Source organism: Myiozetetes cayanensis, unplaced genomic scaffold, assembly GCF_022539395.1.
Source record: "Myiozetetes cayanensis isolate MyiCay16 unplaced genomic scaffold, myiCay2020 scf20-37, whole genome shotgun sequence".
Taxonomy (NCBI): Eukaryota; Metazoa; Chordata; class Aves; order Passeriformes; family Tyrannidae; genus Myiozetetes; species Myiozetetes cayanensis.
In genome coordinates this window covers 4,239,799-4,526,549 of record NW_026087412.1, presented here as the reverse complement: position 1 = coordinate 4,526,549, position 286,751 = coordinate 4,239,799, and the positions used below count along the sequence as shown (strand labels likewise).

The following is a 286,751-nucleotide window of genomic DNA, read 5'->3' as shown; positions in this document are numbered from 1 at the left end:
TGAATGTCACACTTGTTCCCAAATACCAGCAGGGAACAATGTGGGGGCAATGCATGGAAAAGCCTCCTCTGTCCCTCCCAGTCTGAAAGTAAATATCAAATGCCAGTGCTGAAGGGGAGGGAGGGGAATGGTGAGAGAGGAGACAAAAAGGAAAAAGCCTGGGGTTGAGAAATGTCTCGGTGAAACTGGGTCATGGCTATAGGATGACAGGCAGAGAAGGGTCCCTGTTCTCAGGGAGGGTGAGCAGACCCCTCTGCCCAGCAGCTTCTCACTGCTGGTGGCCTTGCAAGCAGGCAGGGCTGGAGGGTGCCAAGGAGAAGGGCAAACATGCAGTCATCTCTGCCTGACTCTCCAGCTACCCGGTCTGGTGTTTCACATGGAGTGAAGTGCTTGGATATTACCCATAAAATCCTTTCTGGGCTCTGAGAAGGGCAGCCGTGATGAGATCCAGCAGAGACTGGAGGGCAGTGGGTGGTGGTGGGGTTGGCTTCACTCTGACACACTCAGACCCTCCTCCTGCCATGGATTGCCCAGACATGAGCTGGAAACAGTCTGGTTTTCCATCCTTATCTTCTCTCCCTGCTGCTGGTGAAGTCAAGTCCTCTTCAACCCACTCTTTCCTGTAGGCCACACATGGAGTCTTCCTCTCTCAGCCAGTCCCTTTGTCCCTTGCAGTGGATGTGTGTCCAGCTGAATGTGCTGCTGGGCCACTGGGCTGGTCACTGGTTCTCCTGTGTCCTGTCCCAGAAGGGGAGATGGTCCTCCCAGCATTCCCAAGGTCCCTGGAGCTTGAGCAGCGCAGGCAGGAGCCAGGCTTTATCAAAGACTTTCTGGAAATGCAAATAAACACTGTCACAGATGCAGTCACTATTAGCTGTGCATCCTCTTCAAGGCAGCCACAGAACATCCCCATTCTCTTCCTTGCCTGAGGGTGGAAGGGAAAATCAGCTAAAAATGCATGTTTATGTCAGCATGGCTATCCTTGACCCTGGCAGCCCAGGGACATTGGCCCCAGCAGAAGGTCCAGCCAGGGATGTAGGCAGGAAAAGGAGTTTTTCTATGAATTCAAGCTCTGACCCAAAGTCACTGATGTTAGAGGTGGTTTTTGTCAGGCTTTGGTGCAATCTTTAACAACTCACTGGGAACATGGGAGAAGGCAGAGCAGCAGGAGCAGAGGGCAGATGAGCTAGAGAAACAAATCTGTCCAAGCCCAAGGGACTGTAAGGCTTCAAGATCCCTTCTTCTAAAGGTGACTGAAAAGAACAGTCATATTTCAAAGAACTTGGAGAAGTTACTCAGTACTTTGTAGGATCCTAATGGGAGATCCTTTGTGAGATCCTGGGAGCAGAGCTGGAAGCATGCTGTGCTGTCTCCTTGGAGCAGGGTGGATTGGTGGGATGGATCATAATGGGAAGTCCTCTGGTTTGAGCAGTGACCCACTGAACAAACCATAGCAGAGACAACTGCTGAAACTGCATTTTGGAGGCACACAGAGGTTCATGCTTGGAAGAGCTGATGGGAGACTTCCTGCAAGGAGAAGACAACCCAAGGAACAGCCCCATCTATTGCCAGACGGCCACACAGGGAGCGTGACCTCGTCTCACAAGATAGCAAGATTTATTCTGCTCCTTTTGATAGGGCATTGATATGGCTTCCGTGCTTGTAAGGGCACTGGGGGTTCAAGGGGCTGAGGGGACATCACGGAGTAATGAAAGTCAAAATTGCCTTGGCTTCAACCAGAGATTTATGGATGCTGTTTGTCTTAGAGCAAGATTGTTACGAACGCCCAACCGCTTGTGAGCGGACCAGAAGGGCAGAATCCATCAAAACCGCCAAGCTGAGCTGAACTCAAAACAAGCCTCGAGACCCCTGGCATATCAGGAACCCAAACAAACCGTGCTGCCAGTGCTTGTGGGGCCGTGGGTCAGCTGGCTGTGCTCCCAGCAGTGTGCCTCGCAGTCCGGAGGGGATGAGCTCACCACGCAGCGAGCCTGGAGACCAAACCCCAGTGGGAGGGTGGTCTGTCTGTCTGTCTCACACTCGCTCTGACAGCAAGACAGGGCCAGTTATGCGCTCATTCAAGAAAAATGGCTGGTTTGAGCGGATGCAGCCACTCGTTCCTCACGCTCTTTGGGTGATGGCCTCAGCGAGGGCGACTCAGCGGGGCTTTGCTGATGGAGCTGCATCGACCTGAAAGTGCTCCCTTGGAAATAAAGCTCAGCTGCAGGTGCTGTGAAGTGGGATTTGCAGTTAAGGAGGCTTTGATGGACTGAACTCACCACCACTGGGCAATTTTAACCCAATATCAGGCTGGTAATCCCTTGCCACCTGTGCTTCTAAGGCAGGAGGATCAGCAGGGACATAAGTGCTCAGTGCTTCTGGGAAGCCCTCCTGCACTATTTTTGCAGCTCTGACCTCATGGCTCCTATCAGCCTGCCCTTTTCCAGCTTCCTCTCCCTGATATCTGGCTTTTGCTCCATATTTCCTCGTGCATTGAGCAATCACCTTAAGCCTCTCTCCACATTTCTAGGATTCTTGTTTATCTCTCTGCACGGTGCAGGGCTCTGACAGGGCCCTGCCTTCCTGTCCTGCCTGCCCAGTTCCTCTGTTTACCCATAACTCAAATTGTATTTGTTTGATTTTTTTTTAAATGTAGAACAACAACTCAGTACTAGGAAAGATGCTTTCTTGTCTCCTTTCTCCTCATTCCTCCACGGTCCCAGCCATCTTCTCCAGGTCTCACCACCTGCAGAGATCTTTTTTTCTCTCCTCTCCATAGGCAGTGTATAAAATTTCTGCTGCAAACAGAAATTCCCAGCTTAGGGGAGCCTGGAGTCTCCCAAAGTCTCTAACTTGTCCCATATTGGCCACTATTGTTTGCAGGGAAGTAAAAACTTTGATCCCAATGGGACACAGAGGGGAAATGAAAATCTTTTTGCCACCCCCACCTCCCTGCGCTCCCCCACTGACCCCTCTCCCCTCTGTGATCCCACACTCTTCCCTCACAAAGCAAATTCTTCCTGGATTATATTTTAATATCTGCAAAGCCTCAAGTTTGAAAGAAAAACAAACGTGAAACCAGCTCATGTGAAAACCAGAGCAATGGCCTCTGTCGCTCCTGAGAGCCGGTACAGGAGCCCCATGAGCAGGTCAGGGTGGGCAGAGCTGACACAGGCACTCTGTTAGACCAGGCACTCAGACTTCAGCAGCTTAAACCAAAAAGAGGTGGGACTGTCGTGCAGTGCAAAGGGAGAGCACAACAGCAACCATCTCGGGAGCTTCGTCTGTCTTTCCCCACACACTTCCAATTCATAGCCCTGGAGTAAATGCTCCTGGTAAAAGGAATGAGGTGGCATTGCAGGGCCTCAAGGCTGAGGACAGAGCACCTGCAGGACCACAGTCCTGCCTCCTGAAGAAAACCCCTCTGCAGCAGCATCCCACCATGCAGAGGCTGGGATCGAGCTGGAAACAGAGTCTTGCTGTTCCCTGGGCTCCTCTCTTTTGCATTTGACCCAGTTTGGGGAAATGACAGCTCCTGCTGAGGGAAGCTCCAGCCCTCGCTGGCCACCGTTCAGTGTGTGGGCTCCAGCAGCCCCTGCAAAGCCCTGGTGTGTTTTTCTGTTCTGCAGAGGGACGGGGTTATTACGAAAGGGAAGCAAGGTGAGAGATAACGATAGAATATGGTTTCCTCTTCCCTCTCAGCTGCCAGTTTGACTGCAGCCCAGGTCGGTGGTGGAGGATGCCGTACTGCTGGGTGCCTGTCCAGCGGTGTGTGCTGGCTCCCAGCCCACTTCCTATGGGGCAGGTGGCTGCATCCCCTCCATGGGCTTGGCACGCTCCCTGCACCCTGTTCCAGATGAGCAGCCAGCAACCAGCTTGTTCCAGAATAAAAGTCATGTCATCCTGATGGTAAAAAACAGGGTGACTATTCAATTATGTCCTTTCTCCACCTGAGTGGGCAACCCACGTGCAGGATGCGTTTCCTAGATGGAGATTGCAGTTAATTTTCTAACTGGGCAACACTTGAAATAAACCCCAAAGAAATTTTCTTGACCACATCCTTAGATGGGGTCCTTCAAGCTCAGGGAATGGGGGACAAAGGGGACCCTGAGGGGACAAAGGACAGTGGCTGTTCTGCAGCAACAAGAGGAACAGTCGGTCTGTCGAGGACGTCGAGTCCCTTCCAAGAGTACAAAATGCATCGCCTCCACCCTTCCTGATGTAAACCTTAATGAGCCATGGGGAACAGGAATAAGGAGTTTCCTCATTTTTGCTCCCAGATTTTGATGATGATCACTGACCTAAGCTTTCTCCCAGTGGTATGCAGAGGTACTGCACAGTTCTCCAACACATCTTGGTTTCCTGGCCTACAGAACACTTGTTTGCGTCTTGGCTCGTCTTGTTCCAGCAGGATAACAGGCAACACAGGCTGTCCATGAGTCCCAGGGCACCTGACAGACTGGGACAGCTGCTCCCCAGAGCACCCAGTGCAGGGATAAAATGGATTGTTTTCTCCCCTTCCAGATAGGAGAATTAAATTTCAATATTTTTGCTCTCTTTTGTGTAAATAACACCAGCTCTGAAGAAAGGCTTTTGGCCTCTTTAAGTGCTGTGAGCATCATTCCACATCTCTTGGCTGCAGACTTCCCTGCTGGGCTCTGTGTGTGGGAAGGCACAGGGAGTGGGGCAGGGACATTGGCTTGCAGTACACGTGGTCAGCAGGTCCTAATGTTGCCTGGGCTTCCCAGGCACCCTGCTCATACACACATGACAGCAGCTTCCAAGGAACTCACTGAGTGACCACCACTGGGTATCCTGGTGTGATGTTCCAGCACATGGATGGAGCTGGAAACATGCATGGGTGGGGTGGTGTGTGGTGGGAGGTTAGTCCCAGACTAAATATCATCTGAGGGTTTGTCTGTGACTGACTGATCTGAGGAGAATTGTTCTCAACTCTCGTATTGCCACATGGATTTGTTCTGGCTTGTCTGTGTTTTAGGGTTTTAAGTGTTCTCTTCCCAAAGGGATCATCTGTTCTTGGTTAGCTACCATGAGGCCACCCCTTGGCACTGGTGGATTTCAATGGCTAGAAGGACTTGTCATAAAAGACTCTTAGCTCCCCAAAGGCTTTTAAAAACCACAATTTTAATGAAGTTTAAGAATTGGATCTGAATGCTTCTAAACAACATGATCCTGGAGCAGCTGGGCTGAAACCTATTCATGTTGGAAAACCGTTGCTGCATGTGCCAATATTGCAAGAGCAAATATTGACTTACAAGTATTGCATTTGCATCTATGAAGAATTCTTTCTCTCTTGTTTTAGTACCAGTCCTTTTCACCTGCAGCCTTTCTTCTGAATAAATTGCTGTTGTAAATTCCAGTGTTTGTTCACATCCTTATCCTCAGGGTATGGGTGTGCTCCTGTGGCTTTCATGGAAACACAAAGAGATCATCTTTTTTATACTGGGACAGGGAATTGCAGGTTTTCTGGAGAATTTTTGAAGTTTGGGTTTCCTGTTTTTAGGGGTTTACTTATCTGCTCATGGTTGAGATCTGTGTGGGTAATTCCTCCTTTATCTGCAGCTGGGCAAAATGATTCCTATTCTCAAGAGAACTGAAAGCTGAGACTCCAGTTTTGGGAAGGGGAGTCCAAGCACACGCCTCACCTATGGGGTAGCTGGAAGAAAACGCCTCCAGCCACAGATGTCTCAGCTCCCCTGCCCACACAGGAGTGACAGCCCAGCAGCAGAGCTCCTGGGGCTGATCTGCAGCCAGTGGAGGCTGGAGCCAGGTTCACTTGGAGATTTGCGCTTTGAACTGTGTGACAATCTTTTCACACTGATCCGAAATGATTGTGCTGAGTGCCCAGACCCACCAGGGTACAGCTTATAATACTGCTTATAAGGCCAAGAGCTGTTCTGACATGGAGGCCACTGAGCAATTAAACTTGCCAAGTGCAAATTGCATTGCAGTGACCCTCAGAGCACCTGTTGGGGGACGAGGGGTGGTACAGGCTTGTGAGCGAGGGAGACTGGTGACATCGTGTTGGTTGCTGTCGCCAGAGGAAGATGTGTAGATGGGCAGTGGAGGAATCCCCAGCTGTATGCATGCCTCCAGGACTTACAGATCAGCTCCATCAGGCCCAGCCTAGAAGATGCTGTACTTCAGAGCCAGGTCATACATACTGAGTGGCTTTCCCTGCCTAGGGAGCTGCGTGGCATGGATGAAGGCTTCCCAGAGAACGCTGTAGAGCAAGCAGAGCTCTGTAAGGCAGGTGGGCAGAAAGGGAAGGAGTTGTTGCTATTGAACCCTGTGCACCCACCCCATTTACAGCATGGGGGTTGACATCACCTGCAGCGCAGTGATGGGGTGAGAGGCAGCAGAGATGCTGTGCCGGTCCTTGGGGGAGAAGACAGTGGCACCCCTTAGCAAACCCTTCTCCACCAGAGGGGAGGTGCTGGGGCCCTGCAGTGTTTCTGGGTCGCTGCAGTCTCAGAGGAGCTATTCAAGGGGAAAAACACATGCACATTCCTGAGCACAATGGAGCCCAGCGCCAGACGATGCTGTGGTCCAGGCGCATCCTCGGAGGACGAAGCTTTACAGGAATACCTGAAAGAGGAAGACTATAGTTAAACTTCCAGTTCCCCCAGAAGGTGAAAGACAATAAGCAGCCATCAAAAGGCATTTCCTGCCCATCTATTGTTTCCCTCTCTGAGTCCTGATCATGCTTTGCACATGGTCTGCAAATGGACAGATTTTCTAATTATAGCACCAGGTGAAGAGCTGTGCACATATGTTGTGTCCATGAGCCTTGGGGCGGTCACTGAGCAGCTGGATGAAGGTGTTTCTTACAAATATTTGTTCCTGGCAGCATTTCTCCACCTCACAGCTGGTCTCACCAGCTTCAAGAGCCGTCCCAGTCTCCTGCTCCTATCCCGGGTGCCTGCACAGCTTCAATCCTGCTGGAGGCTGGTGTGGAGCAGGGACTGTTCCCTCACCCACCAGAGCACACATAAGCACATCTCCTCTCCAGGTTAGGGCACCCGACCTGTCCTCCCTCTCTGCCTGTCTTTCTTTATCTCATCCCATTTCCTGGCCCCAGCTTTTCTGTCCTAATTAAATGGTAAAAACACGTGGGATCCAGGCCAGGCACGAATGGTTTCGGCAAAGCAATTAGCCCTACGTGAGCGCGGAACAATTAGCGCTGCTCTCTGGAATTCGGCCATTGTGCGGCTCATTGTATATTTTTGCCTTAAAAGGGGGCCAGTGTGTTGGGAGGAGAGCAAAGGGCCCCCGTTCGCAGAGCCGGGCTGACATTTGCACTATGTTAGTCATGCTACATGTCAACATTTTTGTGAGCTTTCCAAAAACAGAAATTCTAATGGGATGTTTTAATCCCATCTTCACCCCCGCACGTCCCCCCGCCTTTCCCCCTTTCAGCTCCCACCTCCCTCCTCCTCCTCCCCGCCTCGCACAGCGCTAATACCATCCTCTCTCAGCTTCGGCTCCCGGAAACCAGGCAAAGCCAGAGCAGTGAAATTCCTATTTAAACTAGCATCACATGAAAAATGAACTGTTGCTTCTAATCCCTTTTGCAGGGATGTTGGGGGGGCGGGGGATGAGAGGGGAAACAATTTCCCAGGGGTGCAGTGGAGAAGGGGTTTTTGGGAGACACCAAGGCAGGTTGGGGGAAGCTGTGTGTGAATAATGACTCACTCTTCTACCTTTGAAAAACCACTCAGCAGCTTAATCAGGATGCTCCAGGGTCAAGGAAGAATCCAAGAAGTTGTGGGGGCCCAGAGGGAAGTCAGATTTCCTGGGGGCAACCAACTTTTTGAAACAGCCTCGGCAAGAGCATTACAGGGCCAGGTGACACACGTGTTTGATCTGGGTCAGATGCAGAGAGTGCCAACTGCAGGACCTGTCACTGCTCCAGGGCCAGATGCAGGCACTGAGATGCTCAGGTCTGCACAGGGAGTTAAAATGCATTCCTGATCCTCTCCCCATCTCTCTCTCCCCAGGAGGTTTGGGAGACCTGGATTTGTGAGTAGCTGTGGGCAATAGAAGAGTGGCCAGTGTCCCATCATGGAGTGGGGACTGACCACTGCATCAGACACAGACATTAAAGAAGGAGAATTAGGAAAATATTAAGGAAGATGAATAATTAGGGAATTAATCAAAAAGGCTGGAAGGGAGCCCCAGGGGCAAGAAGCCACCTTGGGCTTGTCTCAGTCCTCTGATGCAGCACTCCTGCTTTCTGCCGTCCTTGGTTCTTCCCTTCTCTCCCTTTGCACAGCACCCACAGCAGCTGCCAAACACAGCGCAGGGTTTGGCTGGGATGGGCTCTGGGAGCAGCCTGTCTTTGGTTGCTGTTCCTTGTACTCCAGTTCTGCTGTTGCTGGAGACTGGACACTGGGTTCACTGGGCCTTTGTCCAGTTCAGTCCAACCCAGTACGAGATTTGATTCCTGCCTCCTCCTTGGGGTAATCGTTAAATGCTTCCCCTGACATCAGCTTCTGGCTCCTCTTCAGGCAGGCAGTGGGGAGAGGGACAGCTCACAACGGGAACACAAGGAAATTTGGGGCCAGAAAGAATGAGAGGCCAAAAACTAAAAGCCAGGAGCTGCAAGCTCTGCTGACCACACCTCTGGAAGGAGCTTGGGACAGACTGGCCATCATCTGCAGCAAACTGTGACCTCAGCTTGCTGTGCTCTGGCCCTGCCTGTACAGACGGACACATACAGACCACGTACAGACTCCATGCACAGCCCAACAGGCAGCAGCCCAGGGGACAGGGACCATGGAATCTCTGCCAATGTCACCTCTTGGGAAATTGAGGTGAAATGAACAGTCAGTAGAAGCCACACTCATCTCTGTCAGTCCAACTGAGCTCTGCTGAAGCTCTGGCTCTGCAATCGCTCATGCAGTGCAGGGTTACCAGACATTTAAACTCTGCTTAATTAATTGTCGTCTTTTACCACCCTAAGCCCACCCTGTCAGTTAGTCTAAGCAGTGTCAGTTAGTCTAAGAGCAAGTCTCCAGCCCAGGACAGCTCCAAAGCTCCTTGGTTTTCTCTCAGGGTCAACACCAAATGAGAGACCTGCAGCCAGAGACAGCCACATCCAGTCCAGTATCCCAGGCAGCAGTGTCACACCCTCCATGCCCCAGCAGGTGTACCCACGAAGAGGAGGTCCTCCTGCCCACCAGCCCAGGGATTTTGGGGTGGGAAAGCCAGGTCTGTGAGGACAGTCTTCATCTGCCCCATGAGTTGCTGTTGGGAGCAGAGAGATGCACAGGCTGTGGGAAAGTGAGGTTATATCCAGCTGGTTCAGGTTCAGTTTCCCTCATGTTTTTACCTTCATTCCTTGGATATAACATTGAAATTTCATGCCCCAAAGGAAGGAGTGGAAAGCTCCCCTTGCACACCTTACACTGCCGAAACTCCCCTGAGATCCACCTCGACCGTGAAGCACTGAGAGAGGCATTAAATCAGCGGCAGACGCCCCACCAGTCTCCCCTCTTCCCACATCTACCTCCCCTCCCCTGGACTGAATAGGGAGCATGAGAAACCAGGCTGGGCAGGGACGGCCCCGTGCCCCTCGCTTTCTTTCAGGATCAGAGCATCGACAGGGCTGCCTGTGTTCCCCCAGCTCCTCTCCCCCCTCAGCACTGGGGGCTGTAATCTGGGGGCAGTGGGCTTGGAGATGGAGAAAAATGCAGGAGCAGGGAGGGGGAGACAGGGACCATCCCCACCCGCCACCACCACCACCGCCAAAGCCCCAAATTCTTAGACCTGGAGGAGTCACCACCAAATTCCATTCAACTGACAGAAAAGAAATCAAATCCTTTTAAAGAGAGCCCACTTTCCCCGCAAGAATGCTCCCTCGGCCTTTTGTTGCAGGGCTTTGCTTGCTCCCAGCAGCTCGGAGGAAGCTGCTCCAATACATTAACCAGTTTAACTTGCTCGTGACCCCCTCTGCCCAGCGCACAATGAAACGCTTCGCCCGCTTTTTTCCCTGGCTCCTTTTCAGGAGCTAAATCCCCCGCTGTTCCCTGCTCGCTGCCTCTCTCGCTCAACCTTTCTCAGGCCTCTGCTTCAGCCCCGGGAAAATAATGACGCTTTGCATTTGTATAGCCCCCCGGCCCCGTGGGATCTCACAGTGCCCTGTACGGATCGAATCGTGTCCCCCCGCCCCGCTGAGGGGACCCGCAGTCCCCCGAGGTGGAGGGAAAAAGCAATGTAGGGTCTGAGGCCACGGAGGGTGAATGGGGCTTGCAGCAGGGCCTGGCACAGAGCGGTGCCAGCGCTGGAGAATGTTGGGGGATGATGGGGATGGAGACAGTGCAGCGTCATGAGACAGTTCAGTGCATCATGAGCACTCATTACAGGAGATCTGGGTGCTGGGCAGATAGATGCTGACAGCCACCACAAAGGTACTGCCAGACCCTCTGCTACACAGGCAGGAAGGTTTTATGTTCTGAAGGTGGTTCAGAAAAAAAAAAGAACCTTGGTAGATGAGAAAACTGAGTGCTTGCCCTGGCCCTGAATAGTGGAGCCCATCAGACAATGGGAAGTTAACCAAACCCGGGCCGGGAGCGCAGAGTTCTGCCGCGGGGCCCTGCCGTTTTCCTACCAGTAATTGATGCAAAGTCTCTTTTGTGCTCTTAGAAAATCCCAGAGAGAAAAAGCGGGGGCTGGTGTGTGTGTGGGTGTGTGTGTGTTTAGAAGCAGACCACGGGCAGGATCCAGCTCCTGGGCTGCCCTCCTCGACATCTCCCTCACAAACCTCAGCTGAGGCTTGGAGCAGCGGCCACCCGGCCTCATGTCGGGGCTGAACCCCGTTAAATACCCCCGACAATGCGACAGCGGCGAAATCGGCGCCTGACAGAGCTTTTAACCCCTGTCCGACAGAGCGCGTAAATCGTTCCGGGCAGACAATGCAGCTTTGCAGCTCGGGCACGGCATTTCTCTCGGATGACCTGAACACTTTATTACTGGGGATTTATTAACCATTTTTAGCGGCCCTGAGAACCTGGGAGCCTCTTAGGGACCACCTATCGAGTGCTGGGGTCAGGCTGCGAGCAGGGGCGATGCGGAGAGTTTAAACCAATTTAAACCGACCTAATACTGTGGTATGGCTGAAAGGCAGATGCTCCACGTGCAGCCCCAGTCCCGGGCTGGTGCAGGGCTAAATCCATCCATCTCCAGTGCAAAACTGGCTGGAGCCACCCCTGTTGGGGTTAGGCTTTTTGTACCCAAGAGTGTTTGAATGCCAACAAACCGGGCACCAGATGTTTCTGAGACTATCCTCTCCTGCTCTCTGCCCACCAGGTACCACCGTGTGCCCACTGAGAGGTAAGCAGTGCCCACTCACCACATCACCCTTTCCCCAAGGGGACAGTGCCTCACTGGGGACATCCACCAGGCAGGTGAGGACCGAGCCAGGAGGCCAGGCCCCTGAAGAGGAAGCCTGTGGGGATGCGCCAGTGGGCGGACAATCCCAGAGGAGTCTTGTGGCAGGACAATGCCACCAAAAGAACAGCTTCCCCTCACCTCCATCGCTCACTGGCCCTACACAGCCAGGCTGAGCTGAGAGGCAGACCCGGCAAGGGGGTTATAGGCAGTGCTGGGAGGCCAGGAGAGCCCTTGTGCTGGCGGCAGCGCAGCAGCTCCTCAAACCCCTCTGCATCGCTCGGGGCTGCCGGCACACAGAGCCCGTATTGTCCCTTGCCCCGCGGCGCCGGCCGGGACCCCAACATCTGGCCACAGCGCGTGTCCCCAGCCAGTGCCGGGGCTGCGGGAGCGGGAGAGCAGCTGGTCAGGGGAAAAGTGCCTTTCCTCCCCTTTTGGCTCCTGGAGAAAGGGAGCCTTTCTTCATTCAGGGGTTTGCCGTTCGGGCTTTTCAGCTGCCTCTCGAGCAGCGGTTGCTGTGCCATCGGGTTGGAGACAAAGGGTGCCCCCCCAAAAAAAAGCAAATTGAGGCTGGAAGGCTGGGCTCCACAGCAATAGCGGGAAGTGGGGAGTGTGGGATTCGGTTCCTGTGTTTGTACGGTCTAACTGCCTTTTCTTTTTTTTTTAATTTTATTATGAGAGGCTTCTTTGGCAGCTCAGGTCTCTCTCCAGACATGGGCAATGCCCTGTGAAACCAAACCCCACAGCCTCCCTGAGCATTTCTAGCCTGGCATCATGGTTCAAGGGCTGTCCAGGAGAATGCACAGCCTAAAATCAAGAGAAGGCAAATGCTGGGGCTTGCCTGAGGAAGCAGTTTCCCTGCTTCGTCCTGCCTGGTATTATGGTATTGTTTATCCAGTGCCAGAGATGAATGGAGCACGTGACATCAGGAAAAATGCAAGTTGGACAAGGTCCCTGCCCAAAAATGCAGCAGCCCCTGATTATGGCATTACATTGCAGCCCAGGCCCAAACCCAAATCCGCCTCCCTGTAGCAGCACACTCCCTGGGAAAGAAAACCCCAAAAGCTCACTGCTTGCAGAGACAGAGGGTATGGGGTGAAAGGGGCCTTGAGATTCAATGTCAGTAAAATACAAGGTTGATAGCACATCCAGGACCAGATTTCAACCCAGTTTTCTCCTTCAGTCACCATTTCTCCCACTGCCGGGCTGGAAAAATCCTGTTTCATTTAACAAGCCATCATGATCACTTGGGAGGGGGAAGGGGGGGATAACTGCTTGTCATCTACATAGTGTTTCTTTTCAGATATCCCAGCACGCTGGGGCCATTTATCAGCTCCAAAGCACGGTGCTGTTCCTGGGATGAGGTTAGTCAGGTCTGGGAGCATCTCCAGGTCTCCCTGGGCAGCGATAGCAACAGCCCCTCCCAGCTCCCCATTCCCAGATTTACCCACCAGATTGGAGCTCGGTGGAAGTGAGAGGAGTGCTGTGGTTTTCTGTGGGTTTGGTGTGGGGTTTTTTCAATTATGCTTGGCCTCGGAAGAGACTGGTGGGAAACTGCCCGGACTTTGGTCAGTCTGGTCATCTCTCTGGAAACCTCCTGGGCAGGGCTGCGAGAAAATCTCGGTGCAGGGCTTCGGGAAAACAGCTCGGGACGGGCGGGATGGGGAACGCGCCCGTTGCTGCCGATGGAGCGGTGAGCGATGCTCCCGGCGTGCTTGGGGCTGCAGGGGACCAGAGTGTCCCCAGCCCCGAGCATCAGGGGGAAGGGAGGAGGAGAAGGAGGCGCCGGCATCCTGCCCGCGCCCAGCCGTGCGGTCCCGGCCGCGGGCACGGAGATGCGCAGGGCCGGGGCCGGGGCCGGCGGGACGCGTGTAGGGTCCGGCGCGGAGGCCGTGGGGGTCGGAGAGGCGCGGGCGGTCCGCGGGCAGGGCCGGGCGGTGCTCACGCCCCGCGTGGGGCGGCCCCGGGTCCGTCCCTCCCCGGGCGGGGCGGGGGCGCTTTAAAGGCGGTGGCGCGGCGGGGGCCGGCGGTGGCGGCGGCGGCGGCGAGGAGGAGCGGAGGGGCGAGGAGAGGAGGAGCGGAGAGAAGGATGCTGAAGAGCTGCGGGAGAAAGCTGCTCCTGTCCCTCGTGGGCTCCATGTTCACCTGCCTCCTGGTGCTCATGGTGGAGCCGCCGGGGAGGCCGGGGCTGACCCGGGGGGAGGCCGGCGGGGCGCAGCGGGCGCTGCAGAGCCTGGGGGCGGCGGCGGCCGTGGCCCCCCCGGCGGCTCAGGGGCCCCCCGGGCTCCGCAGCTTCGCCGATTACTTCGGGCGGCTGAGCCGAGCGCGCCGGGAGCTGCCGGCGGCCCCACCGAGCCCCCCGAGGCCGCCGGCCGAGGACATCTCCCCCCGCGATGTCTTCATCGCTGTCAAGACCACCAAGAAGTTTCACAAGGCGCGGCTGGAGCTGCTGCTCGACACCTGGATCTCCCGCAACCGCGACATGGTAAGGGATGAGGAGAGGGATGGAGATGGAGACCGGGACGGTCCCCACCGCTGGCCGGGATGGAGTGGCTCGGGCTGGTCTGTAGCCCACGCGTGTCTGCCGCGGACTACGGGTTGCTGTAACATATCAAATGCCACCTCCCCTTCACATTTCCCCTGTATCGCAGACCCAGGCGGTACTTCAAGGCTGGCTGTTCTGTTCTGGAGTCTGCTGTGTTTTTGGGAGGGTGAAATGCAGCACTGCAGGGTGAGTTTGGAACAGGGGAGTGATGGAGAGAGCCCGACTTGGGCTCCTCACACTCAGCAGCTCCCCAAAAATCTGCTCTGAGGTCCTTGTCGCTGAGCACTTCCCATTGCAGAGCCAGCCTGAGTTATTTCCCACTGGTGAAAATGATGCACAGTGTAGGGGTGCAGCCCAGCCCGTGGGTGCCACAGTCAGGGTCGAGTCCTTGCGATGAGGTTTGGCAGAGCCCTTCAAAGTGCCTGTAGTTGGGCTGCCCAAAGGACACCCAGTTTCGCAGCCCAGGGCTGGGAGAGTGCTGAGATGTGCTGAGGCTGTCGGTCCCCTTGCAAGGAACTGGGCAGGACTGGAGTGGCTGGAGACTCTTGTGGGTCTGTGCTGGCTCATCCACACCGGGGCAGTTCTAGCTAGTCTGGTTCCTGACCTTACTGATGTACTGCCCAGAGCCCTGGCAGTCCCTTATTCTGTCCTTCAAGTACTGAAGCAAAATTGAAAAGGAAAACAAAAAAAGCTGTTTCCTTAGGAAATGTGCCTTGCCATCTGCTCTTAAGACACTTTTTTGACCCTTAGACAGCTTCCCAAGAAAGTTATGTTCTGGTCCTAACCTTTCCATCCTACTGTCTTCACGTGTTTCCTCCTGGCCTGGAATTGAGTTTCTTGCTTGCAAACTGTTTTCCTTGGAAATCTGGAGTGGCTTGAGGGGGGGAGGTGATGGGGGAAGAATCAACCTTCCTCACCCAAGTCTGCTGGACTCTGTGGGATCTTGGCTCCAGCAGCTTACCCCAAGAGTTATCCTTCCTTTTTTTTTTCTTCTTGTGGATCTTGTTCCTTTTTTTTGTTTGTTTGTTTTTTTTCCCTTTTTTTTTTTCCTCAGGTTTTCTGGGCTTGGCAGTGGATCTGCCATCTCTCTTTGGTCCAGTTATTTAATGGAAACCTCTTTTATGCTCTGCTGTCACTGTGAGGGGGTAGTGAGTTTTGGTGGGGTGAAACGCTCTTTGAGCACCTACAGATGATCCTGGGAATGGCTGCTCTTTTTTTTTTTTTCCTCTCCTCCCTCTTGTGAGCTACGGCTTTCTTCTAGGGTTTTTTTTGTGCTTCGTTTGTCCGTTTGGATTCCCAGAGCCCCAAGGCTCGGCTCTCACGCTGTCCCCCTGGGCAAGCTAACAAAGCCCCTTTTCTCCTGGCGCAGAGAAAAGGCTTCGCAGCCTCTTGTGTGGCACTTTCCATGGGAACGAGGGAGCCGGAGCCGGCCGTGTCCAGGTCAGGTTGCCTAGAGATGAGGGCCATGAAGCCAGGGGGGCCGCAGCCCTGCGAGGTGCCCGCCTGACAAGCCAAGCCGCTGAGTGACGGCTCTTGTACAGCACTTGAGGACAAGGAGCTGCCGAGAGAGCTGGAGGCGGCGCAAACTCCTGTGGAGCAAGGCGAGGGCTGGGGGGGAGACACGTGCAGGCAGAGGGGATGAACCCGCCGGCTTCGCTCTTCCCACTAGTGACCCAGCTGCTGGCTCTGGGAAGCTGCGGCACCCTGGGCATCAAGTTGGGTGGTTTTTTGCCTGCAGAATGCAGGATTGGCTCCATGGGGCTCCTCTCCCTTGCTTCTCTGCATCTCTTCCTTACCTGGCCCCCCTGGTTTCTGTCCCAGGAGGGTTGTTTGGTGACAGCGGGGCACTGTCGCTGCTCAAACGTCTCTCTTGGTCTGAGTCAGGCCTGTTTCTGCTCATCCTGCCCCTGTCTCGCTCTGGTTTCACTAACGGCTCAGGCACTGCCTCGCCAACACGGGGAAGTTTCTGCCCAAGGGTTGAGAATCCCCCGTGTCTGATGCTGTGGATCTTCTTCCCCTGAATCCTCCTCTCACATCAAACCCCAGCCTCCCTCTGGCTGTTCATTAGCCAGGCAGGAGGGATGCAGTCACTGGTAAGAAGGGGTTAAATCTAACAGGTAGCTCCTGGTTGGACCCTGGCAGATAGAGGGAACAGCTATTGTGTCCTTCCTTGGCTGCTCTTTGTTCTGCCCACAATAGTCCCTGTTTCCTGCCCTCTGTCCCCTCCAAGACACTGGAAAGGGCACCCCCTTCTCCTTCCTGCCTCTCTGCACAGGGAAGGCAGATCCCTATTCCCTTCTAAATCTGCTCCATGGGTTGCACAATAGAGGCTGGACAAGCTGCTTTTTGGAGGAGGGTTGTGGGTTTTCCCCTCCTTGCTTTGGGGAGAATTCCCAGCTGTCTCAGTATCCTTAGGATGCCCGAGTGGAGGCTGGAGAAACTTCGCACTTGAAATAAAAGAGAAGGGGGGAGGAAAATGACCATTAAGCAGAAACCCTGGACAGGAGCAAGTCCAAACCCCCTGCTTTCCTGCTGAGTCGGCTGATTGCAGTGGCAGAGTTGCATAAGATGCATCTCCTCTCCCTGGGGTACCCCGAAGGTGGCTGGGTGTCCCCTGCCCCTGGGGCACCTCAAAGGCAGCCGTGCAACCCCCGGAAGGTGCCCAGGTCTCCCCTGTCCCTGGGGGACCCCGGAGGCAGCCGGGCAGCTCAGCACACGCCGTGGAACCCACGAGGGCTCCAACCTGGGCCGCCGTCCCGCCAGCGTGGGATCCGCTGGCTGCCTCCCGCTCCTCGGCATGGTAATTGCAGGCTTTGAAAAATTCCTGCTCTCGGGGCAAAGGGAATGGGTTTGCCTTCCAGAGAGCACTCTCCTCTGATGGCGGCTCCCAAATTTCTCTAGCACCTTGGCCAGGGTCCCCACCCTCCGGGTGGCCGTGGAGTGTGCATGTCCCACTTAGACTCCCCCCAGGGTGGCTGAGACCAGGGGGCTGCTCATCCCAAACCAGCTCCACAGTGCAGCTGGCTCATCCCAGCCCTGGGCTGTGTGCCAGGGCCTGCTGAGCACTGTTGAACTCAGCTCATGTGTGAGGGTCCCTCCCTGCTGTCCCCCCGGGGCAGCCTGTGTGGCTTTTAGGGGTGTGGGCCCCCTTAATTGCCTGTCCCAAACGATGCCGCTGTCCTTGTCCATAAAAGCCCTGGAGCCGGTGAGTGGCGCGTGGAGCACCAGGCGGGAGGGTGGGGGACCCTCGCCACACAATGAGCTCATTGTTTTTGAGGAGGTTATTAAAAAATTATAGCATTTAGAATTACAGTGGAGGATTCTTCCTCTTGCCGAAAAGGAGCTGGGGGAGGAAGGGCCTGCGGCCTTGCAAGCCCCTTCCCCGCCTCTGCAGGTCCCAGCCCTGGGATCCTGTGCCAGCACAGACTACCTCTCCAGTCCTGGGGGAAGGCACTGCCACAGAGTGGGGATGGGAGTGGAGATGCTGCCATCGTGGGGACACTGCCATTGCACTGCTGCCAACCCGCTGAAGAGGGGTGGGGATTTTCCCTCCTAACCCCCACACGCTGGAGGGAAAAAGGAAAACATTTGCTGTGGGGAACACAAAGCTGGGCAGGGACCTGCTCTGGCAGCATCCTCACCTCCTCCAGAGCCCCTTCCTCAGCTGGAGGCTGAACTCTACTCCCAGCTCTTCTTCGCTGCCCCCTTTCCCCTGCACCCAAGTGGGGTGGCTGTGAAAGGGGGTGCAGCCCCCTCTGCGTGCTGGGTAGGTGTGTCCTGGAGCGCTCCATCCTTTCCCAGCAAGGGGAAGTGAAATGTGGCACAGGGTCAGGATTTGTGCACTGTGGGGTCATGAGGCGCCTGCCTGGCTGAGGGTTCCCCTTTTCGGCAGTGTGGTGGTGTGGTGGCAGCAGGCACAGGGTGTGCTGATTGTGTCACCCCGTCACCCCGGGAAGTCGCCGAACCACTTGGCCAGGCAGCTCAGAAAGGGGCAGGGTGGCCTCAGGGTGGCCCTGGCTGGTGGGACACCTTGTGCAGCACCCAGCCATGAGCAACCCACGAGCTCAGCTCCGGCGGTGGAGGGGAAATGAGTCACCCTGAAAGGAGAAATGAAGGGGAGGGCAAAAAAAAAAAAAAAAAAAAAAGAAGAAGAAAGGAGCCCTCCCCAAGGGTGAGGAGGAGGCTGCTGGTGGCTGCCTGGCTCCTGGTAGACTGCTGGGGGGGGGCTGACCCCGTTCTGGCCATGGGGACCCCGGGTGCCGCTCAGTCCCGTCTGCAGGGGCCGTACATTGTGCAGGGCTGTGTGGAGTGGTGGCAGCTATTGTTCGGGAGGGATTTGGCATCCTGTGTTTCTTGAAGCTGCAGTTCTGAGAACAATGAGGTTTCCTGCAGGGGCTGAGGGGGGTGCAGCGGGCCCTTCCTCTCCTGCACCCCGCAGGAAAAGTTACTGCGGGGGGCGTTCCAAGAGATCCTGGCACCCCTCAGTGCCGCAAGTGGGACAGGGGCCAAGTGGGAGAGAGGTGGGTGTAAGGGCTTGGGGTACTTTTGCCAGGGAGGGGAGTGGGGGCTGGCCCTGCTGATGTTGGGTCTGGAGATAGTTGGTTGGTAGGTGACAGCTCAAGGATGGTGGCTGCAGTGTCCCGTTGACTTGCACCACTGTAAACTGGATGCTGCCATCATGTCCAGCATCCTGCACTGGAGAAGCCAAAGGTGGATTCATGGGTTTTGAGTTTTTTTGTTCTCTTCCTCTCCTGGCCTGTCCCTCCCCAGGCTTGGCTGTCACCTGTGCTCCTTGCCCCTGCAGCCCCGGGCAAGGGGCCATGCAGAAAGGGTGCAGCTCCCCTCCAAGAAGTGCAGAAAAATTAATTAAAGAAATAAAGCCTTTAATTTTTTAAGTTTTAATTGAATGTTATGGTGGGGCTGGGAGGGTTGTGGGAAACCTGTGAGGCCCCAGTAGGTGCCCACATGGGTGACTCCAGCTGTGTGCCCCTGTCCTGGCTCCCAAGGTGCCACCTGGTCCACCCACACCAGGAATATTCCAGGGATGTACGCGGGGAAGAGGCCGGGGGGAGATGCCTCGGTAGGATGAAGCCTTTTGGTGCAGGCGAGTAATAAACAATTGTCCCTGTGGTCTATTTATAGCAGTTGAGCCGGAGGATTAGTTGTGGGGTTATTTTTGGAGCAGCTGAAGGCAGTTGCTGGACGGCGTTTCTGAACTAATCAAGCAAACATTTTCTGTCTCGCCAGTGCGGAGGCTCCGTGTCCCCTGTCCCCCTCTGGCGAGGCGGAAACCTGGGATGGGGCGCCAGGGCACGTGTGATGAGCTTGTCTTGGGCATCCTTGGACGGCCTCCTGCTGCCCTGGTTCAGCTCATACCTGGTTCAGCTACCTGAACCACACCCCAAGCACCTGAGGGACATGGGGACCAGCGGCAAGGTGCTGGCTGTACCCTGCATTGGTTGGGGGTGACATCCCCCTCCTCTACACACAGCACTGACCCTGTCCCCCCCAAAGCAGGGATGTGTCCATGGAACCACAACAACCACAGGCATCCTTGGCCCTGCAGCTGATGGGCTGAGGTCCCCGTCCCCCAGCTGCCCCCTCCTCCTCAACAATTCCCCCTCCCCTTTGCTCGGGGCCTTCCTGACCTCTGTCCCTCCCCAAAAGCCAGGCTGCACGGCAGGCTCTGCATTTGTGAGAACTTGCCTTCCCACCTCCTCCATCCTTTTTTTTTTTCTTTTTCTTTTTTCTTTTCTCCTTTTCAAGCCCCAAAGGTCACTTGTAGCCCCGTCCCCTCCCATTGAGCCTTCTTGCAGATCTGGGCTCTCCCCACCAGGTCGGCTGGGGACCTGAGCAAACAGGGCCGGGTTAACCAGCGCAGCTGTATGCAAATGACCGCTGCCCGCTTAACTCTCCTCCGCTGAGTAAAGTCAACCCCACCATTGTACCCACCTCCTCCAACAAGCCACAAAACCCCAGCGCGTTCCCGGGGCCGGCTGTGGGGTGGCACCCAATTTCCAGCTCACTTGTAATTCATCATCCCCAGCGCCCGGGCTCCATCGTCCCCCCTCTGCCGCCTCCTGCCTCCCCCGCCCCAAGCCCTTTTGTCTTTCTTCCTTTGCCCTTTTGTGCACGTCTGGTTTTTAATAGCGCTTGGCAGCTGGTTGTGGTTTCTCTCCTCCAGCTTTGTTTGCTGCCCACTGATTGATGGCGATGCCTTTCCCACCCCCTGCTCTCTCTTCTTGCTTCTCGCCCTTCTCCAAATCCCAGGCCAGCAGCAGCCCCCCCAGTCCTCCTTCCCGGGCAGCATATGCCAGGAATTAGCTGTGTAAATAGAGGAGTGCAGCCTGGCGGGTAGCTCAGGGGCCCGGGGAGGCCGTGCTGGGGTGGGCAGTGAGGGACTGTCCACTCCTTGGGGCTGGTGAGAGGCACCTGCAGGCACCATCTCAGCCACCCGGGGCGGGGGGGGGACACGAGGAGCAGAGAGGAGTCCTGGGGGTATTGTGCAAGTGGCCAGGGACAGCCATGTGCTGTTGACACAGGTGGGGATGCAGTTGGCAGCCGGCGCCACAGGCAAACACACCTGCCTGGGCGGCTGCTTTGGCATCCCCGGCCACAGGCGCTGGCCAAAGTCTGAAATCTCTGCTCGGATGGAGCCGCGCTCTGCACCTGCTGCCCTGCACACACCCCCCTCGCGCTGGGGACAGCCCCTGGCACCCAAAACCTCCCTGCCAGCTGCTGCCCCGTGGAAGAGGCGAGAGGATGGGGATGCTCGGCGTGGGGGCTGGGGTTTGCATCCCTGGGGAGCTTGGCACGCTTCTTGGTCTAAAGCTGAGTGTGTTATGGGGATGCTCCACTCCCAGGTGCCGCTTTGGCGAGGGGGAGGAAGTCACCACCAGCATCCTGGAGGGACTGATCCCAGGTGCTGTCCAGGGGCACTGTGTTGCATCCAAAGCCACATGGTCTCAGCCCCTCGGTCCTCAGAGGTGCCTTGTCTTCTCTTTCAGACCTTCATCTTCACAGACGGGGAGGATGAGGAGCTGAAGAAGCAAGCACGTGAGTCTGTGGTGCTTGTCCCTTTGTGTGTGTGACATGGCCAGGTCCCCTGAAGAGCCCCCACTTGTGGAACATGGTGGGAACTCTGGAAAAGCCCTCACCACAGGGATCTGGCCTGTGGAGGAGGCAGTTCTTTTCACTGATTATGCTTAAAGCACCCTCTGCCAAGGAGCCCCACCTTGGGGCAGGTTTCTTTCCCAGTCAGCCCAGCCTGTCTCCTGAATGATGCTGCTGGGGAGCACACTAACAGGATGGGGTGCCTTTGCACCTCATCCCACCCTGGGATGAGCTGGGATTGATGGGCAATGCAGACAGGGTTTCATGGGAGCATTTCCTTGGCAGCCATTCTTCAGGCTGGAGTCAGCGTGGTCTATTCTCCCCATGCAAATTACTCCTTTTCAGGCTGGGAAGTGATTGCCTTTGAGCCAGGCAAGCAAAATAGGGCAGGATTTTTGCTATCATGTCCTGGAAAAGCTGTCTCACAGACACCCCCTCCCCCCCAGGGTGGTTGGTGCATGCCTCTGGGATGGGCAGGGTGATGCAGGATGGCATCACACCTAGAACATGGGATAGGTCTGAACCACGGTGCATCAGTTACATCTGCTGCATCTGCATCCCTTGATCATCCCTTCCCTTATCTCATGTGGACAAAAAGGACGTTCCCTAAAAATTCATCAATTGCCCAAACCAGTGTGGCATGGAGGTCTTTCAGCATCAGGATCATCCATGAGTTCCCATCCCCCTGGCACACCTGGGGCATGTGTGGTGAAGTGTCACCATCTGAGCACGGGGTGGGGGGTATGGGATGCGCCGATGCCGGGCTTTGACCCCCGTCTCTTCACGCAGGAAACGTCATCAACACCAACTGCTCGGCTGCCCACAGCCGCCAGGCCCTGTCCTGCAAGATGGCCGTGGAGTACGACAAGTTCATCGAGTCAGGCAGGAAGTAAGTGGTGCCTGGGGCTGCCCTGGGGGACGGCGGGGCTGAGGGGAAGGGATGGTGCAAGCAGAGACCGTTCGTATTTTTGGGACCTTATTTCGGTGTGGGGCCTGGGGAGCTGCCCCGGACCGATGTGACACCGCTGTCACCGCAGGTGGTTCTGCCATGTGGACGATGACAACTACGTGAATGTGCGGATGCTGGTCAAGCTGCTCTCCAGCTACCCCCACACACAGGACATCTACATCGGGAAGCCCAGCCTGGACCGGCCCATCCAGGCTACGGAGAGGATCAGTGAGAACAAGATGGTGAGAGCGGGGAGAGAATGTGGATCTGGCTTAATTTGGGCTGGGTGGACAAGGAGGCCTCACTGCTGTTGTCTCCCATCTCTTGCAGCACCCTGTGCATTTCTGGTTTGCCACAGGCGGAGCGGGGTTCTGTATCAGCCGGGGGCTGGCGCTGAAGATGAGCCCTTGGGCCAGGTAAGAGCTTTGGTGTTGCCCCCCATGGGGACTCACCATGGGCCCAAGCAGGGCACAGAGAAGTGACATCTTTTGGGATGGACGTTGAACCGTGTTCCATCACCTCATTCTTTACCTTGCTGAGGTTGTCTGCAGGGGGCTTGGAAACAAGCTGGGAAGGGCTTCAGTTCCCCCAAATTGACTTTTAATCAGAACTGGGCACCCAGTGGCCAAGCCCAGACCCCGCAAGGTGCCCATATCCCCTGGGATTTGCTCCTCTGCAGCCCCTCTCTGTCTCCCCGCAGCGGGGGTCACTTCATGAGCACCGCGGAGAAGATCCGCCTGCCCGACGACTGCACCATCGGCTACATCATCGAGTCCGTGCTGGGCGTGAAGCTCATCCGAAGCAACCTTTTCCACTCGCACCTGGAGAACCTCCACCAGGTGCCCAAGTCGGAGATCCACAAACAGGTACCCCGAGTTGTCACCTAAAGATTGGGCATCACGGCTAAGATATTGATTGACATGCGACCAAAACGTCAGCAGAGGGGAAAAGCCCCATCGGCCCATCCCTGTGGGGTGATGCAGAGTGTGACTGGAGGCTTTGGGAAACGGGGTGAATCTTGCAGCCCCTCCATGCTCCTGCTTGATCCTTATGGCCGTGTCGGCCACTTGACCCCCCTGTGCTTGCCCCCCAGGTGACACTAAGCTACGGCATGTTCGAAAACAAGCGCAACTCCATCCACATGAAGGGAGCCTTCTCTGTCGAGGAGGACCCATCCAGGTGAGAAGGCAGGACCCCGTTTCCCCCCAAGGCTGGGGTGCTGCGGGGCTGCCACCGTCCCGTGCTCAGCATTGCTCCTCTCCTCTGCAGGTTTCGCTCCGTGCACTGCCTGCTGTACCCCGACACGCCGTGGTGCCCCACCAACATGGTTTACTAGGAGGCGCGTGTCCCCTCCAACCTCGTCCCGAATTTCCCCGGTATCCGACGGGCGTGCGGGACCTGCGTGCGGGTGTGTCGGTCTGGCCTCGCCGCGAGGCAGACGGACGGACGGACGGACGGACGTCGTTGCTGTGGTATTGCACAGTGTGTGTGTACTGAAGGCTGCTGTGCGGCCCCTTGTCCCCTGCCCTGCCTGCCCGGCTGCCCGTGCCCGCTGCCTGATCCGGCCGGGATGGTGGACAGGGACGGGTCCTGAGCACTTAAACTGTTGGGCGCCCGCGGCTGGCGGGCCCCACGCCATGCGTGGGGAGTGACCACAGCGCGGGGCCTTGCCCACCCCGGGCTTGCTTCTCCTTGATTTTTTTTTTTTTTTTCCTTTCAAATGTCAAGTTTTTTTTGGTGTGTTCCTCCCCTCTTTTCGTCTACCCTCCACCCCGCTCCCATAACCCCTCACCCACCCCATTGCTCTCTCCCAATCCCAAAATCTCAGCAGCGAAGCTCTGGCTCCCATTTCGGATGAGGGATCCCTGTGAGTTTTGCTCCCTGGCTCGGCAGGTGGGCAGAGGCGGGCAGGGGAAGGCTCTGGCCATGGCAGTGGCTGCTCCAGGGTGCTGCAAAGCTGCTGGGTGCTCGAGGGCTGCACTGGAGGGAGACGGGGTGGGTGCGTTGGCATCAGCTCCGTTTCCTGGAGCTCCCCCTGTGTGGCTGAAACTGTTGCCGGCAGCACCGATCTGTGCACTATTTATAGACTCGTGTAGACTTTCTATAAATACAGGGGTGTGAGGAGGGCTTTTCCGGAGCTGCCAGAGTGGTGTGGGCATCGTGTTTGTGCAGGGTCTCCCTCCAGTGCCGCCTCCCTGCCTGCTCACAGGCAGCTCTGCACCTCTGCAAAGGAGCCCCTCGAAGTCCAGCCAGGGGCTGTGTGGGTGTCCCCTGCCCCACTGTGGGGCCAGAGCATCCTCCAGCCCTGACCTGGCTGTGGGTGTTGCTGGGATTGGCCGGAGCACCCAGGAGGCATCCAGCCAGCCAAGCTCCTGCCATGGGCAGGCAGTGTTTCCCAGCCTGGCTGTTATGTTCTCCCTGATGGAAAGGGATTTATGAAGGGAGGGAGGGGGACTCCACATCTTCCGAGAGCTGCCTTGCCTGCCACCACCAGCCCTCTGCCCCTGAGCTGAGCCAGAGCTGAACGTTTCCAACCTGAAGCTGAGTGAAAATAGCCCATAATGGGTGTGTTGTAAATATGTTATTGTGCCAGTATTTTTTTTACTGTGCCTTTTTTTTAAGAAAAAAAGAAAAAAAAAAACAAACCACATTGAGAAATATGTAGATTTTAAAATGCTTTTTATACATTTTCTGTGGATCGGAAAAAGAAAAATCCCCAACCTTTGATAATCTGTTTAAGAAAGAAAGAAAGAAAAATTTGCGATGTCTTGTAACTATCACTTACCTTAATTTATATGTTCCAGTATCTGGAATGTCACTCTGTGCTTTTTTTTGTAACTAGGATGTGTTTAAAGCAATAGCTGTGGGAAGGGGAACCAGCATGGACAGTGTGTTCTCAGGGACCTGAACCCGATTGCTGCCACGGGGTTCCCGTGGGAGCGGTCACCAATAAAGCGGCTTTTTTGCTGACCACAGTCACCTGGTCCCGGGCTCCGGCGTCTCTTTATGGATGAGCTGCTCCGAACACCCCTTGATCCCCCGCGGATGTTGTCACCTCTGCCCGAGCTCTCAGGGAGGCACCGAGGAGGGGTTGCCTCCTATCAGCCCTCTTTTCCCACGGGTACAGGGATCTGCTGGCCATTTGCATCCCAGGGTGTGAGGGTCCTCTCCTCCTTCCCCTTCCCAAAAGGCTTGGATAGGGCTTGTCACCTCAGGGCTGGTTTTTCCCAGGCTCAGGGGTGGGAGCGGAGGCGGCGGGGATGAGGTGAGAGCCGGTTGTTAGCAGGGTGTTGTTAACAGCCGGCGGGCAGGCGTGTGCGTGGGAAGGTTGGGGTCTGCAGGGGGGCAAAGAGCCCCTTCTCTCCCAGCCCCTTCCTTCCCAGCCCTCCCTTCATCCTCTTCACCACAGTTTCAGCCGACATCGAGTATCCACCTGCCAGTAACAAGCCCCAGCTTTCCTGGGCTGTAGCAATACCATAAGATCTTCCCCCCACCCCAAACCAGTCCTGTTTGTGCCACTGGTACCAGCTCCCACCTGTGCCATCCTCTCCTCCACACCTGCCTACATCCCCAGCACCTTTTTTTTTCCCTTTTCAAGGCAGACTTACTTACTTCACAGTTTCACTTGAACCTCTGGGTTATCAGGGGTTGGCGCTGCTAAAAATAAGGCCTGGCAGGAAGTCGGTGTGTGCTGAAGCAGCCACCCCTCCTCCCAACACCCTCTCACCCTTCAGACAGCCACAAAAATAAAAAGTCCCCCAAAACTCTACAGTCCTTGGGCTGCCGTGGGCAAGGTGGGGCTGTGGCTGCTGCCCCAGAGAACCAAGCATTGCCCTGGCCTGGCCACCCCAAAAAGCTCCCCCAAGAAAGGGAGGGGTGGAGAGCAGTGCTGCCTTCCCCCAGCTGACTGGGGCCAGGGATGGTGTGGTGGGTGCAGGTTTTGGTGCCCCTCAGCCCTGCCCTGGTGCGGGGTCAGTGAAGGGACGTGTGTCAGGAGCAGGAAGCTGTGACACTGTGGCACCGTCCCCTCGCCCGCGTGTTTTCCTATTGCTCATGGGCTGCGGTTTCAGCAGTGACGGCTCTTCCTGGCAGCCCCATCACCCTTTCTGAGCCTGACCCTCCCTTGACCCCCTGGGGTGGGATAGGGGATTTGCACCCAGGACAGGGCATCACCCATCTCGCCCCACGCAGGGCTGGGTGCAGGGGATTTACTGCAAAACAGCCCAAATCTTGTATTTAGTGCCCACCAAGGCGCCAGGGAGCCAGGGGATGTGGCATGGGGCTGGGATGGTGCTGCAAGGAACAGGAGCCCCTGACAGGAGGAAAGGCTGGGAAGCTGCTGGGCATGGTGCAACACCTGCAGGGGGCTTAAAAAGCAAAACAAATTGAGATAAAATATTTTAAAAATTAAATTAAAATAAAATGATACAATACAATACAATACAATACAATAAAAATACCCCATTGAGCCTTCAGGAGCAGGGGCAGGCAGCTCACCAGCCCTCCAGTTTGTCTCCCACCAGGCTCCCAGCCTCTCCCTCCTCCCTTCCCTGCTCGTGGGCCGAAAAGTAAATAAATACACGCAATAATAAACAAAAGGAAAACAAAAGCAAAGCCTGCTGCTCTCGCATACTTGGCAGCTCCACAGGCCAGCCTGCTTTCATCTGCACCCCGGCGCTGTTGTGGGACGTCCTGTTTACTCTCCCCCGCTCGCAGCAGCTGATAAGGCGGCTGTACCTTTTGGAGAGTCTGGTGTGTGTGGTGGTGGGGTGGGGACAAGCCCAGCTTGCTGGGGACACTGCTGCTATGTAGGGACCACTGCTGTTGACACCACCGTGCCCAAGGGATGCTCCAGCACGGTGCCTGGCCAAAGGCTTTCCCCATCCCTGGGTGGTTGCAACATCGAGGGCAGAGAGTAACACACTGGTTTAGTCCTTTCTGTTGCTTCCCATCTCCTCTTTTTTTTTTTTTTTTTGGTTTAATTTGCATTTGGGTCACTTGCAGTCCTGGACTTCATGTGAATCACTGCGTTCCCAGCCCGGCTGTGGGGACTCTCAGTGGGGAGTGTGTGCGGCGGCGGAACCAACACCCACCCTGGCACTGACGGCGGCGAGAAAGGCTTGAGACTTGGGGCGGGAGGGCAGTGTTGGGAGACAACAAAACTTGTGTGAATCAGCTCCAAGAGCCACTTCCAGCTGCTTTGGCCCAGCAAACTGGAATATTTGTGGGAAACGAACATGAAAGCATCCGAATGGCGGGGCCTGAGCAGTGCGTGCAGTGCTCCAGCTTTGGGAGTTGCCTGTCCCAGTGCAGGATGGGAGAGTGCTGGGACCCCGTGGGCTGATGATCTACATCCCACCACCTCTGTGCAGCTGGAGGTGACTAAATCCACCACCAGCATTGTCTATCTTGGAGTGAGGGGCTGCAAAGCCCTGTGGCAGAGAGTGATGGATGCAGGATGGCCAAGATGCACTGTTGGGGTGTGCAGGGCAGCCCCTCAGAAGCAGCTCCCAGCCATCACCCATACCCCCTTTATTTTTTTTGACTTTCTACTATTTCCCACCCCTGCATAACACGCAGGTGGTTAAAATAAATACCCCCCCAAGCCCCACAAAGTTTATTTTTTCTCTTCCTGACTTTTAAGACCAGCCTTGAATCTGTCAAAATGAATTCCCCCAGCCTTGGAGCTCCCTCAGCTGCCCAATGGGGCCATCTCCGCTCCTGTAGCCATTTGGCAAGCAAAGAGTGGAGGAGGAGATAATGGGACCATCTTAAAAACAGCTGGAAACGCTTCCCACGGCTCTGCCAGATGAGATCCGTGAAGCTGTGGCTTCACCGCACAGCCCCTCTCCCAACCCCTCCTTCCTCCTCCTCAGAGGGTGTGTCCCCCCTCCATTCCCCCTCAAACCAGGGTGGTTTCATCAGGGAAACAGTGTCAGGTTTGTGCCTCTCCCTGCTGAGGACAGGGACCTGAAAGAACCAGTGACATCACACAGCAAAGCAGTGTCACTGGATGATGCCCCAGCCACGTCCACATCATCCTGGTGAGCCCTCCCCCCTTATTTAGGGGGACACAGGATGGGCTGTTGAGCTTGACAGCCCTAGGGAGCAGGGGGCCATGCTCGCTCCCTGTTGAGCAACCCATCCCCAGGCCCCAGAGCTGACGTGTTTGGAACAGATCGTGAGTGGCCGGGTGATTTATGGGGTGCAAGCGCCAGGTTCCGTGATGTTTGGCTGGTGGGAAGAGGAAGCGGGCGGGAGAAGCACTAGCATCTGCAACACCTCGCAGTGAGAAGGGAACTGTGCTTCCTCCCACTTCCCTCCAAGGACTGGGAGGGATTCAAAAAATCCCTGAGCTGGGATTTTTGCTGAGGTCATGGTGAGAAAACACGGCCTGCTCTAAGCAAAGCCTTCCTTGCCGGCAGAGCCGAGGCAAAGGGCCCTGCGGTCCCGCTGGCAGCAACGGAGACATCAGGTGCAGGAGGAAAAGTCCTTCTGGCCCTGTCACCATCCATCCCCTCTCCACCACGCACAAGGGCACTGATGTGTGACCAGCTGCTTCATCACTGTGGCCACAGCCAGGCCACCCTCCGGCCCTGCCTGGTCACCCCAGCGGGTGAGGGCAAACGAGCCGGGATGTCCCGGGGTGCTGGGACCCACCAAACTGGTCCAGGCTGGGCTGCAGACACGGGGTGAGGAGGAGCATCCCTGTGGCTGCCTCCGCTACAAACCCTCCCGACTTCCAAGCGCAGGGCTCCAGCATCCCCACGTGGTCAGACCGATCGGAGTCTCCTCGTTCAGGGTTTCCTTTCCAGGGCTGGCGGACACTCAGCTCTGTCCTGGCCTCCCTCGCAGTGCAGGGAGACGTTGCCACCTCCTGAAAGCACTGCAGAGAAGGTTGGGGAGATGGGGTGTTTACTCAGGGCCAAGGGTGCTTCAGAAGGGGTTAGAGAAGATGAGCTGCAATTTCAGCTGCCTGTTGCCTTCCTGGACACATGGGGAGTGCAAGTCCCTGTTGGAGCATCCTGAAGGAGAACCATGAATCCAGCTCTCAGGTGGAAGGAGTTGGGCAGATGCCACCTGCACAGCACCGTGCTTGGCAGAAAGCATTACTTGTAACTTGGGCCATTTGCCACCCCAGGATGTGACAGGAGATGGGGGCACACAGTCAGTAACTGTGTCCCAGCAGCCACCAGCTCTGCCCGATGGTTTTCCAGCCGCCAATCCACCAACAGCTCCCAGAGGCAGCGCTCCTGTTAGCACAGCTCAGCACACCGCAGAGCAAACACGCTTGAAAGCATCTCCCCGGGGCATCCCTCCCTGCCTTATCTCGGAGGACAGAGATCTGAGGGACCACTACTGAGGGTTGATCTGAAGGCAAGGTTTATTCAAACACATTCTTCACCCTTCCCTCTGTTTTATCCTGTTTTCTCTGAAGGGCTCAGGAGAGAGCCCTGCCCTGCTCCCGCTGGGACAGGGAGTGGTGCAGAGGGTGAGCAGCTTGGCTGGAAAGCACCGGGAGAGGTCACTGGGCAGGGGGCCTTTGCAGGTTCCCATCCCTGGTGGAGCCCATAAACCTGGTAAAATATTTACACGATGACTCTGACAGAGGCTTTATTTTCCTTCCCACCATCAGACTCCCTTGACTGCTCCAAACCCTTTTAGAGTTTTAGAGAGTAGGTTTAATCATCTCAGATCAGGGATGAAGACGGAAAACACGGGTTTCTCCTTTAGATGGGGCTAAAAAAAAAGGGGGGAGACAAATCTGTCAATTATTTATTGGTGAAGGGAGGAAAACTGGTGTCTGTTGAGATTCACAGGCATGAGGGGGAAAGTCACAACAAGGAGTCCTCTGTAGTTCTGCACTGGACTGACAGACAGGACTCAAGAGCACAGGTGTGGGTTTCAGCCACACTCACAGTATTAAGAAAATATATGGCATTTACAAAGACAGAGTTAAACTATTGCTTATCCCCACAGCTAGGAAGGGATGGGCTTAGGTTAGGGCAAGAACAGCACAGGATGGAGGCAGGAGCCCAATCCCTCCATTTGACTGGCAGGATCAGGCAGAAAACAGATCAAGAAAATTACAGGAAGGTGAAGGTTTCAGTTTACTATTTGACAGCGATGCAGCAGCAGGCCTGTGATCAGAGAACAGTACAAAGGAAGAGCTAAAAAGAAACCCACGATAGCCTGGGGGCAGCACTGAGAAAGATGAGCCCACGCTGAGCTGCACCAGCTCCCCCAGCTCCCCTGGATGCTACCAAAGGCTTGTACCTCCATTTCATCACCTCCTGAAGAGGGACACCTTTGCTGTAGCTGAGCTGGGGGTGCACCCTCCCACACCATTTTTCCACACTTCTTGTACTTCTGCTGGTGAAAATAAACCACTCCCTTTTCTTGCTGCTCCAGTGTGGGATCACCAAGGCAGCAAAGGAGGTTCAAACACCCTGTGCACAGGGAGAACATCTCCCCAGGCTGATGTGCACATCCCCCAGCTGCTCCAGCACTTGCTGCTGCATTTCCTGCAGCCCTGGAGGTCCCCAGTACCAGCCTGGCTCCACGCCCCCCTCCAGGAGTAAATACAAATTGATAACTAGGAACAGTGGTTTTAAATCGTTTATTTTTAAAACATGAAACCCAAGCTGAATAGAAACCACAGAAATTACATTTAGGTTTTTTTGTTTAGTATTTGCAAACCAAAAAGTTACAGTAAAAAATAGCTACGTTACAATCAATAGAACTACAGAATTAAAAGTAAAGATACAAAAATGGGCTCAATCCTCTTTAATCCTCACAATTTAAAAACATTTTGGGTAAGTGCAGGAACACTTGAAAGAAACTAGCAGGTCCAAAGTTTTAAAAAAAAAAATTATATATATTTATATATTATATATGTATATAAAGTGGTATGATATACAACCATTATGGTTAAGAAGAGAAAAAAAAAAAAGAAAGAAAAAAAAAACCAGAGAAGTTACAAAAAGGCCAGGTACATGTTCACCATTAGGTTTCTGTGCACAGTGTCCAAGAAAATAAACTTCCCTCTGAATGATGTGAATAAAGGTCATGGAGCCTCCCGTTACCAAGGGACCTGAGGCACACGACGTGACGGCTGGGCAGCTGGACCCAAAGCAGAGCACAACGAAAGGAATGAAGCTTTCCTGGGAATTCAGCAGCCTCCTGGGCAGAGGCCACTGGAGCAGTCTTGGGGTGAGATTAGAGGAGGAACGGGAAGGAAGGAGTTGGGAATTGCATAGTGAGGAGCAATGTGGTATCAAATATGCAGAGCACCTAAGAGCTTCATGCTACAGTTATCCTCGTTAGGAAAGGAGTATTTTGAACTTTCTGGTTGTATGTCAATTTATGTTCCACTTTGTTCATGCAGCCACAGGGGCTGGGTGAGCACCCGGGAGCTCCAGGCCACCACTAACCCATCCCTTCTCTCCCAGCTGGGCAACACGCTCACCATCACGGCTTGGCAGGAGATCCCACACCCCCCTGAAAGCACAAATCACTTGTCAGCCATCTAGGAACTGCTACCAAAGCATCCCACGCTTCTGTTCGTCCTCCTGGAATGACTAGGGAAGCCACCCTTAGCATGCACACAAATAATTTCTGGAAAACGGGAGTAGGCTGATGAAAGGAGGTACAGATTGAGTCTTGTCAGGCCTCTTTCTCAAGGCATTAGCTCTACTCCTTGGTATCTCCCTGGAGGGCTTTTCCCCTCCCACCCAGAGATGTTCACTGTTACACCAACAGACTTGTTGAGCTGGGGAAGACCCTGGCTTCTCCTCGGTCCCCAGGTAGGAAGTACTTCAAAGACAGCTCCTCTTCTGAGCTAAAGGAAAACCCATCCGCCTCATCTCCTCCTGAATCAGGTGGGGTGGTGAGCATCAACAAGCCAAGACACCTCTCTCTTCTTCAAAGGGTTCAGCATGGCATTTCAGCTGCTGCTGGAAGGAAGAGAAGGTGGCACCAGAAGCAAAGCCTGGGTTTATTCACGCAGGTACCTGGACCTTGCTCTGACGGGCACCCACCCACTCCTGCCTGCTGCCACCCTGCAGCACCAAAAGCTCTCCAGAGCTCCCTGAGGAAGGGTTCAACTCTCAGAAAGGCCAAACTTTTCACGTAGTTTCAGGGAACTGCTATGGAAATCCTAAGTTAGGATCACTTGAAACCCCACGCACTGTGTCCCCCTCAAAGCACTCAAATGAACATCCCTTGCATCTTGGCTGAGATGACTGTACACGGAAAATCAACACCTATCAAATGGAGAAAATTAAAAGGACAGGAGGGGAAGGGAGCACTCCATCCTTCACATTTGGATACACGGATGCACGCTAAAAATCTTAGCTTGAACCCTTTTATCAGCACACAAAATGAACTCAATTTAATAATACATACAGGATACAAACACTACAGTTATAATTCCCAAGACAGCACAAGAAATTCACAGCCAAGTCTTGATTTGATTTCCTTTACAATTACAATGCAGTCTTGAACACTGGACACAAGAGTCCAACATGCTATTTACATTTCACATTGTGGAGATGTTTGTGTGCTTGGAAGAGTTCTCAGTTCCAAAAGAAAGTGTCATTCACACATGATGATGCAGTGGAAATAAACCAAGCCAACCAGACAAGCCAATGACCACATTTGTGCTTCTGAAAAAGTAACATGAAGTGTCTTCACCGATGCAGTCACCCTCCACCTTCCGTTCTGCAGTCAGAGAGGTGTCCAGAGGCCAATCTCAGCTCCCCTGACTTCTGGACCCTTTTGCTCGCAACCAGTCCCATGAGAAATGTCCAGTAAGGTCAGCTGGGACACACCAAGTGATATGGCCTTGGCATTTTGTCACATTAACAACAGAGAGACACGATGGAAAGAGAGAGAAGTCTCCACAGCTTTACCTCCTGCAGCTTGAAGAGTCTGGACTCCCTCAACCATGAATGCCATCCAGAACAGATGAGTCTTCGCCAGATAGCACCTGCTGTTCACCCGAGAGGGAGGCACAGAGTCTGGGAGATCTTGGCTTTTCAAAGTCCACTCCTCAGACAGAATGTGACCATATGGATGAGACTGATTATGTCGCAGCCATAAGAATAGGCAAAGGCCATCTGTTCTTCAGCAGATCCGTTCAGACCAGCCTGCAGAAATGCCACGCTGTTGCTCAAGGTTCCAGTAAAATGAAAAAAGGGGAAAAAAAAAAAAAAAAAAGAAAAAGTAGTAGTAATAACAATAATAATAAACCAAAAGAAACGCATTTGTCTGTGTTTCCTATCCAGCGCTCTGCACAGCATGCAGCGGGGCAGCAGAGTTCCAGGATGCTTTACAAAAGTGCAATATCCATGTCAAGTAAAGGAAGTGCTGGCTGGACACAGGTACACAGCTCACACCGCAGTCCCATCGTGCTGGCCTCCAGAGAGAAAACCTCATCTCCGCAACGTTCTTTCCAGTTACATGTTGAAGTCACAGAGCACATGTCTCCACAGCTGTGCCTTGCTGCAAGCCCCAAACACTGTCAGAAGTTGTTCTGGGTGTTGTGCCAAACCTTGGAAGGAAGCAGGTCAAGGTGGCTGCTCTGTTCTGCGATCCAAAAGGCATTGGCTCGCTCCCCGTTATCGCCTGGCACAGCCAGTGCCACTGTGACAAGTCAGACCCAACCCCAAGTGCAGCCACACACATGTTCAGGGTGCATTCTGTACACAGAGAAGTCAGTATACAGAAGCACTTGTTTTCACAGGGTTCCCCACACCCTCCAGCCTTCAAAACACTTGCCCTCAAATGAGTAGGACCAGGCCACAGATTGCGAGGCAGCTCCCCTAAAACTGACAGTGTGAGCAGCGATCGGAGCACATCCTTGCAAGGAGGATGATGGCAGAACAACTCACTTTTAATAAGGATTATATGGCTCTTACTTCTTTTTTTCAAAGTGAGGGAAAGGTTGGGTTCCCTTCAGATAGCAGTTGGGTGGTTGGGGCTGCAAGCTCACCAAACCACACACGCACACCCGGGTCTCCTGGTAGGCTCTAAGACAGGGTGGAAAACCTGGTGCTCATGAGCCACAGTGCCCCTCCATACCACCTGTGACTACACATTTCCCTGCCCTTGTTATTTGATAAAACAGAGGTATGTTTCAGTGTGAAGCCCATCCAGTGTGTCTGAAAGGGCATACTCGGTCCTGAGCAAGAAAATCCTGCTTCCAGAGATTTATGGTGAAGTGTGAAGTTTTCTCCAAAAACCTTCTCTTCCTGTCTGCATGGTGGTGCCTCCTCCCTGTCTCCCTCACTCCTTTGCATGGTAACAGCTGGCCTACAGCTTTTGCAGTTAATTAGTGGTTTCTATCTTAAGAAGAGTCTCAGAGCTTGCTCTGCCACAGAGCTGGTACCATTTCACAGCAGATACCATCAGCCTAGTTAGCTGCCTGCTAGGAGCAATTCCTACCTCACTGCAAGAAGGCAACTGACTTGAGTAAAGGCAGATTGGTAGATTCTGTGCCCCAAACAGCAAACATGGGGTAAACAGACAGCCAGTCTGAACATCACTGAGGTGAAAACTAACTGCCTCTGCCAATGGCTCAACTCCAGTTTGAGAGATGTTTCCCATTTTATTTTCTCTGCCAGTTATTTAATATAATGCCCAGCAGCTACGCTAAGATGCCCCTACTAAGAGGTAAAAAGACAAAAAAGAACATCATAGTTACCCTACTGAAAGGGCAGTACTCGACAGTACCTCCCAAGAGGCAGTCTCCTCTTCCAGCAGGAAGCTGTCAGTGCCCTTTGGAGCACTGCTCTTCAGTGGGAAGTACAGCACCAATGAAGGATGTTGCCCTCTGCAGGCACCCAGCTGCCCCTTTGCAAGCCTTGTTCTGCCTCGTGTCTAGAAAATGCCTTACATGTGCATTAGTATGGTCAGATAGTGGTTAGCAATGTGCCTTGAAAAACTAAACAAAATAAACCAGAATAAAATATAAACCTGTTCTGACAGTCACAATGTTCTCCAGACGTCAACTGGGTTTCTGATCTAAAACACAGAAGATACACCGATGATCTTGTGAGTTTGTTAGGACTGAGGCTCCAAAAACCTCCTTCAATGCCAGTTCAGCAACCCTGTGCTGTAAATTATGATTTATAAAAAAGGAAAAGTCCAGCAGAGTTCACAGGTCACTCCTGCGGGGAAAGCTTCCATTTGCTATGAATCCGTTGGTGCTTCCAGTTCCTCTTGCTTTTCCAAGCTGACTGTCCTGTAAGATTTACCATCAGAGAGTCGAAACTCTTTAGTGCAGAAATGTCCCCCATAAAGTCTTATGAGTCTCTGCCTGGAAAAATTTGGCACCGAGTGGCTGGCTCCTGTTTGATCTGCGTGTCAGCCTCGTAAAGGCAGCACCCAGAATGCCATCTGCAAGTACCTGAGCTTCCCTGATGGAGCAGAGAGGTCAGGTTCAGAGCAATGGACAGGGTAGCTGACTGGTGCTGGGCCCCCTGCTCCTCCTCAAGAATTCACATGATAGATATAGTGGCAAAGACAAAGGCATTTTCTTAATGGACTTAAAAAAAGAAGAGTTAACCAGGGTAGTGAAATGGTTTGCTCTGGAAGAGCAAATTCCAGTGGATATGCAGTGACACCATGAGGCAGGAGTTTCCCTCCTCCCTCCCACAGGGCAGTGGACCAGGACTCCCACTGAGATGCTGTGGGATGCTGGGTCCCACTGACTCAGCATTCCCTTGTTGTACACTGGTCCCAGGCACCGAGCCTCTGCTTCTTCAGGGTTTGACAGACTGCTGATCCCACTGCAGAAGTGAAGGAGATCTACCACCATCTTTCACCAAGTCCCTCTGGGAACAGAAGGGGGGGAAAAAGGGGGCAGAAGGTATTCACCAACTTTTTCTGACAGGCTGCTCTAGTCAGCTGGCCCACGGGCTGGTGGACCCAGTTTCCTGCCCAGGTGCTCTCAGTTGCTTGCCTGCACATATTTCCTCTTTCACATCAGGTACAACAAGGTGAAGGTTTAATTTCAAAAGGAGCTTCCAACTCCAGTGGGCAGGTACCAGGTTGGAGGGGTGGTCTGGACTGGAGAAACAGAAGGAGCTGCACTGGATTTTGGGCAGAACAGCAGGATTGTTCTACGAGGACAGCACAGGGGCACAGCAGTTGGCACATTGTTTAGTCTGACTGCACGTGTGGGTTTTGTTCTGTTTTGTTTTTTTGCTTTTTCATTTTAATGCACACTGCCAGCATCTGGACGAGGTTGGTTGGTGGCGAGGTATTTGGCTCTCATGCTGGAGGTGTACTGGAGGAAGACAAGACAGAAAAAACAAAATAAACAGACAGAAAGGTAAGTCAGAATGAATAATGTAAAGACAGAACCACAGTTTTCTATCACCTCACAGTATAAAATGGTCGTTAATCACAGCAAGCATACCAAGGAGCTGCTGGCTCAGTCTTACAAGGAAAGTTTCACAAGTCACTGTATAGTCCCCTCTGAGTAACAACCTGCCAGTCTGCTGTGAGGATGGTGCTGGCCAGGTCAGTACAGGTGGGCTAATGATTTATCCAAGCTCTCTACAGAAAAGGAAATCCAATAGTCACTAAGTCAAAATATGACATAGGTCACTTGGGAGAAGAGAGGGAAATGGGAATGATGCAGATGTAAAAACCCACCTCACACCTTCATCCTCTCTTAGTCTTGTTACTGCTTTCAACCGTGCCAGAAAAGGAGGTTGAAAAGAAAATGGGTGCTCACTGCATATTCACACTGCACTTTCTGGCAGTGAGGGCATCAGAAGACTGCTCGTGCCACAGATGGGCAGCTTGAAAGGAAAACGTGGAAGAACAAATCTCTACATTTCTGGCCAAGAAAGAACAGACCCTGCCCGTCTGGAAACAGGCTGCCATCAAACAGGATGATATTAGCTAAGTTATCCGATGGGTAACAGCCCACTGTGGCTTGGGATCCAACCTGTGCACTGTGCAGCAGCAGACAAGACTCCAGCATGGGGGTGAGAAGAGCAGGTCAGAAAGATGAGAGGCTGTTTCGATTTGGGGGGGTGGTGTTCTTATTTTTTTTTTATTTTAAGCAAGGTAATCTAAAACAGCTCCCAGAAGCTACTGAGGTAACATATGTCATTCAGCTTTGAATAATGAGCTGAAAAGAATGTAAATAATATCCAGCAGTAGGAACAAAAGACTTTGCCTCTTTATGCCAATGTGTTCAGTGTCTTCATCGTGACCACATTACTGCTTCTGGGGTTGTGCTACCATGATATGAACAACCAAGCAATGAGGACAGACATTTCATTCCTCTTTTTATACCTGCTGGAGCTTGAATAATTCTATAATATCCACAGCTTACTTCCCAAGAGTGCTCTTCAGCATACTGACTTTTTATCACCTTTTAAACTGAACCACATAAAATAGCCAGTTAAGCTGGCAAAGAGACAACTGAAAGGCAGTTCCACACCAGGAGGTATGATTTATCTTGCCCACTGGGAAAGAACATTATGAGGCATCTTTAGGCTCTCAAAAGCTCAGCTGTCCATAGGGGTTTTCAGAGAATTAACAGTATTTTATCGGTTTTCCTTCAAAGACTGACCCGGGCTGAACCTCTGCACAATAGAAGAGAGAAACTGCTCCTTTGGCAGAGCTGATCCCATCGGCATAAGATGAAGACACCTGTGGCTTATTTGCACACTCAGCTTTTAGTGTCTTCCATAATTAGAAAACTTTCTGCAGAACATGGATCTTAATATAAAACTCTGGCCCAGAAACAGCATCTATATTTAGAAGACAAAGGGTACGTCTGTTCTTTCTGAGATGTATTTTTTGTCAGTGAGAGGGCAAAAGATAGAAAATAGCAAGCTGAGCCACTTTAAGGACTATATTCTATACAGTTTCTTAAATGTGATCACTGTTTTAGAAATAAAGTTTAGGGCATTATTAAAACATATGAGACTAACCCAACAGGCTCAGATAGGCTTAGAAGCCAAAGAACTTTGTCACAGAGCAAGTAGGACACATTTTAGGTAATGAAATGCTGAAATTATCAGCCAAACATCATGTTAAGAGGAAAGTCTTAGAAGGGAAAATGTGTTTGATTGCTCGTTTTCCATTTGCATTCTGTATGGTGATATGTGATAGGAGATGAGTATGAACACAGAACTTTTCCAGGTGCTAGGGTTTTGTAAGAAGTGTTTAGAAAAAAAAAAAATCTCTGATTATGGAAGGTTATTGTGCATCTGTCTGGACAAGTCATATAGGTTCAGCACACAACATGCAACATCAGCTTCCTTTAGAGCATTAAAATGAAGAAGGGCCACTTGATTAATTGCACTTCAAGGACGTACAAAGTACACCTATCACCGAGGGAGAAGTCGAAAAGAATTCCCTCCTTCCTCCAAGAAAAGATCCCACAGTTGTTAAAAGTGTCACTAAAACAAAGTAATTAGGAACATGAGATCTGGACAGTCAAGCATTTTACATTTAAACCTACCTGCAAATCCACCAGAAGGAATAAATCAAGCCTGAGTAGTCAGAGTTAGGGCTGATGTTCTCTCCTTAACTCAGGATTTTTGCACCTTTGTACCTTTTCCCATTACAGTTTAAACCAGTTACTCTTTCTGTTAAGTGTATTTTTAAAGACCACGATAAATATGATTGAAACCTGGAAGTAGAGAGTCAACACTTCACTGTGCACCTCCCAACCAGCACAGCTCTATCAGCGTGCACTGGATCTTCAGTCACAGCATTTGCCTCCATCTGCTTTGCTCCACATGCTATTGACAGTAGTCCTTCCTCCAAGTCCTTCAGGAAAAATGCTCTGGAACACACAGATCCCAACATCTGGACAGGCCAGCAGATGAAGACGTATCAGCAGACACTTGCCAATCTTTGGATATGTAACCAAACTATATTACCCATAGTTAAAATTATTCTGTCTTCAGTTCCTTTTTAAAAAACAAAAAAATCACTAAGCCTTTAGCTCCTTTAAAAAGTAATTCTGAAGACAAAAGGCCTGAGCACAATTCAGACTGAGGAGGTCTTGGACTCCACTCTGAGGTACACAGCTATAAGGTACACAGTTGCATTTAGTTTCCTTTAAAGAGGAGCTTTCATAGAAGGTTAAAGAACATTTACAATGCAGTCATTCTTCCAACACTCACTGGAAGTACCCATGTGCCTATACACCCTCATTCACCCTTTCAGAAACAGCACAGAGGACAAGTTGCAACCCATACCTTCCCCTCACTGCCAGATTCCCTAAAAAGTACCTGAAAGACTCCTTGTTACCATTTCTGGTGGTCGCTTGTGCTATTCAACACAGCACACCTCTCAGTCACTTACCAGCCAGCTAGGACAAACACAGCTGATTGCACACAAGCTTATTTCTGTATTTCTCCAAAGAAAATTAAAGTCTCTCCTTCACATTCAGCCTTGTTGAGGGTATAAACTTTCATGGGTGTGGTTTGCCAGCACATACTATTTGGGTGCTTAACACATATAGCCTGGGTACAAAGGAATCATTGGTGGCAAAAAAAAAATAGTTTAAGGGAATAATCAGTTCATTTTAGAGGCCATAAATTCCACTGACTCCTGTGAACTGTGAACTCCATAAGTACTTCACAGCTAACTAAGCTATGCTGAAAGATCACTTACCATATGAAACCATGACTCTGAGTACAAACTATTTACTATTTGTGGTTAAAAACCCACGTGTATCTCTCTTGAGCTACCCTGGCTTTGATTTCCTGCCAGAGCTATTCAGGTAATCCAATAAAGACCAAAGCTTCTGGATTCAAGTTCTGAAAGGTTGATCTCAAATAGCTAGAGCACAGTAAACACACAGGGGTTGGTCTTATTATGCATGGGAGGTACAAGATGCAGGGAAACAGCTAATTCCAGCCAGTGGGTTCTGAATTCAAAGGGACTTAGGTTTTTCAAGTCAAAAGAACAGAGCTTCTGTTTGTTTTGTTTGTTTTTAAAGCCTTGGAAAGAATGCAATGGCTTTTGCATAGCCCTGCAGACAGCCACATTAAGCTCGGGTGGGAGCATAGATAAACAGAAGACAGTGCAGACTAGGATCAGGTCATGTTTCAGCCCAGAGATTTCAAGTCCAGAATGAAGGCACTAGAATTTCCCCACCTCCCCCCCGCAAAGCAGAATTTTATTTCATGGAACAGATCCAGTTACCATCACTACAATACCACCTGCAGGAACCAAAAAGCAGAAAACCCACCACAAGCTGAGGCCCAAGAGCAGTCTTAGCAAGACTTAAGAGTGAAGAAAGCTGTGACCCTCCCAGGGGTGGCAGCACCATGCTTCCAGACAAGGTGGTTTGCGTTCATGCAGAGGACATCAAGACACCCGATCCGGAGAGCCCCTTCCCAGCAGGTCACAAGGCAGGCAGGCAGACAGCAAGAGCCAGCAAGGATGCAGACCAAGCACCAACATGACAGAAAGGAATCCAGTGCAAGGCTGACAAAAGTCCCGACAAGAACAGCAGAGAAGAAGGAACAGCAGCTTTATGCACATGTATTTCTGGGAAAAGAATGCAAGATAGTCACTGACTGATGAGCCACTCTCTCTGTTCCAGCTGGAACCAACACCTTCCCGTTACTGCATGGCTGGAGCTCCCCTGAAGGAGCACGGTCCTTCACACCAGGTGAGTTGTCTGGTAGCCCTAATTATACCCTATATATAACCAAGCTAAAACCCCACAAAATGCAGACCACCTACTCTTTTCTGTAGGCATGTGGCTTTGCCATAGACCCCTGTGAGGGAAGAAACACCAGCTATCTTGGAGAAAATCAGCAACTACAGCCCATGAGGAATTCAGACAGTGAAATGGTTCTAGGAGGGCCCTGCTCACAGAGCTTGTAGGGCATGGATGGGATGATTTGGACACACACAGAACAAACAGAACAGCAAAAGGTTTTGAAACAGAATGAAACAGATCTTAGTGATTATGTCTGGTCCTTTAGGGAAGTTGTTTTTTTTTTATTTTTAAAACTTGCTGCATTCTGACTTTCAGTGCAAGGATAAAAGGAGAAGCTGCGCACAGATCTGACAGGCAATGAAGTAACTCTTCAGGACAGGCCACCAATACCAGCCAGGATCTTTCAATTAATTAAAAATCCTATGAATGAGCTAAAAGCTTGTGGCGGGTCAGTATCGGTGGTTTTGGGCACATGCTGTTACGGCCAGTCAAGACAAACAGAACAGCAGGAGGGCTCAAGGGAAGCCAAAAGCTGAATTAAGACAACCAGTCCCGACTGAAAAGCTGCTAGATTGGTTCTCTTTACTTCTAGAAAATGGCTTCTTGTGATGGGAGAACTTCTATACTGCATTTGAAGGGCAAGGTTGTTTCTGCATTTGAGCAGCACTCAGTTCAAGCTGTTCTCAAGTGTGGACTCTGAGTTGAAGCTGCTGTGAGGTGGCTTTTCCAAGGCGCCTGTAACCTTCATAACGTGCCCCAGAAGCCTCTAGAAGGTTGATATTGCTCCTTGAGTCTGCACCAGAGCCAAAATGGATTTTAATTTTAACCCTTGGCAGGAGGGAATGGGGTGGGAGGTGCAGAGGGAAGGAATGTGAAGAAATAAAAGGCACTGGCCTGGGATAAACAGTGCAGGGATGAAGGGAGTGGTTGGGAGTGGAGAAGGGGTTGAGCAAGAAGGACCTTTTTTTTCCAGTACCTGTTCCATTTGCGGGCGCTGTTACCAGTATGTCCGTGCACTGTCCGAGGGCTTAAGCTGCCAGCTCATATGGCTGCTACTGTCCATGGCAGCCAAATACAACTGTGATGACGCAAGAAAGAGAGAGAAAAAGAGAGTGCAGCCTCAACGTGCATGAAAAACACAGTGCAAGCAAGTGAAACGCTGTGGTGTGTGTGTCAGCGACAAGGTGGGCTCTACAACCCTAAGGGAATATCCCTGTGGCAAGAAGGAGAAAACAGAAGGAATGAGAGAAGGAAAAAACACAAACAAACAAACAAAAAGCCAGGAAAAGTAACGGACAAACAATGCAGCAGGATCATCACATCTCAGTTTTCACCATCTGTTCACAGAAAGCTAAATGGAATAGGTCAGCTCTGTCCATCCACTGGACATAACCTACTTGGATGGTTATCCCCTCTCCTCCCTCCCAAAAAGAGGCAGGGACATGTGCACTGGTATTCCCTTTTCAACTCTCTCCTCCCACAGACAATTTGCTATGAAAAGTTACAATTTCTTCTGTCTCAGTACAGTCTCAGCCACCTGCTATGGAGAGCTGTGAATACAAAAATCCCAGAAAAGCTTTTCCCCGTTGCCTGCCAATATGAGAGTAGACAGCATTTTTCTTCTCTCCGCTGTCTGTCTACTACAACCCTCCAGAAAACACACTTATCTTATAGTCTGCTCCCTGTCTTGTCTAGGGAGAAGCCCCTTTGTCTGTAGGTGCAGTGCTGCACTCTCCTTCTCCCCAGCTCCTGTGCTACCCTATAGCCCACATTGTTGGCTGCCAAGTCAAGTTACTCTGAAAAATCATATCTTTATCTCCTCTCAGAAACCAGCCCAAGGCACCAGGACTCAGATCCCCCCTCAGGGTATTAACACAAACAGCTACTGAAGAACCAGGGAACGTCTTGCCTCACTACAGCCCCTGTGGAAAGGAGTGTGCTTTCTCTGAAGCAGAAGAGCTGCAGGGCAAGGGGAAGCAGGATATTGAAGGAACACAAGCCTTGGCAGTACCAGGGGGGCAGTGCCCTTGTGCCACAGGGAACACCAGCGGTACAGCACGTGCCACACTGCACTGGTGCAGCACATCAGCTCTTCTCCCGAGGACCATCTCGTTGCTGAGAGCGGATAATGCCACCAGAGCTCGCGGTCGGAGTGCCAGGGGTCAGGAAACCTCTTTGTGAAGGGTGAAAGAGGTTTGGCCAAGGACAGAGACAAGGATCAACTCTCCGCATTGCCACTTTCTCTACAGCAAGATGAACTGGTCCTCTTGAAGTGAAACCATGAATGTGATGTCCTCTTTCCACCACAGTTCCTACTCCTCCAGCCTCCTCTTCCTCCCCTTCCCACGAATTTGAGCCATGCACCACAGAGGGTATTTTTTTTACCTATACCTGAAGACTGGTTGATCATTAGACATGCTACTACTCATCCTCTGTAATCACACCACCAAGTTTGTGAGCGCTGCTATAGCATATTCTCAAAATTCTCCTGTAAGTAAGGCTTACAGGATCCAGCAAAGGACAAGATTCATCTAGTTCTTACACAGACCTGAAGGCAAGTCCATGTTTTATCCAGCATACAGAAATGGCTATCAGGCCACTCCAAATACCAAAACCTTCCATGAAAGTTTCCTTTTTTTTTTTCCTCCATAGGAAATTAAATACAAAAATAGATTCTAAAGAAAGTAAAACAGTTGTGAAAGAAGGATTTAAAAAAAAAAAATCTCAACCAAAAAAAAAAAAAAAAAGAAAAGAATACAGGTTTCATCCTACCATCTCTTTAGGGCAGATTAAGGAGAGAGGTTCAGCAATAACTCTGAATTTACAGTTTTAACAAGTTTCTTTTTAAACTTGAGGAACCAATGCCACAGATAGCAAGTACACTGCATGCAAGTGAACCATCCTGCTGAAGTCACCCATCAAGATACTCATGCACTTCAGTGGTGGCAGGACTGGGCCCATAGGATTACCAATGCTAATCGATTGGGTTTTATTCTTTTTACGTGCAATGGCCAAAGAAGCATAGCAGGGTTTCATCCTCCATGGCAGGTGAGACATGGCTTGTCTAGTCAAGTTGCTGCCATTTATGGGCCAGATCCTGTGTTTGGCTGCACAATCAGCTCCCCTGGGAGTACACAGGAGTGGCAAACGTGTGTTCCCCAAAGTTGCTGAAGCAGAGAGGAGCAGTAAAGAGAGACTTACTGAGGGAGGTGGGGACTCCCGGCCAATGAGCGGGGTATTCTCGCAACGGGGGTTCTGGAAATTTGCATTCTGGCTCCTAGGAAAGGAAGACACACATGGTAACAGGGGGCATGAGCCATGCTTCTCCGGGGAAGGTCTCCCATGGTGACACGGGACAGAGCATCCGCACCCCCAGAACTACCATATCAGGTCAGTCTCCCTCAAAGCTTTTCCTGCAGGCCAGGTGGGTCCCCCTTTTTCAGACAACGGCACAAAACTATAATTTTCCTCAGAAAGAGCACTATTTTTACCTTCTTACTCAGAAGGGCCCACACTGAATCATGTCAAGTGATTTAAAAATAGGTCTGTGTGAAAATCTGCCTCCCTGCAGCATCAGACCTGCCAAGCTGCAGAAATGGAGATAAAATGAGGACAAAGTCTCAGGAGATGAACAAAACAATGTGGCAGCCCCAAAAAAGATGGGCCCTGATGGTAGTCCAAGTGTGATCAGGGTTAGGCAGTTCTGGAGAAACGTCTGAAGATCCCACCTGGACTAGGTAGCTCCAAACCACAACAGCTGTCAGAGCTGATGGCAAATACTGGAGGAAGACATAGCCCACAGGTTTTGTCTTGGCTCTCAATCTCTCGGGAGGCTTAAAATCTTCTGGCAAGACTACTCTGTCTGAAGAATTAAGTCTTCTGGTGATCAGATTCATTGTGTAATAAGGAGCTCAGACAACACTTTCCTACTTCTTTTCTCTTGACAGATTTCTAAATCCTGGAGGACAAAGCTGTTCACATTTTGGAGCATGCTGTCTGATAAAACTCTTTCTACTACAGCACTGTCAAGCCATTCCCTTCTCCCAGTAGATGCCAATCATCCAGAAAACATGCCATTTTGCCATTTGACACTTTGGACAAAATCCTTCATCGCTTTCTACTGCTTGTTCAGAAGTTCCAACCTCGCAGCACTTGTGACAACAGAAATCAGAACGAAGTAATCTGGACAAGCTTGTTTTGGGGATACTCACATGTACTCCGTGACGGGAGCATTGCTGACTGTGTGTGCTGCTGCTGGAATGCTGGTCTCACTGCCATAACTACTCCCACAGCTATAGAGGCTGGGCATGTGCACTCTGTACAGATTATCGTGTGTCTGTCTACTCCCTTGAGCAGCTGATTCTTCTTCCCCATCATCATCTGAGCCTCTGCAAGAAGGAGAAGAAGTTCCTCCTAGAACCCTACAATTACCCCCACATGTGGGGTTTGCAGGAAACCATGGTAATCCTGGGAACCTCCCAACCATCTTCCAACACCTCCACATTCACACCCGTTTGGGATGCCTCAGGGTGGCAGTGTCAAACACAGCCTACACCACAGTGACTCAGACCTCCCACAGATCCCATCTGGACTTGTACACTGCGTGATCCCCTACAGCCTCCCTGTGGTCTTCTGTCAGGGCTTGGCAGAGAGCACAGTTCTGCAACTGCCCAGGCACACAAACAAGGGATGGACACACATCCCAAAACGTACAGCACTAAAAAAACCTCAACAAAGAACAAAAAAAGAGGTGGTGGGGATGTAGTGCCACGCACCCCAGAGAAAGCACCCTTCAAAACTGCAGTCTCTGTCCTTCCATTTCTTGTAGACATGTCCAAAGAGCTTTTAAGGATAAGTCTCTGTAGACTTCCCTGAATTCCCATTCTGGTTAAAAAGGGTCTGCTTCAGCTTCTAGCACAGAAGTCTTTATAGAACTAAGTTGTGAAATTTGTGTCTAAAGCCTTTATCCTCTCAAAAATGCCAGGATTTTAAATCAACTTCAATACAGAGCAGAACTGTTGGCCAGTTGGTTCCTTCCCCCTCTCCCATAGTATTCTCTTGCCTCTCCTATATAATACTCAGTGCTATTTTATCTCCCTAATTATGGGGCAAAGCACCAAGGTTTGAAATATATTCTATCCATGCTTGTCAAGCTAGTAAAAGGTTCTACAGCATGGGCATCGCTAGAACATCCCACACATCACCTGCAGCTTCTGTACCACATGGTGGCACTGAAGATCAGGGAACTGCAGCCTGTACAGTCTCTTAGAGGCAATAAAGCATGACATTCTCCACCTCCCAGAGGAAGGCAGAGGGAGAAATGGTGCTCCAGGGAATGCAAGAGGGAACCCTTCAATTCACAGCAGCAGCCTGAGCCTGCTGGGGTTGGCAGGGCGGGCAGCAGCCCACAGGGAAGGCATCACGAGAGATGCCACGGGGTAAACCTTTCTCCTTCAAACAGGCAGACTGCCATGCTCTTCTTGGTAAGGTCTCTGCAGCAGCTGCATGTGGAAGAGGTGAGGAAACCAGCCATTTTCTCAAGTGCTACTCTGACGCACTTCCAAGGCCACCTCTCTGTGGGCACTGCAGGCTTGGCTGGCTCTGACTTCCTGCTATTGTCCAGGGCTTTCCATTTTACTTTGAACCTTGAGCCTGGGCTTAGACCACAAAAATCACATTTCAGGACCACAGAAGAGAATTTGCTGCTGTCTGCTGCTTTTCTGCAAGAACAGAGAACTCAGTGCTCTTTTAACAGCTGCACATGGGGCAGCAGCCAGTCAGTGAAGTGAAGGTTTGCTAAAGACTTACAGATTAGCCTGGTTACCATCATTAATACTAATTCCAATCTGCAAGTGTCTCACCTGCCCATACCATTGCCAACAACAATTGGTTTCCATTATCTATGCAAAGTCACCCCAGATTGAGCACAGCTAAAAAGGCAAGTGTAAACTGCTTCTTATTCCATTTCTCCTCCCCATACTAGAACAAATGCCTCAAAGCAATGCAAGAGAATAGGAGCTTTACAGAGATGGCAATAGCTCAAGCATTACCTCTGTATTACAGCTATAATCATTCATCTCTGACTTTACTCATAGTCCTACAGTGGACTGAATACTCTGCACACAGAATATTCCAGTGCAATAAGGTTCAGATGTTAGTATTAACCACAGCCAGAGCAAAAGGCAACAATTTTTTTTTTGCTGTTAGACCTGTGCTTATAAATCCTCATCCCTCACACTCCTGGGATCATATGGGAATGAGCTCCATATGCTCATGGGCACAAATCCAACAGCCAGTCTTCACTGGGAAAGAGCTTTACAATTCCACAGGATCTAAACCCTCTCTATACCTCTTATTCTGCCAAGTGTGTGGGACGCTGCAGACAATGGAACTGAACATGAGGGCTGTGACAAAGGAGAAGAGAACCAGGTAGATGAGGCCTTCCACTCCATCATAGCAGAAGCCCGTCAAAGCCTGGACATAATCCTGCAGAGAGAAAGGAGCAGAGTTTCCTGATCACTACAGAGTTAACATTGAGTTCTAACTCAAAAGCCCTTCTCCATCTGAAACATCCTCTGAAACAACTTACAGAGATTGCAGTCCCTTTTCCATAGCATATTTCTATTTTAATTTCAGGGACCTTAAGTGTTTTTCATAACTGATCTAAGCTTTATTTCCCCTCACAAAACCCAGCTTGGATTTAGACATGGAAATATTTTCAACCCCACACAATAAGACTTTCAGAGAGGGGAAAAAAAGCCAAGGCAAACTTATCCACCCAGCTGAAGATACCATATTTTTTCATGAAGCCTTTCAGCTCCCTCACTATGTCCCATGCCCAAGAACACAAGCATGTATATCTGCCTTCAGAGACACAGCTGCAACAACAGCTAGGCCATGCTACACTGCAGCTCCAAGGCACTGCACTCCATGGGAAAGGCAACCAGTTATGTGCTATAGACAAAAAAAAAAAAACCAAACCAAAGCTGAAGGCCCCTAAAACCTTATGGCTCCAATTTGTAGATGTATAAAGGCCTATTATCTACTTTCCTATATTGATCTTTAAGCAGAAAGCTAACTTGATCCAAATTCCCATTCCCCTTTCTGCTGGAATCAATCAGTAAAAAGCTGTTGTAAACTGTTCTGGCACACTAGAGATTTGAAACTCCAAAATAATCAGGAGGTTATAGGCTATACACCCCCTTTGTTCTTTCTCAGCTCAAGCCCAGTTACTGAGCACTCACCAAATGCAGACTCCGACAGTCCACTAGAGCTGTCAGCTGCTGCAAGTTGATCTCTGTTGAATTCAAAACCTCCTGGATCCGAGTAAGATACTCCTGTAAGGAACAAGCTATTGATTACTGCAAAGGAATGGCTTAGCAGGAGCTGGTCTTGGGTTCTGTACAAGGTTGAGGGAAGCCAGGAAGAGCAGGGAGAGCAAACCTGAGGAGAGTTACCTTGGAGTTGGGGTACTCTCTGGTCGCTGACCTCAGGAGTTCCATAACATCATCCTGCATTTCTACCAGAGCCTTGTGACTTCCTGACAGCTTCTGCTCAACACAAAACATGCAATGTTTCAGCAGTTCAGGCCACATGCACCAAAAGGTCCCCTAGAAAAAGACTGAAATCCTATTTCCCAAATATTGAAGCATGAATGGTACAAGTTAAAGTTGTCTCAGCTGACAGGGTGCAGCTGCGATAGGGTTAAGCTTGAGTTTTACCAAACTGGAACTTTCCAAAAGGAAAGAAAAAAACTCCAAAAAACAAACAAAGAACAAAACACATACACAAACTGTACACACAGCTGGGGCTGGCTCTAGGACAGAGGGGAAGGAGAAAGAGAAGACATAAAGCACTCGAGTTCTCACCACAGAATACAGCTGGATTTTTTTTACTAAATCAGATGGATGAGAAAGATTTAATGTTAACATCAGAGGTTGTTTGTATTAGGGCTGCAGCCTTCACATCCCATTAAAGCATCCACGAGAATTTCACATGCAATAGCATGTCAGAGAGTACATGGAGCAACCAAGGAGTGCAACAGATAGCAACAGTGCATCACACCACAGCCTGGAGTGTTCTTTCCCCACCCTTTAAAATAGAGGAAGGCAAAAAAATCCTAAATATAAATGGTGAAGTAGCTGGGGCCTGCCAAATGGTGGGTGGTGTGGGCTCATCTGGCCTGTGATACATAACGACCAAGTCTGGGATGGGCCCAGGTGCTGTTTGTCAGCCCCCACACAAAAGAATAATGACTCACATTTATACTTCAGGAAGAATCCCTTGGATGTTGAAAGGTTTGTAAGAGGCATATGTGAAAATCACTCCTTCACCCACAGAAGCGGCTGCATTTTGGGAGTGGAGTGTTGCCACTGTTCAACCCAAAAGAACTTTCAAGAAGAGATTCAAAGCAGGAAGCAGCAGTTTCCCACCCTGGCATTAATTGTGGGTGCTCTGTCTCCACATTGCTGCTCTTAGACAAGCACCCTGTAAACAGAGGTACCACAACAAAAGCCATAGTCCTCACCACATCACACACAGGCCCTTCTGAGGGGGCATCCTGGACCTGAAGATGTGCAGGTAGTGATGAAGTTGGAAAAATCTCCTCCCTAAATCACAGTGCCACCTCCTGCACAGCTGGGAAGGAGCTACCAAAGCCTTACCAACAGCTGGAGTGCTCCCTAAAACCAACACTCTGCAACTTGCTGCATGCTGGCATAAAAGCACTTCACCTACACCCTGCAGGATGACAAGAGCCAGGGGTGAAGGGGGTTAGGGTGCTTACACTCACCTGCTGGAAAGGGTTGGGGTATCCAGCACTACAGGTCATGTAATAGCGCAGAATATCTATCAAGACACAAGAGAAGAAAGTCAGGCAAGATACATCACTCCAGCTTTGCAGTATTTTGCAACTGCCACGAGGAGGGTGTTCAGTTCTGAAAGCAATGCACAAAATGAAAATGCAATATAAATGGAATCAGTTCCCTCTCTCCATGTAGGACTACAGTGCGTAAATAGCACTAGAGAAAGGGATGTAAACTGCCTTTGGGGACAAAAGAAAGATTTGTTTCCTTTTCTTTTATTTTAAGCCAGTGAAAGGCAATGGGGCTGCTCCACTTAAAAAGTTAAATAAAACATAAAAAATTTTATTCAGAAGTCAGCACTATCCACTGCATAAACTTAAGACAAGACATCAGTCTAGGATAAATCTAACTACAGTACAGTGGAGACATACTCATATATTTCCAGATAGAACTGATACTGTGCTCTGCCAGCAGCATCATTTATTTCCAGGCTTGAAGACAGTGTTGTGTTCCTCTTCATTCAGATGTGTGTGAAACCAGCCCGGTGCCCTCATGAGCCCTCTATAAAACTACATCAACTGCCAGCACACACAAATTACAAATATCAGGCTTTCCCCTGCCACTCTCAATAATATCAAGGGAGGGAGCTCTGAAAGACTTGATCATCCAAATACCTTTAGATTATTTCTCAAACATTTACAGTTCCTCTTCAGATGAATATGGGTGTGCCAGCTCAGCAAAATCAAGGGTGATGCTGGCTCAGTAAAGACTACAAAAGCCCCAAAACACACATACCCTCTGCATTCCCCCTCCACCATCATCTTTTCCTCCATTCTTTTTAATCTTCTGTCTGTGACTTCCAGTAACACATATTCCAGGCTGCAAAGCTATTCTGATGAGTCCCAGCCCAGAAACCAGCAAAAGGCACAGCCAGAAGTGAGGGGAGCCATGAAGGAAGCAGACCTGACCGTATCCTGACTCTGCTGTGCTTCCCATAAATATTGAATGCACCTTTCGGCAAACCAACACGCTGGAGACCCAGTGGTACAACACAGACTGTCAGCTCCTGCACGCTGCCAATGCAACCTGACAGCTGTTATTTATAATTCATTAGCCTACTTTGGGGCAGCCTCTGCCAGCTGCTCCATCTCCCTCCCACCGACTCCTTCTCCGGGATGACTTACACTGACCCAGCCGAGCCTCTAAACAGCAATTAGCAAATTCTGGGCAGATAGGAGGGCAGCAAGAGCTGCTCTGTGCCTCACTTTGGGCTGACCGCAGAAGAGACTGTCTGCCACTACTGAGCCACGGAAAGGGCTGCTCCTCCCCAGCTCATAAATCACATTCAGTGGCTATGGGAAAATGGATTAAAGCACACCTGCACTTAGAGAACAGCACAGCAACAGCAACCCACAGCATCACACATGGTGACCCACAGGAGCCGTGATCTCGTCACCAATTTATTTTAAACCAACAAAACACTAATAGTATCTCTTGGGCTCCCACAGTGGTATCAAGTTTACGTCACCTTTGTAAGTGCAGTAAGTTGCATGACATACTGCTAATGCAGAGCCCTAGGAATGTTTCTTGAGGGCCTTCTGGATCATCCCTGGTGGGCAGATTAGAGATGAGAGTTCCTGATATCATAGTTTGCAGCTTGTAAGCCCAGGATAAAGATTGCTGGTTACAAGTGAAGCAAAAGGCAGCACAGTGAAATAAGTGCTTGCCTTGCTTCACCCTGGAAGGCAGGATCAACAAGGATTCACTGCGGTAGCACTGGCTTTGCTGCTGACAAGTGTGACATTCCATACATAAAACATGCTTCCCAAGATGACAGTGCCATCAGGAGCAGCTTTCCTCTGCACTGAGCCCAGTGTGCTACGAGCTGTGGTGCTTTAAAGCTCAGGCTACAATAGGCAGGGAAGCTGCCCTGAAGTGCTCTTGTGCTGCAAAGCCTGGAAATTAAGGACAGTGTCCCCTCCCTTCATAACACCAGGCAATGAGCAGGAGGCACTTTCACCTATTTTAAGCCTGGTGGAGGCTACCCTGTACATCACCAAATCTCACATTTCTGACCTGAAAATGGCTACACTAACCCATCACTTGCACTATGCTAAAACAGCTCCAAGCAATTTCTCTCTATAATTATCTTCCTGATGCATTTTCCTCTCAAGGAAAATTCCTAAAGGTTGATTTGATTTTTGAAGCTGGCCTTTAGGCGATCTAGTTTATAGCAGAAGGGTTAGGCAGGGTCACATCTGCAGCTGCCCATGCCTGCTGTTGCCAGCAACAATCCTCCTGACCCACCCTGGTACAAAGGCAATGCGGGAGCAGAAGGCAAGGAAGGGAACTACCTAAAATGCTTTATTTTTGCAAAGTCTGTTTTTCCTAGAAAGGAAAGTAGAGCTGCTACTAAAGACAGCTTCAGCTGCTAGAACTACTTTCTGCTTCTGCAACCATGGAGACTTACTACACTCACTTCAAAGCCCAGCCAAAATGCAAAAATGGCATTAAGCACCCGCCAAAAGGCAGCGAGAGGGTCTGTAGAGAGCAATCAGGAAAAAAATGCTAGTTCAAAAAAAAAAAAAATCCCCACACCTAGAACAGCTTTTCCCAGCCCTTCTTCATCTCTACTTGAGCATTCTCGAGGCAGTTTGCATTTTACATACACACCCAGAGGAGGCTGTCCCTGTGGGTTCAATCAGAGAAAGTTGAAGAATATCACCTGTGATGTCAAAGGAAGGCGACTCTTTTGGCTGGAGTTTCTTGCCCAGGTAATGTGCTTTGTATTCCTAGGAGTTCTGTATTCCTAAGGCACCAGCCTGACAGCAAAAGGAGGTATCTGCATAACGTTTACATTTCCCTCATATATCCTATTCTTGTATTGGTGAAAGCAAAGACCTTGTAGCCACCCCACTTGTCCTCCACTCAGAGCCTTCTGCTAATCAGGAGTCCAACAAACCACACAAGGAAATAGCTTCCCAATGCCAACATCAGCTCAGCAGGATTCCCCAGAGTGCTTCTTTGGGCAAACTCTTTTCTGCAGCGTTCTCTGAGCTCAGATAAGTGTGCAGACACCACATGCCCCACATGAGGTTTTGTCCTGGTCTTACTTCCAGAGAGGAAACTGAGGTGGTGATGGTGGTGTCAGTCCTCAGGTTCATTCAGGTCTGGGCTTCTAAGATGAGAGTGAATCAGTGAAAGGGCCAGTTAGGAGGCTGGGCATGACCAGAACACTCCCTGCTTATATCTGAGCAGTTCAGCCTCAGCATCCGACCTGGCCAGCTTGGCTGGACCAGAGGTAAAAGGCTCCTTTTTCCACCCCCTGAGGTTTACAGTTCCCTCACATGAAGTTGAGTGGCTGTTCACCACGCAGATTTCTGGGAGGAGAATCTGGAGAAAGCTCTTCCTGTTGTTTAGACAGATTGTGCCTTTTTATTTAATTTTACACAATAAGTCATCTGATAATAGCATAATATCAGTGAAAAAGAATGGGACTAGAAGATGGCCTCCTGCTTTGAAAATAAACATCTTGGCTGCACCAAGTCTTTTTACAAGCAGCAGGAGCCGATTATACAGCCACTGTTCAACTCCATTGGCTTTATCTCAGTTAATGAATACAGGGTGAGTTAGGCACATACATCAGCCTCTTCTGCAGAATTATTTAAGTATTTCCTTCTCCAGGAAACCTGCATTAAGGTTCTTTGCCTCCTTCTTCTCCCCCTCCCCATCATTGTTTTAATGCTGCACATTTTATCTGCAAAACGAGAACATCTCCTCTCTGGCTAAGAACATGACAATAATAATGCACTTAATCAGATTATTCTCAGCTCCATTAATTCCATTTAGATTTGAAAACAGCAATTAATGCATAAACAAGAATATTAACATACTAGTTGCCCAGTATTCAACGCAGTTATTTCTCTGTGAAAGCTACAACCACCAACAACAAAAAAACCCACTGCAAATATTGATGACTCAGTCCCAGTCTGAATACCAGAGCATAGGGAATCTTACAATATATTGTATTTAATAACAACAACAATTAAAGCAGTGACTAAAGACAAAATATTGACCCAGCACTACCAAGCTTCTTAGGATTACTTGTTAGTTCTTATATCCTTAAAATCAAATGGCAGCACCTAGCCCAGTATGAGAGATCCCAGCACTGGCCAAAAGCAGATACCTCTTTGGCAAGACTCTCAGTCCAACTTCAGTTGAAGTGATTCCTACATATATGTTAACTCCCCATGGATTCTTCTTCCATGATCTACCAGAGCCCCTCCACCCACTCACACTCCCTTTTCTTAGTCACTTCTTTTGTGAACTGAAAAATTCACAGTTGGGTACCCTGTGGTGAAACTTGCTGGAACAATCAAAGTGTTTCTGCCTCACGTGTTTATACAGGTGTTACTGTTGGAGAACATCATCCAAAAAGCAGAGACAGCAAACCAGAGAGTAAAAAGAGCCCATGCACTGGAACCAGGAGCCTTCAAACAGGGCATCTTCCTCTGAGAGGACAGCATCAATGCTGGCTCCCAGCTGCCTGCCCTGTCTCCTCAAGCTCATCACTCTGGTTGTGTATGTGGCTCAACTGATCCTCAAACCAGCTGCTACAATTTACAGCCAGGCACATTCAGGGGTACCAACACTTATTCCAGACTTTTCAAGATTTTCCTAAGGAGCCATTCTTGGGATTAAAGTGCCACTGAACGGTGCCACACCGCAGTCTTCCTGTCGTGATTCTCCTTCCCCCTCGTGAGGGTCCCAACAGTGGAGACCAAAAGCTATTTCTGCAGCTTCCTGATCATAAACTATGACACAGCAGTGAAAGCCCACATGGGAAAGGCAGAGGATTCGATCATCGCCCAACCAGCTGCCTGGTGTGATGGCAGGCTGAGGAGTTCGACTGATATCCTTCTGGCAAAAGGGAAGAACACTCACGAACACTCAACGGCTGCCTAACAGCAGGGAGCTGACACACCAGCCACCCACAGAGGGGCCACCCTTCCAGCTCCAGCCTGTGGCAACACCTGCTCTTCCTCCTCTTCCCCGTTTCGCTCAGCCCCATTCCCTGTTATTTATGGAGCCCTAACAACTGTTCTAGCTGGCGGTGCTGCCAGAGCAGAGCCTGATTTCCCCCGGGGGAGCTGCCTGTCCGTGCCGGGGAAGCGGGAGGAGGGAATGTCGGTCCCGTTTGGCCTCCAAATGAACGGCCCTCATTAACGAAAACTGCGGGAGCCAAGCAGACAAGGACAACTGAAATGGAGAAGGAGCACAAAGGGGCCTTTCTTCAGTTTCCCAGGGTCAACCTGATTGCTACCAAACACGCTCCAGAGCTGATTTGGGTTACCAAATTATCACAGCCCACAGTTGGCACCAAGCATCAGATATTTCCCCTTGGCCTCACTGACCCATTTGCCCCCTTGAAAAAACAGGAAACCAGCTTGGCACCTGAAGCCACATCTTTGTCACCTTCACAGCCAAGACAGGATTTTCATCTTGTGCAGTGTTAAACACTCATTCCCTTCCCTCACTACATCTCTTTGTTATGAAGAGAGCTGCCTGGCTCTATCATGTCCTTCCCAGGAAATCAATAAATAAGGCATGCCAAAAATAAGATGTAGGGTGGCAATATCAAGCTGTACATACCCTTTTATTCTACATTCAGCCTCCAGACACAAATGCTTCTTATTGTTTCCAATCCCTGCATCCACAGCCATAGTTACATGCTTAATTTTCTACCAGATGCACAGAGAGAGACAGCATTTGGCTAAATACCCAGCCACACACTTGACCTTCTGCACACACACAGCAAAGATTCTCTGATTCCACTAAATAAGAACCAGGAAAAATGCAAGTGGCTCCTTTTGCAAATCAGTGTCATTGCTTATTTGTGTTTTATCATACACAGAACTAGATAAAGGAACCATCAGGGGAGAGAAGGTAGGGGAAAAAGTAAACTTTCTTAACTAAGTGAGTCCTAAAAATACTTTTCCTTTTAGTATGCCAGTATCTCTGCTGGCAGGCACCAAGCCACCTTTTTTTGTTAAGCAATGGTTCTGAGTGCCACTTTTGCCCCCCCTGAGGTTCAAATTAGAGGCACCCCTAATCTCACCAGCCACTTCAGTCTAAATTAGGAACAACAAACCCCAAATCCATCAGTGCTTCAGCTGCATGCCACTGTGTTGCAGTAATATTATTTTAAGTGGAACAGGATAAGCAAAGTGGTCAAAATACTGCATTTATAATGGAAAGGGAAATTCATACTTCTTTGTGGCAGTTTCCATTAATTTACTCTTCCAATTAGCTTTAGAGAAGCTACTATTTGTAGCCACCATTAAGATAAAAGCTTACGTGTATTTGTTGATAACAGATATAAAAATAAGAATTCCAGATTCAAGAATATAGAACCTAAGAGCAAGTTTTTAAAATGACAACTCAAACTGCACACTGCTCTTGCCACAGTTCTGTCACTTAGAAAGGAGAACAAGAGTCAAGAGTGCTACATTTAATGCAAAATAATGCAGGGACTTCAGTTATTCCATCTTATCAGTTATTTTCACCTAAGGATCAAGGCAGAAGAAAGGTTCTGAAGGTTTTTCTGAGGCATACATCGACACTTCTGACCAGGGTATAAATACCTCTTTGAAAAAAACACACTATTTCCAGAGCTCCACACATATTGTTTTCCCACTGCATGTCAGCTCCTCTGTTTCAAACACAGCCTCAAATTCTCAGCCACTGCCACGCTCCTGTGTGACAGCTGGGGCTGCAGAACCCTGTGCCAAGGCCAGTCCCAGCACTTACCAGGACTGAGCACTGCATTCTCTTCAACCACTTTGGAGATATAAGCATCAGGGTTGATACAGAAGTCACTGGAGCCCTGGATACGTGGAAGACAAAAGGGAGAAGGAATATCAAAGCACAGTAGTATCAAAGAGCAGTTGAGCCAGGTTAGCATCAGAGAACCTTCTGTTCCGGGGGTGTTTCAGATGCTGAGGTCTCTCATCGCCACCCCCACCAGCACTGCTTTACACAACCACAGCAGTGCTGGAGTACGAGGAGCTACCACGCCACACCCAGGAGCAGCTCTGTGCTTTTCCTGGATGGAAATTGCCAGGACAGTTACTCAGAACAGGATATGCTAAAAAACAGGCACAGCACAACATTAATCTCGTGTCTGCTAAACCTGCAGCAAAGAGCGGATGGGACTTGGATGAGAGCCACTTACCACAGCGACAGCCAGCTCCAGGCCCAGGGATCCCCAGCTGACAATCAGGGCAAACACCCCAAGCAAGCACACCCTGTGGGAGACAGACAGATGGCAGATGTAGCAGCCCTGATTTCAAGCAGTTCCTTTCACAAGATGTATTATTTGGAGTCCAAAATAGTTACCAAACCCATGAAATTATCAACCACTAACTGTATCTTCAGATAAACATTCCTGTTTTAAATGTCATGGACAGCAGCAACCAGAGAAGTTCATGTCCAGCTGTTGGTTCCCAGGTTGCCTGCCCTGGGGCTGCAGGGGAAAGAGGAAGAGTGTGGAAGCAAAGTATTATCCTGATTCTAGCAGGGAAACCAAAGGCACAAAGACACTGGGGTGGTTGTAGGGGAGGCAGATTGGGAGGTGGATGACCCATCACTTTCACTGTTCTCTTTCTGGACTTTATTTTCCAGGTCCAAAGATAATCAAAGAGAGATATTCTATATAAAGAAAACCTCACTAACCCACGATGACCCACATTTGGACAAATCTCTCCTGTGTCTACAATAAATGAGGTTTTTTTGGTGTAAGCACTGCATGGCTACAGACAGTGGGAGGAAACACTCAGCCCCTGTTAGGACACCTGACTTTGGTTCCAAGCTGCTGCACCTGAACAGCACCTAAGCAACCCACACAGCTCCAGGAGAGACAGTCACCTGCAGGCAAACAGTTCACAGCAGCAGTTTAGGTCCCTGCCACTGCCACGTGTGTCCATCTCCGGACAGATTTAGAGTTTTGTTCTGACAGCTGGACCTCATTACCGACAGAAATAGTGGGAAGTGTCTGCTGTCAAGCAGACACGAGGCAGAGGGATGACAGAGCAGTGGTCGTGGTGACATTCAGCAGGCACACACTGGTGGAAAAGGCTTTTGCACTTCCCCAACCAGCACATTAGCTCTTCACCCTGGCTGTCAGTATGAGTGGTAGAGATATTCAGGCAATAGTGCTCCTCAACTCCCTCAGGTACAGGGATGCAGACTAATAAGCAGTTTCATTTTATGTATCTCTGTCTTCAAAGTAAAGGGACACTGACTTGCTCTCTTAGGGATGCTTTTTTCCCTCAGGCTTTGAAACATAAGCAGATTCCTTCCCACTCACACCCTAAACAATACAAAAAGCTGTTCATAACCAAGATATTCTTTATTCAAACCTAGTGCAAGCATCTCTGTGAGGAAGGGACATACCCTTTTTCTGCTACATTTGTCTCACTGAACACTAGAACTTTAAAGAATAAATTTATGGGCCTCCATTAAAAAAAAAAATCTATCCCTCAGTTTACCAACTTATTTTAATTCCAAGTAATCCTTATTCTGTGAATGGATCTGTGGCTTATCTTGCAGAACTAAGGGAGCTTCACCAGCCTGACATCTGCGCTGCACTCTGAAATAAGACACTAAAGACTTTATTATGCCTTTTCCAAATGGACACAGAAATTATCAGCCATGGATCAGCAAGGTTCTGAGGTTTTATGACATAAGGACAACACAGCTTGGTGCCTCCAGCTGAGCATGTTAATCAATAAGACACATTTGTTGTTTTACTTTAAATGAAGATGACTGGGTCAGTAACTGATTGCTTGGCTAAAAGATCTAAAACTGGCATTTCACCATCTTGCCTGGCTGTGATACACTTGCTTCTTTATGCCATGTGCTCCCTTTGGGGAATGCCTTAATATGAACTTCTGGCTAAAAGGGAATGAGATTCTAATTTAAACCCTGGGTTTGCCATCTGTGTGTACACTTGGACTTTTGTCTGTATAACCTGCCAGGTATGAAATCATCTGGCAAATAATAAAATTGAATACACATTCCAATTATTAATGGCATCACCACGTACCAGGATAAACTCTTGCCCATGTCAGTTGTCAAACTGTCACTGTGTTTATGGTACCAGTATCTTTGCCAAATATGCCAAGCTACACCAAGCTACGAGATGGGGAGGGGAATAGATTTTTCTTGCAATGGGGCATTTTCAGTGCCTTTTAGAAATAGTCATGCATTAATATCGCAGCACCATGGCAACAAGACTCCTCCTCATAACTGTAAACCATTGCCTGTTCTCAGTTTAACATTTCTCCAGGTGTGACAGCCCGAGGTAAACAAGAGCAGATCGTGACACAGAAGGCATGCTACCAGGTTGTGCAGACACATGCAATGCTCATCATCAATTAACAAACACCTTCCCAACTGGAGAGAATTAAAGGGAGATTTTTAAAGCCTGTAATTTTAAAGGAGGATATTCACATTGCTATCTCCCAGTAAACTGAAGCTACCAAAGCCACCCAGTGAAAAGCAGACTGTGCAGATGAGTTCCTCATCTTTGATGAGAAAGCAATGGACACCAGGACCACTGCCTTTTATAGCTCAAGAACCTTCCTGTGAGCATCTCTTGTATGTGGCCCTAATCCTGCCCACAGAGCTACACTCTACAAAGTCACTCCTCTCTGAGAGGCAAACTTAAAATGTTCAGTTTCAGATGTCCTCGATATCAACTGACAATAGCCAGAGGTTCACACTGGCAGGCACTTGCATTCAGCTGGCTTTCCCTGTGCCCTGTCCCCAGGTCAGGACTTACCCCATAAGAATGGCCCTGGAGTTTCTAATGAGCCCAAAGAGCACCAGCAAACATATCAGGACATGAAACAGGAGCAGGCCCAGGTATCCCAGCCACCTGCAGAAAACAAAAACATGGTCTGCAAAGGAAAACTGGTGTATAAAAAGCACAGATCAAGAAGCTGGTGTGATTTATGAGGAAAACATGGCCCTTGTTTTCTTCAAGTAAAGTGACTAAGCTTCCACTAGTGACTAAGCTTCAGAGACCTCTGGCTATTTGTGGGGTCTGGAGCTGAAGCAGATAGAAGCATTTACACAACACACCCATCATACACAGTAGTTGAGAAATGAGACTGCTGGTCTTGTTCACACAATAGTATGAACTTATATGCAACTGGCCACCATTAAAAGAAGAAAAGGCACTGAAGCTTCTTGAACTTCATAGACATTTGTTAGGAAATGCTTTGGTTATTTATTCCACATGTGTGGATAGAGGTTTTCTGTTGTGGAATACAGCTGATGCAATCTTTTCTTAAATATGTTTAATAAAAAGGAATGTTAGGGTGCGGTGTTAACTTATGGAATGACTGCACTTTTCTACTCTATTTAGTTAATCTGTTCTACAACCATGGTTTTTTTCCCCATGGTTTGTGTGCTAGAACACAAACTACAGATTTTGAACATTGAGAATAAGTTTCTCTTCAGCTGGTTGTAAACACAGTTTAGAAAAAAAAAGTTGTTGTGCATTTTGATTTAAACTGGATTCAGTTTTGCTGTAAAATGAATCACCTGCAGTGATATATAGAGCCTCTGGCTCAGACATCCAGAACGTGCACACAATTTCTGCAGAACAGGCCAAAGCAGACCCTACAACCACTGCACTACAGCATGTTACACACCTGTACCAGTCATAGAGGTCAATCTGAATCGCCAGCTCCTCCAGAGACACCTCTTCATTCTTCCAAAAGGGGATCTCAGTTGTTTGCCTGACCAGATCATCCAAGAGACTTTGCACTTTCTGGACAACATGCAGGTAGTCTGTCTGCTTCGTGAACATCTCCTCTAGCACCAGTAAGTTGGGTTCCACTGTTTGGTTCAGGGCCACTGCAGTATCCAGCACCTGGAGCACAGGAAAGCAAAAGGAGGGAGAAGAAAAGAAAAAAATTGAAGCACAGGAAGTCAAGGAAGTTAAAGGGAAGTCATTCTTGCTAGCAAGTCATGGACAGCTTCCAGATTACCAGTTCTCTGCTTTAAGAGGCTCAGACTGCCTACCCTTCAAAAGCAACTTAAAAGCATCTGTAAGAGAGATTGTTTGCAAGTAGCCCAGTGATGGTGCTTTAGCTGAACCTTTAACACACATCCACATTTTGCAGCCATCAGGGTTGCGGTGCAATACCATGAGATTAGAGGTAGCACAGGAACAACTGAGGGTACTAAAATGATACATTTTACTAAGAGATTTGTCTGCTTTGGCCTGCCTCCTCTTCCTGTTGTGGAAGAGAGCCGATCAGAAGCTGTTTTTAAACCTAGCAAAGAGAAGACTTCATTTAACAAGCTGTGTTTGCTTTGATATTTTTAGAAGAGCTGAAGAAATCACCGCGCCATTAACGGAAATTTTAGCACATGTCTAAGCCCAGATAGGAACGAAAAACAGGAAGAGACACAGGCGCAGCCAGACTGGAGAGGAGAGGTGCTGAGCAAGCCTGCTCATTCCCACCCTGCCCATATCTGCTGCCATCCCTGCCGGTGCTCACCCGGTCCTGGACACCGGCCACGGTGCGGTTCGCATGGCGCAGCGAGTACGTCAGCCGGTGGATGCCGTCACTGGTCTCCCCATTCCCATAGAATCCCACAGCAATCCCGGCACTGAGGAGAGAGAAAGCAAGAAAGGGGAGAGTTAAAGCCAACAGGCAAGTTGTGTAACACGGGGCTGCAGCAACTTCCACAGGAAGGGAAGCCACTGCCTTCCCAAAGGATGCCTGGGGTGATCAAGCTCCTCGGCAACCGCTGGAAAAATACACCTGTAAACATTCACAGCCACCAACTGTCCTCAAAGCAACCCTGTGATGAAGGGCAGAACACAAGATGCATATTTCATTTATGGTAAAATAATGCAAATCTGTCAGAGAACTGCCTGGTTGTCCGTGGCTGGATCTGAACTCCCAAAAATCCAGCCAGCCATGCAGCTCTCCAGTGGCTCCTGCGAGAGCTGCCATTGCTGTATCAGGAGACGTGCTCTCTCTGGACATGAAATGAAGATTGTTTTGTTACATTTGTTTAAAGCAGGACAAAAAGAGCTGGCTGTGACTGCTTGCCCATGTTGGTGGTGGTTCCTTTCGATACATTTTGCATGCCCTTTTCTCTACCCTCTGGAGTATCTATGAACATCATCTTGATTTATCTTCCCATTAGAAACATTTGTGTCACACTGATTTAGAGTACTGGGAAGGGAGGCCTAATAACTTACTGGGACAAAAGGCTTATTTATTTTTAAAGCAAGTGAATTTCAAGCTTGCAGACACAATTCAACTCCAGCTGCTTAGCAAATTACCACCTATCAGCTGATTTGCCATAACTGTCCACACATATCAGTCTGGCCCAATTATGAAGTAAACCATATTAGCTTAAGCCTGACTTAAAGGAGGAAGATCCTGTAAATGAGTTGCAACCAGAGGATTATCTCATGCAAGTCAGCAATACCTCTCCTATTAAGATATCACTGCAGGAACTCACAGTTCCTCTTCCCAAGCCCATATTTCCTAATAATAGAGGAGGAAAGAACTTGTGAAGGGATCACACAACTAAACTCAGGGAAAACAAACATTACCAAGACAGTTTTTCTGTTCTCACATCATTTTTAGCTTGGGAGCATCCATCATCTTTTCTAGGAAGGTTCTCAAGACACCAAGGTTGTGTCTGTGGCAGTGGAAAGCAAAGTGGTGGTGGTGATGGTTTTGTTGTAAATCTGAAGTTATTCTGGATGAAACATTTAGTTCCTTCACAACAACTTTGTGCTTGGGTTATAGCACTGCCCTTACAAAGTGGGTTTGAAGGAGGAATCAAAGAGGAAGGAAACAAGCCAAACAAGAGCTTTCAGAACAAGTAAGTGCCTTTGTTTAACAGGAAGGGTCACCAAAGGACATTAGGCTTTCCCCACCACCATCACCACCCAGCTGGGAAATGAACCCAAGCAGGCAGGCCAGAGTGGGCTTTGTCTACAGAACAGACCCTTGCAAAGACCTGCACTGGCATGTTCATCAATATGCAGTCCAAACAACTCTCTCTCCTCTCCTGCATCCATCCCTCCTTTCCTGGGCTCATCCACTTCGAAAGAGTGAGCAGAACAATACAGTTCACCTGGTCATGTTTGTACTTTCTCCTCACACGTAACAAGAAACAGAAGGAAAGCTCATGAACTGGAAGCAGACCCACTAGGAAAATCTGTGTCAGCCTCATGCTTTTTCCAGCAATTGAATCTCCATAAATTATAGAGAGCTTGGCCCATAAAAGCCTCAGCTGAGGAGTCTTCTAGGGACACGAGGCAGCCTACATTGTATACAGAAAGAGAGGCAGCAGGTATGGAACTCTAAATATTTAGCATTAATTGAAGAAATGAGCCTCTTTCTTCACCAGCACCATTCCTCAAACATTTTCCTAATGCAAATTGTGCCGATAACTAAAGGGAGAAAAGCCCTCTGCATTCCTCCCTGGTTGCAGCTATTATCAGAGCTTGATAACGCATGCCTAGGATGCACGGGGGTGGAGGGGATAAAAAAGACACCACCCTCCTCCCCCTGAACTAGAGAGATTACAGATCCAGAGCTATGCCCAGGATAAAGGCAACTCAGCATCCCATCGCAGCAATTGCAAAGCCACGGCTTGAATTTCCCCTTGTCTTCTCAGAGCAAACAAATTGAGACAGACTCTTTCATCCTCCTGAGCTGCAGAAAACTTTAACAGTTGTTTCCACTACAGACACCAAATAAATTCCAGAACATTCTTGACACTGAATAGGCAGATCTGACCCTTTTAATTAGCGAGCAATTTCTATTCAGCCTGTTACAGCTACCAGAAGCCTATTCTTTCAGCAAAGACTTGGTAAGGGTCCAAAACTTGCTGCTTGGCTCTCAGTAATCCCAGCACAGTAGCACTGTTTTGATGAGAAAGACTCAGAACCAGCACTCTGAAGTAGCAGCAGATAGACTGTCCCTAAAGATGCAGCACAGGGAGGTACGTTATTTAGTCAGGTTACTCAGAGGTACCAGCTATGAAGAGCTGGCAACCCCAGGCAAGGAGGGACTTGGAGGCAGAACCAACCCAGCAGCCTTCCCTAGGCTTCCCATCCATCCATCCATCCCTGCAGCAACCACAGCTCCCACCACCCCAACCCTCCAGGCACAGCCACTACTCCTGAAAGAAAACACTACAGCAACAAGAACTGGAATAAAAGCCATTTAATCCAAGTAATAAATTCCTCCAGACATGCGGCTCACACATTCACTGGAAACTACACATAAAGCATTAATTATTCCATTACTGCCCAGCAAAAGCCAGCCCTGCATTCACACCCTGTGCTAGCAAGGGGCACTTACACAGCCATTCCTCCTCCCAGGAGCAGGCTGTACAGTTTTGTGGCAGATAAGAGTTTTTCTATCACTCTGAAACCATTCCAGAAGCCAGGCCAGGGGCAGCTGCCTGGACTCATGCTGTGACTGAGGAGGGAGCAGAGCTGAAGGGCAGGCAGTGAGGGAACTGCTGCTGCTTAGTTTTCTGTTTGCATTTGGCTTCATCTAAATCCAACAGTTGTTTCAAATCCCTGCCCACACACACTGATATGAGTTGCTATTGTTTAAAGCAGATTTAAGGATTTACACTAGTTTTTAACTACCTTTTATATGATTAAAGGGAAACAGAGGGGCTCCTTCTATATAAGTGCATTCTTGTAAAATAAAAATAGATCAACTCATCCTAACCCAACAGCATAAGTCCTTGAGGTCAGGACAAATCACATGGCTTCTTGCACGAACCCCGGGAGGCACAGTAGCCTAAGACACAGCAGACCCATCTCCCAGTACAGGATGACAAAATCATCACCCAATGGAGAAGCCTGTATTTTTGTCACACAGCCTGGATACAAGCACATCATTCCTGAATGACACAGCTCTTTTCCACCCTAGCACCCTCTGGAAGATACTCCAACACATTTTCAGAGCTCTTATAGGAAAGTCATCTCTATTTCTGCCAATCTTGCTTCTGTCACACCCCCCTCCTTAGTACACACACACCTGTCTCCTCCCAAATCTGTACTATGCCATCCTCAATTCCTCCTTCCAAACTTACCTTTATCAGTCTCCTGTCACTTCCACTACCTTGCTTTCCTCCTCATTCATATTTTTGACTAAAATCTTAAAAATCAATCTGTCAGGGTCTTACAGGCCATCTAAAAAGTTGCTCCTGCTACTCAGTACTGCACTTAAAAAACCACTTGGCTACTCAATAATTTTGGTAAGTTTTAGGAAACCCACTTGTTTAAGAAAACATTGTACTTCTGAACTTAACACTCTCACCACCAGTGCACACCCACAGAAACCCACTAGACAGTGCACTATGAGCTCCTCGAAGAGTTATACAAGTGAGACAGAAGAGCAGCACGCCAGGATTTCTATGTGTTCCTACAGGTACAACAGTGTGATTTAAAGGCCTGCAGGTTGTACACACACTTCAGTATCACTTTTCAGCAAGACTCAGAAATTCAAGTCTGGAGAGCAGCTTTCCCATTGGTTTGCAAGAGCTGCTATGCAAGAATCATGTGGGCTTTGGACACCCCTTGATAAAGAACCAGACAAGGCAAATCAAGTGTCAATCTGAATTTGCTTGCAACATGACCTGCAAAAAAACAAAGAATGTTTTCTGCATTTACACAAGATGTGCACGAACAGCAGCACATTAATCTGATACAGAGAGCACATATGTGCCTTCTGGTGATGAGATCCTCCTGCTGTAATACCCAAAACTCCCCTGGGTACCCAGCCACCAGTCTGAAAAGATGAGCACTAGCCATTCAAATCACATCCTTAGAAATGAATAATCTAACTACACCAAGTCATCTTTAATTACAGGAACTTCTTATGAAGAACCCTTTTTAGACTTCTCGTTCTCAGGAGGAATGTTAATTTGTCTGTCTAATTACCACCTTGCACTTTCGCACCAAGGGAAAGTGCTATTACTGGCACTTGAGAAAGCAAGTTTTCACCATTTATTTGTACCCATTTCTTTCAGGCATCCTCTCCACAAAGCTTTCTTCCCACCCTTGGTGCTGAGCTCCCTCCTGGGACAGATAGGGTCACCTAACTGGTGGATGAGGTGATTTATAAGACAGCTCCCCACATAGAGAAACCAAGCAAAATTGGTAAGGACTAGAAATGAACTAAGTATTCAAGGAATAATGTAGGCTAATAATTCCCACAGCTTTGTGGCTGGAGCAACTGGGAAGACTCATTAGAGACGTTTTGTTGGAGAGCTCCTGTTAACCAGTTATGCCTCCCTGCTGGCTCAGCATTCTCCCTTTTGCACAGTGAGATATTAGGAAACAGTGATCCAGAGCATACAGCAGGATTCACAGTTCAAACAGCCCCCTGGGATTAAGTACAACCTAGATAAGCATGTACAGGCACAGCTGGACTTAACCAGAGTTAACTAGTTCTCAGCTAGGAAGACAATAGTCCACTTCAAAGTACTCAGACAGAGCGGACCAGCTGCTGGTTGGAACCTCTTGTTGTTTCAGCACCCAAGCTACTCCTCTTGCAAACAGTGCTACAAACTGCCTCCCAGGCTGATGTTTGGAACAGCCTTACACCCCACTACAGCAGCTGCTGGTCTGGCACTTCTGGTATGTGTAACACACAGCTAGGACAGAATATATCCAGTGGACCAGTCTAACTGTTGGTATCTAACTGGGACTTCCTGCTAGCACAGATTAGAGCCCCTGCTTGTTGGAATCTGTATCTGCATTCCCAGCCACGCACAGAGTGCCAGGAGGCTCTGGTTCCAGGGCCCTGTGGCATCCAGCTGCTGTAGAGGGCCAGAAAACCAGCCTACTCTGCAGTAGCACTTGGACAGCACCTTCACTCACCATGATGGTACCAGTCTGTTCATTGTTCAAGTGTGCTGACTTCAGGGAGGAAATTAAGAACTTAATTAAAAAAGTCAAGACAAATATTCACCCAATATCACTGTAGATTCTAAGTTCTAAGGATACCTCTGCATTTAATAATACTTTCAGAAACAAATGGTACACCAGTGGTTCAGATTTTGAGGAAGCCTGAGCAGTTTTCCAGCTTGTGGACTTGACAGAGTTCCATCAAGTTTATCAGAATTTATACCCAGGCTGTCTCACAGATGCTCTGGAGAGGTGCAGAACACCTCCTTGTCACCCTTTCTACAATTAAAAACAAACACAACTACCACACTGCAGCAGCTGTCTCGGTCACATCTGCTGCACAACAATAGCTAACAAGGGCCTGTAGCAGCAGCACAACTATAAATAGCATCAGCCAGAGCTTCTGTGAGAAAGGGTTAGGACCACAGCACTCTCAGTGGATTGGAATGGATGCAGCTGAAGCTCTTAAGCTCACTAAAAGGAAGGTGAACGAGGCTAAGATTTCTTCTTTGCAAGTTGTTCTGTGGTTTGCCTTTCCATTCCAGGCACCTACTTGCAACCCGCAGAGCACGGAAGAGCTCCCTGCAAACACAGCAATAGCAGGTGGTACAGAAGGTCTCCTCCTCAGCCCTGAGCCCCTGCTTCTACAAGTAAATCCATCCCCAGCTGCTAAACTCAACACACAATGCCTGCTCTGCAGTGTTTGTTCCAGTACTTCAAGGGTTTGCTATTCTCTTAAGTATGTGCCTCGAAAGAGAAAATACACAAATGCCTCAGCAGCACGGTCTGGCCCTTGAACAGCTGAGCCTGGGCTTCAAACAGATCACACCCCAGATCCACCACCTATCAGCAGGCTCACACAGCAAGTGAACCACAAGGCACCGTCAAATACCAGACTTTTTGTTTTCTCCTCTAACTAAGGGACTGCTCCCAGACCTGCCAGACCCACAGAGGGGCAACCAAGACCACCCAGAGTCTTGGACAAGAGTAGATGTTGCTTGGAATTGGTAAGAAATGCAGTGTTCAGTGTGGGGCACACACATCCAGAGAGCTCCAAGTACTCGTTCTGCCCAAGTCAAAACAAGATCCAAGGCTCCTTCCCGAAGTCTGCAAACATGTCCCTCCCTTCAGATGCCCCATCATTCGTTTTCTAGGAAATTCTCTCTATTAGCTCTTTCTACACACATTCTCCACTAATTACTGAATTTTTCTTTTTCAGAAATCCTTTTTTTCATCTCACCTCCAAAAGCTTCTATTGCTCAGTCATAACAGGAAGCATTTCTGACCTTTCAACCATTACTTGGAGTGCCCTTGGAGATGGCATATTAGTACAGATAACAAAATGCAGCAGTGTCTCACACAGGCTGCAAAACCTGAACATTCCCTCCAGTCAACCACCAAACCTTCCAAACGCAAAAGAATCACCTGTGTCTCTTCCTAATCTACTCTCCCACACAGCCATTCTTTTTGGACATTCTTTTTCTAAGAAATCTGCATTTAGACCTGATAAATACTTCAACCATGTGCCTCCTACTCAAGTGATAAGCTCCCAAGGACGGGGTGTCCTTGATTTCTCACTTGAAAAGTACCAAAGAGCGGGACATCAGCTATTCCTTTTCCCACTGCTCCAACCATTAGGCAGTCCAGCAAGTGGCAGAAAGGAAGAAAACACATTACAGACTTTTAAAACACACACACACACGCATCAAAGGGAAAGAGGGATGGCTGCCAACAGTCACTCACTACAGACAGCAGTTCAGGTGTGGAGGGGCATGCAGAGGATGCACCACCCCACCCAACTCTGGGCGCACGGACGTACCTGCACACGAGGGTTGCGATGATGACGCACCAGGCCGTGCAGCAGCAGTCAGCGTTCAGATGCTCCTCGCTCTTCCGATGGCGGCAGCACAGCCAGAAGGAGTAGAACAGGAGGAAGAGCAGGTCCAGAGCCAGGCAGGAGAGAGCAACACCACCCAACAGCAACAGGGCCTGCGGGAAACAGAGGCGGGAAACGCTCACGTCTGGGCACGGCACAGCCACGGCAGGGGGGGCCAACCAGGACCCCCACGTTTGAGGGCTCTGCAAGGTGTACCTTGAAAACAAGTCATTTTGTGGGGTTGGTGTTATTTTTTTAAAACATAAACAGGATATTTTCAGTCCCACTTTCTCCCCTCTCTGCATCCCATGTTCTGTACCTAAGCTGTAAATCGCTGAGCCATTTTGTCTGTCCCAGCTAAGTTAATCAGTGAGGGTTTCCTCTTTACTCCTGATCACAGGTCAGCAGATTTAGAGAACAAAAATAATAATAATAAAAAAAAAATAGTTCAGCCAGCTGCCTCTCTATCTCTACAGTTTTTTAATCTTCATGAATAAATATGCAGGCTTATTCATTAGAAATCCAAGTGCATGAGTGGGTTTGAAAGGGGGTGGAATTTATTATACATGCATGAGATTGATTTTTAAAAAATTAATCCCCATGCAATGCTTCTGTTCAAGGTAGACCTAGAATAAATGCTAAAGCCTTCCATATACCATCCACATATATAGGTACAACAAACGTGGATGCCACAGGCACACCAGCTTGAAGCTGTCACAAGCTGAATTAGTGTGTTATACCTATTTCTAGTCATGTTCCTTGGGAGGAAAGGGAAGTCGTAAGTGTTTAACTCCATTCCTATTTCTTTTATTTGAAAAATGCTGGCTGAAATCCAAAAATGCAAACCAATTTTGCTAAGTACAATAAAATAATGTAAATCCGTTCTAACACCAAATACAGCCACATTTACTTGATTCATTCAGATGTGAGAAAGGATATCATTTTATCCATAAGCTTTTTTGGATAAACCCTTGGTAGTGGTGACAAAAGCCAACTTACTAGAAATTACTTAAATGTCTGGAAAGGGTCCAAGTCACCTACTGCTGCCCCAAAATTGGGGAGACAGACACAGATCTGTATCAGCAAACCTAGAACAAAGGATTGGGTTCTTAAATCAGTATCTCTTTTCCTCCCCATGCAGAAATTCCTTAAAGAACATTTATATGCTTCCTCCTGATCGAAACAATAACTTCCTCCTGATCAAAGTAATATAACAAAGAATGCTGAGATTAAAGTAAGACTCTCAACAAAACTGGTGACTGTTTCTAACAGGGTCTGGTAGTAACTTGCTCTTTGCAGGCTTTCCTTTCCCCTCTTTCCCCTCCTCTCTGTTCCAGAGGTACTCCCTGCTGAGTTATTATTCTGGCAAACCGTACGAGCCACACAACGTCCTTCCCAGCCAAGCAAACGTCAGCCACACATAACGAGATCCATGCTGGTTAAACCCCAGTGCTGCCCCACTCCACGTGGCCACGTGCTTTTTGCTCTCCCAGCCTCAAGAAACCCACCCAAAGCCCACCAGGCACCTTGGGACAGGGGAGTTTACAGGTGCTGCTTTCCCAAACCGAACGGCAGGAACTCAATCCCGCTGCAGAAAGTGAACTTTGGGATCTTTACCAGAGAGAAGGAAGGGGGTATTGAAGGGAAAAATCCCTATCCCCCTTTCCCATGCTTTCACCAGATGGTGTGAGCGCTGCTTGAGATCCTGAGCAGAAAGGGGCCTCCGAGAGGGGAGCTGCGCTCGGAGCCCCACGTTCTCCCACTTCTGAAGGCTTGCCATGTACGAGCACTCAATACTAATTTAACTAACACATTTGGCATACCAAAGCTCCTCAGGGATATTCCTTATTTTTTAAACATGTCAGGCTGCTGTAAGGCAAAGCGTTCCTGCCCTGCTCGCCTGCACTTCTTTCTTCACACCCTCAACCCTCCTGCACATGCTTAAAAGGCATTACTGTGGAAAGACGAGCTCAGCTGAAAACATCCTCCCAGCAACTCTTTATCAGCAGAAAATTCACACTGCAGCTCCAGATGCAGGGGAACAGCCCCCACTAAGAGGAAATAAAAGGAAATACTAGAAAAAAAGAAAAGAAAAGGAAAAATTAATATTAAAGACTGCCATGCAGCAAGCAACCTGAAGTTCTTGCTTTGAAGGGATGCTTAATATATGCTTTAAATTTGCATCTGGCCAAAAGGACTTGGCTGGCCACTGTACCACAATCTGCATTTCATTTTCCAGAGAATATTTGTTTTCCATTAATGGATATGTGCCATGACAACAAGTGAAATCATCCAGCAGAGCAGTTATTAATCTTTCTGACTGATGACTCAGTTTAGGACCCAGAGACTGGCTGGCAGTGAGAGCCTGGTTGCAACCAAAGATATGCCTCTGCCTGCCTTTCAGGATTAAACGACAGTATTTAAAAAAGGGGGGTTGAGGATGGATAAACCCTCAGACACTCTATCCTGCACCAGTAAATCTGGGACTCGGTTATCCAAGGCCACATTATCCCGAGTAAATGTAAAATTATGCACTGGGCCTTTTGCCACAAAGGAGCATCAATTCGTCTTCGAACATTTGCTGAGCTATCAGAACCTTTATAGCAAATGATGCATGAACTGCCCTTACAGGAAAATGGAGACAACTTGGAGGAGCAACATTTTACCACGGCGCTGACACTAATGGCAGAAGTGGAGACAGAGCAGTCCCTGAAAATGAGTGTAAATCCAAGTGGTATCCGCCAGACTGGCAGGAGACGAAGCTACAGTGTCAGGAAGCACTTTCAAAATAAAAGTTAATACACAGGGAAGTACCCACAGGAGCATTGCTAGCTTGGAAAGGCACCACAAAACCTGAATGCACTCAGTCTTGTGCAGGGATGGTGCTGCAGCGTTAACAGCCTCTCTCAGCTCCAGCATGGTATTTACCCTCTCCATGGGAGTAAGAAGCCAAAAAAAGGGCAGAAAACTTCCAGGTCCTCATGCACAGAAAGGGGCACCATCACAATAAGGAACAAAGGACACGACAAAAACATCCCCCACAAAACTGCCCCGGGGCTGGTTAATTCTTCCATGTGGTGTGGGGATACCCATTGGTGCTGGTATCATTCCTAAGGACATATATGTAGATCAGCCTTCAGTTAATTCAATCCTTCGTCTCCTAGACCATGCCTTGTGTTCCTGGGGCATCAAATAAACCAATTAACAGCCTTGTCTACTGGATGAAAAATCTCCATACAAAACAGCCGCTTTCAGCTTGCAAGTTCCAAGTGATCCACACCATTAGTTACCTGAAATATCTATGGACTGTGGTCCTGGAAGGCTAATTTTAGCTGCTGAGGCTGCACTGAAGGAATGGGCACTTCATCACATCCTACAGTCACAAAGGAAGAGATCTACATAAGAACATGAGAATAAATACAAGATATATTTACTCCCTTAGAAACAGGGGAAGCCTAAATAAAGCCACGATGCACCGTAACGCTGGAGGTAAACACTGGGTTGCATTAATGTTAAATTTCAAGGGCTTCACCACTGCCTTAAGTGCTGTTCATTCATCACACAACTGTACAGGAGACTGTTGGCTTAATGACCCTTCTTCACACCACCATGTCCCCTCTGCCATGAAGGTTACTGGGCACAAGAAGTCCTGGCAGCGGAACAGGTTTAGGAAGCTAATTCTGAATACACAAAGGCTCAGAACACTCCATGTGTTAATCAAGTACAAGTTTTACCAATCTCAGTCTATTCCAATTACCACATTCTTTAGACCTTGACTGTACTAACAGCAGCACGTTGTAGTGAGCAGCTCTTCACATGGAATAGGTGATTGCTATTTTACTATTAACTAAAAAGTCCATCAAAACTCATCAAGAAACCCGAAAGCAAAGATGAAGCCTTCAGGTGGTTCCTGAGAAGGTTTCACTTTTAATCTTCCATTGATGATTTTCAAGGTATTTCATCTTAAAACTTCATAGTTTCGACCAACAGGGCAAAATAGCTACAGCTTTTGAGCACCTCAAGAACGCAGTTGTCTTAATCACTTCCAGACTGAGAAAGGTTTGTAGCTTTACCTTAAAGTTCGCTTTTGCCAAGAGAAAGCTTTCCACTGAATCTGCAACCATAATTTTTTCTGCGTTTCCACACAGCAATTTGAGATTGTGATAATGGAACGGAGAGAAGAGGTTAAAAGAGTGTGGGAAGAGAAAAAAGTTCACCCAGAAGAACGAATGAAGCCACCTGGGCTGCTGCCAAAGGAGCACTCATGTCTATTTATTCCATGAAGGACGGAAGTCATCTTAGCAAGAAAAGAAACTGCTGTGGGATAGTGTCATGCCTACACAACTTCCTACACTGCTATTTTTTTGGGTTTTTTTTCCCCCTGACTTTGGGGTATATCTTTAAAAAGCTTACGTACTCATAGATAATAAGCAGCTGACCTACCAAACTGATTTTAACTGATTTTCTTTTTTTTGGTAACACTGGCAACACAAGGAGCACACTCAGACCTCCTCATCAACTTGTTCTGAACATGCTTGTGTGTTCAGAGACTTGATTTTAATTTCTGAAAAACATCGTACGAGGTGTTTGTTGAGATACTTGAGTGTCTCAGGATGTCACTCATCCCCCAGCCCCCACAGAAGGATGCAGGCTCTGGTAGGGAACACAGCCAACCTTGTATTGGCAAATGTGATGTGGGGGGAGGATGTGGAAACCTCTGCTGATCTCAGCACTAAACCATCCCTATCTCCTCTGCCGGGGGACGAGCCTTCCCAGGCCAATTACTGCACTCAACACAGTGGAGGAGCAAAGCTGGGCAGGAAACGTGCTGTGGAAGAGCCTTTTCCCACGGTATGGGATGTATTCTCCTCCGTGAGGGATCCCTCAGCAGCATGGAAGAGCACCATGGAAACAGAGGACAGGTTCCACTGTGCCATCCCCTCATACAGACATCTCCCAGAGAAAGCACACTGTTAACAGAGTGCAGTAGGGATATATTTAGGGCAAGTCCACACTGGAGCAAGCAATATAGGCCAACACTTTGCCTTTAGCTTTTTTTGGCTGTTGGCTTTCCTTTCCGGAAAGGAGGAAATGCCAAGGATTATGTCATGCTTTTTATTTCTTTTTTTTTTTTTTAAGTCACCTTAAGACAATACAGCAGACACATGAGAATAAAAACAGATCTGCAGTTGAAACCTCTCCTAGCACAACTAGATAGCTCCATTCTGTTTACCAAGTTGGTTAAATGACCAGGCCAGTTTCCTCAACGTTGTGAAGCTCTCTACATAGGCAAGGGCATTACACAGTTCATTGGTATTAGAGCAGTGAACTAAAGCCACTTTAATTAAAAATGAGTGTTCACACAGGGTTTTAATGTAGTTTAACTAGAACAGCCTTAATTCAGTGTAGTTTAATTCACTTTAGTGCATTTAAAGTGGTTCTACTAATCTATTTTGAATTTATTCCTCCAGTTAATTCAGATTAATTTCTCAAGTGTAGGCAACGACTGAGAACAAGGCTAGGTTGATTACAGATTCATCATCATCTCCTCCATACTACCATTCTGACCCCTTATTTCATAATTAAAGGCTCAACACTGCCTTTATAATTGGTCCAATTCACAGAAGCCACCAGGGCAGAGGCCAAAAAGACCCCTGGCTTATCACAGTGACCAACTCAACACAATCATCGCCAGGGTTTTGAGAGCTGTGGTTAAATAATATAGAGCACAGGTACATCTGCACACCTCAACTTCCACAGGTTACACAGGGGTAGGTGCTAGAATTCATCAGGGCAGTTCGTATCACCCACAAAGAGATGGAAAGCACTGAGTAGCAAGGATTTGCTTAACAATTGGGTTGGATATTTTTTTCCTGCCCATGAATGCAGATCTAAGCCATGCTAATCAGCAGTGAACACTGGAGTCCTATTGGGTTGAAGTCAAATAACAATCCATTTATTCCCTTAGCTGTTACCAACTCAGCAATCTCCATCTTACACAGCAAGGAAACATTCCCAGAGGTAAGGGGGTCCTCTAAATTGGATGTTCTTATCCCTAGTTTCTCCATAATGCTGGCTGAAAGCCTCTATGCACTACAGCGATGAAAAGAATGAGACACTCTCACCAAATTCAGTTTCCAGTGACAGGTCCCCACAGACTAAATCTTTATTAAATGAGGCTTAGCTCAGAACTGGCAGCTTGTCAAATGAGCATTCTCACTGAAAAGGCGGATTTCCTTTCTGGGGATTCTGCAAATTCCCTTGCAGGGCTCTAAAAAAAAAACACCACCATGGATGCATCAGTGTTCATGCAGGTCTTTGCCCCAAATTCCAGAGCAGCAAAACGTGTAAGGAATCCTCATGGGGACAGGCCTTCAGCTTCAGAAGATTATTTCTTCCTAGTATTCCCACTTGGACAAAGATAAAACCATTAGTTACCTTTGTTTGAAGACAAGAATCAGATAATTATTTGGAATGCTGAGGTGAAGGGCACCAAAAGGATAGCTGGAGGAATTTGGTGGGTGTCCTGCATCATTCACATCCAGCTCAGCCATGGTAGATCTGCACCATTCCACCAGACATTCCTTTCCCACAACAGATTAGCTCACACATTCCCGCCTGACAGGGCTCCTCTACTCAAGGCCTTTCAGAAGCCACTTGATTTCCTTGGTTAGAAAACTGCATCATCCATTAATGTCTTAAAACACAATCTCCCTGCAAGGTAATTTTCCAGCAAATGGGATAATGGAAAGAACCCCCATGCTATAAAGGAAGTATGAATTTAATGCTCCTACAACTCAGGGATAAGCAAGCACTGCCTGTGTTACCTGGCTCAAGCCCAAGTGCTGTATAAATTCCCATGCCAAGACAATTCCCATCCCCAGCTCTGCAGCAGGAGCTCAGCTCTGCTCATGCCAGCCTGGAACTCCCTGAAGGCAAGACATGGCACTGCCAAGCTGCCTGTGCATGCAGGCAGGGACCTGGGCACACTTGCACAGCCCAGCACGTGAGTGAGGCAGCACTGGTGTGTTTAAAAAAAAAAAAAAAAGAAATGAAAAGGAAAAAAAAAAGAGCAGGAAATGCTTAGGCCTGAAGCCCAGTGACTTAATCCAATTTCCATCCTCTTTCCCTTCCCCCTCCTACAACGTGTGCTCTTGGAGACAATGCACTTCATTTAGAGGGGAAAAAAATACTCTCTCCTGTGTGCCTGTCCTTGCATTCTATCAAGCCAAGTGCTGGGACACTGCATTTTTTTATCTGTCTATTCTGACCACTCATGCTCTGGCATGGATACCAACCTCAAGGAATTTCTTCCAAGACTCCAGCTGTACAGAGTGTGCTTTCCTCCACGTTAGCTGCTCTTTAGCTGATGCTGCTTCTTATTAGGTTTGGGTTTCAAACCCAAATGTTCATCCTGCTCCTGCGAATTTCAAGAGTTCTCCACAAAGGTTGTGAGTCTTTCAGTAGAGGTGATTACATGGATCATCTACAAGTCTCCTGTTTCTCTGTAGGATCTAAACCCCATCCTTTCCAGGAGACATGGCACCAGTTGGGATTAAATGCTGTATTTAGGCTCACTGCAACTTCTTGATCTTCCTAATCATCTCCTCTTAAACCACCCAACCAAATCTGAAGTGATCAGCTACTGCAGAGTTTGCAGACACTGAGCTCAATGCTCAGCTCGGATGTCCTGGCAGGGAGGTCACTGCAAGCTGAACACACAGTGCAGGACCCCCTTAGCTGGCAGCCATCAGTCTTCCACATGCCATTTCTATTTGGAAGAGGGTAAAAAAAGGCACTGGGGAGGGAGAGGAAAGAGCATGGAAATGAGCAGAGCCACCCCTAAGTGGAACAGAAAACAAAAACTTGTCCCAGTTACGGAAACTTTCTCCAAAGGAACATCAACCCATCAACAGGGTTAGCCCATCCCATCATCAGGGATGGCAGTGTTTCCACTGTAGATAACGTGGTTCTGCTCACTGCTGCCGTTATTTTGAACTTGCTGGCCTCTTTCAGGCACCATTTTAATCCCATTTATGTCCTGGAAGTTTTGGCACTGTGCATCTACAGCTGCACACTATAAACTTGAGCTACACATTTGCTGCACTGAACCACAAAAGTTATACAGAATAACAGAGAGAGAATCCAAATTGGAATGGAAACTCTTAACATCAAATTGTTACTAATGTTAGACTTGAAAGGCAACTTAATGTTGCCTTTTTTTTTTAATACATACAACTTGTTCCATATCATTAGCACCATGAACACCATGAAGAGGTCTTTTCCTAAACAGCAGCTATTAGGAAAATGTTTAAGCCACAGTAAGAAGCTCAAGCACACAGTTTGGCATTTGGAGGCACCCAAGTTTAAAAAAACAAAAATTTAATTAGGAGGAAAAGAGATACTTTCTGGCCAAGATAACAAATGCACTGCAAATAGCTTCATAAACTGTTTCTATTAGCACAAAATGGGCAGGAAGGTAAATTGCAATAATTTGGCTTCTGCATTTATATGTGACAGGAATGGGTTGGCCTGGTGTACTCAGGTGCCTTTAACATGGAGATCCACGTCCAGTCTGTGCTCAGTTTTTAACCTGAAATAAATCTTCCGAATCAAGACCGAGAAGTTTGGAACAGCATTAAAGCAACCAAGAGGAAAAAGCAGAGCACTGAGTTTCCACTGATATTTACCCAATCCAGCTTCACTGGCATTTGTCTACACAGGCAAAGCAGGTCAAATGGCTGTTTACACAGCAAAAAACTTAGTGCACTTCAGAATGCACGTTAAGCCTACTACAGTGTGAGAGAAATAGCAGCTGATTACATTAGCAAATTACACCGGTCTGGCTGCCCTGAGCACTGACCTCTGGGAGGGGATAAAGAACAAAATCAAAGGCACACTGCCCTACATCTTCAGAAAGTCACGGCCCACCGTGCTACAGCCAGCAGCCCACATGACATCTTCCTTAAAATAATTCGTGTCTGAAGTCAGCTTTAATGCAGTATGTCGGTCATGTGGAGAGGCCACGGAGAGCTGGAAAGGGGCAATATCCTACAGGGATAGCTTCTGTAGGATGGGGAAGGGAGAACAGAGACCTCTGACCCATCTATTGACTGTGGACCTGCACTGACCTCCTTGCACAAACAATGCAAACGTGCCACTTAACTGTCAGAGACAAACAAGTGCCACACGTCTCACCGTAAATTCACTCCAAACTGCCTCTTGGAAGACTACTAAATTCAGAGCTTTAAAAAAACAAAATAAAGAAAAAAAAACACTATGGAAAAAGGAGGAAATTTGTTCCTTCAACTTAAGCTGTAGCTCTCTCTCACACAAAAGAGGCTCCTTCATGTGCAGGAAAGATTTCCATATTGAGTCGTCTTTGGTTTTATTTTGGGATTTTTGAGCTGCCTTTTTTTCCTTTTCTTTCTTTAAGGAAAAAAAGTTCTCAAAAAAAAAAAACCCTCAGGGACAAAGACAACCAATATTCACTATTGAGAACCTTCAAACCCAGGAAAGAAAATACCATAGAGGGACTAACAGAGAAAGCAGATCAAAAAAAACTATCCAAGCTAGCCAAGACCCACCACAGTCACAGCTGGAGCCCGTGTTTCTGCACCACTGACAAGACTGGGAGCGTCATTAACCACTTCTCCTCAGCCTGCACAAGGGAGGCTACGGAGCTGAGAAAGGCCTCGTGCAGGCTCCTGGCCAAATGTGAGAAGGGATTAGGGCCTCCTCCAGCAGCTCTCCTGAAGGGAAATGCACTCTGAATAGGGATGCTTTCTTTGCAGCTCTGCCCGTCAGCGCTGCGGAGCCGCAGATGGCCCGCTCGGCAACCAGGGTCAAGTCGGAGGCTGCCCCCTCAAGAGCAGCGTTCTGGTGAGTGGTCACTGACGAAAGGGGAACCCAGGCTTTTTAAATTCACTTCCTGAATGCCATTCATGAGTGAACGGGGACACAACAAGCAGAGGATGAACTTATACATTAAAACCCCATGCAGATACAAAGCAAATATGGTGCTCCAACGTGTATTCACAGAGGGCAATCGCTGCAACCACCCTGCCCTGTGACTCCAGGTCTGAGCAGCTCTTCTTGCAGTTTCTCCATTTCCCCATGGAGCTGGGGGGAGAGGGGGATCTGTCTCCTTTCAACTGATCCAAAGCTGTTCAACTCTCTTAGGGTTTGCCTGCAAAGCTGAAAGTTGTCATGGGCCACTGGCCTAAAAAAAAAAAAATTTCAAGTCCTGGGTTTATATCAGCTATTTAAAGACAAACACATCTCACTTCTGGCTTCCTTTACCACCAAGTTTGGGACACAGGGCTATTTTGATGTAATAGATGTTAAAAGGAGATGTTCATCCCCTGTGTCCTAATGGGATTTTTCGATAGCTGCTTTGCTTTCCCAGGACTTACACATCTTACCCACTAGAAATCAATGCACTTTATAGGTAAACTAATACACATTATGCCTTCAGAGATCCTTTTATCCTGCTCATTAGATCAGTCTTGGTAGGATTCCTCGAGTTCCTCCACAGATACTCATTCATTCAGCAATTCTTCTGAACATCTTGAGATTGATTTTTCAGGGAAGTTCCCAGAGTTCTCTTAGGGTTCTGCCTGCACTTATGTCATGGCTATATTTAAAGAAGGAATCCCACTAAAGTGGTTTATAACATGCTCAGGCAGGACAGTGTAGACAGAGCTAAATCCTATTAAGCTACTTAAGTTGCTTTCCCCCTCTGAAGTCATCTGTCAAAGGCTGGTCCCAGACACAGCAGCCAACTATCAAACTAGCTTATCAAGAGTCATGCTTAAAATACCAAACAAGACAAAAAAAAAATGCAATCATCACCACACATGAGGAAAGAAACTGGGGCAGTGTGCTGCTCCAGTAACCTCCTGGGATCCCACGGGGTGGAGAAGGCTGGTGATTAGCTACTCATCACACTTAGATTGTAACCCACTTGCACACATTGGACTTAATAAAGACAAAATAAGAATGACTGTGTCTTTATATGTCAGTCTTGACTATTCTGAAAGGACTATATGGAGAACACATGAATATGAGGTATACTTTTAAAATAGAGATCACACTAACAGGGCAGGAGGGAGTACCTGGAAAACAAAGCACTATTCAGTCTTAACTCAGCCCCCCATAGGGAGAGGGGGAAGCAGCATTCATAGTTATTTCATCTCCTTCCCCATTCTATTCCTGAAAATAGGCACCACAGAATCCTGAAAGTTTAATTCCCACAAGTGCTAAATGTCCACGTTTAAAGCTCCAGCTTTACAGCATTTACTCCACTATGTCAACAAGCTGCTGATGTGAGATTTCAGAGACAAACCTCAGTTCCAAGGATTCCATACAATAACAGAAAACAATAGGCTGGAAGAGACCTCTGGAGGTCACTGTAGTGCAACCTGCTGCTAAAAGTAGGGCTAATTTAATAGATGGGGTTGCTCAGAGCATTGCCCAGGCAAGTTCCAAGTGTCTCTTAGGGCTGGAGTTTCCAAAGCTTCCCTCAGCCCCTGCTCCAGCACTACAAGGAAAAATGCTCCTAAGTGACTGCATCCATGTGCCACTTCCCATTTCAGCTTGTGGTTGTTGTCACTGGTCCCTCTGCTGGGCACCACCGAGAAGAACCTGGAACCATCTTCAGTTATGCAAAGGCTGCCCATGGATCTGTCCTTCCTCCTTCTCCACTTCAGGCTGAAGGATCCCAGGCCTCCCAGCCTCCCTTCACAGGTCAGGCTCTAACCATCTCAGTCACCTTTCCCTGCACCTGAGGAGAACCTCTCCTGTACTGGGGCCCCAAACCATGAGGTATTTATGCTGGCACACCTGACTGGAGGAGAACCCATGCACGTGAAATGGCTGATGACCCCATTCTGGGCTCCTTTCAGCTTGCTTAGAGAGCTAGGCAAAGCACAAACCTTCAGAGCTCAGGTTAGCCTCCAGATGCACGACCTACCCAACCCGATATTCACTATTCACCAAAAGGTGACAGATGTTCCCCCCAACACTGGACAGTCGCTCTGAGGGCATGAGAAAGGCAGCAAGCACCATCAGGTTCTGAGAGAGAGACACAACAGCACAGATGTTATCCCTCAAACCAACACAATGAGACAGCTCAGGCAAGAGGAGAGGAGACCTAGGGATGGGAAAAGGGCAGCAATACAGAAGGTACATGTTTTCTGACTGAAAACAAGGCACCTCAGGAGTTATTCAGCAAGCCCAACTGCATGGATGCTCGTGCTTCCCATTGGCTGCTGCCTTCCAGAGCTGCACAGCAACGAGCCCGGGAGGTGGGAGGCTGCCAGCACGCATGAGAGCTCCCTGCTCAACCCCTCCTCTGCATCCCCACAGCCCAGCCTGGCAAGCACTGCTGCTGCTCCAGCTCATCCTGCCCCAGCTCATCACAGGATCGATCGCCTGTCCCCCAACGGAGGTCAACCAGGGAGAGACAGACAAAGGAGGCAGGACCTCTGTTCAACAAACAACAGGGTCAGTGCTGAGCAGCCACACCAAGTTATCTCAACAAAAACAAGATAGGACAATCCCATGTTTTACCTCCATTCCTGGCTCAGGTTTTTCTTGGCAAGCGAGAAGGCAGAAATGCAGAATTAAGGGTGGGGTGGAGGGGAAGGGGCACAGTGTGCAGCTGTGCTTGTGTCTGACACAGGTCTCCTACCAAAGCTATGAGCATTGTTCTTGTAGGTGTTTCACTCCACTGATTCAGGAAAGTGAGGGAGGAAACAGTCACAGAGAGTTACCCAGTCTCAGCTTCCCTACGAAAGGGCTCCAATCACAGGGTTCTAGACCACAGCAACATTTATAAGAGAAGAGCTTCTCACAGAAGGAAAGCAGGAGAGAGTACAGAAACTGGAACAATGTGGAAAAGCAACTGATCCAGCTGTTGGGTTCACCACCACCACAGCCACAAAGCAGATCACAAAGCATGCTGTTGATGTGGAGTAGGAAGACCAGTTCTAGTGCCTGAGCACAGCAGGAGAGCTTGTTAGAGCTCTCCTCTAGCACAACCACCTAAACCAAATCCCCACTAGATGCAAGTAAAAATTAACCTAAGAGACACACACACAAAAGGATTGGACAAAGAACTCAAATGGAATGAGTTCTTGCAGGCTCTAGGACAAGAAAGGTCTGGAATTCTTTTCATCCAGATCCCAAATCATTATCTCCCAGAAGCACTCAGAGTCAGAGCCAAGCAAAGGATACCAAGAACTCCTCTGCTCTGTTTCCCAGTATTTGCAGAGAAGCTCATCATCTGAGCAGTCACTACTGATCAGGTGCATCTTCTCAGACAGGGAAGTCACACAGTGCTGACTGAGCTCGCCCCACTCAGTGAGAGGGGGAGAAGCATCAGCACCTCTCCCTTTTGCCACCACACAACTGTACTTACAGCAATTGTTTATGCAGCCTAGAACACCTACCTGCTTCCCATTATTTATAAACCAAAAGACAAACTGCTGCAGAAACAGCTGTGTTTTATATGTCGCCGCCTCCCCGAAATTGCTGCCCCTCAGCTGATCAAGTGGCACTGAGGCAGATGAGAAGCACTAGCATGAAGTCAAATAGATAAGCTTGGCTCCTGATGACCAAACTCTGCACTGAAATGGGAGCCCCTGGAGCAATCCACGCTGCCAGCTCTGCTGGGGACAGAACAAAGAACAGATTTAATATCTTAAAGACAAACCCCACAGATTTCCTGCACACAAACACACACACACCCATTTCTGCTGTGGTTGTCTCAAACGGGGAAAAGCTCCAAGAAATACACCACCTTCATACACTTTCTTGTCAGAGAGAAGTAGATCCTGCCAGCCTACTCAGTACAATAACAATTTTAAAGTTTTTAGGGACTAAGTGTACAAATTCATTTGAAAATCTGTCACATCATCTACTGGTCCCTTCAAGTAAAACTAGTTGTAAAGACATTTGATAAGCAGACAATTAAATATTGGATTTCTTTATCACTTGGCAGTAGCCAAAAAGGTTTGTAATCATTTATATGGGTACTGTTCTCAAGCTTATAAATTACTGTTATTTCTGCATCAACTTGATTTTCTTCACCAAGGGGATAAAAAAGAAAGGTAAAAAGCATAGTTCTAATAAGTGAGATGCCCCCAGTTTTAACAAAGCACTACTTTCCCCATTAACAGCTGCTGCTACACATGAAGGTGTCAGAGGCCTTTTTCTTTCTCTTCTCCAGCATCACCACTGAACATTTAGCAACAGAATTAAAACAAGAAAACCAACATGAAGAGTTGTGACAATGCAGCACTGTGATGGGTAGGCTGGCTCTCACTGGGCTCAAGCAATCACTCAACACATCACTGGTATGTTCTCTGAGCTGGGGACAATGCCACACTTAGTAGAACAGAGCCAGGGAAAGAAGGAAACAGTAGGCAGCACATCTGCTTCCAAAACTTGTCATTTACCCCATGCACAGTGGGGCTTTCCTCCATTTTCCCCTCTTTTTACAAACTGCCTGTAAATCCTCAAATGACTCTGACTTTGATATCCACCACACAAATGTGCTAAGTGAGCTATCCAGAGGTCATCATCTAGAGTTTGACCTGCCAGAGCAACGAAGCACAGCACACACAGCTCCACCCTAACAAGCAAGGCTGTTTTTCCTGCTGTGCTTAATGATCAAAGCTCTTCCCTAAAAAACCACGATTCAAAGGGCTAAGCCCATTTTTGGTAACAGCCAAGATGGGAAGAAAACCCTTCTCTTTCAGGACACTTAAGATGGAAGCAAACACCACACAAGCTATGTGCTATCACTGATGCACAGCTGCAAGAATGCCTTATTAAAACCTGTAACTAAATCAAGGAATTCTAATGTTCATAACTGAACTTAAAAGCACTACCCTCTGGGATACTAGAGAATTTTCCCTCAAAGTCTGTGCACCTCATTGACAGTCATGTTGCTTTTCATAATCTTGTTCCCAAATTCAGTCAAGCTCCAGATAAAATCTAATCAAGTTGGACAAGCTGAATTGCAAGGGCTGTCGTTTCAAGTCCTTTAAGGGGAGGTCAGCTCAAAGTAAGCCTCTGATGTCCCAGGACTTGAGCAGGATTATTTCATGTAGCTCATTGCTGTAGGCACCAAAGACCATTTTAGCTCCCCAAACTATTTTTAATACTCACTCTAGTGGAGCATTTGATCTCCAGACAAGCTAGGTTTACTCTTCTGTCCTTATTGCTCAAGTCCATAGTGATTTCTCCAGGCACAAAAATGGCTCTCCTAGGTGTAGGAAAGACCTGCTATTCCCAGAACTTGGTTACAGTAATCGTTCCTCAACTTCAGTTTGTCCCTCTGGAAAACATGGCCATCCCTGAGAACTCTTGCTAGTCTGGAGATACCAACCATCCCAAAGCAAATACAAAAGCACCCATGGATTGCCAGGGCAAAGCATTTTGGAAGACCTCACCGCTTCACATTTAAGACACACTGATCAGTTTGTCGTTCAGAGACACCCTATTCCTTTTCTTCCATCCCCTCAACTGAAGAGACAAAATCTAAGCCATAGTTAAGATCTAGATCCTTTGGTTACTCCCTAGCAAACAGGCATTAGGAAAAATTTACTCCCACAACACTTAAATAAGAGAAGCAGTCCTTTTGTATTTATGCATTTCAGACTAAAACATTCAAAAGTATCAGCATAACTTAGGATCTTCAAAATGAAGCTCTTAACACTTTTGAATACTGACCTGCATGCTGATATTGTGAGAAGAAACTACTCAAGAGATTCTGGGTTCTCAAGTTAACGTATAATTTCACCCCTGAAGCCCAGGAGTAGCAGCATAACATTTAAACACCATACAAGCCCAATGTGACATTGCAAACCAATGTGACTGAGGTTAAAACATGTCCAGCCATGTCCCATGTGTGGCTGTCACCTGCCTGCCATTCTCCTGGTCACCAAGTGTGGAGAAACACTTATTCAGACTAACAAATCTGATGCAGATTCAAGGCAATTCTTTCTATGACACTGGTGTTGAGGTGGGAAAAAAAAAAAAGGTTTGTAACCATATTACTCACAAATTTTATTATAACTAAAATCTTAGGAGGAGAATACCACTTTTTCCCATCATCATACTTCCATGGATAACAGGACAGCAAATGCACCCACTAGCCAAATTCAGAACATTTAAAAAATAATTGTTTCTCAGCTACTGAATACATAAACAGAACTAACAAGTTTCCACTCAGCAAGTCCCCTCCCCACCTTCCTCTTGTTCACCATGTGTAGCTCAGGTCATTTCCGATTTCAATTCCAGCAGGAAGAGCTATTTCAGCCAGAGCCCAGAAATAAGGAGCCCAGAAACCCAGACTCACTGACTGCACTGCATTAAAAAATCCCTTGGAAAAAAGGCTACTGATGAAAGGAAGGGTGCCTTTATCTCCAACACACCAAACATCTGAAAGGATGTTCCCTCCCAGACACTTCAATGTATGAAGTTTGGTGCCCTTCCTCCTTTTTTTTTTTTTTTTTTTTTTTGGTTAAATAAAGGCTCTATAAAACAAAGAAAGTGTTTGTTCATTTAACTGTTTATCCAGACAGCTTCAAAATTAAAATATTCCTGCCCTGTCTCCACTCCAGGTTGGTCCCTGGTGACTATCTCTAAGATTTTACATATCAATATTTCTTTCTAGAAACCAAGCTCTAGGGAAAATGAAGAAGTAAGGAAGCTTGAGCGTATTTATCAGGCTTGACACTTCCTATCAGTATGCAGCACTGGAAAACCATTTCCCTGACAAATGGATGGGCCTCAACTCGTCACACAGCCCCCTATCTTGCTTTCAACCTCATTACTCTTTCAAAGAGGCACAGCTCTGAAAAGGGCTCAAAGTGCAGATAGACTTGCAGGAGGGGAGTTTGCAGGGGAGGTGGGGACTGTGGCTCTGTCACAGACACCAGCTGAGCTCCAGGGTCTAGTGAAGACACTCACACGTGTTGCTGCTTGTCCAACTGTGAAGTGACCTTACCCCACCACCTCAGACACGCTCTGTCACGCAGGATGGTGGTGTCTGGTTTCACAGGTCACATCCAAAGCTTTAATGCACCCTGGTGAGGAGGAGATGCACACACACCGCCCAGTGAGAGCATCAAATCACAGATAACCTACTGCCACAGAAGCGAAAAAATTGATCATCTGCTCGTGTGGCATCAAGGACAGCTCAAGACTGTTAAAGTGATGGAGAGTGTGGTCTTCAGGGCAAAGAGAAACAAAGAAAGAATAAGCTCTGAAAACTGTTGGCTGATGTTAGAACTTTAACAGGAATATGCCCTGCTCAGCTACAATTCTTCAGGTCACAAAGTAACCAGAAATAAAATGCTATTATAGAACCCCTTTCACCAGCAGTACAGTGGGTTGCTCTATTTGCTCTCAGCATTGCTTCCTACTTCAAACCAGAAAGCAGCCATAAAGGGCAGGAAACAGCTCATCTCAAAGACAAACCCAGAAGTGTGTTTTTTCCATGACGGTTTAAAAAGAGCTATGGTTTAGAAAAGCCTATGGGCTCACAGGAAGTCAGCCAGGAACTTTTTATTTAGTTCCTGAATTCTACTTGAATCAACACCCCAAAACATTCCAAAAGGGAGATTCAACACAAAGCCTGACATGTCCCACACTTTTATAGCCAATCTTAGTGCCACAGCACTCTGAAGGCACAGGGAATTTGTTCCTGCTCCAGGTTTATGCCAGACCAGGGTTATAACAATTCACCTGATAAGAATAAACAGTGTTTTATGCCTGGCTCAGATGCTCAGTCTGGTTCATTGGGCAGCTGTTCAAACACCCTGGGCTCAGGTAGTAGGGCAGCTTCTGTGCCTACCAGGGCTGGTTACACTGTAACTGCAACCAGAAGAACCCCTGTGCTGGTGTTGAAACCTGTTCTCAACCAGGTCAGCTCCTTGATTTTGATCACTGAGCAGCCCAAGAATGCAAAGTGTTCCAGCCACCCTCCTGAACCATGACCTCAGGAACCACAAACTTCCACTTCAGGCAGCTGTGATTAAAGGGTTTAAAGCTGCAAACGTCATTAGGGATGAAGAGTCGCATCAGTGTCAGGATTTGCCATGCAGGACCTCAGATTTAGGTCCCATTTACACAAAGTTGAAACCACAGTTTTGCATTATTTCTCCACTGAGGCTTATCACAGACAAACATCCCTGTTCACAGCCCAAATCTAACCTTAAATCATGCCCAGGATGTTAGAACACGCTACTATCCATTTCTTTATCTTGCATGAAATATTGTCCGGCAAGCAATAGACATGTATTTATTCCACCAATCTAAATAAAAAACAACAACAAAAACCACACAGGACTTGAGAACATGCAGTTTAACTGGGTTATTAGAAAAAACAGTGTTTCCAAACAAACACAGCACAAGGGAGGAAACATTTCACAATGCTCCACAGTCAACAGAAGAGTGACCTCTCCTAGCACCAGCCCCAGTCTGTGTGTGCTGGCTTGGACAGTCCCAAATCCTGCTGCAATTAGCAGATGCAGAAGAGGAAGTGGTGACACTTCAGGCAGCCAAAGCTTTCCTATTAAGTCCGGGATTGAAAAATGTGCAAGACAGCAGAATTATAAGTCACTCAATCATAATTCCAGCAGGAAACACTCTGCTCTTATCGGCACTGCTTCAAGCCACCCTTGTTATGCTAATCCAGCAACTTGTGACGCGCCCTTGATAGAGGGGCCACTGTGAGAAAAATACGTCCTTCAACGTTTGTTTTCATAGCAGCTACATCTGGGGAAGAAATTATTGCACAGCTTCTACCTCTCAGCAGATCACTGCTGGGATCAGTTTTAGAGGCAGAAATGCAAAGTCCATACGCTCTGCTGAAGCTTTTGCTGCTTAGGGCCTTACAGACCCACACCTTGTCAATACAAACCACGTGTCACTTGGACACAGCCGCTGAGCATATTCCATTACTTGGGATTGCTGCTCCCGAGCAGAGCCTGGAGTACCAGTGTTAGCACAGCCAACAGCTCCCCTGTCACTGTCACACCTGATAAGCAGAGAGGGAAGCCATCATCCCGATGAGCCCTCACCGGGCAATGCCGTTCTTTGAAGGACCATTCCACGCACGACCCACTCACTGCTGCTGACATGCACTAAACACCAACTTTTGTCTAGGGGAAAAAAAGTGATCCCCACAAGCTAAAAGCGAAGTCTCTGCCTTTTATAAGAGGCACTGACTGCAAATTGACTTCCCTACTTGTGATAAACTTACCCTTCGGGATCTTTCACCTTGTATTTCACTGGGAAATTTAAGCCGTTTGGGACACTTGATAAGAGGGACTTTCCCCACTTCTCCACCCACTAAGACACTGTTCATATCACCACTGCAGTTCTGCATTTTGAAAGCATCACATCCTCCCACCAACAGACAGTAGTCAGCAGTCCTAGGCCTTCGACCTTGAAGCCCCTAAACACACTAAAGCCTTCCTTCAGAGAACACAGCAACACTACTCACTGAGGACAAAATTATAAACAAGTAGAAGGAGGAAGTACATTTTCTTTCACATCCTAAATTGGCTGACAGTTCCCCCCCTCACAGTGCAATCCTGAGCTATGCTTCCCACCAACTCCTTTTTCTTTTGCCTCCAGCTAGGTATGCTGAAATTACTGTATACACAGTATATTTCTGTGTCTTCTCAATGCTATCTTTTAGATTAATAACCAGTGCTTGAGATGAACCCTTTCTATCCATGAAGAATCACAACAAGTCAGAAGCACTACAGCTGAAGAGCTTAACAGGTCAAGCCCAAGGCGTTGCACAGCCACCCGGTGAATCTCAAGGGAAAGGCTTTTTCACTCCAAACAGCTGCTGTGAACACAACCCTGTCACGGCACCGGCACCTGCCACCTGAGCAAGAGCAGCCACCGCAGAAGGATGCAACAAGCTGGTCACACCAGCACCAGCTGAACAGGCTTCACCAGGTCCTCATGGGGCTGTGTGAGGGACTTTAATTTCTAACCACAAACAGGGCTGTTTTTCTTTCTCCAGTACCTTCACAACTACTGGCTGGCGGAAGAATGACAGATGCGTCATCTTTCAGAATGAAAACCCAGGAGCACAGACTCTTCACTCTGCTGTTTTGTTTTTAACCTCACATCTCAGGTTAGAAACACAGCCCCCAGCATTCAAACTGGAAGTACAAGGAGAGATCCAGCAAAGGAAGAAGAAATCCAAAGGACAACATCCAGGTGCCTCCTCCATTTACATCCTCAAGTAGTGCAGCCCCTTGAAGCAATGCAGTCAGGACAGATTCCTGGCCTGAAAACCCTTGGAAAGGACTATTTAATCCAGCCTCCCATACAACATCCAGGCCACAGCCATTGACAGCTGAGCAGTGGGTCATTCCTGCTATCAGCCATCCCTGTGGTTGCTCAGACCTTGGGCTTGGCAAGCCACCCAACACGTGCCTTGTGGTGTATGTTTGCAACATCACCAAGGTTGGCCACTTCCACTAACAACAACAAAAATAGCATTTAGCAGTCCTGCAGGGATTACTTACAGAAACTTAAAAATTAAATTAGGCTATTAAAAACAGCTGTTAGTGCCAGGTCAGCATTCTCAGAGCTTCCAGAATGACAAATGCAGAAATACATGATCTCACCTTTTCTTGCTGTTGTGGTTCCTGAAACACAGTTTCATCAGACCTACGCCAGGAACTGGTGCTTAGTTACTCATTTGTTGTTTGCCAACCACCTCCTGCTTTGTTTGCTTTTATTTCAATGTCTTTCAGTTCACTGCTGCAGCTGGACAGACTTTCAGCCACCTTACCTTGAGCAGTGCACCACATTCCTTGGCTTTATAACAACCTGCAGTGTTAATACCTACAGTTACCTTCATGGCTAACTTTGATTTGAAAACAGCTTTTCTGTAGCACCAGGTACCTGGTTACCTGTGCAGATCAGCAATTTGCCTGTTCGAAACATTACCCCAAAGTGGGATTCATCAGTGTGTAAAGCAGAAGACCCCCGGGCTGTGTATGAACTCTCTCATAAAAGATGCCACAAAAGGGAGCCAGGTGAATAGTTTTGCATTTGAGTAGTTTTATACATATGTCTAGGCCAGGCCACACCTGACATTCAACTTGCACTTGAAATATCTCAAACTTAAGATCCACCCTTCCCTACATGGAATTTTTCTTTCTATTCTTTATAGACAGGATTTGTAAACTTATTTGCAGAGAGCATCCTAATCAGGACAAAGAGAAGCATAAACTACATGCTCCAGTGTAGGACTCAGAGAATCTCCTACTGAAGCTTATTTTCTAATCAGGTGGGGCTGTCAGACTTCATTAACTGCAGGACCACCAGTAAAAACACATCCATTGCAGATTCTCTGAAGTTAAAAAGAAGAGAGTTATGTCCTCCTTAGCAATTCACTACTAGCAATCAGGATCCCTTTCCACAAACTCAGCTCTCTAAAAACACCACCACACCAAGAAAGGTGGCTGAGGCAAAAATACAGAGTTAGATCTGGTCTGACCAAGCACATTAGATTAGTGGTGAACATCATCATGACTCCCAACCTAACACAGAAAGCTGGAACATTGACAAGAGACTTTTCACAACACTTAAGGGCTGGCAGCAGTTGCCCAGAATTCTTCACCCTTTTAGCAGGTGTTAAAGCTCCTGGGAAAGAGCCAAACAGTACATTTGACTTACTGAAGCAATTGAATCATTTGTTACATCACCAAAACACTGCAAAAAGTGGGGGCAATTCACTAGAAAAAGGTTTTGAGCAGCCCCATGATAAGATACCCTGAAGCCACAGAGCACATATCTGCAATAACTCCCGTGTTTTCATGTTGATTTTTATTGAATGAAGGCAAGTGGTGCATAAACTGCAGAACAAAGTAGGGCAGAGCATCTGCTCAAACACCCTTACAAAGCACTCAGTAACTGTTCTCACTTAAATCTGTGCAGCATAAAACCAACCACGATACCAAGTGAAGTAGTTCTCTTTCCTTTATGGGTCTGCAGAAGAACATCACGAGACACCCTTAGTCTTCACTGCAGAAGGAGCTAAAGACAGAAGCTTTTGATTTTGCTGGTTCTTCCCATCCTTAAAAATAAAACAGCCATCTCAAGTTTTGACTAAAAAAGAGAAAGCAAAAGCTTGAGTGTGTATTGAGAAAGCATTTTAATTTAACTCTACAGACAGCACTAGTGGGGGAAGAATGCAGTACTTTGTAGCAGACAAATCCTAGTCTGTCCAGACTGGAGGGTGAGGGTGCTCTTGATAGGTGAGTGGAAAGAAGGAATTCAGGGAGAGAGATGACAAGGATATGTCCCTGGTGCCTTCAGAGTTTTAATCACCTTAGCTGAGACAAGGCAGCCCGCTGCACTTGCACCTTGAGATCAGTTAACAGGCACTCTATAGTGCTTATCTTGCCTTGCTAATGACACAGACTCACCTTCTTAAGGCTTTGTGGTTTTAAAGGACACGCCACACGCATGAATGTGTGCCCTTCCTCCTCCCCTGTCCTCTGGTGACACAGCCCCTGGGTGCCACACAGCAGGTGAAGCAGGATGCTGCCCTCTGCACATACATCACTATTTACCCTGCTTTGCTCCACCATAATGAGGGTATTTACATGAGGGGGCACTTCCTTCCTAAATTCTTTGTGCCCTCCATCCTTACCAGGCACCATAATCCTGTTTATGACATGCTGGTTGCTATGGAAGTGATTATATTGTCACTAGATTATACCCTCATGTGGAAAGCATGTAAGTGAAGGAACATGAGCAGGTTTTTGCATACATTCAAAGGCATGATAGTGCAATCCCACGTGTAATGACTGGGAGCTTTAACAGTAGCTTCCAGACACAGAATATGACCACAAGGAATAGCATGGCATCAAGTTTTCATTTGGTTTTCTCCTAAAAAATGAGATTTTTTTTCCATTTTCCTGTCACCAGCTGCTACTATTTAATTTTAGACAGTGCCCTGCAGCTGAACAGTGCAGTCCCAGCCACTTTCCCAGGACCCTGAAAATACTTCAGCGCTCCAAACACCATCTCTTTAGTCAAAAGATCGGGATGAAAGAAGTGACAAGATCACATAACCAAGCTCCACAACTCTAACTGCCCTTTTGTTGATTACTGTCTTTTATAAGAGCAAGGATTTAGAGAGCAGAAGCAAGAGAGACAGATCGTCTCAGATCTGACACGCTCGGTGAGACGCATGACTAACTCCGCTTGAGCTACAGAGCAGGACGGCAGACGTGCCTGGAATGAGGAACCCCACTTGGAAGCCTATCTGCCAGGGGCACAGGCATGGGGGGGTTATCTGAGTGCTGCCTGGATGGTAAATACATGACAGTGAAGAGTGCAGTGTAAATAGCCTGAAGACCCTGCACCTTGCAAGCAGCTTGGGAACCACACAAGACACTTCCCTACCTACTGAGACCCCACTCAGGAGCACCAGAGGGGCTTTAGATCCTTACAGCCAGGATTGTGCAAGAAGCCAGCACCCCAAATGCAGCACTGATGAAAACATGCAGTGGCCAGCATCATTCCCCCAACTGATGGTACGTGTCCACATGTGTTCTGAACTCCTCCTGGCCTACAGCACAGCCATCCAGGTCAGGCAAGGCAGAAACACTGTGGTGGAACACAAAGAGCCACACAGCCCAAACCACAGGTGTACCAGGAACAAGATGCTTACCCCAATACAGTGAATGTTTTGACTACAAAAAGAACATTCAGCCTGCAATTAACATCCATGTAATGCTTCCTCACTGCAGTGTTAGAACAGCACTGCGGTTCCGCTTCACACCTGTCCTGGTCTAACAGAAAAAAATATCCCTCCTGGAGAATAAAAAGTTGAGGACAACTCTTGTTTCCAGAGGCTCTCAGCCCTGTTTACAGTTAGCCAATGTTCATAGCACATGGGCAAGACTGCACTGACCAAGGTCTGAGTGCAGCTCCACAGAAAACACTCAGGATCCCTGTTTTCCCAGGAGACGTGACCGGTGACTTGTCAGAAGGCAGCAGCACGTCAAAGGCCAGTTGAGCACATCCACAGGGATGAAAGTCTTGTAGGACTAGCTTCAGTATCAAAGAAATTGTCATGTATGTGTTTGTGAGTAGGAAGTAAAGAACTAAATTGCTGGTGAATCCCATCTGAAGGCACAGATGTTAGAAAGGAAGCTCAGCATTCACTACATCAGACAAAGCAGCAAATTTCACTTTGGCAGGGAAGAGAAATACGGACATGCCTGGTTTGAACTTGATGATGTACTTGATGAGCACTCAAAGCCTATCCTTAAGACTGCTTCTTTCTTAGGAACCTTATATTTCATTTATTGCACCAAATAATCGAGACCACTCTTACTGAAGCCAGCACATGTAAACCAAACCTAATAATTAAGTTAGTGATGAAAGTCCTGCCCAGAGGTTATACCTGCAGAACTACATTTCACCACTTGGATATGTCACTGCTGTGGTACAAGAGGTACAACTCGTCCCATGAGCAGATGATTCAGATATATCCACAAAATGAAGTTGGACCTTCAGAGGACATTAAGAGGTGAGTCAATCCCAGGTAGAAGATGCAATAGCTAGTAAATAGCTAGTAAATGTATTTAGGACAGCAATAAGACAAGCACCAGTCTCTCAAAGCAACATTTTCTTGAGAACAAAATTAAGAGCAATGAGATACTATAGCAGCCAACTGAACTTTAATAGCTGCAACAAAATCCACACAAAAAAGGTGCAAAGGGCACTGCAGTGAGACACACGTGACCCAGCAAGCCTCAGTAAGAATTTCAGACTTAAGATATGGGGAGTGCACAGACAAGAAGAATTAACATGCCAAGGGGGGATTAGGGTAACGAGATCCTCATACCTTCTCATCATCCTCTGCTGGGAGAGGAGGCAAGTTCACAGCTTGTCCCTTCCTCCTTCTCCCATAACCTCCACATCACCCAAGGCGAGAGCTAAGCTGCACTAATAAAAACAGCAGAGCCAGCGTTAACTGTCCAACCTTGTTATTTACACCTCAGCAGAACCCTCCCAGCATCTACTATCACTCACACAGCTCCTCCAAGAGCTGCCTGCTAATGCAGAGGCCTTGGAAGCACATCCCAGAGCACCCTTTGTCCACATGGAGAATTCTTTCAACGGCACTTGATGTATTTTTATATTCATCACCTTTAGTTTAACATTTGATATTAAAGCATTGAAAATGCTGAAAAGCTTGTGTTTGAAGAGGTTTTTAATTTGCAACAGGTCAAGCTGAAAAAGCCCCAAAAAAACAACTTCTGCAGTGATCTAGAATGTTAGAGCATTCAACTTTCCTAGGTCATGGTCTCCGAGACCAGCCAAGAACTTCACCAGGACATTTACCCAGTTGTCTTCATGAGAATGAAAGGCTATTTTAGCCTCGGAAATTTGTTGCTCTCACTAACTCGTCTACTCAGGTTGATCCAATATCTGTTGTCTAACCTGTAAGAATTTTGGATATATACATATGTAAGGAAAGGCCAGTGATCCAGCACTTTTGACCTCAGAGGCCAGGGATGAAGCCCTGTCCTGCCCAAGCTCCAGGCACTACTCAGTCTCATAAGCCAACAACTCACACTGTGTGGGGAGGGGACAGGAAGGACAAACAGGAGACAACGGTCACATTTTGAAATACTAAAAGGCACACAAGAAGTGTTGTTCAGTGGTATTAAAATAGCACTCTCATCCAAAGTTATAGCTACAGAAGTGTCAAGCAAATCATTCTGTCCTCACTGGATGTGCTATCTATGCTTTCCACTAAATCCAGACAGAAAAAGACCCAAAACACAGCTGATCCATTTTTTCCTGCCACCTACTCCAACTGAAACAGTTTCCCTCTTTAAGGAACATGAACATTAACACTTGCCATTGCCTATCAGTACCTCTAATCTACTCTTGTGCAATAGCTCCCATTTGCTCGAGTCCAAAGTGTTCATTCTACCCTTACTCAAGTCAAAATCCTAAGGAAAAAAAAGAAGCAAACCTATCTTTTAAATCATATTTGTCTAAGCTCAGTGACAGCCAGATATCTCCATCCCCAGCCTTTTCCTAGGTCTGTGCCTTTCTGGTTTGCTTGCACTTGACAGCCTGTCAGTCCAATGCTAAATGGATATCATGTTGTCAGGGTCTACTACGGCACTCACAGTGATCAGAACTACAAGTAGAGTTGCAATAAAGTAAAAATAAGTCCTCCCCTGAAGTCCTTTCAGCCTTCCCTCTAGTTCTCCTTCTGCAAAAGAAAAAAACTCATGAGTATTTCAAAGATACCAGAAGTAGCACAAAGCTCTCACAGAAGACCCCAGTGATCTGTTGCTGGGGGTCAGCCACAAAAATTAGTTCTGAAAATTACCTTCCCATTTTGGAAACAAGAAGAGATTACCAAATTATAGAAGTTCACTATTAAACTTTTTTCCCCCCTAGACGACTCAAAAAAAAGTACCTGGTACTTTTCATTGTAGAACACTCAGCTACTCTCTAACTTCCCAACAGCAAAATGGGCACTGTCTGCAATGCCTGCAACTGCTCCTCTCACACTTACTCCAAAAGTGTGATTCCCTCAGGTGCTAAAGGTTTAAGACAACATGTTTGAGTAACTTTTTAGATTCCCCTTCCTCTTTTCTCTCCTTGAAAGTTACATTATTACATCTCCCAAGGAAAAAAAAAATACTTATAAGCAGGAGAACTCCACCCTTTCCTCTTAGTTCAACACCAAAAGGCAAGATTCAGCTGAGGTCAGCCATAAGATTCAGCCAGAGGTCAGTAACTACACACTCTCGGCTGCTTCCTTCATTTCTATGCCCTCACATGTTCCTCACCAAAATCCAGACCAAGGAAGAGCTCATCAGATCTGTATTTGCCAAAAACCCATGGATCCTGCAATTGATGCAGCACAGCTTGTTACAGCTGCAAACGTTCCTGGGCTCTGATAATTATAAGCCCATGGCTGGATGTCTAATTAAAGGAGGAATGAATTAATGAGTTTTACCAAAGGCTTTTGAGTCCCCATTATAATTCTCACCCTTAATCGGCAGCAGGACACTCAAAGGACAGCGGGAGCAGGATCAAGAGCAGAGTGTGGCGGGGGGATAAACCACCTCCAGCTGATGCTTCCCCCCATCACGTTCCTCTCCAACATGTCACTGTCATTCAGGCCCCGACAGCCAGATCAAACCCAGCAGGAAAACGCCTGGGCCTTTTGGACAGCTGAATACAAAAATGCTTCCTGAAGCTGCCACAAAGCACACAGCAGCCTTTGAATGCCGAGATGTTGGGCGAGAGGCTCTGCAGAGCGCTGACTCCGCCGCTTCCATTCATCCCGGCCCCAGCCCCCACCCAGCGCCAACAATTACAGTTCAGTCTCAGGCTCCCAAGGAGGCAGAAATTGAAAACACGTTTTCATTGAAGCACAGCTTGAATTTCATGAATTCCATTACTCTCGACTTTCTCAGCATTTCCTGGAGTGAATACTGTAAGACAAGGGACAGAAGGGATGGGAGGGCTGGAGGTAGGGCAGCAATCCTGTGTCACCCCTCTGACCATGCCAGTCCAAAAAACAGACTAGAGGCACTTGCAGTGAGGACACGACTACTCCTAAACAAAAGACAATAAGTATATGCTAAAGGTAAGTTTAGGGAGGAAGTGAAATAACCAACTGCCAGAGGCCTGGGAACAGTAACAACCTCCCTTACGACCAGCACTTAAATAGCAAGGCTGCAGGCACAGCCCAGATGTGAAGCACTACAATTTCAGCACGCAACAGAAAGCATCTCTTTGGCAGACTGAAGAATTCTTAGCTACTACAGCAGGTATCAAAATAGCCAGTTTATCAGCTACAGGAACTTGAGCACACTGATAACCGCAAGCAAGTTCACCCCAGGGAAAAAGCGATGATAATCTGAGAGAACAGGTAGCACCAAGCAATGGGTCATTTTTTCCACATGTACAGTTGTAACACAATCAACTTCGGGATTATTCAGTCTTGCTAATTAACACCCTATGGAGAGCTTTGATACCATTAGCAATACCCTTAATGGTTCCATCACCGACATCCCTTTCCCTCTCTCCCCGACCCCAGCCTGGGCCTTATCTGAAGGAGCATTACATCATCTACTGCACCAAGGCCTCCTTGTAACAGACACTATTATGCAACTGAAGTGCCTCCATTTGGATTTTGGCGTTATTTTGGATTTCGGTGTTGAATAGGCGGCTTGTTTAAATTCTCAGCATGAACAGCAGCATTTTACAGCCTGAAAAGGGTGTCCGTGCACAGGCACCAACACTGGCATAAAAACTCGTCTGAATGTGTTATACATTTGTGAAACATCCATTCCCCACATTCCCCTTTCCCCTTGGCCAGGAATAAGTCCCGCATTGTTAGGACTGATTAGCAATATCTTTCATCCCTAATTTCACACCACAAAGGGCTTTCATGCATATGCACGTGTGGCACCATTCTGAGCCATATCAGCCAGAAAAAGCATTTAGTACTGACAGAGGAAATCAAAATCTGAGGATGCAGCTCCAGTTTAAGTGAGGGTGAAGGGGCCTGTCAGCTCTTTCCCTGGCTGCTCTCAGCGCTGCTCTTACTGTTGACCAAAAAACTCTCATTTGTTAAAATAACGACTCAAAAGAGGTCTGGCACGCATTACATCTGCTGAAGCAAGCAACCTGATAACCATGTGAAAGCACAAACGATTGTAAATGTTGCCCTCAGACCCAAGTGCTCAGAGAAGGGAACGGCACAAGTGTCGTGACCGAGTTACACCAACTGCTGTGTCCATGGATTGCACGCTAACCTACTTTTCTTTTCTTGCAAGAGAATAGCCTTGCAGCCTTAGCACACAAATGACTACTTTGCAAAAAAACGTGCACATTTGCAGCTTACCAAACCCTAAAGCTCACAATTACAAGATTAAACTCAGAAACTCTAAGTGGCTCATTACCCAGAAATCTAAAAAAAAAAAAAATAAAAATAAAAAAAGGTCTGAAATGAAAGCCTTTTGCAACATGAAAATGCTCTGTGGTTTGCTCTTTCCTAGTTTATCTAATATGGAAAAAAAAAAGAAATAGGATCAACATGGTTCTGCCGCACAAGATACCTGCAGACCCTGTCACCATGAAACAGAAGTAATTCCTGGTTTGAGGATAAATGTAACCAATTCCTAGTTTTTCACCACTGAAACACAACCAACAGTCTCGGTCACCCATTGAAGTGGAGGAAAAAGGAGGATTTCCAACAGTGAGGACTTTTTTGTCTTTTTTTTTCAGACTGTCATATGAGTGCATCCCCAGGACTAAAAGTTCTGCATGAACTTGATCCTCCTTGATTTTAGCTCACCTGTCTTGTTAATCATTGTCATCAGCTGAAACAAAGAACTCGAATGGATGACATACCCAGAAAGTACAAACAGCCTTGCAAAGAGAGGAGCAAGGTTACTGGGTTTTGATTTTATTATTATTACAAATAACTCTCCAGGATATATCAATACATCCCTGAGCATTCTGAGTCTTATTCAGGTCTTGGAAGGGAGAATTAAGGTTCAGTACAGAAGATAATACTGATGTATTCCAAAGTTACTCAAGTGTCGTTGGAACCTTAAAGCAAATGAATTCCCAGACATCACGTCCCTTCCCCCAGCTATGGGAATCACATTCAGCTGAAAACAAGCCAACTTCTCCTACCCACTCAAGGGGAATGGGAAGTCTCACCATAACTGGTAAAAAGTTTACTACTGAAAGATACAACTTAAACAAGAAGAGAATTGACAGTCACCGAGAGGTTAATGCAGACGAGATGCTGACTCCCCTCCACTCCAAGAAAATTAGGAGTGAGCACTATCTTACTCATTGCTTGCTTTCAGTTGCCCAAGCGTATTCAGCTGACATCAAAGAACATACAAGACTGACTTCAGGAGAAGCCTTGGCCATCACTGCTTAGCATTCAGCACACCAATCCTTAAAACAGGTACAGGACTGTCCCCTGAGAGGAGTCACAGCAAGGTGACCAGGCGAGCTCTGTCACATCAACACAAACAGCACCAACCATTGACTCTGGACTTCAACCCTTCCATCAGCAAGTGTGCTGGTAGGGGGAAGGGGTATAAAATTGGCCTTGTCCTAGAAGAACAAGGAGGAAAAAAAAAAGAACAAACAGGAAAAAGAGAGAAATTCAAGGGATTGGAAGGCACTTGTCCCTCCAACTGTCTGTTCTGAAGTCACGTATGTCAAGAAATCTGATGTAACTTTCATCTGATTATCAATGGACAGATTTTTGTTTACAGGTTCAAAAATAAATCTAATCCCAAAATAAAAGTAAGATATCAAGAAGACTTGCAGCACAGCTCCTTAATCCACATTCAAAGCTTTGGGATTAAGTCAGAGAAAGCACCTGACTTCCTACCCTTAATCTCCAGAGTCATGCCTAATGGGATATGCTCTTCTGGGTGAGAATTTCTCATCTCACTTTCCCTAATAATGAAAAACAAGGAGCACTAAAAATCCACATCCACATCTGCTTTAAGCAGTGCTTGTTTTATTGGATCAACATTTAAACAAAAGCGCTTTGTTAACCTGAAGAGTGCAGATGTTCCTCTGCTCAAAAAGGCATTAAGGATTGAGGGGAAGAGGAAAAAAAGGAAAAAAGATGGCAAGACTGAACTGATTTTGACTACCCTTTCTCCAGAATGCTAGTGATCAGGTTTTGCAGACCAGGAGACATATGGTGTTACACCCATGTAAAAGACAAATGTTGTGTCAGTGCAGAAGCACCAAGGTGCCAGTGGCTGGCCACCACAACCAGACAAATGTTTTAAATTCTGGTTCTACTCTTCCAGCTAAGAGCAGCATGATACCTTCCATGGTACCTTCAGAGCATGCTGCAGAAAGGTCTCTTAAGACTGGGAAGCTCACCAGGCTGGGCAACAGCATCTTCTCCATGCAGGATTAATACTTTTAGGATGCTGCCCAGATGAAGCAAGCATGGTTTACCCCTTTGCATACTCACTTGCACCTCCTTCCCTCCAACCCCCACAACGCGTTTCACCTTTTTCCAAGACACCTCTCACCCCTCTGTATGTGCTCTGCTCAAACCATACATTTAGAGCAGTTACTTTTTTTTGCCTATAGTAAGGTAATCTACAGTCAGGGTTTCCAGAAACTGTCAGTTCTCAGGAGACCATCTGAAAACGTAGCAGCACAGCATGGGTCAGCAAAACAAAGTAAGGCTGCAGACAGAAAGCTGGCAAAGGTTGATTTTTTTTTTCCCCTGTCTGTACACCATATGCTGCTGCATGACTGGATGTACAGTCAACAGAAAACGTTGTACGTCTACCTTTGGTAAAAACCAGCCATCAGAAGTTGTCTTGATTCTACATTTTTGGTTATTCATCGTGCTGCAGTTCCTTAGGAAAGGCTCTTCCAGATAAAACACAGAACAGAGCAGTCAGACCACAGCACCAATTTGCTGATGGTTTCTCACGCAGCAGAGACTGATGAGTAAAGAGAAGAGGGGATTTACCATCAGTTCTTAGAAAAATAAAAGTCACTTCAAATTCATTAGAAAACATTGGATTCTACTAACAGGGGTCACTTAACCTTTCTGGAAATACGAGCAAAGTAGTGCTACAGCAGGAGAGCTGATCAGACCTTGGAAATGGTCCATCTATTCTTGAAAGAAAGAAACCTTCAGTCCAACCCCTTTAAGAAAGGCACATTACCCTCTGACTTTGAGCCAACTAGACAAAAACACGTCATCCAACTTGACTAATACACATGTTTCCAATTTACCGAAAGACTCTTGGTTTCAAAATTGAAATAAGATGCCAGTACAGTAGAGGAAGTTCTAAAACAATCTCTATAATCCAAGTTCTTTGGCAGTTTAGGCTCCATCATGTTTCTCCAGCCAAGAAATACTTCCAAAGATGACATTAGCTGTTATGTGCAGGGAAACAGCCTCACAGAGCCAGAGAGTACCTGACAGAATTAATTCCTTGCTGAACCTTTGGCTACGGGTTCAAACACACATGCCTTGGCTTAGAGTTGGCCAGCCAGAAGAAGGGAAGCCTCTCTGGGCTTACACAGCACCTTTCCCTGCTGGGTCCCTCCTCAGCACAAGTTTGGTAGGAGAAAAAGAACATTACGGGACAAAAGCACTGACAGATGTATGACAGGGAACTCCTGGGTGACAACACTGAAGAGACCATCTCAAAACCAAGGACTAGAGCATATCCCTGCTCTTGTTGATGCTTCCTTCAGCACGATTCTGCATCTTAATTGGTGTGAATCAATCATCCAGTCATTTTCCAAAGCACACACTGTTGCCATTACACCTACTAACTGTGCATCTGCAGTTCTGACTCTTACTGAGAAAGCACGAAGTGGTGCAAGGAGTGAGTTTCAGAGATGCTGGGGAACTTTGCTGTATCCAAGCCTGATTCACACACAGCCCATGCGTTTACACAGAGTCGTGTCAACACTGCCAGTTTCCAGCAATGAGCACGAAGCTGAAATTCAAGTCAAGGTGCTCCCTGGCTTAGCTCCTACAGCCCCTTTTCTCCTTCACTGTTCACAGTACACTTCTCAGCACACAGAGACTCAAGAGCTAAAGTATTGTGGGCTCCTTTTCTGTCAGTGCCACAGACACCCTGACTCAAGCAGATATCCCATTACCTGTTGTTGTGCTGTATTACCAAAGCTATTCAGCTTTTCTGCTTCTTTCCAGCACGTGACCTTCCACACAACCTCAAGGCTCTTAACCAACTCTACCCTGAGAAAGAAAGTGAATTCAACTAAGTCAGTCACAAATACTTACATTACTAAACAGATTAAAGCAGTGACATCAGCAGTCTCAGGGCCATCTTACTGGGCCAGTCAACTGAATTGGAAGTAAGTGGACAGTAGTGGTAAGATGATCATTTGTTCAGCAGCAAAGGGCAAGGACACCAGAACTGGTATTAGCATGATGCTGTCAGAAGGAACAGGAGTTCTGCTCCATTTTTACATTCCCTTCACTCCAGAATTTGTGACTCACTACACAATGAAAAGGCTTTGCAGAGCACTGCAGTATGACTCAGATGAGAATACAGCCAGAACAAAGCTGTTCATATCAAGATATTTTCAACCCCAATGATTCATGGGAGGATTAGGAAAAGAACTGGTCTGATAAGATCCTCTATAGGGAGGGCTATGGAGCAAGTTCTGCAAGCAGCACAGGAAGGCAGCTCTGATAGGACTCACCAGCGTGCCAAACCCCCTTGGAGAAGAGGGATTACAACCCCAGTTCAATCTACATTGAGGTTCACCTCAATTCCCCCAGAAAAACAAACAAACAAACAAACAACTGGTTGTACTGCTGTCCACAGCTTGTCGTTGGGGGAAGTGGAGCATCTGAAGGACATCAGTGCACACATACATTTTTAAACAATCTAGTCTGGAGGGGAAGGATCTGTTCTGCTCCTCCACACTCGCACACACTGTTCTAGCCTAATGCAACAAGATATGCTGTGGGAGAAGATAAGAGTAAGTAATACCAAGAGAAAGTGTTTCAGAGCCCAACTCAGGTGTACGCAGCCAAAACCTGCAGCTGCACTGATGTCAGCCCTTGGCAGCAACACCACCATAAGTATTTCTCATGCTCTCAGACAAAAGGAGGAAGCCCTGGCAGGTTGGTACACAATGGACACAGCTGCCTTGAGAGAGGCTGGTGCACAGGGGGTGTCTCTCCTGCCCCGACCAAGGGGACTACACGGGACAGAACGGCACAAGTAGCCACCAGATCTGCATCCTGCTAGATATTCCCATCATCCAGGGTCCCAGAAGACGTGACAAAGGGCTGGACTTCAAAGACTGGCAGTGGGTGCTTATCTACCTGTGCTTCAGAGAGGTTTCAGGGGACAACAGCTCATCTGCTGCTTCAGTGGAACAGCGGCTTGTGCATCACACTAATCCTCACCAGGCAGAGGTGGAAAGCCTGTTAAATCAGCAGCCTCCTCACCTGCAGGAGCACGTGGCACTGCAACAAGTGACATGACAACAGGCACTGCATTTCACTTCTGGCTGAAGTGAGATGTTCAGTTGATGCACAAATTCAAAGCCTGTCATCAAAACGTGAGTACAAGGAACAGGTAAATATTTACTTAGAGGTTACAAAAGAAAACAGTTTTATAAGGAAAGCAATACTTTCCCTTGGCCATGGGTTGGGAAACCTTTTCTAGAAAAGCAGTAAAGAATCAGAAAGGATACATTGCTTCCTTCCTCATAACAAATCAGAATGGGAAGGGACACTGAGCCCAGCTGTGTGTCTATTTATGATGGCAGTTTAGTAAAGGTGCTCTTTCCTTACTACAGCTAGGGATACCCTACCCTTAATCATCCCCATAAACTCGCAACTGACCTCTCCTCAACCTCTGGAGAACTCAAATGCAGTGTGCAGTTTAACAGTTCATACTTAAGAATCAGAGTACCAATCACTAATGGAATATAAACAAAAATACACACAATTTGTGCCAATGAGACCTACAAAGTAAAGAAAAATAAGTATAATTTAAGATTAAAAATGGACTTCCTTATTTTGAGGATGTATACAATCCCACCTGCTAAATACAACGAGTTCCTAAAGATAAGGGGAGACAATGCCAGCACAGGCTGCAAACAGAGCAAGAGATGCACATTCATAACAAAGCTTAAGAGGGAAAAAAAGCTAGAACTCAAAACCAAAAGGCCTTCAGAACAATTTAAAGCATGAGAGAGCATTCAGCATTTCAGTTCCCAGCCCAGGATTAAGTTTCCCCGTTTCACTGCATTAGAATTAATCCGTGTGGCTACGAACTCCAGAGTCAACTTGCAGAGCCACAGCAGCTTCGTTATATAACCACGACACCAATAGCAAAGGCTGCATTGCTGGAGCCTGCCTGCTCCCCCTCACCAGCACCAAAACCAGCAAAGCTGCTGCTGCCCAAATCATTTCTCTTGACGGCAGACGCCTCAGTAATCCAGACATTCGAGTTTGGATTTGATGAGACGTTTTCTCGCGGGCTGATGTTAAGACTTAAAAGGCCATCGACTGCTGTGCGAGAAGTCCTTAATATCATCAAGGGAGGGGAGGCAGCTACACAGGAGGAGAACAGCAGAAGGCTTGAAGTGGGAACATGATTACTGTAGAAAAATTATCTGACAAACAAACATAACCCCAGATTGTTGCTAGGAATGCTTTTCAGCAATTTAAGTGAAAATTGGTACATCTGCCATCTATTCAAAGGTCAACTACTGCTTTTTTCAAGATAACACACTCCCAGGAACATCTTTCCATGGACTCTTAACTTCTGATCTCCAGCTTCTCATATACCTTGTTTTAAAGGCAGTTACCCTCTGAGGTCATGGAAATACAGCTCAGCTGCTGTGCAGCATTACATCTGCATGTGGCCATCTTGAACTCTGCTAAGCCAAGGGAACTAAAATTAACAAATTGAAGCCCCAAATACAAAGTTATGTCAGAAGTCCCTTTGATTTACAGGTTTCAAGATGTTTCTTTGTATCCATCCATTGCTCTTTAAATACATCTCTCGCATTTTGCTCTAGCATCAGCCCACAGATTCGTTCATCTGTTTAAAACAAAAAGCCAAAACATACTGATTTCTGAAGTATTTCTAATACCTTCTATTTCCAGGATAAAATGAGGACTGTTTAGATGCCTCAGCCTTCCTGCCTGTGTGCATGACAGCAGGCTGCATATATAGGACACTGCAAGTATGTTCAGAAAAGCAAAATGGTGTTTTCAAAACCAGAGACCGTGGCAAAACGAGGCAGCAGAGCCACTGCAGCTCTGTTCCAAGATGACAGCAGAGATCACAGATGTTGGAGCGCACAGATTCACTCCACAATCATTTTAATTACATGCCTAGCCAACCAAGCACAGGATACGGGCTAAGCAGCATTTAAAAAAAAAAAAAAAAAAAAAAAGCGGCACACAAGTATTGTGTGAGCATCCTCCCGTGCACTTGATGCTAACGCCGCTCTCGTGCATTAAGTCATCTGTTTTCCAGCAGGCAGGCAGTCGGTTTTGGGAAGGCACTGCTGGCCTCTCTGCAGGGCTGGTGGCATCAATGAGGATGGTCAGCGCAGCCTGCACGGGGTTATCGCCGGCGATGGGGGGGTTGTGGTCCAGCCAGGGACACCAGGCCGGGGCGATGCTTTCGCCTGGGCAGCGCTGGGACCCGGCCAGGGCACCCACCAGGGCAGCTCCAGCCCCGCCGCCGGGGCCGCTCCGCGATACGGCTTAGTGAGCGCCGTGGCGTTCGGTCAAAGGTTGGGGCACGATGACCCTGGAGGTCCATTCCGACCTTAACCCTTTTATAATTTCACCTTCTCCCAGGAAGAACTTGGGGCTTCCAGCAGCCTGGTGGGAGGCGGGGGAGCGCAGCTCGGGGCTCCTGCTCACCTCGCCGGCAGCGACAACCAGCGAGACCCCTGCCCGACCCTGGGCTGGGGGATGGAGGGGGCAGCCCCTGCCTGCCAAAACCTCCCGGAACAGGGGGACAAGGCACCCACCCGGGGAGCCCTAGCGGGGGCCGGGCATCCCCCCTTCCTCCTCCTCCTCACTCCCAGGCGGTCCGAGCCCCCTCCCGCGCCCTCTGCCCAGCGCCCACCTGCTGGTACTCGGCGTCGTGCGGTCGGAAGTCGGCGGCGGTGAGCTCCCAGCGCAGGCTGAGGTGCGGCAGGCGGTGCAGGAGGCTCACCCACCAGGGCGGCGAGTAGCTCACGCCCGCCATGGCCCGCGCCGCGCCTCACGCCGACCCGCGGGCCATGGAGCGCCTGCCGCCTCACCGCCGGCCCCGCATGGCCCGACCGCCCCCGCGGCCCCCGCGCTCTCCCGCTCCCTCTTTGTTCGCCCGAGAGGCTCCGCCGCCCGCGCCCGGCGCCGCCCGCCCGCTCCCATTGGCGCCGCCGCCGCCACCGCCCCGCCCCGGCCCGGCCCGGCCCGGCCCCGCAATGGGAGCGCTGCCCCCGCCGCGCACGCTGAGACACCCGCGGATACCCCGCGGATACCCCGATGAATGTCCCGCTGCCGCCACGGGGTTCGTGCGACCCTTCGGGTCGCAGAACCAACCAGGTTGGAAAAGACCTCCGGGATCATCCAACCTGTGAGCCGGCACCGCCTTGTCTGCTAGACCACGGCACCAATGCCACAGCCAGTCTCTTTCTTAAACACCTCTAGAAATAATGATCTCTTCTTAATTACCTCCAGAAATACTCTGTTCAAGTGATTATTTTGTTATTTTTTTCCCCCTCGTGCTGACACAGTGAGAGATGAGTGTCTCCTAAATGTCCATCTGTGCTCCCTCTGCTGCAATGCATGTTGACACGTGTGCACCCAGCCAGGGAGTGCTGGATAAAGCTCTGTCTCCAGGAATTGTGAGTTCAGGAAGAGGAAATCTGCTGCCTCTGGATTTTTGGAAGGGGGGACTTGAGCAATGGTCACAGCACTGAGCCTGACAGAGTTCAAGAGGTGTTTGAAAAATAACAAAATAATAATTTGACCTGAGTTTCAGAATCTCTCAGGGTGTCTCAAAAGATGTGTGGATATGGCACCTGAAGATGTGGTTTCGTGGTGAACATGGTGGTGCTGCTGGGTTGACAGTTGGACTCAGTGATCTTAACTTTTCCAACTTAATGCTTCTATGATCCCATGCCTGGCACTGACTCTGGTTCACCTTCCACCCTTCTCTCTGTGGGCAAAGGTTTGGCCTCACCCAAACCCTGACCCACAGCCAGTGCATTGCTTCATCAACTCCAGCAGACCTGGAGCTGTCAGCTTGTGTTGATGACATCATAAATCAGAGCCTTGCATCAAACACCTGAATGTTTCAGCAATGACAGCACAACACCTGGGAGCTGTGCACAACGTAGGAGCGTGTACTGGGCTCCCCACAGAGCCACTCAGACACCACTTTCCCAGGGATTCTACTCCAACCCAATGGAAAAAGCTTTTCATTTCTTTCTAAACAGAACATAACCAAACTATTTTTAGTCTTAAAGGTAAAAAATATGAGCATATCCTCTCTGGGACTTCTGAGAACCAAGTGAGTACGTAAATACTCTGGATAACACTAGGATAGCATAGTGGAATAGAAAAGATAATGCTAAGCAGCAGCAATCCCAAATTTATTCACTTCATTACAAAGATCGTGCTGGTCCTGTTACAACTGAAATGTATACAAATATTTGCTGGTTTTTTTAAAAGGAATAGATCAAATAATATCATTCTTGTTGTAGGTATGTAGTGTGGTCCAGCATTAACGCAGGAGTTTCTAAACTTGGCCAGTCTATTCAGAGCATCTTGTGGACCTTTGCTCTCTCCATCCCAGTCCTACAGCAGCACATCTCACCCACTGCTGATTGCTCAAAGCACTGTGTTTTAAATATCACTCAACACAATTTGGAGTTGGAAAAGGAAAAAGGACTATCCCGTCCTCTAACAGACATCAGGTAAATGTCTCACAAGTCTTACAGGCTCAAGAAACCCTCACTGTTTAGAACTAGAAACCATTATGGCCCATGAAAACTTTAAAAAAATGGGAGTGCTGTGTATCCAAAAAAAAAAAAAAAAAGGGTAATACCAACTGGTTTTTTTCTCCTAAATGGCAATAGGTCAGTAGATATTATGGAGACACCTCTTTTGCAAGTATGATTTTATTACTTTTCCCAAACACAGCCAGGATTTCATACTTTATGTTGTCCCGATAAATAAGCGCTGATGCGCTTTATAAATAAGGAGAACAGAAATGCTAAAATGGGCTATTTAACACCTTAGGAGACCAAATAAACCTATTTCTGCTGATGCTCTGAAATATAACATCAACTTTAATAGCTTTTGACTGGGACGGGATTTTCATACGAGTATTATCAGCATAGCTAAAAGGAAATCTTATCACTCACAAATAGCATTAAGGCACACGTCAGAGGGTTCACACCACGCAGGGTGTGCGCAAGTACAAGATATACAAGGGTACAAGATACAAGACCTCAACTCCCCCCAGGCTTTCTCCAAGAAAAGGGTTCATTTTCTGCAGGAGGAAAGCTCAACATCAGCCAATTTCGTTTTCTTCCCTGTTTGTTTTGTTTTTTTTCCCCACAGTGCCAGCAAGGATGAAGGAGGAATTATTTTAAAGGCCAGTGATCCAACATATATCACCTCCAGCTCTAAAATCCCAAAGACAAGGAGCGGAGAGACCTCGCTGGGGGCAGGAGATCTCTGCGTAAGCCACTTATGACACAGAGTTTATGCAATTCGGTGCTAAAACGCTCAGGGCTGGAATCTGTCCTGCAGATGTTACTCTGGAATGACACAAAACCCCCACCGGGCTGCGAGTCCCAGTACCTTCGTCAGCAAAGGATGGACACGGAATAGAAGCAGATGCAGCAAACGCTCCACACAGAGATCCTCTTCGATGGAGTTGATGTAAATCAAACCGAACAAAATGGTTTGGAACAACTGAGGGGAAAAGCTAGATGCTGTTACAGGGGGGTGTGACACCAGCATTGTCAGCCCCACTTTGAGACACCATAACGGGGACAGGGGTAAATGGGAAAGGGAGCAGCTCAGCAGTACTGGTGTTCATGCCTCTCCTTCAGCCTTTTGCTGCGGAGACAACTGGATTAAATTATCGTAGAATGAGGATTTGGGATTACGGAGAAACAGAGGCATCAACAGTTTTCATTTCTCCACCACAATTATTTATAATGATATGGGAAAAAGAAGAGTGAAATGGATTCAGCAAACTAGGAATGAAAGACAAACCACAGGATCCAACACCAGCCATATTTTCCATGGCAAGGCACTTCAGCCTGTTGAACCACCTCCAGAAGCAATGTTTGCAATCCTGGGATGTCTAGCATCTCTCATCTGATTCAATTCAGGTGATTCTTAATTATATGACAACAAGAGAGTTATCAAGGCTCTCATGTTTAGATTATAGCAGCCTTTTTCCCTTCCCACACAAATAGGTTCACTCTGTTTTGCCAAAGCAAAATGAACAAAACAAGACACTGCTGTGGCATCCCAGGAACAAAATCTAACATTAAATCACCCTTGGTTCCATGAACAGCATGGAAAGCTGTTCTACAGTCAACCAAAGCAAACTGCAGATGTCAGCTTGTTCACTGGTAATCCTGCTGAAAAGTAACCCAAAGAGCTGCATTAGCATTCACTAACTTGCTCTGACAGTGGCTTTGCTAAAGAATCACTGGACAAAATGGGCAAACGTGAAATACTCCAAATTAAAGAAAATGAAGATAAACCAGACTTCTTAAAAACTCCAAAATAAGGCAGCCAGTGCTGTTCTCCATCCTCGTGGGGCCATCAGGCAGTCTGCAGAAGCACTCCTAGAAATGTAGCATTTTTCACTCTTCACAAGCTTCTCTCTACTGCAGACATCCCTACTGCTGATGTGATGTTGGCAACAAGAGCACTTTTTGAAACAGCAATCCCATATCCCTGGCTTTTGTTATTCACTCTGAAATTAAATAATTCAGCTTTTAATATACTGTGTGGAGTGAGGAGTCTTCCCAACTGTCAGATCCAATATGTGCTACAAAAGGTTTTAGCCAAAATAGATTTTAAAAACCCCAAAAAAGACAAATTTGAACTCTGAGTGCCAGCAGATGGATGAGTTACCCTCTTGAGACAGGGACTAAATTATGGACAGTCAGAGGAGGTCAGTGAGACAATCGTGTCTCTGCACTGTTAGGCAAGACCTCTGACTCTGCCACTCCACAAACTCTGCCCTTACCTCAAGCTGTGCCTCCTTCCCGCTGAGCTGGACTGTGCCTCCATCAAAATTACCCTTCCTCTCCTCCCAGGGCTTCCTCTGTAATTTTCTGCTCAAAGTCAAAGGAAATAACAAAGCCAGGGCTGCTCTCCAGCCTCCCCCAGTTATTGCTGCCCCCTCCACAACAGCTCAGTCCCCAGTCTCCTCTCTTCCCAGCAAAGCCACGTTGCCGGGATCTTCCCAGCTGACTTCTCCTCCCAGCTTGAAGGATTTTCCCCAGGTGGAGGCATCTGCAGGCAGGAACATTTGGGTCTTCGTTACTTCCCTCTGACATCCTCCCGGGGACTTCCAGGTTTACACAAAGAATAGCCACTATCAGGGCCAGCATAAAACACTTTAAGCAAACTCAAAGACGTCACAAGAAAAGGTTAATTCTCTCATTTCCAGTCCTGAGGCAATATTCTCTCTCTCTCTCATGTTCTACCAGCCTTTTTAAACTCTGTGAGTTCCAGGGAAATGGGTGGAAGATGTGGAAATCCTATTGCAAAAGCACCTGCCCGCTCCTTTCCCCAGAGAGCCACACACAGAACATTCTATTATTTAGTTAATTGCAAAGAAACAATTACAAAGGAACTTGGCAAACTCTCTCTAATCACAGCAAGACCTATTTGCAGTCCAGTAAGTTCAGCAAATTAGCAAATAAGTGAATATAAAAAGGAAAGAATCACACAGCTCAAATTGCACTTTGTTCGTTTGTTTTGTCACTCATAGTTTCTGTTTAATTATTTAAGGTATTTCTTCATAACATTCTGGTACATTTTGTATAATAATGAAGGTTTACTAGCATGGAAATGCAATACGTGGCTATTAAATATGTGCCGAGAGAGAGGGAAGAAAACTGCCAATTCTGTGAGTAAATTATAGAGAGCCTGCTCAGGAAAAATTTCCAGGTTAGATAAATAGAAGGTTCTGCCAAAATTTGTGCAAGATCCAAATAAGGATTATTGCTAGATAATGGCAATGCTAAGCAATGTTTGTGCACAACGTTGTACTACAGGCATTCATGCTCAATCCCATTTATTAAGAGCTATTCTAATTTTCCATGCATATACCTAGGGGCCATTCAAACACAGCCTTTTTAAAAGCAGCACTGTAACCAAGTGACAGATTTTACACTATTTCATCCCTGAAGTCACAAACCTTCAAGCTCTGTTACATTAGTGAAGCAGAGCTGATGGGCTGAGGAAGGCAGAGGAGTGAGATCCAGGTGTGAGATTATCTGACTGATAGAGAGGGAAGTAAGACAGCCCTTGACAATGGACATGATGTCCCTCCTGGTTCTTCCCCAGACCATTTTGAGCATCAAGATTTCATGACACATCTGTTCACACTACCAACAAGAGAAGCCCTAAAGGGGCTGATGTGGTACCTGGCACAAAGTGTCTGTGAGGAGAGTTGGCAAAATCCTCCCAAACAGAAGGGGAGCTGTTACAGTCTCAGCAACACCTTGGGAGAGGAAGTTTGTCCATACACAGCTCTAGAGAGGGGAACAACACAAAATGCTGTCCTGGAGACCAGTGGGAATCCACACACTCTCAGATTTGAAAAAGGTGGTTGGGAAATTGGGAAGGACAGACTGTGGGAGGGGCAAAGGGGAGCAACTTAATCAGTGGACTACAACAGTGTAATTAGTCAGAACATAGCAACACTCGCCATTCAAGGCTATTCCTTTGTGCACAGCAAGGACAGAACAAGTGCTAAAAGCCACATACAACCAAGAGCCTTACACACACCTGTAAACAGGGCAAACATTTGGAAGGTGATGTCAGTGCTGCCTCTACCAGCAGAGAAGCACTTCAGCAAATATTAGAAGGAAACATCACAGGAACTGATGCAGCACTTGACCACCAACCACACCTGAAAACCCTCCTAATAACCTGGAGTTTAACATGGACATTTTGCTCTTTGCAATTGTCTCAATGATGCCCATCAAATGAAACCTTTTTTTCCCCCTTAAAAGTTCACATGGGAAAGCAATTCATCAGCTGACAAACCTTCCATAAGCAGATGCTGCAAAGCTTGCCAGAGTCAAGGGCATTCTGACTTCAGATGAAGGCAAATTATGATTTAATACAACTGTGAACATTTAATTGCTTTCAACTGAATTCAAGACTAGTCTGCTCCAAGAAACTGTATCAAAACTTCTCTATTCATGCCTCATGGATTACCTCCAGTGTTTAGCATTTAAAATTTGTCCTAAGAAATCCAGAGAATATGCCAGTAGAGCAGAGAAGGAAGACTCAAATAGTGAAATTAGTTAAGATATTCATCAAACACAGATTATTTCATCTTGTGCTCTTATAGCTGTTTTAGTCCTGCAACAAGGACTCTGCTTGACAGGAAGGTGCAAAGTGAAAGCAGGAACACCCGGCAGAGGCCAGAGGGGCAAAGCAAATACAGCAATGGCAGCACAAACATATCACCTGTTTGTAAACAAACTTTATTTCAAAATTCAACCATCAGGGGTAAACACATTGCAATTGTTTTGGCTTTTCAAGGATCCCAAAATAAGTTACATAAAACACTTGCACAGTTCTAAATATTAAAAAGGTCATAAAAATTAATGGTGGTCTCATATGCCAAGATTATTCCCTTTCCATTTTGACTACATTGACAGTTGCCTGTGCAGGGATTATTTTTATAGCTATGCAAACAACCATAGTTTTCATGTCTTGATGCCTCAGTGGAGACTTACAGGCAAAGGCACTTAAGGGCAAAAAGAGATCAAGAGAGATAACATCCCATTAAAGTCCAATCTTTATACTCACACCCAATCTCTAATGAAACACTGCAAAAAGGTCTAAGTTGGAAACATTATTGCATATCAACAGAATGGAAAGTGTGCTTTTAGGTTACACAGGTTACAGTGGATTTTAATTTTAATTCAAGACCTCGATGCCCCCACAAGGTTTCCAGGGCTTTCTACAGAAAACTTACTTTTCAGAAACAGCATGTTTGTATTGGGTTTATCTTGACAGCCACACTGATTTTCACTGTCCTCAGCTCCCTGTTGAGGAAAAAATGCCATTTATTCAAATAACTTTTTCTTCCATCATTGTTCCACACTTCTTCCCACAGGTGCTGGCATTCAGATAACCACAGAACACAACCTGGTGTCCATCACTGTTCCCTTCAACACGTTCCATTACAGTGAACAACACAACCATGTTAAAGGCTACTGATACTGTGGAGCTTTCTCTTCCTACTGTACCACACCAAACTCTGTGTGCAGTGAGCAAGTTATCCTCCAAACCAAAATATTAGTTTGAAACCCATCTCAAGTAAAGGATCAGATTTTTGATACCCAGGAGACAGCAGACTCAAATTTAGTAAGCTCCAGACGTATTCTCACTCCTTCCAGAAAACGTTTGCTCCTTTTCACCCTGATCCTGTGCCTTTGGGTCATCCCAAGATACAAGCTCCCCTTTATGCCAGAAGTTGTCTGTTGACAGCCCTACTGCTGGTCACAGGCTCAGGTAAAATACAAGTCTTCCTCCTCTGTATCAACTTCCTAATTCTTTCATATTGGTCATTACAGCCCAGTAAAGTAAAAGAATGTCATTTTTATTATATTTGCTGTCTCAGTATTTCCCTATAGGATAACAGCTAGGTAGGTATTTGATATCAGTCTTGGTCCTGACACACTACATACTCTTCCCTTAATGTGTCAGCCCTCAACTCCAGTTACTCTCTCTGGAGAGATCCATGACAGAGTCACAGCTACAGACCTGAAATATTATACACAGGCAACTCAGTACAGCTCTGCCTCCATTTAGCACAGTGACCCTTCTTCTTAACATGACTTCCAGAAACAGAGGGATACAGGTCTCAGCTTCTACCAAGAGGATTCTACTCCTTTTATTTTATATATATTTTTTTATCCTTTCTGCAGCTGACAGTCATGTGACCAAAGCACAGCCAGGAAGAATTTACCCATCGGGAGTGCAAATGACATTCTTTGGGCTGCTTTGGGTATGGAGAGCTCCCAGAACTGCCTTTGGAAACAGCACAGGCAGCATTTCCACCGATGGGATTAAATGAAATCAGCTGCATTGTGCTGCAGCCATCCAGTTTCCTCTTTGGCTGCAAGTACTGGCACAAACTCTGATAAGCCTCAGATAGTGCTTCACTGAAATCACAGAACTGAGACAACTCTGACTTATTGATATTCTGCAAAACAGTGGTGACTGATTTTTAATTTAAAAAAGGTGATAAAAATCTTATATTTAAGAGTGTGCTTTCTGTTTACAGGAGACTTTATTACTCTTTGATGACAAAGAAACCATTAGGGTTTCCAGCAAACCTTCACTGTGTGCATGTAAAATTAAATTCTCTTTTCAATAAATATCACGATTAAAAAAACCCACACACATTTTAATGCTTTGGAAGGGTAGTTGGTGTGACAGTAGGAATTCTGCAGTAAAAAAACCAGTCTGCACAGAAGATCTGGAAAGACCCCTCTGATTATATTCTCCACAGCCTCTTAGGTCTTTGGTCTCTCCATGGACAATGCTCTTGTCAGTGCTATTTCTGGATGGAGCCTTAATTTCTGTTATAATCCAACCTACCACTTCTGTTGCCAAACCAAACTGCCTGGATTAGGTTTTGCTCATTATGCTCATCCTAATCCACAACCCACAGAACAAAGTGGGCAGTGCCCACGCTCTGCAGCACCAGCCTGGCAGCTCCACCTGAGGACAGAAGATGGGTGGACATGTGATCCCTCCCCCAGATTCTGACTGGACTTACCATGCAGGTGGCAAAGGCAGTACTGGGATGAGATGTCAACCACAGCAAAGCAACATCAGACTTAAAACCTTAGTGCTCCTCCCCTCAGTGCATGAGCACTGCAGTCAGGTGAACATTTCAGACAGTCCCATCTCCTATCTCAGATGTTTTCACATCTTAGAGATGACCCTGTACAATGAACTCAGATCTGTGATCTGTAAGCAGAAAGCAGTCACAAGGTTATCCTTCACAGAACACTCCTGCCATTACCCACCTGCCCTGCCAAATCCAAAAATCTGATTATGTGATCAGACATTTCAAATACAAAACATTCTATACACATCATCACAAGCACATGTGGAAAAAGCAATAAATAGGAAAAGCCAGCTGATACAGTAGGCCTAGAATGGCCCTGTGACAGAGGAATGGCTTACAAGGTCTGCACAGACTGTAAATGTTCAGTACAAAAATAAACAAAAAAAGATATAAAATATGACAAGTAAAATTTTTAAATAGGGAGGCCCAGGTAACAAACACCAGCTGTACCCTTCCACAGACACAGGCTGAAAATTGGAGTCACGTCATTAACCACTTTCTGATTACACAAATTATATTTTAGTTGATCTGAAACAAAACTTTGTTTGACATGAAATAGCTTAAGGCTTTATTGCTTTCACTTAAATTTGTCCACTGAATTTATAATCCTCATCGTGAAACAAAACATTAAAGTCTTTTGGTTGAGTTTTTAAATCCAAACTCTCTGTGTACCAGGGTAAGGTTAACAGTCAGTCAGTGGCTTTTAGCCATGAAGTCTGCAGAGATGACACAACAAAGGATGGCTGAAATAATGTCAACTGTCATTAAAAAGAGGCTGCTATTCCTCCTTTTTTCATCTTTGAGATGCCTGATCTCGGTACAAACAGTTCCGTTTGAGAATCAAATAATTCAAGGTCACCAAAACTTAAAAGTGGGTGTAGCTTTTCTTCATCTGCAACAAAGGAGACACAATGACAACATCATCGGAGTCGTCTGAGTGAGCTTCGTCCCCGGGCAGGGTGGGATGCGACGGCCCCTCGGAGGACCTGGCTGAAATGATCCCAGAGGAAACAAGGTCATCAATAAACAACACTGACAAAAACAAGCCCTTGTGCGATATCCTCTGAGCCACTGAGTTTCCAGACCTGCCCACAGGTATGGATAAGCCTGATCTATCTGTTTCTGCACAGAGCTGTTCCTGCTCTCCTTAATGAACCAGCCGTGCATGGCAAGTGTTGGGCTGACAGACTGACCACACCTCATTTGTCTTATTGCCTTTAAATCTCTGCAAGTGGTCACACACCACTGACTGAAGCAATTTGATACCGAAGCCATCGCAGGTCATGAAACCAAATATTTATTACACGCCCAGAAAAGGAAAAATTGACCCAAGCTTAAGCTATGCAGGAAGGTAACAACGAGAATTTGAGTCACACACAGATGGAGCAAAGGGAAATGGATACAAAAAGAGATGGAAGCTCTCAGCCACTGTCTTTCATCCTTATATCCGTAAAATACCAAAAGTATTATTCACCAGCTGCACTACTGTAATGACAATAAAACAGTGACCACACCATGGGGTTTGTTTCTCTTTATTTTTTTTTTTTAATTTTCCTTCTTAGCCATTTTTCTGATGTGTGTTTCTATGTGTCTCATCCATTCCAACGTGTGAAGAAATGTTCAGGGCATGAACAGATAGATTCCTAATGACTCCAGCAAACACTGGAAAACCAGAGGGATAAAATGAACCCATACAAAGTCTCTAACCCCTGAAGAGCAGAACCAGCAGCTTGCCCTCTACAAGACACCTATGAACTAAATGATGACTGCTATTAATACCTTCCAGCACAATATCCTCCCCTCAGCTATTAATACCTCCTAGCACAATATTCTCCCCTCAGCTCCACTTACTTTTCAGTTTCAAATATAAATTATCTGAAAAGGCTCTCCCAGAGAAGAGAACTAATCAAGACAACCCGTGGTAGAAGGGGGAAGAGGCAAGAGGCCATACACTGAGATTTTGACCTGAAATGGGGGGCACACAGAGAATATTACCTGGGGACAACAGACAAGCCGGGGTCTTGTAGTGAAATAAGAGGTTCCTGACACTGGAAAAAAATCTTCTGTTATGAAAGAACAAGCAGCACACACAGAAACTGGAATGTGGAATAAAGAAAGGGGAGCACAACTGGCCCAAAAATAGAGTGACAGACAGAAAGCCTGTGAATAGCAAGGAGGAATGCAGGAAGGCCACTACACTGACCTCAACCTACAGAAGCACAGAAACACGTGACTTTCTATTGACTGAAATTCTTCTCTGCATCAGTCAACAAATAATGTCTGAGCTTTTCAGGAAGCTTTATGAGACAGTAGCTCTGGTGACACAGAGGAGCAAAGGGAACTTCCAGAAGCAGGCACGGTAACTAGAAGAAGCAACTCCAACAATAAACATATTATACATGAAATAGCTTAATATTATCCAAACCACTCTTGATTATATCCTGCTCTTGATGTCTAAGATTCTCGTTCTCATCTTCAATTTAATACACTTCAGAGACAACTTTACCTTTGTGCTTGTGAAGGTTAAGCACTGATTAGAGTTAAGAGTTGTATGTAAATTCATTAGGATTTCAAGAAAGCCTCAAATGAAGTTAACAGTTGTAGCCAGAGTGGCCAGTAATAAGCAGAGAGAAATGCTGCCCTTAATTGAGATTGCTGTGCATGTACAGAACATATTCTTCCTTCCTGACACTCCCCTGACAGAATGAAACAAAACATCACATTTTGCAGACTGAGTAGTTAATATCTGTTCCATTTCATGGGAAACAGCAGACATGGCTTTATAAAATCTTCAAGTACTGTTCACATTCTGAAGACAAGCAAAGCAGCACTGAATGCTACACTAGATTTAATTAATTTTTTTTTTAAGGAAAATACAGAGACATCTAACCTGATGCAAACAATGAATTAAAAGTCTGCAATGCTAGACCAGGACTATATCCAGTCAGTCTAGCAGATATATAAGGTTTTTTAAAACACATTCTTATCTTCCCCACTCCTCTCAAAATAGTGCCAAAAGGGTAGTGAAGTGAAATGACTAATTGCAATATATACACTGACTGGAAGCTTAAGATCATTGTAAGACCTAGAGGTCACAAAATGCAAGTTTGGACTTGGGACAAATGAAGTAAGAGCCTGTTCAGCTGCATGATTAAAAGCTAAAAGAATTTGATTGCTTTAAATCACTCAGCTGCTCAACCATCTCCTTGTCTGAAATAGTTTCCAAGTAGCAGGATGACCATGGAAATCCCAATTCACCATCAAAACCCAGTCAGGAGCTCAGAATGGCAGAGGTGGACTTTTGGTTAACTTTAACTTTAGTTTAAGCTACATAAATTCACATGGCAAACAACCAAACAGATCACCAAGGGGTCACATTCCTTCAGAAAGGGGGAATTTACACCAGAATGCTCTCTTTCCTAATTTGTCTTTTGGGAGAGTTTGGTTAAACACTCCAATGCACCAGGACCGAATAATTCAGAGAGCTTAGTGCCAGACAGTCTTTGGGCAGTTGTGCAGCTGCACAAGCACATATCCAGTATGCCTCTCCACAAGCCACCTGGATACACATTCTATCCTCACCCCAGATTTTGAAAAGTTCTCCCATATTCCTAAAATCAGCAGCAAATTTACCCTGCTTTGCTCCCAGTCTCTCCTTTTTGACAGTCACCACTAAAGGACTGCAGGGAAGAAAGTCTGAAAGTTTATGATTTCCTCTCTATCTCCTTTAATATAAACGATTCCAAAACTTTTTCACTCATCAGTTTGTCATCATAATCTGCAATAAAACTTAACTTTGGAGACTTCATAGCCAGACAGTGACTGTGCTCTCTTGGGATTCACACGACCGCGTTTCCCAGATGAGCTTCGTCTTACACCCTTCTTTGAGTCTCACAAGCACTGAGCATAATTGATTGATTCTTCCTCTTTGGGTAGAATTTCACAACTGATTTACTCGAGGTTTACACAGAGCATGCCAATAATGACTACTGCAGTAGAGTTCAGGCAGAACAGGGTGCTGCAGCATTTATTTTTTTCCTGGATGCTGTCACTAGACATAATTAAAATCACTCAAGACTCAAACATCTTCAGAGAAGCAAGCACTACCTACTCCTTCACAAAGTGGAATGTGCCTCTGAAAACGGAACACGATAAAGTTTCTTAAACACATTTTCTTTCACTGAAGTGTGACCTCTGTTTTTCACAACCCCTGCAAATCTGGTTTATTCCCCATCTCCTATCTTAGAGAAACAGCCTCAGCTGCTTAAAGCATTCTCTGCTTCTGAGCAAGTCTGCAGGGACTGTCAGCTTTTCATTGACAAAAAACAAGTCAATGTTTCTCAGGTCACACTCAAAGTTGCTCTTCCACCCCCCCAGCTGGTCCATTAAAGCCTAAAATATCCCACTTTACATAGAACCAACCTTTTCCAATTTGTTTTTAACTCCTTTGAAGCTGCATGTCTGAAGCTGCCTTATCTGCAGCATTGTTTTGCCTTTCCCACTCAGGACTTTCTAACATCCTCCTAAAAGCCTCCTTGGCTTTAACTCCATCTTCTCACAAACAGCTACAGAGAATTCAGGAAGAGAACCAAATGGCATAAGAACCATAAAAAAAAAGAAAGACAGATTTTCTCAGTTTGTATTACAGTAGTATTAGTTGGCAAGGTTATCCTGGACTTCATTTTCCTCCCCTCACTGCAGCAACTGAAGACTGCTGAAAAAAAACGTGACTGAACACACATGGCTGCCTAGGATGGTTCTTTTTACCAGATGTCTGTCTGTCCTCTGCAGAAACTAAGTCAGGGTGGTGAAAATGCTCTCAGCTTGTCTATGGCTAAGGGCCCAAAAATGTAGTGGAAAGTACCATCCTACAGCTACAGGGATGGGAGGGCTGAGAAGGAACTAGAGAGGCAGTACAGGGGAACACCATGTTCCACAAATAATTACCACTTGCACCAGAGAGACTTTCCAAACCACAGTTGTGACAAAAACACAAAGCACTGTGAGGAAGCTGGTACTGGTACTCTCAGAGCTTTAATTTTTTTATGTAAGGAACTGCACGTACCAGGATAAGCAACATGTCATTAAATTAGGCCACACACTCAGAGTACAACCATGCACTTGCACATGTGTGTGCACGTGCAGATGTTGTCCATAAAACTGTGTGTGCACCCACTCAAACACACCCCCTTTTGAACACAGGGAAATGAGATTACCAGGAAGAGATGATGAGAGGACTGAAGGAAGTTTCTGGAGTGCTGCTGACAGCAGTTTCTTCTCTGTGTTGTAAACTGCAGAATCTGCTTTCTCACTCGGTGCACTGGGCACAGAAGATCTGCAAAGAGACACACTCACAGTAAGCAAATCACTGCACTCTGCCTGAGCTAAGCCATTTAGTCATTCTAGCTTTCCCCTGTTCTGCCTCCACATAACCCTTAACTTGTACATGTCAGGGCTTCAGATTCTTATATCAAGCAAGTGTGCTAGCAATCTGTTTGATAGCAACAGCAACCTGTTTTTTTCCAGGGAGTGATTATTTTTCTTTACTTTTACTCATTGCTATGGAAGAGAACATGCAGCAGGATATGGGAAGAGTCCTGCTGCCATAAAATTCCTTTTAGTTGCATGCCCTTTGAATTTTCTCAGGAGCAAGCTCTCCCATGTCTTTGTTGTAACAATGGCCTCGCTCTCCTTCTCTGCCAAAGAACCCACATCAAAATTCTATCAAATTCTTCTCTCTTGTAGTAAAACCAATTTTGTACTGCATGTTGCAGAAATATCTACTCCTCACTTACCTCTCCTCAAGCAGAACTGTACGTGCTAAGTGAGCCCTGAAAATGGACTGAATGAATGTCACCACCTCATCTCCCTCCTCGCAATCAGAGGACGAGCTCAAGGAGTCTGACATGGAAGACACGCAGGAGTTCTGCAAAGCAATCACATTAAAGAAAACTGACCTTTTACAGACTGCAGAGAAGCTTGACAGAACCTTTCACAATCTTACTCCTGATTGTGAAAGTGGCAGCAGAACAAACATTCCCATCTTTTGGTCTGCAGTCTTTAAGGTTCTGTAAGACTAAATCAGCAGGAAATGCAAATCTGATCATCATGCAAGCTTTGAAGCACCAGCGTTCAATTAATGAAAGAGCAGACACCTGCAAGGAAAGTTCATTTATTTTCCAGGAAGGAAACCTTTTGAAGATGAAGGAGGTAAGGCAACCTTCATAATGGATTTATCTTCTGTGCGTATCAAGCAAAGTATTCAGTCCTACTACATGGGGTCAGTTTGCCAAAATAAAAGAGCATGTAAAGTGCAACCAGGTGGACAGCCTGGATGGAGAATTACAAATTAACTTTGGCCTGATAAAGGTCCAAAGAATGTTTATATAAATTGGCAAATCATTTACAGAAACGGAATGTTTAATTGGGTAAGGAAATTTTTTCATATTCAGAACTAAGTAATCTGAAGCAAGCTGACCATGACAGAGGACACCAAGTCTTTCGTTGAGCATGGCACATCAAGACTCCTTTATTTTTCAGTCTAATCAAAGATGCTTTCAAGATTCTTATTTCTGAACTTCAGTGACAGAAGTTTATCTGTTACTACAGTCATCCAGTGGTGAACACTTGAGAGCAAGTAGAGTTTTCAATAGCACTCTGAATTAAGGAGTTAAAAGGTGCATTATTAGCTGATGGGAGAACCAGAAAAAAAAAGAGACCCAGTTGCAGTCACAACACTGAGAATTCATAGCTTTACTTCTGAGGAAAAGTGAGAACTACAGAAGGTGGAAAGAGAGCCCATGGAATGAGCTCAGCATCCTTCTGGAATTACAGTGGTGTTGCCAACCAGCACATTAAAACAACATCACCAAGTGACTCAGAGAGTTAAGCCTGGAAGTGCAGTCCTTTACACTGCAAACTAAACACAATGGGATGTTGGGATCCCCATTTGCCCCACAATTACCTTGTTGGGAGATTTTGCTTCATGGATCCCGTTATTCAGCAACAGTCTCTGTCGAGCTAAATGTCCCCTGAGAGCCGCCTGCAGCACCACAACTGCCTAGCAGGGAGAGAAGGAAGTAGATGTTAACTCCTTGGAAAGATAACCCACAGACACACACCTCTGGGGTCACCTCCAGGGTTTAAATTCCATCTGGGAGGTGCTCATGATCGATCCTGTCAAATGCAGGTATGTTCCAAGTGCCAACTCCAACCAACACAGCAACATGCTCCCACTTCCATATTAGACTCTGGTTACCCAGTGGGCTCTGGGATGCCCTGGTAATATCAAAAAACCAAGCCAAGGCTGGCAGACCATTGTGGTGATAACACTGAATTCAAGTCTTTCCCCTCCACTCAGAGTTTACTGGGTTATGATCAATAAGAAGCATTTAGATGTAAAGACTAATTTCTGAAAGTGGAATTTTAAATGTTCTGGAAAAAACAAATGTAAGATGCCACATTGGGTTATTGGAAGAAAACAGTTTAATCAAAACCTCTCTGCCAAACATTTTTCAAGAAGTGACTTTGTTTGACAAACTTGCCAATTTCTTCATAATACTCCCAGACGTTTCTCCTTAGCAAAAACTTCAAATCCTACTTCAAATCTTTCTGAAGACTCATCACAGTAAAAATTAAAGCATTATTAGAATTATCTAGTTTGGAAAAAAAATTCCTGTCTGTTGGTATCAAAATTCTCAGATGCACATTCATCTTGCAGTAGGTACTAAGTAAGAAAAATCTGAGACCAAAAGGGAAACACTGACAAGATGTATGAAACAAAACCAGGATGTCAGAAGGAAGATTATAAGCCAGTCTGAGGAACAAACATCACTGTGGTAAAACATCTTTGAAGTTATTTGTTTGCTCTTTGATACAAATTAAACCTGTTGTACTGTTTTGTTGGGTGTAAACAGACTCACCTCATCCAGAGCAATTTCTTCTTTCTGAAATGAGAGATGCCCATGTTAATGCCACAAATACGTATGACAAATATATATATATATATATATAAATATTCCCCAACAATTAAAACACACAGAAAAAACCTGTTCCAACCCTCCCAAAAACCTCAAACAACAAACCTAAGAAAAAAACCCACCTTTTTATCTTTTAAGATATGTGGACAGATGCTAAAGACTAAAATTCAGGAGGGATGTCCTCGCTGCTCCCTGTTAGGACAATCTCACCTTGGCTTTGTACATCTTCCAGTGTCTCTGGATGATTTTGGCTGCTTGTTCTTCCCTGTGATCTTCTTTGCCTTTAACTGTGCAGACTGGTGAAGACTGCAAAGGAGAACCTTTAAGTTAGTACAGTAAAGACACAAAGCTGTGAGGGAGACAGGTTACTAATGACTCAGGAAAATCAGCACCAGAGTTCATCCTGCCTGCAGGGCAGAAGGAAGTTCAAGAGGAAACTCTTAGTTCTGAACCTTGCTCATGTTCAAACTCATCATCCAGATGACTGTTCCAGTGAAGCACATTCCTGCCCCCCTTTTAGCCCTTAGCAGAGCATGGGAATGGAGAAGTTCTCCTTTCCACATACTCCTATTTTTCTATGCATTGCTAAGGCACTGCTAACCCACTGCTTTGTTGATCAGAAATGGTTTGTATGTTATGAACAGACTGAGAACAAATGTCAGGTTACCTAATTTTGCAGTTCTCCAGGAAAGACAAGTATTAATTAACCAGGGAATTCTCTAATGTCTCATCCTGGCAACTGTAGCCCCATAATTATCTGCTTAAACTTACTGATTAGTTGGCCTTGTCTGACACTGAGCAAACAGAGGGCTTTGTGTAAGCTGGCATAACTCTACTCTTCTATCTTGAAGAAATTAATTAGAGGACAAAGAAAGAAACCAAGAAGAAACCAAGATTTTGTTCCAGTTATTTCTTCTGAGGTGTGGTTGTATATTCCACCTCTCACCATATGATCCTTTTGATCTCTAATTATCCCACCCTAATTGTCAGACCTCACTTGCCAAACAAAAGTTAGCTGCTAGTTTAAGAGACTAATTTAATTTAATGGTGTAAAATTTTAAACAGAGGAGCAAGAGATTTTATAGACTCTAAAAAAATCTCTTGGTTCCCTGAAAAGGATTTATTTATAACCTAAAAACACTGAGTTACAGGCTTAAGTTTAGCAAATGGATCATGTCATATTAAAAATGACAACCTACTATTAAAATGAGAAATTGGTGGGAACTTAGTGATAATTACAAATAATGGGAACATTTCAATAAATGGATGGTTACTGGCCAAGAATATATATAGTCTACAGAGGAAAAAAGGAGCTGTTTGTTGGCTGTTTTTAAAGACTCAAGTTATTTGGTATTCAAAACATCCTCTAGCATCCATCAACCTATAACACACAAAAAAAGAATCTAAAGAATTGCACAGCATATCAAAAACCAGAACCCTCTTAAGCAAGTGGACATTTTTATTCATATTTTTTACTACGTGTACTTCAGGGTCTATTTATTTTTGAGTGCAATCAAAATCCCCAGTAATAATTTCCCAGTAGTATTTAGTGAAATGAGCTTAACATGACTACTGAAAAAAAGACCAAAACAACCAAACCACAAAAAACATGTGTGTCTGTACCTTATCAAGATTTTCCATTGTATCTCCTGCCATTTGTCTTTTCTCTTCCTCCAATTTTGACTCCAGTTTCTCTACTTTCTGTGTCAGGTTCTGGATTTCCTCACTACGGTTGAAAAAGCAAAGATATTTATAGCTAGAAGTTTTCTGGTGTTCCTGCTTTGAAAATACTGAACCGATTTCATAACACTTGATTGCTTTGGGCTTGTTTTTTTTTTAAGGCCAAAACTGGAAATTTTTCAGGATAACAATACCTATTCTCATAGTAACAGACATGTAACATCAATCCTCAAGTTGTGACAGCACAGACTTATGTTAAAATTAAGAAGTCTCAAGGTTACAGTGGTACCCTTAATACTATTAATAATGCATCTAAATCTGCTACAGTTTCATATTTGTCAGTCAAACTCCTTTCTTACAAAACAAGTATGAAGTCACCTTTTTTTGACACCCTCGCACAGGATTATTACTCACAGTTGTACAGAATACACGGAGCAACTGGAATGACATACTGGAAATGGTCTGGGAGCACAGGCTGAGGTAAAGATACCACAACTTTTCTTTAGAGAAAACACCTCTGAGCCCAGCACAGCAGCCTTTTCCATTTATCTTATTAATTTATATTATAATTCTTATTTTTACTCTACTACTTAGTCTTCCCCTTCCTCTAAAATCACACTAAAGAATTCTTCCACTAGTAACTTACTCCATCCTTCCAAAACAGTTCTGCCTAAATGAATTCCCAGCTTCTTGCAGTTCAGATGAACTCCTATGGATTTTGAGCCACTTCAAAAGAGAATTATACTTCAGCAGTCTTTTGGTTCTGAAAGGATCTACTAATACAAGGTGTGCTACCTTAAAGTCTGTTCTTCTGTACTCTTTTCTTCCATCTTACTCTGCCACTTCTGCAGCTCCAGCTCCACTTCAGCCTTAGCCTGCAGTAACTGCTTGATATCCAATCTTCAAAGGAATAAGGACACCTAAGTGATACTGAAGGCATTCATGCTTCCACAAAGTAGTTATTTTTGTTTAAACTTCTAAATAAAATGGGTTTTCTCGGATGTGTAATGTAACTTAATGCTCAGTTTTTCCTTTTAAACAAAACAAAACAAAACACAAGCACACATTGTTCAGAAGCAAAAGGCCTCCTCACACGCTCTCCCTGTGCATCTTTGTTCTGAAGTGACACAGGACAAACCATGTTGAAAGAAACCTACAAACTTTTACAGCACAATACTTATAAAAAGTGCTGCATAAAGAGACACAGAACCCTTCAAAGGGTTTTCACTGTGGTTGGCAGAAAAATAATCCTTGAAAAACGCGTGAGAAACAAGCATAAAGTCTCATTTTCCATCCTCTGACCTTTTCTTCTGCGACATAATTTTACAAAGCGAGTAGGATTAGAAGAAGCATTTGAAATAAAAGCTGAAGGGACCCTCAAAATTAATTTTCTTGCTGAAAATGTGAAGTACTTATTACATAATTTCATAGCACGATCAGAAATAATAATTCACACCTACAAAAGAACAACATCCCAGACAAGAGTCACACTTACTCTTTACTGAGCAGGAGATTTTGAAGTGCCTTCCTGTCACTCTTCAGTTTCTTTACTTCCCTTTGGAGACGATGACATTCCTCAGCATGGTCTACATGTTGGGAGGCTGGATGATCCAGGTCTACAGAAGGTGAAGATGACACAGCAGGTAACTGTGATGAATCACTATCTGCTGGTGACACCCTGGTGCTCTCCATGGCACACACTTTCTAAGCAGGATACATTTACATGGAAAACACAAAAGGAAAAAAAAAAAAGGGAGGGGAAAAATTTAAATTTACTATATAAAGATTTTAGTTAGGCCATGAGAAAAGATTAAATGAAAGTTAATTCTAAAATGTGCACCTATATATGACAAATATGCTCAAAGAAAACAGGAAGGGCACATGCTACAGACATCAGTTTACATGGATGAGGCAGAATGCACAGAGCTGATACACTGAAGGGTGACATGCCAAGGGGACAAGCCAGTGGTTCTAGATTTCCTGCTCCAAGACAGGTAAGGCCACATAATAATGGTCAATAATGCCGTGACCACTTACTTTTTCCAGTTCCGAAATGCGCCTCACCAGCCTCTGTCTGCTCCACTCACTGTAATCTGAATACAATAACAGAGCTTTAAACATCTGGATACATCAGTGGGTCAACATTGTTCTCACTTTTTGAAACTTCTGTCCATACAGAAAGACCACCTGAAGACCTCTGAATGCCAACCTTAAATATGTACCGATGGAAAAAGGAGAATGGGCTTAAAATACGTGACTTGAAAACCAATTAGCTCAAAAGTCAATATAAACCATTCACATTCGTGTTTTCAACAATTAAAAAACAGTTTTTCAGTGAAACACAAAATTTTCTAATGATTCCAGTTCAGAATTCTCAGGGATAATAACAGAGGAAATGCAGGTCTGACTGGAGTAACACATCCAGAAGTCAGGGAGAGACTCCTGTGAGAAAGTTCTCATTCCAACCTTTGCTGCTCACAAATCTTCACCTTTGTAATAACTCCCTTATTTCTACCACTGCAGGGTCCTGCTCTCAAACTTCTTTCAGCTGGACCTAAATTCCTTGTCCCCACGTTCACCAACTTTTCAGCACATACTTTTTGTTTTGCTGGGAGGAGGAGAAGAACTCAGAACATGATCCAGATCTTCCTTCAGCCTCTGATTCTCAGCCTGCAACTCCTTGATGTTCCTGGACAATCTCAGGACAGCTGCATTCAGTGCCTTGAGTCGCTTCTGGGTATCTCTGCCCTCTGTACTTGGAAAAGGGGTCAAAACCAGAGAGTTAACTTTAAAGCAGAGAGCAAAGAACCAGCATTAAATAGAGTAGAGCAGCCTCACTATCCAAGTCAGCTGGCTAAGTTGATTGTCTCAGCTCCCCCCAGTAGCATTTCTCAACATCTTTTACTTTTATTTATATTACTTCTATTCTTTTAGCAAATAAACCTGTGCAAAGACCATCTTGCTCAACACTTTGACAATTGTTTTAATTTGCGTCAAAGGAAGAAGATGCTTCAAAACTTTGACAATTCATTTATTACTCTCCTTCCTCCCCCACTCTGTTTCATTAACACACAAACGAGGGTGCTTGTATGAGTGTTGCTTATTTTGCTTTCTGCTTGTTTTGTTAACCAACTTGTAAAGTTTTACCAGCACTCTGAACCTGATTTGAAAAACACTTATCTTCAGTTCAGCTGTGAGACTCCTCCAAAAACCTGTTCAGCACAGAGACCTGAGGCTCCTAAATTGCTGCTGTTCACCCAACAAACAAACTGAGATCGGGAGAGAGGGCTATCTACACACAGAATAACTCTCCAACAAATCCAACACACAGGTGTATTTTCAGATAGGTGGGAATGCTGCTCTAATATAACAGAAACTATCCTTGTGGCTATAAACCCCAGAGAAATTTCTTCCTTTAAGGTGTATTTCAATCAATCAGAGATTGGAAACAGATTTGAAGAATTTAGCTAACATGGGAATTAAAGACATCAGAAAAGGGTAAGAGATAAAGGGAAAAAGGAAAGCCTGCTATGTGTTATAACTACTTTAAATATGAAATATTTGTTCTTTATTGCTAATGAGAAAAATCTTAAAAAAATTACTTCTAGAAACAAAGGTCTGAAGTAACCGTTGGACCTAGTTTTGGACAAATGCCACTGCCAGTGACAATCACAGAACAATTTGTGAAGGAATCTACATCCCATTCACTGGAATAATTACAAGGTAAAGCAGGAGACAGACTACAGTTGGTATATCAGAGTGAGAAGCAGAATTGGATCTCCTTTTTAGAAATTAAAAGGAAATAAAGACATAAAACAAAAAAAACAAGGCTGGGCAGATGTCATGGATGACCATTCACACAGCTGTCCCAGGCAGGAGGAAAAAAAGAGTGAAAACCAAACACAACACACCACCAAAACCAGGCAGTGACAGAAATGATAGAAATCATAACCACACCACTGAGTGACATTATTTTAGGCTCATCAAAACCTAAATTAAAGAATTGCAGACCATTTTGAGGACTTGAAAGGCTGCCTAGTTTCCAGCTACAATTGGATTCTACAGCTTCACATATAAATAATCACACTTCAGCATTTACACTGCAGAACAGGAGCCAAATGCCATTCACTTCAGCCAGAAACAATGTAGACAAGCATCATGAAAGAAACACTCTCCTACAATACTTTTTATGTGCCAGAGCCCTGACCTTCAACATCATTTATTATTTCAGTGCTCAACCTCTCAAGCAGAGACTGACAGTCACCTAATGAAGGGAGACTGCCCTGACCACTGCTTTTTGAAGCTGTGAATAAATGAGGACAAGGAAGAGACCTGATGACTCATTTTCACCTGTAAATAAATTAGGTGTGATGGCTTGCAGCCTCCAGAGGCTGGTCACTGCATGCCTGAGCCAAAAGAGAGAATTATTTTTTTTAAAACAGTGACAGAACAAATTGCAGTTTTCAAGCCACAAGCAACAGTGAATTAGGGAAACACAAGCAGTATAAATAATGACCCTAAAGAGTTCTCATATGTTTCTATCAATCTACATAATCACACCCAACGTTAAGGCAGTTGCCTGTACTTAACATGAGGAGGTCAAGCATATTTTGAAGTGGTGGGGTAACAAATTTTCCTATCCCACCTGACACTCTTACCCTCTTCTGAGCTTGTACAACACACACTTGTATCGATGCTTTTTAATTTTCTCTCTTACTGAGGCTTTGTCTTCTGCCTTTGTGCTTTGACTTTCATTGCTTCTATAGACTGCCCACCCTCACCACCATGGACACACCCACACACCCACACCAGTGACAAGCACAAGTTATCTGACAGGGACTTACTAGTCTGTCTGTCTGTACTAAAGAAAAATAATGTTTACTCCAAAAACCCTTTCCTTGCAGCACACACCCTCAGAGCAAGATGCAGAACTGACTCAAGAGTAAAATGCCAAACATCTAGTGAGGTTTTGTTTCAATCACCAGTGATGCCAGAATACGTGTGATTATGGGGGAAGATGAATTTTATTTAACAGAGATAAATTCTCAAGAGTTTTCACGTATTTCTAAAATAGCTCTAGTATTTTTCCACATCCACAAAATGATCTATCTACAAGAAAAAAAAAAAAACAAACGTGACTGAGACATATGCCAAGGCTGTGAAGCCAAGCAAATTAGTATCCAAAAGCAAATCCAGCAATCTAAATGATAAACTGTTCCCCTGTAGTAGTTTTCCATCAGCTAAAGTAGTACACTGGTGATGTATCAAACACATACATGCAAACATTTGCCTCAAAAGAATTAAACATACTTTTTCCTCATAGTCTCAGACTTTGCCAGGAGGAGCTGGAGGCGATGAACCTGTGAAATACAGATTCCATTAAGGAGCATTAGCAATGTCAGCTTCCACAGCACAGATTTATTCACTAGGTGAAAATCAGAACAAGACTTTGGGTAGGAGGAGAGGACCTGTCAGACCTACCTCTTCATAGTAGGTTTCCATAGCTAACCTCACTTCTTCCAAATTACTGGTCTTCGTGTCTGCCTGGAATTCACTGAAAATAGAATAATACAAAAAAATAACCCAGTCAGACCAGCAAAGACACTGCAATAGCTGTTGGTTCACAATTTCTGGGTGGGTGGTTTATAATTGCTAATACATTCTTGGAGTTCATTAAAATGTCTTAAGGAATATAAGAACACAAAGGCAAAATAACGTGGATTTCCAATTCTCTTTATTAGCTGATCCAATTCAAGCCTCAACCCCTTGCCCCCACAAAGTCATACTTAATAGTGTTGTCTTTCTCCTTGCACTGCTGTTCAAGCTTGAGAATCTTCTGCTTTAATCCCCTGACCACCTACAGAAAGAATAAAACACTCATGAGTCCTCGAATAATCCATCTCTTCTCATAAATTCTATTCCTCTATAATCTTGCCCTGCCTTTATAAGTTGTACCTAACAAGACATACTTATTCCTACACACTTGACCACTTGGAGATCTATATGTAGATCATACACATCTGCTACCCTGTGAAAAAGACAATGAAATGATCTAATGAAAAGATCTGGTGAAATCAGACCCCTAATTTGTGTCTGTGGTAACATCACTGGCTTAAGAATATTTATACACAATCATAAAATAAAAACAACTTTGCCCCTTGCCTTGCTATATTCAAAGCAGCAAATAACAGGGAGAATACTCTTTAAACAGACACAAGACAATGACAAAGAAAGCTCCCTAAAATTATGTTAATTCTAGATCTTTGTTACTGGTTGGCAAAGCACCAGTACTTTACCTGACTACAGAGATAAAGGTTTCATGATTCCCTAATTGCTTATTTTTTCTCCACTTTATTTTATTTTTAGTAGTGTTTCAACTTGGCAAGAGGAAAAAGGAAAAATGAAAGCAGAAAGTAATGAAGAAACCATTACCCATCCATTATCACTCTTCTTTTCTGACAAAGCTCGTGCCAGCTCAGAGCCCTGAAAAACAAGACAGAGAAAGCAAGTGACCAACCCTGCTACTTTATTCCACTGCTGGCTCTTCCCACAGAATTTTCCAACCTACTCATCTCCACAGTCACTTCACAGACCAAATTTTGAAGTCCCTATGCTCATTATTCTATATTAGCACATTTATTGTATCTCTGCACACAGAAAGTGACAGCCACAAGAAATTCAGTGGGATTCAAGTTTAAGTCGAACCACAAACACTTCTCAGCCTTGTGGGTCTGACAATAAGGCTGCTCTTTTGCTTCCTGGTCAGGTCTCAGGACTGCATGCACTGGTCAGCCTGCAAGAGGTTAATTCCTTTCTACAAAATATTCAGAAAGTGGGCCCCTAAAGAGACAGCATTTTCCTTTTACCTTCAGAAATTAGAGGTATCTTTGCTAAATGAATTTATCTGCATAATCTTCCTTGGAGCTGAGATGAGATACACAGAACAGAAATACCTTCAGCCCAACCAGCCACCTCTCATATTCAAGCTCATCATAACCAGAAGTCAAAATGCAACAGACTTGCACTCTCGTGGCCCACTTCTATCCCCCCAAGAAACAATCACCCTGGAAGGATCCAACAGTTGTTCAATCTGTTTGTCCTTCCTACTGTTCTCCTGTTCCAGCCGACGGAGCTTCGTTTTCATTCGATCTCCCTCATTTTTCTGAGCTTGTATTGTCTAAGAGAGGGGAGAAAAATTGAAAGCACATTTCACATATTTCAGGAATAGGAACACACATTTTGATGTCAGTAACAATCCAGTGACGATGGTGACAACGAAGCAAAAGAGAAAAAAAAAACTAACAAACCAACAACAAAAATACCATCCCACTGGAGCAGGGTTGACAGGTCAGGGAGGTGACAGTCCTCATCTTTCATACACTGCACTCACCTCAACAGACAAACTGTTACAGTGTGATCAGTAAATGGGTAATGGACACGAAGGTGAGGGGAAAAAAAAAGGAGGTGGGGGCAAAGAAACCAAAGGCAATGAACCTTTTCAGCATCCAAACAGGGCCATGGCTGGGGCTCAGCACTGGGTACACTTCAAGGCTTCCACATCCAGCACTCAGGAACATCTACTACACCATGAGAACAGTGAAATTGCCTCAGTCTGACACAAGTTTTAGTTAAGCCTTACATTAGGAATGCAAAAAATATGGTGGATGTCCCAGTTGTAGAAACCAAAGTATTCTGGAGCAGTAGGACCTGGGCACCTTCAGGTGGATGGAGCAAGACTGTGAATTTTTCTGTGAGTATCAGAGAGACTGTACCTTCTTCAGTTCTATAATTTCATCATACATATCTTCTTTTTCTTTGTAGTCAGGAGTTCCAGGAATGTAGCCTACAGAAAGGGGTATGTAAAATAAGGAGATCCAAAAGAGGTATTTTTAACTCATCAGAAACCTTACAGTTAAATATCTAGAACAGCACCAAATTGGAAGCTAGGGTGTTTTGTTTTTTTTTTTCCAAGAAGAAGAAAAATCAGCAAGGAAATTAATTTTAGAAATGGAGGTGAAATTGAAGTGTTACTGCATGAAACTTCTACCAGATTTTACAGCCAATTTCTCCTAATTACTTCTCCCTGGTGCTATATTAAAATATCCATCTCAAGAAAGATACGAAGTCCACAGAAGACTGAAGTCTTCTCATCCCAACAAATCTATTATTTACAAAAGTCTTCTACAAGGTGTCCAGAATCCACTTTTCTCTTTATGCTTAACATGTGAAAATCTATTAACTTTAAAAGTTGCCAGAATCTGTGTATTACCAGTAAAAGTATAGGTGTCATTTTAAATGAAAGTGGAATTTTTAAGTTCACAGTTCTCCTTTAAAAAAAGCAGCATTAAAGTTTGCTCTTCTCATAGAACTCATTTCATTTTAATGCCACAACCACATGATAAAACACTTTCTAGAGAAGAAGTAAAAGGAGTCAATTACATAGAATTTCAGGCAAGCAGATGGTTTCTATCAATGGTTCCTAAACTGTGTTTTGCAAAGTCACAATAAATTGTCTACAGCTGTCCCATTGAACCATATTATACTTGCAACATTTTCAGCTGCAAATGCATGGCAATTTGCAAAAGTTCTGAAAGCTACCAGTGATTCACTGCTCAAAAAAAAATTGGAAACCCCTGCCTTAACCAATTTAGAAATCTCAAAAAGTATCCCATGGATCTTATTTTGACACATATATTTTAATTAACTGAAATGGCTCTTGCTTTCCTAAAGCGAAGATCTTAAGCAATGTGTGTTTTTACAGAGGAAAAATATCATTAACTTTTATCTACCACACCACTGCAGAGTTTACCATTACTGGAAGAACGAGAATGTTTTGGCTTCTTCATTCCTAGAGCTTCCTTCAAATAGTCCGGAGTGCTACTGGAAATGTTGGTTCGCATATGCCCCATGTCAACATCTGATTTCAGAGGATGGCTCGTTCCTGCCAACAAAAATGGAACAAAAATGCAAAAAATCAGGGCTAACTGTGAAATAAATTTGTGGACTTATTCTGAGGAAACACAACATAGGAAGCCCCAGATGCTGTTAACTATTCCCTCTATAAATCCCAACGCTCCAGATCAGATAATTTCAACCACCCAAATAAATAATAGTGAAATGACTTCCTATGCAATCAAATACAACTCTGTTTTCTAAGAGTTTATATGCTAAGCTGTCCACAACACCCAATTTTATGCACCTATGCAGATCTAATTTCCACACTATTACCTTGTTTCAGTGATCCCAGCCACAGCTGCCTTGGGTTTTTTACAGCTGGACTCTCCAAACACGCACTGCCCATTCCCTGCAGAGATCTCCAAGTTGCAGCTTTTTTGGGATACAGTTGTGTGCTAGAGCTGTAGGGAGACTCTAGAGCAAAAGAAAACATCTTACTGTTGCCTTAAGGTCACCAAAATTCTTGTTATCTTGTGCTTCAAAGTTCTCAGACACAGTCCTATTACTTATAAACTAGAATCTAACAGTGTATTTATAGAGGGTAACGGGACACTCACCTAAAAAAAAAACCCTAAAAACACTATATAGAAAAAATAGAAATCCAAAAAATGAAAGAGGCATAGTGACAGTAGCATGATTCAACACACGTGGAAATATTCACATGTACATTTTGGATAGGCATCCTTAAGACACCTGCACATCGAAATTAATGTTGTTAATAACAACACTTCAAGGTAAGATCTTCTTTGAAATATTCACTGGAAGCCTAAAAGAACAGTTAAGTGGAAAAGTATAGCAAGAAACAAACTCCAGAAAAGAAAAGGACAAGCCCCATTTTAAAACTGTAGATCTAATAATAACATTGTACTTCTAAGGTTATATGAAAAAAAAAAAAACCTCCAACAAATGAAACAGAGAACTGCTAAACCCACACACACTGATAACTACTGGGTGGTAAGGAGCTCCAGTAATTCTAGATTGCAAATATCAGCACTTCTCCAAAACTACAACAAGAAAAAAGAAAATTCAGAATATTTGCCAATAGAATGAATAACATGATAAAAAAGTATCTTATACTGGAGAATCAAGAACTACAACTATTCCATGAACCTCAATATTTAGCCTATACAAGTCAAACTTGACAGGTTACAGAACAAATCTCAAATAGGTGTGCTCTTCACACAGCAGTGAATAATTCTGAAGGGAATAACAAGATGTTGTCTCAAGTAAATACTTCAGTTCCTGTGAACAGCAGAAGACAAAATTTTGCAACACTTACTTGGTGACTTCGGAGGTTTGTGAAAAATCTTCTTCTTTAACTTCTGAAAGAGAAACACATTTTTACGATGGAAAATATTCAACTCTTCAGATTTCTGCACATAATCTCAGAATTGGCTCCTTTTTCTATGCATATCTTTTATTCTAATAAGACCAAATCATGTCTATAGAAAAGAAAACAGTAGCATTGAGTATACGCAGCTTTGGCCACACCAACAGTCACCATGAAGGTGGTGCCCACTGAAGTTTGATGCCACAGATAAACAGTTGACATGAAAACTCACCATTTCTGTGTCTGACTCACAGGTTATCACAGACAGGCTGTCATCTCCCTGGGAAAGACACAGGAACTGTGACATCTGCTGCTAAACAACTGGTTATAATACACACCCAGAAAACTTTATATCATTTACTATCACAGCAAAGCGGGAGTGCAATAAATTCAAGCAGTAAGTGTTGTCACCAGATCCTCTATTTCTCTTCCATTTCATTGCTCAAAAGCCAAATGGGTGAGATAGGAGTTTTCAATTCCTCCTGATAAAAATAAGCCATTTGTCAAAAACACTTAAGTTGCTGAGAGATGGTTGTTGCAAAACCCAGCATCCCTTGCTGTAACACAAACGGTCTTGTGGTGTTGTCACATCAGTCATGAACCATCACAGAATGGTTTGGGTCGGAAGGGACCTTAAAGAGCATCGAATTCCAGCTCCCCTGCCCTGGGCAGGGACACCTTCCACCTGAGTCACAGAGACTTGTGCACTGCAGTGCACAGCTGAACCTTCAGCTGCTTCTGCCTCAATTTCTCCACCAGTTAAGCTGCAACTCATTCATCTGTTCCCTTCCCCCCTCATTTGTCCTACCCTTGCCATGCTGTGGGATGGTTCAGTTCCCATATTCCCATATCCCTGAGAAGTGATCAGGCTGAGGGAAAAAACCCTCAGACCAAGGAAGATGACAAGTTTTTCCCTGCTTCTCAAATGTAACCATAGCAAGGGAAATTTCCACTTTGCTTCCAAGTTACCTGGATGCATTCTGCCCTCACAAAGACCACTTCCACCTGCTCCATGGCACTCACAGCACCATTCTTTGGGCAGATGCTGGTCCATGTCTGTCAGAGGCAGGGCAGAGGGCCTGAAGTGTTTTTCAGAACCCTGGCTGGCAGAACAGGAGCAAGGATTGACCACAGAGCAGGTAAAACAGATTTCTGTTCTCACTGAAGGGAGGCAGGTCTGTATCTGACACACCACGCCACACAGTTTTTAATTTCCTGAGGTGATGCTCCTTGCAGCACACTGATTATTTTTGTTATTTTAAGGCCTGTCACTCTGAAATATCTTCCTCCCCAGCTGCAGCTATCACACTTGGAATCAGAGAACGCTCAGCCCTGATAAATGGTAAACAACAAAAGGTTCACCAGGACACAAATGAGCAACAACAAACCCACCCCTGCCCTCAGAAACCTCCACAGCCCCTTTGCTCCTGCAACACTGGCCCAACCAGAGCCACCCACGACAGGCAACAGGAGAACATGGGGGCTCCCAAAGGGGCTAAAAATCTCCATCTGGCTGCTGAGGGGGCGCAACGAACACCAACACAGAATCACAGAAGCAGCTGGGCATGAAAAGATCTCTGAGATCACCGAGCCCAACCGGTGACCGAACACCACCGTGTCAACCAGACCAGGGCACCCAGTGCCACGTCCAGACTGTCCTTAAACACCTCCAAAGACGGTGACTCCACCACCCCATTTTAAGTCTGATCACCCTTTTCTGAGAAGAAATTCTTCCTAATGTGAAACCTAAACTTGCCCCGGCGCAGTTTGAGACGACGCCACCCCCATGCCGTGCCAGGGAGACAGAGGCAGGACCCACGAGTCCCGCGGGCAGGACCCAGACCAAGCCATCCTCCTCCCATTCACTGGGGGGCCTCCAAGGCTTTGTCCCTGGCCCGTGGGAGCGCTTCGCGGGCCGGGCCCGGGCCGAGGCAGGCCTAGACCCGGGCCCTCATCCTCCACCCCGCCACTCACTCCTTACCAGCTGCCCCTCTGCAGCCGCCTCGCCGGCCCCGCGGGCCATGTCGGGAGGGCGGCGGGGAGGCCTCACGGGGCGGCGGAGCCGCGGGGACCCCCACGGGCCGTGCCGGGGCTGGGGCTGGGGGCGGCCATGGCCCCGCGGCGGCACTTCCGGGTCGCGGTAACCATGGCAACCACCGCGCGCCGGGGCGAACCAGCGCCCCCCTGCGGCCCGGGGTGGCGGCGCATGCGCAGAACCTCGGCGAGCCTGAGGGCAGCGCCGGGCAGGGCTCGGTCTGTGCGCGGATCGCGAGTGACACCAAGCGGCGCCGCGGGGCGGGAACGCCGGCGGGCGGCGGGACAGCCCCCGCCAGGGCTCGGCTCCGCTCCGCCAGCGCGCCGGGAGCTCCTGCCCGGGAGCAGCGGGACAACCACGGACACAGAGCTACCCCAACTCGCACCCACCGCCCGCCCGCGGGGGCCACGCCCCCCACCGGGCATCGGCCACGCCCCTCGACCGGGCCTCGGCCACGCCCCCTTTGCGACAGTCGCGGTGCGGCCGCTGCGGGGTCGGTGCCGGTGCCGATCGCTGTCACTCTCCCGGTCCCTGTCCCTGTTCCCGTCCCGCTGCCCCCCGGCCATGTCCGGCCCCCAGTCGTGGTTCGTGGCCCGGGCCCGCCGCCGCTTCGCCATGACCCGCGAGTGCGCCGCGCTGCTGCCCGGCGTGTGCGCCGCCCTGGCCGACCCGCGGCAGCCCGGCCTGGACGACACGTGCCTGGAGAAGCTGCTGGACTGGTTCCGCAGCCTGACCTGGTTCGGTGAGCCACGGGGGGACAGGGAGGGCGGCGGGTCGGCACCGTGGGGGAAGGCCCATCACGGAATGGTTTGGGTTGGAAGGGACCTCTGGGGATCCTCCAGTCCAGCCCCCTGCCAAGGCAGGGCCGCCCAGAGCAGGTGACGCGGGAACGCGTCCAGGTGGGATTTGAATGTCTCCAGAGGGGAAGACGCCACGGCCCTCTGAGGTGCTGTCCCCTCGGACACCTGAAAACGGTGTTTAGTAGCTGAGGCTGCACCGGGGCTTGGGCCCAAGTGAGGTGATCCCAAAATCCTCAGTTCTAAAAGTTGTGAGGGGTTACCACAGCTCAGGGAATCACCTGGATGGGAGAGGACAGTGCTGGCAGTGACCTGCTGTTCTCTGGGCACCACCAGACCCGACTGTGGAGCTGGTGCAGGACAACCCGTGTCTGACAGAGCTCATCAGCTCCGTGCTGGCCCTGCCCGAGCCCAGCCCCAGCATCCTGTCCTTCACCCTGCAGCTGGCCGGGATACTCGCAGCCTCTGAAAACCGCTTCCAGCACCTGCAGGTGAGTCAGCTACCTGGGACTGTGGGATAACTCTACCTCTGAGCAGTCACTGCACAGCACTGTATCCCTGGGCTGGTCCTGCAGATTTAAACTGCACTAACATGTCCTTTTCTCTCAGTAGTAGGTTTGACAGGAAGTTTCTGATTCCCTGCAAAAACGAGGGAGCTTTATAAAGTCCTACTTTCTACACCAAAATACATTCATAGTACAAAACCCAAAAGGCTTCCTACAGGGAAGAGATGTGTACAAGTGCACAGAGCAGTCCAATGGAACTGATAAGTTCCATTCAAGTTCCATTCCATGCAAGTTGATGTAGACCAGCTCATGATATACAGAAGTTGTCTCTAGCACCTGAAAACCAAGCAGCTTTGGTGTTGAACAGCTCTGTTGCTTAATCCCTGAGAGAGACCTACATTGAGTTTGAGCCTGGCATTCTGAAGTTTTTCTGTTTCCGTGGTACTTCGAGCAGGAGAATCTTTCTCTACACTATCGATACTCTTGACTTGGAGGACAGAGCAGGCTCTCCCCTCCCCTTCAGCCCCTCTGTTCACCGTTTCCTCTGTGTTCTGCTCTGGCCTCAGCAGGAGAAGCTGCTGGAGAGGCTGTTTGGCCGGGACGGGCCGCGGGGCCGCGCGGTGTGGGAGGACGCGTCGGTGCGGAGCGCTTGGGTCAGGGGAGTGCACAGCATGGTGCACCACCAGCCTGCCCTGCACTTCCTCTGCAGCGAGGGTGAGTTCTGCCAGCACTGCTGACTCGCTCCCCAGATCCTCTCTGTCCCTTCCATTCCAGTCAGGTGTTTGCTCAGATGTCAAATTCCAGTTGCTCAGATGTCGAATGAGCGAGACGAGTCCTCATTTATTTAAGAGTTAAAATAAGCCTTTTGTCAAAAGCGCCAAAGTCACTGAAAGATGGTGGGGTTTTTAGTTAAGTTAGTTATGCCTTTTTTTTTCCCCCAAACACTGAAGATGGTGCCCTTTTCAGAGGGCTTTTCTTGTGAAATGAAAAGCCTTCTGCATTCTTATTTGTAACTCTTATAAAAAGGTACATTTCGGTATGATTTTAGTGCAGAAAAACTAAGTAGGGGCTCATTTATCTCTTTGTGCTTGCACACCTTTGCAGCCCCGTTGCTGTTAGGCAGGTATGTAAATTCTGCTATGAACACCAGCTTTAGATCCCAGGCACAGAGGAGCTTAAAAGACTGGATTGGTATTAACATGCAGCACGTGCTGCTGTCAGTGTGATGGAAAAGTTCATGTTTTTCCTACTGGTTATGCCTAGAGATGGTACAGGCTCTTTCCCTAAATACACAGTGAGTGTGCTGTCAACTATCCTAATCATATCCTGATGTTAAATTAAAGTCCCCTTCTGTTCCTTAGTTATTAAAATCCCTGAGGATCTGAAAACAATTTTCTTATTTTGTTTGCTTATTGTTAAGAACTGGCTGACTTTGAATAGAGACTTCAAAATAAAGGATAAGAAACCTCCACCACCACCACCATTTAAAGCTGTGTGGTACCTGAGTTAGTCCCATGTGGTTGGAATGCAACAGGGCTCCACCTCACCATAGGAACGGTGTTGTTTTTTCTTCCAGTGACTTGTTCTGTTTTCCCACAGGAGGCATGGATGTGATCTTCGCTCTGCAAGGGGATCCCAGCCTGTTTGTGGCTTCAGCTGCCAGCCAGCTCCTGGTGCACATTCTCACCTTCTCTGTAGAGTCTGAAGCATCTAAAGCTCTCAGCACAAAGGACTGTGAGTGGCCAGCGTGTGCCCAGATGATTAAAAAGCACGTGGAGGATTCCCTTCAGTCCAGCTCTGCCTCTCACGTCGAGCAGTCACTGAAGCTGTTAACCAGTTTGTTTGGCAGTTGTTGTGCTGCATGGACTGAAGTGCTTTGGTCAGACATAGCAAAGCAGATAGAATCCTTTCTGGTGGAAGAGACTGTTCAAGCACAGCACATGCTGGCAAACCTTCTGCTTAACGTGGCACGGTAAAGATCTTCTGGCACCTTGGATCCCGTGGTGAGATGTATCTGTTTTCCACTGTGTAATAGGATGTATGATTTACACTTCTTTCTTCTCAGGTCCCCTGTGTTTTGTGACACTGAAGGCAGTTTTTGGGCATTAGTAACTTCTGCTCTGGAACACTTAACCCCACTACAAGCCTGTCCTTTGGCAGTGGGACTTCTGAAGCTCTGCAAATGGTAGGACTTACTGCAATGAAATTTTTGCACTCTGCAGATGTTTCTGGACTAAGATCTCTGGTGTCTTTCCAGGAACTGTTTTTGTCCCCACTGCATTTTCTGTTATATTCTTGAATACGTGAGACTGGGTGGCAAGAGTCATGCCAGTGACTAACAAACTTCAGACACTGATAGTAAGGATAATATAGTTTCAATGAACACAATTTGGCTGCCTGTCAAATCCAGTAGTCTGTTCCATTTTACCTTTCACAAAAACCGTGGCTAGTGTAAGAGCTTTCAGTCTGTCCAGCAGAAGTTGACATTTGGAGACTCTGGAGACAGCTGTAGAATAATTGAAGTTAGAAAGAACCTGTAGAAGTGATCTGGTTTAACCTCTGGCTCAGTGCAGGGCTCACTTCAAAGACAGGTCGGGTTGCTCAGGGCCTGCACCATTCAAATTTCAAATATTCCACAGCTTCTCTGGGCAACCTGTTCCAGTTTCATTTCACTGTGTGAAGTATTTTCTGTGTACCCAGTTGGAATCTACCTTGTTGCAATCTAAGATTCATGTCTCGTGCACCTCTGAGAAGTCTGCCTGAGTTTACAGGCCAAGTAACACTTGTGTTTTAAGATAGGACACCATTCTGTTGACAAGAAACACTTCTCTCTCAGCCTTCTTCTTACACAGGATCCCACTTTCTTTTTGCATAGCTTGATAAAGCTCCTTCTAAATTCCAGAGCCATTTCTCCCCTGCTTTCAGTTAGCAAGGGAAGCTTGGAAGGAGGCTCAAATTGTGAGACTGCTTCTGTTGCTCTGTCATTGCTGGCTTGTTTAAAAGCCTGCATGAAAATCATCATCCTGTTTGGAATTTGGGGGCAGACGTTTGGGAAGGAATTGAAGTGTTTGTGTTTTGGTAACTGCTGTTTCCTCCTTGAAGCCCACAAGATGTGAGGATTCAGGCACTGACTGTTCTACTTCAGCCAATGGACTGTATTTTGAGAGCAGCCTCCCAGCCTCTGGAATATGCAGGTACAGTTGTGACAGAAAAGTTAGAGGCCAGTCTGCTTGCCAGTGTCTTAAGGGTCTGGTGCAGACAAAACTGGAGGTGAAGGAGTAGAACAAGTCAAGGACAGTAGCAGTGTTTGTGATAAAGTGCAGCATCCTACTGACAGTTGCATTTGAAGGGATATTCATACAACATCACCTGAATATCTTGATTAACTTTGAAAATCACAGTGTTTCATACTCATTAACAACTTGAGCTCTTCCCTTCTCTGGTCCCTTAGGTTTGCTGGATGAGTCTGTTAGTGATCCTGTCACTGTTGAAAGCCTTCTGTCCTCCAAGGCATCTTGTGCTGGTCTCCTGTGTCAGACCTTGGCTCACCTGGAGAAGCTGCTGTCTTTGGTAACATTCAGAGAGGGGGGGAAAAGCCTGGGGATCAAATTGGTCTTTGAAAGACAGTGTTAAGATTGGTTGCAGACTTTTGTAGTAGACCTTAATAGAACATGCAGAGGAGTTGACAGTGACGGCTTCCATATGTTACAGAAATTAGCAAATATTAGCAAAAACCTTTCAAATATGAAAACAGAGCAATACTGAGGCTCATAAGGAAGGACTGCACTTAAGTTCTAAATCCATCTTCACAAGCTTTGTTACCATACCTTGTACTTCAGTTACTGAAGCAGTGAAAAAACACAAATTGAACTGCTTTCCCAAGCAGTGTGAAGGATCTCCTTCCATCTGTGCAGTAGTTCTTGGAAGAGAGGAATATAATTTGTTTGTACTTACTAATGTTGTGCTACCTTAAGAACCCTCTAGAAATTGCAAATTTTGCTGCCTCCTGACCAAAAACTCTGTATGCACTTAAGATATTTGCAGGAAACCCTTTTTTTTTTTTTTTTTAATCTTTCTCACCCATTAGAAACATTTAAGAGTGGATTTACCCTACGTGTCCTTGCTGCGCTCTCTCATGACAATATTACAATTCTGCAATGGCCTCCTGAGTCCTGCCTCTCCTCTGGGAAGCACAATAAGCCGAAATTTGATCAATTGCTTCAGGGTGCAAAAGTCAGCTCTTGATGTCCTTGCAGCACTCTCAGAGAAAAAGGGTGAGTTAATCTTTGCTTTCTCACCCAATCCTGTGTCTCTCTGTATTTCAGCAGTTGAACTGGGATTGGGATGCTCCTCCTCTCAGTGTTGGTCCTTTAGTTTTGTTTTCTCGGTTTCAGGCTGTGACACACTCATAGGAAGTCTATTTGATGTCCTTCTGGCATACCTGGAGAGTCCAAACACCAGCCCTACTGTGAGTGCAGAACTAAGGAGAGATCTGTATCTAATAGCTTGCCCCAGTGGGATGTAATCCTGAGAAATTGTCTGACCATGGTTGTTTCTTAGCACAGTTCGTATCAGAATATGTCAGAGACTTGTCTTGGTTCTGGATGGCTTAGGAAATAGCTAAAATTGTAATGAGAGAGTAACTGAGCAATGCATTGAGTGTTCTTGAGAAGACAGGAGTCATCACATCTGCAAGAGTGCTACAAGAGTAGCACTGACAAACTTAACATGACATGGCCTTGAAGTGTTCAGTTCTTTTCATAGGGGGATTTGTTTTCTTGCTTTGTTTTGTTCAGATGACTCCAATGACAACTGCAAATCAAAAGCTGGAGGTACTTCAGAATAGTAAGTTGAGAACAGGCATTTTCTAGGTGTTTGTTAGAAATTACACATAAGCACCACCTATTTGTGGCTTACTTTGTAAGGAGGCATATGAATTTGTTTGCTCTGAGAATTGCTCTCTAAGTTTGAGGCTAAAATGAATTTTACCTTTAACAGCATAAAGGCAACACTGCCTCCTCCTGTAGTAAAGTAAATCTGCTTTACCTTGTTTCAGGTTCTAAAGAAAGCCTTTCAAGCTACATCCAAGTGGTTGGTGCGCTTGCAAGAACTGTCCTGCTCCAACAGTCAGTGCCAACAAACTGACAAGATTTTGGAAGGTAATTAAACTATCTGAGACAAACAGCAGCTAGTAGCATATATGAAATCTGCTCTTGCCTACCTTTCCTGCTCAAAGCACTTAGGATTGACTTGTTCACAATTATGTTGAATTTAAGTTTAGCTGCCCAGATAGTGCTTTGAAGCACTCTGGTGGAAGCACACAGCAGCAGCAAAAGGGATTGCATCAGATGAAAGGATGTGGAGGTTGTACAGTGATGGCTTCAGTAGGGCTTGGCACCTTCCATGTCCATTCAGGTTTGTCACTTGGCTTTTACAGATGTGTTTGTGGTGCTGCAGAAGCGTTTGTGCAGTCCTTGCTGGGAAGTAAGAGATTCTTCTCTGGAGTTCCTCACTGCCATAATTAAATGCATGAGAGGTAGGTGCAAAGATTTAACAGTTCAGATTGAAAGAGTACTTCTTTTAATGTTGTGGAAGTCAGTCAGGCTGGTGAAGCATCTTCTGACCTGTAACTGGAGGGCTAAGAAAAGAAAGAAGTGTCAAGATTTTGACTCTTAGATCATGATCAAAATCTGACAAAAATATTAATAAACTTATCCTACTTTTCTGTAGAACTCAGATTGCTGTTCCTGCCTTAATGGCAGTTTTGGTGATTTAAACTGAAGGGTGTTGAGATGTGTGTCACGGCAGGTGACAGTACTTAATGGCAGATAATACTCTCCCTTTCTTCAGTTTGCTCTGCAGTGGAACCTGGTTTCTATCAGCAGGCTGGGGGCTGGGCTTTAAAAGGCAGAAAGCCTAGACCTGCCTTGCATGCTCTGGATTATTTACTGGTTTTCCACTTTACTGGCAGCTCAGGCTCTGCAGCAGGTAGCACTGAGGCAATGTTAATTTTCCTGTGGAGCTCAGTGATGTTGGAAGTTGTCGACTGCTGTTGTCCCCAGGTCACAAAGGAAGCATCCAGCACACTCAGCTGCATTAGCAGTTTACCCTGCAGCCCCTCTCAGTGCTGCTGTTACTTTTGTTTTCTCTGCCATATATGCCTTGACAACAAGAAAGGACTATTTTTTCCTCCTTTAAACAAAGGCACAAGTTTGATGAGGCTCAAACTACGTCCCCGCTTGCCCGCAGAAGGTTTTTTTCTTGCTGCTAAAACAGCTGTAAATGCAATTTTCCGAGTTCCAATGTCTAGCAGTGCTTGACTGAAAGTCACCAAGCTGCTGGGAAATGGGGAGCCTGACACAGAGCATCTGTGCTCTTGTGAGCAGCTGCCTGGTCTCTGCAGAGTCTCGTCCCACTGGCAGCTGTCCCTGCAGGCAGTGGGCATCCTTGTATGACGCAAAGGGCTGTTTGCTTTGGAAACAGCTTCATGCTCAGAGAGAATAATGCCCCACTTCTTTGGCTTGCTGTCTTGTTTACAGACCAGGATGGGTTCAGGCAGTGTCTGCTGTCCTCAGAGGTGCCAAGGCTCACAGAAAATCTGCTGGAGGATCCAGAGAGCTACGTGCGGGCGAGTGCTGTGACTGCTGTGGGACACCTGGCCTTTGTTACTTACTTTGCTCCAGAATCACCTGTAGCAGGGAATCAGTACAACAAAGAGGTATGATAACTTCCTGTGCACAAGCAGAACTACACATCAATTTACTGCTGCATTCCTTACAACTTTTTTCAGAAGTCATCTGCAGGTTCATGCAGGCAGATTTAACAACCAGTAATGACAAGATTTTGTACTTCTGCTGTTCTTGTTTCTTCGAGTGTTTCTCCCCTCACTGTGATTTCTCTTTTGTCTTTTTGCTTTTAGAACATGGTAGCAAAGCTTCAAGAAATCTTGTCAACAGACTCTGAGGGCTTCCCCAGGAGGGCTGTGATCAGCATCTTCACCAAGTGGCTGAGAGAAGGCTGCGCAGGTCAGCTGGAAGACGCAGAGCAGTTTGTCTCTAGAGTCATCCAGACTGTGGAGCATGACTTAGACTGGGAAGTCAGACTTGGTGGTTTGGAACTGGTTGAAGTTTTCTGTAGCCAGACCATTTGCCAGCTTGGCCTTTCTGAGTGCCCCTATGCTCCTGTCTCCTCTGCAGTCCCCAGTTCCATCCCTCAGAACCAGCTGCTGGGGCTGTTCTGCCGAGCAAAACTGTTCGGCTTTTTGTTTCGATCGCTGTGTGACTGTGACAAACCCGTGGGGCAGAGGGCCTGTGACATCCTGATTGGCCTAAGAGGGAATTTCTATCCAATGAGCACTTTGGAGAATCCACGAGAGATTGAAGATTCACCCGCAGGACGTGGCATTGCCTGGTTACAGAGGACACTGAGACAGGGTTCTCTAGCCCAGAACTTCCCCACAGATGGTGGTAACGGGGTGGATTTTCAAGATCCAGAGAGCATGATGGTAGCTTTGGGTGCAATAGACTTACTAGAGCTACATGATGAGCTAAATAAAAGTAGTGACCATGTGGAGGAAAGCCCTCAATCCCTCTTACAGGACATCCTTGCTACTATGGGGACCGTAGAGGAGAATGAAGTTGACTGTTACTGAAGACATTTCTTGCTCTGAGGGAGCAGTGCTTAAGCAGTTTTCTTCTGGAGGAGAAGGGTGATTTTGTTAGCTGTTAAATGGGTTAGAAAATCTTTGCTTTAATACTGATTTTTTTGTTGTTGTTAAAAAGTGTAGTTTCCAATTAACTGTGGTTTCTTTTTCAAAGTAAAAACATGAGAATTGCATTTGTTCTTTTTTTTTTTTAAAGTTGTATATCTTTTAAGAAAGCACCTGACCATGCCTCCATAAGGAATCATTTGAAAAAAACAAAACAGTGACTGAAAACAGAGTAGCTAAAACTGATGAAGACTGGTTTTAAGACTTGTTTTGAACTTGTCTGTATCTTATTCTAATAACAGTTCTCAGCTTCCCTGTTGCATTTTGAGGTTTAGAGCAGAAGGTGGGATTTAAGGAGTAAAATGCTGATCATCCTTAGCCTTACAAATTATCTCCTGTAGATCATATACTTGTTTGATCTCAGCAGTGACACTAACATGCTGACTTTGGTTTTAATTGAAGCCATAAGCAAGTCCATTTTGCTGATTTTTTCCATTGCTTCTCCATTCCAGAAGCACAGGGATAGTTTCTTATCTTTTAAGAGAAACTGACACCTAAAATTTGCTCTATGCTTAGCTTTGGTAAACAATCAGAAAACAGCAGCTATGGTGTGAATGGCAACACTTTTCTGAGAAAAAATTGCCAATTTCATAAAAGCTCAGGAAAGACTAGTTTACAACTTACTTCAGTGTCTTGCCATGTGCTAAGAAGCTTTCTTCAACCTAGAAAAAAAACCAAAACAGCACCTTTAGCAGTAGATCAAACCATGCTGTCTCCTTTTCCATCGTTGAGGTGTTACTGAGCATCCTTCCTCCTCCTGCTGCCTGTGCAGGGGCGGGCACACAACACTCATTTTAGGCTAATGGAGGCTGTAGCATCTTAAGGAGTGAAAGGACTTCTACAATCTCCTCTTGCAATATTATCCCTGCAGCAATACAGTGGGGTGAGATGTAGTTTGGATCTCTTGCAGCTGAGGCTCAAGATTTACTCTGGTGCCTTTTGATGAAGTCAGCACAGCTTTATGTGTGACAGAGCCCTTGGGTGTTGTACCAGCAGCTGTTATTAGGAGAGAGTGGCTCAGCTTCTGATACACAATTCTACTTGAGCAGGGTCTACACCTGGCAAAAGACAGAAGAGATTAAAATTCTGGCCTTTTCCTGCCACTGTGTTCATCTCAGAAATTGAAAGGGTTAGTGAGAGGGAAGGGATGTGCTTTTAAAGAAGAGTGGATTGTTTTTGGGAGTTCTAGTGAAGGGATTACAGTTCCAAAACCAGCATTCTGTGTTGACAGGAGGTCAGATATGCCCCAGGAAGGGAGACAGCAGGTTGCTGTGTAAACGGCTTCTTCCTGTTCAGCACTCAAGACTCTTGTGATTTCTGGGTTGTGCAGTTTAAGACACTCCAAGGAATTGTTCAGATATCAGCAAATTGAAACAGTGAGTGGTTACAGAAGGGAAACTCACTGCTTATTACTGAGGTCTCTCAGCTCCCAGACCTATTAATTTTTCACGGGACTTTTTTTTTATTTTTAATCAGCTGGGGTGATGGTGACATTAAGTTTATAGCATTTGCCTAATTGCAGTCCAAAGTCGTGTTTATGCACAGGGTGCCTGTACACTAAAAACCAAAAGCACAAAAAACTGGGAGGGCTCCTTATCTTTAGGAGGGGTAATAAGGACTCGTTTCATCTTTCAGTAAAAACAGGTCTCCACCTCCAGCAATTAGGTGACTCAGAGCTGACTCTTGTGCTTCCCTCTCTCTCTGAGCTCCCTGCCTTGCCTGACTTTGTTTTCTCTGCTGCTCCAGTTACAGTGGAGTCCTATTAACACTGAGGTGTTTGCACTGACATCCTGCACCTGATAATTGGGAGAGACAGGAAGGGTCATGAACATCTGAACGGTGTGCAGAACAAATGCCAGGGACTGGAGGGATTAAGGGAGAGGAAAGCAAACTAAAAACTAAGAATTCTTTCTACAGGAAATGATGAGATGGGATTTGTGAGCTTGAAATTTAGCTACTGGATTTGTGAACATGCACCAATGTGGATCATCCATCATGCTGGGATACCCTCTCCAGGATGCCCATCTTTGCCCATTTGAGGACTCATACAAGCCCTACACCCCACTTGCTCACACTGCCAACCCATTTTAAACCCACTTCTTACCTCCCAGGGCTTGTTTTGCACCTCCACAAGATCCTTATCGCAGCCACACAGCTTCCTGCTGGCTCAGGGTTACACCCTGTGGTATGTCCTGCCAAGGGGCTGTGGTCGTGGTGCCCCTGGGGAAGGATTAGCTCCCGAGGAGACCATCCTTGGCAGACTGGTTCCTCCCAGATGCATCCCGAGCATTCACTTCTGCAAGTGCCACTGCTATTTACCACTTCACAGCGTGACGAGGGGCATCCTCCATAAACCACTCCCCAGCTCGCTCCTGTCACACACCGAGAGCTCCAGGGACGCGCAGAGGAAGCTGAGCTGCCTGACCTGCTGTTACAGGCACGGGAGAAAGTTCAAAACTACCTTTTTGGGATGGATTTCTGTGGAATCTGCTGCGATCACCCCACCAGCGCTGTAGCTGTGCTCGGTTCCTGCAGGAGGCACCACCGAGAGCTTTTCCAACAGACACACACAGACAACTCCAGCTGGTTTGGCAGCGGCTGTGGCCGGACATGAGCCTCGTTTAACGCAGGAGGCAGCGAGAATCGGGACTGCCGTTTCCTTTAGATTGTGCTGTGAAAAGCTGGCAGTAGCAATCCAGGTGGTATCAACGCAGAACATCACAGATCAGAGATTATATCTCTGGTGGCTGGTAGTGTGAAAGGAAAAGATTACAAAGCTCATTTCAGCTCTTTATCTGCACGGGGGCAATGTTGTGTTGTCTGATCTGTACACAGGTAGAGTTGCTTTCAACACATTTCAACAATGATCTGAAGGAAGGATTTATCCTTTAACTGCTCAGGCTCAGACAGACACAAGAGAGAATAAGCATCTTTGGCTCATCCCTACACAAGAAATGGCTTTATGAAAGCTGCCAAGAGAATGGCTGCTAATTTTCTGGTTTAATACACTAGACATCTACAGTACAAAGAATATTAATTATACTAATTGCACAACTTAGTCAAAAATGGGCCATAAATGACTAAGGCTGTTGCTTTAGCTTAGGTGTATGGGATCTGTGATTACAGATCAATTCATGCACATCTTTGCAATTTTCTTCTGTACATCTCTAATAAAATTTGCTCTACCTTTCAATGCATATTCATCGAGGCTTCTAAAAACCACCGTGCATTAGAGAGGCCACTCATCAACCAACTTCACTGCAGAAGGTCTCAGCAATTTACAATGGAAAAACATACCGGTGGCAGCAGCTCTGTAGTCTGTGTCATTTCCCTTCTGAGCAGCGGTTTTTGTCCTCTGCTGAGAAATGAAGCACCACTTCAACGCAGCCAGACCTCAGCCTGCGTCAGCTGCGCTGCTCCACGGACAGGACAGGTCTTGCCTTCAGCCTTGGAGCCAGCACACGGAGAAAGGGGGGTCAAAGGAGCAGTGTGTCCGTCTGAACGAGGCGGGACAAAGCTGCAAGGAAGAGCACACATGGTGGGTACTCTCATACCTCATCCCCCGGTGGAAGGGGAAATGAGGAGTCCTCACCAAGAGTCCCTGCAGAACCACAGGTGCAATTACACAAGGGTTTGTTTACCTCAGAGCAAAATAAAGCTGAAGAAAACAGTGCTTCTGTCTGTGATATCAATACCGAGTCTCTGCAGCTGAGAGTGTTTATTTGCATTATAATAAACATATAACAGGGCTGCAAAGATGCCTTTCATACTGCTGCCTCCAAAACAAACCCATCCAAACCGAGTTACTCCTCCGTTGCCTGGTTGTTAAACTCTTGTGCCAGGGCAGGAATTCACCGTCTGGGTCAGAGGGTGCACACACTCCTTTGAGAGATGTTGCCCAGATCAGGTGTGAAGTAAAATCACAACTTTAAACAGCTCCTGTAGAGTGTTGGGGTTTGAATTGTCACAGGTCTGACCCTTTTCCCATCTTGTCAGTGCAAGATAGGTGGGAATTACCCTTAAGACATACATAACCTTCAGATCTTCAGTTTTCCCAGTTCATTATCTTTCAGTCCTCACATTTCCAGCCTCCACTGACCCCGTATTCCCCAAGCTTTCAGGCTGGGTCAGTAGAGGGGAGCAGGGAGCTCATGCTGCTGTGCCCAGAGACATCCAGTCTTGTCCTGGCTGGTCCCTCACCACCGAGCTTTGGCCTCAAACCAGCTCCTGGGCTGGGCTGTGACCAGCAAGAAGGAGCTGCAGAGCCAGGTCTGGCAGATGGTGAATCCAGGCTGTACATCTTGAAACATGACTTGGCCCAGCCAAGCCAGCTCCCAAATAAACCCTTTTTAAGCTGCATTAGCCATTGCACTTGAAGTTCTTCTGATTTAGCTCCTATAGGCTGGGGCACAGGTGAGCCCTGGAGCCCATCACTCCCAACAACAAACACCCCTGAGGGGACTGATCTCATGATTACAACTCTTATTATGTGCCAACAACAAAAAAGCTGCAGTTAAAACACAAATGGCAATGGTTGCTAAGTGACAGCATCCATACAGGCTTGTCACAGCCCTGAGACAAACAGCTGTGGCTGTACAGCAATCCTGTCTTGTCCATGTCATTGAGGATAAAAATGCTGTTCTCATTACTGTCTGGTAACCTTAACTTTGACCTTTCAGAGTATTTTGTGCTTTAGGTTGTGACAAAGACCCCCATGAAAACAAGGCTAAAGCCTTCACTGAAAGCAGCTGAAGTGATTCTGATTAAAATACCTTTAATATTGCATGCTCCTTCAACATATTTCCTTCCCAGTGAAGTAACATAAGACAACAACAAGTCTTGCTCAGCTAAATGGTCCATTTCTGACAAGCAGGGAGCTAGTGACAGCATGTTTAGAGAGAGTCATGTGAAACAACAACAACAACAAAATCAACAGAAAACCCCACCTGTCGGCTTCTAAAGTGAACCCGCAGGCTTTGTTCAACCATTGAAGCTTTCTGCAATATTTGGAAAAAAATACAACATTTCGGAGCTGCAAACAGCACATATCCTTATAAATAAAGAGTTTAACCTGTAAATTTAAAATTACATGAAGCGATGGTTGAGGTGTTCAGGAGCCTGAGATCCAGCAAGGCACAAAGGGCTCACTGGCTCCAGCGAGAGGAGTGGTGGGACCAAAGCACCATTTTACCCGGGTGTGGTATTGCAAACCCCTAAATTAGAGAGACCCTAATTAGCACAACTGGCGGCTCAGTGCATCCAAGGAAGATTATTTGTTTAAAAAGAGGAGAAGCAGTATTGCAGCAGGCTGTGCACAGTATCTTGCTCACCCTACGCACTCCTACACGCCGCAGAAAAACCTGTTCGAGGCCGCGCTGGCAGCAGAGACAAAGGGACGGATCTGTCAGCGGCCTGTGAGCAGATCAGAAGTGACCAGGAAAAGCCACCACCCGGTTGACAAACGGAGCGAGAAATGCACAAACAGGCGAGCACAGCTCAGCACACACAGCTCAGCACACACACACCCCCCACAACACCCCCCTGGGAGCCGTACGGCACATCCAGGCCGGGATCAAACACCGGGATCATCTTCAGCTGCCAAGGCAGAGCATCGTGGCGTGAAATGTCCTACCAGAGCGCGTGTGGCCACAGTTACCCCAAGCAGCACTTCTCAGTGACTACTGAAGCTAATTATACCCTTTCCTAATGAACTTTCCTCTGCACCATCCACAGAGGCCTCTATTTCCAGTGCCAGGAGTAACAGCCCTGATCCTGCTGACAGCTCTAACAACACACGAGTTTTCGGTGCGGTCAAAGCTCAGCCGTGTGGATAAAGCCAATTGACTGTTGCCTGTGGTCACTTATCTCCATGTCAGCATGGTAAACACTTCTATTTTGCGCACTGTGCCAGAGTAAAATCTGGTTTGTTTTTTTTTTGTGTCCCTCCATATTTTATCCACAAACAGAGCACTTTCCCTAGCTGTTCTCATCCCTCAGATTCCCTCACCGCAGTCAAGAAAACGAGCGTGTCTCGTACTGCTGCTACAACCCCGTGTCGCTGCTCTCCAAATCCCACAGCACAGGGTGAATATTGCTGTGCAGACAGAGGTCTGGCTTTTCAGCAGCATGAGATGAGGCAGCTCAAAGGTGCAGCGTGCCGTCTGGCTGGCTGGATGAAAGGCACGTCCCCCGCGTGCGCCGCGGTGCCGGCGGGCAGGCAGCTCAACCCCGCCATGGAAGGGGAAAAACAGAGAGAGAGAAACCTCCTGTCACCCTAATTCCTGCTGAGAACTTCTGCCCCGTAGGGATCAGCCTCGCCTTCCTCCCTAGTTTGGGAGCATCTTCTCTGCCCTCTATTTATTACAACGAGATCAAAGATTCATCTCCATGGAAACGTCTGAGCTCAAAGAGTTTCTGCACTACAGCTTTACATCCTGCACGTAGGGCTTGGCACCGGTTTTTGAAGCAGAAGCTTTGAGATGATCAGCACTCGGGTCCCTACAGCAATGGTTTGATTAGTAATAACCAATAATGTGTGCAGCGTGGGTGTGTGTGTAACACACGCACTGCAGAGAGGAACTGCCGTTCTGTTATGGAATCTGTGGCCCGTGGACCCTTCAGCTTCCAAGCTGTTTCCCTCATGTCCAGAGCTGTGGGACGCTGACACGGGTGTCCTTCAGTAGTTGGCACCTCAGCACTTTGTCCCCACATCTGAAGTTTGGTAGGACTTCCAGCAGCTGTAGAGACCAGAGACGTGCGGGCAGAGCCGCTGGAGCTGCTTGGATTTTCCCAATGGAAACAGCAAGTGGCCCAACACCCAGCCCAGCAAAAACTGTTGCCTCTGGACCAGAAATGCCTGGGGCACTGGAGATGGGTCATTCCAGTCACTTCCCTCCCAGTAGCACTGAGCCTCCAATTCCTTCAGCACAGTCAGTCCCACAACTAGTTCCCAGGAGAGGGGAAAATAAAATAAAAAAAAAAAAAAAAAAAAGTAAACCAGACATGTTTAATGCTATTTTTGTTCCCCGTTCAGTTCACCACATGGCCTCACAAACTGTTAAACTGTCGTACTGGGGGCAGGAGCAACCAGCCGGGAGGAAAACTATTCCAACAGCCACGGCAGCTGCTGCCGACAGAACGGGGCCGGGGAGCCGCAGCCTCGCAGGAAATCCCGGATTCTGCTTAACTCTCACACGAGGGAAAGGAGGACAAAAAGGAGCGAAGCAGAGCCCATTTGCGAGACTCGCATTTTCACAGGCGTGTCCCAAGAAGGGTGAGCAGGGCGTGGAAAGCACGTGAGGCTGCGTTAGCACCGGAGCAGAGCTGATGGCATCCACCTGGAGAGCATCACCCAGCGCCTGGGGCAGGAGGAAGCCCCTTCTCCCAGCGCTGCCAGGGGCAGATCCTGCTCCCGAGGGAGTCAGACCATGTCTCACTACTCCCCCGGCAGTGCTGAGCCCCAAGTTGCCCATATGCAGAGCAGAATGTGATTTTTATAATCATATTAAAAATTTTCAGAATAGCAACTGTGCAGAGAGCAATCCAGCTGCCAGCATTTAGCCTTATCCTAGGGCACAGGCAGAATACGCCAGCCATGAATTAATACTGCATAAGCTGCACCATGCTGGGTTCCATAGCTTAATTATAAAAGAGAAAGCAATAATCAAGGGATCTGTAAGGCTAATAAATGTTCTGAGAACACCAAATGTGACACAAGAGCCGCAGCCAGTGCAACAGGACATGAATGCATTTAAAAAGCACATTAATCACACACCGCGTGTTAATTCACAGTTGGTTCCCAATGGCAGCACTTGGCCTTTTGCCTCCTTCATAGCATCACCAGGCACAAGTGGATCATCACCCAGCCCGGAGCAAACTGGGCTGTGCTCTACCCGCCCACGAGCAAAAACTCAGTCCAGCAAGACACAGAGATTAGCTCTGACTTAGAGCTCTGCAGCCCTCTCTGCCTTACACCTAAGCTGGGTTTAGCGCTCCCACCTGACCCAGCACGGGGAGGTTTCTGGGTCAATGATGTGTCCACCCGGCTGCACAGCGCCAGGTCACCTGGCCAAGGACAGCACAAGGGCAAAATCAGCCCCCTGGCAAATCCTCCAGTCATCTCTGCAGCAAAACACTTGAAAGGGCTTCTGTTCCTCGGTGCCTCCAACTATCTCTGCTCTCCATCTCGTATTTCATCTCACTGCAGCGTTTTAATTATGCAGACAGCTCGTTTCAAGGCCTCTCATTCACAGACTTCCCTTTGCCTGTAGGGAGTGATTCTATGGGGAGGGCACATTTCAGATTACTGACCATGAGAAGCTTGATGTCTCTGCATCTCTGTCTTAGGGAAAGCTCTGATAAACCTTAAAACAGAGATGCCAGATTCCTGGAGACCAAGATGCCAGTGCAGGACGTGACCCAGCTCTGAAATGGTGACATCAGCAAGACACTCCTTGAGCTGAAATACTGCAGGACTTGGTGCCAGACAGGTCTGCATGTATAGAAGCTTGAAATGCTCCCAAACATTCACTTTTGCCCAATAATTTATTGTATAAGAAGTTTCCTATCTGTAAATGTCTCATCCTCTGCTAAGGGCAGCTCTTCAGAGTGCTCTGCCCAAATATCTATTATCAAAAAGATGTATTTCAAAAGAAATAGCTACCCTTCTTTGCTCACTAATAATCCCAAATTTAACTATGTCCTACTTAATACCTCCTCTGAAACCAGGAATTGAGATGCTATTTCTGCTGGCCTCAATAAATGGACCCTGCTGAATTCCAGGGAACACATAGACCAAACACCAGGCTGAGTTTAAGTCCTGGGATGGAATGTTCAGGCAGCAGCCTCCTCCTTCCTCAGTGTTCCTAAAGCCTCATCATGAGCCAAGAGGAAATAACCATGGAAAAAAAAAAAGGAAAAGAAAAAAAAAGATAAATAATCACTCTGTACATTTCCCAAATCTTCTAATCCAGGCCAAATTTGTACAATGAAGTTGTGTTCTCTTTGCTGTAAAAATATGTATCTGCCCCCTCCTCTGCCTCTGCGACCATCTGGGTACCTGAAATCATGACTCCTCATGGGAATGAATCATGGAGCATTCACAGTAACTTCCTACAGAGAGACTTCAAACACAAAACCAGTGGTAAAAAGTGAAGAAGACCCTTAAATTACCCTTAGATTGGCACAAGGCAGACTTGGGCCACGTACTGCCTAGACCTGTGGGCTGACATCTCAAGAGTCTCCAACTCCAGTAACAAGCCTTAACTCTGAATAAAACTGTAGTATTAGAAGATGCCCAGATGCACATGGAAGCCTGATCTAGCAACTTATTTGCAAATAAATGGGTCCCTTTCATCCCCCTGCAGATCTTCTGCCCAGTGTTTTCATCCTCACTCCAGAGCTGTTCTCTTTTTCTCTCTCTTATCTTTTCCTCCAGCATCAGCTGTGGCAGCAGATTGCACTCGCTAATCAAAGAGGGGCTGGGCTCTCTCTGTTTGTTCCTTAAAGTCTGTGGCACCACAGTAGCACCAGCCAAACACTTGTTTTCATTACAGCTCCTCCCAAGCCTGCCAACAGAGCCTGGACTGTGCCAGGACACAGCAGAGAGGGACAATTTTGCTGGTCCAGCGTGTTTCCAGACGGCTCACGAGCACTGCCTTGGGGACAGTAATGTCCCCACTCCATCACCCACCAGAAGGTGCCTGCTGCTCTCTTCTCCTCTCCTGCCACTTCCTACTGAGGGAAGGAAACTGTTCTTCACTGCTGCTGATCCCAGCAGCCTCACTTGAATTTCTCAAGGGAATGATGGAAAAAATGGGAGTACCACACTTGTAATTGCTATTCATCCATGAGGTTCAGCCCTGTAGGGAAGGGTGATGGATAGGACACAAGGCAGCATCACAGGGCATGTCCTGACACACAAATGGGACAGCTTGGGTAGCGCCCAAGGCAGCAGCTGGGCAAAGGAGGGGCCTTTCCACAGCACCAGCACAATGCACTGCATTTTTATGGTATCAGTGGAGGAGACAAGGAACATTTCATCTCCCTTCCACGTCCCCTGATGTATGGCAGGGAGCCAAACCAACTGATTTCAGTCAGGAAGCACAAAGCTCCCGTAGCCTTGTCAGCTGTAGTCCCTCAGACTCCCCTGTTCAAGGTGAAATCCTGCTTTACTAATTCCTCATCTCCTCCTTCAGACTGTCTGTCTGCCAGAACCACCAGCTCTTCAGCTTACAAAGGGAACGAACCTGTCCCCAGACAGGTCCATGCTACATCCTCCCAATAATTCCCAGGATGGGAACTCTCAGTCTCCTCTGCAAACCAGTCAGTCCTGTTTCTCCTCCTTCCCATCACCATCAACATGTAAAAGATCTCACCCCCTGGCTTTTGTGCCTGTTCCTCCTAGCAAATTTTGCAGTTTGCCTCATTTCCATAGAGGGAGCAACATGAGAGTAGATTCTTACTTCTTCTGTGTGTGCATTTCCTAATTCTCCTTCCTGTGCACAGCATAGTCCAAAGGTGAAACAGCTCCTTGCCCAGCTGTGGCTGCAATTGCTTTAAGACCAACATCAAAGTAGCTGCCAGTAATTCTGTAGTGCTGCCCAAAGGTAGGTCAGAGCTGACCAGCAGAGAGAGAACATGAGCTGAACCCACGTTGCTCTCTCTAGACTGCTGCTAATGTCCAAACTTTCAGAAAGTTTGCTTGGGTTCATTTATGCTTTGCAGTGGCAGCACAAACTGAAATGAAGAGGTGCCCTGGTCCCTTTGAAACTGCCTCAAGGTTACAAACATGCAGAAATAACACTCTGACTTTTGAATAGCCAGAACTCCAACAACAGGAGAATATTTCGCTCCTGCAGCGAGCAATTTGCTTTCTGAAAAACAATTGCACTGATATTGAGAGTGCAATCCACTGGGAAAGAGCATCCACAGCAACTGGCTGGTGCTGCCTGGGGTCACCTCCTTCAGCCAGGCTTCCAGCAGCCTCATGTCCACCAGGGGTGACAAATAGAGAAAGACCCAACACAGGCAAACACCACCAGTCTCACATGCACAAACACTCCACCTTGGCTGGCAGGACAGGGCAAAAAAAACCCCATCACAACAGCTGAGTCCGAGTAATTCCCTGGCTGCCCTTGCCCAGCTGCTGTTCAGAAGGGGACAACCCAGAGCAGCACCATCCAGGAAGGATGTAGAAATACACATCGAGAGTACAGTCTTTGAGTCATTTCCTAAAATCTAGGTGGGGTCACAAAGCCACCTCTTCACAGAGATCACTGCATTTCACCCCATCCTTGCTCTGCTGAACCCGGGAACACAGGCTTGGCTGAAGCCCGTTTGAGGAAAGGCATCTTATCTTGAATAGAAAACACTATCATATGGGAAGACTTTTCCTTTCCCCAGTAATTTGTTCCAGCAGCTAATCAGCTTTATTCTTTAAAAAATTAACGCCTATTTTCTCATTTCAATCGGTCTGGCTCAGCCTGCAGCTGTGGGTTTGGGCTGTGCCTCTTCTCTCTGGCTTACACAGCTGGTGGGGTACCTGCCTTTTGTCCTTTGTGGAGCTATTTATGTATCTATACAGTTTTCTTCAGCTAAACAGTTACAGTGGCTTAAATTCCAATCTAAGGCATCAGTTTGGGGATTTTTCCATGCTGCTTTTCCCTCTGCACTTGCTACTCCATAAAGTTTCCTGCACTCACCTGCCCGAGGCTTTTCTACCTTGCATCCTTCTGTGAAGAGCCAAAGCATCGTGGGCTCTCCAGGAAACACAACTCGGCACTAACAACTGAGTTCAAGCAGAATAATGACTGCTGCTGATCACTGCAGATAAAGGCCACTTGTGGTGAGTGTCACGCCTCTGCTGTGACCAGCTTTAATTGCAGCTGAGCTAATTCTGAGTGTGGCTGTCCCGGTGTCCTTCCGCTCCCTTCACAGCCCCAAATCCCCACCCCTCCAATTCACGGTGTGTCTGCCCTATCTAACTCCTGGTTAATCTTCTCGTCCAATTTTTGACCACTTCCTGCTCCCTTTTCCCTTCCCCTTCTACTGATCTTCTCTTAATAAAACCAATTGCCTCCTAAAAAGTCAGAGAGTAACTGTGTGGCTGTTTCCTCATCATTCTGTCCATCCCTGCCTCCATCTCCTTCACTGCCAGCTCTCCTGGGCAAGGACTACCCACCTCCTCATTTATGCAAGATAAATGCATCATTATGAGAATATTTAATAACAACACCAGTCCTGCTTACCTGTGCTGGTCAGTCAGTGGGCTGGCAGCTAAGACAACTATTAAGTTCACACAGTAGGTTTCTTAACAACAAAAAAATTGCACTTTTGGAGCACGCTCTATCAGCGTGTCTGGTTTTTAAGCTCACAGCTTCCTCGGGTAGGAGCCGGTTCTTTGAGGCTGTGTGGTTCTAAACATGTTGATGGTGTACTTGGAGCAACTCGCAAACAGATAATTGAAGTTAATGAATACAAATAAACTCTAATTACAAGCAGCAATCAATTAAAACAGCACAGAGGGCATCTCCTGTGCTTGGGGTAGCACCCAAAGTGGAAGAGGATGCTATTCCAAGGCCTTAGGACTCCCTCTGGCCCTCCCCACACGCTGGATCTCAGGAAGGTTTCCCACAGGGAGGATTCACGAGCAGCCACTGCTGCCAGGAGAAGCTGCTGCTTCGCCTCGGCCTGATTATGAGAGCAGCAAATTAGGGCAGTTTTTCACCAGTGATGCTGTCAGCGCCTTGAGAGCAATGCAGGTCCTGGGAACACAGGCTGCAGCACGCAGGGATGGTCTTGTCCTGGTGCTTGCTAACCCTGCAGCACAGCCAGTGGTCATCTGTGCACTTCCCTGGCCACCTTGGCTGCAGTGGGATGCTCTGCTGGCCCTTGCAAAGCCTGTGGTTGTGCCAGCTGTGCCAATGGCATTTGGACACTACAGCTCCTAAGGCTGTAAAATATTTTCTTTTTAACCCTGATTTCAGTTTATGTCACTTAGGGACACACTTACCCAAGAATGCCCAGGCAGGGTATTCCTTTTCCCTTCCATCTAAGGATGGCAGAAATGAGGGATCAAAGCACTGAAGGGATCAAAACATGAAAAGCAGAATAAATGAAGCCATGAAGAAATGGGAAGAGAGATCCACTCCTTTATTGTAATTAACCTTTCCAAGAACAGATAATATTCCCAAATTAAAGGGCATCGTGGGACACAGAAATGCATCCAGGTCATGTGGGAGCGATGCTGTGAACGAGGCATCAAGGCGAACGCAAACACGGCTCCCAGGGCGGGGATGGCACCAGCCGCCGGCAAAACCGGTCTCCAGACACCCGCTCCTCGCCCAGCTCTCATTAGAGCAGAGATTAAAGGGTTTCCACCCCCCGGCACCGCCGCGCTGCTCAGCCCCGGGCTCATTCGGGAATGCGCTTCCCAAAACGAGAGCTGACTGCGCTCCCGCTCCTTCTCCCGGGTTCCAGCAGCCGGGCGGGACCCGTCCCGCCCCTCGCCCCAAAAGTCCTGCCCCCCGCACCCTGTGTCCTCCCGGCACCCCGTGTCCATCCTTTCCCGGTGTCGCTCCTTTCCCGGTGTCCCCCGCTCCGTGCCCGCCCCGGGCCGCCCCCCCTCTCTCCGCCGCCCCCCGGTGGTTGCCCCGCGCACCCGCAGGAGGCGGCTCTGAGCGGCCGCTCGGCGAATCCCGCGGGCTCCCGGGGCCGAACCCCCCTTTGCTCCCCCTTTTCTTCCTCCTCCTCCTCCTCCTCCTCCCTCTCCTCCCGCCGCTCCTCCTGCCGCCGCCGCCGGGCTCCGCTCCGCCTCGCCAGCCCCGCGCCGGGTGCCCCGGCCCTGCCGCACCTCCCGGCCTCCGCAGCCCCGGCCCGGCGGGCGGTGAGTCCTGTCCTGGGCCCCTCGGGCAGATCGGGGGGGTCGTCTTTAAGGGAGGGAGGGCACGGGAGTCCGGGCGGCCCCCTGGATGCGGCGGGACCACCCCGGAGGAGGGAGCGCGGGCTGGGGCATCTCCTGTGTGATGGGCATCGCTGCCGGGGTGAGGGTGGTCGGGCTCGGGGCATCTCCCGGGGTGATGGGCATCGCTCCCCCGGTGACGGGCATCGCTCCGCGGGCGATGGTGGCCGTGCTCGGGGCATCCTCCCTCGGTGACGGCGGGTCACGCTTAGGGCATCTCCCGCCTGGGGCTGGTGGCCGCGCTCGGCGCATCTCCAGCCGGGAGCTGGGGGCTGCGTTCCGGGCATCACCCCCACGGCCTCCAGGGGTTCTGCCTGGGCACTCTCCTCTCACCGTCTCCTGGGGTGCCGGGGCTGCTCTTGGTGCACCCTCCTGGGGGGTTTGGGGTGCCAGGGGCTGAGCTCAGGGCATCCTGCACCGATGTGCTCGGTGCATCGTCCCAAGCTGCCGGGGGACTTATTCCTTCCCTGCACACCCACCCGTGCCATTCCTGCACCGGGGATCAGCATCAACAGCCCCTTTTCCACATCATGGGGTTCTCAGATGTCCCAGGAGCAGCAGCTGCTTCTGCAGCGCTTCCAGAACATGCCTCGTGCCCAGCAAACCTCTGGCTGGTGGTCAGGGTACAGCCCCTGGCTATGAAGGCTCAGGTTTGGGGTCTGTCATTGTCACCCTCATCCGCGCTGGTCGCAGTAACACCCTGGAGCCCCCTCCTCCTCCTTGGCTGTGAAATGCCCACAAACACCCTCTGCTTGGCGGCACCACTTAAAAAGCACTCGATGTTGGGAGGAGGCACAGCCTTCCAGTGCTGTTGGACCGTGTGATGGACCACTTTTACAACGCCTGTGCTCCAGGGAACACCTACCCTTAGCAGTACCTGGAAAATGCAGCCTCTCTCCCGGCTAACACCGGGGTTGTCTCGCAGAGACCATTTAGTCTGTCTAGACAAATATGATGAAGAGCAAAGTGCCCGGAGCTGTGAGTGATTAGAGCTCGGGTATCTCTGCAGTGCTGCGTTCGTTGCACAGCTCCGATAGACGCTGCTCGGTGCTTTGGGGTCTTTGGTTGGCAAGTGCACAGCAAACAGCCGTGGACTGGGGAGGCTTGTTTTGTGTCAGAGTAAGGGAAGGAGAGCGCAGCCAGCCCTTCATCACACATGTGCATGGGAGAAGCATCACAGGCGGTTCAACCAGACTAAAACGAGCAGAGAAAGCTCTGAAAATGATGAATAAACGGCTGGTGAAGGGGAAGAGGGGGAAAGGCACATATACTGCCAGCTTGCTTTCTCGAGGGTAGCACGGAGAAGTTCATGAATGCTTTTATGACACTTAGAGAGCCTCAAATAGCAGAGACTGGGAAAAAAAAAAAAAAAAAGAGTAGCACTATGTACGAGCATAGAATAAATAAAATCCTTAGAAGAGAAGACTGGAACTAAGGATAATGCATGTCCTCAATACATATTAAAATGAAGAACAGCATATTGAGAGAGCAGGCTCTCACATAAAACAAAATCAAGGGCAAAGTGGATGTGTATGTGTTCTTAAGTAGTTAAGAACACTTAAATAAGAATATTTAAATAAGGATGGATGGAAACATCTGTCTCCATCTTAGGTATTTACTGAGCTTTACAAATCTGGTCTTTCATCTTGCAAATCTTTTTTGCATATTGTTGAGTTGTCCATCTGACTTGTCCAGCAGTCCAAGTTAATTTATAAGGCAGATTCACAGGAGGAAAAATTTCAGGACTGAGCCTTGTGGCAATAACATATCAATCACAGTTCCAGTAGGACAGGTAGATTCTCCTCCTAAAAAATGCATGTGTGAATCCCTGAAGGTTTCCACAGCACCAGGAATGACTCTTTTTGAGAGAGACCACACGTACCATCTGTTTCCAAGTCACAAACATATTCTAGAGATATTACAAGTACATATTATTGTGATCTGTCAGTAGGTGAGGCCAGAAGGCTTTATCTGACTTTATGGTCTGGAACACACACAGATCTGACTCGGTGTTTTGTGGCTGTTTAGTGCAAAGTGAACAGAGGATGCTGCAGCTCTGTGTGGGTACAAGCACAGGGTTGGTCAGGTCCAGGGTGTATTTTCTCTGTGAGCAGAGGGGATTGATTCTGAGAAGTGTTGAGCATCTCAAAATTCCCTCCATTTCAGGTCCGAGCATGGCCAAACAGCTTTGGTCTGACCCCAGCAGCTGAGCGAGCTCAGCAGGCAAAGCCCGGCTCGGTGGACTGTGTTGAGCTCCTCGAGGAAGGAGCTGGACCAGTCGGGATTTTACTTGGACCAGAGCTCCTCAGTCAAGAAAAACCTCTTTCTATGTGTGTCAACAAATAAACTGAGAGAATTGCTTTCAGGCTGTCATCAGTGTGATACTGGGAAGCACAGGCGAGGAGGGGCTGATCCTCGAGCAGCAGTTGCAGACACCAACTGCAAAGCTCAGGGAAAGAGCTATTAAGCAACCAGGGCATGTGTTGATAATTAGTTATCGCTTGTTATGTTTGCTCTGGGCTTTTCATTTCTGTTGACTGGCAATGAATTTTCTGCACTATCACTGCTTGTTTACAGTACAGCACCAAACGAAGGCAATTAATCAGTTTTAAGAGACTCCACTAATGTCCCTCTGACACCCAAAGAGCCCAGTTAAGTCAATCTGCCTCCAAATACTTCAAAAGAGCTGAGAGGGGAAGGGAACAGAGGGAATCTCCTTCTGTGCATCTGCAGCCTGGGAGAGTCAGAGTTACAAATTACTTACACGCTGACTTATAAAATAAACAACGTTAGAATGACCAACTTAAAAACAAACAAAACAAACAGAAAAAAATACAAATACAATCTCTACAATGTTAGGGCCAAACTCCATAGAATACCAAATAAATCCATTATGCACTGAGTGCCCTTTTTGGACCTGTACAACATAGAATTTCTGCACACAAGACCCTTTCTGTCCTGTCAGAATATCCCAAATACTTGACTGTATGTATTGCCTTGGCCTTTGAGAATTACCCTGTTATTGTCAGCCCCAGGCATATCTATCCAAGAAAGCAATGTCAATATATTAGAGAGTAAATGACATATCTGGGAATTACAAAAAGAATAATTCATAGGTAATTTTCAATTACACAGAATAATTTATATGTGTCTGATTTGCAAAGAGAATAATTTATGAGTAACCTGAATTGCACATGAGGCACATTAACAGGTTACTGTGGGAAAGGGAGCATACTGACTGCTCAGCTGTCACATGCTGAGCCTGGATTTTGGGGCATTTTGTGTGAAAACACTCACTGTGGAAAAAAAATATGTGTCAAATTCAGTAGCAAACAGGTCTGTGCAATGTGCCCAATCTGAGCTGGAACCTCTTGGGTGGTACTGACAGCCAGACACACAGAGTGTGTTGTCCTTGGGGCTCCTGCCTCATATCCTGCCCCACGAGCAGAAAGGCCACAACTGGGATCCTACAACATAACCATGGGAAAAGGCTGTTCCCAGCAGACAAACAGCCAGGTGCCCAAACCTTTGTCTCCACTGCACTGCATGGATGTGATGATGAACAACATGAAACAGAAAAAAAAAAAGAGGAGACTCTCCATAAACTGGATAAGGATTCCCAGCTCAGGCTGGCTCCTCCCCTGCCCTGTTGGGAGCCTGTGGGTGCCAGAACACAAACATGTTTCATACTGCACATTGCTTGTTCAGGTTGGAAAAGACCTCCAAGATCAACAATCCAACTTTTATGTGATCCAACCCGGGTGCTCCTTGTTTAGGAAAAATTACAGTGTTAGTAAAGGGCTGCAGGATGACAAAATGCAGATTGGGAAGAGGATGTTTTCCTAATGGTAAAAGTAGACAATGGCATGGGAGTGGAGGTGGTGTCTCCACTTGCAGCAGGTCTTTACATTATTATCTTGCTTAAAGCATTTTCTCAAGTGCAACTCCAAATTATAGGCCTTTTAAATAAAAAGAGTGACTTTCTCCTCCCTAAGACTGGTTAGTCAGGTCTTGTCATTGAACAAGGAGCCAAATTAGCTGCTTTTTACTTTAAAGGCATGATGTCTCCTTCCTAAGTACCTGAAGGGCAGAAGGATGCACTGGTGCTTCCATTTCTTCAGCCCCACCTTGGCATCTAAAAAACTGAGGAGAGAGGGGGAAATATCCAAGCTAAAGTGGCATTCCCTCCTGAAGCACTGCATCAGGGAGTTACCCCAGGCACTCTCGACACAAAAGCTAAAAATTGCAAAGCCCTGTTGAACTATTCAGTTAATGAAACACCATATCCACATTATTAGATAAAGCACAAATAACATCTACTGCAGTTAATGTTGTAAAACAGCTTCTTTTTTCAACTGCTGAAGTTGCCCATAAAAATTTTCTGAAGCATTAATTTTCTCCAGTGAAGTGTTATAGAAAAGCTTGCTGGAGAGAAGTAATTGTGTTGGATTTGGGGAGTGTAGTGGGTTGCTGCTGTTCTTTGGGAAGAAAACCCAGCCACTCCAGGAGAAGGAGGCACAAGTCACTCCAGACTGAATTCCTGCAAGTGAATTCCTGTGCTCGAGCTTCTGAATCACTAAAGCATCACCACGGGCGTCCTTGGGCATGGGGAACGTCACAAAACACCCGTGGGCATAGCTGGGAACGTCTGGAGCTGGGTGAATATCCCCTTTTAGGGAGTCCTGGGAAACAATGTATATCCCATAGCTTTGGGCTCACTCTGTATTCCATGAGAGAGCCTGGGGGGAACACATGCTACAGGACTGTGCCCTCATTGTATTTGCTGTCACATACATCCACTCTTTGCTGCTTCCCATTGAACAGAGAAAAACCCATTCATTTTCTAACCAGCTCCTCCTCCCCAGACCCACACTCCAGTTGCTGCCCAAAACACTCATGAAAGAGGCTCCAGAAACCCCCTTCGACAAGATCACTCTCAACCTGGACCAAGTGCAAAGTCTTTCCCTCATTTCCCTGGGAGCAGGCAAGTAGCCCAAAGGATCACATCCTCAGGGAGCTGAATATTGCTAATAGTTTCCCAGTGAAAGTTCTGCACGTGACCAGGAAAATGATGCTTGTTTTTAAAGTTTGTGCAGAACAAGTGCAATCTTGTCCCTTAGGAAAATCTTCACTTTGCCCAAGGCAAAACTCCTGATGACCTGGTGGGGTCAGACTCTCACTTCTGTCTCCCAAATCTAAAAGCAGGTCAGAAGAGTAGAGATTTGGGTGACAAAGCACAGAACAACCTCAGACAAATTCTTGCTGCTCCCTGTAAAAATCAACAGGAGCAATTTGTACATTTTTCCGGGCAGTAAAAAGAGGCATCTGAGCAAGCATCTCAGGTTTGATTTCTAAACTTTCACTGGATTAGGGCCCTTGTACCACTTCAGATCCCCCTGTGCCATCTGCTGTCAGCCTTTAATGTGAGCGAAATACAAAGCTTGCAAAAATGAAAGAAAACTGCTTTCCTGCTCCCTCTCTGGGCTACACACCCTTAGAGACAAAAAGATCACACAGAACGAGTCCTTTTAAGGACTGCTAATACACACACTTCTCTTCCCAAGGGTTAGATGTGAAGGAATTCAGTGTTAATTTTAATGGGCTGCCACCTTCCTCTCACAGTGCAAACTACTTCTGCATAACTGAGGAAAGACTTCAGCTCCTGTTGGTACTAATTTTTTTTAAATATTGAATTTTCTTAATTATACTGCTGTCCTCGAGGGCCACTGAATGCCACTTACCTGGCAGAGCTAAGCTGCAGACCTGCTTCAATTATAGACTTAACCAGTTCCTCCTTGAAATATTTAATCCCTTTTTTTCAGTGATTGAATGCTGGTGTTTTAGCAGTGATGGCCAGCAGCTGATGCATTTGGTATCCACCTAGAAAGCTTGTCTGGCTCCTTTTAAGTTACTATTAACTTACCTGGAAGAAGATAACACTTATTCCTAGAAACCCTGTGCTTTTGTGCACACACACCTGTGTGTTTTTCATTCTGCTGAGTACCAGGTGGAGCACTTACCTGTGGTAGACAAATTTGCCCAAAGTTCTGCTCCAGAATACCCCAGCTCTACTTGGAATGACCTCCTCACCAAAGAATTACCGCCTTTGGAAAAATCCAGTCGTAGGTTAGTCTATGGGGTTGTGTTGCCTCTTTTTCTTCCCTTTCCCCAAGATGTCAACGGGAATTTCCGTAAGTGCACAAACTGCAGTGGAAAATTGGTGCTTGACTCGCCGCTTTGGAGAACACCAGCCTTAGAAAGGACCCTGGAGAGGATATTTCTGGGATGCTCTGAATTAATTTCTTTGTGCTGCAGGCTTTCATTTGCTCTTTATTTACTGCTTTACATCACCCCCAGCCCTGCTGATGCTAACACGGTGTGACAGGAAGCCATTCATGAAGTGACATGATGGCAGCGGGCCCGTATGTGTCTTGCTAGAGGAGGCAGCAGCAGCACACAGGAATCTCACACGCCAAGTCCCACCTGCGGGTCAGGCTGGGCAAGCCTTCCCAAATCCTGCAGCCTCACAACAGCACTGTGAGCCAGAAGGTGCCAGAGGTCAATATCTAAGATTAAAAGCTGTTAGAGGAGGTCGTCAGCAGCGAGGAGCTGCTTTCCCTGGTGTCAGGTAAGTCAGAAGTGCAGGCTTCTGATGGACAGATAAAGGCCAATTGACCTCCTAGTTCCTGGCATGGACCTGTTCCAAGGGATGTGGTTTAGCCCAAGCCAAAAGGAGCATCACCTTCTCACATCCTACGAGGTCCAGTGCAACCAGCTGCACAACACCCAGAGGTATTTCCCATCCTGTTGGGGCCTCAGGCTAGAGCACCAAAAAAACCCCAAATCCCAGTCAACCAACCCCAAACACCAACCAAACCATCAGATTTACTCCAGATACCCAACAGCAACCTGGGGCTGTGCATTCTTGAGCACCATCTACTGGCCCAGGGTCCACGAGCTGCTGCCTGCACACGCACAGAGAACCCTGCAACAGCTGCTCGAAGCTCGGGGCTCCAGCCCAGCACAGGGCTGATAATCTCCCAGTCCAACCTTGCAGCTGGGCTATGGGGGAAAACTGCTATGAGAGCAGAGCGTGGGGAGGTGTGCAGGTCCCTCAGGAGGCTGATGGCAGCGTCCCCTCCCTCAGGCAGCGCCACGCTCCCTCCGCGATGCTGCAGTGCAAGCACGCCCAGGAGTTCAGCTTCGGGCCCCGCGCTCTGAAGGACGCGCTGATCTCCACCGACCCCGCCCTGCAGGAGCTCTACGCCAAGGCCTTCTCCAGGGCGGAGAAGCTGTTCCTGTCCGAGGCCTACAACCCCCAGAGGACGCTGTTCTGCACGCTGCTCATCCGCACCGCCTTCGACTGGATCCTCAGCCACCCCGATGCCCCCGAGGACTTCGAGACGTTCTACCACGCCATGCTGAGGAGGAAGCAGAACTTCTGCAGGAAGCACATCTACCTGCAGCCCATAGGTAACGTGGGCATCTGCACTGAGCTGCCAGGAGGGAGGTGGGTGGTGCTGAGTGCTGCTAACAACCTCTTCTAAGGACTAACCTGCAAAATGCCATCGCCCTAGTGAAGATAAGTGCAGTAGCAAAGGCTCTGACATGCCCCCAGTCCAGGGTCACAGGCCATGATGACAACCATGGGTAGACCTGCCATATAAATGGTATATGTGCCCCTGGGTGAGACTTGCTATGAATTTATGCATACATATATACATCTATCTGTCTAACTGTGAAACAGTGCTGGAAAAAACAGCATTTCCGGAGGTCCGACCCTGATGGCTCATTAAACACAACTACCCATTCCCACATTAATCTTTCTGCCCAACTTAAACAAGAGACAACCTTCCTAGACATCTGCTCTGCTAATGAGAGCGTACTAATGCCTCAAGTCACCTCTCAGGAAGAGCTCCCTCTTCTCCTCTATAGCCATAACCACCTAGAGGTATCTGCCACATCCCAGAATAAGCAATTAACTCGAGCATGACCCAGCCTGCCTCTTCCCCAGTGGCTGTGGCCAGGCCCGCAGAATCCCTTCAGACCCTGTGGTTCAACCCTGCCTTTCGGGGGCTGATAACAGAACTTCTCTTCTCAGACTTAATCGAAGGGCCTGCTGGGCTCTCGCTGCTGGATTCCCTCCAGAGCTGCGTCGAGTCTTTCTTCCTGGGTCTCCGTGTGAAGTGCCTTCCCTCCATCCCCGTCTCCTCCATTCACTGCTGCTTCCGCCACAGCCGGGACTCCGACAGGGTGCAGCTCCACGCAGGTGAGGACCTGGCAGCCCAGAGAGGCACCAGCTTGGCCCATGGGCACGAGCCCTCCCTAGGAAATGCCTGAAACAGCCCTTCATTGCCAGAGCAGGGAGGGGATGAGGAAGGGAGTGAAAAGGGAGAAATCCTGTTCCCGTGGAAAGCCCAGAGCTTTGAGGCTGGAAACAGGAGTGAAAAACAAAGTGACTTTCATCATATTTTCCTCTGCTGTTTGTATTTTTCGGTGCCATTACGTTTAGGTCCAGCTCTGCAGAGCGATCGGATCAGCTCCAAGGGAAGGCACTGTTGGTTTGGTGTAGTCCGAGTTCTCCCATCTCTTGCCCAGAGCCAAAGTAAATGAGAGGCCTGGGTGGGGCAGGTGGGGAACTCGCTGGCCTTTCATGTTAGGAAGTTTGGGTTCAAGTGTCACAGCTCCCTGGGGAAACAGGTTTTCCACCTGCCAAACCCTTGCTGCACAAACATCCCCGTGGATCGAGCTGTTTGCAGGTACCACGGGCAGCACACGCTCAGCACAGCCCAGCACTGCAGCCATGCGGCTGTCCCAGCTCTGTTCTGGAGTGCCTGTAGGGAAATTCTGCTCCCAGGTGCTTATTTCCATGGGTTAGTACTGAATTCACCTGCATCCCTGCCCTTGGCTCTGCTTTGTTTTAACTCTGTGCTCAGCAGCACTTCCAAAGTCAGGTCTGCTCCGATTTCAGGGGACGGGCTACACAGCTGTGGTTCTCCAGCTGAGATAATGAACGGAGCAGCTCTGTCTGCCTGTGGCTTGGATTACATCCTCCTGCCCGTGAGCAGCAGAAATTCTGGCTCTTAGGTGCCTTCCAGGGATGCTTCATTTTAATGAACATCTCTCTTGTATTTTTCCAGATGGGATCCTGAATTTCCTGAAGAACAACAAGCCCATGGATGCCCTGTGTGTCCTTGGACTTACTCTACTGGATCTTTATCCATGTGAGACCTGGAGCTTCACATTCAGCAAATTCCTGCCAGGACAAGGTGGGATTGGTGTCCCATGATGATCTAGCACTGCATATGATTAAGGCAGCACTGTACCAAAAAGCCTTCCCTGGGAAGCTGGAATAGCCAAATTTTATCCTTAACACGTTATTCAATCCCTGATAAGAGGAACTAGCTTTTCCCAGTTTGAAACTAAGGGATTTGGGGCTCCTGATCCAGACAAAGGTAAGCAGGGTGCTACAAACCTTTTGGACCTTTTGGGAAGGGGGTCTCATCACACCCTGTGTGCTCAACTGGGCTGTGCTACAACAGCTGTATTTTCATGCTGCCTAAGGTGAGAGAGTCGCAAGAGAGTGGATGCCTAACTTGTACTCACCTCTCTTCACAGAAGTGGGAGTCTGCAGCTTTGCCAGGTTTTCTGGGGATTTCCCCCAGGCTGGTTGCAGCAGCTTGAACCCACCCAGGCAGAAGGAAGAGCTGTGTGAAGTCCTCAGGGAGAACAGAGACCGGATGCTGCAGTTCAGTGCCCAGGAGATGGTCCAGTGCTGTAAGGTAGGAGCAGCCATCTCCTGCACCCCGTGGTTCTTCCTGTGTAGGGTTAAATATTTCTGGCCTGGCCATAATCTGTGTCTCAGCCCAGAAGAGCAGGAATAAGACTCTGCTCCCAGAAGGCACAGGCAATCCCAGCTAAGGCCACACACTTAATTCAGACATAAAGAGCTTGCATTTTACTGCACTGTGTAGACAACAATACCATCAGTTATAGTGAGGCTACAGGACTTACCTTAGCACAGAATCACTGAGTGGTTTGGGTTAGAAGAGACCTTAAAGACCATCTAATTCCAACCCCCTGCCATGGGAGGGACACCTTCCACTACACCAGGTTATGTCATGGAGCAGCACTGAGATAAAACCCTGCCCAGCTCCCAGGCTCATGCCTGGGTAATCCTGAGTACTTTGCTTGCCAGGCAGTGCAGGACCAGTGGGATCTGATTCAGAATTTGGAGTTAATCAGAATATCTGGTGGAGTTGTGTGTAACTAATGGATAACTGGGAAGGGGTGACTCTTTCTCAAACATTGGCATCCATAAGGCGAGAGATCCATGTGCCAGACCGGTTACATGGATGGATGAGAAAAATACCTGAGGCAGGTTTGCACATATAAATATATGCAGATGCCCTCAAACCCCCTTCATCTCCAACACATCCTCTTCAGGAGTGCTCCCCTGGGCCAGCTCTGTCTCTGGTGTTCCTCCCAAAGCTGGCCCACGTGGAGCAGCCACACCAGCACCTTTGCTGCCATTTCTCTTTGCTCCACTGGCATTTACTCAGGATTTTCAAGTCAGAGGTCTTTCCCTGTAGTAATCTCCAATGAGATTAGGTGGCAAAGGGAGGAGGAGGGGAATCCTCCATCCTCAGCCTTTCCACGGTTGCCAATTCCCAAGGCAGTCATGCTTGGCCAGCTGACTCCAAGCTTAGTTTTTTTTTGCTTTGGCACAAATGTTAATAGAGTCTGTTTTGGAAGGGCCCAGATCTGTTATTGCCAATAGCTTCTCAGATTTCTCACACGGACTGTGCTGCTCTTTTCAGACCCCAGCGGGACTAGTTTTCCTCCTTAAAAACCCCAAAACAACAAAAAAACCTCCAAAACCCACAGTACCCTTGGGGGAAAGCGACATCAGCACTGTCCCACAGCTCCAAACACGCTGCCCACAGGGGCTTCCCACAGCTGCTTCTCCCACACCCACCCTTCCTTCTCCACAACACAGACATGGATGCTGGGGGAGCTGGGAGAAGGGAGCCACGTTCTCCATTCACCCCAGAAAAGCCTGTGCTGGAGCACTGCCAGAGCTGAGCAACAAGCTGGTTTAGACCGTCAGGGTGCGGGGAAAGTGGAAGAGCAGAGGAGGAAGAAGAGGAAGGGGCAGTGGAAGCAGGGATGACAAAGCACTGCTGTGATTTTTGCTTTCCTGAAAGGTGACCTGCCACGAGATCTGCCACCTGATGGGGCTGGGGACGTGCCGCTGGCTGCAGTGCATCATGCAGGGAGCCCTGAGCCTGGACGAGGCCCTGCTGCGGCCCCTGGAGCCGTGTCCCATCTGCCTGCGGAAGCTGCAGCACGTCGTGGGCTTCAAACTCATCGAGCGCTACAGGGTGAGACCCCCCAGCCCTTCCCGGAGCCAGGGGCAGAGCAGGGAGCAGGGCAGCTCCCCCCAGATCCCAGGGTAAATGTGCAGCAGCAGCAGCGTGGTGAGGGGAGCTGCTCCCAGGGCAAGGTGCCAAGGAAGCAGCTCACACCTGAACATGGGGGTGTTGGTCACAAATAAAGCACCTTGCACAAGTGCTTTGCAGGGCTTTTGGACAGTGCCACAGTCCAACCATGTTTTCTTACTCCCAGACACGAGGTGGGGAGGGCAGGCAGATTCCAAGCACCGATTCCGACAGCAACACCCTTTCCTGTGCCACCCTGGGATTTCTGCCGCTCTGGGGCTGCTGGGAACGGGGAAGAAATACTAAATGTGTACTTTGCTGCAGTTCCTCTGTTTAAAGACATGCAAAAGGATCCCAAATTATTACCCCCTAATAAGTGGAGGGTCCCAGACTCACCTTTTGTCCCTTCTCTCCCAGCCATACAACTGCTAATACCACAGTTGGACAAATCAGGAATAGTGCTAAGACACCCTTAGCTCTTGTAAAGGCTTTCCACCTCTGCTCTGTAAAAAGAAGGATTTAAAAAGCAGGATTCTGTAGCCAAATGGCTGGTGGAATAGAAATAATGTCACCATTCTCACTCAGCACCCATCTTCTCCCTGGCTGTGATTCCTGTCTGACACACATCATGTTCAGAGACAGGATTTTCCACGGCTGCCTATTTTGAAGTCTGTGGGTTGTATTTGTAACGAGATAGGAGCAGAACGAGAAAGGGGATGCCTGTAGTTTCATTCAGCTTGCAATCAGACACACAAAGCCACGGTAAAGGATGTGGGAAAATACACACTGGTGTGGTTTTCTTGCTGCTTTTCTGTGGTGCTGTCAGACCCTTCTCTGACTCTGTGGGTGTTTGGTCCCTACATCTGTCCAAGAGGAGTCTAAATTGCCCAGACTAACAGCAAATACTGTAATTGGCTCAGCATCCTCCAGCAACAGGGAACACAAACCTGAAGGAAGGGTACACTTGCCAAGTGCCACATCTGCTCCCTTGACAAGGCAAAGCTCAGCTAGATATAGTACAAGCTGGTATAAGAGAGTTGTGATAATCTCTGTAAGAGGCTTTGCCATAATGTCGAGAGGAAACATAAATGCCAGAGATGAATTAAATAGTTGAGGAACCTGACAGAAGAGAGCAGAAAGCATTTGGAGACAATATCAGATAGCAAAGTTTACTTGCCAAGAACGTTAACTGCAAGTCTGAAGTCACATTTCCTTTTGGAAAAGTATCATGGATCCCCACCTGCCACAAAACAGCCCCAGACACTCCTAACAACTCCAGGAAATGCCAGACCCGAGCTGTGCCTCTCCAGCAGCAGGTGAGACACTGCTGACGTCTGGGACTGAGACACTGCTATGGGCAGAGCAGCACATGGGGCAGGAAACCAGTCCTTGTGCAGCAGAATGGGCCCCTCTATTTATTTATCTGAGTTGCACTCAGGAACACACTCCTTTTTTTTCATCACAGCTGCTTATTCCAGCGTGAGTCATCTTGAAAACCAAAACCAAATTAATTCTCCTGGTGTTTCCCCACCACAACCAACATTTCTACCTGCTGCTTCTGCAGCATCCCTGGCTGTTCTGGATGTAGCTCCTCGATGAGGTTGCAGCGTCCACACGCAGAGACAACAGGTCTTAGTGACATCCTTGGTGGAGGGGCATCCACTTCAAATGCTCTTGCCTGTGGATGAGCAAAATCCATGCAGAGGTTATCCCTTCCTAGTTAAACAGGAGAACACAGAAGGAGGCTGCAGCCCTAAAAACCCACCCAAATTTCAAATAAATAAACCACCCAAAGGATGAGACACTGAATTTTGGGGTCCTGGTAGTGATCTTGAGTCAATCATCCCCTTCTTGTGCCTTGAATAATTCATATCTAGTGTTTGAACATCCACATCTCCACAGCTTTTTTTCTACTTGAGAATTGGGCTGAGTAGCAGTTGTGATTCCTTCCCAGATTCTCTTCCTGGGAATTTTAAGAGACACTCTAAAATGACAGGCTGGTTTCAGCTTTCCAGTAGCTTTGCTGTCCCCCAGTCCAGCTCCCATTGCAGCTTCTGGCGCCGTCTTTGTTTTATAAACCCAGAGGGAGGGAAGGGCCATTGGAGGTAGGATGAGGCAGGAGAAAAGTTGTCCCTTTACAATTTTTCTTGCCCCAGAGGGAGGGGGCAGGGTGGATTAACTAAGCTGAAAGAGTCCATTTTATTCTCGTATGAAATTCTTCCCCGAGGCTTCATGCACAGACTGAAATGAGAACCAGGGCCGATTTCTCCCACCCACTCAATTTGAGCCCTTTATCCTTTCTGTCACTTGCCTGAAGAGAGAGCAATAGAGGAGGGAAGGGGGAGGGAGCAGCAGGGCACTGTGGGAGAAAGGAGCTCTGCAGGGTTTGGAAGCTCCTGTCTGCTCCTCTAACACTGCAGCTCACCCTGAGCTGAGCGTGGACGGACCCAGCCTGGAACACCAGGGGTGACATCCCAGGCTAATACTGTCACTGGTGTTCCTTAGAGCAACCAAGGGCTGTGCAAAGGTATCAGCTGAGAGCTACAGAAAGTAAAGATGAACAAATAGGCCAAAGGGGTGTGAAAAAAAATCGAAAAACACACAGCGCCCCCCCTGCCCCCAAACACTGTCAACAGGGAGGGATCACCTTTTATCCAGGGATGACTGGAGTACTGCAATTCATTCCCTACAGCATAAGGAATAAATGTGCCAGGAGAAATCTGTTTTATGCCTCATTGTAGCATTTAATATTTTAAAAGGAAATTGTCTCAGACATTTTCCTTTCATTAATTCTTTCCTGGAGCCCGGCCTTCCCACTTGTGCAATTCAGCTCGAGAGGGGAAGAGCTATTCTTAGGAATAAAATGCACATTACCACAGGCATTAACAACATGATGAAACAAGATTCTTTACCACTATCTCAGGAGCTTTCATAATGACACAGCTTCCCCTGGAGAGGCACTGGTTTGGCTCTCCTGGAGATCGCATCCACACAGCAGGGAGTGATTTGGTGCAGTTTTCTTCTACGATCTTCAATAATAGGGCAGATAAAGTCCACATCTGACTGGAGGCAGCTCTGCCACAGACACTGGTTCCAATAAAATGAGACAAGAGAGAGCCAGGGTAGGGTCACCTTGAGTTGTCTGAACTCATCCTCTGGCAGAGAGGACTGTGGCAGAGGAAGCTGGGCCACCCAAGCTGAACAGGTTTACCCGGCAAACGCCGGGAAAGGTGTAACTGGCTTCTCTCTTTCTCTACAATGAAACCTTTTTTCCTCTCACCACAGAAGCTCTACACTTGGACACAGACTGTCCTGTCCACGTGGCCTAGGAAAGAGTCATCAGACCTGTCTGCCTCGGAGGACATCCTTCCCTTCAGCTCCGACTCTGGGATGTGCTGCGAGAACGACTCCGAGGCCGTGACGTCCCTGTCGGAGCCGCTGACCCCGGACACGTGCAGCCAGGGCCTGTCCATCGGCACGGAGCTGGAGCAGGACGAGCAGCCGTGCTCCCTGGCAGAGGCTCAGAGCCAGCCCCAGCTCGCTGGGCCCGCCAGGTCCACAGACACCATCAAGGACTACGAGCTGTGGCTGGAGATGTGCATCGCCGCCCTGGAGAGGAACGTCTCCGAGGAGGAACTGGCTCAGGTAGACAGGGCCGTGGATGCCCTGGCTAAGTGGGAAATGTTTACAGGACAGCTGCCTGCTATGAGGAAGGACCTGCCCTTTGCCAGGGACAACACTGGGCTACGGAAAGTTCTTGGAGACAAATTTTCCTCCTTGCGGAGGAAACTGAGTTCCAGAAAACTGTCCAAAGGGGAATCGTCCCCGCATCATTGGCGGTGGGAGGACAACTAGGCTGGGTCTGCCTTGGGTCGGGCCAGCTTTGCTCCCACAGCTTTGGGTACGTTACTGCCCTGCTTACAACCTTCCTAACCCCAAGGTGTTGCTGTCAGAGAGGAACAGCAACTCCCCACAGGAATAAAAGGTGTTTTGTTTTCTGAGATCGCTACCACAGTTTTGATGTGATCGGTTCTTCTCTAAGGTTTTTTTTCCTGTGCTGGTCTAAGTGACATGACCCCAAACCCACATCAAGCCATATGCAGGTGCTTGTATTTTCTTGCTGTGTTTCATTTGGTCTGAAGTTGGCCAGGAAGGGGTCAGCCAGGCCCACACTAAGCACTGAACATGCTCACACACAAGCCTGGGCTGTCTGAACAAACAGATGCAAGTTAAACCCAAGCAGCTCTCCCACATGCAGAGCTCTCCTCTGCTTAGCACTTCAGTCCCAGCACAGATGATATTTCTCCCTCTCCTTTCTCCCCACACCAAATGCTCACCTCTGCTCTGGCCCCAGCAGCTGGAGGAGCACAACCAAGGCTGATGGACTCCTGCAATGAGCTGGGGGAGAGATGGAGGAGGACGGGCACAGAGTCAGTGAGTAAAGCAGAGGTCCCTGGCACTGGGATCAGCTGCCACAAAGAGCAGTGTCAGTGTGACGACTGCCTTTTGGCTGACTCTCAAGGGGATCTCCAGAGCTGCTTCACTTCAAACAAAGCCAGGCTTGGAGCGTGAGCTGGAACTACTCACATCCTCCGTAGATTGGCAGACAAGGAGAAACCTTTGGAAACATTCACACACTCATTGACTATTAACTTAAAAGGGGGAACTGCATGCGCATTCCTCTTTTTTTTTACCTTGAGAAGTTACCCTTTGGCCTTCTCTGCTCCGTAAGTCACCCCCTGAGCAGGAACGGGTGCTGTGCTGGCAGCAGGAGTGCAGAGCCTGCCTTCCCATTGCCAGGGCATGCTGTTCTCTGGGGCTATTTATAGCCAGAGCTCAAGAGGCCCGTGGGTTTTTTGCTTTGTAATGACAGAACACCAGGGGAAGGCTGACCCTCTCCATGTCCAGTTCTCCCAGCACTGATAACGCTCCCACAGCTCACGGCTACGCTTCAGATTTCTCCTGTCTAAAAATACCAGCAGGTAGGACCGGGTCCAGCACAGCTGGGAGGGAGGAGAGGATGTTTCTCTCCCAGGAGTGACGGCTCTGGCTTTCCTGAGCACTTGCCCTGTGCACTTTAAGGGCCTCCAACCACGCACAAACCCTGCAGTGCAGTTCTGGAGCGGGAAGGCAAGAGGATCAGTGGGAGACATCTGAGAAACGCTCGAGATTTACACAAGCAGGTGAGGGGAAGAGATGATCCCATAATAAATTCAGCTGGATTCCGGAAACACAAGCACTTCACATCCGCATGATTCATGCAGCGAGAGAAAGGGAGTTTGGCTTCGGGGCCGATGACGGCAATTCCTGGAAGCATTTTTCCAGGCTGAGCCTGGACGGGCGCAGGCGCGGGGCCGCAGCTGCCGCCCTCTCCTGGCAGCCGCAAAGGTGATGGGCTTCTCATCCAAGACATTCTTCCCAGAAAGAAAGAAAGAAACTTTCCAAACAAACCCTGCTTGAATTACAAACCCATGCGCTGCCCCCGCACTTGCTCGGTTGTTGCCTTGACAGATTTACTATTTTAAGCACGAGATTGCTTTCTGTTCAGCCTCGCTTGCTCTTACTCGATTCTGTACTGAGTTATTAGGCTGAACTTTAGAAACTTTCCAGAAAGAGGCCGTAAACTCATGATGACAGCCCTGCCTAAGGGAAAGGGGCAGCTTTCTATGATAAAAGTCCAAAGACAAAGAGGACAGGGGTGGCACAGAAACAAATGACCTGCTGGTAGAAGTTACAGGTGGGAAACTTCCTTGTGACACTTCACTTACAGACTCACCTGAGTGCTGCTGTGAGAGCAGGAGTTCCTGCTCAAGAGCAATAACAGATATTTCTGACACCATCACTGACAGAATCACCACTTACCCACTCAGCTTGTCCAGAAGTGCTCCAGGTAAGAAGCAGATGAGCATGGCAACTCAGAGCTTCACCTGGGCAGCTCAGCAGGATCCACAAGCCAGAGGCAGCTTTGCAGTGAAAGGCAGAAAAGCAGCTAAAAACCCTTTTAAGTCTCAGGCAGCTGGAGCAGAGGAGTTCCTGCAATGTTAACACTGCAGGGTTTGGTCATGCAAAGACATTCCCGTGGACGCAGCTACTGTTCACACCAGCAAAGGTTTCCAGAGGTGCTGCTGTAAATTACAGCACAGGGCCTGTAAGTAGTACTTTGCACCTGGACTACACTACACCAGTATGAGCAAGGACTGGAGGCAACCTGGGTCTCAGAACAATAAAAGGACAGGCCAAGGTTATACAGAAAATGAAGGTTATAACCAAAACTAAAGCTCAAAGGCACGATTCCTACTCTTCTCTGCACATGCCAGAGTTGTAGGGGGGCAGACAACAGCTGACAGAGGACTAAGTAGTAAAACAACTTCAAGATAAGCCCCTAAATAAGATTTCCTGCATTTTAAGCAGCAGGTTTCTGGGGAGATACTTCTACTTGGAAAGCTGTGGGAACAGCAGCACAACTTGCAGTTAATAAGCTGCTGAGTAAGCCGTGGAACTGAAATACAGATGAGATAATTAGGAGTCACTTTAGAAGGTCAAGCTATGGATCAACCATCAGCAGGGAGGAGGGTACAGGGTACTCTATATATATATCAATGCACACCCAGAAGTCACTTGTACGTCAGCAGCCAGGATTGGAGTTGGCTACAAGAGGCTACATCTCCCAGACCACACCATCCTGTGGCTACCTAGAGCATCCTCCACCATCAAAGCAGCTCAGTCACACCCCTTCTGCCCCAAGCTCAAGGAGACTTGTTTTGAAGCAACTTCTGAAGTCTGTAATTCCGAAGAGAGCAGAAAACACAGTCTTTTAATAGCTTTACGAGCTCGTAAAGACAAATATCTTCTCCCAAGAATAAACAGGCAGAACATTCCACTCCTACTCTGAAAACAAGAACTTGCTGTAACTGAAGAGGGGGAATACAACACAACTGTCCACAGGAAAAAACCCCAGCATGTAACCCCTTACTCTTTACCAGTTGGGGGTGAAATTGCCTACAACAGCTTGCAAAGGTGGGAGAGGACAAACCAGCCTCCTGTACCGACTTCATTAGCAGCATCCAGCACTCTGTGACTTAACAGTGGCTGTGACCACCTCCCTCCCCTAAAAATGATACTTTTCACTAAAGTCTGTTTCTGCTGTGCAGAGCTGAGGCTTTAAAGGAAAGCCATTTTTTGTAAAAATCCCTGAACAGTCTTCCTCCCTTAACACCATGCAGCTTCCCAAGATGCCAGCCAGTCTTGGGAAAAGTGGCAAGAAATCTGGTATTAGTAACTTGAGCAAACTTCCTCCCAGGTCTGTACAGGATAATGAGATACCAGGCTGGAGCTAGAAACCACAAGGATTTAATTTCTCTCCTCAAAGAGTTCTAACAAATACTTAAATATTACTATAACCTCTCCCCAAACCTTCCACCTTGTGCACTAAAGCAAAAAATGCAAGCTATACTTTGCATTTTAGAGAAGCCTCTCCCTGGGGAAACAGACATGTTTTCCCTTTTATCTTCTGAGTGCTGGATTATTGAAATTACAGAAGAGATGCTCGATTAAGAGGTAGCTGTCTGGGAAAGAGAATTCCAAGCTAATATATGGAGTTTAGGCTCTCCCTGGGGTACAAACATTCACTGGCACTGTGAGCAAACCTACCTGCAGAACCAACTGCTTCAGCCTCTGCACTCATGGAGCAGCATCTGTGCAAGGAACACCTCCCAGGAATATTCTTGCTCTGAAAAGGGCCAATTTGCTTTCACAGAGCTGACCAAGGAGATCATGTGGAGCTGCTGCTGTTGCTGAGAGCTTTCCAGATTTCCAAGTACGTGATCACACCTGGAAACCTCCTATTAGTGCACCCTGAGTTTGCAATTCATCTGCCCTCACTGTCAGAGGTGCTGAACGCTGACAATACACATAACCTGAAAGTGCTCATCGACTCCAGGGACAAAGAGACAATCATTCCCAAACTACACTTCCAACGATCAGTAAAGAGGACAAACAACACTCCATGAAGGATCCTGAATTGTGCCCCTGCCAGTGGAACTGATCTGGCATTAACAGTTCACACAAGAAACAACTAAGACTTGCCACAGGAGTCTGCCAGATGTGACCTTTTCAAGTACAGGCAAGGAAAGGTGAACAGCATTCCTGAGAACTGGAGCTGGAGTTCTGGCAGCATTAGCTGGCACAGGATGGCACTGCCATGTGACAGGGACACTGGTGACTCTCCGAAGGTCGATGGTTCTGCAGTGCTGCACAAGGCACCAGGGCACACAAGTGAGTTCAGAAGAGAGGACTGGCACTGGGAAAGCAGCAAGTACAGTTCCCATGGCTATTTATTGCCAGATGCTGCACAGCAGAGAGGAATCTCTAACAGGTGCTGCCAACTCCACAGGCTTAATTATCTGCTCTTGCTGAGCTTCAAATACATAAGCAAACTCCAGCTGTGTCTCTCCTCCCACTTCCCATCAGTGCTAATGCCCCAGAATCAGCTCCTGGAACACTACAGAGAATGAGTTACGAGTTTTATACAGGTTAATGTCTCACCAGCCTTAGCTCCTGGATGCAGGAAGAATGACTCAGCCCAGAAGTGGAGAGGTGGAGATACCCAGAGATTGTACACAGAGATTTCACTCCATGACAGCTGTAGTTCCACGCTGTAATTTATTCAAAAAGCATTTCTCTCGCAGAAAATTTTTGAATAAAGCAAAAAAAGGTCACTTCAGACTCTGGTGAAAAGATAAAACCCATAAAGAACAGTATAACAAGTCAAGTTTTAATAGATTTATAAAATTCATATATACAAAACAGTAAACTAAGTCACCAAAGCTATAAAATACACTTTTTACACATCACAATATAATTTTATCTAGTACACAGTTTTCATAAGTTGCAACTATTACAGCAAGTAGCTGCTTCTATCACAGATGCTGTTTTGGTGCTAGAAAGACACTTACGTGAGCAGTCTGGAACTGTGCTTTTACTTCATGCATTTTTCACCTTCTTTTAGTTTGTCACTGTTTTTAAAGTACTTTCCTGTGAATTGTTAAGAAAATTAAGGCTAAACTCAGGCCTTTGTTGCCCAATGCAGTGAACTGGTTTAAAAAAAAGACTGATGTTGCATAGTATGTGTGTTAATGCATAGGCACCAGAGAGCAAGTACATTGCAGAATAGAAGATAACATTACTTGGCTTCCTAAGCTACGTGGTCGTGTCACGAGATAACCTGGTGTTTTGTCAGTTTGCTTTCGTACATATTGGTTCCACAAACGAGACAACTCATCACTAGGGCAAGAAACACTAGCCATGTTCAGCACAGCCTCCAGAAATACTTTTGAATGTGTATCAACAGCTCAAGCTCACTCCACGTTCCAGGGAACACAAGCTGTTCACTGGAGGGGCGCTCGTTATCCTACGGAGAGTTAATGGCTTCAATGCAAACGGGAGTTCGAACACACATTTCCAAACCTTAGTCCACCAACCACCTTTCCAAGTCTTGTGAGCTCCCAACAGAGCATTTCTCTTCCACATCCCCCTTCTCCCTTCTGTCTCCTCTCAGCCTTTGTGCCCAACCACCTGCACACGAGCTCAGCACAAGAGATTGACGGGAAGCATCGGCAGAGAATCTGTGCTACTCCAAACCTGTCACTTCCCTCAAAAGATGCTCTCTACTTTTGCTCTCCATCACATGTAGTTTTTATTCAAATAACGGAAACAGCCTCTTACCCAGGTCTCTTACCTTCTCATGCTCTGGTATCTTGAAGAAAGTTTAAGAAGCTGTCAGGAAGGAGTAAGATGCACTGTCTGGCCAGAGATCTGCATAGTGTATTTTAGTAAAAATTGAGTTTTAGCACCCAGTTATGAACAGATGAAGAGATATTTGCAATGGCAGGGCCAGCCTTGCCAGCCTGCTGTTCTTAATTCACAGCCAATAGCTCTCTGGAGTCACTCAAAGCTTTCGGGTCAGTGCAGATGGCATTTCACTTCAGTACAGTCAGTCTTCAAGCACCATCAGCTTTTGGGATCTGTTTAGAAACTAGCTCCCCTCTCCTGCTCCCTTCCAACATACTTTGGCTTTTTTTACCAGAATGCCCACCTTGGAAGTCAGTGCTGCTCTTTTTTCCCCCCCCTCTGACTGAGTATTTTCACACCAGACAGAAGAGACGACCGTCAGACAAATGCCAAGAGCTGGGCTGTGATACAGTTCCTCAAGCCAGGCACAGAACCACTAGCACTGACAATCTAGTACCTCCACACTCCCCACCCCATAAGAAAACAAGCATAGACACACAGACAAACTTCAACACCGCTTTCCAAATGCCATTAGAAAGATAAAAACGTCAAGAATCGCGCTGAACTGCCCAACCACCAAGATGAGCACAGGGCCAGCATCACCTGGTAGCACAGCAGCAGTTTCAGCTTCAAATGTCCTGGCTTTACTCATTTCCATCTATGTAAAAAAAGGTTAGTGTTAAAACAAAGAAGTGCCCACTTCACAGCACAAAGCAGAGATCACTCCAGCTAATTACAAAACAGGTATTATTAAAAAGCACTAGGTTTTGTATTGTCTTACCAATTATTCCTCACTAGGCTAGACAGTCGTCGTCTAGAACTGAGTGGAGTCAGTATTAACCCAGGCCAAGTCTGGCCCAGACCATGCCAGTCTTCCTGATCCATAATGGATGCTCTCTAAAAAACTCTTAAAAGCTCATTTACAAAAGCAGGCACAGATGTTTTATAGTTGCTACTGAAACACCCCACCCACCGCTTTGTGTAACAGAATTGGAGTATGAGGTAAAGAGTTGGCAGTGCTATATTAAACCCCTGACTACACCACGCAATTTTGTACTAGAAAAAGGATAGAGAAAAGAGGCTACAACTAAACTTACAGTTCTTGTCATGAGAGATCAGGGTTTGGCCGACAAGACAAACTGCACTGTGTGGAGGTGTTGTTGCATATCATGCTTGTCTCTCAAGCTGGTGTGCATCAAATCATCCATCAATCCAGCAGATACTCCTGAAAATTTGATGACACGAACCAAGCTAAGTCAGGTGTCAAAACCCACTGCTTGAAAATCAGAGGGGCCTTTCACAGAAATCCTGTAGGTCCATGCAGCAGAACTACTTTTTTTTTTCCCAGAAGTAAAGAGGTACATGCAGAGGAAAGACTCCAAAACATAAGTTAAAATATAGTTAATACAAAGACATCCATCTAAAGGCAGCAGAGGACTTGTTCTCTAAGATGCTGTTCTATGGCAGCTGTGGCTCACTAAAGAAAGCTGCTGTTTTTTCAGTGGTTCTGTGTCTATTCCTTTAATTTCTTCAATTCCATAATTCTTTGCAGGTCACAGTAACCAGGATGGGTGAATACCTGGGGGGTGAGGGGACACATGGACAGGATGGGACACACTTTTCAAATGCACTGTTTTTCACACCATATTTTAGCTCTCCTGGTCGAATTCCATTTGTGTCCGCAGTGCCATATACAAGTGAGCTCTTCCTACTCCATCTCCCTACAGTTCCTTTGCTATTAGATTCTCCACTCTGCCTGCCTGGCTGAGGTTCAGGCTTCAGCTGCCTCAGAAAGCCTGGAAATGGTCATCTGCAGGAGCTCCTTCACACTTGTAACATGCCTAGTTCTAAGTTTTACACAGCAATAATTGAAAAAATAATATACATCATCAGGTAAATAAGTCAAATAATCCATGCTGCCATATTTAGTAAGATCAATTCTTTGTATCAAACTGAAAGAATCTCTGACTTGTAGAATGTGGCCAGTAACTTCAATTCCATAACCAATATTAATTAATTTTAGACATTAAGAACCACTTAATTCCTTCGAAGTGACAAGTGCCTATTAAATATGTCACTTCCAGAAAACCATTCTTCCTTTTTAATTCCAATTCCCTGTGTCACCTTGCAGTGCATCCAAGAACTGTTCAGAGAACGACAGCACTGCAGTCTGAAGGAATGGGACTGACTGACACACCTGGTAGCTTCAAGCCTGTTTTGAGGACAACAAACACAAAGTAGTGTTTGATAAATACTCCCACTGAGTTAGTTTTTCTACTTAAACTGCAAGATTATGTAAGTCTCTCCCACAGGCACATGCTGGAAGCACTTCCTCCCTTTGTGCTTAAGAGAGACAACCCGTCTGCAACACTCCATCACTGGCCACTGACCCCGGGGTGGCAGAGGAGGGACAGCAAAAAGCTGCTTTTTTCTTTAAAAAAAAACAACTGCAGTTGTTCAAGGTCTCCATTTGATTATCATCCTGCCTGTGACCCATTTCCTGAGCAGCCAAACTAACAATAAGCCTATAAAGTTAACAAAAAGAGGTGTTCTCTCCAGCTGTGTTTACCTGCAAAGTTCTCCAGGATGTCACTTAAAATAAAGTTTTCTATTTGTTTCTGGTGAAAGGACTAAGGCAACCAACCAAGCCTGTCCCGAGATGTTTGAACAACCTCACCTACCTAAGGTCTGCTTTAGTAATTAACTGATTTACCATAACATGATTTTCTGGCTTTACTATACTACAACTTATCTTGAAAAAACCCAAAACACAAAACCCCTCAGCTGTGGCAAGAAGTGGAGTGTATTTTGCAGAGAAAGCTGACACTTAAAACCATCCCCCACGTCCTTTTTTACTCACGGGCCACCAGCTTGGCAAACTTGAGAAGTGCTTGACTTTTGCAAAAAGAGTTTCCTGATCTTGGGTTCCTGCTGTGATTCATCACCATCCAAATCTGACAGAACACTGAGCCCACAGAGCCAAACTGCTGATTAGCCCCTAACTTAGGCCCATTTCATTAATAAAAAGAAGAAAGGCAACAATGGCCATAAGATGAGCAAACTGGCTCCCTAAAACTGACTTAGTGTGCAAAACTGCCATATTGTAACAAAAAAAAAAAGCTTGAGAGCTCAATATGAGATATCTCATGCTGTTTCTTTTCCAGGTGCAGATTTTAGGTTACTTAAAATAAAAGTTGCATTTTTAGCTCTGTTGAGAGTTTTAAATCCATAAGGTGACTAAGGATACAAAACCATGGATGAGTATCAAGAGAAAAACAGAACAGGAAATTCCATGCTATGCCTCCAGGTAAAACTACAGTAGATTCAGACAAAAAAAAATTGAGGTAATTCTTGAGAAAAAAAAACAGTTGAAAGGGAATGTTTAACTCATTTGAGAAAACAAGCATAATATTAACCCATCTGGAAAATTTAGTGAAAGAATAAAGCTTACAGCAAACTAAGAACTGAAGTCAAGTCAACCTAGAAGTCAGGTCAGCCCACAACTGCCTTCTCTTTCCCAGTGTCTTGTGTGAAGTGAAAACCACTACCAAGAACTCAGAAAACATCTGAAAGCTTTGAAAGCAGCCTTAGCCTTCAGCCAAACAAGTGGGCTTAGAGAAACCAACCTTATGTGATGAGTAAACTTGTCTGCATCACACCGTGTTGGAACATTTACCTTTTCAAATGTAATAATCTTAAGATTTTCCTCACGTCTGACTATTAAGAGTCACAAGATTTTTCTCCTTCAAGGTTAGAAATGAATAAATATTTAAAAAGACAAGTTGGTCCTGGCAAAATAAGACTCGTTGCAAGGAAACTAATTCCTCTTTTAAGTTTGCTCAAATTTAAGTTAGGATTTTCCCATCTGCAACTTTTCAGTTGCTTCTTACCTCAGTACTGTGCCCGTTAACAAGCACTGACACAGCCACAGCTTTTCCACTCTGGAGCCTGCACAAAGAAAGCCAAGGGGCTGCTACATCAGGCAACTACACAAAAATACTGATAGGAACATCTGCAAGCTTCAGAGGGGAAGAAAGATTCCAGATTTTATCCAAATTAACATGAAAGGACAACGGAACGGGACTTTTCTTTGACCGCATTTCCCATGGGATTACCAGCTGAAGTAAAACATTGCTTGTTTTGACATGCCATTACAGGCTCAAAGGGGATAAGAACTCCAGGGAATCTGCTGACTTTTTATGGGTACAAACAGCCCTTCAGGTTTTATTCTGGGATAAAAACTATGACAAAAATTGCACAGTAAAGTATGTTTGAGAGTTACCTAAAGGATAGCACTACAATATCTTCGGTTTGTCCATGTACCCCACTGTAGTAGAAAAGATTCAATGTCTGTACACAAAAAAAGGCACCTGACAGAGATTGAGAGCACAAGGAAATTCGGAGTTCAGATCAACATTATTCACAGCCTCTTTCCATTTTACACACAAACCACTGCCCAAAACTGGCAACTCCAAACTCAGCTGTGCTCAGAGTTACATGTGCATTACTATAGGCTAAAGATCCCATTAAGACACAGATTAAAGGCTAATTTCACAGCAAGGTCTTGCTGTCCAAACACATCAGTGCAGCTGGAAAAGCTGGGATCTCTAGGGTGTTCAGTCTTCCTATAAGGTCAGCTGTTGGGACTAATCAAGCAGCTGCTGTGCTACCAAAACCTTTGCTTTAGAGTTTGATCAACTTTCAGACCTCTGAGTGTAGATGAAGCCCTGTCACACGAGATACTGAACCTTCACACACACTGCCCACGGTGAGAACAGTGCTGGGTTTCCATCCCACTCGAGCACCCACTGTGCAGATACGTGTTGGGTGCTCCAGCACAGGCTGCTTCACCAAGGAAATCAGTATTCCCATGATGGAACAACCTTCACCTATAGTGCAAAATAAACCCTTCTCCATATTAGTGAGGATGTCAACTTCCCATCCCATTCACTCCAACATGAGTTTCCTCACACAGCTTTAGACTTCTGCCCCAGGAGACTCAGGTAAAACCTTCAGACAAGAGCTGTGCATCCACCTCGGTGAGTGGACTGTTGACCCTTGGCAAAGCTGAACACGCACACAAGATCTGGTTATATTCCTAAGGGTTAACAACAGAACTTCCATTAACATTCTCCAATACAGCTGCCAATCTCATTATGTTTAGATTAGTTTGATTGATTCAGCACCTCCAAACTACAAAAAATATTAAAAAAAAGGCAGTTTGTACGACTAGTGTCTCTGAAAAATGAGCGTATTCACTTAAAACAACGTGTCTTCCATACATGGTTTGTCAGAGATTTCTTTTTTTTCTAAGAAGGCAGAAGGTGGTCGTGTTGTTCAGCGTCCCAAAACTGGTACAGAACCTACCATGGCCAGGGTTCAGTAGTGTTTCTAGTCCAAATGATTCAGTAGCTAACATCAACGTGTGACTCCTCCGGCCTATAGCTCCTGTTTGGACTGGCTAGTTTACAGCATTCCTGAGCCAAGGAATTCGCATGGGTCCTACACCGCATGCAGGGGCCGTAAAGAAAGGATAAAAACTTTGATCTAACCCTCCAGCAAAATTGTAACAGAACACCCGCTGCTCTCCTTCACTGCAACATGATATCCTTCAGGTTCTCCTGCAGGATCGTGTCCTTCACGGCGTGGAACACGAAGCGGATGTTCTCCGTGTCTATGGCCGTGGTGAAGTGGTGGAAGAGCGGCTTGGAGCGGTTCCTCCTCTTCCTGTCGAAGCACTGCACCAGGTAACGCTGCACGTCCTCCAGCCTGTGAGGGTCGCCCTTGAAGTCCGAGAAATACTTCTTAATGCTGACAGTCTTTACCTTCTCGACAAGAAGATCCATCTTGTTGAGGAATAGGATAATAGAAACGTTAAAGAAAAGCTTGTTGTTGACTATTGTCTCAAAGATATTCATGGACTCCACGAGTCTGTTTGTGCGCCTGTCTTCCATGAGAACCTGATCGTATTCGCTGGAGGAGACCATGAACAGAATGGAAGTTATTCCATCAAAGCACTGGAACCATTTCTGACGCTGAGATCTCTGTCCACCTACGTCCACCATCTTGAAAGGAATTTTTTTAATGATGAAATCATGCTCTACGATCCCCTTCGTGGCTTTTCTGGCCAGCAAAATATCTTGTTTGCTGGGGAAGTAATTCTGGAAAAGGAAGGAGAGAACTGTCAAAAAAAAGTCCTTCAAAAATGCTGTCCAAGGTCAGAACACTGAAGTGATGGGTACAATCACCAGGAGCCCTGCTTTTTAAATTATCAGGAGAACAATGAATACTGAGCTTTAAAATACTGGATTGTTGGCCATTTAGCTCAACACTGGTGAACATCTAGAAGACCCTGAGACATACAAGAATAAAAATATAGGACTAATCCACTTGTTCACATATTTATGCTTTAAGCCTCTTGTTTTCAGGCTGAAATCTATTTTCTCATGGTCAAATTTTTAGCTAGTGTTATTTGTTATTTCCACTGAGTGTTCATTAAAGCAGATCACCAAGTCATCACTGAAAGGATCTTCTGTTTTTAAAATCTAGTTTTTCACAGTTCATTACCCTTAAAAAGACCATCTTGAAAGCTGTAGTGGAAATACTCCTTCCAGGTTCACACTCCCATGGCCAGCGAGTACAGCAACACATTCTATCTTAAGTTGTGGCCCAACCTACCACTGTAGAGAGATTTGTTCTTCAGCAGCTTCTCACTGTTGCTATTTAGGAAAATCATCTCCCTTCTTTCCCCTCCCAAGTCTCCTGACAGATGTTTCCACTATGGATTTTGAATCCTAGAAGTGCTAGTCATGGTTTTTTTTTATTTTTTTTAAGGCTCTGTTCTGCTACCTTAAGTAGCACCAGCCATCAGAGCATCATGAAAAGTGAATGAGATCCAGAGACTGTGCAGAAGGGCTGATAAAAGAAAATATGTGCATAAATACAACTTCCATGATCTGTTGTCTGTCAAAAAAGATTAAGCAAATACTAAGCTTCAGTTTCAAAAGGCTGGAGTTTAATATTTCCAGAGAAAGAACACTGGAATTATTTAATACATGATTATTAAAAAAACCAAACAACAAAAACTGCCCCCCAAAAAAACAATAATCATTGCACACCCAGACTTCCTTCCACTGTCCCTTTGAGCTCTCTGGTTCAGAAAGGGAAGGTGATGTCTTACCAGCTGTCCGATGCGATCCAGGTTATCCAGGAAGTATTTCACCGATTCACCCTGGGGAAAAGGAGAGAGATGGGAACTAAGCTTGTTTCTGGGACAGCAAATCCAATTGAACTAAGGCCTTTTCACTTTCCAACATGCACAGAGGGCTAACAGAGCAAACATCACAAGTGCAAGCTTGGGCACCATCCCGATACACTTCAGGGGCTGCAACAATACAAGCATTACAGAACCTAATTCACAAACTGCTGATAAGCAAGTGGAGCTGCCATAATATAGTACTAATGTGCAGAAAAGGCAGTATTTCTTCTAAATGCAGTTGTCTGTTAGCTCTAGAGAAATCAAAGTTGAGTAGAGATTTGAATAAATGCTCAAATCTATCCAGTGCATCTTCACAATGAAAAGGAAGTGTTATTAAAGTCAGTTCCTTGACTTAAAAAGAAATAGGGTTTTTATCCCTTGTAAGATGAATGCAGTCAACTGACACTGAGTGGGAGTAAAACGAAACACATTTCTAAGAAACCAATGTATTTTGTTTAAAATTAACAAAGGAACATCCTAGACTGGGTGGCATATCTTCAGAAAAGTGAAAGGTTTAAAAGTCATCCACAATTTGTGATGATTTAAGCTAGACTGGCTTGTCACAAACAAATGAAATAAAGGAATATTCTGAAGGAATTGCTCTTCTACAGACAGCTTCCCTTTTAGGCTCGAGAGTTTAACAATGGATTTGCTCCTCTTGTACAAAGTTTAGCAAGTTATATTGAGAAGAAATAGGCAGCATTTACAGGGAAAATTTATTTTTGTGTGAAAATTTCCTCTTGCCTAAGAGGTTTGTGCAGACTGCTCTGGGCCGAAACTCTCCTTCAAACACTTCCCCTGCATTTCTTCAGATGAAGATCTGTTCAGTGAGAAAGGAGTCTTCATTGTTCAGGACATGTGTCTTGCAGTTGTAGCCATGTCATGAGAATGATAAAATGGGAAAATCCTGCTGCCTTTTAATAATTTTAGGCATCAAAACAAATTCTTTATCACAGCTGTGTCAGCAGTGACCAAACCGACTGTAGGTGCCCTCACCAAGTCACTAATTCAGAATGGAACTTTCTCCAAGTACCGGCTCAGACTCCAAGAGCAATATAAATTCTTAAATTACACCTTCTCCTCGACACCCTGGCCTTGAGGCAGCAGAACAGAATTATTCCCCTGCAGTACAACTGTAAACAGATGGCAAGACAACAGTTCATTGTGAGGAATCAGACTGGAGATCAGAGGATTCAGGGTATCACACAAATACACACTCCCAGCATAAGGCACAGACAAAAAGAAGCTGGAGCTTATTATTTCCTAACATTTAAAACTGGAAGTGTCTTTTCATAAAGGAGAGAGAACAGAGTATTTGCAAAAGACTACCATGTATCAACAAAAGATTTACAGTGGATTGCTAGCAGAACAAATTACCTTTTTTTTTTTGAAGGAGTTGGAGTGGGGGGGCAAGTTTCCAAAGAACAATTGCTCTAAGAGCTTCCTTACAATCATGAATTTTCATAAGGTGAAAGTAATTTCCTGTATTTTTTGGCACTCTGTGGATCAGAAGAGATATCACAGACTGCATGAATAAGAGAAAAGGGCTTCCTGTACAGCATTAGTCATGTTTGGGAGATGGGAGAGCCCAAAAATAAAAGATCACTGAAGCCACAAAAAAAACCCCCATCTCTCTCTATTGTGCTCTGTCCCACACAATGCCTTTAGATGTGCAAAAATACTGCAAAGGGGCCATCTCTGATACGGCTTCTTCCTATTTTCCAGCAGGAACCCAGTTGCTTTAAGAGGCCTTGCTGTCCATCCACCCTCCCACGCGGAGCAGGAAACAGCTGGATGCCTTAAACTGCTGGGACACACAGGCAGGATCACCTGATTTACAGCTTCTGCCTCCCCTATTTCCCACCCCACACATCAATCACTGGGACATTTTGCACATTTATAGGAAGGTAAGAAAATAAACTAATTAATGAAAAAAAAGAAGCACGTTCATTTGTGCAGGGATTTAGGGAAAGCAGACTTCTCTAGTTTCTTACACAGCTCCTCCTAGAGCTGCAATTAAGCCAAGTTAATTCACTCTGGGAAATTTTAAGCAGTAATTGCAAAACACTTGGAGAGCTGGGTAACCAAGTCAGGTTGCTAGAACAGGTGTGAGCACCATATGCACGGTCTGACAGATCTGAAGGTGTCTGAATATTCTCTTCCAGCACAGAATTCAAAGACATCCAGTACTTAAGTCAAAATATCTGTTTCCAGTCAAAACAACAAACCCCCAACAAGCTCCAGAGGGTCTGAAGTTAAAAAAAGCTCAAAACATTAAAGCACACAAACATGAAGGGAGGAAAAACACCCGCCAAGAAGCTCCCAAAACAATAACAACCCCAAGCCCACTGCACACACTGAAAACCTGCTTTAATGATTCTCTGATTAAGTCCTGAGTTATGGCCTACGGAAGTGTGGATTCAGTTACTGCTCCAAAGGCTTCTGGAATAATCTTGTCCTACATCTTAGCCAGATTCACAGAAAACTGGGACGTTCTGGGAAGTGTGTGGGGCATTTCAGTTCATCCACAGGCTGCACACACAACTGATTCAGCATTAATTGACTTGATGAGTAACTTGTAACATATTTAAATGAGGAAAATATGGAAACTCCAGGTTTTACGACTGTTCTGTGTTAGTATTTTTAATCAGAACCATTATACTAACTGAACATTCCTTTCTATTCAAATTTTTCCTTGTCATCCAGGGAAAACAGACAGCAGTATTAATCAGATCTAGAAGGCAAGTTTATTTAGCTTTATATCAAGGTGCACTTGCAAGCAGTTTTGAATTCCAGTGATAAATTATTATTTATGCAAAGCTGTCTCATGCTTCGGGTATTACAAACCCATACAAATGTCTGTGGATATTTATATGTATGCATATAAAAATACACACCCACAAAGAGTTTATAAATCAAAGTAGATTTTCCATTCAAGGCAAATTATTATCAAAATGAAATATCAGCTGCCCATCTCATGTTCAATTACTGTTTTCTCTTGAAGACACTGACCACAGAGAAGCTTGTTTGGCTCTTTTGGGGCAAATTCTTAGTGTTCCTCCAATATGTGTCTGACCATTCAGCTGCATTCAAAGCTGGCTTAGCACTTCAAATGCTCTCCTTCTCCAGATCTTAGCTAGTTATTTCTGGTTCACCAGCAGGACTTCCTATAAAAGTGGCAGCAAATATTTGCAATTGATTCATCAGATACTAAAAATATCTTCAGGCAGATTGATGACTCCAATTTCAGTATTTTAACGGTTCTAGTGAAAAAAGAAGAGATTTTTAAACTCGCCATCTATTTTAAGCCACGTTTGCAAGTAGCAAAATAGAAAGGAAAGCCAAAGTTATTTATATTATATGTATATTTATACACTATATGTGTTTATACTGCATGTAAATACCTAAATATAATCACTTTGTGGTGTTTTCACTCAAAAAAAAACAAACAAAAAAGGTCCAGGTCAGATCTTTTATGGGCTGGTGTTGGGAGAAAAACTGTGGCAGCTCAAGAAACTTCCTTAGATCAACGACGTTCATAGAAGGTTGTTGAGTTTTTCAGAAATTGATAAAACCCAAAACTTTTTGTATTTCCCTGTGAGTATACTATTTCCTTTAAAAAATATTCCAACAATATTCATAAATAATGTTAAAATCTTAAAGACTATTAATTTCAACCATCACAGTACTCAGATAGGAAGCCCCATCACGTCACAGTCCCAGCAGAGCCTGCCAGTGAAGCACACGTGCACTGACATGTCTTATTTAATTCATTTTGAACTAACAGTCCATTAGTATTTTCACATCTGAAAGTTTTAACAGCAAAACCTGAGATGACCATCACGTATGTGGCTGTTGACACAAACCAGCTACCTGGGTTGGGGTTTTTTTTTAATCCTCCTTGATTATAAATCAACATGTCCAAGTGTTGTCCTGCATGGGACAATGGTTGGGAAGGGAAGAGCGAAACCCTGAGTTATGAATTTTCCATAATTCAGACAGTCCTTCTGAGTGCACCAGAGAACAGACCATTAGTCCTCAACTTCTTCTCCCCACACAAGAGTTACCACAAAGGCCTGGCTGACTCATCCTCCCAGTGCTAATCTCCCCCTCTGCACTACATATCCTCTGAGTAACAGTTTTGCCAAGCGGGACCAAGAGAAGGAATAAGAGATGCTGTTCCCATTGTTCAGTAGGATGAGTCACTGCACATCTGGGAACTGGGGGAATCAAGAAACACAAACAGAAGGCCTGAAATGAGCCCACAAGTTCCACGATGCAGCATCACTGCTGGATATTTTTTTTTTCCCCAATTATTATTTTTTTAACTGCCCTATCTGCAGTATGAAGTTTGGTGAAGCCAGAGAAAATAGTACAATTTGTTTAAAAACTGACTGGTCGAGGAGAAAGGGAGGAAAGCTAAAATGTAAACATATATTCCTGCTTCCTGAAATAGTCCTCTGAAACTCTTTTTATACGCTAGATTATTTTGACCATGGCATTCCCAAGGGGCAAAAGCCATGAAATTAAGGAATTTTTAATCTATATATTTTGTACTATGTGAATGCCATCTTAACATCAGCTCCAAACAAGTCACCATGAAAATAACTAATTGAATTCAACATCCCAGTCCCTTCAGGCTACGTTGGGAGCACATAGGAAATCTCTACACAGAAATATTATAACTAATCTGGCATCACTTCCTTTGCCATTGATACCCTCATTTTGGGCAGGGTTCCCAAGCAGTATTCATTTCATGAAAATAAATGCACAACAGATCATATGCAGATTACTTTAAAATACCCACAGAAACTCAGTAATAAGAAATGTTCTGCAAGGCCAGAATTTATCAACTTCTCACTCAGCCAGTTATTCAAAGTGACTCTTGGTCAGACCATAAAGGGCAGTGAAACATCCCAGTGTTCAGTCCCCTGAAATACTGGCTCATTTCAAACTTCTCCTTCTGAAAAGCAGTTCCTCTGAATTCTGCTCTGAACTAGAAGACTTGAAAGGGGACCCTGTGTTCCAAATTGGCTTTTTTCCTTTCCTTGTCCCAAGGCCTTTTTGACATAATATTAATTTAGCCCTTCCTGATCATTCTGTCTCTGGCTGCTAAATTTAGAGTGCACAATTTAAGGTAGACCTGTCAGTCTTAGCTTGTTTCAGATGATGAATTAAACCACACACAGGAAGGAAATGTTACACTTCAAGGAAGCATAAGATACAAATCCAACAGGATTCCCACAAATACCACAAAACACCCAGAAAAAGAGATATTTTAAGTAATTGCCACAAACTGCAGCTGAATCTGCCAGGTGAGAGAACTGTCACTGTTGGTAACCCACCCTCTGCTCAGGAGCTCTAAAACATTCAGCAGCAGGGCTGAGAAACACAGAGGAAATCCAGAAGGCCATTTGGGAATCTCCCAGCCTGTAAATTCTGAGATCTCAGACACACAAATAGAATGGACTTAAAGCACTGACAGGTAATTTCACCCAGAGCTGGCCTTTATATAGGGTACCATTCCATTAGGGCTGCCAGAGACACAGACAGACAGAATGCAAACTTGCAACCAAAACCTTTGTTTTTCAAACATCAAGACCTCATTTTTTCCAGGTTTCCTGGGATGTCAATCATCTGTTGATTGTAAGAAGTCTGAGTGTTACTATTTCAGATGTTTTATAAAAAAGCAAGAGGCCCAAGGGAAGAGCAAGGTTACGAGCACAATCGGGATAAAATAACCAGGAGACACGTATTTGATTACGTTGGAGATGTTACATCAGCCAAGTTTTTGGGGACTGAAATTAGAACCCAAAACCTCACCAGAAAAGAGGAAGCACTTTCCTTAGTGAGAACCTACTGGACACAAGAAGCAGGTTTAACATCCTGCCTCCAGAACACACTCATCCTTTGGAAGTGAGCACAGGGACACGGCTCCAGGTTCCACACCCTGCTTCTGTCCAAGGGCTAAAATTCACATGAATTTTAGATTTTTTTGCAACAACATACAAACAACTCCCCCTTCCCAAACCAGCAGGCTCCTTCAACAGATTACTTCTAAACCTGCACTTCTTTTCAGCCTCACTGTTAGCAGGGCATGGATTTCCTACAGCCAAAAGCTGTTCTCTTCTCTGTGACGGGTGATGAATTAAGTATTATCTTCCGAGGAGGTGAGCAAGTCTGGGCTTGTTCAGAATTCCCTCCAAGGATGCTGAAGTAACCTAAATTGCCCCAAAAAGCTGATGCCCATTACACCATAGTTCTGTTCTACATCCTGTCTGGGCACTGAAATTTATTGACACAAGACAAACATTAATTTTTCATTCAATCACCAGCTCCAAGGCAGACACCAACCACTTCTCCATATTTAGGCTGTACAGAATTTTAACTATCAAATCTCTGCAGTGTTATTTAACTTCCTCCTTAACAACACACTGAGCTCCTGGCTCTGATCCAGTAACTCCAGGGCTTATCCAAGTTGCTGCTATCTGTACCCTACCAACACACCAACTACAAAAAAGTACCATATGGTTCCAAACTTCTAAAAATTACCTCTTCTTTCCACTGCCTAGTTGTACAGTGGAGGCATCAGATGTTAAAGTCTCAAAACATTTTAAAATTTCATTATTTGTCAGCTCAGTACAAATGGACAATGGAAGAACTGGCTTGTACATGTAAAGATGGGTTTTAATAAACTCATTCTACATGACACGTGGCCAATCTGTGTGATTTACAGCCCATGGATAAAAAAAAAATGGGCGATAAATATCTATTTGATTTTCCCTACAAAGTTGAGGCTAATCTGAGCTCCCACATCAGTGCTAAGATTTGTGAATCCCCATGACTGCAATTCTAACCACAGCTAAGAAACACTCCTAAAACAGGAGCAGAGTTCTTGTGCTGAAGGGCAACTCTTAACCCGTGTTAGCCTTTTCCAGCAATCAGGGACAGCAATTCTTTCTCAAAGTGCTGCAAGGGAAAAATGAAGTTACATTTTTTTTTCCTGAAATTCTATGTATTTCTACATCAACAGGATGCAGATGAGATAAATTACTTTTGGTGCTATGTTAACAATTCTGTCCATTTGTCTCAAATATGCACACCAGCAGCAGTGCTTCCAGCAGGAAAGGGATTTTCTGCTAACAGACTAAGGCAGGCTCATCCTTCACTCTAAGCTTCAAGAAACATTAACAAAAAAAATTCCTATTATTTTGATTTTACTCCTACTTGTTGTCTTCATCACTGCTGTTCCTGCTTCCCAGATTTGCAATGAGTGGAAGAAAAACAGGTGCAAACAGCAGGGAAAACAGTACTGACCACAAAGAAAACACAAAGATGCAGAGTGCAATGCTAACACCGAGATTCTAGCTTTGAAACAATAAATTTAGAAAAAAATCCTTAACCAGACTTGCAGCTAAGAGTGAAGAAGCAGATGCAACAGGATATGTACCAAATTCACGTGGAAGAATGTGTTTAGACAACAAAGAGTTTGATTTCTGTATCCAACATCAGCAGCGGGCCCGGCTCACACACGCTCATCCTGGCACGAACGGGCGACAGACCTACTCATAAGCATCCCATGAAAGGATTCCTTCCTGTTTCCCTGCCAACTGTCTGAGGGAATACATTGTCTGAGGCTGCTGCCAGAGCCCTTTCATCTCACACACCGGAGGTTCTCCGTGAAGCTGAACGAGCACACGCCAGCCCAGCTTCTCATCCAGCTCCACGCCCCAGCGCGGCGGCTGGAAGAGGCACGGCTGCCACAGCTCCAGCAGAGTCCTGAGCTGAAAAACGCTCCAAGATTCTGGCTAATCACTAGGAAATTATCCCATTTACTCTCACTGGGCAGCTGCCATGCAAAAATGGGCATTTTCAACTAATGCATCAGAATTTAGAAGTGATTGGATGTTTTTACATCACCGGGAATGATGCACAATCCCGTTATTCTGTGTCCCAGCTCTGTGCTTTGCTCCCAGCAGTTCAGTATGCAAACCTGAAACTTGCTTTGTTTACAGAAGACATCTGCAGAACTAGAATAGACACTGACAATAAAAAAGTACCTTCTGAATTAATCCAGTCAGCAGTACTGACTATCTGATCAAGACTAAATCACAAGTTTACCAGCGAGCTTCCCTTCCAGATCTTATCAGATCAAGGGATAGGAAACAAGTATCTTAGATCTTGTGGGCTGAAAAAGCAGCTAACACCAGCCATCCGAGAATGTTGAGCTTGGACTTTTCCATGGCAGGTGGCCAGCTGGAAAACCAAGCAACTTGGATGCACTTACAAAAGGCATAACCTTGAATATCTCACAGAATGATGCTTCCTGCTCCACTTACACACCAAAGGTCTGCGGCGGTGTCCTAATGCTCCACTTGCTATGGAAACACCAGTTCAGACATGTTTTACTGCAATTTGTCCATGGCTGGTGTTAAAAGGTGACTGTGAGGATTGGAAAGTGTCATTTAAGCCTTACATTGCTTTAAAAATTTGTTTTGAACAAGATTTTCTCCTTGTGTCTGAATGTGTTCAACCAAGAGGTTTTTAGATGCAATGCAGATGAAAATTACAGTCCTGCAAGATTCAGAAAGCTGATCAGTAGTGAAAATTAGGTTTTAGGTGGAACTAAGACTGACCTAAAATGCAAGCTAAGTCTTAGTTGCACTCAGGTGTGCTATTTAACAGTTTGATTGCTATAAAATCAAGTGTGTAGAGAATAGAGTGCAGAAAAAAAATTAAATTCCACCTTGCTGACATTACTCTGAATTTGTTCCCCATGCCCATTACCTCAGCACTTGGCAGGCTCAACCACAGAGAACACAAGGCTTGCAAGTCTGAGGGACTCCTCAAGCCAGTTTCCACGTCTGATTTTCAAAATTCATTTGGCCCAGAAACAAAAAAACCTCCTTTTTCCAATAATAGTTTGGTATTTGTTAATTCTAAGAGACTGACCAACTCTGAAGTTTATCAGCTGTTACTGTGCTCGCTTCCCCAGTGACTTTCAAATCAGTGGAAATTCACAGCAGGCACTACCTCACTCTCAGCACTAAGTTACTCAACATCTTGTGTTCCAGACTTGTATTGCCTTCTACCAACCCTGCCCTTTACACACACCTGTAAATCCCCCAGACCACGAGATATCAAGTTGTCTCATGGCACATGTCAAGAACAGGGATTTCATTAGTTCCCAGCTGTACTTTGGGTGCATCATGTGTCAGGTCTAGCAGATGAATAAACCTCAAAGCAACTCTGGTGACCTGAAATAAACCTCAGTTCCCATTCACAATCAAGTTAAGTGTTCACTGTGATCAGCTTTATAGTCATTATCTCAAAACATTTTTTATTTATTCATATGTAATCACATCATATCAACTATTCTAAATATTGTCTCCTCTTCTAAAGATTGTTTTGGCATGAGGAGGGGAAGTTCTTCCAAATTTGCACTTAAACCTTACCACTACTGACACTTCAGTATGAAGGTTTCATGCCCACTTAACTGCTTTTTATTTATTTTCAGAATTGGTTCTCTTTCAGACCTGAAAACAAATCTAAAGATGAAATAAGTGATTTGAAATAAGTGACAGGTTCCATCCTTAAGGCCTCATCCACACACAGAAATTAATCAAGCCCCAGTGGAAAATGAAGTGGGTTTAACAAACTTTTCCAAGCTGCTGAGCAGACTAGCCTATTAAAAAAAAAAAATCCTAATTAAAGCCTCAGTCACATCCTACTGAACTGCAGAGAGGGCAACAGTCCAGCCACGTGCATGGCCAGCTGAACTCCCTGCAACCAGGAATGCTTGTGCTGGAACAGGGGAAAGGGGACAGAAAAGGAGGATAGAGTAGGTGGCTCTTTTGTCTCCCGCCCACATCTGACATCATTACTGATTCAGTGCTGTGCTCTGACCAGACTGAAACTGCACGGATCAAAGTCTTGAATTCAGAGATGGAATTAAATGGAAAAGGGTTCCGTCAATAAACCACTGCTTTTTCAGTTTGAGATTTTACTGAGTTTTCCAAAGTAGAATTAAGCGAATATCAAGGAAAGCAAGTCAAATTAAGAGGCTTTGGGGGTGGGGTGGAGAGCAGACCTTCTAAGGACAAACACCAGCAGTTTGTTCAGGAGTAAAGCCAAGTGAAGCACAAGTCTGCCACAGTCTGACTGCAGGAATCTGTGTTGTATACAGAGGAGACATTTGAAAGGTGTCAATAAATTACTTCTCAGAGCAACATGTTTTCCACTTTCTCAAACAGAAAATCTTGCATGATGTTTCCAAGAAGTTTTCCTGCCCTCCCCCAAATACTCAAGCCAATACTAGAGCAAAACAGGTTTACTCCACAGAGTTGCTTTAGGTACAGCTGCAAAATAATGAGAAAGTGGAGACCACGCTGCCTTCTGCTCTTGGGACAGAAGCCTTCCAAAGCTAGTGCAGGTCCAGAGAAAGGAGAAAGTGAAGTACTGATGTTCTTCTTTGAGAAGAGACCTCAACAACTCTGCTCCTTCCATCAGTGTTCAATCAGTTTGTGGAAGTACAGAGCAGGGAGGCATCTTCTGGAACAGTATCACGTTCAGATGCATCTTAAGTCATTCAATCTATGTTGCACAGCTATCACTGCACATAAACTCAGAAGTCAAAAGCCAAACACTGTGTTTCTTCCCTCCCTCTCCTCACCATGTCCTCCTCCACACTCGATACCTGTGAGACAGAGCCTGGATTCAAACAGTCGGAACATTTCAGATACACAAATAACTTGGAACACAAAAATTTGAGAAACTAATCTTTGAGGTACGGGCATCTTATTTTGGCATGAGGAAAGATTTATGGAGGAAAGGAGACATTGTTTGGAAGAGGGATCAGTGAGACAAAGACATCATTCCTTGGCATGTAGCCAGGTTAACGCTGGCTCGTGTTCACTTGTGATGCCACTTGCTCGTTCCTCCACCAACACCGCAGCACATCATTGCCTCAGCTGTGCTTACAGTCAGTCACAGGGTTGCACTCTGCCTCAGATGAGCTTCCCAATTTACAGCAGGGCTTCCAAGAAAACCAGTTGTGCCAACATGAACAAGAGCACAATGCAAAGCAGAACTCCCCAAACCACCATTTCTGACTGCTCACCGTGATCACTCTGTCCCAGAGCTACAGCCCAAGGGGAGCTGTAAAACACTCCGTGTTTAGGGCAAAGCTGGCTTGTCTGGGAGACAGCAGGAGCAGGGGAAGAAACAGAAGAAAAGTAGGTTAAAGCCAATTACAATCTTTTCAAGAAGTCTTTGCAAAAAGATCAGGAGAGCCAGCAAGGATAAAACATCACCAAGAGCAAGTCACTGCTGCCTAATTATCCCACCTGCATCTTCCTTTTCAGCTTTCTGCCAGGTCCTGTCTTTTAAAGAACATGGGCTCATTGAACAGAAAGCACTGTCACAGGGACAAGAACTACTTCAAATCTCTGTTAAGTATAAAAATACAGAAGATATGCCAATAGGACTTCCTCGTAAAAACAGACCTAGTTTTGTTCATCTGTTCTTGTTACTTGTTCTTGATCCTATGTAGCTTCCTGTAAACTAGGATATTCAGGAAAGCCTGAAAGCATTCATTACCCATTATCCTATTAAATTCAGTGGCCCCTTTGAAAAATCCAAGCCTTAACCTCTTACTGCTTTTTCTCAAGGGAACCTTTTAGAGAAGTTTTAAAGACACTGAAATCACCCTTGCTCGCTGTCCCAATTCTAGGTGGAGAGAGAGCACAAGGTTTGGCACCAATAAAAAGCTGAACTGGTACCAAAAGAAAGCTGAATTACTACAAAGAACATATAAATGAGGTGCAAAAGGCTGACTTGTAAAAGTGGAACTTTCTGAAGTGCATTGTCAGCACTGCTGTTCTGAGCACAGAGAGAGCCACGTCAGGGACACAGACTGAACAAAACCAGTCACCTCTTCTTGTGCAGAGCCTCCTATTTTGGCCTAATTTCCTGAAACCAGCCACAGGCTCAGAAAACTGCTCATACAGCACACAGCAAGCATCAGGAGCTCTCTCTTTTATTTCACACATCTAAGCCAGTCCTTGCTGGATCCTCAAGTAGTGGATGCAGGTTTCACACACCAAAAACTCTGAACACCCCTGTCATGGGAACACAAACATTAAAGTCCCCTTTTCAGCTGTATCTTTGAGACTGAAGGGTTGAAACCAGTCTGACCAGTGGAGCCCCTTCCACTAGAAACCATATTCTTTTGATTGTTTTTCGACAGATAAATATTAATATATGTGTCTCTGCATAATGCAGGTATTTTTATTCCAACTAAAAAGTTGCCCTTGTGCTACTGAAGCTTTAACCTACACATATGCTCATTACCTAACATTTGAGCTCCCTCCTGCTTCCACCAAATTTCAGTAGGAACTCTTCATTAGTCTCCCCAAGTCATACAAAGGGGGCACCTTTAGATGAGCCTGACTTTTCAGGCTTCTGGAATACATTTTCAATACTAGGAATCTCTAGGGAGATACCGGTTGCCAATTTTAAGGACTCTTGAATCACTGAGATCCATTAGAAAATTTCTGAATATGAAATTAAATAGCATAATCAAAATCTACAGGCTGCTCACTGGGCTGGATTTGCCTCTACCCAGACCTTTCCTGCACACTAGAAAGGGATAAAGAGATTACTCCAGTGGTTTGTAGCTGCAGTTGGGTACTGGCTCAGACAGCCTGAACTGAAAGTTTCCTTCCTTGTTTCTCACAGCATGTGCCAGCATTTCTTGATGGGAATGCAAAGATTAATTACAGCTGTACTTGCTCTGAACAAATCCTCATATTCAATACAGTCCTGCAAGATTTAGAGTAGCACTAATTAGGGCTTAGAACAACAATTCTGCAAAGACAGACACACCGAGTATTTTTTCTAATTATTTTAAGCATAATAAAATTAAAGCTCCTTTCCAGAAGTAGGGTGGCATTTATTCTCAAGAGCTGGGAGCCAGTCTAAGAACATTAGATTTAGTGTTTCAGTGCTATTGCTGAAGGTTAAGACATCAAACCATAACTGCTTTCACACACATACAGAGAGATAAGGATGAGCACAAAATCTTTTGGGACACACAGACAGTTCTCTAATGAGCTCAATTACCAAGAGGCACAGACAAAAAAAAAGAGTTTGTACTTAGCAAAATACACATAAGTAAAAGGAGACCTTTAAACCAGAAAAATGGCAATCACTGGGCAAGATGCAAACTCTTCTAATGAATTTTCAACATGGGAGCTGTAAATATGAAGTTGTTTCTCTCATTGAACTTAACCACACCAAAAATACAGTCAAGATGTATTGGCATCCAAGGGCCAAAAGCAAAAAACTCCTACAGGAAGCCTTACCCAGTACCACAAAAATACCAGGTTTTTTAATCTACCTCCAAGATTAAGTAAGTTAAAAGGTAGGGCCACACAAAGTCTGAATTTCAGCCTTTGGGTACCCACAGACAGCAGGGCATTAATGAAGTGCATTAACTGTACATCTTACAGACTTCAGAGGTGATTTTGCACAAAGTTTTGATAATTAAGTAAAATTAAAAAAAAATTTAAAAAAAGTAGAGTGCTGGGAATTCAATATACAGAGTACTAGGACAGCCAGTAGCACAGCTCTTTTTACTCAGCATCCATCCCAGATCCCATATGGTAGGCATATCAATTTCTTGTTATCCACTTATTTATTATGTATGATCTGCTCATTACTTTCCAACTTATCCTCCCAATTCCATGCAGGCTACATTTCATCCAGCTGTTGCACTTTGTCATAATCTAAGGCCAGGAGAAATTCATGAATTCATGGTAGGAATCCTTTTTTTTTTTTTTTTCCACAGAGAATTTAACACAGAGGGCTTTAGTGCTTGGTTAAGAATTCAGGTAGGTACAGTAACAACTTGCTGTTCTCTAACACTTTTCCATTTGCACCATTTTAAAAAAAGTCGTAATTCATGACCTTTCTGGTTCTTATTATTTCTCTCCAATAGCTGAAAGTATTTAAGAATGGCTAATAGCTGTTTTACCCATCACAGCTTTCTGCTTGAGAGAACAGCTCCTGTCCCTGAGAAAAGATACTGCACGAGTGGATTTTGCTGGAATTCAAAATGATCTGCAGCGCAAAACAATCTGCAGCCTCTGATTCTCTGGATGGTTGTGAATCCAGCCAACTTTAAATGCAGTTCTTCTCACCTCTTGCTCAGTGGCACTTTGAGCAGAACTGAGACTCCCAAGTGCAGAATTCCTTCCTGTGGGTGACAGACAAGGTGACATCTCCAGCTCTGCCTCCTGCTCCAGCCCAGCCCTCAGTCTGAATGTCTGACTGTCAAGACACGCTGGCACAGCCCAACCCCACACAAACTCTGCTCCAGGAGTGCTCTGGTGGCAGCAGGCCCATTAACATATCTCATTTAAGCATTTATTTTTAGAATACTGCAAATATATAAGGAGATTGAGGATATAACTCCTGTAGATGCAAACTGACAGACTCTGCAGCGTTAGCCAACACCCACAGAACTGTGTGTAAAGGTTTCACCAGCATTTTATGTTACCCCTCAATTTTTAATAAAACCCAAACTATAACTCACTAACTCTGGCCTCCTTTAACAAAATGCCACTTTTGTTACAGACTTCTTACTTGAGGCCCTGATCTGAAAAAAACTTTCCTATTTGGTCATAGAGACAGGATTAGAAGCCAGGGACTCCAGCTGCTAATCCTTCCTGCTGCAGACCTGCCACGATGCTCTGCCGTGTTATACTTAAACAAGCAATTAACTTCTGCTGCTGGAGGAAGATGAGTCAGACTCCAGAACTTGACCATAAACTTAGGAGGTCTTGGGATTAGAGAACAGAACTAAAACTAAGAATTTAAATCTGTAGACAATACTTGTCTAAAACTCTGCTTAGATATTTAACTAAGGAGAAACATCTCCATAACTCTCTCTGCTATATGTGTCCAGAGCAGGGTATTTTTCATGCTGCATTGATAAAATCTGCAAGACAGCGACCTTTTTAAATTAATCTTACATTCTATGTCAGATTAAGGTACTGTTTCAAAATTTTAACATAAGAAAATCAGATTATACATAACTGTTACTATTATTTTTCTAATGACAAGCAAGTGGTAAATTTAAGGGAAGGCTTAGGTTATATATATATATATCTAATACAGCATTATCATTCCTTACATGTCATTGCTATTATTCAGACAAGCCTATTTCCCACCCACTTGTTCACAATTAGCTCTAAAAAAACCCCAAACCTTTTAACATTGTTAGATACAGACTTGTACTTGACTTTCAGCACTAATGGTGTGCAATTATAAAGTATCAAGGCAACAGCAAACGTGAGTTTCTGCTTTGTAGCACTGCTGTCAATCACTTGGTTTTTAAAGAATTTAGTGGCTTGGACTGGTATGGCCCATCCAGATCTAGAAAATTAAAAAACCCACATAACTTCCCCAGCAATAATTTAGTTTCACAGCAGTTCTGCACATTAGGAATACCCATGCAAAGCTCAAAAAGTAATTTGGCAAAGGGTTGCTGCCTAGTCCCAATTACATGCATTAAATGGTGACAAGATTTCCCATGCTGCTGCTTTGAACAGCGTGGTTATTCCCTTTGTACAACTCCCCAGCACTGGTCAAGCCCCACTGGATTTCACTGATGAAATATGAGAATTTCATGGCTCTGGAAAAAAAAAAAAATCATCCTTGCAGAATAAGCAGCATTCACAGTCTCTTGTGTAAGCTCATGTTCAAACAGGAGTTTGCAAAAAAGAAGAGCTCATTTTTGTGTTACAGCCAATGGGATGAGCTGGGTTTGATTGGACACTCGGTATTTCTTCAAGAGAAAGTGCATTAGGAGTGTGTTACATCAATGCCAGGCACAAGCACTCCTGCATTTCAGGGCTGTGCCATATGTGCTCAAAGAGCAAATTGCTCAGAAACAAGCTTTTAAGGCCACCTCTACTCTGCCATTATTGCACCTTAAAGACAAATGATCAGTTGGAAACTTTAGACTTCGGGATTCAAGAAATCTCTGGTAAAGTGCACTGAGTAATTCTGACAAAATGCATCCCAATCCTGGAGATTTCTTTGAACACGCCTCTTCAGAAGTCACCTACTTCTGCTGCCCCACCTCTCAATTCACATGGCTTCTAGAGGCAGTCAAATGCTGCCACAAAGCCTCCCTGAGCCTCAGCAGCTGCTGTACAGCCCACTCCTGATCACATCGCTGCTGTACCCAGCACTTCCACACCAAAACAAAGATATTTCACCACAGTTTGTCCACTCTGAATCAAGAATCAGTGCAGAAGACTGGTGCCTCACCTCCACACTGCCCAAAACACACAGCTGGCTGCCTGTGAGGCTTTGAAGCCATCAGCTCCTTGTGTAGGGAGAAGGCAGCAACAAAGCTCTACTAACCCCAGGCTGTTCCCTGCGCAGCATTTCCAGCACACTGTCTGTTCTGGCAGGGACAATTTAACCACTTCCATTTAGTTCAAGTGTCTGCTTAAAGAAAAAAAAAAAATCAACATAGTAATTTAGAGGGGAGTGCCCCATGTCCTATTACAAATATCCTCCAGCTTCCCCCCAGCTCAAAACACCCAGAGAACGGTGAATCGATAGAAAAAAAAAAGGGTCTTTAAAACATTTTCCAGAGTCTTCCCACATCCAAGGCTTCAGAGGCTCTTAGTATTTGAAGTATTAATGGAAATGTTCCATACAATTCCCTGTGCACAGATCTAAAAATAGCTATGGACACAGTAGTAAGTTTTTGTCTACATTTGCAAGACTCTTACTTCCCTCTCAGGAACCACGACTTCCCATTAACGCTGACATTTATTATTTTTAAAAAGGGAGTCATTAAAACACCAGAAATTCTTTCAACAATTCAGTGACCATCAGTAATAGTAATACATCAAGAGCAACCATTAAATATCAATTGATACTCTGGTGATGGATCACAAACATATTCTGAAAACTAAGAATGTCAATTTTTCTTTAAGAATTGCTGAAGCCAGTTGATGGCCTTTGCAGATCTGCTCATCATTAGCTTAAGCTCTCCAGCAGAGCCAGCACACAAAATACATCTGTTCTGACTGGGACAAAAATACCCTTTTTTTTGGCATGCCAAGCCCTGTTTGTCCCATCTTTACCCACAATGACATCAAGCATGCCAAGCTGCAAGGAGTCAAAAAAGTATCTAACCTTACTTCAGATTTTTTGTTCTGCACACATTAAAACTGAAGTGAATGAATCTCACATTCTCCCACTAAAGGCCTGAGAGGATGAAAAAAAAAAACACCACAAAAAACAAAACACCCAACAAAAGAGAAACCACCTGACCAAAGCAATTCCTACCCTGGCCTTGGTGTCCATGGCTTGTGACTATGAGTGAAAAAAGATTGCACCTGAACTCCTAAATACTTGTTATTGGGCTCAAACTGAAGGCACTTCCACCTTCCAGCTAAATAAATCCTACTGGAAATCCCAAGGCCCTTTCTCCAGAAACCATTCCAAGTGGGATTTGTCTCCCCCTGGTGGCACTGGAGGATTTACAGCCAGTGGCCCAGACTACCACAGGCAAAGCACAAATGTTACGGGATGTTTGGAGACACGTGGTCAGTGTATTCCCTTCTAACATATAGACAGAAAACGGGGTGGGATAATGAGGGGAAAGGAGAAGGGGGAAGAATCACATCCTGATTACAAAGGAATTCCTATTCTAGTGGTTAAAAAATGAGGACAGGGACGTGACAATGTAACCAAACATACAATGAGGCTTTTGTCCCCAGACCACTTGGCTTGTGTACAAGGAACAGAGGAACTTGGGTCGGTGGGGACTGGCTGGGGCAGGGGAAGAGGGAGAGGTTGATGTTTGTGAAAAGAAAGAGAAATTGGTTAGTCTGCTTTAAGAAAGGCTGTAAAGAAAAAAAAAAAAAAAGAAAAAAGCAGCCTGCTATTGTAGAATCCACCCACTCACTTCTGAAATGCTCAAAGACCCAGACAGGGATTTACAACCAGCACTTCTAGGCACTGAGTGTGAAGCAGAAAACACTCAAATGCCCAGAGGCAGCTTGTGTGGTGCCAGAGAAGAGGCTTTTAGATTGCACAGGGTTATGGTCAGAGCCATTTTCTTTCAACAAGTTTGTTACTGCTGAGTCAGTCACTGAGCTTGGCATTACAGACCAGAGGAAGGCACCTGCACACGGCAATTTTCGGCTCTAGTTAACCAACCAACATGCTTTACTTTTTATTTTTAACAGTCACACAACTTCCTGGAGAAATAAGAGCATTCAAAAACAGGCCAATAACCTTACAGTTTAGAAGCCAAAATAATAACAATAATAACAATAACAATAATAATAATAAATAATAAAAAAGAGCTGGTGTTCAGTTGACTGCAACACCAGTGTGAAGGAAATGCAAGTGCTGAGTGAGGTTGTTTTTTCAAACCGTGTCAAGACACATTCAGAAAGATCACAGTAATGTAAAGCTTAAAAAATTTAGTGATGATTTAAAAACTATTTTTAAAGATAATAAATTTAGTTAAACCAAGCATATTCCATTTAATACCTTGCTTATACTATGGAAGAAAGAGAGTGCTGATGCAGAGGTTTTCTTTAGCCTTAGTTAAAATCAGTTCAGAAAAGATTTATTTTCTCAGAGTCCACTATATCTGGCTTCTATTTATTTACACGAGTCTATATCCAGCAAGGGTTTAAACTAAATGAAGGTATGGGTTTATACATATCATATGCAATTACAAATAAGGCATCTCCTTAAACCACCTCTTTCTTTAAAAAGTTATGCGGCTTTAAACTTTTTTTCTTTTTAAAGGAATTGGACTGCTGCTGATTCCCATGTATTCAGGGAATCAGACTCCTGCTGAAGCCAGTAGCAGGGCATGGAAACTTGTTCAAGTGATTAATTTCTTTAGTGATCAATCCAGAAGCAGCACTTGTATCCTTGAGACCAATCTACTACATTTAAAAAGCTTTTATGCAGCAAGTGCCTTTTTTTTTTTTTTTTTAGTTACAGTTGAGTTACTTTCTAATCCCCTGGTGTTGCTGCCTGCACAATAAAATAACAGCACCCAGGATTTCAAGTGGTCAGTGCCACAGTTGCTGACAGTGGGACTGAGTTACACACTATTCCTGGACTATCCACAAGGGAACAGGGTTGGGGCCTGCAGCAGTTCCAGCTGCCCCAGTAACATCACACAGGTTATGTGAATGCCATCCAAAAAGATGCACCATAGAACTAAATCATGATGTTGAAGATGACAGACTATTAAATGTTCACTTCCATGTCTGCTTGATTTTTGTGGGGCTTTTTAAATTTTTTTTGGCATTTCCTGTTTAACCCTCAAAGCCAGGGAATGCAGAGGTAGAGGTCTTCCAGTCTTGGAACACTATTTATCCAACAATCCGGGCTCCTTGTTCCAGTTTGATGCAGTTTTATTGCAGGAATGAACCTCCCACATGATCCTAATCTGAGTCTCCCTCTACAAACAAAATCCATGCTTGATCACAGCATTTCCCAGGAAAAGGAAAAAGAACAAACAACAATCTTAGCAGGCTGCTGATGCAACTATTGCTTACTATACTGGATTCTCGTGGTAGTTGTATCCTGATAATTTCAAATTCCCTGTGGCACGAACCATCCTTTTATTCCACATTCGAACAGTGCTTAGAACAGCAAAGTCTGTGTCTACAGATGCAAGGAATAATGGAACAATTAATCCATCCTCTCTCCTCCCCCCTGCACATCCTTCCCCCCCGCCCCCCGTGCTGTAACATGGAAATTGTTTCATTTTTAGCCTAAGGAAGTGAGGTTTATACAATCATCCTGTGACAGCTTTACCTCAGCATTTCATTTATTCTTGAGCCATTTGGCAGTCACACGATGCTTCAGAGACAGATTTCAAAGACGTGCAACAAGACTCAAGCAGGCACCTTATTAGTGGAGACAGATGAGCCCCTCGGGGCTGCAGCACGAGTTTAACTGCAGTATTAGACACCTGAGAGCCCACACAGAGAAGCAGCGTGAGGAGACAATCAGAATTACACCAGTGAGTTTCTCTAGTTCTCCTTTACCTATATTTGTAAAAGAATCTAAGGGAGAATGTGCAAAGCCACGTTTATATTCCTTAGCATTACATATGCAGGCACGAAGAATTTTACCTTGAGCTGTTTGGGGTTTTTTTCCCCCAAAAAAACTGAATCAGTTTGGGGAGAGAACATCCCAAGACATGAATTCCACCTGTAGACTGAAGCTTAAATAACATGCTAAAATCAGAAAAATACATTTATTAGAAGAATTAGGAAACAATCCCATATAATTTTCCAAGAACTAGTAACCAGTAACTAGTAGTTTGTTTCACTGAACAGGGAAGAGAGACAAAAAAATCATCTCCATCTTGTACACAAGAAGAAAAAAGGAGAAGATTATGAACAGCTGTCAGAAACATATTCCATACCAGAAGTGCAGCTATTTTGGCACAGGAGCGTGAAAACCTCACAAGAAAGCAGGGAAGACAGCACATTTTTATGCTCACTGTCATCTCTCAGCTGCTTATCCAAGTTTCACTTGCAGACATCAGGATGAAAAGAAACAGCCAAAGAGCAGCAGTGGGACGGGTGTTGCATTCACTTCAAAAGAGCTGCACGCAGGAGGAGTTTCCAGTATCAATACACTGCAAGCTGGCAGGGCTGGAAAGCTACAAATTAAGTGTGCCTTCATCAGGGACCTGCTATGCACAGACCTACTGAGCTGCTAAAATATTTTTAGTTCACCCAATTCCTGCCTTTTTTGGTTCCTCCTGCTCTTCCAGTTTATCCAGTCATGTGCACTTTTCCACTCCCTCTTACTGCCATGCAGTTTTTCAAGTTTGGCTCCAGTTACCACTTGTTTCTGCTGCTGAAGTGCTCAGATTCACAGCACGGCTGCAAACAGCTCGGGGGGTGGCTGAGCGGTGCACGCAGTGAGCAGCCTGCCAGCTGAGCAGAGATTTGTCCAGCAGGGAACTCTCCCAGCCCCCGGGGAGATGGAGGTACTCACCAGCTGGTACTCGCTCCGCCGGCTGAAGGCTTCCTTGATTCCCGAATCCCTCCAGAGCGCGCCCAGGGCAGGGACGTACAGCTGGAAGGTGGCAGGCTCGATGGGCATTCCAGCTTTGTTTTCGAAGGCCATCAGGAACATTCCATGCTTCTCATTCTCTGTGTACTGCCAAGGGATCCCCAACTTGTCCCGTGCATCCACCAGAACCCTGCAGCCCTAAAGGATGATTCAGATAAGAAAGTGTCAGTGATAAAAAGATTAAAGTGCAAAAGAACAAGGACATGAAGGTACTGGAAGATTATTTTCTTGACACTGTTCTGGTGAGATTGAACTCGGGAGAGAATCACGTTGTTTATTGCAACATCTCCAACAGAAATAAGATAGAGCTTGCTTCTGTAAGCAACTTAGCCACAAAATATTTCTCCAGGTGGAAGAAGTATTAGCAGCAACAGCTACTGGCAACAAGCAATGCTGCCAACATATAATGAAAGTAAACATCAATGAGCAAGAGAAGTGTCTGGGAACTGACGTGTAGTTTTATAAGTAACATCATGCCTGAAACCATATTCTTCCACCTTTTTTTTTTTTTTTTTTTTAATTTACGTTTGGGTTTTAGATACCAAAAGGGATATTCTGGCTTTCTCAAACATTAGGAGGTCAGAAAAGCACTAGAGGACTCAAGACACTGCATAGATTTTAAGCTCCCATGCTCAGAAAAGCAGGTGCAGTCTTCCCTCAGAATCAGCTTTCTTTTTGAACCTGCCATACATCTGCTAAGCAATGTGTGACAGGTAGGCTCTGGTACTCTAACTCTGGAAAAGAAATCTGGAAGCAAAGTGATCTAGTTCTCATACTTAACTCAGGATTACTGAGCTGCTCATTTTAACATTTTGCAGTTTTTATGGAAACTTAATTTCATATTCATGGCAGCAAGCCAAACACACGAGGTTAAGTAAATTTGAAACTTCAGTCTTGACTCTGACTTCACCTGTACTAAAAAGCTTCAGATGGCTAGTAGTTATTTCTCAGTAGTGAGCACCATTTTAACAATGGACAGATCTGTAAATGGTGGCTTAGCATCTCAAGTGCCATCAATTTCACAAGTAAAATCTGTGGGTTATAGTGAACTACTTTTCTCATTGAGTTGATCTTGGTTTTACAGATAGGAAAGTAAAATAAAAAACCTCCAAAACTGAAACTCTGTTTCCAAAGCCATTCACATGAAACTCCACAAGTTGCTGTCAAGACTGCACCTATGTTTTCTTAATACCTGTACCTTTCTGCTCTCCAGTCCTTTAACAGCACCACACAACAACAACAACAACTTTTCCAACAGAAACTAAGATTGGAGAGGGAGGTGAGAAGCAACTTAGTGGGGTGTCACAAAATAGGAACTCAAAGCAAAGTGTCACAGTTGTCACTATGCAACAGTGTTCCTGAAGTGCAGCTTCCCAAAAATGTAAATATTTATGCTTCTCTAGTGATTGTTACTTTGTTTCATAAAGTAGAGAATATATCTCCACAATACCAGGAAAAGACTAAAATTGAATGTATTTACAAACTGCTGCTTTAAATTCCAGACATAACTATTTAGTAACTCTGTCATACAGACCAAAAGCCAACTCTCATTCCTAGTTATAGAGTTTATCCCTTCAGTCACACAAGTCTTTGGATCATTATTGGAACAGCACTAACAAACATCAGCATGAAACCCCCACTTATAAGGCTCTGTCTCTGAACTGCAGATGCCTCCTTGACATCTCACAGCTTTAGACACTTCTGCAAACCATCCCCTGCTCACAGAACACCATCCTGGCTGCAACTGAAAGCCAGGGGCAGCTCCCCACTATGCCCAGAACTTGGAGATTTTCCAAAGTGTTGTGGCAACTGAGACCAATATGACACAGCTATTTCTAGGTATTGAATGCCAGGTTTGTCTCTGCTCAGTGAGAAGTGAACAGATCACCATCTCTCCCCACGCTGCCTGGGCCCTGTGTGGAGCTCCCAGCCCACGCAGGCCAGCCCTGACCTTTCTCCTGCCTGGGCCCCAGCTCTGCAGCTCAGCTCCAGCTTTTCTGTCTCACAGCTTTGGGGCTGATTTAACCCTTATCCCTCTCACAGACCCTTCAGAGCGTCCCAAAGGAGTGACAGCAAAACCGCCCGATTCCTGGTCTGATTTCCCCACATCACTCTGACTTTCCCTGCTCTCACTGGAGACACAGAGGCCCTTGAGAGACGGTTGTTAAGGAAAGTTTCATTATTTGTTTGGAGAAAACCACAGAAGAGTTTCAATCAAGGATATAAAGACTGCTCCAGTCCCAGAATAGTCACTTATCTGCTGGCTGCTGCTCCTTGGAAATGCAGGTTTGAACCTCCCTGAGGCAAGAGAGGGAACTAAACTTAGACCTCACCAACCCTCTGTGAGTGCACTAACTACTGTAGGGTCACCCATGGGGAGTGTGTGGCATCAGCACCGTCCTCTGACTATTCTAGAGACAGAGGTGGCTGCCACCAAAACCCATTCAGAGCCCAATCTGGGACAAAGAGGCAGATCCAGAGGCAGGGACATCAGCACTCACAGACACATAGAGGCACACACTGAACGAAGGAAAAAATATAAATAGCATAGGGGTTAGCAGGAATGCTGTCCTGTGCACACCCACAGGAACAGCACCTCTCAAAATCTGAATTTTCAGAACAAAGCTGCTTCAAGATGTGTATCTCCAATGCACCAGGAGTCAAAGCTTTACATAACAACCAACCAACCGATGTTTCACCCTCCAAACTCCAGAGCAGTTAAAAGTGTAAGTGACTCAGCAAAATCCAAAGTAAAGTGAATCCAAACATTTCTCCATCTCCGCAAAACAGCTCCATAAATGCTGCAAACAGATGTCAGAAAGATGAGGAGAAACAGAGAAATTGCTAAATTTAGATCCCATGTACTGTTATTCTCACATCTCTGAGTTACTGGTAACACTATATTTTGCAGCCTCACTGAGCAGTTGATAATCCTTGCCTCATTAATCTGCAGAACAAGTTATGAGAGGAAAGGTTTCTCTCTTACTGAAAGCCCATGCAAAACACTTCTCCTGCCTCTTTCCTCCAAAAAGACTATCATGGGATGCAGCCAGAGAGTCACTTTCATCTGTAGTTAAAGCTGCTTAAAGGTTTGTACACACTGTTGATGCCCAGAGGTGAAGATTTCATTTAGAAGATTAGATGTAATTAAAATTTCTGGAATTTCCATTTATTATAGGATGAACAGAAAAGTTACATATATTTGTAAAGCAATTTTATCAAAATTGAACTTAGACTCAAACACTCTTGGTAAAAATGAGGAAAATAACCACCAAATAAGTCTTGTTACATGGACAACCCTCCCTCCCAAGTTCTGACAATGAGGGTAACACCAGACTTAGTTCACTGCAGTGCTCATGTCACAGTAAATCTTCCCAACATTGCTGTAACAGTTTTTCTGATCTTCTGCTACTACAGAAAACATCAGTTCACTCTTCCATTTAGAAGACTGAACACAATCAATTGCCATTCTGTTTTCAAATTTGGAATATAGAAAAAAAATGTAGGGGCAACTTTTGATGTGAAATAAACTACTGAACAGTTCAACTGATCTAAAGCTTTTGTGTTGCAATCAAGGCAGGACCCAGAATAACCTCAGATGCAAAGAATTAAAATTCACAGGTAAGGACAATGTCAGGCATTAGAAATGGCAAACAACCAGCATGGAAGAACCAGCTATGGGGGAAAAAATAGGAAATTCTCCATTCCCTTCCTTTCCTAATAATTTCTAATATATTCAAGTAGTTGTGTAAATCCCTGGCTTGCACAGAACCTGACTGGAGACAGGGTAGAAAAGTGTAACAAGAATGTGATGTGATCTAACTCATGAAGTATCATATCTCACACAGAAGAAAACACTAAATAAATCTTGAAATCCACAGATTCTAAAAAAAGATAACTAAGGCATGATATACAAGAAATCTACAGAAATTACAAACCACCTGCAGAAAGGGATTAACACAGACTGTTCTTCTCCCTGCCCTTGCTACACAAGCACAAGTTACCAAACAGCAGGTTAAACTAAAAGAAGGGGTTTTCCTGTACACCCCCAGCGAGACAAACTCATTTACACAGGATGCTGGCCAAAAGCATAAATGGACTTAAAAAGCAACGAAGACAAATAGATGGAAGAAAAGCCCAAAGAGGACTATTCGATTACATTCCAGATGCAAATCCTGGCTCAAGAAGTTTCCGAACCCAAAGGCTGCCAATAAGTGGGAGAGCACACCAAAGGATCACATTGCCTCGTGCTCGTACCCGTTTTTGGTTGTGGGTTGTTTTTTCGTGTCACAGACAAAGCTGGAGCTGCTCTCCCTGACACAGCACAGCTGTTGGCCCTCAGTGTGTTTGCTGCTCACCAGCACTATGAAGGTTTTACGAGCACTTCCACAAATGCTCTTTACTAGGACTGGCTCAAATGGATTTTTTTCCTCCTTTACTTTTGAAAGCAGCCTAGCTTTGAAAAAAAATTCAGGCTGTCTTGTACTTTTAAATAATAATTAAATGATTTTGTGGGAGTTATTAGAAAGGTTATCACCAGCTAATGTCACCTGAAGCCAGTGATGTTTGCCAATACATGAAGTGTTGCAGTATTTAAAGAGCTGCATGATTTAAAGTTATCTTACATCAGTAATTACTGCTACATAAAACACAACATTCACGTTTTAAATTATTCACATGCTCCAGTACTTGAAGGATTCATTTTCCTTAAAACCTCACACCTTTCACCAGATGGACCAACTCAGAGGCTGAGTGAATTCACCTCAGTTAAGCACCAAACGCACTGTGGGAACAACAGGTTTGGGGGACACTCACTCATAGGCAAGGGCAGGTTCTTCCATGCACAAACAGCAGCCAAGAGATCAAAAAATTTGATTATTCAAGTCAAGTGTCTAGAGGGAACTTGCAAACCTCCTTAGAGTTTGTATACAAATACAAGAGTCTCCTACAGTGCATTTTCTTGACATAACTTTAAGGAACTACTACGGGGTATGAGATCACAGGCAACAGAGTAACTGCCACACATGACATACTACAGCAGCTTCTTTTGAAGCTTTTACCATTAATTCACTGTTCAACCTCCTGCCAAAGCTCTGGATGTGCAGTATCCACATATCACCCATGGAAACATTGTCCTGAGAGAAGTGCTGGTCACTGCTGAAGACTCCCTGGGGGACTCCAAGGCACATCCAGCAGGCAATACTGTTCTCCTGTGGCTCTAATCCAACAGGAACATGGCAGGCACAGCGAGACTCAAACGGGTTTCCTACTGTGTGTTTTCCCACACTGTTGTTGACAAGAGACTGGCAAAGTCTGGGGATCACATCTCACAGAGAGCAATACAAATCTGAACTCACGCCAAAAGGAGGGCTCCCACCTTGACAAGGTATTTCTTTGAGCCAGAGGAACAGTACAAGGTGATGCAGCTACAGGAACACAGGTCCAGCTGCACCAAAAATCTGCAACAGCTCCATATTCGCTGGTGCCAATACACGAGAGAGCTGAATCCCTCAGCCATGGATGGAGCTGGACTTGCTTTCTGGCAAGCTGAGAAAGATGATAAAATGTAGCCTACATGTATTTTTAGAAAACATCTCTCAACCTTTTAAAAAAGGCATTTTCAACGCAACTTTTAAAAATAAAGTTGTCAGTGTTTGCAAATATAATCACATGCACTTTATTAAAACTGCTGTCTGGAACGCTGGAAAGAAGGTGACCCTACTGCTAACAAAGTCATAGCAAGACAATCAGATTTTTACACCACACTATCATAAAAGCATTAGCAGTGCTTTTCTTTGATCTGTGTCCTTGGACCATTCCAGCCAAGCAGTAGCCAAGCAGCCAATGTCATTAGGAATAAGGTTTCACATTACAGAACAGTCTAAAGACCAGGTACCATCAAAAGAGGCATCTTTCCTGGCAGCAAAGTTCCACCCTCTCCTGTTTGATACATCTGTCATTTGCCTAAGCCCACAAGCCAATCCAGTGAGCAAACATCACCAAAACCCTGGCCATTTATATAAAAAGTGGTTTCCACTGCCTATATTAGCTTGCTGCAAGGCAAGACAGACACAGGGGTAGGGGTGGGAGCAGCACCAGTCAGCCCAGTTAGACAAAAAGGCTCACCAGTTTTCACCATTCATATATTCCAGTACTGGAGCCCCTGGTGGTCTAGTGGTAAAGGCGCCGCGCTATCACCGCGGAGACCCGGGTTCGATTCCCGGTCAGGGCCACTCCCGGGCAGGTGGAGCTCGTTAGCCCTTAAAGGCAACCCACCTACGTCCTAAGGACCTCGCTGCCACCGTCCAAGCTCGCTTGGCCCCGGCAGATGAACCTTAGGATTAAAGGGTGGGCTCAGTTCCGCGCACACTGTGTCTCACCTAAAAAATCCAATGCGCAGGCTGGAAGGTGGAAAGACCTTCCCCGGATCTTCGCTCGCGAAGACTGGCCATTATTATTATTATATTCCAGTACCACCCAGGTGAGAGCAGGGTAAACAGCAAGGATGACCTACCTTCCAGCCAAACTTACAAATAAAAAACGGGAACAAAGGGGAAGTGTCATTTACTTAGTCCACAGGAACACAAACATTAAAAAACATTTGGATTAGCCACCAACTCTCTGGATTGGAAGCAGCAGTGATGTCTGCTTGTCTGGAAACTCTGAAAAGAGTCCTTGTCTTTGACTGAATGCAGCAACATGACGACAAATGCAGCAGAAGAAAAATACTCTCCCTGCAAACTTTGCTTGTAACTGGGCCCAAGGTAGAGAGATGATGACCTCAGAGGTGGTGACTGGTGCAGGACCTTACACAAAGCTAATGCTTTCAGAGTTGTATTACCAGCTTTCTCCTTGTCCTGAGACCATCAGGCCAACATCTAGTTCATAGTTAGTTCATGCTGTCAATAGAGCAGAAGCAGAATCTGCAGCTCCAAAAATATCCCCATCAGGTTTGGCAAGACCCTGCCACGCTGCCCTCAGGAACACAGTGCCCAGCACGTGCTCAACACACAGGAAGGGTACACAGGGAGGGCCCTTCAACCCCAGTTCCTGACCCTCACTAGAGTGAAAAAGCCCAGGCAAGTTGAGGGGACTTATTTGGAAACTCTGCAGCCTCCGATCCCTTCCAGCTTTTCCTCTTGTTTCTCAGATGATGTGTACAGGCTTGCTCCAAAGTTTTCCTGTAAACACTGTTAGTAGCAGAATTTGCTTTCTTTTTTTTACCAATGCTGTTTCTAAGTTAATTATAAAAATACATGTATAGTCAACCAACTGAATATAATGTAAGCTCCCAAATTTAGTCACTCAAGTGACTAAACTTATGTCTGGAAAATATCAAAGTATGTGTCTCCAGCCTCCAGGGACAAAGTCATGTTCTGCAATACTAATGACTACATCACAAGAGCATTGGGAGCTCCATTTTGGAATAAACATGAATTTTATCACTTACTACTGACCAGGCCTCCTCTTCCACTATCTGCCATGATGAAGACAGATTGCTGTCTCCTAGACCAACCAAGAAACACCTCAAATGCAAAGGGACCACCAGAATTGATGGAATTCACATTGAAGACACAGAAAAGACATAACTGGAAGTTAGTAAGAGTTTCAGTGATTAAATGAACCTGGAACAGGAAGAACAAGACTCATCAGGGTTTTTTTTTCTTTTCTAGTTAATTGGGTGAATATTATTCTTTCATATTAGATTAAGCCCAGAGCAAAGATAATCAGAATTAAGAAATGGTTCTAGCACAGAACATTAGCACTGGTATATTAAATGTAATGGAAAAGGTGCTGATTAACCATAGTTCCTATATGCTCCTTGGCATTCCCCTCAAAAGAACCTGTCCCAGCAGAAGGGAGATTGACACTGCCCTGAGACCAACTACTCAAACAGCTGGATCCCAGCTCTGAAGTAACAGCTGGAGTGTCACCACCATCACCTCCTAATGGGTTTCTGAATTCATTTGCATGTGAACCCAAGGAAGTGTGCAGTCAAGTCAATTTAAAGAGTAACGAGTTCACACAATGAAGAGATGTATTCCCACCTTTGTTTGTAGGTTATTGTGAATGAGTAGGTAATTGTTTCACTTAAACTGTAGCTCCCAACTAAACTGAGGAATATGGTTTTTGCCCTTCCCACAATCTGTATCTGTACCTGACTTAAACCTGCAAGTTGCAAGCGAGTTTTCTTGGCTGGTTTGTCAATGACAGGAGGTACAACCACCTCCCAGGCAGCCACCATAAACCCAACACTGGTACATTCAAGGTGCACAGAGTCCCTGCAGCAACAGTCCACGTTTTGTAATGGTTGCAGAAGTCCAAAGTTCTTCTTAAAACTGCCTTCAGCACAGACCACTTATTTTGCCTGCTTTCCTGCCACTCACATTCCTGCTATCAAGGAGAAATGCTCTCAGGTACACCCATGTGTATTGCACTCAGAAGTCCCAAAGGATCGTTCCTCAGTTTTCATGTTTAAAATCTTTCCTTGTTTTTCCACATTTAGAGCCTGCAACCGAAGTTCCACATCATTTCCTGCGTAGTCCTTCCCTCTGCAACTCCAGCTTTTCCAATTCCTTAGTCAATCATTACAATTCAGGCCACAGACAACAAGAAAACATTCACAGATGTACTGAAACCTTGAGTTGGCCTTCTCATTCTCAACACAAAAACTAACATTACCAAAAGAGCTCAACAGATTATACTTTAGGCTTTTAAAAGCTGAACGTTTTCTCTCTTCAGATTGAAATCTCCCAAACAAGCCGATGCAAGTACCACTCTGGTGCTTGTAGATTGCTTTAATTATTTTCTTACACAGCTAAACCAGGTTTTTTCAAGCAGCATGATATTCTCATACTTGAAACAAAAAACATTTAGACAAGGAACATCAGAGCTGTGATTCATCGAGTATTTGAGCTCTTTAACTGTTATCAAAGGAAGCAAGTAGAGCAGCAAGGCCAACCCATCTGTTTTGGAAGGTATCAAAAGATTCCTTCAGCTACAGTCAGAAAGCATCAAAATGCTCATGTAACACCACCAGACTTTTCTTAGATTTGAAACTTAAGGTACACAAAAGTTTTCCAAGTTTCTCTGTATAACCAAGAGTCACCTTAAAATTCACGCTGCCAGCGTCAGCCAGCCCTGTCCTATCCACTTTCCTTTTCCAGGTGGGTGTGCTGAAGTCCTGGAGCCTGTGTACTCATACCAGGACATTAACACTGCTGCTTTTCACTTCAATCATCAGAAAGTTCCAAAAAGTTACTTTGAAACTTAGCCTCGATTAACAAGCAAAACCCGAGTTAACCGATGACTATTTACCTTAAACCAAAGCAAAACTAATGTATTTGAATACCACCCCACAAATGCCAGAAAAAGCCAGCAAGGCCCTGAACCATCACCTGTACTAAATGGAAAAGCAAATTCTGTATCACAGATTTATTTTGTTTCAGTATTTTGTTTCTAACTAGGGTTTCCCCAAAATGAGGGATGAGAAGCAGAGAGAACAGGGTAAGCAAAGAACTCAGCATTAAGAAGATATCAGAGAAGTGAGAAGCTGAAAACTCAAAGTGGAAGCTGATACTAATGTCAGTTCATACTTAGCCCTGTTATTTTCAGAGGTTTCACGTTCTGTTCCCTGAATCAGTTCCCTCATTTTCAGTAAGTTGCACAGAGTGCCTAAACACTACTGCAATGATGATTTTAGAAAATACCCAGCACTGCTAAGAGAGTAGGAATGCTCCTCCTTCAGAGAGCAGTTTAGTCATGGTTGGAAAATGAAAATTGACCATTTAATCCCAGAGATTTACACTGCATTTCTAACTCAGATCTCAGTGCTGCAGAAGCTTAACAGAACCATTGTTTGACCCTGCTGAGAACTGTGTGGAAAAAGGGGCTAAGGTTGCTGCAGCTGAACTTCACAGTGTCACACAGATTTATATGCTATTTCATAGGATCGTTTTCACTTCACATTGTCCACATGCAGTACTATACAAATTCATCTTATATCTTTTCCTGAAAGTTAAACACATGGTGATCTCTGCTTCATTAAGTCTTAATGGGTGATCATTCTGAACTTCCTGAAAAAGAGAGAAGAACCTGTAGTCTAAAACACTTTAGAGCAGCAGTCTGGTCACTTGACAATCTGCGTTGTCAAAGAAGTAAAGTAAGTTTACTTTAAACACTGCATGTTTATCCATGAACAAAGTTTAATACAAGAGCCACCTCTGTCACCTGTAGAAGTAAGAGAAGGAAGAGTCTGACACGTCCCTAAGGGAGAGCCCAACCTTAACCCTCCCAAATCATGATCTGCAAGGCCCAAAGGGCGGTGGATCTGCTGCTGAACTCACTTAAAAATAATCCAAAATTTATTTTGACAACTAGAAGACTTAAACAGATGTTCAGCTGACACAGTCCAAGCAGTGTTGTTAACTATCAGAACACCTGACTGCTACCTTGAGGACCTGGATTTTACTTTAAATTCTGCAGATCTGCCCAAAGCCATCCAGCAGACAAGTGTTTCAAGTGCGTAACTCAGCCTCCCCTACTGCAAGTTGGAGACACTTATTTTCCTTTTCAAAGCACACCAACTTCTACTGCTGAAAGCTCTACGCTTTCTGCATACATAAAATATTACATCATTTTACCATAACTGGTATTGCTTAGACAACTCTGAAGAGGAAGGAGTCTCAGATTTTTCCGTTTTCACAAACTGCTTCCTTAAAAGCCTCTGCTACCACTTGAAATCAGTAGCAGTAAAAAAATAAATCACTGGCAAGACCAAAATAAGCATTAACACCTAAAATAAGAGTCTTTATTTCTAGGTGTATAGCTAAAAGAAATCATAATGCTTTCTTTGCCTACATAACCACAATAAGAGAGAAGTTTCTGAGCTTCAACTTTCTTGCAGTTAATGGGCTCCAGCCTGAAAATGGATGAAAAAAAAAAGGAAAAGAAAATTAGACAACAATTTTCCTGTTCACTAACAGAAGTGAAAGCCCTTCATGGAATAGTGGCATTCTTAAAAAACAAGAGTCATTGTATGCTTGCACTTATTAAGTGCACATAAAGCTTCCATTTAAACACAAGTCTGAAAATTCGAAAGTAACTCGTTATCTTTAACTTGCACAGTTCCCTTTCCGTTAACTCTCTATGAAATCTCACGGAGTCTCACAAATCCATGCCCACATGAGAATGAAGGCAGTCCTACAGAAAAATCTAGGCAGGAAAGCAGCATTTCTTTTAGGGGAAGATTATGAAGATGAGGAGAGATATACTGGCTCTACCAGTAGCCTTGATATTCTCCAGTCACTACAGAAATGTACTACCAGCACTCTAAAGCCTGCATACACACTGAACAGAAACTTTTTGCCAAAGGTACCAAACCAAAAGTTATTTCCATTCCAGCACTGGCTTTGACAACATCCCCCATGCCCAACTCCAGGGGCCTGCACTCCCCCATTTCTGAGGATGGACCAACTAACAACCACTTGCAGCCTCAACATCTATACAAGGACCCATTTCTCATCCCATGTCGAGCACACAGACTGGGGGGCACTCCGCACAGGCAGGGAAATCTCCTCATTTCTTCAAACCTTGAAGTTTCTCCCGTTCTGACTCGGAGGATGCTCTCGTAATGCCTTTTCCAGAAGGCAGGCCACACCTATATCCTCTTTCCTCTGCGCTTCCACAAAGCTTTCCTCAATCCCCCTTTGCGGGGGAAGTTTCCTTTGAGGCTTTTTCACGGTCTGGCAGAGCTGGAACACCCATCCCGCAGCACAAAGGTACCCGAACACCTGCGCCGAGCCCCTTCCCCCGGGGGGGAGCGCCGGGAGCGGGGCCGGGGCGTTCGGGGGGACCCCGCCCGGGCTCACATCCCTTCCCGACCGCGACCCCGGGCACGGCCCCGGCAGCTCCCGGCGCTGAGCGATGTCCCGGCGCCGGCCTCCATCCCCCCCCGGCTTCCATCCCGCCCTCCCTCACCTTGAGGATGTTCTCGTAGATGGTGGCCCGGAACTCCAGCAGCGCCTTCTGGTCGAACTCGCGGCCGTGGATGATCCGCATCTGCTTGAGGAAGGTGGACTTGCCGCTCTCGCCGGCGCCCAGCAGCAGGATCTTGACGAGGCGGCGCACGGCGCGGCGCTCCCGGGCCAGCATCGCGTCGATCTCCCGGCTGCGCCGCCGCGCCTCCCGCTCCGCGTCGCGGCTCCGCTCCTTGGCGTCCCGGCGGGGCCCGTCCCCGGCGCGGCCCGCGGCCTCGGCCGGCAGCAGGCAGCGGCTCAGGGTGCGCACCACGCCGGACATGGCGGCGGCGGCGGCGGGCCCGCAGCGCTCACAACGCCGCCGCCGACACCCCGGGCTCCGCCAGCATCGGGCGGAGGCCGCCGAGACGCTGCGACCCAGCGGGTGGAGGAGGAGGAGCAGCAGCAGCCGCAGCCCCGGGGGCTACGGGCCGGGACCGCCCATTCCGGCCGGGGGAGGAGGGCTGAGGGCGGCGGGCGCCGCCCGGGAAGGGGCACGGCCGTCCCGCGGGGCGCGGCGGGGCCGGGGGCGGCGGGGGCGCCCGGGCGGGGTCACGGCGGTGCCGCGGGGCGGGGGGCGCGCGGCCCCGGCCCCTCGCAGCGAGCGCCGCCGCCCGCCGGGGGAGGGGCCAGCGCGGCCAGCGCCGCGCGTCATTGGGCGGTGGCGCTGTCGGTCAACGGTCTATCCCGCCTTCGATTGGAGGAGCCGTCGCGCGGGGCGGGGCTAAGCCGGAGACACGGCTCGGGGCGAGGAGGGGCGGGGAGCGGAGGGGGAGAACCAATCAGCGATCAGGGGGCGGGGCGTTGCTGGCGGGGGCGGGGCTTGACAGGCTGAAGGAGGGGTGGGCGTGACGTCACAGCCCGTCCCGTGTTGTTGGCGTGACGTCACACCCCGTCCCGTGTTGTTGGCGTGACGTCACTGCCCGTCCTGGGATGGGTGAGGGGGTATGAAATGAAATCCCCCCCTCTGGTCTCCTGATTAGGGACTAGAGGGAAAAACCATTTTGGGAAGCAGCTGGTGTGTGATCATGGAGCAGTGGCTGAGATTCCCAGGCCTTCTGGCTGCTGAATGAAATCATAACAGACAGGCACATGTCCTCAGTTGTACGAGATTATTTGCCCTTTCTGCATTACTTCTGTCTGCACATCCAGTTATTTACATGGTAAACATTTATTCCAGTTTGTTTCGGATAATTCATCCTCCCCAGGTCTGTACCAAACACTGGGACAAGTGACACAAATGCAGATTGCTGAGGGAAACTACTAAAATGACTTTCATTGAAAGTTAAGGATGTTAAGAATCACAAAATGGTTTGGGCTGGAAGGGACCTTTAAGCTCATCTTGTTCCACCCCCTGCCATGGGCAGGGACACCTTCCACTAGCCCAGGTTGCTCCAAACCCTGTCCAGCCTGGCCTTGAACCCATCCAGGAATGGGACAGCCACAACTTCTCTGGGCAACCTGTGCCAGGGCCTCCCCACCCTCCCAGGGAAGAATTCCTTCCCAATATCCCAATTTAAATCTACTTCCCTTCAGCTTAAAGCCATTATCCCTTGTCCTATCACTGCATGTTCTTGTACAAAGTCCCAAAAAATCAGGGAGTCACAGATTTAAAGCAAAAATGATTAAAGAAAACCTTTCATGAAAGTGAGAATCCTGCGTGAATATTAATCCCACTGAGATGCTGTTGCCAACACTTCCCCAAAGAACAAGTCTTTTTCTCCCTGGGAATAAGAGACACTCCAAAACACCTTTAGGTATTGCAGATTTCAGGAGAAGAACAGCAGAGGAGAATAACAACACAGGACTCTTAGCCATGAGCCATTCACTACAGAACCTTTCTTGAACAGTTATTTCCCCATCCAGGATCTTACCCTTTCATTGTAGTTGGAGATTTAGGTGCTGCTGAGTCTCATTCCATGTATAAAACGCTGCTGTAGTTCAGGAGTTTCCCACTGGATGTCATCCTTACCCTGCCAGAACCCAGTCACACCGGTGGGATGGAGACAAACCAGCCAGCCCTGAGCCCCCCGTGCTCTGTAGGCCTGATTTTCCCAACAGCTGAGCACTCGGGACTCCTGCTGGAATCCACAAATGCTAAACTGCTTGGAAATCAGGCCCTATGGATCTGTGGAGTGCCCGGATTGGTGTGTTCTGATTAGCTCAGTTTCTCCTGCCCCACCAGCTTTGTCTGTGCCCTGCTTGACGTCCTCTTCAGACTTCTGAGGTTCTGAGGGGTTTTGGCAGAGATTTCAAACGACCACGAAGCCCAACTCCAGCGACAGGCCTGCTTCATCTGGGAGAGTGAAATTATGGCATACAATAAACTAATCAAATAAATCAGTTGCCAGACGTCCTTAGTTCCCCATGCATTCATCCATGAAAGCAGCTTTCAACAGCTCCCATCTAATTGTCAAAAGGAAAAAAGGTCCACCCCTCCCTCCAGCCCCCACAGCACTGTTGTTCCTCATCTAATCATTCAGAAGCTGCTCTAAAAGCAGGACAAAGCAGAATTCTGTTTACTCCTGTAGCTCTGCAGCAGCCACTGGCTGGTTCTGTGCCGAGGGACGGGGCAGAGCCCACAGCCACACGTGATCATCCCTATTGATGTTTCTGCAGAGGTTTTTGTTGTGAGCAGGAGGTGTGGGAGACAGGCTTGGAGTCAGTACCTTCCCTCTCCCCATTTCATCTCTCTTCTTTGGGCTTAGACTGAAATTAAAACCACTTATCTTGATACAAAATAAAACAACACAATATTACTTACTTATTTTTTTCTACTCTTTCTTTTACTTTCTCGCTTTTCAATTTTTGCAAGGTTTTTTCCTTATTTCTACTCAGTTTTCCTCTTCCCAATCTCTGAGATTGCAGTGTCTTGAATTGTGCAGTTGACTCACTCAAAAGTCTTCCCAAGTCCCCACCTGGAAGACGATTCTTTATCCAGTGTGTCCCATAGCTTAAAGACTGTTTTTCCTCTGAAAGCATACTACCAACCTCAGCAGAGGAGGCTCAGTTTAAAGGAGCTGCTACCACTTCAGCTGAGAGTGCAGCTGATGGGCCCTGTAAGTATTGAAAATGGACTGTTTGTCCATCCCTGGGACACAGCTGTTGTTTTCCTGAGCACCACCAGACCCCGGCACTGCCAGGAAGAGTATTTTGCTCAGTGAAACTGGGAAGCAAATAAACCACCAGGAGGATATTCCCATGCTGCAGTACAGCACCAAGCAGCAATACCAGAGCTAGCATCAACGTAATCAGAACTTCAGAGTTTAGGCAAGAACCTGGTGATCTTAAGACAACAGCAAGAAAAAGCGTGCACTGGCGGAGCCACCCGAGGTGATAAATCACCCACCTCGTCCTGTCTGACCACTGTGCTGGGTGAGCAAACTGAGCCAGAATATTGAGCTGTTGCTACCACAGGGCAGATGCACTCCTGGCTCAGCCTGGTTTATTTGAAGATGGCTGGGCCCTTGAGTTGCTCATTGTGCATTCAGGTCGCAGAGCTTGTAGATCTGAAGAACATTTATGATCTAAACTCCTTTCGCTGCTTCTCTGTTGAGACTGTGACTCTCTTTGCCTGAGGAGGTGCTGGAGTTTATGTGCACTTCAAGCCTTACCTAAGCTGGCAGTTTTGTCGTGTTAAAAGTGCCATGTTCTGCTTATTGCATTCTCGAGGTTTTATATGGCTTTTTCAATGGCCTTCTCCCTGCACACTCCCCGTGGCAGAATGAAAAAAGTGGAGAGAGGCAAAGGGAATAATATTCTCCTGTGGAGGAATGAAACAAGAACAGTTCAAACGGATCAACCATTTTCTAGTAACATCATTAAGTAGATGGGAACCTTCTGGTATGAATATATTAGGTTTTTGCTGTAGGTATTGAGCCCTTGGCTGGTTGTTATCTGCAAGGCTCTGTGATCCCTATTGTAACATGCTCTTTCTGAGAGGTCCCAATTTTTTGAAGTGATTGCAGTCTTTACTCCCATGAAGCCAAAGAAAACTGAAGCAGTTAGGCATCTCTCAAGAAAAAAATCCACTTACTAGTGAATTTGTATCTCACTATTTGCCTTGTCCCTTTTAACATCTCTGGAAAGGCTGAGAGAGCTGGGTTTGTTCAGCCTTGAGAAAAGAAGGCTGAGGGGAGACCTTACCACTATGTTCCAGTATTTAAAAGGTGGCTACAAAGAAGATGGAGACTCCCTTTTTTACAAGGAATCACATGGAAAAGACAGGGGTAACAGGTACAAGTTGTTCCTGGGGAGATTCTGATTGGACACAAGAGGAATATTTTTCACAATGAGAACAATCAGCTGTTAAAATAATCTCCCCAGGGAAGTGGTGGATTCCCCAGCACTGGACACTTATAAGGTTCAGGTGGACAGGGTGCTGGGACTTCTTGTCTAGACCAGGCTTTTGGTAAGAAAGGTTGGACCAGATGATCCTTAAGGTCCCTTACAACCTGGGGAGGGATTCTATGATTTCAGTATATTCTGATTTTTAATTGTGTTTTCTTTCTTCTTTGCCAGCTGTGCATACAGAGGCTGCAGAACCTTTGGTTCATACTGTTTGAGAGTTCACAAGTGTGCATTTTCTTGCAGTGGCCCAGCCCAGCTGCCACTGAGCAGTAAAAGTGCCAGATTACACCAAAGCAATGTATCCTTCCTTCTTTTATTAAATTGGTAGGCGCTATTTTTTATTTTCCCTGTGATATTTTCATCTTCTGTCCCACAGAAGACACATTACTCATGTACATAAAATATGGGAGTTGTGACACCTCATGGAGTTAATTTTCACTATTTTCAGACTGCTTGACAGCAGCCTGTTCTCCTTCATTACACACCAGCCAGCGAATGGATTAGTTTACTTTCAAAACACAAAACCTCATATTAATCCCCAAACAATTAATTATTGAGAGAAGACAAGCATATTTTGAACTCAGCCTGTGACTTTTCTACTTATTTAATGCAACAAGGCATGATCTGTGTAATTCCAAGCATGTCCTGCCAAGCATCCTGCAGTCTGTAGCGAGAAGATTAGATATTAGCAAGAAATTCTTCCCTGTGAGAGTGGTGAGGCTCTGGAATAGGTTGCCCAGAGAAGCTGTGGGTTCCCCATCCCTGGAAGTGTTCCAGGCCAGGTAGGATAGGGCTTGGAGCCAACTGGTCCAGTGGAAGGTGTCCCTGCCCATGGCAGGGGGTTGGAACAAGATGATCTTCAAGGTCCCTTCCAGCCCACTCCATTCTGTGATTCTCTGAAATTATTGTGATTACACGTGGGGATGATGTACCTCGGTTCTGAGACTACAGAAAAATCACAAATTAAGGTTCTGCTCCAAGGTGTTTCCTCAGAGGGCACAGAATCTGGGCTTGTGGGACCAGAGCTGTGCTGCCTCAACAGCTCTGGCTTCCGAGGTCTAAATCTGGTGACACATTCCTAAGGCACAAAGGGGCAGAACAGGCTCGTGCTGCCTCAGGGACATGTTCCTGGTGTACACAAAAAGCAGAAACAACTTAAAACCAGATATAAATCGTGAAAGCATTTGGACCTCTGATTTTGAATACAAAAGGCTCAAGCACTAAGTGGCTCTGTCAATTTAGATGCATTTTGTTTGGTCTTTGATGTCATAAAAAGTCATCGGAAAACAGGATGAGTGACATGAAGGGGGAGGGAGGAAGGTGCAAACCTATAAAGTGCACAAAAAAAACCAAAGCCCTGAGAACAGAACCTAATACATTTGCTGCCAAGCTATGTCCATTCTTTCTGCATTGTTTTTAAAATGACTTTTCAACTGGTGATGCAGAGCCAAATATCTCCACGGGTAACGTGTGTATCTCAAAACTCGTCGGAAATTAGCAAGCCTTAATAAAATTTATGCATGGCTTGCTATTGCAGTTCCACATCTAAAGGGAAAACAGATGTTCTCTTTAGTTATTCTCTCCGTGTCCGAAGGAAAGCTGTTGGTTACAGTTTGTTTTTCAAAAGGCTGGTGCTGAAAAGGTTACAAATGATGCAATTTTTGCAATCCTGCTCTGAGGCTCTCTGTTGAACCTGAACTGCTGAGGTGACGCTTGCAGATGCCTGTCACCCACTTACCAGCCTCATATTTCTTAACACCTACACTTTAGGATGAATAAATGGAACAGAGTCCCCAGGATTTGCTGAGATCACCGACAGGCTGGCGGGCCGGGCTCCAGCCCCTCGCTGAATCCACTGTGGAGTTCCTCGGCCCCAGTGAGTTCCAAGGGTGAGGCAGAATGGATGTGCCTCTGAGAAGTGTTATTAGAGATGTCACTAAATGGGCCTCTCAAGGCTTTAGCATGGAGAAGAAAAGCCTTGATTCTTCACCTCCTTCACCTGGCTCCCTTCACTGAGCATATGTGCACCCTGCCCACAGCATTTTCCACTCCCACTGCAGATGGGCAATCTTTCCTATTCCCATTTTTAAATAAATATTTTCAAGATGTGCAAAAACGTTGGCACTCACAGTGAGTGTTTGCCATCTGAAAGAGTTTGCCCCTGCAAACATGGATGCATGCATGCACATATATCTGGGATTCATCCTTTGCTTTGGGGATGGGAATCAAACACAGAGGCTTTCAAAATGCTAATATTTGTTTGTTTCAACAACATATTTATTCATTGCTCCCTGAATGGGGGATCTCAAGCTTTCTTTATTCCTCTGCAGCTACCAAGTGGACATTAATACAAAAAGCTTCTCCTTATCCACAAAAAAAAAAAAAAAAAAAGCCCCAAAACAACAGCAAGTTCAATAAATTGTAGACATTGGCTTATAATAACCTTTATAAGTGCTTATCCAAACAATCCTTTTTTAGCCTGTGAATATTCATGGCCGTACAGGCAATATGAAGGGATAAACACTCACACCACACCAGCTAATTTAGGAATTATTACCCTCCAAAAAATGGAGAAGGAAGAGACTCTGTCATTTAAAGAAACGATGGCAAATGATGCAAAACCCAGGTGGCAGGAATGCAGAGAAGAGCTGGCAGGAGCTAACCAGATGAGTGATCAGCATTTTATTCAGACAGTGTTTCAGCGTCCACCCAGAGGAGATTAAGTATCCTGTCCTCTCAGTGCAGAAAAGGAGAAATAAATCAGGTTTTACCACAAGTAGGGTGGCAGGGAGTTAATTAGGAATGGAAAAAATATATTTCAGTTTGAAAAGGAATAAAAAATGGACAAATGAAGGAGCTAAAATACACTGAAAACATGTTGGAACACACCTGGGAGGCTGGCTGAGAATCTTGCAGGGGGATCTGCAGCCCCAGGGGACTGACACAACAGGTGATGCAGACAGCTCAGCTGAAAGCTGCAGTCCAGCAGCCAAATGCTGTTGCTCTGAGTTGTTATATGAAAGCAGACATTTCCCATAGCCTGTCTCCTGTCAGAGTCTTTCCAACCACAAAGCATATAAAAAAGGTAAAGTTGCACAGAGAAATAAAAGAAGCTTAGTTTTCCTTTTAATGTAGTTTTTAAAAACCACAACCCTCATTAAAGTCCGCAGGAATTGCTCCGCATCTCTTCTAATTTGCCTCCCAGGATTTGTGCAAAACTAGAAGATGACAGATTTTGCTATTAAAACAAGCAAAACTACACCAGAAAATTAGCAGAAACCACAAGCAGCAGAACAGTGGTGAAAACACCTTATTGCCCCGTGCTCAGTGATTTCCATTAATGATTTAACACTAAAGGTCAATTAAGTGAGTAGCAGACACTGATCCTCGCAGGCTGTGGCTCTGCTCCGTGTTGGTGGAGCACATGCATATGGATGTGTTAAAGCAGGAGAAGCTTCCACAGGCAATGCACCGTTTCTCCCGGGTCTGACCTGAGGTAGATGTGCCTGGGGCACGTTCCTCTAGTCCTAAGGAAGAGCAGTTCCAACCTGAGAGCTGCCAGTCCCTGCCTCACTCAGCTGGAGGATGGTATTTTTAGGAGGGATAAAGGCTTTGGTATCCCACTGGGTTTAAACCTTGGGTACCAGTGGGTTTGGGGGCACGTTGCCTTGCAGGAGGCAAAGTCCTGTCTGTCAGCTGATGGTGACACATCACCTCTGTGGAAAATGGCACAGGTCCTGCTGCATGCCATTCCAGATCCCTTTTTTTGCCAAGAATGCCGTAGGCTGCAGATCACTGCTCAAGAGGAAAGGCTTGGATGTGAATGAATGCATGAACATGGCTTCTGGCTGAAATATTTAATCAGGGTGTAAGTGACTTTCTGCCACCAGTGAATATCAACACTCCTCATTTTGGGTAAAAGCTGGGAGTCACATTTCTACAATATATTCAGAATGCACCAATATATTCAGATGGCTCCCACTGATGCAAGAGCACAGGCTGTGGTCAATCACCATTCCAGTAATTTAGGAGAGTGCAGAGGAAGGAGTGATGGCTTTTGACTGTCTCCATGTTTGTTATTTATACACCATGTCATCCGGAGCTTGTTGTTTGCTTGTAGCTTTGGGCTGACAGTTCCCTGATTCCAAAGGCAATTCAGCCCCCGACATAAAGCAGAGGAACAATGCACAGTTCCTGTAAAACAACAGTGCTCCCCCCGCCACTGTCAGAATGCAGGGATTAGATGCAGAATAATGCAGTCCCTGATCAAACCTGCAGCTGTAATTCAACCTCTGGACAGTGCTGATGCCATAAATTTGGGAAGAAAGTGCAGCTCAAGCGATTTGTGAACAAGAGCTGGTGAGTCCAATTGAATTACAGTTGTGGGAGCAGCCGGGATCCCCCTGCACCGAATCATTACTAATGAGAGCCAGAGAGTGATTACTTACAACTTTAATGAAATTGAATTTTAATTTATAACCTTGGCTAGAAGAAGGAAGAAACATACAATGAATATTTGTGGGTGACAGGGCAAAACTACAACCAGAAACCCAAAGTAAAGGGACGGAGAATGCATTCTCCTGGAAGAGACAAGGTAACATTTTATCTTCAAAAATAAATTAATATTTTAGGAAACAGGATACAGTGAGAGCTAAAGAAAGCTACTCTATAACACAGTTCTGATGATGAAAGACCTCAAGAAGAAAACCTTCCACTATGTTTTCTCCAACCCATTTATGATGCTCAGAAGAAGAGGATCTGTTTAGCTGAATCTCAAGCCATCACTGCCCATTGTTTTGGCATGAAATCAGCAGGGTGGTAACTACAAGCACCACTGACATATTATGATCAAATAATCCCATGGAACACTTTCTGAGCAATTCTTCCACCTTCATCACTGAGTTATTCACTACTGGAAGGAAAAGCATAATTAATACTAAATACTGGTTGAAATAGAATAATGTTTGTTACTGGATCCCATATTGGGGGCATCACTCTGCTGTTTTAATATCCTTTTTGATATTCCACTGTTTCTACTGGACTACAGTAAGGAGGTAAAAAAAAGTGGTATATGAAGTTCATCCCAGATATGGAAATGTGAGGAGGGAGATGGGAAAAACATAGAACTTGAGTAAGGAACACAAAATTGATGAACAAGGGAGCACTTGTGGTTCACATCACAGACCACACAAGTTTTGCCACTGAAATTGTGAATCTGCAGTTTGGGGATGATTGGAAAGGTTTGGGATGTGTAGGGGAAGGTCTGAGACATGGGGCTTGCAGCCAGGGTCACACCAATCAGGCAGAGTGCTGCAGAGGTGCTGGAAAACACTCAGACTTTTGACTTTACATTTATTTTACAGAAGGTAAATCAATATCTCCTCACCCCAGTGCACTTGTGTCATATGGCTTTCTGTTACAAGGTGACCAGGGCTCGGACATGTCTCTTCTGAACTGAAAACAGCTTAATCCAAGGGGATTTTTTTTTCTGAAGAATGTCTAAAGCACTGTATTACCTCATGCCACAGGGCCATGGGACCCAACCCAGTGTTTTATTGCACAACTTGGGATTCAGCAAATAGAAACTATTACTACTCAAATAGTAAAACATGCAAATTGAGTGGGAATTCAGTGCTATTTGCATATATTAAACTATTTTGTTAAAACAAGCAGTATTAAATTGAGATTTGTTATAAAAGAGAGGATTTTCAAAGAGACTGGGTTCTACTGGGAGAAATGTTACAAAAGAAGTGACTAATAGTGAAGGGTCATTCCCTTCTTCCAAGAATTATTTTACATGAAAGTGTGTTGTCATGCTCACTCACCCAGACTCACATGCCCCAACTGATTTTGGGAGCAGAAGCTGTTTCCCGTCACCACTGGAGGGAGACATCATTCCTTTAAAAAGCTGTAAAACTTCTGCTGCCATCACTGCACTTCGGTAAGAAAGAGTGAAAAAATAATCTGGAGAAATACAGCTGCTGAATTTGATCCAGGCTGGACACGGTAAATCACAGGTTCTAATAACAATAATAATGCAGCACGAATGAAACAGTGCCAGATTAACAGAGATACTTAACATTTCCACTCTGATCAATACTGAGTTTACTCCAGGTGTCTGAACTTAGTCCTGGTTAAATCCACTGACAATGACTGACATATTCCCCTCCCTTCTTCCTCTCCCCCTCCCATCACTCACAATCTATGCTTGCAGAAACCATTTGTGATGTTAAACTCTCAGGCTCATATTTCCTAACCCTTTATCTCACCGTGACCTTAAGTGTGACCAAAAAATGTTCCCGTCAATGGCGTTATTTTCATTTTCACTTAACACCTAGGGGCCTATTTTACAATCACCCTGTTACCCCCACTGCTGCTGGAAAAAAACACAGGGAGAAAATAATTATTTGGTGCAGCTCAAGGTCATCAGCTGCAGGAGGATGGGGAGCCATGAGCTGAGCTCCAAGTCACTCAGGCACTGTTGGCCCACTGACAACTGCATGGGTGTACTTCAGAGAGGGGTCAAGGGCACTACAGCTCAGCTCTAAAACACAAAAGCTTCTGCTGGTAGGACAAAAGAGGCAGTTCTGCTAAAAACAAGCAATCAAAAAGGAGCAATACTCCCCAATGTCAGGTGGCACATACCCAAAGAGGATGATGTTGGTTGTATCTGTGTGGACTCACTCTGCTGTGTGGTGCACAGAGATGTGTGTTTACACATGCACACACAGTCACCCATTCTGCCTAAGTTACAAACCAGCATCTCAGCAAGATAAAACTTGTGAGAACGAAGAAATTCCTGCGTGAGGGGCTCTCACATTCCCAGTGAGAGTGAGGAGCCAACGAAACTTTCAGCTCAGCTGACTCTCTGTGGTTTGTGTTTTGAGCTCCACTGATGACATGTGCTGCCACCTGTGAGCTGCCTCCTCTTCAGTCCTCAGCCAGGCTAATTCTAAAATTAGTGTAGGAAATAAAGCTTTTGTTAAACAGATATTCTCATCACCTCCCCACGCAACTGCATCTCACACCTCCAGCTGCAGCCAACCATGAGTTTCCTGTTGTACTCACTGAATGGGGCAATTTCAGAGTAAATATAGTTCAAACGCTTATAAATCTCTGGAGTGAAATCCCTGCTGTGCTGAAAATAGGAGCTTCGCCACAGATTTTGATAGTTTTTTTCAGGCAGTTTTTAAGTTGCTTTTGGTTCCCCAGTGAGCCTTGTTAATGGCAAGGAGATGATTAATGCAGCCTTACAGCTTGTGCCATCCTGTGTCTTTCTGTTGACCCGCACGTCAGCTTCCATAAAGCACCACGTGCCTCCTGACAGTAATCATCTGCTCTTCCCTGATGGCTTAGATGTGCTGGCTCAAGTCTGCAAGATCCAGCTCGTGATCTAAGACATTAGAGAAGAGCTAGGAAGGAGCAGGAAGAAACATCATCACCATCAGCCCCATTAATTTTACTGCAAATTAAATGTCACCCTGACAGAAGATCGTCCCAGCCCAAGCACGGGTGTGGGGCTGTTCTTTCTGCTTGTACCTTCCAGCTGCTTCAGTGGTTCTGGTCAGTGCTGAGGATTTGGAAGGTGTCATCTTGGAGAGCTAATCTGTGCTCAGTGTCCATGATTCTCATGGATTTCCCTTGGACTCCACCTGCAGGACTTCACACACTGGTGGATTCTCATTATCACAAAATCTTCATATGCTGTTTTAGAGCAGAGAAGGTCATGGCTTAGTTGCTGGAAGAACCCACTGTTCTATCACCACAGAAATAGCAAGGGCTAAAGAGAAGAGAAATTCAAATACATATCCCTACTGCACAGTGCAGTTCAATCTTCCCGAGGCATACAAAGTAAATAGTAGTACTAAAATGTGATAGGAAAATCAATTGGAACAAATGAAGCACTGTCTGTGCTGTATTCCAGCTCCTCCGTCCCATTGTTACTGCTTTGATTAATAAACAGCAATCTGATAATGAGCAAATCAGCTCAGCACCAGGATATGGCGAAGGAAATGCTGCAGAGCTGCTACAGGGACAAAGCTGAATCTCCCCAGCACCAGGTTGTGTTTGGAAGGTGCTGGAGATCCAGGAGCCTGGCCAGACACACCACGACCACCACAGGGCTCTGAGGGCCGAGCTCCTTAGGAGAGAAACTCCTGTAAACCGCTGGATTTGATATTTATAAATGTTCACTCAGAACCAGGCATTAATTTTTCACATTCACTTAATAGAAATTTACCCCACTGGCTTTGTCTAGGGTGCAAAAACGAAGGCAACAGCCCAAAATTGGCTCTTAAAGCAGTATTTTAACAGTACAGTGATGCTGGTATAAAGAACTCCAACTAGGTCAGAGTCGATATCCAGCTTAGTTCCTTTTGGTGCATATTTAGACAGAACTGAAGGCTAATGGAATTGTGCCTGTTTATGCCAGGAATAAATCAGTTTGATTATGAAATATTCTTTACTTCTTAGCGTGTTTGTTTTTTTTTTCTTTCCTGAACATTCTGAATGTCCCCATGACCGCAGCTAGAGATGGGCCTTGAGTAGCCCTTCCTGAGCACTGTCCTGCTGTGCCCTGGTGCCTTCCTGAGCACTGTCAGGAGTTACTCCCTGAATACCAGTGTTTGAGCAGGGGGTTGAACTTCAGCAATTGTCAGTGTCTGCTTCTGTTTCCTTGCTGTTTTGCTAATGCCTTGGTAGATGCAATCACTGCAGGCTGTGCCAGAGATCCTTGTTAGTTCCCCACCTCTGTGAGCAAAAATTATCAGATTCACTGACATTTCAGACACAAGGAGCAGCGTACATAATTGATGTGAGACCACTGGCTGCAGTGAATTTAAATCAGAAGTAGGGAGATGTTGTCCAAAGAACTGGATACACCAAGCACTTGTCATCAAGAAATGGTTCCAAGAGCCAACTGCTGACCACCAGGAGGCTTTTCTACCAGCTTGTGAAAAAGAAGTTAATGAGACAGGAAATAAAGAAAGAAGTCTTAGCCCTCAAGCGGAATTTTTCCAGATTGTTGAGGTAAGTTTGTTGGCAGTGCCTTGAAAAGTCAGGATGGCTGCTGTATCTGAGAGAGGGACAGGTGGAGAGGTAGCTAGTGCTGTTCAGATTGCTTTGCAGTAAGGGATGCAAGCTGCATCCCAGGGCTCTTCCACACTCCATCCCAGCTCCACTACTTTGCACTACTTCCCATTTTCCCTGTTGGGAGTAGCCTGGTCCTGGCACTGGTCCCAGTTCTTCATCCCTGGGATGGTAACTCTTCATTCTGCACAGGCTCCTGACAAGCCTGAAGTGGATCTACCCCACATATCCCTCCGTAACCTCTAACCTGCAGGCTGCTCGTACCACCCTGATGGAACTGGGAGATGCAGGTACTTTACTGCCTCATCTTTGCCCAGGCATGATGGGGATCCTCTGAAAGAGCCATCTCTCCATCTTTGTCTTTCTGCATCTGCGCTTCAGAAGAAAATCAATATTGCTGTTTGTTGCTAAATTGTCAGACAGCTTTTGATGCTAATATCTGATGAGGCAGACATGCTGTTGTAGATAGTTACTCTCAAACAGGTTCTCTATCATCTACCATCTGCTTTTAAAGGGTCTGGTTTTTCCCTTTTTTTTCTAGTGACTAATGGTGCATTTAACCTCGGAGAGCCTCTGATCTGAACATCAGACAGTTTCCACAGCAGAGGAACAGAAAAAAAGGAGGTGGAGGAGGGAGGGTAGATGAGCTTCCTGTTGTTTTAACTTGGCTTACTGGTAGGGTTCTCAAATCAAACTAGAGATCTCACCACTTGGGGCAGGTACCACTCTAACCCTTGATGCAGCTGCCAGATGGAATTAAACCTTTATTCAGAGTCTTGAGATAGAGCAGCATAGCCCAAGGGGAGCCAGGTCATGTTGCTGGCCCCTGTGGACAAGTCCCCTCAGCTCTCTGTCCACGTGCTCCATCTGTACCAGGACGTTAACAGCACCTTCTTCATAAAGCAGCATTAGTTCTGCAGGTGAACATTGCAGGCATGGGAGGCCACCTGTTTGCTTTGGCAGCCTCAGAGATGAAAATTTACAAGGAACAGAGGAAAAGTCCTGTGAAAATGGCACAGGTTCTTCAGTGTTTGGGTACAGCATCGATCCTGAGGGACAGAGAGTTTTACAGAGATACCAAGTGTGATTTCTGGGAACACAGCAGAACTCTGCAGTACCTGAAAGATGGGGGAGGAAATGTCATGCCAAGTTTTTCAACCCTGGGTTGGCTGAATTGGGATTTCTGTTCAGGAAAGGGTTGGACAGAATGGTTCCCCCAGTTCCTGCAGGTCCTGTGTGGGCAGGAGTCCAGCACAGCACTGACAGTGTAACTCCTGCTATGCCAATGACTGTACAGCCATCCAAGCTGCCAGTGCTAAAGAGCCCTAGTCACTGTGCTTGAAACAAAAAGCACACTGGATTTGGTCTCCAAAGCCAAAAGGCCCATTGCCTCGATCCTTGGGAGAGCCTCCTTTCCTTCTATAAGTGAGTCTGGAAAAGCAAAAGGTTTTTCTGCAATTTCAATTTACAGCCTTTCCTGAATCTTTTGATGCACTAGACCACTGCATAGGGCAGTGCTCTGATGAAGCATCTTGCAGCTGCACAGCCTGAATCAGCCCTTGTTTTACCCTTTTTGGAGGGCAAACAACTCTGGGAACTGAGCAAGGAGGAGAAATGAAGAAAACAAAGTAACTTATAAGAACTGAAGCACAATCCTGGTTGAAATCACGCACCTCTTTGTGAGGTGCTATTCAATTCTCAGAACTGAATGAGAGCAAGGGAGATGGAAAGTGCACCAAAGGGGAAGACATTTTCACGGTATAAGCTGATTAAGGCAGAATTACTTGGAGTACACAATACAAATAATTGCGAAATCCTAGGATGTTGCTCTTCCAGAAGCCCCAGACTTCTATGTCTTGCTTTTCCAGTCTCCAGGGAACAGCATAATAATAAATGCTGTTTAGACAGCTCAGCCTGTGTGCCCATGCAGTGCTGAGACCCTCATGGCAGCTCCGGGGCTCAGCCCAAGCAGTGCCTCTGACTCCATCCTTGCTGCTGAGTTTTCCAACCCTAGGCCAAGAAAATAGCTTGGCATGAAAGAAAACAGAAACCTCTAACAGGTTTATAGGCATTTTTCCAGCTCTGGCATCTATCTCCACTTAAAGTTTGTAGGCTCAAGTCTGCTTTGTGTGTGTTCCTACCCCCTTGCAAATTGTGCTGCCAGAGCTGTCTGAGCTGCAGCAGGACCGATTGACAGCTTTGCCTCCAGCCAGATTTCTGATTCAAAGGAATATCCAATTCTGTGTAATAAAGTTTGCATGAAATTTTTACCTGCAACAATTCCCCAATGTGCTGAACTGCGTGATACCGACTTATATAATACATCATTTTTGCAGCAGAGTTAAACAAAACGCAAAGCCAAACTCAGTTGGATTTTCCTCTCGTGATCACAGACATTATACCACATCTGAGAGCTATAAGCCATTACCTCCATCATTTTGTAGTATGTAAACATCAAATACAACAAGTGTTCCAATCAAGCGTTTAAATGCAGTCCTTTTAAAAATATTTCAACTACAAAAATTAAAAATTTTAAAAAAAAAACGCTTTCAGGTAAAAGATTGCAAGTATGTGAAATATTGAAAAGGACTGGCTCAGTATTATTGAAATCCTTTAGATTTTTAGAAAATGAAATGTTAGAATGGGGACATTTCCATAGACAATTGATTTAGATGAAAACATGTTTTCTAACAGAACAATATTCCACTGAAAAAATTTCCAATTGCATTTTCTAGTGGGCAATTTTTCAATGACATTTTCAAAAGAGCAATCTACATCTGAAAAATTTTCCAACAAGCTCTTGTGAGCTCTTAAAGGCAAGAAGAAGTAGTTTTCAAATAATCCATTTTGAAAGGCAGTTATTATTCTACATTTTACGCCTTTTACAGCAAAAGCAGCAGACCAAGCACAGGGCAATTTCCGGACTTTCTGTTACCTCCTTTCTAACTTAAAATTCAAACTACTGAGAAATGTTCCCAGACTTTAATTAAGAACCAGGAGTAATTTTGAAATGGGTTGTGCTGTAAATGTTGCTTACCTTGGGTAGGGATATACCCCTGGGATCCTGACACGGGTCTGTCAGAGCTGGGCCTGAGCTCTGCTATCCAAGCATGGCCTCCAGTTCAAACCCAGGTGTGCAGCTTGATTTTCTTCTTTATTAGACTGATTTAGATAATAATCTGAGCTTTGGTGGCACCTGCAAGTCCAGTTATTGGTCCCAAATCTCACAGCAAGTGCTGTCTAACAATACAAAACCGCCCAACACAAAACTTGTCCCATCCTTACCCTTCGATGTTTGTTTTCTTAATTATCGCTTCCAGTTTTTCAGCCACACAATCCCTCCTGAAGCTGGCTATGCCTGGCTGGGCATTTGTGCATTTGAGCCCAGGTTTGTGTATATGGGATGTGCATGTGAGGAGGGAAGTGGCTGGTGGCTTCAAGTGACACCTCACAAGTATGATTTAGCAGAATGGAAAATACCACAACGATCTACAGCCCAAGTTCCAAGTCTGCACTTTCAAATCTGCCAGTGCAGGACTTGGAATCCACACTGATTCCAGTCCTCTGACATTTAGGGGAAATCATGGCCTCTTTTCAAGATTTGAATATATTTCAGAAGATGCAGAGGTTGATTTCCTCCAATTCAGAGGGATAGCACTTAGATCTAGACCACAACCACCTCCCAGCCAGCGTAAATGACAGTGGCCTCTTTCACTTTGTGGCTGTTCTGCAGCTCAACTCGAGGTACAGATCTGCTCTTTGAGTTCACACGCAGAAGTCAAGAGGGAATAGAGTTTTCAGTCCCTCTCCACTGTCACAGAGAGATGAGGGTTGTGCAGGCTACAGCACACAGCTGTGTCATGAACTTCACCTGACAGGTACTGGTTGTTTTGCACCACGTGAGTTGACAACCACAATGCCTTACAGCACCTGCAGAGCTGGGAATTTACAGATGTACTTGGATACAGAGAAGAAAAGACTGTTCCACGTATTCATTCCTCTCTTGTTTCACAGAAATAATTAGATCTCTTGTTCTCTGCCACAATCTCTAGTTCCACTTTTCCCATAAGGTGGTTTAGCTGTCCTAAATTACAGATCAAAAAGCTAAATGCTAAAGGCCAGGCTAATTCTCTTGTTTCTTTCTGTAGTCTATGAAAACCCCAGACAGTTCAGAGGGCAATTCATCTCACCCTTAGATAGCCACCTCCAGTAAGTCAGACAAACAACTCTTTGGAGGTGTATCTCTGTTTAGTGCAGAAGGAACCTCCTCCAGAGTTTGACATGTGCCTTTCCTGTGCCGAAAGTGAAGTGGGATAAATCACATCCACAGCTGTTGTCCGTGTACAGAGGGCTCAGACATAAAGCTGCGGTGAGATCAGATCACTGCAGAAACAACCATGGCAGCCTGAGATGCTCCATCCCCTCTGCCCCACCAGCCATCTGTTCCAGCCATTCCAGGAGATGGTACTGATCCCTGTGGCACAGCCAGTGGGACACGGACATCCTCCGCGTTCTGTCCGGTGAGCAGTCAGCTGGTTGCTCCTGGAGGCATCTGACGCTGACCTGGCTGAACTTCTTGCTGAAGCAGCTGAGAAATGTTCCTACAGTCCCTCCCAGCACTCAGCTGTGGACTCAAAAGCTTTCACAAGAGGGGCAGGAACAAACCACAGGCAGCTGTTCCGCAAGGTTGCATTATCAGGACATTAGGAATGAATGCAAAACGCTCCTGGAAGGCTTAGTTCTTCCAACTGATACTTTCTTATTTCTGCTTGAGCTACAGAGGATCTCTGAAGAATCATCCAATTTGTTCTATATATACCCCAACTGGTTGTTGTTCTTTGCCCTGGAGGGAGCTGCAAATCGTGTGTGCAGCCTGTGCGTTCTGCGAGGAGATTGCACACAGAAGTAGCCCCCTGCTTGCACAGTCCAAGCAGATGGCACTGGGCAGGTAAAAAGCTATTCTCCAAGAAGTGGCAGCTATGAACAGCCTTTCAAACATTAATAACTTGAGAAACGCAGTCGCAGAAATTAGATGCAAAGTGACATAAATTACTTCTAGAAGGTTCCATTAGTTAAAAAATGATGTGCGTAAAAGAGAGGAGCAGAAAAGCACAATCCCACAAGCCAACAAGAACTGATCCAGTCTACCTGAGAGACACCCACAGCACCAGGAGCTCATTGCAAAGACAAGGGAGCAGCTAATCTAGCGAGGGCAGCCAGGCCAGATGTTTTGTTTGGATTCTGATCATATTTTCTTGCCAGCTGGTGCACACCAGCCTGCAGACCCAAGATGGGGGAGTTGGGATGAACACAGAAGCAGAGGTAAATTTGTAATTGAATAAATGCATCCTAAAAGGGAGGGATATGGCAAGGAGCAAAGGATCCGAGGACAATTCATCTGTAGGTCAATTTTTATTGCATTTCAGATCAGCAATTGCGCAGGTCGTTATCATCGGGTCAGTTTTATTGAACCAATTTGGCAATCTCAACACAGTATCTGATGTATAGAGGAAAGATGTTAAAAGACTGACGAGATTTAGGAGTCTGAGCCCCACTCCTGACCAGCAGAACTTAAACTCTCCCAGGACTTAAGTGCTTTTGAAAATGGGACGTGGTCTCCTTAGTCACGTGAAAGAATTCTCCTCCTTGGCCCCAGCCCAGGGTGGTGCTCATGGGTCTCCTCGCTGTCAATCACCTCACAGAGGTCAAGGACTCAGGGGTTCACAGCAATTACTGGCTTATGAAATTCTCCTTTTCTTCCTCTCAGAACAGTCCCCTCCTGTTGAGAGCAGGCATGTTGGCAGGCAATGATGTAGAGAAATATTTCAGTGGAGAAACAGAGAAACCTGTCGTCTGGAGGAAGCACCATGGTATTTTCCACAAATTAAAAAAAAAAAAAAAGTTAAAAATTGAGAGATGCACAAATGAACATGATGCAGAGGCAGGGATAAACTAAACGAAATATTGGCAGATCTGGAAAGATCTGATGTGCCACTGGGACAATGGAATCTATTTTCCTATAAGTGCCAGGACTACAAAGGAAACCTTCAAGACTGTTAAATAAAACTGGAGCTTTCATTTTAATTAATGCCAGGAAGAATAGCTATTTTCTTCTCTTCTGATTAAAATGGTTATGGAAAAACAAGGCTATAGAGCTGCTCCAGCCATCAGTGGTTCTGATGCTGCTGCTACCAACCAACCTTCATCTTCCTCAACTGGGTATGATCAGAATCTCACCTCAGTTCCACATCCTGTAGCCCAATCCCCACGCTTTATTCCTCTCAGATTCCACTTACTTGGTCTCATCAGATGTTTTCATTGAGCCAAATGAGATCCATATTTTTTTAACGTAATAAATTACCCCCAACTCCCTCTCAGTATCTTTGTTCTCATGGGTTAAACATCTGCTGTCCCTTAGGAGGTGCTGGTGGATCAGGAGTTGTGGCGGTGGCTGTGGCCTGACCCACAGCCTGGATCCCAGCACCCAGGCTCTTCAACACAGCTCCAGTTCCATTCCATACATGCATCCTCAGCCAGCAAGGGTGAAACAGGAGTGAGCTCTGGGCACCTAACAGAGAATTCTGGGAACCCCCGCTCCACCTGGGCGTGTCCTTTGGTCGCCAAGGAGTTCCATTTCACCCACTGTTTTTTTCACAGCTGATCTTCATCCACCCAGATGGTTTTCCGCTGCTCCTCTATGATCCTGTCTTTTACTGTTCGGATGAGATCCTCAATGCTGCTCCAAGCATCTGCCTCCACAGAGGCATAAAGGCAGGGCAGCGCCTCCAGCTCTTTCTCCTTCAGACGGCACATACGTAAAAACTCATCCTCAGCCTCCGGCTTTGGCAGTAGTTTCCTGTATCAAATGAGCAGACCAAAAATAAACGTCTTACAGTTTGAGTTAATCCCGTAGTCCCAGCTGTCCCATCAAGAATTTACTGTCTACTAACTATATACAAGCAATAAAAGCAGTGGAGAACACAGCTACTCCAGGCCTACCCTCCCCTTACCTCCATGCTACCCCAAGGAAACATTTTTGCTATGGGGAAACAATTTAAGAGGATTGAGTGGAGGAGAGTGCAAGTGTTTACGACCTTCCCTCTTCCAGCCAGCATTACCTTAAGAAATGCTGTGGGAGGGCTGAGCACAGAGAAAAACACATATTCTTCGGTCTCATCCTCCCACAATGCTCATTGCTGCCAGTGACAGTGAAAGAGTGCTAGATTTGGGGAATTCCTGCTTCCTCTGGTTGTAAGATTTCAGGGAGGAGTCACGGGAGGAAACAGTGCACATACATTAGGAGAGATGAGGTCCTTTATTTCTCTCAGTGAGAACATTATTGGACTCAAGAGTTATTCACTGAATAAGACGGAACATCAAATATGCAAAAGGTTTGATATGTTACCTGAATCTCTTGATGTTTTTCTCTGAGACTCTGATAAAGAGAACAATAGGATATATCTTGGCTTTGATTAAATCCTTTGTGCAGCTTATTCCAGCCTCCAGGAGACAATGCTTGTTCTAAAAACAAAGTCATAACATTGTCACAAAGGAACATTCACTGCTCTGGAATCTCATGATAAAGGTATCCATCCCTTAAGGGGTCAGCTGGAAAGCTCTCTATTTACCATTGTACTGATTTAAAACCTTTTAATCAAATATACATTTAAAGTCCAGCTCCTCCTACTAGTTTAAACCAGTCAGACAAATAACAGCTGAGCTTAACAGCTTTTTAAAAAAGGTTTAAATAGAAATGATTTGCTCCAAAGATGAAAAGTATGATAAAATACCAGTTTTACATATAGACACAAACACACAGACTTGCTCTTTGTTCAGAAAGAACATCTACTGCAACTACTTATGAGAGAAAAAGCATCCCTTTAATTCTCCTTTTTTTCCATGCTGTGCATCAAATCTACTCTATTTGACATCAGATCTCTGTCTTTGGCATTGTTATCTTTGTTCTGAACACCCCTGTCTCTGGGTTTCAGGCTTTCCTTTCCTTTGTCTAGGTCCTTGTATCTCTTACTCTCTCATGTATTCATATGTGCTTATGATATGAAAAGGAAATGAATAAGGGATGGAGCATAGAAAATGAAAGGATATTTTGCTGCATCAATGTGGGTCATCACAAGGAATGAGGGAGAATATAAAAGGATATGGCTGAGGATGGAAAAGGAAAGGAGAAGCGAGAGCACAAATAAAAGCCATTGGGGGGAATAAATACAAATCTGAGGTTGAAGACGGGCAAGAGAGAGAACATGCAGCTGTAAATTGGTCAGTCTCTTATTCAAAGCGTTGCAGAGAGGTTCACAGTCAGCCCAGTGAAGGGACACTGAGGACTCTGCACACCTTGGCAGTGACAGCCTCGATATTGGCAGGTACAATACATTCGTACGTGTTCAGATTCTTTTCTCTGCTGAAGATGACAGTCTCTGTCCTTTGCTTCCTTAAGAACTCTTCCTTTGTTACAATGTCTAGAAAGAGATGTGGATGGGGACAAAATCAAGTTTACAACAGCAGAACACGTAGAAAACTATCCAATAATACTTCACCCGGGATGCAAGGATGGTTCAGGGAAGGAAGACGAGCAATGAATTGTCTTAACAGCTGCCTCATTTCTTCCATTGAATTCAATTAAAGCCTAATCTGATCACAGCTGAGCATCTCAGCTATATCCTGCACCAATGAGTCCTTGGGCAATTACTACAGCACTATGAAGGCATTAAATTAAAACAGTAAATACAATTCCAGCACCTAATGTTATATAGTAACAGTTCAGGGATGGAGGATGCTGAGAAGCGCTAAAAAAAGAAGGTCTCTTCAGCACAGCATCCTAAAGCAAGGGTTTAGTGTTCCAACATTTGTGTTTAAAGTTTCAAAAAAATTTGGCTTAGGTTGCAATGTGTGGTACCGGCCCCCTTGTGAATTGCAGCTCTACATCAAAGCTTTTGTTTTATGTTACAAGACAGGGGATATTTATTATAATACTTAACTTCTCAGTTTCTGTGTCTGGATGACTGTAAGGCTGCATTCTGTGCGGTGGGTATTCAATATTAGTGTAAAAATGAAACGTCAGCTCTGTTTAATGCTGTGTTGTGTACAATCCTGCCCTCCAGCCATCACGGTACTGCTATTGCTTTAATAGTAAATACTTAGCATGGAAGAAAATCAGTCTTTCGAGTAGATCAAATGCACAATCTTCACAGCTTGGATGAGACAGAAACCTAAAGTCGCTCTAGGGAAGATATTCCTCATAATAGCAAATACTAGAAACAAATTAATCAAAATTTCACATTGCCTAGATATGCAGTATGCAAACAGTATGCAAACAGAAAGAGCACTCACAGCATTTCAGTCTCTGAGGGGCAGCCTAGCAACCACACAGCATACACATGGATAATATTTATAGACACAGAATCTCATAACCATGTGCACTGGCTGTCTCAGAAACATTCAAATATCTCAGATAGTCTCAAAAAAGCAGGATTTACAGCTACACATCACTCTGATGTGACTTGAAGTACCTCAAGCAACTCTCCCATGTTCATGGCCCTACGTGTCTGAGCATATAGATGTTCATATTTCCAGCACTGAGGGGTGGAAGTCGTGGCCCTCTTTTATCCCATTACCTGGCTTGCAGATGTTGAATTCCAGGGCACCTCCAGAGTTGAGAAGCTTCTGTACCAAGGGCTTGGCGAGCATGGTGGGGGTGAAAAGCACGGGGCGCCTGCGCTCACAGTGGATGGGCCTCACCAGGCTATAGGGGATCAGACTGAGCTTCTTATTGATTTCACTTTCAGAATCCAGATCTGAGCAAAGAACAAGAGACATTCATCCTCTGGTTTCCTCTCCATCAATATTTGGAGAAAAAGAAGGAGAAACACGTGAACCAGAAATAACATGGTCAGTCATGCTGGTCCTCTTTTCCTTTTTGCCAGGGTTGTCTTTAGTGTGGATGCAGCAGCATGATGGCCAACCTAATGCTAAGTAATTCAAGTGCCTTTCGCTTTCAGGAGATTATTCCGTAATCTCTTCAGCACGACACTTGTTTGGGGACTCTTTCTGCTTCTTAGCTCGACTCTCTTTGAGTTCAATGTTTTTGAACAAAAAGCAAGAAAGCACCCAGGAAGAACTTCCAGCCAAACAGAAAGTTTCAGTGTCCTAAACTTGCTCATGAGGGCTTAGTGCCCCAAGCACTTTTAGCAGAATCAGTTTGGGTCTCAATTGCTGTTGAATTTTTGCAGATGGGACCACAAATGCCAGTGACAGGCAGGGCCTGGGACACTTTTCTCAGCCATGCTGTTATGTTGGATGTTTATGTAGGCCCTTGTATCAGTGCCACGTGTGGAAAAGCTGTTTTATATCCATACCTTCTAGTTTCTCAGGCAACTGCCTCTTTGCTTCCGAGGAGGTGCGTGCCAGACCGGAGGGCCAGCCGGTGACGATGCGGACGCGCTCGTTGCTGTTCATGCGCTTGTATTTGTTTTCAGACCTACTGACAAACTGAAAAGGTGAACAAAAAAAAAAAAAAAAAAGGGATTTGACTCTCATTTCTTGCGTTATTTATTCCCCCATGTATTCATCAGCCAGCACGTGTTACCTACGAGGTCTGAATTACCAGTGTCTATCAAAGACAGGACTCCGTGGATCTGCTGACTGAATTGTAAGACTCTTTAAATATCACAGATCTGATTCAGAGCCTTTGCTAATCCCCTTTGGGATTTCTTGTTTTGTTCTCTGCTCTTAGGAGGCACGGTTTCCCTTCACAGAGCTCCCTGCCATCACCAGTACAAGCACTGCTGTGCCCTCAGCAGAGTAACATACCCAGAGCATGTGCTCAAATGTATCACATGTTATACCCAAACTGCCTCTTCTTTGCTCTACCAGAGGGACTTAAAATCTCCCAAATGGCATCTTCTTACAGTCATTTTACACATGAGAAACAGGTTTCATGCTTTCCTTCCTCGCCCACCCTGCTATTCCTCTATCCAAATATTAATTCCTCCTCCTGTGTATTTGCTAACCTTCACAACCACCTTCCTTCACAAGACTTTATCTTTCACCCACACAGCCTCTGTCACGCTCAGAGTCACTGACCCACAAATAAAGGACTATTTTCTGATGGAGCCTTATCTCACAGACTTGGAGATTTGGTCTAGCCCAATGGATTTGTCCTTATGGTTCAAGCAAAACACATTTCAGCCTCTGATGGCAGACGTGTGGGATTCCTCAAGGTACATCGTAATGGCAGGCATGCTCTTAAAAATGAACACCCCACATCACCAGAGAAAACACAACCCATCCTTCTCTTTCATGTATTAAATCTCTTTTTGATAGGAATAAATTCCTAGATACAACCTCTGTACCTGAGCTGGGATTTCTGGGGGAATTAGGATAGCCTGAGAATATCTGCTGTTCAGATCCACTATTTCAGACACTGCATTGAGGATTTGAACTTTATTACCTGTAAAATCTGGCCCAAAAGAAAGCTGGCTCTGGACAGGCGAGGGCTGGTTTTTGGGTCATTGGGCTGGGCAGGCTCCTCTGGCTGCAATGTATTCTATCAAAAAATAACACAGGAATTTTTCTTCCCCACCCTCTTTTTCTGTGTGTTTGTTTGTTTGGTTTTTAATCAAAACAATTGAGAAACAAAACAAGCAAAAGCAGATACTTCATATTTCAAATTAAAGGGCTAGTGATTGATATCTATCCCAGATACAATGTTCTAAAGAACTGCAGACATAGCACGGTCCGAGCTGAGAAACCCTGCTCATTCACTGCTCTTCCACATCCCCTTTTTCACAGGAGACTGCTCTCCACACCTTAAGAAAGAAGTAATTTCTGCACCAAGAAAGAGCATGCAAAGCTCTTGCTTTCACCAGCACCTCTGCCAGTGACCTCTGTCCCTTTGGTCAGTGGGGACACGAGTAGAGAAGGAATGTGTGACACTTCACCTTGACTGAAATCAAGTACAAGCACTGTCTACCTGCCTTTGCAAATGTTAGAAGCACATGTGTCTCCCAGACTCTAAAAATAACTTATGGTAACTAATACACCCGAAAGGTAGTTTTGATTATGCAAAGACGGAATTTTTTGGGTCTAAAGAAAGAAAAATCAAATTACTTTCACTGGTGGAAAAGGAGAAACTAGAAGGGCTATCATGTGTGAAGACTTGATAATCCCAATTCTCTCCATAGCATGTAAGTTGGAAGAGACAAGTCTTTCTAAATGTGGGAAAACAGGCTCTGTGGGTTAGAGGTTTGTTCACAATAGGAGAGACATAATTCTGATTATTAACTCCAAGGACACATCTTCTTCCTCATGTGCAAATGAAGGTGCATTAGAGGTTTACAGGCTGAGAAGGACAGAAAGGATTAACTAAAACACAGAACAGAGACTTGACTTTCAAAGTGTGCTCCCTCAGAGCTGGAAGGGTTAATTGTAAGTCAGATCTATGTTCACTGAGAGGGACAATATAATTTAAAGTCAACATAAGGTGCCCATTTCTTGGCACAACCAAAACCTACACAGAGTGTAAGCAGGACTTTCTGTAAACTGATGATGAAAAGAGAAAAATGAAAAACAAGTATCAGAGAAGTATCAGGTGTTCAGAAGACCTTGTTTGTACACACTTACCCGGAGTGCCCGAAGGGTGTTGTAGGAGTTTTCTGTCTCATCTTTGCTTCCTCTTTGCATCAACCGCTGCAGCTTCACCAAAAGGAGTTGCTGGGCTCTGAAAGAAAGAATGGAATCACATTGATCAAGACATTTTTGAAACCACTCACAAGAAAGCTGGATTGTAGTGGCTTTGTGCCTACAGAAAGGATTGAATAGAAATAGCAGTGAGGACTGACTGAACCATGCAGTATATGCAGGAACAAAATAATGAGCAGGACTGCAGTGCAGTTAAGGATTAAAGAATCTCCATGGCATATTTTCATATGATACTTTTTTGAGTAAGCCACATTATTCTTTCAAGTAACATCTGGAGTGTCTTTTCTACAGCTTTATAGTTTGTATTACAGTTTAACATCACCAGCTCTTATGTCAAAAATTAAGACATATACCTCTTTCCTTACAGCAGTTATTCATGTCCCTGTTCACAGAGCCACTGCTCTCAGTCATAGTCACTCAGCATCACACTCACCTGCTGTAGCTGGGGATGGTCCCCATTTCCAGGTCCCTGTCCGTGAACGGATCCACCCTGGCACAGAGCCACTCACACCTGCCCTGGTACATGGTGTCCAGGATGTGAACGATCTCGTCACACCGCACGGACAGCGAGCAGCAGTCCAGCTGGCTGGAGATGTTCAGGTTCAGGCGGATGTGGAACGAGTCCCCCGATGTGATCAGCCCTTCCTCCAGCTCTGACAGCAGCTTCCTGTACCCTGCAGCAGTGAGGGAAGGGGTGAGGCAGGATCTCACACCTCGGTGTTGCTGCATTCCCAGGAATCCTCTCCAAGAAGCCACAGCACAAACTTCTGCAGCTCCTCCGAGAGAGGGTTTGTTCTTACAGAGTGCTGGTTACACTGGTTGCAGCGAGGTCATGGGCCTGCCCCTTAGAGACACCAGTGGGGCTCAGGGACAGCCCACGCTGCTGGTGTCAGACCTGTGAGAATATTCTCATTATAATGCTACTTATAGGGAACTCCATTTTCAGTACTCCACCCATGACCTGTGAAACACAACTCTGCAAAGACACAGACACAGCTCCATCCTCTAAGTACCATGTGAGTGCTGCCACCAATTTAATGACAAGCTGTTCTCCTTATTATTAGCTCTAATTGGCACTCCCAGAATCTATAACATTCTTTATCTGCAGTTAAGTGGCGCTCAAAAAAAAATTGCAATAGTCTTTCCTACCTCTGAAAACATCAAAGAAAATCAAAGATATTGCTTTGTGCGTGATCTATGCAGCTGAAATTCTCTAGCCAGCACAAAAAAAACCCAACCCAAAACAAAAGCCAATTTATACATACAAGTAAAAAGTGGATTTTGGAATGTAATTTTTGATCCATAACCTGAAATTATCATTATAGGCCATGAACACTAAAATCAAATTCTGTTCGCCAAACATGAACTCCAGCTGTTAAAGATAAGATAAAGGCACAATGGTAATAAACAGGGCAACTCCATCAGGTAAATGCTAAATCGACCAGCTGGATAAAGATCACTCAGCTCACCACACTGTATTGCAGAAAACTGCACATAAAAATAAGCTTGAATGTGTTTTGTGAGTCATGTCGTTACTGGCCCACCACGTAAATTCTTCAGAATCCTGTAGTGACAAGCATATGGGCTTTTTTTCGTTCTCAGTCACAGGGCTAAAAGCTGGAGCAGTTCCAAAGAGGAGCTGTAATTAACACCACCGGTATTAATTACACCAGATTTATCCCAATACAAAGGATGCTCTGGTTTTGTCACTCTCTTCCAGACAGGTTGCTGTAACAGACCTGGGACTGTTTGAGATAAGAAATACTTCTGGTCTTACCTTCATGATTTGATTTATACTGGAGTGTTACTGGACCACTGCACCTCTGAATTGTCCAGTGAACTTCTTCCTTTGTGCAAGTATCCAAGGGAACACTCTGATTTTCCCCTTTAATGCAGCCCTCCAACTAGATATGAAAGAAATATTACTTTCCAATGCAGGTTCAATCTCTAAGTCAATTATACAATTTTTTTTTTAAGTGCCATAATATTTCTCTCATTAAATAATGCAGACACTTTGCTATCAGGATGTAGATTATGTTGTGATTATTTAATTTCTTTTTTCTCGTATTAGGAATGCCAGCAGTCAACAGAGCTGCAGCACTTTGGCAATTTCAGGCTTCCCACAAGTAAGTAGTACAGGAATATAAATTGTGGGTTGGGGTTTTTTTCCCCTTGGAGGCATTTTAAGAGGAAAATGTTTTGGAGGTATTGGCAACAGAGAGAAAAACTGGTAAAGGGAAACTTAGCAAGAGCACTGCTGAACTTATGTGAGACCAGGGACAGCATATGTAGGTGGCCAGGCATCCAGTACTGTTTGTTGATTATTTCCAGCTCACCAGGAGGATTTGGTGGCCCTCCCGAAGCCCAGCTTTCTCTGCAGGTGATCCTGTCTTGACAGAGCTGATGAAGCTGCCTCTGTCGTTGCCCCCCACCAGGGTGATCTCGGAGTTGAGGCTGTCCCCGTTCAGCGTCACGCGCTGGATGGCGTGGCACGAGTTCCTGAGGCGGCCCACGGAGGTGACAGAGGGACGAAAGGGCCTGTGGTCACGAGAGGAGGCGACAGTTACCTCAGTCTGAGTTAAATGCATGACAAATGAGAGACACGTAAATAAATAAAAAAGTATTATCAAGCACTAAGGTCTAAGGACTCTGGAAGAAGTCCTTCTTGATGCTGCACAGGTTCTGGAGAAGAGCGTCTGGACAGCTTCAAGTGCTCTGGCATGACTGGGTAACTCAGGGTATGACAGTGCTGCAATCAGCAACCTCTTGCAACAAGACAGCAAGGTCACAAGGATTAATTCAAGCCTTTGGAAAATTTTGTCTGCCTCAAAGTTTTTGAAATTTTAGGATGACTTTTGTGGGTTTAGAGGACATGAGAGGGCTCCAAGATAAGATGTTATACTGCCACCATAAAGAAATAAAGACTTAGCACAGTATCATATTTGTGTCAAATAATAACTTGTGACATCACTCCTGCCATATCTTCAGCAACTAACAGATAACTAGAGGACCTCCACCATAGCAGACTGTCCCCTCAGTTTCTGTCATCTCAAATACCTTTCCAGAGAGAACTTCCTAAACAGGGAGTTGACATGCTCAAGGTCATAGGCATCCAGGCCTTCTGACTGATGAGAAGAAGAGGAAGAGTGCACTGAAGGAGCTCCGTGTGACTGCCTGTCATGACTGTCATCTGGAAAGAGAAACAAGAATGAAAACGAGTCCTGGATAGAGTGACAAAAATGGAAAAGGGGAAAGTGAATGTTTGATTGGTCCCAGCCAAAGCTGAAGGAGGAAATTCCTGATGCAGAGGTATTATTCATGTCTACAGGACACGGCACAAGGAATGCCAGCCTTGCTTATTGGACCTTCCTGATCACTGTCACACAACAGCAAGTGAGAAGGGAGAGTGTCTGGAGACTGTCTACTCTAAATCCCTGTTCAATGCAGGGTCAGCTCAAGGAGACTGCTCAGGACTTTGAATATCTCCAAGGATGGAGACTGGCCAACATCTCTGGACAACCCTGTTCCAGAGTCTGAGCAGCCTCACAGTAAAAAAACCAACCCTGTTCCCACTCAGTTCTTCAGGAATAACTGCTTTGTCATTCTCACCACTAGCTGACCCTTTGTTTTCTTGATTTATTCTCAGACTGTGTGTCCCATTATTTAGAGCAGGAGCTGGTTATTTGCCAGTCTCTGATTAGCTGGGGAGCTAATCACACAGATCTCATAGTTCAACTGTACACGTGATATCCTCTTGCTTACCATCCAGCTCCAAAGCATCACATCCAAAGCTGTCATTGTCCTCTTCAACCAGGCTGGAATTAAAAACAAAGCATGAGATAATGGGGGAGAGAGAGAGACAGAGAGAGAGAGAAAGCTGTTCACTTGCCAGCTTTCAGCAGATTTCCTTCAGCAGATTCCATTAAGTGCTGAAAGAGGAACTTCTTCTGTGAAAAAGGAAGATGTTGGAGGTGTTGCATCAGGCAATGGCACAGCTGCAAGAAATGAAGCAAGTAAAGTGGGTCCAGGGAAAATGTAGGAAAATGGCAGGAAGACAATATGTGTCAGCCAACATGGGAAGCATCTGAAGCAGCAAGAAGGTTCAGAGGGAAGAACTGCTAACAGCAGTAGGGGAATGAAGACCTTGCTGAAGCCAAAGGGAAGCTGCTGACTGATGGTCTCATGTGTGTGACTCACACCACATCTGAGATAAATGACTGCATAATGCCTGCTGTACATACCCTGCACCACGGGCTTTTTCCAAGGTGTATCAAAAACATCAGAAGCTCACTGAGGGACAGACTGAATGCAAGGGAAGTGACTGAGGTGCAGCAGTAAAGGAATAATTCACCTGCTTGATTTAAAACCCTTGATGTGTTTTATATCGGTTTAGTGGCACCCCACAGGGTTACTCAGGTACCTACAGCACAGAATGAAGGTGTACCAGGCCTTGGCACAGAAACTGCCACAGCTCTGCTCCCAGCCCAGCTCCCACTGACACAGCCCTTCCTGTGACAGGAGACTACATTGGTTGGCCTTAAAAACAAACAGTTAAAATTCACCAAAATTTTGCTCTTCCAGCAATATCGGGGCTGTCCAGCCAGGTGAGTGATCTGCCTGCTTCCCTGGAAGGACTTCATTAAAGCATGTCCTTTGGTTGCAAAGCTGTTTAAACAACAGCTTGTTGTTTTTCCCATTCAGAATGATTTGTAGGTCTCCTGTGAAGCTGATATTCCTCATATTTGGCTTCAGATGAAGGGTGAATTTTTTGCAGCCAGGTTGCACAGAGTCAGCTATTTTTATACCATGCATAAGCAGAGAAATAATATACTTTTTCCTACATTAAATAATGATCTCACTTTTTTTTCCCCACACACAAATTAAGATCAGATGAACTCTGAAACCTGCACCTTGGCATGCTAATAGCAAGTATTCTGTATTATGTTGACAAATAAGTTAAAAAAAAATTACCAGGCTAATTATAAAGTTATAAACTACAGTGAACTTTTGGGCACGTTCTTGAGATACTTGACTTTGGTGATTATCAGCTCAACAAAGATCACATTCAGACCTTGCTCCAGGGTACCTTTTCCTTCCACATGTCAGTGAGAAAGAGTATCTGAGAGAAAATTCCAAATTTCAGTATAACTAAGTCTTCCAATGCCTTAACTTATGGAACAGAATATAGTCAGAGCTACAGTGAAATAAGTCCAAAGGATGAATAATCTCCATGTAATCTGTACTGCATTCTGTAATATACTGCAAATATTGAACCGTTCAGGCATGCCAAAGGCTTCTCAAGCGCCTGAAACATGAACCATTCAAATCATTAATTAAACAACCTTTTTTTCTTCATCTTGAATTAATACAGCACACTTAAAAAAAGGGACTTGGAGGACAATATAGGAGAAGCTAAGGGAGACTAGAATAAACACTGCCGAAATCCTCAGCAGCCTAGAAAATTATAAGGGAGAACCAGCTAAGGATGCCCTCAATGGGAAGCTGTCTTGCAAAGCTCTACAGAGAGAGAGAGGCAGAAGTGTTTGTCTGCCCAAAATCAGTTTTGAAAAACTTAAAAATCTGAATAAATTCCTAACAAAGATTAGATATTTAAAACAGATGTAATAAAGACTAAAACCCTCCACATATATTGTTTTCTTTTGGGACCTTTAGGGACTGTATTTGTATCTTCTGATCCTTCTGATACAAACACTGATGCCATTGACACCAACACAGTATGGCATTGCCATAAACTTTTCAGAACAGGGGTCAGTGCCATTTAGGGAACTGTGAGGCAGGAGAGATCTCTCTCCTTCCTGCCACCGACTTTCCACTCACCAGCTGATCTGATTTCTATGCCAGGGGAAGTCCACAGGGCTGTGACCCCACAGAAGTGGACGCTGCAGCAGAAGGTGAAGCCGAGGGCGATGCCTCTCTCTCCCCTCATTGCTATGCTGAGATACAGAGCCCTGAGCCTGATGAAAACCATCTCCCTCCTCCAGTTCTCCCCCTTGTTCTTCACAGACTTTCAAGCAGCTCTGCTCTATTTTGGCAGCTTTACAGAGCAGAAGGAGGGGCTTTGAGAGAAGGGGAAAGGACAGGGACAGACACAGGCAGCAAAAACTGAAGCTGTTTCAATGTATGAAGGCAGAGCACTTCCTCCAACAGCACTGGTGCCATTTCAGTACTATTTCTATTTATGTACATTAAGAAGTCACTGTTGCAGGGGCATCACCATCGTTCATCCCAGCTGCACTACCGGAGGCCCCTGAGCGGTTTGGACAAGATGTGGGATGAAGGACTGCGGCCTTGAGCAGTTTTAACACGTTAACCCTGCTGCCTTACAGAAGCTCTTCAACCGGAGCCAGACACAAGGACATCTGCAGCCCTTTCCACCTTCTCCTTGAGCCAGCAGGTTCCAGGGGTGTTTCCCCAGCGTGGGGACCCACCTGCAGTGAGGGGCGTCCTCCTTGCACCGCCGGACTATGGAGTCGTTTCCCGGAGGCTCAGGAGTGGTCGACATGATGCTGTCGTTGCGATTCCTCAGCGCCTGCTTCAAGAGAAACACCGAGAGGTGTCAGCAAGGTTATCTGTCTGAAATGTGCTCTCATCTCTAACTCACAGCTGCATTAGCCCGTGGTGCTCTGCTCCGCACACGGCATCAAGAAAAATTGATTCTCGCTGAGCAGAGTGCTGCGCTCAGGAGCATTCACAGATTGCAGTGTCTCAGCACTGGGCACAGCTTGGGTGCTGGCACTGTACCTTTTCCTGGGACCACAGGACTGCCTGATTTACTAAACCATTGTGACTTTACCCTTGATGTGTGCGTGTGTTGCACAGTTGACTTGCAGGATGAAGAGGATGCAAAGCAGAATGTATGCGTACTCATATGTATAAATTAGAAAAATACAGATCTCCATACATTAAAATATTAATCTCCCAGTACACTGGAAACTAAACTTTGAATTGTAGTAGAGGGGAAGACAGTGTAAATCATCTAAAACATCCAACAGATATTCCAAAGAATACTCCTAACCTAGCTAAGCTTATTAAAAGTGGCAGGGAGTTCTTTCCTGGCTATTCTTGAGCATAATTTTAATTTCCTGGGGGCAGCATTTTTCACGGTGCTCTAGAAAGATGTTTTGTTCTTTGTTATTAACACTCTGCGAGAGCAGTCTCTCTCTCTGGTTGTCCTGCTGTGTCAGTGCTCACATATGTATAATGAAATATCTACCTTGGGAGATTATGGGGATACAGCAAGCAGGGAAGAAATGGTTTGAGTATGGTATGCAGAAATTTCCAACTGTGATCTGCACCTCTTTTCTCACTCACTGATACTTGGAGACAGCAAAGGCATTAGGGAACTCAAAAAACCCTTACAATTTTCTTAAATAAGTTACAAAGCAGCTTTGAAAGCAAATCTCTTCTAACAGAAAATATGAAATGGCATAAAGGAGCCAGGGAGAGGTCATAAATACCTTTAAAATATCTTTAAATAAACATAAACCAATTCTGTTATTTGGGGAAAGGCTAAAAACATGGTTCTAACAAAATGCTGGTAAAAGGATTAAGGGACCCTCTGACAAGGGCCTTGAATGTGATCACAGCTGGGATGCTGGGAAGGGCTAATTCTAGGTTGTGAAAGCTCTCAACTACAACAGGAGGAACGGCCTAGACAGGCCAGGGGCATGTGGAGGCTCCTTACAATCTTGCTGACTTCACAGCTGCTGATGGAGACAGAAGAACTCGTGTCCGTGCGGCCGTTGCTGCCGTCGGCCCCGTCCTCGTCCTGCGCTCTCACTGCTGCGCTCGTGGGAGACAGGGAAACACCGACAGCACAGGTCAGACCACTTCCCAAACAGTCTGCCACAGATGTGCAACAACACTTAAGGTTATCTTCCCATTTCAGCTGATCTTGTTTCCCCTACGCTGTAGTGGACACACTCTGTGCCCTGCAGCTCCAGTTCCCTTTTCTTCCCCGTCAGCTCCCAACACTGCACACAAATGACCACCACTCTGGACAGGCTCTGCCTCTCAACTCTGTTCTCTGTGTTTTTAATAGATCCATGAATGTTGTTTGCCCATTGAAGAAGGATTGTTTCATCAAGTTTTGCTTTAACTTCATCACCTGAATCTGGCAGTCTGCAATAAGGCTGACTCACTGAATCATGCTTTTTTCACAGCAAAAAATTCACAACAGGGACCAAGAAGCTTGAGATCCCTCAGCAGCCCCAGATAAAACAGTGTCAATGTCTTTGGGAACTCCTTCCCTTCCTCAGCACCTCTGATTTGTACAATGATGCACATTGCCTGATACTAAACCTACTATTTAACATGGGATATCTTGTAGCAGAAACCATGTTTGACATCATATTTTGTAAAACAAGGATCCCACTGCCACACATACCAACTAAAGGAAGTGCTGCCTACAATGGTGTTTGGTTTGAGAACAGTTTTACATAAATAAGTGGAATTAGGAGTAGTTCAAACATGACTATACAGCAACAACTATGGTAACTTGGCAGCTGGCTGGTGGGTGGGTCAATCACCCTCCCCCAGCCTTTGCAATGCTTTAGATTTAAAATTAATTCCCTTTTGCTGAAGGACAAAAGAACTCATTAGACAATCACTAGATTAGGGCCTTTTCAGCTTGAATGATTTTTCCAACAGCAAAGGGAGAATGGTATAATGACTTGGAGTACAGATGTTACACAAATGACTTCAAAGTTTTTGTAAACTTAAAGGGAAAAATCAAGTAAATAGAAAGTTTAGGTAAGCTATGGGATGCAATATTTCACATGATTATGGAAGTATCTTTAGATGGAGAGGACATTCAGACAGAACACTAAATTACCTTATATTATGACATTGGTAACTATGAGAGAAACTGCCTATTTTAGTGACTTGGACTTACTCAGGAATTTCCCTGGCTGGCATATTTGTTAAAACAACTTAAAGAGATTAAGTGAATGAGACAAAGCAGTGGAAAAGGAATAAGGACATGGGTGCTCTTTCTGACCTTGAAACTCTGATGTTTTGTTCATGCTGACAGGGGATTTAGCTCTTGGACTTATCTAAAAGAAAGAGGACAAAAATCAGCACAAATGCAGAATACTTGCCACACACTGTAAACCAGATATTTTCACCCTTTTTTTCTTCACTGCTATCCTGCAATGTATTTGCCCTCCTTTAAACAACAGGACTCCAAATTCAGAAGATATTTAGGTATTTCAATGCCTTGGCAGTCATCAAGGGTTGGCTACCTGACTGCTTTGGGAAGTCTGCCCCAAATACCTTGCACTTTCCAGATTCTCCTGAGGGAACAAAGAGACAAAAGGTGAAGTGGGTGCCTTGGGACTGGATTTAGCCAGCTGTTAATACAAGGGGTATCCTTTTGGAGTGGGCAATGTGAAAAATGCAGCTCTATTGCCATAAGTAATAATGACAGTCAGAGCTCAGAAAGGTTACGAAGGGCAGGGACAATTCAACTGCAGATGAAAGGAACGGGAACCTCAAAACCCCAAATGTTAGATTTTATATTTTTTACAATTCATGAATGTAGCACCAGGTAATAGCTGTGTGAATGCAGCTAGTCAGGGAAATCGTGAACCTAACCCATGCTGCCTCTTCCTCTTAGGGGAGAGGAAATTGCCATAATTTAATTCTAAATTAGACAGTTAATTTTGCTCTAGATTGTGCCTATTTCTTTCTATTTTTCCTTCCAGCTGATGTGAGCTCTTTCACCGATGCTTCTTTTTTTGCCTTCAGTGTGTGTTGGACCTTGGGCATTATGTAATTTTTTTCCCACCAGTGTTAAGGAGGCAAAGAATCAATTTATCGACAACGCTCCAAGAATGTGAATGAACAGCAGAAGCAAGAAGAAAACACAAAATGGGCAGAAGGGACAGAAAATGGTCTATGAAGCTTGATTGTATCTGCCCCTCAAGATGCAAATCACCACAGGGCAAAAACTAACAGCTCACTATCACACACAAAACAATTCTTATCTTTACACCACAGCACTTTCAGAGGCACCACCGCAACATGTGTCAGGTCTGTTAGTTCTATCAGTATCTCTGTATCATTCCAGCCTCATATTCAGAACACACCTGGATTCCCTTTAGATTCAGTCTTCTCTTGAGACGAGCTTGATCAGGCAAGAAGAATTTGTTGTCTTCTGGAGAGTCTTCAGAAGTGGAGGAGTCATCGGCTTCCTGACCGTTGGCTTTTGGGCTGGAGTTCCCGAAGGTCTGGGAGATAATGGTAATGGGTAGATTCCGTGGCAAACTCTAAAGATCACAAGGAAACACTTTGCTTCTGAGACCGGTTTGGTACAACTCATGACCTTCCTTTAGAGTAATATGGTTGAAGCTGTTGTGACTCCAGTGCCTCAGAAGCTTGTGAAGAATGTGGTGCCAGACCCAAACCAGTAATTTAGATTATCTGTGGGGTTTCCTGTTCACTGGGGCACATTCCTCAAAAGTATTTGTAATTTCTATCCCAGTGTGGAAAACAATGGGTTTGTTGCACTTCATTCCCTTCCATTTCAAAATCAAAGCTGTGAAATTCCAGCCTTAGGGAAACCACGTCCACGACAGACAACCTGAACCACATTACAGTGAAGAACTCACAGCAGTCACATTTAGTAGGAGGAGATATTTTTTTTTCAGTAAATTCATGGAGAGAATCAAAAAAGCCCCCTCTCCCTTCCACACCAAAATGTTTGGAAAAGCAAACCTTAACCAAAGAAATCACATCCGTGTTCCTCAGCCCTACCTGGTCGAGGAAGTTGTTGTCCTTGGAGAGCCGCCGGAGTTTGCACTCCAGGTTGACAATACACGCCTCCTTCCGAACCACCTCGATCCGGAGCTCGTCGTTCCTCTCCTCCAGCTCTCGGATCTGCTTCCTGTACTTGTCCTTCTCGATCAGACAGTGCGAGTACTGTGTCTGGGCCTCGTCGCGCGAGCGGAACGCCTGCGGCGGGGAGGAGAAGCCTCTTGGGCACCCGGGCACCAGACACTTCTCCTGCTGGGTTTGTTTGTGAGGTGTTTGGAACGGGGGCTTCAGAACTGGTACCCAGTCGCCAATTAACACAGCAGTAAGGAGCTGGATGTGCCACAGCAGAACCATTAAAAGTTACGATGATGAGGGTGGTTCATTTACAGCTCCCTCTTGGCTGGTGGGAAAATGCTCCAGAGTGCAAATGGGGTGACTTAACACTGACATAAAGCCTTGCAGTGGCTGTTGTTAAGACCTTGGTCCTGCCTGCCAGATGCTACACAGTGGAAACAACCCAATATTATCCTATGCTTAATTACTGTAATGCAAATTCCAACAAGTAATTCTTTCAACCGCTAATTTTATAACGGTATTTTGGGCCCAATTACCCACAATTCCCCGAAGTGACACAGAGGAGATGGAGGCTTTTGCTACTGATTTCCCCCTCTTTAACTGTTAGATACCTGGTCTCGCTCCTTTTCCACCTCTTCCAGCTGTATCATCACAGTGTTCATACGGTGCTTGTACATCTCACAGTCTTTTCCTAGTGTTGAGCACTTCAACTCCAAATCCTCTTTCTCCTCAAGGTACTGGAAATGACACACTGTTAACCACCACTGCCCTCAGAGGCCTTTTGGGGCCCACCCTGAGATATCCCACCTCTCTCCCCTTCCGTTTCTCACCTTGTCTCTCAGGTCCTCGACATGACGGATCTCCTCTTGGAGATTAAAGATCTTGTTGACCAACTCATGACGATCTTCCAGTGCCTCCTTACGGTCGTGTTCCAGAATATCCAGAATGGCTTTATCCGAATCTGGCAAACTCCTCTTGTCAGCCTGGGGAAAGACATTGTTATGAGCCAGGTCAGGGAAACGGGAGATATTGCTGCAAGGAGAGAAGTAACAGAGGCAGTAACAACCAGGAGGAATAGAAAATGAACAAGGTATTGCAGCAGGAAAGCAGGAGAAGAGATAGACATCTGTTCACATTTTAAAACAAGTGTCAGAAAAGATAAATAAAGGTTGTCTTGCTGTCAGAATAGCCAGATGAAGGAATTGTTTTACTGGCCTATTGTACTGGCTATAATTTGATCCATGTTGGATGCAGTGACAATTCTCTCTCCAAGCCCTGCATTCAAAACTCTTTTCTATTAATCAGCTCTCACTGAGCACAAAAATCACCCTTTGCCAAAGAGCAGGGCCTAAGAAAGCATTCAGGGGAATTTTTAAAGCATGCACAGCCTTTGCAGGGCTGTGCCCAGAGAATATTAAACATGCCTGGAGTGGCTTGTACCATTGTTTCATTTTCTCTACTGTCCAGCAATATTATTTCTTTCAGATTTAAAATTAACAAGATTATCAGAACATGTTCCAACACATAAATTGCCATCCAAAATTAACCATAAAAGGAAGATGAAAAAATGCATAAAATGCCAGCACAAAATATGCATATTTAGTTTTGAAATACCTAGACTGCATTGGAGATTTCAGGGACATTTTGGTTATCTGATATTTCTAAGCATACCTAAGCATTTCTAAAACAAACTGCTTTGAGTTAGTCTATACTTTTGCTTTGGAGTATTTTAATCCTATTTTTAGGTATTTCAAGGTTACTTCTCTGTTCCTTTAAGTGCTATAAGGCCATTTCAATTAATATAAGGGATTCTACATGGACCAGAACTACCAGAACCTTCTACACTCCACCCTTTTTCTGAATTGGATGCGTCTTAGAACCAGGAATCATCAGGCCCTGCTAGAGGCTACAGCCCTTTCTGAAAGACGTTCTACTGATATTTTTGTAAGTGTCATTTTAAAATGCCACAAGCCTTTTCCAACAAAGTGCTAAGTACTCTCACAGATACCCTAATATTTGGCTAAGCTTTTCACAGAGGAGGGCTCAATTTGCTGCATCACATGTTCCCCTGTGCAAGTTACAGCAGAGTTCTGCAGGGCACCCTGGTACCTGCTGACCACCCAAGCACAGGGACCTTTATTACCCTCTGCTTCATTGGGACTATTTGGCACAGATATGACAGTAGCCCAAGACAGGGCACAGAGAGCCACTGGCAGAAATTTCTGGGCTGCATTTACCACAGCTCTGCAGTGACAGGCTGGTACAAAGAAACACAGCAGGGTAAACCACGGAGCTGAAAGCTCAGCAATTAAACAGCTGCACTCTGCACCTTGTAGGAGCCAATCTCTCATGTACAGCTTGATTTATTAGATGACAATGTTTTTTGGAGCACTCCTCCTCCCGCATGTGTTTGTGCAAAGAGTGCCATGGACAGCTGGGAGCTGTACAACCAACCTTCTGTTTATCCAAACTCTGCACTTATGTCTGTTGTAGCTTTGCAGGTGGAGGTTTCACCCAACACTTGCTGCACTACAACAGGATTGTGTGTGAGTTTGAGGTGAGGAGCAGCAGCAGAGACCAGGCCACTGCCTCCTGTCCATAGGTACCAGTTTTTTCCCCTGTTAGACACTCAACTCCCCGTCTCTTACGGGAGCTGTCACCACTCCCCCAGGCTCCACCAGACATTTAGATCCCAAAGGGCAGCCTCAAAGGCAGGTTGTGAAGAGATGTCAGAGTGCCTGGAGACAAAGACTGCTTGTAACCTGCTGAATCCATCCTCAGGGTAAGCAGGAGGGGCAAGCTGAAGTGTCAGGAATTTTAAATGTAGCAGCCTGCTTTTATACCTGAATGATGGACTGTAACTCCTGGATTTTAGTCTTCATCATCTCATTTTCCCGCTCCAGCTCCAGAACCTGTTCCTTTTTGGGCCGGTTTTCAATGTCATTTTTCAGCTTCAAAGACTGGTTCCTCTCCAGCTTGCACTCCTCCTCCACCTTGTTCAAGCGGTGCTTCAGCTGGTCGATCTGGAGCAGTGAAAAGGAGAAACAGGAAAGGAGAAGATTGCTCTGATAACTCTCTCACTTCCAGATGAAAACATACTGTCACAGGTGGAAAAGATATCTTAAACTGTGAATGCTAACAAGGAGCAGACAATTGGGTGCATGTGAATGTGTGTTGAATGTCCACAACTGGAACTGCTGAACTCTCAAAGCCCAAACCTGCTACTTGCCAGCTACAGCTGGCATGGGCTGGTTGGGAATTTTTAGAACACCTGGACTAAAAAGCAAAAAAAAAATAGCACACCCTGAATCCTCCAATGAATAAAGAGATATGAAACAGAACTAACACTTAGGAGCCTGACCACACACTGGGCTTTTTGCACATGGACTTTCTGTATTGGGAAAAACAAGAGCTTTGGGTTCTGGATATGAAAGAAGGGTTCCCAAAAATAAAAAGTAATGTCTGATGTAAAATGTTTGATATCGTGGGTTCAAAGTTAAAATGCAGCATCCTCTATGGGTAGTTGTTTGCTCCATCTCAAGTCACACACATACAAGCATGAATTGTGTGGCACTCTGAAGCACTTCTTTGTATTTCCTGAATTACCTCAACCTGGTCCATTGCTCTATGAGAGACTTTTTGAATAGACCCCCAGCAGCTGTAGTGCAAACCTGAATAACTGATAACAGTAAAGCCAAGATACTATAAGCTAAAATTATGTTTTTAGCAAACAATTATGTCTTCTAAATTTTACTTTTACTTCTGTTCTGCTTATCCATTGCAAGTATGTAAATTATCTGCTATTAATACACATCACTGCAGTTGGCACTTCTGTACAGTCATGCCTCTAATCATCTGGGTAAGCAAAGCAAATGAGAGCTCTACACCTTTCTGCTGTCAAGAGAAGGTCTTGCTTTGTCAGGTGCCACTGGCACCCTCCACTGCTGCTCCTGACTGAAGCGCCCCAGAACGTTTCTCTCACCTCTAACTGGAGGTCTCGGCTCCTTATCACAGCCATGCTCTTCTCGTCACTCAGCTGGGCGTATCTCATGGCCAGGTTGTAGTTCTCATCCTTCACCTTGACCAGCTCATCGTTGTAGTTGTTCCTCTCCTCCTTCATCTTGTTGTACCTCTCCTGGAAGGTCAGCAGCTCGATCTTGTTCAGCTTGAGCTGCTTTCGCTCATCCTCCAACTGCCGAGACTTGGCCAGGAGTTCACAGCGCTGCATGTCCTTCGTCTTCACTTGCTGCTGGAGCTTAATGATCTCATTCATCAGGAAATGGGTAAGGCCTTCGTGTCCCTCCTCCACTGAAAATGTTTGAACAGCTTATCAGCATCTAGTAAAGTGTCTTATTGAAGTTACTTTATTAATAAGGTAATAAGTAGGATCAGCAGAACCGAGAAACAAATGGCCCAGAGCATGCACAGAGGGGCAGAATTTGCACAAATTCAGACACATTTGTATATCTAACTGGGAACAGTACAAATATTACACAGCACACAGCTACCAGCATCACAATACAAGCACATACAGCTTGTCTGCATAGAAGGAGAAGCTTTTACATTTTTGTCTTGTTTCGGCTGATCCTGTGGAAACACCACAAACATTGTAAAATGGATCTATACAAGCACAATTAATATGAATGCCTCAAATGTGAGGCACATGTGTAGTTCATCAGTGTGATTTAGTCCACAGTTCCAACGTTCCTTCCTCTGGGGATGTCTGGTAATGCCTATCATTCAGTTTGAAGCTCTTCAGCTGCACCTGACAACTGATATGTCCCTTCTCTTTATATATTACCTGTTGCTATCACATTTTGCTTTGAAGGGGACTGAAAAACTGCAGAATGCTACAACAAGATTGGTTTTTATTTCCATTTCCTGCCTGAAAAAAAACAAACCCAGTTTCCAAAACAGCCCTCACTTCAGCAGGCCCCTCTGTGATTGATTCTACTCACCAACAATTGTGGAAAATCTCCGTGTAGGTTCTTTTCCTGTTACCAGTTTGTAGAGCTCAGGGTAGTAAAACTCCAGGCTCTCTAAGAAAACCACGTAGCCCCTTTGGCCCTTGGTGTGGAGGATGTCCAGCAGTCGGCCTAAGGACAGACAGAGAGGTGACACATCAGCACCTATCAGCAAGCACTGTATCCCTGAAGTCAACTCTGCTTAAGGTTCATCTCTGCCACAACAATGGGCTGAGCAAAATCTGGCTGATTAACAGAATTCAGCTGAACTCAAAAAGCAGTGGCTCAAATTCCTTATGTTTGTGGTGATGGTTATTCTGAAGGAGTATGGGCAAACTGGTCTCTGGAACAGAGATTTCGAAAGACTCATTATTCAGTAAAGCATTTACAGGCAAGGATGGCAGGTCCTTCAGTGACAAATCACAGGATACAGCAAGACAGCTGGAGAGCTACTCCTGGAATGGCACTGGCTGCTGCTCTGCATTAACTGAAATATTTACCAAGGCTTTGATGGGAACATGAACCCCAAGAGCTCCAGTCTGCACACCACTGGAAAGAGTCTTTGTTATGAAAATAGCAGCAGCAGAATCCCTCCCTACATTAAATCTTCCACAAATGAGATATAGGGTTTCCATTTGTTAATCTGTAACTTGATAGAGGCTCCCTCCAGACTTAGCAAAGCAATGCCATTCACAAAGGGATGCAGATGTAGCCATCCACCAAATAATTACCTGCTCTGTTAATTTTGGAGGGCAGCATAAGCGAGTTGAGCACCTCATCCTCGTCCTGCTCGTCGATGACCTTGCACTGCCGCAGGTAGGGGGTCAGTTTGGCCGGGTTGATGTACCGGCTCAGCATGTGCCGGTTGCATTCCACGTTCTCCCACAAAGCCTCCTCCTCATCTTTCAGCGTCTCCAGGCAGTCATCCATCTCTGGCTCTCCTCCTTAACAAGGGGAACAATTGGCCAATGAACACCAAACAGGACAACTTCAATCCCAGCACTTTTTTGTGCTTCCATGTCCTATAGGATGGACTTGGAACCACTTCTGACTAATGCTGCAACTGTTTGAAGTGAAGTGCAGCCCGTCCACAGCTCATCTGGGAAGTGACAGTTCACAGAAGTGCTGTCTCCAGTCTATGAACTATTGCTCCTCGCTCTCCAGTGATGGATCTGCACTCAGCCAACTCCACAAAGGTCTCCACAAGTCAGAGAGTCCCTCTGCTCAACGGGAGCAGTGGCAAAGGGCACCATGCAATGCAGGAAGGGAACAAACCTGCAGAGCTCTGAGCAAAGAAAAAAACTTGCTGCAGGCAAGGAAGGCTTTTATCCCCACCCCCTTTGCTCCTCTCAGCTGTGCCCATGTGAACCTGCATGCATGTGATGAGCCAACACTTGTAAATGGCTGCACATGAGGATAGTTAACTCACGAGCAGGCAGTTCTGCAGCCAGGTTTGGATGGTCTGAGGGGTGTGAGTGCGAGCACCTGTGAGCTCAGACCTTGCCTTTCCCCCCCCCCATGAGAGGGTAGGTATGAGCATTGCATCACTGCAGTCTGAAAATGTTCTTGACTCATGCAAATGTTGTCACATGATTTCTGAGGGCTTGATAAGCAATTTCCTGCCAACTCCTAATTTGTACCCACCTCATCAGAGAAGGTGACAAGGCAGGCAACACTGAGGCAAGACAACTTGCACCAAAGTTAAAACTAGAGAAACTTTGTAGAAAAAAATAAAAATCTTTCCTTCTTTATTCTGTAATAAATGTCAACCTTTAAACAAATCCTACTTTTGCATTCTAGCTTTCAGGTGGCACACGGAACACAAGCTTCTATTTCAAGTTATTTTACCCTGTCAGAGGCTGTGGTGAAACAAGAATGTGCAGTTCTTGGGTCATGGGAGAGGAGTGCTGTGCTTTATGAGGCTTTGCTGGTAATCAGTAACTAAAGACCTCAAAAGCAACGTGTTTTTCTCAGCTTCAGGAACTACAGAGCAGCTTGGGTTACACTGAGCATCCCTGGGCAAAGCCAGCTTGTGAAATGTATAGCCAAGGGCTCATTTGGAAAAACTAAAGCCAAAAGTGCTAATCTGCTAAATAACCTGTTTGTCAGTGTTCTTGCATGATGAAATATAGAATATTCCTACCAAAAAAATGCGTGCCCTCTGCTTGATGCTTTTAAAAGCTTTCCCAATTTGTCAAAAATCGTAGCCAGGGTTTCAATATCCCTATGAGAAAAGTTTGGATGGGTTCTTCATAGTATGGACAGTTTAGAGGAGTATTGCCAGGGGCTCTGCTCTTCTCCTCTACTCCAGCAGCTTTCCCAGAGTTCTTTTCATGGCAGTTTCACATTTTGGGAACCCCTTATTCTGCATTTGCTCTGTAGATTCATGGCTCCAGCGACTGCTAGTAAATGTTCTGGGAGAGACAATGGTCCTCAGAGGTTGAAGCAGACCAGGGTTGCTCAATGGGATCCAGACCATGGGGGCATGGCTGTAGTTATGGGAAAAACCTCCCTGGTCTTATGAACCCCACACAAGCTGCATGAAATTCTCACTGAATGCCACAGTATTTACGTGTGGTAAAGATGACAGTGCAGGAACAATCAGAATAAAGGTAAAACAATATGGGAAAAAAAGCTTTCTGAAGCTGGTAGCAGTGGGAGAAACATTAGAGGTGAATGCTTCATCTGAAGTCCACACACATTCTCATGAACCTTACTCTCTACCACTTATTCTGGAAGTAACTGTATTTCACTTCAAAGGTGAATTTAACAAACACTACCTAATTGGAGAAGGTGAACTTTTGGGAGTAGAAGGCAGTGAAGCAGAAGGTCACACAGTACCTCAGTCATCTCCCAGCCACAGCCACCTTCTGCAGCTAAAAAAAGGAGCGTGGCAGGCCCTTTAATTCTGGAGTGCAGCAGGGAGCTCACAGATGGACCTCAGAGTGCAAAGGAAGCACTTGCCTGAATTCCATAAAATGCAAGATATCCTGTAATCTGCTGCACTGAACCAGAAATTATTGCACACTGTCAGCAGTTCCCTCAGGACATTAGTAAGGGATTTCTCCATTAAATGATTCCAAGAAGAGTTCACTCATCAGCGTAATTCTCAACATGAACACGCTTTTATTTTTTACCTGACATTAAAAATACCTTTATCAAATAGTCCCTCGTGTATGGGCATAATACATCCATACTGTTATTTTGGGGACATAATGTTTAATGGGAAAGTAATAAGTATATTGCATGAGTGGCTAAGAATTTTAAAAGGAGATCTCTGGTAGCAAACTCCTGTTAAACACAGTCTATTATCAGGAGCGAGCCCTGAGAAACGACACTTAGTGGAGTGGTCCTTCACTGCCCTGTAGGAATGTCAGAATCTTCCTTTTGCTTCCTTCTTTGGAATTCCACCTTGGAAATGCCAGAAGGACAGCTGAGCTCTGTCCTGACCCCCTGTGCTGTCCATGCCCTGCCAGGGATGTGTGACAGGGATCACTCCTCTCACTCCTGGAGCTGCAGGCATGGCCTTTGTTGTGTGGCCAGGCTGGTCTAAGTGCACAACCCCCACATAACTCCAGTGTCCTGTGGAGCCACTCAGGACAAAATAGCCATGGACAGTTGATATTAGTGCAGCACCCCTCTTAATGAGCAAATAATGATTTGATTTAGTATTTAATATAATACTGAACAGGAAACAAAATGTTTGCGATTGGTGGGAATTTTGGTGTGCTGGTCAAAATCTCCACACGTAACAACTAAAACTCAGTGGGAAACCAATAAAGGTTTTGTATTACTGCCTTTAATTTCAGAAGTTTTTTTAGCAGCACATGCATTTTCTAGGCATTTAAAGGCCTTTATTCCCTGTTTCTCTTCTTTCTTCATATGATGATATTGCAGAAAAGTTGTTTTAACTTATAAAATTAAAAATTACAGATTTAATTTTTTTTTAATGCGTAATGTAAATGTGTAATCACTTATTTAATCTGATTTTTATTACCATTATCTACTTTCTGATTCTAGCACCTCTTGAGCTGTAACCTAACACATTCAGGAGTTGTGATATGTCATAGAAATACTATGGCATCCATTACAAATTGCAGGTGTGAAGTCACAGACTTGGACTGACTTCAACAGACATTAACCAAAAAGAAATCAGAATCACCACAGCAGTTAAAAAATTGTTCTCCTGCTGCTGCTTTCAATAGTTAGTACACAAAATTGCTTTTAACTGCAGGAGAGCTTAATCCAGTAATAATCTCAGCTAGTTCCATCTATTTCAAAGGTCTCTGCAGACACAGACAAAAGAGAGAATCGCTTTCTACATGAAAAGGAACACTCTGCTTCCTTGTCTCCTGTTCTCTCTCAGGGACTATCCCTCTCCTGTTACACACAAATGAATTGTTCTATATGTTTGCTATTTTTTGTGTTATATTTTTCAGCCGAACAAATCACCTTGCAGTTAAAGCTGCTCTCTGTTCTCACTCAGACTCCACACTCTCATATGTCAGTGACACTCTCCACTGATCAAGGGAATAGAGCCTGCAGGCTTCAGACCCAGGGGTTCTATAAAGTCCTCCTCATCAGGTCACATCTAAAGCTTCATTTTTTTTTGGTGTGATTCGTTTCATGACGGTGCAGAAATTAACCCTTCGGCCGTCAAATTATTTGCATCCCCGTGCTCTGAATTCCTGTCAGCCTGTCAATACTGAGGAATCTCCATGTAGCAGACTGCAAGTGCAGGTTGCAGCTTGGCATTCTGATTTCCTGATATCTCCCTTGTGGAATATGAAAAAAAAAAGAAAAAAAGGGTTTTGTCCTCGTACTGAGAAGCAGGAGGAAGTTTATTTTGGAACAGGTAATCAGTTGTAGTGGTTTGGACTTCTGCATTTGTCACAGATGTTCACAGACTGGCAGTATTTAAAAAGAAACCCCGGCACACAAAACGTTTTGCAAATTGTAAGTTAATAAGAACATAATTTTAGCTTAAATACTTAGTACGTATATATAAACCAGGAAAGAATTACATATAAATCATCACACTTTAAAACAAAAAATGAAGATGAAACTAGCACTCTAAAACTGTGTATATAATTATCCTCAACATTTTGAGGGTGTTGCATTACATCCTCTTCCCCTGCACAATCTCCAGATCCCGGGGGGCAATGCCCTTTCTCCCTCGAGTTTGTACAGCACCTCACATGACAAAGTATAACAATTGGGTGATTTTCTCAAAAGCTGCTTGTGTGGATATGTGCAGATTTGCAGTATCAGAGAACCACAAAACCACAAAGGGATTTAGAGCTATTTTTACTTTTAGAGGAAAGTCACAGTTTAAAGTGTGATAAGGAAATTATATTCCTTTGCTTAAGGACAGGAGAGCTCTGTGTGCCCTGCAGGCTTTCTGAAATGCTGAATGCCAGCAGTTTCCAATTATTTTGGTGGCACTGCTGGATGTTCTGTGGCACTGAAAACCACTTTAAAAAGGCTTAAACGTTGATAAAAAAGACTAAATTTGCTTACCTACACTGGTAATTCTTTTCAGTGCAGGTGCCTAAATCTGGGCTCCCAAAGGATAGGGAGCCTTTAGGAATTTGCACTTCATATTCCTCCTTTCTACCCCAGTGTCCCCACCTGAAAACAAGGCTGGTAATAGGTATGTTTATGACAAGGTAGGACTTGTAAATTAGTGATTGCAAAGCACATGGAAAACACTCAGATGGGAAGGCCCTAGAAAAATATTTATTATTAGTGAAGTTTTATTACTTCAGCCTTTGCACGCCCCAGAACACTTTCTGAAGCCACAGCACTGTTGGATGAGCTGGGCTGTGTTTCTGTTTTGGGTCACAATGTATATGGAAAGAACCATTCTGTGTATCTCAGAACCCCTTCTTTATAGAAAAGATTCAACCAGCTTACTTATTTCAACAAAACACATAAAAGAAAAAAATATAGAATAAGAGATACCAAAGTAAAAGAAGAGCAGGAAGCTTTAAACATGAAATAGGATTATTTTTGCACAAAACTATCCTATTCAATTCCATTGAGTCAATCTTCCTGTTACACACAGCCTACAAAAGAAACCCCAAACACCAGCAGAGCTGCAAGGCTTCAGTGAGGTGAAGCCAGATGAGAGCCACAGTAATGAACAGTACTCCCATTTTTTGAACAGAGGAGAGATAGAAGTAACCAAAACCAACTCCCTAACAGGTTCAGAGAGCTCTGGAGGCACATTCATCTGGCTTCAGAAGACAGAAAGAAAATTCCCTTCATTTTCATAACTATAAGCTCAACAACCAAGTGAGAGAAAAAGAAATGAATTCTATCATGTTACTCTCATTCAGTATCCCTGCCCTCTAAAAAAAAGAAAGAAAGAAATGGAATAAATCAGAGATTTCTGTCTAATCAACTATTCCTGTCCTAACAGAAGGGGGTCAGAAGAATTAATACTCTAGGAGCTTCCTTTAATTATCTCTTTCTTTGTCTTTATTTACATTCCTAGGAACAGATCCATGCAAAACTCCATCTCAGAAAAAAAAAAAAAAGGAAAGGGTAACAAATACATAAAGCAGGGATCAGTTATTAGTATTGTTAGTCAGGACACCCAACAGTTTGCTCAGTATCACCTAAACCAGAAAACACTGTGTGCAACAAAGGCAGACAAGTTCTCAATATTGCAGGCTAATACTGCCTGAGAGCTGGGCAATCCTGGCACTGAATTCCACACTGACTACACTGAGCTTTTGCCTGTTTTGAAATTGCAAATTAAATTCTTTGCAACACCCATCACTTTCTGGAGGAAAAAACTATTCACACATTAAATAATGTTGTTCTTCCCAACCAAATATCGTTGAAAAGACCCTAATCAGTGCAGTCAAACTCATTAGGATCCTGTAATGATTTCTATTCATACAAGGCTGAGAGCTGTGAGTGCTTTCCCATTTTGCACTCCACCTGCTGAGGGTATCTAGTCTATGCCTTCCTCAAGTCTGGGAGCTTTAGAACCTCAGAGTTCCTATCACCTGATCTTGGAGGAAGGAAATGACTCATTTTGCCTCAATGGCAAACCCACAGCAGGTTGTGCTGCCTCAAACACGCAGCACTCAATCAGATGTGGTTGTAGAGCACTTATTATCAACAATAAACAAAGAAAATGGAAAAATACTCCCCTACAAATATGCTTCAATGATGTTTTGACAACTGTCACTTTTCTGTGTGTCACTGTTTCCTACACACAGTGAAGCTGCTTCTGCCTCCAGCAATAACACCCTGTCTGAGCACTGCTGATAGAGGAGAAATCTGGGGGGGTGGGGGTGGATCCATCTCACCAGTCTGAATTAGGCAGGTATTTTAATTCAGAAACCCAGTTCCTCTCTAGTGAATGCCAAATGCTCCGTTCAAAACTTCCTTCCATCATTTTATACTTCCACCTTGGAATGCCCTCTGAAGATTGGTTTCAAGCCACTCCTGGTCACTTGGGTTCCTCCAGGGTGCATGGAGAGAGATTTGTCCCTTCTGATGTCAATACCTACAATCAATTAGATGGAAATTACTCTGTTTTCACATATGGTTTGAGAGTCTGAGTCCCAGGTTTCAGAAACAACTACCAGTGATACCATTTCAATGATAATATATGTAAAATTAAATGAGAAATGAGAGAGATGAGCAATGAGAGATGGAGAAAAAAAACTGAAGAGGGGAGAGAAAGACAAGATTGGAGGAGGAAAAATGGTGAGGTCAAGGGGAAAGGAGATATAATAAGGGAACAGGAGAAGAAAAAGTTAAAAAGAGGTGAACTCAGAATGAAAGTGAGGAACAGAAGTGTGAGAGAGATGGAAACAGGAAAGGCTTAGTGAAGGCAAAGGAGGTGTAAAGCAAAGGAAGGAGTAAGTAGAGACGGACTTGCCACAAATCCTGACACATTAGAAATCAGTGTTACTTCTGAGTATGCAAATCAAGATAATGGTAAAAAATTTAAATAAATAATTTACCACAGTGCATCTGTTTTAAAGGATCTGCAAAGCAGCAGTGGAGAGTGAGCACCTGACATTTAAAAAATGCTGCAATCTGCACATGCTCCATCCTGCTCCGCATGTTGATGAGGAGGAGGGCAACAGAAATTGCTGTGCTAACAGTGGACAAATATGTTTATAGAGCTGGCCCTCTGTTCTGGAGCATCAGCTACTGACACAAGCACTTCCTTCCAATTGATGTGTGCTAAAAGCCAAGATCTGAGAAAGAAGCTGCCATCCTCAGGCTGCCGAGGGCTCGTGACAACGCTGGCCCAACAAACGCCTCAGAAGTCATTACCAGGTCCCAGGTTAATTTTTTTCTTGAGACTAGCTCACTCTGTTTTTACAACTGAAAATGAGATTCTCACCAGCTTGGGAGGAGGAGGAGGAGGAAGAGGCACAGCTGGGGGCAAGCACACAGTCCTGTGTGCTTAGGAGGAATCCTGAATTAAAAATTCCAGTTGCCCAAAGATGCAAATGGCTTTGATGACCTCAGGTCCCAGTAAATGTGTGCTCCCATTACAAACCCCAGCACATTCTTTGGTACAGAAAGGCAGTGTTGGGAGGGATTTCCATGGACTGAGCCACAGAAGAACCTGGTGAGGACAAAGGTTCATAATTTGATATGTACCAGTGTAACCCTTGCACAGCCAGCCTGATTCTTATCAGTGTTATTAGAAAACAGGAATAGAGAAAGAAGTGCAGCTCTGCCAAACAAACTCCTACTTAGTCCATTCCTTGAAAAAACTGTCACTTTCTGCAAACTCTTCTATTACACAAGTTAAAAAAAATAACAAAAAATACTCAGGGAAGAACATATCCCACACAGTCAGATAATGACACTTTGTAGGTGATATTCTTGTCTCCAAACAGTTAAAGGATAATGCAGAACACATTCCAGGAGAGGACTGCACTCTAGTTTAACAATCTCCAAATTCAGAAACAACTGACAGTAAATGTGTAGGCCATTCTTAAAACAGAAAAGGTCACACTCCAGTCTTAAATACTGTCAGATAATCTCACTGTAATTCACCATGGCCCAAGAAACTTTGAAAATAATATTTCATATAGCAAGCTTTATAACAGGGCAGGAAAATAAGATAGAACCCTCTATGAAGAATCATAGAATCTCCTGAGTTGGGAAAGACTCACAAGGATCATCGTGTGCAACTGCTGGCCCTGCACAGGACAACCCAAAGATCGCACCATGTGCCTGAGGGCGTTGTCCAAATGCTTCTTGAAATCTGTCAGGCTGTGACCACTTCCTTTGGGAAAGTGTTCCAGTGCCCAACCACCCTCTGGTGAAGAACCTTCTCCTAACAGCCAGGCTAAGCCTCCCCTGTCACTGCTTCATGCTGTTAAGGAATCCCACAGTTAGTCAAAATACACAGAATACAAAGAAAGAGCAAATAATAAGCCAACTCTCATAACCTTCATATTAAGGTTAGCCTTAACAAACTACCCCAAATACCTGAAAAACAACCCACGTGCAAACTGTTTACTGACTTGTAAGAGCACTGATTGTGATGAGAATACGCTTCAGTTAAATATCATAAATGCACTGTGCAAAGGTATAATTTTATGTAAAAGCACAGCTCCATGTACAGACAGCAGATATGTACACCTTATTCCTTTTGGTGACTTTGTAACTATTACTTTAAAACAAGACTCTAATTTCAAAGAACAGGCTGCTCTCTGGTACATGCAGCTCCACTGAAGCTTGAACAACACCACACATACCTTACATAACAAATACCTGTAGCCTTTCCACCTCAAAGTCACTGGAAGAAGTAAACTCCACCCCTAGTCACAGTCTGCCATAGTCCCTGATGCTCTGCTCATTGACCAAATCCTTGCAGGTCTGCTTAAAGCTTCATGAACATCTCAGCCAGCAGGGCTCGACACACACAGAGGACAACTGGAGGCCATTCGACCAGAAAAATCTACACCAGATCCCAGCAGCCTGGCCTAGGACGGGCAAACCCTCACCAGGAACTGGAGCTCTGGAAATCCAAATTTTCCTTTCACATGCAGGTGGTTGTATCGTTTCATGAAGAGGTTGTCCCCACCTGTGCTTGCTGGTCACCTCTTCTTCCTCTTGCTCTGTGTCCTCTCTCTTTCTGCCCCAGTGTTGTGGGGCTGTGTCACGGAAACACAACACCCACCATCCTCTCTCTCAAGCCTCCTGCCTATAAATAGCGGAGAGAAAGGTGCTGGGGGCTGCCTTACTTCCCTTTTCTTCTGAACAGAAGGTGTGGGTAACTTTCAAATCTGACACCCCTGCAGAGGAAAGTCTTGGGGGAAGTGCTCTCCCAGCCACAGACAGAGAGCTGCGTGCTCTGGATGGAGCAGGAAGGGCCTGAGGAGCACTTCAAACAGGTCCCCTTTTTTCCTGCAGGTAACACAGCTGGGTTTTCTGAGCCATTCCATGTCATCAAGGAAACCTCACATAAGGCCTGCAATTAAGAGCAGGAAAGCAATCCCTGGAAAAGAGAGAGACAATTCTCTCTCCATCCTGCATGAAGGCTCCTGTAAGTCACTTCTGCAGCAATGGGAAGCAAAAATTGTCTGGTTTTACACTGTCTCTACATTATTTCTGCAGTGGTAATGTCTCCATGACCTTGTCTTGTTGTCTTGGGGAAGAGATAATACCAAATACTTGTCAATTCTATATTTTCTACCTTCAAAGCATTGCAAGGAGGAATTAAGCATCTTCTCTTGCTCTCTCCATAACTAAGCCCATTGCTCTGATGGTAGAGAATAAAATATTGTAAAGCTTTCATGTGGAAAATTTATCCCAGAAGAATTAACTAACCATGGGAAGAGACTAAACTCCAGTCTCATCAGGAAACTCTGGCCGGTTCAGTTCATGGTTAATGTGTATTTTTTTGCAAAGACCAAAGAAATGAAGTACTAAAATAGCAATAAATCTGACTATCTGTCTTCACCTGGTGTGGTTCTTGAGCATGAGTCAAGGTAAGAAGTATGAGAATTGTACTGAATTCTCTGCTGACTGTGGAAATAAATACTTGTGGAAATAACAATTGTGAAGTGATGCCAGAATTACATTCCATCTCTGACCATCCCAGTCTTTAAACATGGGCAGCTGCTGTTTAAACAGCATCTACAAGCAAGATTACAAAAGCGAGATTTTCAGGATTATTTGCACCCAAACCCTGATCTGGAGGAGATGTTTGACGGTGCAAAGGGTGGTAACCAACTCAAAGCAGGGGCAGGTTGTGCTTTATTCTCCAAACTTATGCCTTGAAGCACAACAATTCCTTAGCACAGGCTGACAAGGAAATCATTTGCAGAATGTGCAGAAAAGCCTTTGTTTTAAAAAGCAGCGTTGCATTTGTGTCTGCAGTGAGGTTACACACGAGATGAGCACCAGCAAACGGCTCCCACGCAGGAGGATTGATTTCCCCTATTTCTCATTCCTACTCAAGGGCACAGCTCGTAATTAGGGTCAGGTTTTCAAAGAGTGCAGGTGGTATTTAGGCATCAAAATAAATGGCCAGATTTTTGCAAGATTTGCCTCAGAGTGTGGGGTAAGATAGTGCTATGAATCACAGAGCTGCTGAGCGTTAAACACTTCTTAAAATCAGGTCTTTTGTCCACGCCTAAATTGAAGCTGAGCTCTTTCAAAAATCTTCTCACAACTGGAACATCCTTCAAATTCTAAGTATTGGAAAAATGGGCCTTTAAAGCTTTGTGAGGTGCTAATTTTTACATGAATAGGGAGCTGCTCTGTATAGTGCCTATAAATCTGGCTGGCAGCAGTATTTAGGTAGCTCTGATTCTCCAGTGTTGTACAAACTCTCCAGCAGTACACATTCCACAGGGAAGAGGGAGATGCTGTGTGTCAGTGCTTACCTGTGTTAAGTCTAACCCTCCTGAAGCTGTGAAATAAATATTTAGCCAGCTAACAGGTGATGGCAAACACTGCTGATGCATCAACCTCTTTTCAGCGTATTGTCTACAGCCACAGCTGAGATTTTAAGAATTAAATGACATTTTAAGCTTCGAACCCTCTGAGACATAATAAAAGAAGGGTTCTTTCTACATGACTAACAGTATTCATTTCTGTGAGGAACCAAAACAAATTTATTTTTCTTATGCTCAAAAGCTAATACAGTGTAGAAACTGTATGAGGTTTTGGCTTAGGCTCTCCTTTCATCATTAGTTGCTCTATTTATCTTTTCTTTTTTTTTTTTTCAAAGCCGGTGAGTTCAGCCTTGCAGAATCCGTGCTGCTGACTCAGCTAACTGAGCCAAAACTCATAAAAATCTATTTAAAAAAGGTCCAATGATTTTATTTTCCAATCGTAAATATGAAATTTAATTAGCATCTCATTGCTAACGAAGTCACCACGGAAGACAAGACTGAGGAATTAGGGCCAGGGATGGAACACCAAGCATAAAACAAAACAACTGTTATGCAGGAGCCAGTTTAACTCCTGCTCTCCTCCACCCACGCCTCAGGTATTTTGAGAATGATGTGCTGTGTTCACAGGTTTCCTTCTCTGATAGCAAGGCCCTTCTATCCTCTGTGGCAGTAATTACTCCAGCATCATGTGAAATACAAAATAACAACAGATAAGGTTCACTCTGGATAAGAAAAAGAAGCAAGGCAGAGCAAGTTGGATCTGAATTCAAAATCCTGTTTTGTCATAAGCTACTCAGGTCAGCAAGTGTTTCAAATCCTGTAAAAGCAATAGACTCATCAACTGAGAGGAGAACTCTCATTATTCTCCAGGGTACTGCAAACATCGGGAAGATTAAAGGAATTTTTTTTAAAGGAAGCACATGGAGAATTTTAAAAGCCTCTTCAAACAGGAATGTGTCCAGCCTTTTCATTGTTGGCACTCCTAGAAGCCACGTCCTGGCTGACATCAGCACCAAGGGTGGCATTACTGGTGAGATTCTGTCACTGTGAGATATCTGTGCTATCTCCTCTCCGGAGTTCTCGAGAGGTCAGGAGCTCTTGCTCTGACTTTGCCCACCCACATCAGTGTGAGGGGGTCACACCAGTGCATTCCCCTGCACAGCAGCACAGTTAGCTGGGCTGAAGGCAGGGACAGGTGTCTGGGAGAGGGAGCAGCTCACACAGACCATCCCAGGAGATGGGACTCGCTGAGACCGTGGGAGAGCTCTGCGAGGGCTGCTGAGCTGCAGTAACCACAAAAGTCTACTTTCTCCTTAGACTCACACTGAAATTGTTCACAGCAAGTCAGTGTGGGAGGAAGTGTTTATGGGACCTGTCCTGAGAACCACTAATTACTAATAATTCCCAGATTGCTAGAAGAGCTTTAGGAGTAACTCTGTGAGTGGGCATTGCCCCTGGGCTGCTCTCAATAACAACATTCTCCGGGGTAAAAAGGGCTTTATTAGTGCTGGTCCTGGTTACTTATATGCATCAGGACAATTTTATATTGCTTTTGCATGGCCATTCACTTGCAGTAGCAAACAACCACAAGCCAGAGATGTCATTGCCAAGACTGACTTGGGGAACACTGCACATTTTATCAGCAATGCTGGTGCTGAGGTGATTGGTAGAGTTGAGGTGAGCTAAGCAAGGACAAACAGCTTTCTTCAAACACCACAGTCCCTGGTATCTTCAGTGGAGTGGTGATGTCAGTCTCTGTAAATCAGACTTATCTCAATCCAAATTCCTGAAATAACTCTTTGTTTCTTTCTAATATTTATGATGTCACTCACCCTAGCAAGAAACAAAAAAAAGGAAATTAAACTTTCTCACTCCACAGTTTGAGGATCTGAAATGAATAATTCTGGTAAAGCATATTTTAAAAGAATAAGGCAAGTTTAAAGCAATAACCACCACAATAACCACCAATAACCTTTTGGATTCTTATATGCAAGCTTTTGGCACGTAGCCAAAAATGTTGCTGTTCCTTTTCAGGACAGAATGGTCCAACTGGTGGCTTAGAACCCACACATTCCACTCACTGTGTTTTCCTCTGGAGGAAGTAAGGATTGCTGGTTTGGGCAGTACATTTTCTCTTGGACTTGCATAAGGCCAAATTTGTGGTAGAACAAATTTCTGGTCTGGGGTTACAGAGTTCAGTGCCTTCACGAGGGGAGGGGGAAGGTGGGCAGGAACCCATTCTTATCCACAAAGAACATAATACAGAAGGCCAGGATGTGTCACTGCCCAGCCCATGGAATCTGATGCTCTGATCTGACCCTTTCCAGCAGCTCTAGATGCACAACAAGAGGATCACTTTTGGACCACGCTGTCTGAAACCCAGTACAACAACCTGAACAAGCTGTACTGTAAAGCCAACTGTTTGTGTTAAGCATTGTCCACAGGAGAAAAGAAGTGGAAGAATATCCCAGCTGAAAATATGACTCTGCCAGTGAGGTCAGAACCCTCGCTAAGGCACAATGACCTGTCTCTGCCTTCACACAGAGTTTTTTCTTCATTTGCTGTGCTGGATGCTTTGCTTCATTTCCCTCAGGATCAGTCACAAGGGAGGTGACTGATGCCTCCAGCTCTGCATTCTGCTGCACAGAGAGAAGTTTGGCAGTTCCCTTCTCTCACCTGATGCATCTGCCTCTTGTGGGCTGGGAATCAGAATCAGAGAGGAAGAGGAAAGCAGATAATAAACAAGACAAGTGAGGTGAGTCAGACAAACGGGTCAGTTTGAGGGGAGAGAGGGCTTGGGATGTGCTGTGAGGACGAAAGGAGCAATAACAAACCACCCTGTGCCTTTTCTCATGTTCTTTCCTCACAGTAGTTGAATGTTCAAATCATCTTTACGTTCAGTCCCTTTGTGCAGAGGCTCTACCAGATCTGTGCTGACAACACTATATCCATTTGCCAAGATTTCTAAATGCCTCCAAGATTTCTAATACTATCCTGCTCGAATAGCTCTGGATTTCTGCACTATAGAATGATGCAGTTGCAATGAGTTTACATTTTCCTGCATTGCAGCACATACTACAGTGTATCAGTAGCTTCTCAATAAATCCACAGCCTTCAAAGAGGCATTCAAATTCTGATCATTTCTGTCTCAGACACAGCATTTTCCCGTTGTTCCTTGCAGGAGAAAAAGTGCCATCCTTCCTGATACTGTGTTCTCACATGGCTTCTAAGGCAAATACCGAGCCAGACACCATCCTCCCAGGTGTGCAACCCTTGTTGTTCAGTGATTCAGTGAAGGTGTTGCTGTCAGTAGCATTTAATCCAGCAAAACTGCCTGGAAGCTGCTCTCAGGATGGATATGGATGAGTCACAAACCCACCGTTCTGTAGTGTAACACTCCATATGAAAACACCCAAGTATCACTTTTCCTTCAGGCCACAGACTTGCTAATTAAAAAAAAAAACGAACAACAGATTCAGTGTTTCCAGCCTTACAGGAAATGTAAAACTCCTTAATTTTTCTCAAGCCAAACACACTCTTTTCTATCCTAACACAAAAGTTTAAATATTTTTTTATTTCATAATGCATTGATGTCTTCCGTGGCATAAATTGCAAAAATGAGAGAATAAAAGACAGAAGGAAATTAAACCTTCTACAATAAAACCTGTTAGTCTTGGGTGTTCCCGAAAAATATGTAACTGGAAATACAGGAATCTGTTACTGAAAGGATGAAACACACCCAAAATCTTCTTAAATAACCAAATATTGACACTTATTCTGACTTAACTTTGGTAGGAACTGTGAAGGAAGACTAGCAGTGTAGTAGCAGGGAAGAGTCTTACCTTAAGCTTGGTTTTTTTTCTCAGGAGAAAATCAGCTCAGCAATAGTTAAGGTGGTGGGGAAAAATTACGGAATTTTAGATTTTCAGTCAGTGCAAATCATTAGTGAAATAAGTTTGATGATCTCACTAATTAGCTCAAAAAACATATGGAATGGCAACTACCTTGATGTGATGCTGAGAGACACGATTTAGTGCTGGATGTGGCAGTGCTGGGTTAATGGTCTGACTTAATGATCTTAAAGGTCCCTTCCAACCCAAATAACTCCATGATTCAGAAAAAGCCAGAAAACAAAGATGCAGGAAGCAGGTGCTGGAGCACTGTGACTTGTTCTTGTGAAAGGCTGGGATGCCCCAGTAGACTTGGGGTCAAAGTTGCAACCAGGGAGGAAAGTTCTTTTAAACACAGACTTTATGAATGGACCAGCTTGGTCAGTGAGTAGTGTAGGTCACTGGTATTTTAATTGAGTTTTAAAAGCCAAAAGCATTCAAATGATCTTATTATGTGATAATATCTCAGTTCATGATCAAGGAGAAAAGTTTCAATCACCATTTTCACTGCAGTTTGGAATTGTATTTGGTTTAATCTTTAGGAAACGAGTTAAAACAACCTTTGGGTGTTTTCCCAGTTTTCTCAGGAATCAAAATTTCCAGAAGGAAATATTTGAAAGGTGTCTCTATTAGTGTTTCAAACCTTGGAGGAACTTACTTTTGTGCTCAAATATATTAAAGCGTGTGTAACAACCTATTAAATATACTCATCCTGATTTCAAATATGGGCACAGATAGATTGGAAATGTTTATACACATAGAGAGCTATAAAAATGAAATTGAAACAATCCATTAACTGCTAATGATAACCATGTATGTACTGCTAGCACACAGCCTTTTCTGCATTCAAAAGGCAAAAAAAAAAAAAAATCCTTATCCCAGTTTAAACAGAACCCTTATGTTACATTTACTCTTCAGCATCCCAATTACAACCTGAGGAGAATTTGACAGCAAACACCCAGTGCTCAGGAGGCTGGGGGGAATCTTTTCCTTGGCTCCACTGAAGCTGATTCTCCCCTGAACTACAAAAACCAGGACTGACTTGGGCAAATAACAAGTATCTTTGTGTAAGGCCAAACTGGCCTCAGGGACCAGAGCAAACATATCCCTTAACACCACACCAAGTTACTTCACACAGACAAATTCACTGAGGCAACAATTACTGCAAATAATATCACATACACAGCTGTATATACATTTATCCTTTTGATAAAACCAGAGTGTTATAGCATTCCATTTGACATTTCTGATAGATTTCCAGAGAGATTTGACAAATTTCTCTTTCCTCTTGAGCTGCTAAACAGATTCACTGAAGTAGACAGCATCAGAAAGTAATGCCCCATCCAGCCCTGAAGATAAAATGGGTTTTGCAGGACTAACTTAACAGGAATATTCTCCTCACTCCGTGTTCAGCAGCAGACAGTGCACACCAGGTTGCCAATTTTTGGTGCTGTAAGTAATGTACTTTTACAGGCTGTGGAGAAAACCCTGTGTGTTTGCTTTTTGTATGAGAAAGCACAAAGTTCTTACCTGCTGGTGAAACGTTACATGCACCCCGTGTAGATCATTAAGCATGAGAATTCATGGTACTCACAAACTATCACCATTCCTAGAGCCCAACTATTTGGCAGAAGGTTATGAAGGAAGGAAAGTGTTAGAAACCAAAGTTCAGAGGAGACCTCCTTGTTTAACCCAACTCAGTGAGCAAACCTCCAGCTAAACCCACTGCCAACAGCTGGGACACTCCATGACAGGGAATATGGCAGAGCTGCTGCTTTGTCAAACTGCACTTGGAACATCCTGGCACTGTCTCCTCCTCTTGCCTGAGAGGAGCAGAAGGGAGAGGATGATATAGGGAGAGAATACAGACTAAGGCAGCAGAGAGAAGGACGCTTTTATCACTCGTTGGATGTGTGCCACAGAGACCAATTATATACATTTGACAGCAACCATTATAATTCCAGAGTCCTTGAACAAATCACAGGCAGAAAGGTTACCTTCCTTGAAAATGTTCATTGCCATTAAATAACCGACCCAGGCTAGAGGGTGAAGGCAGCACTTAAGAGAGAATTTGGGGGAAGGGAGGAAATGGAGAATCTTATTACATGTACACCTGAGAAAACCCCATCGTTTGTTCTGAAAGAGGAATTGCAGATTCACTGCAGATACTGGACTTGCAGCAAAGCAGACACTGTTCTGCAAATGCAAATCCTACAGACAGCAGGGACAAAGCAGGCGAGAGAAAGAATTTCTCTCTGATACCAGTGTCAAAACTTGACTAAATTTGGTGAGGTTTATGGTTTCGCCCTCCAGTTTCAAAATCACAGGGCCTGGTCCCATATTCCTTGTGCTTTTAAGTTTAGATTGCTATGGAGGCTACAGACAAAGAAAGCTGCCATAGGTCAGATCCCACAGTTACACAACTTGATGACCACATCTAAGTGAAAGATTCATATTTCATGAAACATGTATTTCAATATCAAAGAGAGAGTTGAGGCACCTGCTAACAAGTGGGTACCTTGTTCTCTCTCAATAATAGAGGCATAATATTGGGAGATCTAAGGATCTCTATGAATTTCATCCTCTGTAAGCAATCATTCCATATCTCTGATGAAAAGTTTCACCATGCAACAGTATATAAACCAAGGTTGGTTGGTGCATGGCATTCAGGTTTCTTCAGCACATCCCATTATTTGGGATGTATCCTTCTAGAGAAGGTTCAAATTGCCTTTCATTTTAAAAGACACATCCAGTCAGATGGTCCTCTCTCTTCACACATGTTGAAAGTTTATTGTTCTCTTAATTCAGAGTTAAATCTAATTGGAAATCACTATTTGCATAAGAACAGGGAGTCAAACACGTGATTCTGAATTTCTGTTCTGAGGTTGACTCTTTCCATACAGGATTTGCTGGGTAGGATAGAAAGTTCCCAGCCTCTTTCCAGCTGAAATTTCTCCTGAGCCAGAAATGTGACTAAAGAAACTAGACACACACACAAAAATAATTTCTGGCTACATATCCTCTTGCAAATGTCACAACCCAACTTTGACAATGCCTATTTTTAACACCTCATGCAGCAAACTATCATGACGCAAAAGAAAAAGGAGGAAGATTGAGAGAGAGAGAGAAGAGGTGTTGGCTCAGACGATTTATTTCTGGGAGACATCAACCCTTTACAAAAAGAACCAGTAATGAGGGCACAAAACGCTGAAGAAAAACAAAAAAGGCACAAAATCAACAGGTTTTGTAGAATGACTCAAAGGAACACAAGTGCTGTTCACAGCACAAGATGACTTGTAACAGAGTAAGAAAGAGTCATGTTAGACCTGTATGTATAAAATGAGCTCTTATTTTATCGTTCTAGACTTCTGGACTTTTTGCAAGATCCAAAAGGCAAAGATATTTTAATGTACCTCTTTCTGTATTCAGAAGAGAATGCTCACAGCTCAAAGGCCACAGTTTTCAGCTCTGAATCAGAAAGGATATATTATAATTGCAAACATAAAATTTAAGCTCCTTTCACTCATATGGAGAGGGACAATTTGAGAGAGCAGGACAGATCGCTAAAGAGAATTCTCCCACATATTAATTCTCTTATTAATTCAGCTGAGTTTAATAAGTGATCCTTCCTCAGTTCCCAAAAGCCCACATCAGAACATCCATAGAAATAAATCTTCAGTCTCAATGGTCCTGCTTAAGAAGGTGAAGCTAAAATACTTCGTCAAAGAAATGTACTTATTTGTCACATCTGATTTGAAGTTTACAGACTTCAGCAAGGAATAATACCAGCTGTTGCCCTTGGATGCAGCTTTCAGCCATGCCTGATCCTGGTGACTCACCAATATATCTGGTATAAAAGAGAACAAACTGTTTCCAGATCCTAGGAGGAAAGTTACTCCCACTACAGCATTGAAGTTGAGAACTTCTGCCTCTGAGACTGGGAATCCCACAAGGATTCCACAAGGAATCAACAGGACAAAATTACGCCAATGTCAGACCAGAAGTTCTGCTTTGGGGCAGGAAGTCGAAAAGTCTATTAAGTTTAGTAAAAAGGCTTATGAGCCACTAGAACTGCTTTTTACAGCTTTCCAAAGACATTTTACAGTCGTTCTCTCCCATTTTTCAGTCTACTTTCAATCCCATCACTAAACTCTTCCTCTGCTGCAGGTTGCATAGTCTGCAGAGGAAAGGGGAGCTGAGACACTGCAACAGTTCCTCCAGTTCCCCTGCAGGGACACAGTGGGCACGGTAAGGCAGCAGAAAGTAAGCCCATGTGCATCAGTAATTCCTCCCAGTTTGAATGCAACATCAAGATAAAAACAGATAGAGAAACCTGATGGAGAGTGATGGTGAGGAGATAGGAAGGAGTGGGGTGGTAGAAACAGAAGGGATGGTGTACACGAAGTCAGGGCAGGCTGTGTTTGGGAGTGGAGGGGAAGCTAAGGGGTGTTATAGGTGTTAGAAAAGTTTGGTTTTGAGACAGAAACAGAGACACAGGATGACATTTGTTGTGAATGACTACCTGTGAGTTTGAGCAGTGGAAGGCAGAGTAGAAACCTTGTATTTTGGGATGCACCCCCAAAACCTGCAAATCCTGCACACGTACATGACAGACAGGACAGAGATCTGTGTGCAAGGACAACCCAGTGGAGAGACATCACCACTGTGTGTGCAAAATTCACAGTGTGCACGAGAGAGAGAGGATGGAGCAGGAAGTAGGAGTGCGTGTGCGGAGCCAGAGGAGCACTGGGAAAGGGGAACACCAGAACAAGAAGGAACTGACAGAGGGGGAGGAGAGAAAGATTAAGAACTTGGGGCAGGATGTGCAGTCTATTGCACAGGCATGAAAGACAAGGGAGAGGGAAAGGGAAGGACCCAACAAGGGACATGTCTGTCACACAGAGAACACGCTTGGTGAGAAACAGGCATAAGAAGATGGTGAAAAAGATAATAAGAGAGACACAGGGCTGAGAATAGAATAAAGGAAGTGTGAAGAACAAATTAAAAGAGGAGAAAAACAAATAAGAAAGATTTTATTAGTCAACAGAAAGAACCAGTCTCAGTGAAGAGATTTATAGAAGGCACAACACACAGTGGGCAGAACCAGAGATTCCCTGCACACCAGTCCTTTCATCTCCCCTGTCCAGACCTCCATATCAACTCTCCCTCCCCGTGGACCCTTCCTTTAAGAACACGTTTGCACCTCCAGCCACAGCCTGTTTGTCTCCCTGAGCCCGGGGCTCCAAAGATCAGCACATGCAGAGTACAGAGAGACCTGCTGGGGGCACGGGAGGTGCGAACGCAGCCACTTCCAAAGAAACATCGTCCGGAAAATCAACGCAAAAACGACAAAAGGTGGAACTGGAACTCGTAGTGGGTCAGAGCTGTGCTGGTCAGGGAGGTGGGGCTGCTCTGACAGCTGCTTTCCTTACCTTGGGTGCTCATGAGTGACCGGGCAGTCTCGCTGCAGCTGCTGCAGGATGAAACTCTCTACGTCGCCTCCATGCAATTGCCAGTGTATTCCCAGGAGTCTTGGAGAGGTTATTTGAGCTCTGCAGCTGTTGAAAAGTAAGGGAAACACAAGTAGCAAAGCACCCCCCGGCCCCTAAAGTACAAAAAGTTTCGGGAGAATCTGGTGCACCGGTGTCAGAACGAGCAAAGAGCCACACAGAAAGTAAGAAAAAGTGTGTCAGAGACTGGGAGGGGCGGAGAAGGAAAATGCAAAGATCTGACAGGAAACCAGACTATAAATCTGCTTAGGGTTTGAAAAAAACACATTTCTGCTCCCCAGCGATAGAGCCTGTTTGCAAATGAGTCTGCACACAGGTGACAGCAGAGCCCCAAGCACCATGGCAGCAAACAAAGAGGCACCTTTGCCCCTTCTCCAAGAAGGGCAGTGGGCAGAGGCAGCGACAGCACAAAGCCTGGCTCAGACAGAGAAAGCAGCCTGGCTCCACTGCCTCAATTCCAGCTCTCCAGACTTCCATGTTCCCCCAGGCAAAAGGGGACATGCTGAATGCCAGCCTTGCTGCTGCTGTGCCTCTCCCACCACCAGCGTCTCTTAGGGCACACGCTGGTGGAAAGCAGGAGGGAAAGAAAAAAAGAAAGGAAGAACTGAAGAAAACAGTTTCAAGAACGACAGTTCCAGGCAGAAGGAGTTCTGGGTTTTCCCGAGGTTTCAAAGGTTTTTCCAGAAACCCTCTATTTCATTAATAGCTGCTTTTGCTAGAAAGGTAGTCAGCAGGGTTTACTTCATGCATTAGATTATTTTGCAGTTGAATGATCCTTTAAACAATACATTTTCCAAAGGAAGTTTTGCTGACACCAGAAGCCACAGTATCTTGTTCTACTTCAATGCTGGACTCCAGGCTTAAGGCCAACAGTGCACACCTCCCTGTTGGTGGGTCTCACTGAGGACATTCACCTCCAGGCTGCAACCAGGAGCCCCCCACCACAGGCAAACCAACCTGGAGCAAAGTCAGCCAGTCCCTGCCCTCGCTGTTCTCCCGCTCCTGTGGGACCAAGAGTAACCATCACTTCTAGAAACATCCTTCAGAGCTGCTGCCATCCTGCTCAGGGATCCTAAGCCTGAACACTTCACACAATGTGCTGGTTCCTGTTCTGCTGCTGCCTCTTTAATCCCAAGGGGGAAACCAAGGCACAGATGCCCTTGTGGTCCCAGTTGCTCCCGAGGCTTTACCTTTGCACTGGGCAGACGTGCACAAGTGAAGCCTCTCTGGAGTCAGCAACAGGTCAACAGGTCCTGGATGTGTGAGGATCAGAGCAAAGACCACTTGAAGGAAGAGTTACATGAGTGCAATAACGATGTGTGTTTGTGAGGGTGATTGCAGAGCTCACCAGTCTGGGATCCATTCTGCTCCCTGAATTTCTGCAAAGTTGCTTTTCTTTGAAGGTGACCAGAAGAAAGTGACTGTGTATATATATGGGTATGTTTTTATTTCCTGAGAGGAAATGACTGATATAAAAGCAAAAAAACCCAAGGAATAATAAGCATAAGTGACATGTGATAGATAATTTAGGAATGTGGGGAGTGAAAAAGCATGATGACAGTAATGGAGTAAGAGAATGAGAAAGGAAAACATAGTTGGTAGAGAATAAAAGAAAACACAACAAACGGAAAGTAAGTATAAAAGAACAGTGGAAAAACTATCAAAGGATACAGCAGCGTCAAAGACAACAGAATGGAGGAAGTGAGATGATAAAGTGAAAAGAAGAAATGTGAGGGAGAAAATACATGGCTCAAAGTGTTGTTACAGTAACATGCAAAAGTGTTCTTAGCAACCTGAAAGCCTGAATCCTGCAAAAATCACTAGGGAGCAAAATGCAGAGGGCAGCTCTGCTCATTTCTCCCTGATTTCTTCTCTAGTTTCTCATGTTTGTACCTGTACCTGGACTGGTGAGGGTGTAAGTTTATCCATAAAGTTGATACTGAGAGGAGTTCTGGAATGAGTTCCAGTTCTCTAAATCAAGGTTTTTTAAAGGCTAAGGAAGGCAGGGATTTCTTTCTCTGGCTGAACAATAAACATTCTATGTCCCTACCAATTTTTTTCCAGTGAGGACTATACAGTTTTGTGCTACTGATGTTCATGTGCAACTTCACCAAAATTCACTGTTGAGCAGACTTGGAGCTGCACGTGACAAAGTGCAGGAAAGCCTCCTGCTTTGAGCAGCCAAAACATCTATTCAGGTGACAACTGCACAGGTGAGGTTCTGCAGTTTCTGACCGGGGGAAAGTGATATTTTGGGGGAAAACCATGAAATAGAGCTGTAAGAATCATGGCCTACAATTATTCAGTCAAAACCAATACAACACTTTTGAGTCAAGCTTTCTGCTGCTTTCACAGAGGAAGCTGATTTGTGCATGCAACAGAGGAACCATTTTAAGCACAACCAGAGAAACTCTGCTGGCAGGAGGCTTTGTGGCCGCACTTCGATTTAAAACCCACAGATCTTCCACGCGTGGTTCCCAAACCTGAAAGGAAAAACATGCTAGAAATTCAAATCAAGACTCACTAAGTCTCGTTACAGCTTTCTCCTTCTGTCCTTGATTTTGTCAGCAAACAGGGTGCCAGACAGCACACTCTGAAATTGCCCTACAGAGCCAAGCAGGGGGTCAGGCATCACTTGTTCCTGTTTCTGCTTTTGTTTTTTGTTTTAATGTTGTAGATTGCAAACAGCTCAAAAAGCACAACATC

General features: G+C 45.7%; 7 protein-coding genes across 14 annotated transcripts; 3 read left to right on the top strand and 4 right to left on the bottom strand.

Annotated features, from left to right (window-relative positions):
• The first annotated feature begins 13,455 nt into the window (after positions 1-13,455).
• On the top strand, positions 13,456-25,003 carry LFNG (LFNG O-fucosylpeptide 3-beta-N-acetylglucosaminyltransferase). Its single transcript, XM_050317385.1, has 8 exons — positions 13,456-13,897; positions 20,965-21,013; positions 21,860-21,959; positions 22,108-22,261; positions 22,350-22,435; positions 22,720-22,885; positions 23,113-23,198; positions 23,289-25,003. The coding sequence occupies exons 1-8, from the start codon at positions 13,502-13,504 to the stop codon at positions 23,353-23,355; spliced, it is 1,104 nt and encodes a 367-aa protein (XP_050173342.1). The 5' UTR covers positions 13,456-13,501; the 3' UTR covers positions 23,356-25,003.
• A 5,621-nt stretch (positions 25,004-30,624) lies between these two features.
• On the bottom strand, positions 30,625-105,322 carry TTYH3 (tweety family member 3). 3 transcript variants are annotated; one of them, XM_050317115.1, is made up of 15 exons: positions 105,106-105,317; positions 68,339-68,508; positions 61,115-61,226; positions 60,260-60,480; positions 59,383-59,478; positions 56,773-56,845; positions 56,349-56,424; positions 49,526-49,581; positions 48,192-48,284; positions 47,979-48,071; positions 47,084-47,220; positions 44,946-45,122; positions 43,936-44,011; positions 41,711-41,812; positions 30,625-36,312 (listed from the first exon to the last, which is right to left on the bottom strand). In XM_050317115.1, the coding sequence occupies exons 1-14, from the start codon at positions 105,226-105,228 to the stop codon at positions 41,732-41,734; spliced, it is 1,584 nt and encodes a 527-aa protein (XP_050173072.1). In that variant the 5' UTR covers positions 105,229-105,317; the 3' UTR covers positions 30,625-36,312; positions 41,711-41,731. The 3 variants fall into 3 exon arrangements, with proteins under 3 accessions (XP_050173072.1, XP_050173073.1, XP_050173074.1); XM_050317116.1 differs by lacking the exon at positions 41,711-41,812 and having other exon boundaries at positions 105,106-105,314; XM_050317117.1 differs by lacking the exons at positions 41,711-41,812; positions 43,936-44,011; positions 44,946-45,122 and having other exon boundaries at positions 105,106-105,322.
• A 6,337-nt stretch (positions 105,323-111,659) lies between these two features.
• On the bottom strand, positions 111,660-136,197 carry IQCE (IQ motif containing E). 3 transcript variants are annotated; one of them, XR_007629193.1, is made up of 23 exons: positions 136,037-136,178; positions 134,288-134,335; positions 134,005-134,047; positions 132,999-133,139; positions 132,580-132,711; positions 131,543-131,613; positions 130,834-130,947; positions 130,203-130,253; positions 129,557-129,627; positions 129,252-129,324; positions 129,081-129,130; positions 126,368-126,525; positions 125,808-125,863; positions 125,266-125,474; positions 124,566-124,670; positions 123,714-123,816; positions 122,301-122,396; positions 122,034-122,057; positions 121,076-121,171; positions 119,907-120,037; positions 119,328-119,446; positions 114,037-115,101; positions 111,660-112,294 (listed from the first exon to the last, which is right to left on the bottom strand). XR_007629193.1 is itself a non-coding variant. In XM_050317361.1 (22 exons), the coding sequence occupies exons 1-22, from the start codon at positions 136,076-136,078 to the stop codon at positions 114,977-114,979; spliced, it is 2,058 nt and encodes a 685-aa protein (XP_050173318.1). In that variant the 5' UTR covers positions 136,079-136,197; the 3' UTR covers positions 111,661-114,976. The 3 variants fall into 3 exon arrangements, 2 of the variants coding, with proteins under 2 accessions (XP_050173318.1, XP_050173316.1); XM_050317361.1 differs by having other exon boundaries at positions 111,661-115,101; positions 136,037-136,197; XM_050317359.1 differs by lacking the exons at positions 111,660-112,294; positions 114,037-115,101 and having other exon boundaries at positions 116,959-119,446.
• A 405-nt stretch (positions 136,198-136,602) lies between these two features.
• On the top strand, positions 136,603-145,229 carry BRAT1 (BRCA1 associated ATM activator 1). The gene is made up of 13 exons (XM_050317501.1): positions 136,603-136,832; positions 137,224-137,378; positions 137,960-138,107; positions 138,993-139,365; positions 139,459-139,578; positions 140,496-140,587; positions 140,845-140,963; positions 141,481-141,667; positions 141,788-141,861; positions 142,450-142,552; positions 142,831-142,929; positions 143,933-144,111; positions 144,313-145,229. The coding sequence occupies exons 1-13, from the start codon at positions 136,655-136,657 to the stop codon at positions 145,042-145,044; spliced, it is 2,559 nt and encodes an 852-aa protein (XP_050173458.1). The 5' UTR covers positions 136,603-136,654; the 3' UTR covers positions 145,045-145,229.
• A 13,686-nt stretch (positions 145,230-158,915) lies between these two features.
• On the top strand, positions 158,916-174,563 carry AMZ1 (archaelysin family metallopeptidase 1). Of its 2 annotated transcripts, XM_050317532.1 has the most exons (7): positions 158,916-159,046; positions 166,269-166,594; positions 167,223-167,390; positions 168,262-168,390; positions 168,740-168,903; positions 170,329-170,505; positions 173,848-174,563. In XM_050317532.1, exons 2-7 carry the CDS (start codon positions 166,291-166,293, stop codon positions 174,415-174,417), a joined length of 1,512 nt encoding a protein of 503 aa, XP_050173489.1. In that variant the 5' UTR covers positions 158,916-159,046; positions 166,269-166,290; the 3' UTR covers positions 174,418-174,563. The 2 variants fall into 2 exon arrangements, with proteins under 2 accessions (XP_050173489.1, XP_050173488.1); XM_050317531.1 differs by lacking the exon at positions 158,916-159,046 and having other exon boundaries at positions 166,111-166,594.
• A 4,751-nt stretch (positions 174,564-179,314) lies between these two features.
• On the bottom strand, positions 179,315-221,091 carry GNA12 (G protein subunit alpha 12). Its single transcript, XM_050317849.1, has 4 exons — positions 220,742-221,091; positions 208,685-208,900; positions 187,532-187,582; positions 179,315-186,512 (listed from the first exon to the last, which is right to left on the bottom strand). The coding sequence occupies exons 1-4, from the start codon at positions 221,060-221,062 to the stop codon at positions 185,943-185,945; spliced, it is 1,158 nt and encodes a 385-aa protein (XP_050173806.1). The 5' UTR covers positions 221,063-221,091; the 3' UTR covers positions 179,315-185,942.
• A 19,367-nt stretch (positions 221,092-240,458) lies between these two features.
• CARD11 (caspase recruitment domain family member 11) lies at positions 240,459-284,178 on the bottom strand. Of its 3 annotated transcripts, none has more exons than XM_050317844.1 (24): positions 283,968-284,178; positions 263,480-263,692; positions 262,743-262,880; positions 261,767-262,092; positions 260,628-260,807; positions 258,615-258,767; positions 258,396-258,521; positions 257,710-257,907; positions 257,043-257,222; positions 255,953-256,007; positions 254,639-254,736; positions 253,383-253,486; positions 250,696-250,748; positions 249,991-250,123; positions 249,270-249,471; positions 248,711-248,837; positions 247,367-247,607; positions 246,856-246,952; positions 245,684-245,779; positions 244,590-244,722; positions 243,849-244,028; positions 242,569-242,693; positions 241,622-241,737; positions 240,459-241,072 (listed from the first exon to the last, which is right to left on the bottom strand). In XM_050317844.1, exons 1-24 carry the CDS (start codon positions 283,978-283,980, stop codon positions 240,868-240,870), a joined length of 3,492 nt encoding a protein of 1,163 aa, XP_050173801.1. In that variant the 5' UTR covers positions 283,981-284,178; the 3' UTR covers positions 240,459-240,867. The 3 variants fall into 3 exon arrangements, with proteins under 3 accessions (XP_050173801.1, XP_050173802.1, XP_050173803.1); XM_050317845.1 differs by having other exon boundaries at positions 253,383-253,483; XM_050317846.1 differs by having other exon boundaries at positions 257,043-257,183.
• Between the last annotated feature and the right edge of the window lie 2,573 nt (positions 284,179-286,751).

Excerpts from the sequence above, each read along its gene's own strand:
- LFNG (XM_050317385.1), top strand. The coding sequence starts at position 13,502 with ATGCTGAAGAGCTGCGGGAGAAAGCTGCTCCTGTCCCTCGTGGGCTCC. Across the intron at positions 21,014-21,859 it reads GGAGCTGAAGAAGCAAGCAC|GAAACGTCATCAACACCAAC; the intron begins GTGAGTCTGTGG and ends CTCTTCACGCAG. Across the intron at positions 23,199-23,288 it reads GTCGAGGAGGACCCATCCAG|GTTTCGCTCCGTGCACTGCC; the intron begins GTGAGAAGGCAG and ends TCTCCTCTGCAG.
- TTYH3 (XM_050317115.1), bottom strand. The coding sequence starts at position 105,228 with ATGGCGGGCGTGAGCTACTCGCCGCCCTGGTGGGTGAGCCTCCTGCAC. Across the intron at positions 60,481-61,114 it reads TGGCCGGTGTCCAGGACCGG|GTGCTGGATACTGCAGTGGC; the intron begins GTGAGCACCGGC and ends CCTGTGCTCCAG. Across the intron at positions 48,285-49,525 it reads ACCCCAACCCTTTCCAGCAG|AAGCTGTCAGGAAGTCACAA; the intron begins GTGAGTGTAAGC and ends TGTGTTGAGCAG.
- IQCE (XM_050317359.1), bottom strand. The coding sequence starts at position 136,078 with ATGGCCCGCGGGGCCGGCGAGGCGGCTGCAGAGGGGCAGCTG. Across the intron at positions 126,526-129,080 it reads TCTGAGACTATGAGGAAAAA|TACAGAGGGCAGAGATACCC; the intron begins GTATGTTTAATT and ends CCCTTTTCCAAG. Across the intron at positions 125,475-125,807 it reads GCATTTCGGAACTGGAAAAA|AAAGTGTGTGCCATGGAGAG; the intron begins GTAAGTGGTCAC and ends TATCCTGCTTAG.
- BRAT1 (XM_050317501.1), top strand. The coding sequence starts at position 136,655 with ATGTCCGGCCCCCAGTCGTGGTTCGTGGCCCGGGCCCGCCGCCGCTTC. Across the intron at positions 139,366-139,458 it reads CTTCTGCTTAACGTGGCACG|GTCCCCTGTGTTTTGTGACA; the intron begins GTAAAGATCTTC and ends CTTTCTTCTCAG. Across the intron at positions 142,930-143,932 it reads CATAATTAAATGCATGAGAG|ACCAGGATGGGTTCAGGCAG; the intron begins GTAGGTGCAAAG and ends TCTTGTTTACAG.
- AMZ1 (XM_050317531.1), top strand. The coding sequence starts at position 166,186 with ATGGGGGAAAACTGCTATGAGAGCAGAGCGTGGGGAGGTGTGCAGGTC. Across the intron at positions 166,595-167,222 it reads CATCTACCTGCAGCCCATAG|ACTTAATCGAAGGGCCTGCT; the intron begins GTAACGTGGGCA and ends TTCTCTTCTCAG. Across the intron at positions 168,904-170,328 it reads AGATGGTCCAGTGCTGTAAG|GTGACCTGCCACGAGATCTG; the intron begins GTAGGAGCAGCC and ends CTTTCCTGAAAG.
- GNA12 (XM_050317849.1), bottom strand. The coding sequence starts at position 221,062 with ATGTCCGGCGTGGTGCGCACCCTGAGCCGCTGCCTGCTGCCGGCCGAG. Across the intron at positions 208,901-220,741 it reads TCTACGAGAACATCCTCAAG|GGCTGCAGGGTTCTGGTGGA; the intron begins GTGAGGGAGGGC and ends ATCATCCTTTAG. Across the intron at positions 187,583-208,684 it reads GGCGGAGCGAGTACCAGCTG|GGTGAATCGGTGAAATACTT; the intron begins GTGAGTACCTCC and ends CCTTTTCCCCAG.
- CARD11 (XM_050317844.1), bottom strand. Across the intron at positions 250,124-250,695 it reads TGATGCTTTGGAGCTGGATG|ATGACAGTCATGACAGGCAG; the intron begins GTAAGCAAGAGG and ends TTCTCTTTCCAG. Across the intron at positions 241,738-242,568 it reads TCGAGGCTGTCACTGCCAAG|AACAAGCATTGTCTCCTGGA; the intron begins GTGTGCAGAGTC and ends CTTTGTTTTTAG.